At 42.6% G+C, this 253,953-nt stretch overlaps 9 protein-coding genes across 21 annotated transcripts; 4 read left to right on the plus strand and 5 right to left on the minus strand.

The window, feature by feature from the left end:
* Positions 1-4,703: 4,703 nt before the first annotated feature.
* LOC119655291 (clathrin heavy chain) lies at positions 4,704-40,699 on the minus strand. 5 transcript variants are annotated; one of them, XM_038061108.1, is made up of 9 exons: positions 40,552-40,699; positions 39,560-39,821; positions 16,346-16,553; positions 15,924-16,259; positions 11,896-15,861; positions 11,654-11,820; positions 11,508-11,594; positions 11,197-11,414; positions 4,704-4,838 (listed from the first exon to the last, which is right to left on the minus strand). In XM_038061108.1, exons 2-9 carry the CDS (start codon positions 39,599-39,601, stop codon positions 4,820-4,822), a joined length of 5,043 nt encoding a protein of 1,680 aa, XP_037917036.1. In that variant the 5' UTR covers positions 39,602-39,821; positions 40,552-40,699; the 3' UTR covers positions 4,704-4,819. The 5 variants fall into 5 exon arrangements, with proteins under 5 accessions (XP_037917036.1, XP_037917038.1, XP_037917039.1 ...); XM_038061110.1 differs by having other exon boundaries at positions 40,430-40,565; XM_038061111.1 differs by lacking the exon at positions 40,552-40,699 and adding an exon at positions 40,305-40,367.
* A 196-nt stretch (positions 40,700-40,895) lies between these two features.
* LOC119655292 lies at positions 40,896-50,276 on the plus strand. Its single transcript, XM_038061113.1, has 2 exons — positions 40,896-41,024; positions 49,136-50,276. The coding sequence occupies exon 2, from the start codon at positions 49,146-49,148 to the stop codon at positions 50,208-50,210; it is 1,065 nt and encodes a 354-aa protein (XP_037917041.1). The 5' UTR covers positions 40,896-41,024; positions 49,136-49,145; the 3' UTR covers positions 50,211-50,276.
* A 9,708-nt stretch (positions 50,277-59,984) lies between these two features.
* Positions 59,985-61,050, minus strand: LOC119653431 (60S acidic ribosomal protein P2). Its single transcript, XM_038058012.1, has 3 exons — positions 60,900-61,050; positions 60,298-60,661; positions 59,985-60,111 (listed from the first exon to the last, which is right to left on the minus strand). The coding sequence occupies exon 2, from the start codon at positions 60,658-60,660 to the stop codon at positions 60,322-60,324; it is 339 nt and encodes a 112-aa protein (XP_037913940.1). The 5' UTR covers position 60,661; positions 60,900-61,050; the 3' UTR covers positions 59,985-60,111; positions 60,298-60,321.
* Positions 61,051-67,165: 6,115 nt separating this feature from the next.
* LOC119653430 (dynamin) lies at positions 67,166-137,640 on the plus strand. 5 transcript variants are annotated; one of them, XM_038058006.1, is made up of 16 exons: positions 67,166-67,903; positions 90,330-90,403; positions 90,459-91,215; positions 91,479-91,595; positions 98,242-98,470; positions 98,684-98,841; positions 99,043-99,149; positions 104,215-104,402; positions 104,469-104,588; positions 104,875-104,889; positions 105,932-106,141; positions 106,209-106,302; positions 106,368-106,504; positions 106,572-106,738; positions 118,373-118,513; positions 136,473-137,640. In XM_038058006.1, the coding sequence occupies exons 1-16, from the start codon at positions 67,758-67,760 to the stop codon at positions 136,549-136,551; spliced, it is 2,739 nt and encodes a 912-aa protein (XP_037913934.1). In that variant the 5' UTR covers positions 67,166-67,757; the 3' UTR covers positions 136,552-137,640. The 5 variants fall into 5 exon arrangements, with proteins under 5 accessions (XP_037913934.1, XP_037913937.1, XP_037913938.1 ...); XM_038058009.1 differs by lacking the exon at positions 136,473-137,640 and adding an exon at positions 125,793-127,646 and having other exon boundaries at positions 67,758-67,903; XM_038058010.1 differs by lacking the exon at positions 118,373-118,513 and having other exon boundaries at positions 67,758-67,903.
* A 3,681-nt stretch (positions 137,641-141,321) lies between these two features.
* LOC119654268 (protein ROP) lies at positions 141,322-167,070 on the minus strand. Of its 2 annotated transcripts, none has more exons than XM_038059535.1 (10): positions 166,914-167,070; positions 155,509-155,682; positions 155,280-155,435; positions 154,508-154,611; positions 150,207-150,726; positions 150,024-150,145; positions 149,828-149,941; positions 149,596-149,763; positions 149,339-149,526; positions 141,322-142,998 (listed from the first exon to the last, which is right to left on the minus strand). In XM_038059535.1, exons 1-10 carry the CDS (start codon positions 166,939-166,941, stop codon positions 142,776-142,778), a joined length of 1,797 nt encoding a protein of 598 aa, XP_037915463.1. In that variant the 5' UTR covers positions 166,942-167,070; the 3' UTR covers positions 141,322-142,775. The 2 variants fall into 2 exon arrangements, with proteins under 2 accessions (XP_037915463.1, XP_037915464.1); XM_038059536.1 differs by lacking the exon at positions 154,508-154,611 and adding an exon at positions 155,012-155,115 and having other exon boundaries at positions 142,776-142,998.
* A 293-nt stretch (positions 167,071-167,363) lies between these two features.
* LOC119655743 (protein ROP-like) lies at positions 167,364-186,579 on the plus strand. Of its 2 annotated transcripts, none has more exons than XM_038061796.1 (10): positions 167,364-167,564; positions 171,886-172,080; positions 172,142-172,297; positions 173,077-173,180; positions 177,641-178,160; positions 178,221-178,342; positions 180,197-180,322; positions 184,964-185,131; positions 185,225-185,412; positions 185,476-186,579. In XM_038061796.1, exons 1-10 carry the CDS (start codon positions 167,537-167,539, stop codon positions 185,696-185,698), a joined length of 1,830 nt encoding a protein of 609 aa, XP_037917724.1. In that variant the 5' UTR covers positions 167,364-167,536; the 3' UTR covers positions 185,699-186,579. The 2 variants fall into 2 exon arrangements, with proteins under 2 accessions (XP_037917724.1, XP_037917725.1); XM_038061797.1 differs by having other exon boundaries at positions 167,537-167,564; positions 180,197-180,310; positions 185,476-185,698.
* A 7,845-nt stretch (positions 186,580-194,424) lies between these two features.
* LOC119656011 (argininosuccinate synthase) lies at positions 194,425-195,916 on the plus strand. The gene is made up of 3 exons (XM_038062259.1): positions 194,425-194,665; positions 194,740-194,985; positions 195,072-195,916. The coding sequence occupies exons 1-3, from the start codon at positions 194,498-194,500 to the stop codon at positions 195,879-195,881; spliced, it is 1,224 nt and encodes a 407-aa protein (XP_037918187.1). The 5' UTR covers positions 194,425-194,497; the 3' UTR covers positions 195,882-195,916.
* Positions 195,917-201,696: 5,780 nt separating this feature from the next.
* LOC119654805 (probable cytochrome P450 6g2) lies at positions 201,697-221,542 on the minus strand. 3 transcript variants are annotated; one of them, XM_038060359.1, is made up of 7 exons: positions 221,332-221,542; positions 214,983-215,011; positions 214,566-214,891; positions 214,360-214,507; positions 214,015-214,284; positions 208,104-208,616; positions 201,697-202,807 (listed from the first exon to the last, which is right to left on the minus strand). In XM_038060359.1, exons 3-7 carry the CDS (start codon positions 214,883-214,885, stop codon positions 202,526-202,528), a joined length of 1,533 nt encoding a protein of 510 aa, XP_037916287.1. In that variant the 5' UTR covers positions 214,886-214,891; positions 214,983-215,011; positions 221,332-221,542; the 3' UTR covers positions 201,697-202,525. The 3 variants fall into 3 exon arrangements, with proteins under 3 accessions (XP_037916287.1, XP_037916288.1, XP_037916289.1); XM_038060360.1 differs by lacking the exon at positions 221,332-221,542 and adding an exon at positions 215,082-215,102; XM_038060361.1 differs by lacking the exon at positions 214,983-215,011.
* A 9,124-nt stretch (positions 221,543-230,666) lies between these two features.
* LOC119655916 (probable cytochrome P450 6g2) lies at positions 230,667-242,706 on the minus strand. The gene is made up of 6 exons (XM_038062081.1): positions 242,633-242,706; positions 237,057-237,382; positions 236,830-236,977; positions 236,512-236,772; positions 231,056-231,589; positions 230,667-231,004 (listed from the first exon to the last, which is right to left on the minus strand). The coding sequence occupies exons 2-6, from the start codon at positions 237,377-237,379 to the stop codon at positions 230,717-230,719; spliced, it is 1,554 nt and encodes a 517-aa protein (XP_037918009.1). The 5' UTR covers positions 237,380-237,382; positions 242,633-242,706; the 3' UTR covers positions 230,667-230,716.
* Between the last annotated feature and the right edge of the window lie 11,247 nt (positions 242,707-253,953).

Below are 253,953 nucleotides of genomic sequence, written 5' to 3' on the forward strand. Positions count from 1 at the left end.
TCCCGAGGGTTGCAGAGGCCACTTTGTGGATCGTGTCCATGATTCTTCCACATTCGTAATGGTTGGCAATCGTATGAGTGAGACCGTTTCTTCTTTCTTCGCACCAAATCGCCACCATTTAATGCGCTGCGGGCCAGTGCGTTCCTCACGCTGTTTTATCGGTGGCTTAATTCGCAGGACGGCAATCAACGGCCGATATTGAGGTGCGATGGTCTCATAGGGAATGACTTTGCAATCAGTGACAGTGGTAAAATGTTGGCGTCTTAGAATATAGTCGACTTGCGTTTTATTGTTCCCACTATAAAATGTGGGAAGATGAGACAATCGTTTGATAAACCATGTATTCATAAGTACAAGGTCATGGGTGTCCGCAAAATCGATTATACGCTCGCCACCTTCATTGCGCGCTCCGAACCCCTTTCCCCCATGGCACCTGTTACCGTCTGCCTTTTCACCCATATGACCATTAAAGTCGCCGGCAATGATTATGTAATCGTCAGCAGGCACGTGACAAGTCTTTTCATCGAGAAGTTGCCAGAAGGCATCTTTCTCGGCATCAGGTCGACTTGTCTGTGGTGCATACGCGGTGAAGAAGTGAATAGTGCGATCAGCTGATATAATGGTGAGCTTCATCAGCCGGTCATCAAATCGTTCGACTTCTTTAATGGCATCACGGAAACCCTCTGAGATGGTAATGCCAACACCATATTGAGTGTGTGGGTTACCAAAATAGAGAAGTTTGTAGCCATTTTTACCGCGTTCGCTTTCAATGTCGCAGCTTTTGGCACCAGACCATCGGGTTTCTTGCAGAGCGCAGATGTCAATGCACCTTTTCCGAAGGGCTCTTGCGAGTTCCTCCGTCTTTCCAGTTAGGGTACCAACATTTAGCGTGCAGACACGTATTTGTTTTGTTCGTTGTGTGCGGACTACCTTGCTTACGTCCTGACGCCGTCCATGCGTCAAGAACCCTTGCCCATTTCTCGACAGGACCGGGGCCCGTCCTGACGTGTCGACTGAGGTGGACGCCCTAGCATTTCTCCGAGGCTTGTGACTCAATCCGATCATCATGTTTGTAACGACATTCTATGCATTTTCTTGGTCGACCTGCCGCGGGGCCTGTCACTAAGAGAGATCAGCTAGGATTTAGCATAGTAGAATAACTCCAACTATACTCTATTTATCTCTTTCCCTGATCTCAGCATTTTATTTTTGTTTTACTGAGGATAGTACAGAGTACGTTGCCTCAAACCCTCCTCCTTTACCTGGGCTTGGGACTAGCATAGTATGTTCATGCGGACAGTTTTGCAGATGCTAGACGGGGTGTTAAACTGGAAACCAAAAGCCCATATGATATGCTGTCGTTGAGAAAGAAGAATTAAAACACTTGATTCAATTTTGAGTTTTTTTTTTATTATTTTTTCTCTTATTTTTATTACTATTTGATTAAATAATAAAGAAATTTATACCAATAGTTTTGTTTCTCATTTATATAGATAATAATTTATATATCAATGGAAATAATCATAATACATCCGAAACAAGTAAATCAGAAATTCTAGCTTAAATAAATATTAGGCTAGAGTATCGAAATGTAGAAAACAATATTATAAAAAAGAAATTAATTGTAAAATAAAATAAAAAAGAAAAACAAGACATAGAAATATATTTTTCCATTTCAACAAGGCTCTTTTTCGATGAAGCACGCAAATTTTATGCTAATTTACTGAACAATCAGACGGCGAGGGAACAAACCGATCTTTCAGACGCGAGAGAGAAATGCGAATTTAGAAAATGTCAGTTGGGATTATACAGGGTGCGGCAGCATCACTATTGTATACATCGGAAAATATTTGCAGTTTGTCTGAATGTAGTAACCCATGTAACAATTGATTTGCGATTCCGAAATGCACGCTGTGGTGCAATAACCGAACATCCGCTTGAAAAGTAAACCTCAACGGCAAAGGCACGCTCCTCAGTATTCCAACGCATGATGGCGACTGAACCGTGTCGGGACAAAACTTTACAGTATCCCCTCTTGAACGAGACCACATCAACTAACTGAGTGGCGCGCATTTTAAAAAAGGAAGTTATGCTGCCGCACCCTGTATAACAATGTAGTTCTGGGAGAACGACTAGGCTTTTGGGTTCGTTAGCAGTTCCAACCGGTATTTCGAGCTGTACAGCATTTTGCAATATTAAGGCGCTGCTACCATTGCCATTTGATAGTTTTCAGATCCAGAAGTTTAATTGGCTCTCTTGCTGGTGCTTCCCATTGCAGTCCATATGTTCCATTTGTAAGGTTTTTACTTCGGGACTGACTGCCTTTTTCAGGCAGTCCTTTGTGAGGACGAATAGGAAAATGATTGACTGCTTTAAAAAAAAACGTTGATGGGAAGTAATGTTTGAATTCTATTTACATATGCGTGTCGTTGGGTTACCGATATACATCGGAACAAGAACAAAATTCCGAATTAAGCAAGGAAAAGGGAGAAGAATGTACGATTTTTTCTTTGAATACAGCTCAATACAGTCTGTTACATAAGAGCGTGGTCACTGTTACACGTAGATAAAAAATCAGAGCGTCCTGTCACATCAGTCCTTCATGCTTTTTGTAAAAAGTCAGCTCCCTGTCAAATTTAGTCTTCAATTGAGTGGTTTTTTGAAATGAGTGCTGTTTACGCCTCTCGCTTTGAGGCAATTTTTCTATGTTTGCATGACAAAGGACCCAAATTAACGCAAACTGCTTCTGCGAAATATATGGGAAAGTCGAAGCAGTTCGTTAGCAAGTGGATAAATCGCTATAAAAAGGTCGGTAACGTTGATGATTTTCCTGATCGTGGAAGTGCAAGCAAAGTCTCAAAAAAAGACGAAAAAAAGATTCTCGCATTGTTCTCGAAAGATCCAACTTTGACTTTACGTGGAGCTGCTGTGAAATTGAAAGCAAAAGGTGTTGACATATCTTACGGAACGATTCGCAGGCACTTGCTTGCCAATAAACTGAAATATCGCAGTACTTTGGAAAAACCAATGTTGAGTGCAAAACACGTTGAAAAACGAGTGGAATGGGCGAAGGAAAACTTGGACCGCGATTGGAGCAACGTAATTTTTTCGGATGAATCCTCATTCTGGACATTTCCAAGCATCAAATATGCCTGGACAACCTCCACCAGTAGGATGCTTCAACGGACTGTTAAACACCCCGTCAAGGTCCATATTTGGAGGTGCTTCTCAAACAAAGGTTTCGGTACTTTGTTCTTATTTACCGAGAATTTAAATGCCGAAAAAATGAATAAAATATATCAAAAGGCTTTGTTACCATCTGCTAAACAATGGTATATCAAGAAAAATGAAAGCTGGATCCTTCAAGAGGACAACGATCCGAAACATCGGAGTCGAGCGTGTAGCGAGTGGAAGGCGCAAAACGGAGTTGTCACTTTAGATTGGCCATCTCAGTCACCGGATGCAAATCCCATGGAAAATGTGTAGGCTCTGATGAAAATGCAGCTTCGCAGACGCAAGCCATGTAATTTAGATCAACTTTCTCGACAAATTCGGAAAATTTGGAAGTCTTTTCCTGTAGAATATGCAGAAAAACTAGTGGAAAGTATGCCCCGACGGTGCCAGGCCATAATTGACAATGCAGAAGATTGGACTTGCTACTGAGGTATTTGCATTGAGTATTGACGACCAAATTATCAATAAATTTGCGAATTTTCGAATAATCAATTGTTGTTATTATTTAACAGTGATCACGCTCTTATGTAACAGACTGTAGTTCTTGCTTGATAACCAAATTTCGCCGTCTTAAATTGCGCTTCGGAAAATTATACGTTTCAATTCTAATTGATATTAACTATTTATAACTATTATAATTTCAATGGTGACGATTTTCATGCACTTTCTCTCATTAAAATTCTTATAATTTTCTGAACGATGTTGTTGCAAGTATCCCTAATTTTGGATTAAATTTCAATTAACTATATAATTATTTGTTGCTGTTGATTCACATTACATTAGGATGAATTCATTCTAACACGAATTGGCAACGTTGTATTTATGTGTGTGTCGTTTTTTCTTAGGTTTGTTTCGCTTTGAACATTCGGTTTTCATCAAAAGAGAGAGATTAGATTAGATTCTGTTGAAATACCTTCTCAACGGAACGGTTTTCTAAAGGATTTTCTCCTGCTTGGTTTCGGTTTCTCCAAATATTTTACTATACGTCTTGCATCTGTTTTTTTTTCCTTGAATATAATATTAGTGTAATTTTAATGCAATTTCTTTAAATATATATACTCTGCATGAATTTTATTTTACATTTTATATAGATCTTTATGCATACTTGTTACTATGTATAATATTAAATATTGTTTAGTTTTTCTTGTTTTACTTCGTACAGATCTTGCTTTCGTAAGTGTATTCTTAGTTAGCCCATTATTATTAATTTTATATGAACTTCGACTGATCTACGCTGGTTACTCGACTTCTTCCTGTTTTTATTTTATTCTATTGAAGTGAGTACGTCGAATCTTCACTAGTATTCAATGTTGCATTGTTTCCTTCACTTAAATTGCGTTAGTTTATTTTATTTTTTGGACAGACAGAAAAATATATGTCATATAAGGTATTATAATAACTTTTTAAATTTCAACTTTAACTACACGTAATAATCTTTACTCTGCATAGAATAGTAGAAACAATAATCATTGAATGTCGATGTTTTTTTTTATTTCTCATTTCTCCTAAGTGCTTGGGCTTAAATGATCGTTTTACATATGAATATGCGCGTTTGCGATGTCTATTTTCATCGATTCTATCGATTTCACTGTTGATGGTTATAGCTGAAAGAAAGGAATTCTCATTTAGTTACGAATCGCTGAGGCATGCATGCGTTAATGAAGTGTCAACTATGAAGCGACTGCAAGCAAAAGCGTACAAGGACGGTGGATTGTTATTGGTAAAAGTATTGGGAGTCATCCAGGAGATCTGCTCAAATTGTTGCTACGCTTACGCTAATTTTGAAATACTACTCGATTAAATTCGTTGTTGTTAGCAAAGCAGGTTTATTGATGGCAAATTGTTACTTTTACTAATTGAACCCGACTCTTAATTGCTTTGTTTATAAACCCAAAAAATTTCAGCCAAACGAGCTACAACTGATTTTTCACACATGTTATCTCCCTGGTAAGAGGATTTGGAAAACTGGTTCGATGTTAATAACGGTGGAATGTTCGTAGATCCGAATCTAGTTGGCATGTGGTTGGGATTTTACTCAATCCCGCTTATACAGTACTGGGCAAAAAAAATCCGATCAATTAAGTGCGCCCTACTTAATCTCGCGCAAGTCCCTTATTTTAATTTGAATTGAGCAGCTTTTTTTTTAGATTATAATATTGGCTTTGACGGTTTCGATCGCAGAGCAGAGGCGATCTCATCAGACGCTGCTTCAGCGCCTCTACCCTGCGAAGCAGCGTGATCGAAAGCGACAACTGGTGGCATTTAGCTCGTTTTTATTGAATTCAAAAGCCGCCAAGAGTATGAATTATAACGACTGAAATCGCCTGGTTAGAACTTAAACTGGTTTAAGCTAATGACAGACAGGCAGACAGACAGACATTTGTGGAAGAAAGGAGGAACCTAGAAGAGGTGCTGGTACCAGAAAATCTGGTGCCGAAAATGCTAGCACATCAAGAGAATTGGGATGCGGTCAACTCCATGATCGCATCAATTCAAGATAAATTGCGAAAGGCAGAGGAAAGGAGAAAAACGCGCCGCGTATAGAAGAAATGGGATTAAGCTAGAGTGAGCTGACTCCGCCCCGTGATGTAATACCTTATGGTGGTTCCGCGGGGCAGGGAGGTAGTCGGGGGTAGTTTTAGTGGGTAAAAATCCCACACGCTGGTGTGTCCAGACCAGTGTCTTTTGAAGATTTCCACCTCAAAAAAAAAAAAAAAAAAAAAAAAAAAAAAGACAGACAGACAGGAAGGAGGCTTTTCCGAAGAAACAATTCGGATTTCGTAATCAAAAGGCAAAATCAACTGTCGACGCAATCAGCATGCTGACTGGCTTGGCTCAGGCTGCAATAGAAGAAGGAAAATGCTGTGCAGTAATAACCCTCGACGTAAAAAATGCGTTCAATAGTGCAAAATGCAAAAAAAATCATTGAAGCACTCGACAAAATACAAGCCCCGAAGTACATTGTACGCATTGTGGTCGAGTTTCTCCTTGGGAGAAGACTTTATTGCGACTCGAACGATGGGCTAAAAATATTCCCGACAACTTGCGGAGTGCCACAGGGTTCTGTCCTGGGTCCCTTGCTGTGGCTAGTTATGTACGATGGAGTGTTGACGCTACGCCTACCGGACAATGTGACAACTATTGGCTTCGCTGATGATATCGGAATAACGGTGGTTGCAAAGCATCAAGACGAGATCGAGATCTATGCAAATGAAGCGATATGGGAGATCAATTCCTGGTTGAGAAATTCTGGCCTTTCACTTGCCGAGCATAAAACAGAAGTAGTTCTCATTAGCAAGAGAAGAAAGAACACAACTGTGAAAATCAAAGTTGGCGGAAAAACAATTGGGAGTAATTATTGATAGAAGACTCAACTTCAAAAGACACATTGAGTACGCCGCAACTAAAGCGTCTTCCATCGATACAACGATCTCGAGAATACTACCGAACATTGGTGGGCCAAGACAAAGTCGACGTCTTCTGCTCTCCAGGGTAGTCAGCTCCGTGCTACCTCTACGCAACTCCAGTTTGGGCAACTGCTCTGAATAACAAAGTGAACTGCCGAAAATTGGGAATGGCGTATCGGCTAAGTGCACTCCGGGTATGCAGTGCATATCGGACAACATCAGGAGAAGCAGCATATGTACTAGCAGGGATGCTCCCCATAGACATCTTGGCGAAGGAAAGTCGGCGACTCTCTGACAAAACGTATGCAGCTGGAGAGTCTAGCGCATTTCGACGGCAGCTGGCACGGTGGAAATCTATCGAACGGTGGCAACAGCGATGGGACGAGTCCCAAACTGGTCGTTGGACATACCGCATCATTCCGGATATTCGGAGATGGTTTGAACGAAACCATGGGGAATTAAGCTACGAGTTAACACAATTCTTAAGTGAACATGGAGGTTATCGTGCTTATTTACATCGATTTGGTCACGACGAATCACCACACAAGATGTGGTAACGTGGCTGAGAATGCGGAGCACATCATATTTGATTGCCCCAGGTACACCGCGCACCGAACAAGAATGGAAACGGTCGCAGACAGGCGTTTAACACCCGAAAACATTGTGGAGTTTATGCTGGAGTCAACGGATGCCTGGAACCAGGTTGTAAGGGAACTGTAAGCTATTCACCAACAGCTTAGGCAGGAAGAACTACGACGAAAACAAGGAAGGGAGAGAACCATAAGGAGCCGCAGTTAAAAGCTGATCCAGCCCCGCGATGCAATACTTGATAGGAGTTCCGTGGGGAGAGTGGAATGAGAAGGAGGTGGTTTTAGTGAGTAGAAGTCTCATATAACTGCGTGGCAGGAGCCAGCAGTAGGTTTTGAACCTTTCCACCTTCCAACGCCGAAAAAAAAAAAGACAGACAGACAGGTCCTGAGCCCACCATCTACTTGATGGCGGGCTGCACATATTTGAGAAGCAACTTACTTCTGCTATTCAGTGCGCGGACTACTCTGTTCGTGGGCAAGCGCCCAGTACTTTTAAAAATTATAATATTGGCTTTGAATCAGTTTAGGTTCTAACCAGTCGTCGTTATAATTCATACCCCGTCAGTCGGTCGTTATAATTCATACCCTTGACTGGTTTTGAATTCAATAAAAACGAGCTAAATGCCACCCGTTGCCGCTTTCGGTCACGCTGTTCCGCAGGGTAGAGGCGCTGAGACTGCGTCTGATGATATTGCCTCTGCCCTGCTATCGAAACCGTCAAAGCCAATATTATAATTTTTAAAAGTACTGGGCGCTTGCCAACGAACAGAGAAGTCCGCGCACTGAATAGCAGAAGTAAGTTGCTTCTCAAATATATGCAGCCCGCCATCAAGTAGATGGTGGGCTCAGGACAACTCATCCCAAACAAAAAATTTTCAGTTTTTTTTTTTTTGGTTGTATTAATACAAATTTGAAGAAAGTTTTTTTACGGTTAGATTGTACTTTCTCGCAGTGGTGAATTTTTGAAGTGCGTTAATTGAAAACAAGTCGGGAAACCGGAAGATGGACGCTTCAAGTACGAAAGGTTTTGTGTATTTCTTAGTACGTAGCGCATAATATGTGAGTATCCACTTTCGGCTGATATTGACATTCATAGTCTTGAATTTGCAAAGAAGCAAAAACTTTGTGAGTAATAGTGCGATTTCCACCAAACTTGGTAAGACTCTATGTTATAGTCTATATCACTGCTAAATTTCGTGGTGCTAGGATGAAATTAAGGGGGCTTTTGCAGCCAATTACTAAAGATTGTAGTAATATACTATTATTAACTTTATTTGACCAGATATAGGTATGGAAAATATTTCGGAGCCCAGGCACCATATAGTGGCAGCCTCTTGATTTTTTTCAGATTTTTCGGTTTAGTAGTTTCTGAGGATCGACCCCTTAAAGAAATGTTCATTTTCAACCCCTCGCACTCCTCCCCTTTCCAACAAATGTCAAAACTAAGACCGGCTTCGAAAAGTACTAACCGAGAACTTAAATTTGATACCCCACGTGACTATATGTGGTGAAAAAACAATTTACACCCCCCCTCCCCCCCCCCCCCCCCTTAAATTCGACGTAAAGGGATGTAACTCACTCTATGCATGAGCGTTCACTGTTCCCACCTTTCTACCAAATTTGGTGTCAATCACTATAACCGTCTCCGAGAAAAATGCGTGTGACAGATAGAGTAAACCGATTTTAATACGGTTTTGTTTTACACAAAACCCTTTAAAAATGGCAAAAACACTTGAAATTAGTGTTATCGACCAAGGAGAAATAATTACTTTATTTCATAAAAACTTTAGCACACGACAAATACCGGTCGTTGTGGGCTTTAGTCAGTCCTCTGTAACTACTGACTATTTAAAAAAACTTCGGGTCACTGGGTGGACTGCCCGGAAACAGGGTTCTGAAAGGCCGAAGAAGACTACATCAGCCGAAGACAGACTGATGCGTAGATCCTGTCTGTGGGAGCGGATCAAAAGTTCGTCGGACATTAAAAAAGAGCTCAAGGATGCCATTGGGGCAGAAACTGATGCATCAACGGTTCGTCGGAAGTTCAGAGAGGGCGGATTTCATGGCCACGCCCCGCAAAGAAGACTTTTTTAAATGGAAGAATGCGGAACCAACGCTATTTATGGGCAAAGCACCACGAAAATTGAACCCTGAAACAATGGCAAATTGTAATATTCTTCGATGAATTCCAATTTAATATTTTTGAGTCGGATGGGTTCGACCACGTATGGAGAAGACCGGGCGAGCGATTTAGTGGGGAGTGTGTTTAGATCACAGTACGCCAGCCGGTGAGTAGGATGATCTGGGCCTGTTTTTCGTTTTATGATGTAAAAGGACTTTCATTAATTAATGGAACAGTCAATGATGCTGCAGCCTATAGACGAATCTTGGAGAAGCATCTGATACCTTGTATTGAAGAGCAATATCAGTATTTAAGTGGGGTCATCTTTCAGGGCGATTCTGCGACCTTTCAGAGGTCCCATATTGTAAGTAATATTTTTTTTTATTCTCTCCAGCTGTTGAAGAAAAAGAAATATTGAAGGTTTTCCAATTATTTAACCTTTTTTGCTTTGGAGGTGCGCAACTTTCTTGCCGAAAACTCAGTAAAGCAGCTAACTTAGCCCGGGAACAGCACGGATTTAAACTCCATAGAAAACTTGTAGGCACAAATGGAGAGAAAGGGAACTGAACAGAAGCCGAAAAGCCAACATGAGCTTGATTTAATCCTCTCAAGGACGTGGAATGATGAAGTTGACCTGCATATTCTGCAGAATTTTATTTCATCAATACCAGCGAGGATTAGAGAAGTAATTAAGGAAAAAGAAGGTGGAGAGGTGGAGCAGAAGGAAATACTAATTAAATATTTACGAGTTTATTTAGTTATTAAGTAAACAAAAAAAAATTTTTTTTGAGAATTGTGGGGTCCTAAGTCCGCATCAACTTAACGCTGGACCGGACCAAATGGGGAATAACTTATTCCCTCTTTTTTTTGGTCTACGGACCCCTCGTTTAGGGCTTAGCACCCAAACTTTAAAAAAAAAATGTCAGGCAATGACGAGGAGTCCGTGGATAAAAAAAAAGAGGGAATAAGTTGCTCCCCATTTGATTCGGTCCAACATTAAGTTGCTGCGGACTTAGGACCCCACAATTCTCAAAAAAAAAAAATATTTTCAGCTCTGGGGAAGCTCTGGTCAAAAAGGCGGATTGCGCTCAATATAATTCGTAGTCATGTCATGTTTTGCGAATTATATAAAGGAGCTAACATCAACATCTGCAAGCCGCTTCCGTCACGCTGCTCCCATGACAGAGGTGAGGGAGCGTCTGACGATTTGCCTCTGCCCTGGTAAGAAACCGTAAAGCCGTCATCGCCGGACATTTAAATTAAAAAAAAAAAGTTATTGTGATACGACGAGTTTTGTGATTGATAAGAAACGTATTTACTTTTGTTATGAGCTCCAATTTTTCTTTCAAAAATCAGATTTTCTCACTGATCGGATTTTTTTGTCCAGCCTGAGTTTACTTCAGCAACCAACCCGAATCCACTGCACATTTCCTACTAAATTCGGAACGTAGACACAAGTACAGATAGTTAATGGACAAACACAAAAATCACAAAAAGAAAACACTTCATGGATATTAATAAAATTTCATACGAAGATATAAATAACAAAAAAAGTAAATAACTAACCAATGTTTGTATACGTGTATTTGTTGCAGTAGTTGTAGCGATAATATATGTTTGATTTCGGGTTCTCTAAACTAGTGCTTCTCTCACTTTTCGCAATTTCGTATATAAATCTATGCCTACATAATATGCAGTTTCTTTTCTTTCATCTCAATTTTAAACTAGCACTTAATAAGATTATGCACAACGGGTTTTATCAATTTAATTTCTTTTATATCATTTCATACTGCAGCACTAATCAAAAATGATATTCGAATATTAATTTTGTTTTTGTGCCTACATTCCGTAACCCTGGTAAGGCATATTCGGTGCGGCCGCATAACCTGGTGCATAGGTTTGTGCATATTGTGGTGGTATGCCCATGCCAGGTCCCGCTGTTATCATAAGTTGGGGTTCCATTGTAATAATGTTTTTATGTTCGACTGTTTCGCTTTCTTTTTCGCGTTGCACTTCGTTCGCTTCGAGCTTATCTACTTTAGATGTATATTCGCGGACAACCTGTAAACGAAAATTGTTTCAAGATATGTTTCTCGCAACACAAGTCCCTGTATAAAATCTAGAACTGGGATCTAAGACAATTGATCAACGTACTTGAATAAGGTAGGGGAAGGCAAAGTCCATAATGTTATGCCTCCATGCAAGTTCCATTATGACGTCCGGTCGTAACAGATCGTAGCACTGCAAAATTATATCAAATTCGAGCATTTTCAACCCTATTACACTCAACAAACATCTACCTGGAATAAGCAGGCGGCAAAGCAATCATACGCGCCTCGCTCCAAGAACCAGCCCAGCAATTCTTCCGCAATCTCTTGTTTGCCCGATTCAGCTGCATATTCCATCGCATCTTTGAAAAGTCTGTCCTTTTTGCACAATTCGACACTCTGTTTCCAACGGTTGTTGCCTACCGCCACAATTTCAAATTAATAAACCAATTTCGACCCAAATCAACCCAAAAAAAAGCTACTCTTATACCAACCTTTGTATAGATAGGCTGCAATACGTCTAAATTCAGTGAGTTCATGTTTCTCCAATTTCTGGGCAAGTGCAATATTATCGAAATTATCAAAACCATCGATGGAATTGCGCAATCCTTGGTAGTCCTCCTCCTCAATCAATAAACTATTAAGCGCCTCATTGATTGCTTTATTGTTCAAATTCTGCACAGATCGCAGGTAGGGTTTCACAAGTTGTAAATGTCCTGTTTTTGTGAAGAAATTCACTGCTCGAGTGTGATCCATTCGTGGTGCCAGAACCAAAAGCATGTCGTTCAACAACAATGGCTTGTAGTCCAGATAGAATTGAATTGCCTTGTAATACCACTCAATGTTAGCGACCTTTGTGATGATATCCTTGAAATGTCCCTCTCGCCACGCTTCAGTTGGATGTGCCATCATTGCGAGTACTGCATTGTCATACTCTTCGTATTTGTCATAGAGGAATACAAGTTCTGACCAGAGGTGAGCCTGTTCGGCGGCACGCAACACTTTTGGAATATTCACACGCGACCAGAACAATTCCAAGTGTTCACGCATTTTCGATGGTTTGTATTTTGAATACAAAATCGCCAATTCGGTAAACATTCCCATATGTGCACGTTCAAGTCCCAACGCGGATTCGAGTAAGGAAATGAGTTCTTCAAAGTATCCCCGGTCCTGATAGTAATTAATAAGATCCTCTAGCTCATCGGCGTGCACTACAATATGAAGTCCGCACATCTGCGCCAAACGGAACTCCTCTGCGTCCACGCAGGCAAAGCACACCTCCTTCCATGTGCGGGTCGAGTTTGCCTTTCGAGCACTGTCAACAGCGCCTTGGAATTCCTTCAAGTGCACCAACGTGATAGCAAGGCGTGCGAAATTGCTTACGTTGTTGTATAGCAACTTGGCAGCGTCATACATTTTGTCAGAGAAACAGCGGTCACCGATCTTTTGAATGTCAGCATGATTCGGTCCAGCAATGAATTCTTCCAAATCTGCCAGGCGTCCTGTCCTTGCATAGGCATAGATCAACTCACTTTCTATGTAGCTCTCCCGAGCCTTTTTCCGAGCCATTTGCAGATAGCGCACCAAATCATCCCAAGATTCGTTCTTTGAAGCTGTCTCAACCACATCCATATAAGCGCTTGGATCATCAGCCTTGATATAGCTGTCGATTGCTTCTTTTACAAGTCCTTGTTGCAACTGGGCCTTAGCCAATTGTGACCAGACTGCGGGCTCATTACATCTCTCTGCAAATTCGTTAGCTCGCTCCAAATTATTCACTTGTTCGATAAGCACCTGAATAGCAGAAGTATTCACATCGAACTTCTTGAAGATAGCAAACGCTTCCTCGTACAATTGATTTGAAATCGCAATGTTTGCAATATCAGGAGCATCATAATTATCCAAACGGTTGATGTAGTCCATAACGCGAGTCCGGTCAGCTTTGATTGCCGTCAAAATCAACAAGTTCTGCAGATTACGATGGTCAGAGAAAACACTTGAATCGAGCACAATCTTTTCAAGCAATTCAATCAGCTCATTTGGCAAATCAGCGGTCATGAAAGCTTTTACGGTCACGGAAATGTCATCTGGATCCTGTGTTTCAGACAGCGCAGTTTGTACAACTTGATCAATCAATTGACGCTTGTATGGATTAGATTCAGACAAAACCTCAGCCCACAAGTCAGCATCTCTACGACGTACCAAATACCGGGCTTCGCTCTTAAACAATGAATTTTCATTGCAAACAGCAATCAATTCACGATCGCATTGTCCACGCTCGTAAGCCACACAAGCCAAATGAGGGTCTCGTTTCTCACAATACCTTCCAACCACACGACTATCATAGTATTGATTTTCCTTAAGGAATCGTTCAGGATTGTTATTAGAATCGATATAGATCTTAGCGAGAGCGTTGTGCGTAGCCGGCTCGATGCACCCTTCATGCACACGGGATTCCAACCATGGCAACAGCAGTTTCAAACGATTCCTCTTCTCAACCTCTTCAACCAATTCATCCGTAGAAAACTGTCCTTTCACAACAAGAATCAAGTTCTTTATGATATCCTCAGAGCAATCAACGTCCAGCAAACCTCCCACCACAACCGGCAACCGCGATGGATTCACTTTTTGCACGTAAATCTCAATATATTTTTGCAAATTATTACGATACAAATACAGCACCAGGTCATGTACGAAGTCAAATCGATCGCAGACAATAATCAACGGAAGCTGATCCGTCAACTTCGCCTCTTTAAGGAAGTTTTTAACACGTTCCGGATTGTAACAGTTCGATTCACGGCAAATTCTCTCGACTTCCTTGATTTGGTTCGTCTTGCAAGCGGCTTGAATATACTTAAAGTGCACCTCAGGATCCTGACTGAAGTTTACAATCGATCCGAGGAAGTAGAACAGACCCTCATAGCTCTTGAATGTCTCAAACAAATCAATCAGGGCTTTCGTTGTAAGCTGTTCGTGATATTTAGTAGCAATTTGGACGCAAATCTGCAAATTCTGACGAATATTCGCGGTAAGCATAGCCTTCAGACATTCCAATGAATCTTCTACGGAAAGGGTCCCGAAGAATCCCACAAGCCAGTCGGCATTCAAAAGATGAGTATGGACAACAGCTCGCTTGATATCATACAAATCAGTGTAGTGTTCCAAAGCGCGTTGAAGTAAACCAGCCTTCTCGCACAATTGGGCGATGTGAGCTCGATCGTAGTGAGTGAACATGGCATTGCCTAAAATTGCATCAGCTACCTGTGGTGCCGAAATCAAATTCATCTCTAGCAATCGCGTTTGGAGCGGGCCCTCATTAGGACGATTGTGCTTCAGAGCATCCAACAAGAAGGCAGTGCACTGTTGAACCATATTCTGCTCCATGAAAATATCCACGATTTGATTGATGTCCGCCAAAGGTTCTTCGTCGGCAACCAACATTGATGCGAATGCAGCGCCTTGTTCAGGATTAGTTCGCATTACTGACCGCAAAAGGAAAATGTAATCAGGCGTATAGTTGACTTTCTTTGCGTACAAAACAATCTTTTGGAACTGTCCCGTTTCAGCGAAACACTGGATGACTTTGTTTGGTACGTTTGCACGCAGATAAATCGACAAAGCTACAGTCAGGTCGGATGATCGGACCAAGTCGCCAAGTTCCTCACTGCATTCAAGCTTCTCTTCCTTCAGCCATTTTTCCACAAGTTGTTTCTTACCTTGAAGCAGGACGGGACGGCACAACTCCAACGATTCGTATTTATTTAGCTTGCCTTGATCCAACAGAATACCAAAGTACTGTAGCAAAGGTGGCGTTGTTGATCCGGCGGGAGTCTGAACTTGCTGGAACCGCTGTATGGTTTGCGGTGTGCGCAGAATGCCCTTTGGAGCCAAAGCTGCAACTTTCGCAGCATCGCCATACTGGCCGTTTTGGAACAGTTGATTGAACTTGCGCACAAAGAGATCTTCAGCTCCGGACAAGTTGTTCCGAACAGCCATGCGAAGCGCCAGTTCAGCATTCTGCAATACATTTGTAATGTACGGGATGATTTGATCCTCCTCCACAGTCACTGAGAGAACTTGGCCTTTACGATTGACTCCGATGATACCGCCACTTACTTCATGCTGCGCAGTGACGAAAATCGTGTCTGCAGATATTCTGTTCATGTAGATGCACGTTCCAGTTTCAATGTCGTATAGGTGGATGTAACCGTATTTGGTGATCAAATAGATGACATCGTACTTTGCAGAAACTTGCATTGCAACAGGGAAATCGCTTTGCGCCTCAGGTGGGAAGAACACATCAACAGCCTTTTTCGTGAATGGTTGGTTTCCGGCTGGTGGAGTCCCTACTTCTATAATATGCAATTTGCCACCTTGCGTGGTACGGACAGAGAAACAGAAAAGTGTGGAAGGTTCCTTGTTTGCTTCCATTTTGAATGTGGCGAAAGCTGCCGCATGTCCTAGAAACCAAAAGCAGATTTTGAGATATCGGATGCGTTAGGCTAAAATCAAGCCTGTTTACCTTCGATCGCTTGAGACACTTTTCTCTCGACCGAGTAAAGCTGCATCGCTCCACCTACTCGATTTTGCATTGCAGATATACCCACTAAGAGCAGCCATTGTTGTTTTGGATCACATCTATAGTTAATAATCTGGCAACCGTTTAACGACGAATGACGGTCGAACATTTTAACCGGGGTCGATTCTCCTTCCATGGACCAATGAAAAACTGCTGTCTCTGTCACCAGAGCCAGTGTGTTCAAAGAGATCCACTTCCAGAAGACAACGTCCTCAGGCATTGCGTGTGACTTCATTTTCGACTTCATCTCAATATTGAAGATTTGAAGGGTTTTTTGTGCTGTGAATTGATCGATTCATGGATAAGATTGAAATGCGCTCCTTATTCGATGAGTCATGGGGTGTCTGGGCAAATAATCTACTTACCTTTGAGGGCGATAACTTTGCTGGCTGGATTCATGATGGCAGAATCAGCACTAATCGGTCGTCGAATCGGATTACTCGCATCGGCCATATCGATAATAACCACTTGTGCTGTCTCACCAACCTTCTCTCGGACGCAAATGAATTTGTCCGACTCCATGGTGAGAGTGCTGAATGATATTGAGTTAAGGTTGATTCCGACATTTGTGAGCTGTAAAAGAATTGGAGAAAGAAATGGTAAATGATAGGTAACAACGGTTTCGGAATTGAAATTTCAAAATGTTCGTGAAAAGATGTTTCTTTGTTGGTATATGGAACGCGCGATTTAATGGCAACTAATGGGAGGGCGATTTCACAGGACGGATGACACTGCGGTAAATTTTAGATTTGAGACCTTCGTTGATATGTTCTTTGTAATCGACGTATCGACGAACGTCTCAATTCTAAAATATTTACCGCAATGTCGTCCACCCTGTCGCCCTCTATGGTTCTGAATGTTGGCCGATTATAAAAGACAATGAACGGCGTCTTGCAGTAGTGAAGGCGAAGATTTTGCGTTGGACTAGTGGCGTGACACGTTTTGATCACGTCCAAAATGATCGATATGGGATTGCGTCGATCGTATGTTCTCGTAATTCGCGCTAACAAAAATTCACTTGCCAAGTTGGGTCTGAACATCGAAATCGATGGTAAATAGCCAAAAGGCCAGCCGAAACAACGGTGGCTTGATTCGCTAGATGGGGATTTGAAAGCCTTGCAATTGCATTCAGATCAGATATTTAATAAAATCAAATGGCGAAACCGATCACGATGAACCGACCCCACCTGTGAAGGGGACAAAGGCTGAAGAAAAAGAAGATCACATAATTTTAAGTATATCTTTTTCATTCCTTGATGGAGTATACACAGTCAGATTGTGCTTCAGTTTCACTATCATCCCACTTAACGCTGTGCAAGTGATAAGATCACAGCATCCATTCAAACACAACAAACAACACAAACATAGACACCCATGGCGACTGGAATTTGAACCCAGAGCAGCAAGATTGAGAAGCTCACGCTCTACCCCCTCAACCATCGCGCCGCCAATGGTTTGAAAGCAACAAATTCATCACTGCGCAAAATATTACAACAAAATGGCCCTCTACATGAGGATGGACGATTCCGTAGTCTACATAACGACGAAATCTATGAGCGATATCATGACCGTCAGGTTGTGGATAAAATCCGGCTCAATAGGTTACGGTGGGCGGGTCACTTAATCCGTATGGATGAGGATGATCCAGCCCGGAAAGTCTATAAGGGCAATATCTATGGTAGAAAAAGAAGACGAGGCAGACCCTGCCTAAGATGGAGCGATGGCGTAGGTAAGGACGCCAGACAGCTTTTAGGGATATCGAATCGGTGGACCTCGGCGCAAAACCGGGATGTCTGGAATTCCGTATTAAGGCAGGCCTAGACCGGATACCGGTATACAATTGAACTTGCGTCGTTTCCTACGCTTGCAAAAAGTCATTTTTAAAAAAACCACACTTAACTATTTTTTAGTGATAAGCGTTCTCGGACCCATCGAAAAGGGAAGGTGGGAAGCAGACGATCTGGCCAAAACGTTTCCGCTCATGGCTGCCCGCCACGGCTGTTCTAAAGAGCAGAATCTACCTGTATTACTTGTCCGTTGGTGACTTCAGATAATGCACACTAATAAAATCTACCTAATAGACAAAAATTCCCCTCTTCGACAAAACTCAGACGCGGTAGCTTATCAGCTAGACATGTGTAAGTGTTTACAGGATCACAATGATATGCCAGAGGCACTGGTCAATGGGAGATCATGCCGGCAATTTTGGTATACCCTCTAAGATGCACTGTCAAGTTGTGATGGGGAAGGCGAGCCCTCATGCGTTTCCTCTGAAATTCGTGAACTCACAGGCTGATTCTAAGATGCAAAACTCACCAGACATCTGTTCAATTCGCCGGATAACTGGAATCCATCCCGGTTGGGCGCTTCCTTTTCAAGCTGAAGCGTTCGTTTTCAAACCACAACACCTCACGTGTTGTGTATCGGGAAACCAACAGTGAAATCTTCGCCCTTCAATTTACATTCTACCTCCTTTACTATTTGGAGATTTCTTGTTTTTTTATTGAGACAACCCTATTGTTTTTATTGGCATATATCGATATTTAGGGAGCCAATTGGTCCCTTGGTCAGTGCTTACAATCTGATTGCTAATCTGCTAATAAAAGCAATGGGGTTGTCTCAATCAAAAAGCAATCTTTTCTTTTAGTTGATGATAACAAAATCTTAGCGTGAAACAAGTCGGGAAACCGGAAGCTCGGCGCTTCAGGTATGAAAGGTCTTGTTTGCTTCTCCTGTGAGCATGTCATTTAGTGTGATATTGACTTAAATTTACACGGTAAAGTCAAATTTGGGCTACTGTAATTTTGTTAGTAATAACATGATTTTGATCAAGCTTGGATATAACTTGCTTCACATTATATTCTATACTGCTATAAACTTTTATAACTCTGGGATTGGGGTTTTTACTCAATTTACCCAAAAATATGGTATTATACTAACACATCGTTCAATAAGTCCCGGGACTAGCGTAGAGATGGCGCTAATAATGCCATTTATATACCAAGGTTCAGAAGTACCAACCTTCAGATAAGATGTGTCAAAATTTGATGTAATTCGAAACATAACCAAGAAAGCTATAATTGTTAAAGTGACGCTACCTTTGCAATCGTGAAAAAATGGACCAAAACGAGTTCCGTGTGTTGATAAAAAATTGTTTTCTAATGGGAAAAAAACACTGTTCAAGCTCAGCAATGGCTTGAAAAACGTTATCCGGACTCTACTCCGTCGAAAACAACCATTTTCGGTGGTATGCTGACTTGAAACGCGGTCGTGCTGATACAAATGATGCAGAACGTTCGGGTCGGCCAAATGAGGCAGTAACTCCTGAAAACACCAAGCAAGTATCGAAAATAGTGATGGTTGACCGCAAAATGAAAGTGCGCGAGATAGCTAAGATGGTGAACATATCAACTGGTAGTGCATTTACTATTTTGCACCAAAAATTGGCTACGAAAAAGGTTTTTTTCCAAATGGCTGCCGCGTTTGTTCACAATGGAACAAAAGCAACAACGTATCAATGATTCGGAGAGCTGTTTGGCACTGTTTACTCGCTATAAACAGGATTTTTTGCGTCGATATGTGACAGTGGACGAAACATGGATTCATCATTTCACTCCGGAGTCAAGTCGGCAGTCAGCTGAATGGCGTACGACCGGTGAAAGCCGCCCGAAGCGTCCAAAAACACAACAGTCGGCCAGTTTCATTGACTACCTCGAAAAAGGAAAAACCATCAATAGCGACTACTACATGGTGTTATTGGATCGTTTGAAGGCCGAAATAGCGAAAAAACGCCCACACATGAAGAAAAAGAAAGTCATCTTTCATCAAGACAACGCACCGTGCCACAAGTCAATCAAAACGATGATCAAATTCAACGAATTAGGCTTCTAACTGTTTCCTCATCCTCCATACTCGCCAGATCTGGCCCCCAGCGACTACTGGCTCTTTGCGGATCTTAAAAAGATGCTCCAGGGAAAAAGATTTGGCTCAAATGAGGAGATGATCGCTGCTACTGAGGCTCATTTTGAGTCAAAAGACAAATCGTTCTACAAACGTGGCATTGAAAAGTTAGAGAAGCGTTGGAATGATTGTATTACACTTGAAGGAGATTATGTTGATGAATAATAAAGAATTTTGCCGATAAAATGTTGTTTTCATAGTTAGTCCCGGGACTTATTGAACGATATGTTATTATCACCTTAATTTGGGCAGATATCGATATGGAGACTATTTTGAGGCATAGACGCCATATAGGGGCAGCTTCATGATTTTTTCCGATTTTTCAGTTTGGTAGTTTCTGAGAATGGGTCCGTTAAAGAAATCATCATTTTCGACCCCTCCCACTCCCCGCCTTTCTAACAATTCTCAGAACTAAAAAGTACTAGTCGAGACCTTTCATTTGATACCCAGCATGCCTATATTCGGTGAAAAAAATTTTACACCCCCTTTTTCCTTCACGGAAACCCTCTGAAATGGCAATGCCAACACTGTATTGAGTGTGTGAGCTACCAAAATAGAGAAGTTTATAACCATTTTTACAATGTTCGCATTCTATGTTGTAGCTTTTGGCACCACACCATCGGGTCTCTTGTAGAGCGCAGACATCAACGCGCCTTTCTGAAGGACTCTTGCGGTCTTTCCAGTGAGGGTGTCGATATTTAGCGGGAAGACACGTATTTGTTTTGCTAGTGTAAATATTAAGTACTTCACATTTAACCAAATGAAACGTAATTTTATTCTTTGAATATCATCAACGGGGCAACAATCGATTTTCAGTCTAGATCAATATTTCTAACAACTGCCAACAAATACCTTCGTCATATAATTTACTTCTACTACTACTATTGCTTAGTATCATAATAAACCCGAAAATGTTTTTTTTTGGAATTTATATTTTCTTCTACGTTCGCAGTATGAACATTCCATTTTCGTGCAATGTAAATGTGACTGGGTGATTTCAATATATTTTTGCAATGGATCGTAAATTATGAATTTCGTATCTTCATTTCAACGCGCTATTCCACCCATAGGGGTTTTAGGACAGCCATATATTCCAAATTTGGCCAAATAACAGAAATCACTTTGCAAAGCACGAGCTTTTGTGCCAATTGATAAAATAAATATGCTTTCAGAATGGCCATTATCACTTCCGTTGTCGACACAAAGAACAGATCTCTTCTATTAGTAATCCAATCTGTCTTTGGATATTTCCAGTTTTCATTCTGCAGAAGTTGTTCTAGGTTCACTGTCTTCCCTAATCGGAAAACTCGAACAACGTCAATAAAACACTCTGGGATTCAGTGCAGACCGGGCACATATTTTAAAGGCTAATAATGGTTATAGACAACAACTGTCATAACAAACATTCGTAAACATTTTTCAACCATTAGTAGCAATTGTTTATTTTGTAAAGCTCTTCGTTCCATTCATAATCTTGGACACTGATCCACGCTTTTTCTCCTCAAAATTGAATTACAGCAATAATATCTTTTATTGCTTCAAATATCCACCGTAAATCATCTTCTACTCCTCTCCTCATTCGTCGAGTACAAAAAAGTACTGTGGACATGCCCTCTCTATTACATCTAATAGTCCGCTTCTGTTGCTGCATTTGCCCCATTTATAGCATCACTTTCTTCTCATGTAAAAACTTTTATTGATTCTCATTGAAACATTTTCCTTCTAGCTCAACTTAGGCGACAGGAAATGTAACAATGCTTTAGAGCCGCTTTTAACTTGAATCGTTTAAGTGAGCATATTGAGATCTCAAGATTTATTCACTGACACGATGCGAGACGATAGTGTACTATCGTGGGGGCGTTTTTCCTTTTGTTGTCATATGAAATCTGAGATGATGTTTTCACAATTTTAAGTGTTCGGAATACGGGTCAATCAGTTCAATGCTCTATTTAATCAAATTATTGTTACTGTTTGCTTAGAAATGATTGAGTCATAGATGACTGGCAATTTTTTTCTATGGTTTCGCGATATGAGTTGTTATGAGCTTAGTCTGGTCTGTAGGAGCCACCATCGCTATCGGCAATGGGACTGTAATTCTAATTTACGAAACCATGAAAGTTAGATATATTATAAATTGAAACCATATGGCTATCGGTTCTAATGAAAATATCCAATAAAATGAGAATATTGTGCTCCATTTATATTCATCTTAGCTGCTTCATTTTTCTTTAAAAAAAAGTCCATTTGTTTTAGGAGTCAAGTCATTTTTCGTGTACTTAGTATGTTCACCTCACGAACTGCACATTAACATTTATCTTCACCTATCTCTCACTATTGGCGTCGAAGTGTCCTTCCTTCACGCTCCAGTGAAAAATAATGTGCAGCGATAGGACTATGTAAGTATGATGTTCACGTCCCTTTGGAGTCATTAGTCGATGAACTGATAAATTGGAAACTGTAAAGTGCTCGAAAGCCAATGCTCGAGTTGCCATTAATTTATATATAGGCGGACAGAATAATTAAATTCATCGATTTTTTCCGTAAATCAGGTCAGATGTGTAAATGGACTAAAGCCTAGTGTTCCCCCACTTATTTTTCGTCCTTAAAAAATGACATTGAATTTATTGTTCAACAATGTTTATGAAAACTCGAGGGGTTTTAAAATGCTCGCATAAGTGCTTTTTCCTACATTTCATCCTTCTTAAGAATTTGGCTTGTGTTACAATGGTTGGCAGGCATGTTGGCAAGTGGAATTTGCTTGAGAGTATTATTCTAATATGTGAAGTATTTTTAAAGCGAATATCAGCTTCCCATCTCATTTTCTCTAAATATAACTCCTCTGTTCGGCCTGGAAACAAGATTCCAGACATTATACCTCATACTCTACACAAACCCGATATCTCTGCAGACTACACAAATGACCATTTCATCATCCCACTCGAATTGACACCCCTTATCGTTATCCGTTTTCTGTGATAAAAAAAAGCCAAAATGCCCACATAAAGCCTTCCACGAATCTCTAAATAGTTGTGTACTTAATCACGACCAGTTGGCTGCTCGCCTCACTAGTTGGGCCTATTAAGCAAGCTCGAAATAATGAAAAACGTCGACTATGAAAGTGATGAGTAACTTTCGCAGCACATTGTTGTTGATATCGCTGCTTCCTTAGTATGCCTTCCTTGAACTGCTAAAGACCGAAATGGGCACTGAACACACCATTAAATAAAGTATAAATCAAAGCAGATATTCAGCTCGAATAATCTAATGAATATAACAGTTGTGCAGTATTTACGTCACAAATTTGAAGATAGTTGGCAAAGATGCGAATGTGGTCGGACTGAAGAACGAAATGTAAATTTATTCAGGAAGAAATAGTACAAAAGGTCATTATTTTTTTTGGACACTGCAATAATGATATTGTTCTGTGCAAGTAGGTTTCTACCCTTATAGCATTAAACGAACATTTCGATATACAATGAAAGCTTTATGGAACGCTGCAATCAGTAATGATTGATGAATATTTGGGTTAAAAATATTGTTCTCTTCTTGCTTTTCAATATTATAGAAGCATATTTGCGCATCAGTTTTTTCTCTCTTTTTAAAACATGAAAGTTTCAAAAATATTTACCAGAAAAGTTGGAGAATTTTCAAATTTATCTATCGAATGGAGTTTTTAAGACATACATAATAATCGACAGTTGGCCAATGCTTAAGTAGTTCTAAGATAATGAGATTTATGCAAGGCTTAGGGAACATAAAAATTCGTAACAACTGATAAATGAGGGAATCGTCCACAATTAAGGATAATGGTTGTTTGTTATTAGGAAATTGTTACACTACCTTGATCAAAAAGTTCCTGCAATGATCGCCGTGTGGCGCTCTTAGCACTCGGCTGTCCTTCTTTTTGTGTGTGTTGTTGAAATGTCACTGATATTGCTGCCAAAGTTTGGCGTTATTTCATCATCAGTTGTGAAAGTTACGTCGAGTTGAGTACATGTGTTCACCATTTTCGAGAATTTCATGCAAAAGAAGGACCATGTGTATATCGCCAAAGACATGATTTTCATGGCTGATTCTGACCGAACATTCACCAAACGCATCATTACTAGAGACGAGACTTGGGTTCATGAGTACGACACGCAGTCCACACATCAGACGAGTGAATGGCACGCGACGGATGAGCCAAGACCGTCCAGTCAAAGAAGAAGGCGATGCTCACGATTTTCATGGATTACCACTGTGTGGTGCATAGTTAATTCTTGCCACAAGGTCAGACTGTCAACAAGGAATACTATTTGGGGGTTTTGAGACGTTTGCGTGCGTCAGTCCTTCAAAAACACAAGCATTTGTGGGCGAACAACTCGTGGATTTTGCACCACGATAATGCACCGTCGCACAATGTCATCATTATCCGCAAGTTTTCGGCCAAAAACAACACGAATACATTCCAACAACCACCGAATTCACTCATCCGATTTCTTCCTCTTCAATCGAATCAAAAAACCACTGAGAGGAACGCGTTTCAGTAGCCGAGAGGAGATAATGGAAAAATCGAAGATAACCCTAATGCAGATACCTAATATGGATTTAAAAATGCTTCGAGGACCGGATCAAGCGTTGGCATAAGTGCGTTGCAGTTGATAGAGACTATTTTGAAGGGGACAATATCGATTTTCAACAATAAACAGGCAGTGTTTATTTTTTTAATGAATTCCGGGAACTTTTTGGTCAAGGTAGTATACAGGGTTGACAGAAAATAGGGTATCACTGTTACCCTATCATATCAACTGATATTTGAACTAGCTAAATTTTGGAAAATCCGAATCTTATTAAACTGAAGGACATCATTTGTGTGGTCAGGAAAGTAAATCTAAATCTAAATGCATCGTCGACGTCAACAGGGGGAAAAATATTCTCTCAATAACTTAGTGTTTCTATGAGGGCTGCTGTTTTATGAGCACAACCAGCTTCAAAACATATCGAAGAACGCAAGAAAAGTGGAAGAGAATACAGTACTAGGCAAAAAAGCCGGTCAGTTAAATGTGACCTACTTAGTCTCGCGAAAATCCGTTATTTTAATTTGAATTGACAAGCAGTTTTTTATTGTATACAGATGTAAAGAAAGTATTAGCACCGTTACATTGCAGTTTCGCGCAGTGGCAAAGCACGTAAAATGAGTGATATCGACAAAGGAGAAATAATTGACTTATTCAATGAAAAATGTAGCACACGACAAATAGCGGTCGTTGTAGGCTTTAGTTAGTCCTCTGTAGCTGAGTTTTTGAAAAAATTCCGAGCCACGATCGGTTCAAAAGTTCATCGGATATTAAAAAGAGTGTAAGGATGTCATTGGGACAGAAATTGATGCATCAACATCAATCAGGAAAATTGGACACTAGAACAGTGGCAAACTGTAATATTCTCCGATGAATCCTAATTTAATATTTTTGGGTCGGATGGGATCCAGCCGGTAACGTGACCCTGGAGAAAATGATCCGTGATGCTGAGGTAAATGCAAGGGGTACGATCCTCTTTAAGTCCACTCAACTACTGGCCTATGCTGACGATCTCGACATCATGGGAAGAACGACTCGAGACGAACAAACTGCCTTCATCCAGACCGAGCAAACGGGGCGAGATCTTGGGCTGCACATCAATGAAGGCAAGACAAAGCATATGGTGGCAACGTCAGCACCGAAGACGAATCAACCAACAACATCAAACCGCACTGGTCAAACACAAACACGAAGAAGAATAAGGATAGGAGAATACAACTTTGAGACCGTTGAAAATTTCTCTTATCTAGGGTCGAAAATCACAACCGATAACAACTACGATGATGAAATCCGCGCACGGTTGTTGTCAGCAAAAAGAGCCTATTTCAGCTTACAAAGACTGTTCCGCTCGAAACGTATCACCATAGGGTCAAAGCTCTTACTGTACAAGACTATGATCTTGCCAGTCCTCATGTATTCCTCGGAAACTTGGATTCTTAGCAAGAAAAATTGCGAACTCTTGGCCGCGTTCGAGAGAAGAATCCTCCGAAGAATTTTTGGCCCCCTACATGAGGATGGACGATTCCGTAGCCTACACAATGACGAAATCTATGAGCGATACCATGACCGTCCGGTTGTGGATAAAATCCGGCTCAATAGGTTACGGTGGGCGGGTCACTTAATCCGTATGGATGAGGATGATCCCACCCGGAAAGTCTATAAGAGCAATATCTATGATAGGAAAAGAAGACGAGGCAGACCCTGCCTAAGATGGAGCCATGGCGTAGGTCAGGACGCCAGACAGCTTTTAGGGATATCGAATTGGTGGAGCTCGGCGCAAAACCGGGATGTCTGGAGTTCCTTATTAAGGCAAGCCTAGACCGGATTCCGGTTGTTGCGCCGTTGATGATGATGGTGAATGATGTCATAGGGTAGTATAGGTCCCAGTGCAAAACGTGGATGGAGCATAAAACCTGGGAAACGCATGCTGAACCAACACCAATAACTCTACTGCCAAACTCGATCTCCACCTCCACGTAGTGACCGCTGGGAGCTCTTTTTTAACGAAAGGCTGCAGACGGAGAAGGATGAATGCGAATCTCCCGCATCTAAAAACGGGATAAATTGTACCAACTTTTCTCCAGGTTGGTGGTTGGGTAGGGAAATATCACACAGTGCAGCAATCACGTTGCTGAGTACCATCTATAAGATATTATCCGCTATCTTGCTAGGCCGGATAGCCCCATACGCCCAGAACATCATTGGCCCATACTAAAGAGGCTTCACTCCAGGCAAATCAGCAACAGATCAGATTTTCTCTCTGCGGCAAGCGATGGAAAAACTGAAATATGGACATCAGTTGCACCATCTCTTTGTCAACTTTAAAGCCACCTCAGACAGCATAATAATAATTGTTGGCGCAACAATCCATATTGGATCAGAGCCTTGAAGTGTGTTAGAGCACTTCATTCAAAACCGTAACGATACACTAGGAGGCAATGTGATCAGCATTGCGCTCGCCCGAGATTATTACCCTGATTTGACTCAGGTACTCATTCACAGCTGAGTCGACTGGTATCCGACGTCAAATCACGATACAAATTCCACTGCCACCAGTGAGATTTGAACCGCGACCTTCCGTACGACAGCCTTATGCTCTAACCATTCAGCTATCCGGACACCAGCCAGGATAAAACTGTACACGGCCAAGACTGACTAGGCTGATCCTGATCAATGTGCGAGGCCAGATAAAAGCAGCAGGATCACTCTCGACGCGCTTCAACATGAACGAGAGTCTAAGACAAAGGGATGCATTATCATGCGTCCTCTTTAATCTGGCCCTAGAGAAAGTGATTCACGAAGCAGATGACAATGCGAGAGACACCATCTTCTTCAAGTTCACCCAACTACTGGCCTACGCTGACGATATTGACAGTATGGGAAGAACAACCCGAAATGTACAGTCTACCTTCATCCACATCGAGCAGGCGGCGCGAGACCTCGGGCTGCAAATTAATGAAGACAAGACGAAGTACATGGTGGTAACGTCAGCCCCAAAAACAAAAGAACGGAAAACATCGAATCGCACGCTCTATCACGCCCCTTTCGTTTTGTACATTCAGAAGGCAACTCCCAAAGTTCTATTTATCACGATTTTTCCGGAATCCAACCGACTTTGTGGCAGGTCTGCTACAGTAATATGCCGCAAACAATGAGAAGATGAATGTGAGAGAAATCTCCAAATCTTTGGCCGTTAATATTACGTCCACCAAGACCATGCTTCCATTTTCGAGCAAAGAATTTTCAAAGTCTACCGTACCATTCACCTCACTCTCAATTGCGTAATGTCACCATTTCGTTGCGTTTCCCGAAAAACGTATAGTTGCTCGGCATAGTTGCGCCAATATTTGTTTTGTAGCGAACAGATTCAAGTCTAATGCTACTGAATTCACCAGAATACAAAAGCCTAGTGCCGCCAGAGTCCCATCATCTAACTTCACTTGGGCCCACAATGTTCAGATGATATCACACGAATCCTTGCTCATGCTACAGAAATCAATAATTTTGGAGACCATTAATACCGCTGCCGAGGTCGGTGACCAACAAACCCAAATCCCTTTTAGATAGCCAAAGATTACACCCGCAAATTTCGCCCCGTCATAGGTGTGTTTTATGTACAAATACAGGGGGTCAAGCAGTGCACTGCAGGATAGACTGATGCAGCACATAGCTCCCTGAGGCCAACCTATCTCTAAGGATGAGTTGTCTCTCCTCTGGGACGGTGTGTGCTTTTCAGGGGCCAAGCCTCTCGTCTACCAAGACTGTTAGTGAGTGGTGATAGCCACACCCTGTACGAGGTGACCCTACTATTAACAAAACGCTACGGATCTAGACTGGGGAGTCGAAAAACACCTCCCCCAATCCAGGGTGTCATGCGAATCGTGCCCATTGGATAGTTTGCAGTCGGGGGTAACTGACTGTATTCGAACGGAGCCTCACTGATACCTGGTCGCCTCAGTGAGTAAGTTAGACCTTACCGTGCTACGGGGGGCTATGGCACGGCGGACCTCTTAACCCCCATACTCGTGGGAATCAAATGAGTACAAAACTAGAAAAGAAAACAAAAACCAAAAAAGCGGGGCCCCGTACCGCACCAAAACTGGTTAATCAGGCGGAGGCACGTCTCCGAATTACTGAGAGCCAGGTGACTACACCCAAGAAGGGAGAAGTTGGGACGTCAAGCAGTGGATCCAAGGTGAGCATTGGTATACTGGATGGACTACAGCCAACGAACACCACTGCTCAAAGAGCAGGGACCAGCAAAAGCACGTCTGAGATAAATATAACAGACGTCAGGAAGGAAACAGGTCTCAGTGGCGCCGGGGTTAAATGGTACCTGCGCTATCTGAAGGAAGGCCTGAAACCAGAAGAGGCCCTTAAGAAGGCCCAGGACAGACCTAAGCCAGAGATGGCTTAGGAGCCGAGAAAGCGGGGAGCAGCAGAGATCAGCCCGAGTGAAGGGAATGCTCCCAAAAAATCCAGACCTGAACCCACGGGAGGAGAAAACCCGGGCAGGTCAGGAGTGAAGGCAGGACCCAGGAAGCCCGGCATTAGCTATGCTAGTGCGGTCAAGGGCATTCGACTGGCCATACTGCCAAAAAGGTTTCCCGAGCCAATACTCACTCGGGAGGAACAGGAAATCATTGAGGAACTTGTCGTCAAGCAGATGATCAAGGGTTGGACGTCGAAACTGGTATTCACCGGGATACGCTTTCGACCAGGCCTTATACTGGTGGACTGCGCGACGGAAGGCACCGCAGAATGGGTTAAAACCATAATCCCTAGATTGCCAGGTTGGGAAGCGGTAGAACTGTCAACATGTGCTGGGGATGATATACCAGGAGCCCACATGGTGACAGTTTTTCTGTCAAAGGCCGCAGCAATAGAAACAGAAGACCTTATGAGACTCCTAATTGCTCAGAATGAAGATCTCCATACTCGACTATGGAGAGTCTTCAGAAGCAAGGTGGAGGAAAAGGGTAAACTCCTCACGATCGGGGTAGATGACCGATCCCTGGAGGCAATTAAGCGTCGGAGTTGTCATATCAACTACCGATTTGGCAACATACCCGTGCATGTGCACAAGGAAAAGCCAAGGAAAGAGACCTCGGAGGAGGCATCGGGTGGAAAACTTACCGAGGTCCCTCAAGAAGTCGCGGAAGCCATAGAGGCGGAAAGAACTGGATCAACCAGGGAAATAGACCTGCTGCCCAGTGAAGAGCAGAAGCTGGACGACCTAGACCTAGGACTCCTTGGGCTCGGGGTGGACAGTGACGCGCAGGAAAGCACCATGTCGGAGGAGGAGGGTGACACTCCGACAGTGGAGAAGAGCTCCAAACAATAACGGAGCCAATGGCCAGCACTAGGATAGCCCAGATAAACCTCCACCATGCGAGAGCTGCATCTGCAGTGATTGCAAGGGCAAATTCCAAGGAGAACATTGGAACAGTGCTGGCTCAAGAGCCCTGGGTGTACCGGGGGCAGATTCGCGGTCTGCAAGGAGGAGACATGCAGGTAATTTGGGACTCCTCTTCTGAAAAACCAAGAGCTTGCATAATTCTCAAACGTAATTTAAAATACATATGTCTATCAGAGTCCTTAACCGGGGACCTTGTGGCTATCCAAGTCTCATTGGAAGCCGGGAGGAGCACTCGAGAGGTAGTTGTAGCATCAGGATACTTCCCAGGAGACGAGAGCCGGGCTCCACCGGAACAAGTCGCAAAGCTGATGGAGTATTGCGAGGAGAGGGCGTTACCACTTCTTCTCGGCTGCGATGTCAACGCCCACCACGAAGCGTGGGGAAGCAGCGATACTAATCGTAGAGGTGAGTACCTTCTCGAATTTATTCTTAGTAATAAGTTAGAAATATACAACGTAGGGAACACTCCAACATTTGTGACCAGCACCAGACAAGAGGTACTAGATATAACTCTAGGAAATACCCTAATGAACGGGATGGTCAGGAATTGGAGGGTGTCGGATGAACCCTCAATGTCTGATCACAGGATAATCAGATTCGACATTGAGGGTAACTCCGAAATAAAAAGAATAATAAGGAATTCCAAGAGAACGGATTGGGAATCCTACACAATGCACCTGAGCAACAACATTGCCCACCTTCAAGGGGGCGGTGACATCAGGGGCGAACTGGAATTAGAAACGGTGGTGGAAAACCTCAACACAATCGGCATATGAGGCCAGCTGTCCGGCCAAGACAGTCAAGTCATCAAGGGATGTACCATGGTGGAACAAGAACCTAGCCAGAATGAGAACGGAGGTACGAAAACTCTTTAACCGGGCAAAACAAACCGGGGACTGGCGGAGGTGTAAAAATGCACTGACTGCGTATAGCAACGCGATCAGGGAAGCGAAACGGAACAACTTTAGGGAATTCTGTGAAGGGATTGAAAAGATCACAGAAGCAACCAGGCTGTACAAGGCGGTAGCCAAAGACGGGGGAATATCCTCTGTCTGCTTGAAAAAGGAAGATGGGACATTCACCGAGAATGAGGAGGACAGGGTACACCTGCTTCTCAGAACTCATTTCCCGGGGTCCTACCCCTCGGCGGCAGGCGACAATAATCTGCCTGACACGCCAACAACGAATAAAAGGGGGAGGAAAGAGAGCTGGAAACTAACAAAAGAGGTATGCTCAGAAGCTAGGCTAAGATGAGCAGTGGGAACTTTTCAACCAATGAAATCTCCCGGAGTAGATGGCATTTTCCCAGCACTTATCCAGAGAGGCCTAGGAATTATCTTAGAGTCTCTTCTGAGGGTGGTAAGGGGGAGCATAGCACTGGGTTACATACCAAGGGCATGGAGACGGGCAAAAGTGGTCTTTATTCCGAAAGCGGGTAAAAAGGATCCTTTTCACCCTAAATCTTTCAGACCAATCTGCCTAACATCGTCCGTACTCAAAACGGTGGAGAAGGTCATAGACAACTATATTAGAACTAACGCTCTAAAGCGTAATCCCCTACATCACTGTCAACACGCTTACCGGGCAGGACAGTCAACTGAAACTGCTCTGTATCAGCTGACAGAGGTACTACGGGACGCCATAGAAACAAAAGAAATTGCACTGTGCGCGTTTTTGGATATCGGAGGAGCATTCCACAACACATCGCACACAGAGATACAGGATGCCCTGAGCCGCAAAGGAGTGGGAAACACCCTAGTACTCTGGATGGGCAAAATGCTAGAAAGCAGACAAATAGAGGTACAAACAGGTACAAATTCTATTATCATGAACACCGCTCAAGGCTGTCCAAAGGGTGGAGTACTATCGCCGCTGATGTGGAGCATGGTAGTGGATGAACTCCTGGACGTGTTAACTAATACTGGAATACAAGTCCAGGGTTACGCGGACGACATTGTTCTAATCTGTAGGGGCAAATATGAAGATACCCTATGTGATAGAATCCAAACTGGATTAAGGGTTACTAGTGCCTGGTGCAGGAAGGTGGGACTGCGGATCAACCCAACCAAAACCACCATAGCACCATTCACTAGGAGGCGTAAGCTGGATCACCTGAAAGCCATAACATAACATGATATGGAGGTGAAACGAGAAACAGAGGTCAAATATTTGGGAATCGCGCTAGACCAAAAATTACTCTGGAAGACACATGTCGGAAACACTTGTCGAAAAGCTACGAGGGCTCTAATGACTTGCAGATCCATAGCAGGAAAAAATGGGGTTGCAGCCCGAAGATACTACTTTGGATATATACTGCAATAGTAAGGCCAATGATTACCTATGGAGCAGTAATCTGGGCAGAAAGAACCCAACTCAGCACACAAGCCAGGGAATTACATAAGCTCCAAAGGCTGGTTTGCGTGTGTATCAGTGGGGCAATGAGAACATGCCCAACTGCATCCCTGGAGGTCCTTCTGGGATTGACTCCTCTCCATCTGCACATACAGATGCAGGCAAGGAGATCAATATTCAGGATGGCCGGTAGTATGAGTGAGGCGGAGAGCTGCCTAAATCGAAGGAAGATTGATATCCTTTCTAGGCGGTATCCCGAATTACTGATACCGAGGGACAACATGACAACGAGGTTTCACTTCGATAAGAAGTTTGAAACACGTTGGAGTAACAAGGCAAACTGGGAGAGCGTGGCTGCGACATACGGCTTAAACCAGCAACTGATTACTTTGTACACTGACGGATATCTCACAGCAGAGGGAGCGGATACCGGTGTCATTGGTCCAAGGAAAATGTACTTTGAGCCAATGGGCAGGTACACTAGCATACGCCATAGACAAATGTGCCTCCTTTAATCTGCAAAGGAACTACAGGGGGCAGAACATAGCTATTCTCACCGATAGCCAAGCAGCGATCAAGGCACTTAGGTCCAACCAGGTGAACTCTAAACTGGTATGGGAATGCCTTGAGAGACTGAATACACTCGGCTCGTCCAACAAGGTCTGGATACTTTGGGTTCCAGGCCATGCTGGGTTGGAAGGCAATGAGGTAGCGGATGAACTAGCCAAGAAGGGAGCAGGGATGCCTTTACACGGGCCAGAACCCTTCTGTGGAATCGGAAACGGTTTCACGGCTATGAATCTAAGAAACGAAGAGAAACGGTTGAGGGAACTATATTGGGCGGGCCTACCAGGGATGGAGCAGTCCAGGGTGCTTATTGGGGGATACGAACCCATGCGTACAAAGGATTGCTTAAACCTCACCAAAAAGAACCTCCGAATCATAGTGGGAATTCTCACTGGTCATTGTCGGCTGAACTATCACCTAGGGAAGCTAGGGATATCTACGGACACTGCCTGCAGGTTTTGTGAGGAGGAGGAAGAAACCTCTATGCACGTCCTGGGACAGTGTCCGGCACTTGTGCAAAGTAGGTCGATACATCTGGGAGAACACTTAATATCAGATGCAAAGCTGAAACTTCTGGAAGTGGGGAACATACTAAAGTTCCTAACGGTTACAGGCCTGCTTGAGATACTATGATAAACAGGTACACTATAACCAGTAAAAGGGCCACAATAGTTCTTCAAGGACGCGGTGCGACTTTCCCTTAACAAAATTTACCAGAATACAAAAGCCTAGTGCCGCCAGAGTCCCATCATCTAACTTCACTTAGGCCCACAATGTTCAGATGATATCACACGAATCCTTGCTCATGCTACAGAAATCAATAATTTTGGAGACCATTAATACCGCTGCCGAGGTCTGTGACCAACTAACCCAAATCCCTTTTAGATAGCCAAAGATTGCACCCCCAAATTTCGCCCCTGTCATAGGCGTGGTTTATGTAGAAATTTTTATAACTTTTAGTCTTTTTTGAGTGTACTCTAAAATCCGAGCTTCAAAGCCGGATGAGATAAAAATGGAAAGAATATTTTCGAAACGCCACCCCCGTCTAATGGAATATTCCGGATTCGTTAACGCATCGCAGGATTTCCGTTAGTGGATGTGATGCTACCCGTCGTAATTGGAGAACATCGGCACCAAAGATCTGATGCCTGATGCGTCCATAGGCGGGGCATTCACATAGGAAATGCTCCGTGGATTCCGCTTCGTATCATCTTCGGTAATTCCTATTCTGAGCATATGCCCAGCTAGTCAATTATGGCCTGTCAGAATGCCCATAATACACCTGCAAGTCCTCCTGCTTTTCGACAGGATAAACTTTGTGGTACGTATGTTCGGTTCTGGCAGGAAAGTTTGGTGTATCGAGCAGCATTTGGGCTCTGCCACCTGTCATTATGGGAAACTTGTTCCCAGTTTTTGAAAACAGATTTAGCCAATGCTACTGATACTCCAATTGCTGGCTCCGGTTCCGGCATAGGGGAGATTGACCCCTCTTTCGCTAACGCGTCCGAGATTTCATTTCCCTCTATGCCACAGTGACCAGGTACCCAGAGTAGTTACACCATATTGAATCTAGACATAGAGTTCAAACGGTTTCTGCATTCCTGGACGATTTTCGAGGTTATCAAAGGACTGCTCAATGCCCTCAGCGCAGCTTGACTGCCACTGCAGATTGCTGCCTTTCAACCGCTCGTCAATCACCCAGTCTGCCACCCTTAGGATCGCATAAACTTCGGCTTGAAAAACCGTTGCTATTGTCCCAAAGGAAAAGCCCACTTCTCGTTTTTATTCGAGAGGTAGACTCCGGCTCCAGAACCCTCTTCTGTTTTTGAGCCATCGGTGTAGAAGACTTCCGTATATCCCGCCACGCATTCCTCTGGGTCTTCCCAGTCCTCTCTACGCTTCAGGGTAACTACATATCTTCTACCAAACAGATGTATGGGGACACGAGAATCGGAAGGCATTGTAAGAACTGGATTTAGTCCTCCCAGTAACTCTTCCAATGCTCTGTGCCCCCCACATACGTTGTTTTCCCATAGATCTAATCGAATTAGCCTATGAGCTGCTCTCATTGCAGTGCTTTGAATAAATGGAGGACAAGCGAGGAAAGTGTGCCATGAGTTAGGGGCAGAAAGAAACACATGAAGCGAGATCTGTCTCTTCTGTCCCTAACGTGTAAATAGTCTTTTGCTCTTACTGATTCATTAAAATTTAATAAATTCTAATTATTATATCTATCGAGTATTGATTGTAAAAAACCTAGTCTATGTTCCGGTGTACCTAAAAATTGTGGTTTGCAAAGAAATGGACTATTTTAGTTAAATTGGTGACCCCGTAACAAAAAGTTTGAGTAACGGATCTAAAAATTAAAAAAATCCATTGCCGAGAATTCGATGTTGTTTGACTGTTTTGTGACTCCTAGTTGCATCATGTTGACATTCTCTGGATTGATCCAGGAAAAGAAATTCACATTAGTTCCTATGCAAGAATTTGTCCATGAAGGAAAACAAAATTCTCATATCCCATTACTTGTGTAACTGAGAGCAATTCGTTTGCAGCGACTGAGGCCGCTCAACAAGTGGCGAATGCGAAAATTGAAAGTGTCGGCTATTCAGCTGTCAGAAGACTCCGCCACCGTTGTTGCAGCAGCGAACCCATCATTTGCCACGTATCCAGAACCACTCGGAGAACCGACGCATCAGAAGTTCAACGAGCGCGACCACCTTTCAACATTGGCAGCAGCAACCTAGAAACGAACGATTGTTTGGCAACCGCGGTCTTAAACTCAAATAAGGCCACAATTGACTTCATCTCAACAGCCACCGCTATCAGGCAGAAGCCGAAGACGCCGCATCAGTCACCAGAGAAGCAGCCGCAGCCACCAGAGACGCCGCATCAGTCACCAGAGAAGCAGCCGCAGCCACCAGAGACGCCGCCGCAGCCACGCTCGCACTGTGGAGAACTGGGAGCTCAAAAAAGTTATTCAGGTTTTGTAAGATTGAAACGTTCTTTGGGAATGAAGTTCCGTCATCTAAGATAGAGTCTCCCACAAAGTAAGGTAGAATTCTTCTCACCACGCTGTTAGCAAGCCTCAGATCCAAAGGGAAGACAAACCACAATGGTATTAAAGGAAGCCTAAAAGGATCAAATATGTGTCGCACTTATTCCGTCAAGTTAGAATTGAACATGAACCAATTCAGAAAATATCCTAGAGATCATCTTTGACTAATTACTTTTAAATGATTGTAGAACTCCCCGAAAGTCCTGCATTGGTGAGATAAGTTCAGATTTTTTGAAATATCTTAGATAGAAAACAGGTGTGCCAAGCAATTTTCCTACAACTTGATCTTAGCCATAACACTAGAAGCATCCCCAGAGTGCTCGTTTTCTCCTACTCGAGCAGGAATTCCAAAGGCCTTACCCTCTTGCCGGACAAATTGCAATGTGCTTTTGTACTCCGAAAAGCCAAGTGGTAGCAGACGCGGATCCGGTGTCTGGTTGTTGTTGACGGCTACCGCAAGAGGCGCTCTCTTGACTTAGGACTATCAGATTCTGGACCAAGTTAAAAAACTTCACAATAGGACAGTACTACGTATCAACGGAGACTTCCGAAATAGTGGAAAAAGCAGTTCAGGAGAGTTTCTTAAAGTTTACATTGCGATCGTGATGAGTGACCTGAATGCCAAAGTGGGCTGTGATAATATCTTGCTCCGGCCTGTGATGGGGAAACAGGGTCTCGGTGACCGTAACGATAATAGTGGCATGTTTGTGTATTTCTTCATTTTCCACTGCCTCACCATTGGTAATACATTGTTCAAGCACCGAGCCTGCCATAAGGTCAGTTGGATTTGAACTGATCGACATCGCGCGACCAATAAGATCGACCACTTCGGTATCTGTAGTAGATTTGAGAATTGATTCCTGAAATCCTGTAACAAAAGAGGCGATGACATCGGCCTCGGAAGGAGTCAGAATCAACATCGACAGCTTACATGATCCAGGTGTCGCTCGGCTGTCTCGCTGGTGGGATGCCAAATATACTAACCCGCCTGAGAATATCGATCTGCATTGGGCTGCCATCAAATGTGCTCTTTCCTTGAATGCTGTGCATAACTGTATTAATGGGCAAGGGATCGAAGGCCCCTATCAATTTGTACATCTAGGAGGCTTGGTTTCTACCGATAGTAACACTGAACTGGATGTTGCCCGACGCATTCATAGCATTAGATCACGCCATGCAGTGGATTCCAGTCTCCCAACATTCGAAATAAATTTCGAATTTTGTCAACCCCGCTGCGCCACATCACTCCGCCCCCAGATGAAACCCGCTTTGGCGACAGCTGAAAAGTCGAGTGAGGCTGGGATGTTTACCTCGGAGACAGGTGACAAAGCGTCAACAACTATGTTGTCCCCGCCGGACACGTGCTGTACGTCGGACGTGAACTGGCTTATAAAGCTCAGGAGTCGAAGCTGACGTATGTCTTTTGTTTTGGGGGCAGACAAGTACGCTTTCAAAACGCACTGGTGTTGGGCGGCCTTGGGCAGGAAACGACGATAGAAGTTTAACATGCCCAAGAACCTCCTTTATTTAAAACACCGACTGTATTCGCCGAAGGGGCAAAGAGCAGAGCCTCGTCTGGCCAATCCGTCAGCCCGTTCATCCCCCTCTATGTTCCTATGCCCGGGAAACCAGAGGAGGGTGACCTTGAACGTGCCGCCCAGACAGTTCAGCGCGTCTCTGCACTGCCCCATCAGCCTAGAAGATGTCGTCGCTGAGTACAAGACCAGAATGGCTCCTTGGCTGTCGGTCAGAATGGCTGATTCTTGGTGCTCGGATCATGCCCCAGTCATCGATATGGCGGTGTGTGGCAATATGTGGGTTCGGCCTGCCATTTAGTTAGAACAGTTTCACTGCGTTTTCGTTTTAACACTCGCGTCGAAAAGAAGTTTCCTTTTTACTAGTCAAGATGTCGATCGACAACAAAGACGCGGCAGGCCCATCGGACGCCCTCGCCGTGCGTGTTCCTCCATTTTGGCGGCGGAACCCGGAGCTGTGGTTCATACATTTGGAAGCGCAGTTCCAAATGTCCGGAATCACATCGGACGCGACCCGCTTCAATTATGCGGTGGTCGGCCTGGATGAAAGAGTCGATTCTTCTGGTGTCCGATGTAGTGAAGTCGACATCATACACGCAGCTCAAGAGCGAGTTGATCAGGCGCCTGTCGGCAAGCGAGTCGGCAAAATTAGACCACTTGCTGGCGGGTTTAACGTAGGGTGATCGAACTCCCAGCCAATTGCTTCGCGAAATGAGGCAATTGGGTGGGAGCAAGATCGGCGATGACCTGATCAAGTTGCTCTGGCTGCGACGGCTCCCGGAGGGCACCCAGGCGATCCTCTCTTGCGTCCCCGGTTCCTTGGAGGAACTGGCAGCGACGGCCGACCAGGTGTAGGAGGTGTACGTACGCCCAACCATGGCGGCCGTTCAACCACCGACGGATGAGGTGAGCGACTTGAGGCGCGAGATAGCCGAGATTTACGACCCTCTCAGCAGGCGCAACTACCTCATCGATACTGGTGCGGAGGTTTTTATAACTTTTAGTCTTTTTTGAGTGTACTCTAAAATCCGAGCTTCAAAGCCGGAGGAGATAAAAATGGAAACAATATTTTCGAAACTATAAGAGAATGACACCTGTAACCAGGCAAATCATGGTAGTTTCCAATACCATTCCCTTAAACTACCCAAATTGTGGCACTTCCAAATCTAATCCCATCAACCTGACTGAGAAATACAATTACGTGGGTGCCCTTCGTTATCAATCAAAGATAATTTTCTCCGCGATACTCGTAAACTACGTGCAAGATAGTACCAGGCCGAGACACCCAAATCCAGATGTTCACTTTGCGTCTCTTATCGCGTAGCAGATCAATCCGCCAATCGTGGCGTAAACATAAACCGCGACACAGCAGGCAGTCTGGGCACAAGCAAATAAAATACAAACGTGATTTTCTTTTAGGCTGAACCGGTGCCGGATCTACGGTCCGCCGGATAGATGAATGGACGAAAAGTGAGCTAAGGTGCAATGCTACCGCGGCGCACATATGAATGATCTAAGCCCGCGGCCGCCGACGATTTCTTTGTCAGTTCTTCGAGAATGACGACTCAGACATTTCACCGAGCGGTTGACGGCTCTGTGCCAGGCAAGTTTGCTTATTGGGCTGCGCGATTCACCACGGGGGGATGACTCACGGTCAGATTCCGGCGTCGAAAACAACTCGGCACCGTATTCCAACACAGCGCAATTGCCGGGTTAGCATTTGAACGAGTTTCACTTTTTAAATTGTAGAACTATGGAATAAATAGGGGATCTATCTCGCTAGCACTGTCCGGGATTACTATCGAGAGCTGAATTATCTCTGCACAATCAAATTGGCATAATTGAGATAACATTATGCAAGCGCGTGACACGTCGTAAAAGGCAATTGATATTTTATGGCTTGCCTATCAGCATCTAGGTAAGATTTTCCACCGAATGAAGGGCAACTGATCGTAAACGACTTTTCGGAAAGCCACAATCACCGACGATAAGCCTCCTCTCAAGGGGCGTCTTCTCCATAGAAGCCGCCTTGACATCAACTATCTCCACTTTCACGGAGCCGACTCATCTCCACTTTCTGCTTACTAGATCCAATGCATGCATACCAGACCGTAGAAAAAAACCGGATTTACCTGTAAGTGCTCCTGGAATCGGATCGGCAAACTCTGCGTCATTTTCGCAGCTCGTTCGATTGCAAAGTCACTTCTTGTCTCAACGGCACGACAATTTAACGGTAACCAATGTTCGCGACGGTTCTGCTAATTTCACTCTAGTTCAATCAATTACTGCACAGTTGGAAGAGTCTTTACCAAACAGAAATTTTAGTCGGATAATATGGGAAAGAACTTTTTTTTTGTTCGACTTCACACTTTTACTGCTTCTAATTGGACAGGACTGTAAGGAAACAAATCACCCGTTTTAGGTGTATTTCAAACAATTCCACTTGCTCTATGAATACAATTTAAGGACCAACATAGATCGCAATCGGGCCGATATCAATAAAATCCTTCAATTATGAGAAAATACCGATATTTTCAAGAAAATTAACGCAACATCTCGCACACACCCGACACGAATTCTATACAATTCAACATGGCTGACAGGAATAAAACTGACATAATACGAACACACCGACGTCTTCAGTGTGTGCGTACAAATTGACAGATGTGTGAGTAATTTTCGGGGTATTATTGCCCGATTTCAACTCTAAATCCTATCAATGTTGAACAAAAGTTTCGCAAGTTTTCTCCTTTTTTTAATAGAATTTCAGCGGTTTTCGCTAATCGATTATATTCGAGCACAGTAGGGAATTGTTTGAAGCAAATTTTCTAGCAATTTTTTGCATTTTTTCACTGAATAAACGCGAAACAAACTCACAACGGCAGGGACATTTCCATCACTTTGCCACATAAACAAAAAGGTCTTATTCGAAATCTTCCGTCCCTAGTTAGACAAAGACCAATACATTTTTCCTTAAACAACAGCCCAATAAGCTTTCTCACTCTATTTTAATAAATCATCCACCCTCAATTTTTTCTCTTCGTCAGATTTCTCAATGATGTATTTTTGATGTTTTCTTAATATTCACGGATATTCTTTTATATTTTATGAAGAGCTGGCTTACGAGTTGTGTGAAGTCACTTTAGAATGAAATTTTCACTTGAATTAATCGATTTTATTGCGATATTTCATTATTGATTTGAGATAAGTCGCCGCGAACTTGCACCGAATGACAATTCAGAGTAATGAAGAAATTTTTCTCTCGTTGGCAGCATATCCAACGAAATCCATACAATTGAGTATGTTCAATGTTCGAAACGATTTTGAGTATGGCAATGATTTATGAAATGTTTTATTATTTTTTGAAATTTTAAATGAAATTTGAAGAGATTTAAAATGAACAAATAGATTTCAGGCTTACTTAACACCTATTTTTAAGAAAAGCTGTGCAAGGTTCTATTATTGAAGATTTCAGCGTGACACACTATTGACAATCAGCTGTAAACAGGTTTGGTTATAGCGGCCGGTGCGCATGTCGGTTGGTTTGTTGTTGTCCTTCAGCTGGTGTCAATCTTATTTTATGTAATTTTTTCCTTGGTAAGTAAACAATAATTGTTGATTAGCCTAAATTTAAATCTTAAACAATATTTCAAGCTACATGCAACATATTCAAATGTTACACTTCAATGTTGAATTCATTTGGGGGGTCTAATTTCTTCTATTTCACTTTGTAGACTTGCCAAACGCTTCCTATGTCCTATTGTTTACTTAAGGATTTGATTTTTTTGATGCCACAAACTCCTAAGACCGTGACCGCTGTTATGGGAGCAGGGAGGCAGAGTCTAGTCGGCTCGGATCTTCAGAGCCAGCCCGTAGCATTCACGAAGGAAAGCAGTTCTCCCAGCCTGCAGCTAGAAATCTCTCTAAGGTCCCCAAAGAATGGTTTACCCAGTGTCCGTAGCCTGACTCTAGCTAAAGCTGCGCAATTGCAGAGAATGTGCATGAGGGTTTCCCTTCCTTCTCCGCAGCTTCGGAAATGCGAATTGTAGGGTATGCCGAACCTGGCGGCATGGTCCCCTATGGGCCAGTGCCCCGTGCAGACCGCCGTAATCTTGAATGCATTTGCACGCGTCTGGCACAGGAGCTCTCGTGATCGGGCTATGTTATAAGCGGGCCAAATGGAAGATGTCGTCGCTGAGTACAAGGCCATGATGGGCGCTTGGTTGTCGGTCAGAATTGAAGGAAGGAAGTTACGAATAAATCACAAACAGAAAGAATGAGCAAAGCAAGAAGGACTAGACCATCGGTTCTGCTCATTAAGCCGACTGAAGGGATAACATTTGTGAAATTTCTCAGTAAACTCTGTTACAAATTCAATCCAGAAGACAGTGAAGCAGAAGTGTCTTTCACATGGAAAATGAATGGTGGTGTCGTCGTTGAATTGAGCCTGAAGATAACTTGCAAGAGTCATGGGGTTCCACAGAGAGAAACCACTTTTCTACTCTAGAGTCTATGTGCACTTTAGAAAACCGAGATCTTGCCAGGAGACCATCAAGGGAGAATTTCCCAAGGTAACCAATACCTGGGTAGGGAGTGCGAAATCTCGACACACTGTGGCCCTTCATCGACATCCTTAGGCCGTTATTTGAGAGGATGTCCCTAAATGTGTGAGCATTACGGGTCCAAGGAGGAGACTGCGATCCGTCGTGGAGCTTTCACTCTTCAATAGCGGCACTCGGGTCCGGAGGTGTACGGCTCCACGCGCGCGATTGAACCGTTTCTTTTTTTTCCTTGTCCAACTTTGGCTCGCGTTCTGTTTTAACTCGTTAGGCCCTCGCGAACTCCCTTGTTTGTTTGGTGATTTTCAGATCCAGTGCAGATCCACGCATCGGTACAGACACGTTAATTTTGTATTATGACAGGTGAGGTATCGAAGAACCCCCTCTCCCCCACATTCCCGAGCACAAAGGCGTGCAAGAACGTATCGACCGAATGCTTTGATGGAGCTTCAGTCTTAGTTGGTCCACTTACCCAATTTCTTTTAGGTTTTGGGATAGCTCTTCCCTCTAAGTCATCTTGACCACTCAGGATGGTCATTTGACCATCTAAATCTCCTAAATTTCATTACAGGTGTTTCCTGCCCCTTACCCATTGTCTTGCAATCACTGCTGTCCAGGACATATTATCTTGGCTCTAGATTCTGTTGCTACTTAGGATGTTTAGTTTAGGTTTCTTGGAGTTCCTGCAATTTTTGGTGTTAGGAAAAAAGGATATTCCGGAGAAACTCAAATGAAGCTGAAGTTCAAAGCAAAGTCCGAAGGGTTGCAACTTGTCACTGATATTATTTTTTCTTGTTACTGATGATGTATTCCCGAAGGCCATCGAAGGTTCCAATAGATCAAGACATCTTTCTTCAAGCTTCTGATGGTATTTCTCAGGGCATTTGTCATCGCGGTATGGTAGCGTAATACAAGGCGGAATTGGCAGTGAATGGGTCACATATTAAAGTTGGACGTTAATTCTATTGCTTAACCATTTTCCATGGTCAACTTTAAGATCAGGGGTTATTTCTCGAGTCAGCATGACTTTCAACATTGGATCTTCCATATCTCATGGAGAGAAATATGGAGATCCTATCCTAATAAAAAATCCCATGCGAAGTATCTTCACATCCTTTCAAGATTCATCTAATGCATTTCAAAACAGAAAAGTTCTTCAGATAAATTTGATTCCTTGGCAAACAGTAAAAACTGCATTCAACCCTGCACACGTGTTTCGCATTAACGGTGAACAGGACTAAACTTGTTCAATCTCCAACAGGACCAAACACTCGAATCCTATCTCAATTCTCAATCGCTTGGGGCTCGAATCTCGCTCCAGCCATCGACAGACTTCCAATATCGCCAATACTTCCGCTTGGAATACATTGGCGGAACCTGGGAGAATATATCACTCGGATACGCTGTGTATATTCGAGAAAACCCTTGCAACGATTCCACAGGCCATCTTTCATCCGTCGGTAGGAAATACTGAGTCATAACCTTGCAACACGCCGCGGGTCTTCCCCTTTTCCCTGGTTGGAAATTCCACAGCAAAGTTTCTCGTGAAGTTCAGCTTGCGTGTGGCACAGTCCGTGGGGAATGCCCAGTTTTCTCGAGGTACTTCGTCTTGGATGTTGCTGTGGCCGTAGGACTTCTCTGCCCAGCATCCGGACTCACGATTTCTGACGGCCCTGCAACGTATTTAATGTGAAGGTCTAGGGGGAGGAGATGCAGGAGTACATTGAGAGCATCTGCCGGCCAGGACTGCAGAGCCCCAGTAGCACCTGCACACGCGGTTCTTTGAATCCTATTAAGCTTCATCCTATTGTATTTTTTGCCCAAAGCCTGCCACCATACAATAGAGTCGTACGTTAGCTTCGAACGCACTACAGCGGTGTAACTCCAGAGAACCATCCTCGACCGGAGACCCCATTTCTTTGCAAAGGTTCTTTTGCAGGCATACAGACCTTCTTAACCCTCAGTTCTATGTCCAATCTTCAATTTAGCTTTGAATCCAGGATTACACCCAGATACTTTACATTAGAGGAAAGAACCAATCTTTGTTCATTCAGCCGTGGAATTCAGGTATCCTTGGTTTGGTGGTGAATAGCATTAATAGCGTTTTGGTTGGGTTTATGGTGAGTCCGCATCTTGCCTGCCCACAGGCACACCTTTGGCAACGCTCCTTCCATGATGTCGCTAATAATGGACGTAAACATCCCTGATACTAATATTACCAAGTCGTCGGCATACGCCACCACCTTCACCCCGCTACTGTCCAATTTCTTCCATTACTACTAACCAGAGCACCGGAGAGATGGCGCCACCCTGGGGCGTACCTCTATTCACAGCTCTGGTCAAGTGGTTGCCTCCCAGATCCCAATGGATTATCCTGATTCTTAGCATAAATATTATCCAATGCGCAAGATACCCCCCTTCCAATACTGGTCACGGCTTCCTTGATGGCGTTGGTACTAACATTGAATATTCCTTCTACATTCAAGAAAGTAAGTTATACTGTTTGTACTACAGTGACCGCTCAACCTTCCCCTTAACTCGTGGAGAGCATTTTTTGTGGATTTGCCTTTGAGGTAGGCATGCTGGGACTTAGAGAAAGGCATTCTCTTCATAATCGCCCTTAAGCAAAGGCCAACGATGCGGTTTAGTGTCTTCAACACCAAATAGATGATGCTGATTGGTCGAAAGTCCTTCGCGAACTCATGGCCGCGCTTGCCTGCTTTCGGTATGAAATCTACTCGTGCGCATCTTCAAGATTGTGGCACGTATCCCAAGGAGATACAGCTCCGGTAAGTCTCCACAAGCCGAAGCACAAACCTGCTGCTCAAACGAGTAATCCACTTAAGCATTTTTCCAGCGGTCAGTAGCAAGGGCAGTGCCTCAACTGGTAATTTTGATGGCGCCCTATGGTTCTATCCGGTATATCGTAGAAACCTCACGAAATTCCACCAGTTTGAGTTTGTGAATTATATATTTGCCTCACAGAGAGATATAGAGTTATATAATAGCTTAAAACAGTGTCAATGATGCGTTAAGAACAATTGAACATTTGGGTGTGTGTGAGTGGGGTCTCTAGTGGCCCGTTTTAGTCGATTTCCCCCTCTAATGGAATATATCGGCTTCGTTTATGTATCGTAGGATTTCCGTTTCCTTGCTGCAGATGGAGCACATCAGCTACAAAAATCTAATGTCTGTCATATGCGGGGCACTCACATAGAGAATGATCTCGGGATTCCGCTTCCTCATAACAGGATCATCTTCGAAAATTTCTATGCTGTTTTCTATGCCCAGCTAGTGAATTAGAGTCAGTCAGAATGTCCACAATACAAATAGTCTTCCTGCTTTTCGACAGAAGGAACTTTGCCATATGATTTTTTAATTCCGATAGGACAAGTTTAGAGCATTAAGGTTCTGCCACTTGCCTTTATCGGAACTTTGTCCCCAGTTTTTGATAATGACTAATGTTCAATGCTACAGGCCAATTGCTGGTCCGGGGTTGATAAGGCATTCAAGTTCTCATTTCCCTCTACAACACAGATACTCCCAATAGTTCCGTCGTATTGAATCTAGAAATAGAGTTTGTTCGGTTTCTACATTCCTAAACGATTTTTGAACTGATTAAACGACTGCTCAACGCTCTCGATGCAGCTTGATTATTGCTACAGACTGCGATGCGCCTACCTTTCCACCGCTCTTCAATCACCCACGTTGCTGCATTTGCACCACAGTCTGAGAGACCGTTACATATTGTCACAAGGAAAAGCCACTTCTCCTTTTTATTCGAAAGGAAGTTCCCTGCTCAGAACCCTATTTGGTTTTTGAGCCAGCGATGGTTCATTGCAGTTTTCTCTACGTTTCAGGATAACTTCATATCTTCTACCAAACCAAATATCTACATCCTGAGGCCTAAGTCTCCATCTCGAGGCAAAGGTCCGCTTCCACAGATCATAAGCTGTGAGAGCTGGTTTCATCTTTACCTCTACATGTTTGTTCCAAAGAAACTTCTTGTCTAGAATAATTTCCAGATATTTTACTTCTTCGGGAAGTTGAAGGGTTGTAGTCATCATCTCTGGAAGGCAAAGATCATTCAATTTCCTCCTTTTTGTAAATAATATCATTGTGGTTCTATTTGGATTTACCGAAAAGCCATGCGAGAGGCGCGCTGTATGTTCTGAGATCCCGACCAACAGCTAGCACAGCCACGTCATCCGAATAGGCTCGGGCGTGTACAGATATATAACCCCACCATACACACACACACACACAGATATATAACCAGATTTTGCAGTTTAGGTAGCAGTGAGTCGATGAACATACTCCACAGAAGCGGTAATAGCGCACTTCCTTGCGGGTAGCTTTTCATCGCCTCTGTTATTAGGTAGCGATCAACACCCACTGCAGCAAACAGCAATTTCTGTGTTGGCAGAGCATAAATGAACACTATGATTTCTGGCTTCATGATAAAACTTTTGGAAAGGAACACAGTCAAGGACCCCTTCAATGTCCACGATCACTCCCATCGCGTACGCACTTTCAACTTTGCGTCCTTTATCTTTAAAACGAAAGAGTGAAGAGCAGATTCACAAGAATTTCCACGCTTGTAAGCGTGTTAGTTTTGACATTCTTACGTGACACTTCTCATGTGATGCTTAACCAGTCTTTCCAGACATTTCAGTGAGAATTATGTTAAGCTGATTTTCCTGAATTTGTTGGCTTAGGTATGAAAACTAACTTAAACTTTTGTCAAGAGGTAGGCACATAGCTTAGAGCAAGTCATCCTCGAAAAATATTTCTTAGAAGTTGCTCTTTTTGCTATATACCTCGTCACTGGATAGATGCCAGGTGTTTTGAAGTGTCCAAAGAGCGGTATAGCAGCTATTGCTTTTTCAGATAAAGCAGACTCACTTCGAACGTTTTACGAGCCCCTTATATTCACGCTGTGAGTTCCGGAAGTTTGACCAGTTCTAATTCTTTTGCTGTTGCAAGTACGATTCAGAAGTTGTCTGGTCGATTTCCTGAGCTTTGCAATTCTCAGTTCCACAATTTAAAACTTAATGTAAACAATTGTTCATCAACTTGTGTTCAAGGTATGGGACATCGAATCAATGCCTGACGATTGGCAACGAGGCATAATCTGTCTCATACATAAAAAGTGAGATATCACACAGTGCAGCAATTATAGAGGTGTCACGTTGCTGAGTACCATCTATAAGATATTCTCCACTATCTTGCTAGGCCGGATAACCCCATACGCCCAGAAAATCATTGGCCCATACCAAAGAGGCTTCACTCCAGGCAAATCAGCAACAGATCAGATTTTCTCTCTGCGGCAGGCGATGGAAAAACTGTTGGAATATGGACAACAGTTGCATCATCTGTTCATCGACTTTGAAGCCGCCTATGATAGCATAGCCAGGGTAAAACTGTACACGGCCATGAGAGAATTCGGTACCCCGACGAAATTAATAAGACTGACTAGGCTGACCCTGACCAATGTGCGAGGCCAGATAAAAGCAGCAGGATCACTCTCAAGACCATTCGACATCAACAACGGTCTACGACAAGGGGATGCGCTATCATGCGTCCTCTTTAACCTGGCCCTCGAGAAAGTGATTCGTGATGCTGAGGTGAATGCAAGAGGTACGATCCTCTTCAAGTCCACCCAACTACTGGCCTATGCTGACGATATCGACATCATGGGAAGAACCACCCGAGACGTACAAACTGCCTTCATCCAGATCGAACAGGCGGTAATTGGCGCGAGATCTTGGGCTGCACATCAATGAAGGCAAGACAAAATATATGGTGGCAACGTCAGCACCGAAGACGAATCAACCAACAACATCAAACCGCACTGGTCAAACACGAACAAGAATAAGGATAGGAGAATACAACCTTGAGACCGTTGACAATTTCTCCTATCTAGGGTCGAAAATCACAACCGATAACAACTACGATGATGAAATCCGCGCACGGTTGTTGTCAGCCAACAGAGCCTATTTCAGCTTACAAAGACTGTTCCGCTCGAAACGTCTCACCATAGGGTCAAAGCTCTTACTGTACAAGACTATGATCTTGCCAGTCCTCATGTATTCCTCGGAAACTTGGGTTCTTAGCAAGAAAAATTGCGAACTCTTGGCCGCGTTCGAGAGAAGAATCCTCCGAAGAATTTTTGGCCCCCTACATGAGGATGGACGATTCCGTAGCCTACACAATGACGAAATCTATGAGCGATACCATGACCGTCCGGTTGTGCATAAAATCCGGCTCAATAGGTTACGGTGGGCGGGTCACTTAATCCGTATGGATGAGGATGATCCCGCCCGGAAAGTCTATAAGGGCAATATCTATGGTAGAAAAAGAAGACGAGGCAGACCCTGCCTAAGATGGAACGATGGCGTGGGCCAGGACGCCAGACAGCTTTTAGGGATATCGAATTGGTGGACCTCGGCGCAAAACCGGGATGTCTGGAGTTCCTTATTAAGGCAGGCCTAGACCGGATACCGGTTGTTGCGCCGTTGATGATGATGATGATGTAAACAATTGCTTTACATCATGTTATTAATTGAAAATTTCATTGTCATTCTGTCTGCTTTATCCTTCGTCCGTAATAATATGATCTGTAAACGATGTACACGTTCTCTTCAAGCTATGTAATGGCATTATGGCCAACTCTATCCAATTGGATATATGTATCGAAACCTGGCCGACTCTTTTGTGCTATTTAATAAGCCTCTACTTAAAATGATGAGGAGTGACATTCGTCTACAACTTGATCATCTGGCCTTATTTAACGAAAAACTAATAAAAAGAATATTCTTTGTGATCTCAACATATTTGTTGAATGAAGGAATAAATGAAACTTTGTGGCCCTTGCAGACTTAAAAGGTCGTTATCTGCTTTGATTGCTTTGGAAATATGTCTCTAAAGGACATACTGTTGTCCACATAATTGGCTTGGTCTCTTCCTATTGAAGAAGCTATGAAAACATCCCCTATTTGAATGAATTGATTTTCGAATTTTCTTTAAATCTATTTTTCAAAAATGGTACTTATATAAAACTATAAAGACAACCGAGTTAATTATACACAGTAGTCGTCTATCTTGAAGCCAATTTATCTGAATCTACTTCCTTTCATTTCATTTCAGTCCAAATCCGATGATGATCTGCATAGGGCGTAACTGCATACGTTTCAGTTATGCTCCTCCAAATAGAAAATTCCAGACCAACACGCAAAATCTTAAAAATATACCCTCAGCATCACGACAGGTGAAAATCCTTCAAAAGCTCTTAGGTAACCGAGAAAGTGGCAGCAAGAAACGATGGTATCCCCACGAACAATCCACTCAGTCACAAATCACCTCCGTTCGTGACATTGGCAAAGCACAAAACAAACAAGGAAAAAATGCTTCACGTCGAGTAAACGTTTTGAATAAGCTGTTCATGAAGCATATAACCGATCAACTTGCTTCAGGTTCTTTGTCCGAGCAAGTACTTGGCAAGGGGTTGGAGATAAGTCGTGTAAAAATGTCGCCAGATTTCAATGGAATAAATGTGTTCTGGATAGCCAGGGGAGGCGCGCATAGCGATGCTGAAATCGAGACTACACTTCATAAATGCTCCGGTATTCTCCGCCATGAATTGTCGCAGTTGCGTCTAATGGGTGAGGTTCCAAGAATAAACTTTGTAAAAGATAGAAGTTATGCCAATTTAGCAGATGTCGATGAACTTTTAAAAGAGTGTGATTTTGGGGAAGAGTACGAAGGAACCAATTCCTCATCTGATCAAATACGAGAAGAGTTAGGATTCAATAAATTAGATGATAATGAAGACGACATACCCCCCATGAGACATGATGTTTTTGGATTAAACCACAAAGAAATCATGACTGGAATACTGACGAAAATGCGGAAATCCAAAGATGCTTGGATTAACTATGAAATGGATAGCAAAGATGAAACATCTATTAAGCCGGAGATGAGTGCAAACTCCACAACGCCGAAATTGGATGCATTGCGCTCCAAGTTGAATGAAGCTAAAATAAAAGAGGCAAATTTCGAGAAATTTTTGAATTCTCGCAATTTTAAAGAAGCAAAGCCTGAACGAAAGAAACCTATTCGAGTGTTGGAGGAAAGACGACAGAGTGATGAATATGAAGAGTATAGTTGGCGAGGCAGTAAAGATGAAGAAGACTACATTGAAGAGAATGAGAATAAAAAATAGTAATAATATAGGCCATATTTAGTTACCACAACTTACCAGACATCTCACTTCCATCCTTTAGTAAATAAAAAGCCCGTCAAACCTTTTGCGATTGTGTATTTAATTGTATTGGATTGATATCCTGGACAAGCTAAATATTTAAGTTGGACTAGTGGCGTCACACGTTTAGATCACATCCGAAATGAGGATATCCGCGATCGTTATGGGGTTGCACCGATCGTGGAAAAGTTGCGAGAGAGGCGTCTTCGATGGTAAGGTCACGCAATTCGTGCAAACGAGAATTCACTTGCAAAGATTGGTCTGAACATCGAAGTCGCTGATAAACGACCAAAAGGCAGACCTAAGCAACGGTGGCTTGATACGCTGGATGGGGATTTGAAAGCCTCGAGATTGCACCCAGATCAGGCATTCGATAGAGCCAATTGGCGAAACCGATCACGACGAGCCGACCCCGCTTGTGAACGGGACAAAGGCTGAAGAAAAAGAAGAAGTCCTTTGTTATTGGTTAAATCAATAACATGGTGGTTTACATCCACATTGGGTTAGATTTGATGATTCCATTCGAAGTTTTATCTATCTATCTAATGGGTTGAACCATTTGCTGTTTGCTCCATTCTTTATTCGATCGTCATCTTATTATTTTCGCCATGATGTCAGCAGGCTATTTTCAGCTTATAGTTTGAATAAATTTTATACTTTTTTCACCCATGTGTTGTGAAGGTCCTTACTAAAACGTTTCTAGTCACCTTGGCGACGACATCACATTTTTTTGCCATGTTTTGTGGCGACCCCATTTCACTTAAAAGCCAGTAATAACAAATTTCGCTCCTTTTCTCGAACTCTGGCTTCATGTTTCTTTGCACTCCACTCAGCTTTCAGTCTTTTTTGTTCCTTTCCTCCGAATTCACAAAGAGATCCTGACATTTGAAGCTTTTCTTTTCATTTTCGGATTGTCTCCGACTTCAGACTTTTTAGTAAAGTAAATCCAATTATATATTGATTGCAATGAAAGGAGCATTATCTTGTCTCTTGCTTATAATTAGGAATGACGTCACTTTGCTTTACTGATTGCAAAAACCCAGTTTTTTCCTTCACATCGCTAGTGTCGATGAGGAACACGATCATAAAGCTTGAAATTAAAATGAGTACAGAATGTACATTTCATGGCGGTGATCAGCGACCATTAGGAAAGAACGGAAAGTTTACTTTAAATCAAAAAGTTTCTCTACTCAACACTATGATGAATTGTTAGCAGCACGACAGCACCTCTCGTATTCCTCAGAATGTCTTCCAACTGCGTTCATCAACTCAATGAAACTTACTGAGCAGGAGGAATTTAATGTTTCTTACCGGCTGCGCCAAATATTAATGTTATGTACTGCAACCATGCACCTTGAAACCTCTTTCCCAGAGTGCAGCAGTACATTTAAAGTTTTTCACTAGCTTCTCTAGCTTGTATGCTCGTACGGGTAGCCCCCAGTCTCATCTAGGTTCTACCCCGTACGGCCACTGCTCCTAGACCAAATAAAAAGATGAAATGTCCTAGAACCCCCGGCTGATAAGCACACGAAGTCAATTGGACGAAAGCGCAGCTACTATCCTCGGCTCAGCGTCAACTGGAGTTTCTACGTCTTTCCTAAAATAGAGTAACCAGCATGAAGCCAGCAAAACTCTATCCTAAAGAAGGTCAGAATCGGCTTGGAGTCAACTAATGATCAACCTGTCCAGTGTAGAAACTAAGACAGGCCACATTTCATATTCTAGACTCGGCTTTTATTTGAATCGGCAAAAATCCATAATTGCTGATCCTGCAAAGTTCAGACATCATTCTTCCGTAGCAATAAGAAAAAAACGCTATTCATCAATCTGCAAGAAGTGCATAAAAATGTAAACACAAACAGCAGCTATTACTCGAAGCACATGGTGAGAAATGGTGGTCGTGCGAGTACTCGGAGCGAAACAGCATGAGAATTTCATTCGCTCTCTATGCAGGCTTGCTTCGGGATTGTACTACTGCTTCGCACCAAAAGGGTCTGAAGCTTTAAGCGTGGATTGTTCATATCATAACACCATGACCAGTTCAATCTTACCGATTTTCACCAACATTCGCAATGTATATCTTCACAAAACATCGAGTATTCATCGGTCAAAACTCATGTTCTGCGCATCAGAAAAGGTTGTGGGTCTTGCTGAAAATACAGTGTTTTTCAGCTGGTCATTTAATGTGTAAAACAAAACCTTATTAAAATCGATTCAATGTCTGTCCGTCTGTCTGTCTGTCTGTCACACGCACTTTTCTCCAAAACGGCTAAACCGATCCGAACGAATTTTGGTGGACAGATGGGAACTATGAAATCCCACGCATACAGTGAGTGGCATAAATTTAAGTGGAGTTTAAAGGGTTGCTCCCCATACATGCAAAGGGGGGGATTCAAAAAATTTTTTTTCCGGATATAGTTGTGTAGGGTATCAAATGAAAGGTCTCGATTTGTACTTTCCAAAACTGATATTAGTTTTGGCATAAATTGCAAAGTGCACGAGTAATGAGTCAAAATATACGCACTTGAAGTGAGACAGGACTCATTTTCGGAAACTACCCAACCTAAAAATCCGGAAAAAAATCGGAGTGGTGCGCCTAGATGAAATCTAGGCCTCAAAATATTGTCCATTCCGATATCTGCTCAAACAAACTTACTAATAGTATATTACTACTTTTTAGAAATTTACTGAAAAACCCCCCTTAAATTCATCCTAGGACTTCCGAATTTTGTACCAGCATAGGAGACAATATTTCGTATATATGTGCTAAATTTCATGGAAATCTGGGAATTAACGCCAAACTTATAGCAGTTCAAACTTAGCAATTTCGCGCGAGTTTACTGCTGACGTCATAATTATCCGGAATAATTGACATTCGCGTGGAATATTAAAGTCGCATTTATGAAGAATCTATTTATCTGCAGCCCTTTTTAAGGTTTTTTGTAAAACACTTATGTGCAATCTAATCTTCGAGAGATGTCCCATTCCGGTATCTGCTCAAATAAATTTACTAATAGTATATTATCAACTTTTAGAAATTGACTAAAAAACTCCCCTTAAGCTCATCCTAGGTGTACCAAATTTTGCACCGGCATAGAGGACAGTCTCGTGCATACACATGCCAAGTTCCATGAAAATCCAACTATTAGTGTCAAAGTTATAGAAGTTCAAACTTATCAATTTCGTGCCAATTAACAGCATCCTAAGCCATACAAATAAGATGCTGACGTCATAATAAACGAGAATAATTGAAATTCGAGTGAAATATTAAAATTCCATTCAAGAAGAATCTAATTCTCCCTAGCCCTTTTTAAGGTTTTGTGTAAACACAAAACCTTATTAAAATCGGTTTACCGTCTGTCTGTCTGTCTGTCCGTCACACGCATTTTTCTCGGAAACGGTTACAGCGATTGACACCAAATTTGGTAGAAAGGTGGGAACTGTGAACGCTCACGCATACAATGAGTTACATCCTCTTACGTCGAATTTAAGGGGGGGTCCCCATACATGTAAAAGGGGGGTGTAATTTTTTTTTTCATCAAATATAGTCATGTGGGGTATCAAATTAAAGGTATCGGTTAGTACTTTTCGAAAACGGTCTTAGTTTTGACATTTGTTGGAAAAGAGGGGAGTGCGGGGGGTTGAAAGTGACCATTCCTTTACGGGGGCCATTCTCAGAAACTACCCAACCGAAAAATCTGAAAGAGGCTGCCACTATATGGTGCCTGGGCTCCGAAATACCTTCCACACTGATATCTGCACAAATAAAGTTAATAATAGTATATTATTATAATTTTTAGTAATTCGCTGCAAAACCCCCCTTAAGTTCATGCTAGGACGACGAAATTTCGCAACAATATAGGGTGTAACATAGAGCATGACGTTACCAAGTTTGGTGGAAATCGCACTATTGCTAACAAAGTTATAATACGTCAAAGTTGTCGCTTCTTTGCAAATTCAAGGCTATAAATGTCAATATCATCCGAAAGTGGATATTCTCACATAATATTGTATATGCATATATTACGGGCTACGTACTAAGAAATGCACAAAACCTTTCGTAACTGAAGCGTCCAGCTTCCGGTTTCCCGACTTGTTTATATTTGATGTTGGTTAAATTCTTGGCATTTGCTAATAACATTAAACTGTGAGTGTGAAGCGTATGAAGTGGACTATTATCAATACAGGGCTTTCCATCAAATGATTTATTTAAATCGCTTTCTAGAAAATAGAGGGCAATGGAATTTTTAGCTATATTACACGGAGCTGTCGTGCACTCGTCACTCCTCGCATCATTTTCTTTTTCTTCAGCCTTCAGTTCACAGCCGGGTTCGGCTCGTGGTGATCGGTTTCGTCATTTTATTTTATCAAATGCCTGATCAGGATGTAATCGCGAGACCTTTAAATCCCCATCCAGCGTATCAAGCCACCATTGTTTTGCCCGGCTTTTTTTACCATTGCTTTCGATGTTCTGACCAATACTGGCTGTTGAATTCTCGTTAGCGTGAATTACGTGACCACACCATCGAAAACGCCTCTCTTGCAGTTTTTCCACGATCGATGCAAACCCATATCGATCGCGGATATTCTCATTTCAGACGTAATTAAAACGTGCCACACCACCAGTGCAATGCAACATCTTCGTCCCCATTACCGCAAGACGCCGTTCATTGTCCTTTATAGTCGGCCAACACTCAGAACTATAGAGAGCGGCAGACGGACGGCATTGCAGTAAATACGTTGATCCCGAAGAACCCCAGTTGGGGGATGTCACTTCATCCAGGTTGCATTAATGCGTGAAACAATTTCATTACGCAGTTCTCCATTGGCTGATAGCATTGACTCCAGATATTTAAATCGCTGAGTTCTGGCAATGGCAGTAACCTGCCCAGAACTGAGCGATTTCAATATCTCGGGTCAATGCTATGAGCCAATTGAGAACTACGTTATGCTCCTCACATAGGGAAACACAAAACCTTTAATACCTGAAGCGTCAAGCTTCCGGTTTCCCGACTTGTTTAAAGATAGTTAGCGCGTATGTCTCGTTCATGCGCGTGATGATCTTTTTTTCGCTCAAAGTTGCTTGGTTACCCAATTCTTGTATCTGAAGTTGATTCAATTCATCAACTAGAGGTGAAATCTTGTCTTTGTATACAATGGCGCCTGATTTTGTTTGGTAAGTGCTGTTTTGCACTGAATGTCTTTGCGGAATTGTTCGATTATTTTTGTATTTCCCTAACAATTCGGCCTTTGAAAAATCGAAATCAGTTATGGAAGCGTTACATAACGATAATTTAACAGTAGCACCGAGTTTCACATTAGTGATGAAATTTATTAGTGTAGTTGTCCCTATTGTTGCTAGTGTCGTATATAATTCGACAATTGTAATGAATGGTTCTAGCTCCTTATGCTTACCATCGAAGATTGGGATTATCTTTATTGCTGTTTTTAAGTTGAAATCAGCCATGATGAATTTTTCTTGTAAATCTGGCAAACTGGTTTCTAACTCTGCAGTTATACCGTCTTGTTCGATATCTTTCACTGAATATCCATGTTTGCCTAACTGTAACTAAATGTGTCCCTCAAGAATAGCAGTTTCAACTTTGAATTTGAGTTTAAAGTCTATTAACTTGGAATCCTCTACAGTTATGCCCCTCAAAATTTGGTTGAATTTTTGTTTTCTTTGTTTTAGTTCGTTCAATTTTGTGAGCAATGTTTCGAAAGTATATAGAGCTCTTGAACTGTTTTTCAAATTACTTAAGATCTTACTATTTTTATTTATCAATTCCTCCAAAAGATCCATACAGTGAAAGGGTTACAAAGATGAATTTGACGATTATTTATTTAATTTCTTTACAACATATTGTTTGTTGTACTCATTATAAATATGTAAAATTAACATTATTATTATAAATATAGCCGTTCTCGTTATGGTCTGCTTGTATTCTTGTAACATCGTTTGCTCTTGAGTTGAGCGTTGCTTGCCCATTTTATTGAAACTCATATAACTTCTGTTTCAACAGTTTTCTTTGATCACTGACCGAAATTCTCAAGAGTCGAAGGAGTTCTGCTTGGTCTCTTTTGAGACGAGTCTCTTTACCACCTCTGGACCTTCTCTTTTTTGTAATAGCAGTCAAACATCCTCTTTTCTTTGATCGTATATTTTTCTATGTTCCTTTGCTTTGGTCCTCTGAAGACTTGTCTGCCGATTTTTGTGGGCACATATACTGGAGGCTTTTCGTTGGTTGTTGCTTTGGGTAAATATCCCTCCAGCCTATTTAATAGTTCGTCTATCTTCTCGATGTCCTCTGGACTGAAAATTCTTAATTCGTCCGTTGTAGCGTCGGTTAAAAAGAGCTCCAGTTCACAAGTTGTGGGATCACGGTTCCCAGGGTAGAAAGTTGCAGGATCGCCATGTAAAATAAGAGGGAGGCTGTCAGGGTCGCCATACGAAGTAGGATCGTCATGTATGATATGCCGAATATCTGGATCGTAGCTATTTGGGTAGATAAGTCCGCCTGAGCTATCGCTAGATAATGGCAGTGAACTATGGATAGAGTCCGATAGATAAAAGGCGAGAACTCAAGGAATAAAAATTCCTTTCTAACATAGTGGCTGGGCCGCAGATAAGATGGCAATATATTCATTACTAACACTTGCCGTGGTTGCTAATGGTTCCGAATTTTCACCTTGCCGCGATTATACGGCGTGCAGAGATAAATTGCATGAAGTTCGAATCAATGAAATTTCTTTGTTCGCGTTATCACCAACTGATGAAGTTGACTCGAGCGTTCCAGACAGAACAGCTAGAATATGCCAAAAGACATGACACGACAATTTTGCAAAACCCGTCAAAGAAACGTCGGAAATGTCAACAGGTGTGTGTTCCCTACATTGCCCCTCGGATTATCACCCTTCCTGATCAATGACGCATGGCTTGGCGAACCAACATCTTCGTTGTTAAGTGAGGGGGATTCGTAATTATATCAAAAACTGGCGTTGCACGTTTTCTTTGTACTTCAATTTCATTGCCTGGGCAACTTTTTTCACAACGCGTTGCAATACCCCTGAAGTTTCTAGAGTCATAACACGGCATGCCGCTGTGCAAGCAGTAGTTTTCTGCTTTGGGCTTTTTCTCCTATATCCCTTTTTGTGGCAAGTTAAAATATTTGATGTTGAAGACAGTCTATTTTAAAAAGAAAAATAACTCATAATAACCCCGGATCACGCCCTTGCAGCTAACGTCCCCTGCATGGGATCATTTATAGTTTGAGAAACCTCAAGGATCCTCTATTTCAGTGTATGAAAACACGACATCGTAACGGACGGACTTCTGATTTTTACATTTTTTCTCTTTATCATGTCAATTACAGCCATCATCAGAATTTTACCTTTGAGGTTGAATTTTACAATCACATCTTGTGCTAGACACACTTGCCCTTCGTCCCTATAAGTCTTCTTTTTCTTCAGCCTTTGTCCCGTTCACAAGCGGGGTCGGCTCGTCGTGGTCAGTTTCGCCATTTGGCTCTATCGAATGCCTGATCTGGGTGCAATCTCGAGGCGAGATCTAGCGTATCAAGCCACCGTTGCTTAGGTTGGCCTTTTGGTCGTTTACCATCGACTTTGATGTTCAGACCAATCTTGGCAAGTGAATTCTCGTTGGCACGAATTACGTGATCATACCATCGAAGGCGCCTCTCTCGCAACTTTCCCACGATCGGTGCAACCCCATAACGATCGCAGATATCCTCATTTTGAATGTGATCAAAACGTGTAACGACACTAGTCCAACGTAACTTCTTCGTTTCCATTACCGCAAGACGCCGTTCATTGTCTTTTATAGTTGGCCAACACTCAGAGCCATAGAGAGCGGCAGGACGGACAACATTGCGGAAAATTTTCGATTTGAGACGTTCGTTGATACATCGATCACAAAGAACACCAATTGTGGAACGCCACCTGATCCACGTTGCATTAATGCGTGAAGCAATTTCATAACGCAGTTCTCCATTGGCTGATAGCGTTGACCCGAGGTATTTAAATCGCTCAGTTCTGGGCAGATCACTGCCGCTGACAGTGATTGTGCCTGTTTCATGGGGAACGGTCGTCAAAAATTCAGTTTTGTTTAGATTCAATCTGAGACCGTGTTTCATGAGGCGATCATTCCATTTTTGGACAAGTTGCTGGAGATCATTTTTGCTATCAGATGCTAGGAAAACATCATCTGCATAAAGCAGCGTGTAGGGCGCTGGATGTTGGATATCCCGTGTGACGGTGTCCATAACAAGAACAAAGAGGAATGGAGGGCACTTCCTTGATCAACACCAACAGAGACACGAAGCGGTTTTGATGCACCGAACTTTACTTTTCGGATCGTGGTAGAGCAATTGAACCCAGCGCACGAATTCTTCTGGCACGAAGTGTTGTCGTAAAGCATACCAGATGAGTTCGTGTGGTACACGGTCAAACGCTTTCTCTAAATCCAGAAATTAAATGTGAAGAGGGCGATGCTTCTCCATGAGTAACCGCGCGGCGTGTATTGCGTCAGTAGTTCCGCAGTTCTTGACAAATCCGGCTTGATTCACGATTATTTCAACTTTTTCGCGAATACGCTTGTAAAGAATGCGTTCAAAAATCTTCATGGTATGGGAAAGTAACCGGATCGGACGGTAATTGCTGCTGGACTGCCTTTCTTTTTTCATATTGGAACAGTGGTACTTTCTTGCCATTCAGATGGTGTTCTTCCTTCCTGAATAACCCGATTAAAGAATCCACTGAGCCACAGTGTTGGGTCCTAACTATTCGCTTTCCAGAGCTCAGATGCGACGTCGTCAGGTCCTATGGCTTTGTTCGATTTCATTCGTTTTATTGCCTCCTTGACTTCAGTTGCGCTGACAGGTGGAACTGGTCCAAATGTCGGCAATGATTGTGGAAGTGGAGGATGAGCAAATTCTTCAGTTGAAATATGCTCGAAGTATTCTCGTCATCTATCCGTTGCGGCTCGAGGGTTTATAAGCAAAGTATCGTTCTTGTCATTAACGCAACAGAAGTGTTCGATATCCTGTGTGCGTTCATCACGGCTTTTAGCAAGTCGATACAGATCTCCCTCGCCATCCCGATTGTCCAATTTATCGTAAAGATTTTTGAAATGGTTCGCTCGAGTGACAGCGACCGCTTTCTTTGCTTCACGATTGGCATTCTTATAAATTTGTCAATTAGTAGGCGTTTTATCGTCGAGAAATTTGTGGTAGAGGCGTTTCTTTTCACGGACCTTCATTTCAACATCATCATTCCAAAGCCAAGAATCTCGGTCGATGTACCGCTTACCCGGCTTGGTGACCCCGAGGGTTGCAGAGGCCGCTTTGTGGATCATGTCTTCCATTTGGTTCCACGATTCTTCCACATTCGTAATGGTCGGCAATGGTATGAGTGAGATCGCTTCTTTTCTTCTCACCAAATCGCCACCATTCGTCCCTACAAGTACCAGTAGAAAAGTTAAGACCCTTCTCACTGCGAAGTTCAGACCTGTTAAAACTCCCCCCGTGCCACCCCTCGTAGTGGTAGACTCCCAGGTATTACCCGTTGTACAACGAGGACGCTTAAGTCAGGTTATATCCAGTGATAAACCTTGACACGCGACATTGATCCTCTCCCAGTATCCAAAGGTTACTATCTCGTCCCCAAGGCTTGCCCACAAGAGCGCTACATGTGCTTTAGAATTTCAAACGCAACGTGTTCCGTAAAAACAGTTTTATTTCACAGAAATAAAAACTTTGTACAATAGTTTGACCAGATGTTTCGCTGGGCAACGTCCAGACGCGACTACTGTATGGTGGCCATCCAAAGTTTTGTAGTTGTTAATCTGGAAAGAAAAGAAAATCTTGAGTACGGAACGCTCAGTGCCACCACATTTTTCAAGGAAATTAAGCATCAGAAAGTGTTGTGTTGAGAGGTTAACATCACTGACAGTCAGTCGAAAGATGGTGATAAATTTGATCATCATTAATATCGCGCTTGGAATTAAAATCTCCCTGCATCCAAAACTCACCTGTTTTTGCATAATGTTATCAGCTTATTCGAAAAGACCGAAGCCCATGTCTTCATCCTCTTCTTCGGATTCCTCCTTTTTCTCTTCCTTCTTCTTCTCCTCGGCGGCTGGGGCGGCAGCGGCAGCTGGAGCGCCTCCGGCAGCAGCAGGTGCAGCACCACCGGCTGGCATTGATGACAATTTCTCGCGGCCTTGTTCAATCAATTCCTCGATGTTCTTGCCCTTCAATTCGTTCACGACTTTGGAAAGACGCTCGGAATCGGCTTCAATACCAACCGAGCTAAGGATCTTTTCGATATCGCCGGTGGATGGGGCATTGTTTCCACCAAGCACAGCCAACAAATATGCAGCCACGTAACGCATTCTGAAATAAACCAAAACACCACATTCAATTTGAATATCTAAACTGGGAATTCAGATGTAAATAGACAAAAAGCGCGCCTTATCGGCAACTTGCCATGACATCCAAGATGCCATTCAACTAGTCTTGGAAATCTTCAAATATCTTGAAAATCGGATAATTCTCGCGATCAAATAATACTACTTTCAATAGATCACATCATGCATGATCAGTTCCACCAAAAATTATAAACGAAACTCACTTTTAAGTCCTTCGAATCGACACGAAACGTGTACAGCACAAACTAAGTAAACCTTGCGTCTTGAAATACTTCACGCAAAAGAGGATGACAGTTGGCTGGTCTTGCCGACGGTAACTTCCGTGTGTAAACATTTGAGTGAAGTTTATCAAATCTGAGTGAAATATGAAATGTAGGAGGGAAATTCAAATTACGAGTGAACTTTTTATGTGAATCTGATTTTTTAATTTAAATTCAATATTTCCGAAAAAAGAAATAACTAAAAACTTTTTAGGTACTTTCATACCTTCAATATCCTCAAAGATAGCACACATAGCTGTCTGAAGTGCTATGACTTGCTTAAGGGAGAATATTTTTATTAAATAACTATGAGTATAATCTGAATCCTAAAATGTTACTATGGCGTCGACGCATATTTCACGGCCGCATTCCACCATAGATTTTATAGGTTTTCGGGAATACTTGATAGCTAACTCCGTCTCCTTCGTAAGCTCGCTAAATCTAGTAGTTATCAGCCTTTTGGTTTGTCCGATAGACACCTTCGCACAATCTGAGCAAACGCTTGCTCAGATTATGATATATGGTGGGTAAGCATATGGTGAAATGCGACCATAAAATAAGCGCCGAAGATCTGGAAGTGTTAAAACAGGTAGGGAAAATTAACCAGCTGGGCGCCTACGAAAGCTTATTCATTAGCAAACAGCCGGTAGATACTAAATTGAATTCAGATCTAGGCACCATAAACTAATTAAAATCCTGTTCTTCTTTCTGAATATACAAATATGCCTTAAAAATGTAATTAAATAGTTCTTCTTTTTCAGGATGTAGATATAAGTCTTTAAAAACTAATTTAACCATTTAATTAATTAGAATAGTATCATAGATTTAGATTAGATAGATTAGGAGGACATAGGTAAGACCTATGTCCTCCACGATCGAACATAACGCATTTTATGACCTGGTTGTTTTCCGGCGCGGCATCCTGCGTCTTCGGTAGATGACGACCACAAAAAACAATGTTTGAATAACACACGAAATTCAGTTTTTTCAATCGTTTAAACAAACAGAAATCTATCTGTTTGAAATAATAAAAACTTGTTTTTCCTATTCGCTAGTGTTGATTTATATTTTGCAAACACCGATATTTCGGAAGCCACTTGTTCTCTTCATCAGTGCTATCCATTGAGACTTGTTAGCACTGATGAAGGGAACAAGTGGCGTCAAACTGATGAAATAATGATTGTCTAAGATCAGACAGTGACAGTGGAATCCTGATAATTCGTATATCGATTATTGGTATTTCTCGCTAATTCATATAAATTGGTTGATTCCCAGAGTTAATTTTTTTAATTTTGGTAACGCTAATATTATATACAACATCGTCAGTCCCTTGAAAACTCTGCCATGCTATTAACATCGTATGCTGGTCCCAAGCCCAGGTAAAGGAGGAGGGTTTGAGGCAACGTACTCTGTACTATACTCAGTAAAGCAAAAATAAAATGCTGAGATCAGGGAAAGAGATAAATAGAGTATAGTTGGAGTTATTCTACTATGCTAAATCCTACCTGATCTCTCTTGGTGACAGGCCCCGCGACAGGTCGACCAAGAAAATGCATACAATGTCGTTACAAACATGATGATCGGATTGAGTCACAAGCCTCGGAGAAATGCTAGGGCGTCCACCTCAGTCGACGCGGCAGGACGGGTCCCGGTCCTATCGAGAAATGGACAAGGGTTCTTGACGCATGGACGGCGTCAGGACGTAAGCAAGTTAGTCCGCACACAACGAACAAAACAAATATGTGTCTGCACGCTAAATGTTGGTACCTTAACTGGAAAGACGGAGGAACTCGCAAGAGCCCTTCGGAAAAGGTGCACTGACATCTGCGCTCTGCAAGAAACCCGATGGTCTGGTGCCAAAAGCTGCGACATTGAACGCGAACGCGGTAAAAATGGCTACAAACTTCTCTATTTTGGTAACCCACACACTCAATATGGTGCTGGCATTGCCATCTCAGAGGGTTTCCGTGATGCCATTAACGAAGTCGAACGATTTGATGATCGGCTGATGAAGCTCATCATTATATCAGCTGATCGCACTATTCACTTCTTCACCGCGTATGCACCACCGACAGGTCGACCTGATGCCGAGAAAGATGCCTTCTGGCAACTTCTCGATGAAAAGACTTGTCACGTGCCTACTGACGATTACATAATCATTGCCGGCGACCTTAATGAAAATGAAAAGCAGACGGTAACAGGTCCCATGGGGGAAGGGGGTTCGGAACGTGCAATGAAGGTGGCGAGCGTATAATCGATTTTGCGGACACCCATGACCTTGTACTTATGAATACATGGTTCATCAAACGATTGTCTCATCTTCCCACATTTTATAGTGGGAACAATAAAACGCAAATCGACTATATTCTCATGAGACGCCAACATTTTACCACTGTCACTGATTGCAAATTCATTCCCTATGAGACCATTGCACCTCAACATCGGCCGTTGATTGCCGTCCTGCGAATTAAGCCACCGATAAAACAGCGTGAGGAACGCACTTGCCCGAGGCGCATTAAATGGTGGGGATTCGGTGAGAAGAAAGAAGAAACGGTCTCACTCATACGATTGCCAACCATTACGAATGTGGAAGAATCATGGAACCAAATGAAAGACACGATCCACAAAGCGGCCTCTGCAAACGCCTCTACCATAAATTTCTCGACGATAAAACGCCTGCTAATTGGCAAATTTATAAGAATGCCAACCGGGAAGCAAAGAAAGCGGTCGCTGTCACCCGAGCGAACCACTTCAAAAATCTTTACGATAAACTGGACACTCGGGATGGTGAGAGAGATCTGTGTCGACTTGCTAAAAGCCGTGATGAGCGCACACAGGATATCGAACACTTCTGTTGTGTTAACGACAAGAACGGTACTTTACTTACCAACCGTCGACCCGCAACGGATAGATGGCGGGAATGCTTCGAGCAGATTTCAACTGAAGAATTTGCTCACCCTCCACTTCCACAATCATTGTCGACATTTGAAGCAGTTCCACCAGTCAGCGCAACTGAAGTCGCGGAGGCAATAAAACAAATGGAATCGGGGAAAGCAACAGGACCTGACGACATCGCATCTGAGCTCTGGAAAGCGAAGAGCTGGGACCCAACACTGTGGCTCAGTGAATTCTTTAACCGGGCTATTCAGGAAGGAAGAACACCATCTGACTGGCAAGAAAGTACCACTGTTCCAATATGGAAAAAGAAAGGTAGCCCAGCAGAATGTTCAAATTACCGTCCGATTCGGTTACTTTCCCATACCATGAAGATTTTTGAATGCATTCTTGACAACCGTATTCGCGAAATCGTTGAAATAACCGTGAATCAAGCCGGATTTGTCAAGAACTGCGGAACTACTGACGCAATACACGCTGCGCGGTTACTCATGGAGAAACACCGTGAGAAGCATCGCCCTCTTTACATTGCCTTTCTGGATCTAGAGAAAGCGTTTGACTGTGTACCACACGAACTCATCTGGTATGCTGTACGACATCGCTTCGTGCCAGAAGAACTCGTGCTGGGTTCAATTGCTCTACCACGATCCGAAAAGTTAAAGTTCGAAGTATGGCGGGTGTATCAAAACCGCTTCGTGTCTCTGTTGGTGTTCATCAAGCAAGTGCCTTCTCGCCACTCCTCTTTGTCCTTCTTATGGACACCGTCACACGGGGTATCCAACGTCCAGCGCCCTACACACTGTTATATGCAGATGATGTTCTCCTAGCATCTGATAGCAAAAATGATCTCGAGCAACTTGTTCAAAAATGGAATGAGCGATTTAAATATCTCGGGTCAACGCTATCAGCCAATGGAGAACTGCGTTATGAAATTGCTTCACGCATTAACGCAACCTGGATGAAGTGGCGTTCCACAACTGGTGTCCTTTGTGATCGACGTATCAACGAACGTCTCAAATCTAAAATTTACCGCAATGTCGTCCGTCCAGTCGCTCTCTATGGTTCTGAGTGTTGGCCGACCATAAAAGACAATGAACGACGCGGTAATGGAGACGAAGATGCTACGTTGGACTAGTGGCGTGACACGTTTAGATCACATCCGAAATGAGAATATCCGCGATCATTATGGGGTTGCACCGATCGTGGAAAGGTTGCAAGAGAGGCATCTTCGATGGTATGGTCACGCAATTCGTGCAAACGAGAATTCACTTGCCAAGATTGGTCTGAACATCGAAGTCGATGGTAAACGACCAAAAGGCAGACTTAAGCAACGGTGGCTTGATACGCTGGATGGGGATTTGAAAGCCTCGAGATTGCACCCAGATCAGGCATTCGATAGAGCCAAATGACGAAGCCGATCACGACGAGCCGACCCCGCTTGTGAACGGGGCAAAGGCTGAAGAAAAAGAAAAAGAAGTCAGTCCCTTGAACACGAATTATCGGGACTCTATTGTATTATGTTTCCTGAGAAAACTTTCACTTCTTTTTTTTTTTTGCTGAGGATGCAGGGAGTCCTGAGTCCGCATCCACTTGATGACGGACCGTACTATTTGAGAAGCAACTTACTTCCTCTCTGGTGGTCCATGGACCCCTCTTTTTTTGGGTTAAACACCCAAGTTTATAAAAAAAATTGACTGATGGTTTCGTCCAGGGCAGAGGCAACTCATCAGACGCCGCTTCACCTCTGCCATTGGAGCAACGTGACCGACCAGGGCAGAGGTGAAGCAGCGTGGACCACAAGAGACTAAATAAGTTGCTTCCCAAGTGATCCGGTCCGTTATCAAGTGGATGTGGACTCAGGACTCCCAGCAATCTCAACAAAAAAATCATTTCGGGCTCGTTTAGGTCTCAAATTACGACGAATTTCACTTCAATATAATTGCCACTCATGTCGAGTTGGCGATTATATATATATATATGGAGCCAGTACCACCTGTCGCTACTTTCGGTCACGCTGCTCCCAGGGCCGAGGTGAGGCAGCGTCTGATGAGTTGTTTATGCCCTGGACGAAACTGTCAGTCAACTTTTTTGGCTTCTTTTTCTGATTTTTCAAATTTTAGTAGCTTATTCTGTTCAATGTACACCATTACGTAACATTTCCACCACTTCAGCTTGTTGAATTAGGATGTTTCCCAGTGTTTTTGATCCAACCTTTTCGTATGCAGCATCCACTTAATAATTTTGAAATTAAACATTGTATCATATTTTCAAGCTCAATAGAAGTTTTAAGACAATTTCAATTGCAGAGATGAATGGTTCTAAAGTCCTACATTGCGATACAATCTAAACTTCATGAATGTTTTATTGATTTGTTGCATTCGGCAAAATAATGCACATCAGCCGTAACAGGACATGTTCCTATTTCATACCCAATTGCTCCGAAACTCTCCATTTGGACTAGAAAACTTCGTGGCCTCCTAAATTTGTCTTTTTTTCTACAAGCTTATTATGTAACATAACTGCGCAAAGAAATACATATATTTCTAGGAAAGTGCTGTCCTGTTTCGTCCTAACAAGTTGATGGGTCATTGATGTTTTATTAGAACAATCATGATCCAGGATAATTCCAAGCGACAGGTTGTATGCGGAGCCGCAAGGGTGGACAGGTGGATTTATATAATATGTAGGTCTTTTCGTTCCACCGACCTATTGAATGAAGTCTGTTACAGGGGAAAGCGTAGTAACTATCTGTCTATCGTAGGGGGACAATGAGGTTCACTGTTGTACGCAGAATCCGGTCCTTGCGCGACTATTGATTTTACTACAATTAAGAAGAAAAGCTTTTGATTTGTGTATGATTACATCCTACATTCATCCACGTGTTCTGACTTGGTATCATTTTTTGGTTTAGGAAGTATAATAAGAGATCGGATTACTGATATCGGAAAATTTCAATTTTTGAGATGGTTTATGCGAGTTTGGGGAGAGGAGGTGATGTTTCTAAAGGAGAGAAAATTAGGAAGGATTTCACGGAATTGAAGAAATGCATGACTGAAACATGAAAACATATATCACTTCAGGATTTTTTTGATATTCATTAAACTTTTAAAGCAACCACCTGATATGTAAATTTCGATAATACTGGTCAGTTTCCTCGTTCTAGTACAATTCTCAAATTCAAAGATGTCAAATAACGTCGAACGCTATTTCACTCTTTCCCCATAGAGTCTCTGGGATTTATATATTGTGTTCCTTTTCTCTATTCGAGCAGCCGCCCACCTATCCAAGTGCCGCTGTCAAACCTTTATTCGAACTCGACGAGGAGAGCGCAGCTATATCGACATTCCAGCTTTTCTGTCGGACGTCGCAAGACGGTTTTCGCCGGAGAACGGTTATTAGTTGAAAGAAAACTGTGTGTGGCTTTGGAAACCAGTAACTGTGCTGAAGTGTGTGAATTTCCTTCGGGAAAGTGCTGTTAGTAGGATCGTATCTTTTTGCTGGCCTGGAAGATTGAATTTCGGAGAAGAGTTGGATATGTATGCGCGCGGATGAAGTAAAACAGGTAGGGGCGGTGCGACGGGTCTGCCAACTCGAAGCAACTGTCAAACGCACAGGAAACGTACTAGAACGGTTGGACATCGATTTGGAAATTTCGCGCAGTGAACGACAGCGCAAGCAGGCAAAGTGAACTTTTTCAGTGAGAAGAACTGAAACGCCCGTCGACCGTCGAGTCGACATCGACTGTGACCGTGTTTTTCTTAGCGTTCGAATCGCCCACTGTTCGGTGGCGGCGGGCCTAAATTGTGTTTAGCGTTTTTCTCGGATAAATTATCGGATCGGGTAGTGATTTTACGCGCTGCTCGTCTGGGCCAGTGAGCGGGGCCGTGAATTGAATTTGTCGCCACCATGGAGTCGCTAATTCCGATCGTAAATAAGCTGCAAGATGCCTTCACCCAACTGGGAGTTCATATGCAACTCGATTTGCCACAAATCGCAGTTGTGGGCGGACAATCGGCCGGAAAAAGTTCAGTTCTGGAGAATTTTGTCGGAAAGTAAGTAGATCGCGAATGAGTCACGGGAACGTGCGAAATGTTGGGAAATTATACGATTTCATTGTTCCGTCCAAGTCGGATTTGGTGGGGTCGGAAAAAATTTTCTTTAGTGAAAATTTGGAAAAATCAATGCCAGTCAACGACGTTCTATTGAGCTTATCTGCTGCTCTCTTTCTTATTTGAATTTCGCTCCAGTGGGGAAGAGAGAAGGAGCGCTTGTCCGAAAAGTCCATATATTCGAAGAGAGCAAGGGAAAATATCGAAATGATGCGCTGGTGTGAGTAGAGTTGATCGAATATAAAACATAAAGTTGTACACAAAAAGCGCGAATGGAATCTGTCAAAATTTGACGTTCCGAATTCACAGGCTCTCGGGCCACCTCGCATATGATTCATTCATGTTTCATGCAATCGCGTATATTGCGCCCGTAGGTCATGTGTGGACCAAAGTGGGATCCCCGTACTGTCCTGCTTCGGCGCGTTGCATTTTTATTGAGTATCTCACTTGTTCCTTGTATTTTGTTTTGAGCAGCATCGAGTCGGAAGAGTTGTAAGAACCATTGGAATTCGCTTGGAGTATGCGTTCCATGTCATGCTGGTAATAAAGTTTAATTTATAATCGATAGCCAGCCTCCGTTTTTCTATGATTGCGGGGCGATTCCGTAATTGAATAAATAAACATTCTGGGAGTCGATATGCTCCGGCACTCAACTGATGAAAGATGGTTTCCATTCATCAGTTCGTAACGAACAAGTTGAGGAAACGTTTCTTAGGGTGGTCTGCAGATATCTTACGTATCCATGGTGCTCCCCAACACAGTATGATTCCCAATATGCTTTGCAACACCTGATAAACATCCTTTCCAGCCAAAATCCTTATTAGACCATGGTATCGACGTGTATGAGTGGATGTTCAATGGATTTTCACGATTAGCAACTCAAAGAAAATTATCGTGATATCGTACAGTCAATCACAGTGCCTTGACCTCAATACGGCACATTCTTTGTTTTCATTCTGTTCAGATTTTTGTTTGCTTTCTGTGTTCGTTGCATAAGACAATGAGCAGATTTTGCATAGATTTCAATTTGCATCGATTCAGAGTGGAGTTCTTACAAATGGGCAAGTCTTCCGGTTGGATTGCGTTTCCTTGAAAGAATCCAAATCACTTCCTGCAGTTTTCTCACGAAATGCTCACTTCCTTTCCTCCATGTCGTGGAAAGTTGTGTAACGGATGTAAACAGAGCGCTTGCTTCGCATGTGGAATGTTGACGGGATATTGACTTTTTGGAAGGACTATGACGTAACGTCCGTGATTTGAGAAATTCTTCTTGGCTAAATCTAGCAGTCCTTATGATAATTTGTTTTCTTCAAATAGTTTTGATAGTATTCGGGAATTAAACGCTAATAATAAAAAACAATCGAAAACTTGAAAAATATTTCTACTGATGGCTTGTAATAACAATCGTCTGTGGCCAAGATGACCTAGAGGGAAGAGCTATCCTAAAACCTAAAAGAAATTGGCTAAGTGGACCGTGAAGGTCTGCCCGCAAATACTGAAGGTCCATCAAAGCACTCGGTTGACATGTTCTGGCACGCCTCTGTCCTAGCCAGGCTCGGGAATGCAGGGAGGGGGGTTGGTCTTTTGAGTGCTTCGATCCCTCACCTGTTATTATATAAAATTGACGTGTCTGTACCGATGCGTGTGTCCGCACTGGATCTGAAAATCACCAAACAAACAAGGTAATCCGCGACGGTCTAACGAGTTAAAACAAAACGCGAGCCAAAAGGCCTAAACACAATTACGATGCGTGCGGAATGCGGAGGAGAGGAGTTGCGGACCGCACGCAGCTTCAATGTACAATGAAGACTTCAGGTCGACAAAGTTCGCTCCACATCGACAAGTTTCGTTATCATGGCAGATTGCGTCATTTGCAATTTGGCGGCGCTTTTTGTTTTCGACTGCTATTTTTGAATGTAATTAATTTAAATGTATTCGTTTTGAGAACTGCGGAAAGCACTATTTGCGTTGCAAGTCATCATCATCATCAACGGCGCAACAACCGGTATCCGGTCTAGGCCTGCCTTAATAAGGAACTCCAGACATCCCGGTTTTGCGCCGAGGTCCACCAATTCGATATCCCTAAAAGCTGTCTGGCGTCCTGACCCACACCATCGCTCCATCTTAGGCAGGGTCTGCCTCGTCTTCTTTTTCTCTTCTAGATATTGCCCTTATAGACTTTCCGGGTGGGATCATCCTCATCCATACGGATGAAGTGACCCGCCCACTGTAACCTATTGAGCCGGATTTTATCCACAACCGGACGGTCATGGTATCGCTCATAGATTTCGTCATTGTGTAGGCTACGGAATTGTCCATCCTCATGTAGGGGGCCAAAAATTCTTCGAAGGATTCTTCTCTCGAACGCGGCCAAGAGTTCGCAATTTTTCTTGCTAAGAACCCAAGTTTCCGAGGAATACATGAGGACTGGCAAGATCATAGTCTTGTACAGTAAGAGCTTTGACCCTATGGTGAGCCGTTTCGAGCGGAACAGTCTTTGTAAGCTGAAATAGGCTCTGTTGGCTGACAACAACCGTGCGCGGATTTCATCATCGTAGTTGTTATCGGTTGTGATTTTCGACCCTAGATAGGAGAAATTGTCAACGGTCTCAAAGTGGTATTCTCCTATCCTTATTCTTCTTCGTGTTTGACCAGTGCGGTTTGATGTTGTTGGTTGATTCGTCTTCGGTGCTGACGTTGCCACCATATATTTTGTCTCGCCTTCATTGATGTGCAGCCCAAGATCTCGCGCCGCCTGCTCGATCTGGATGAAGGCAGTTTGTACATCTCGGGTGGTTCTTCCCACGATGTCGATATCGTCAGCATAGGCCAGTAGTTGGGTGGACTTGAAGAGGATCGTACCTCTTGCATTTACCTCAGCATCACGGATCACTTTCTCGAGGGCCAGGTAAAAGGGTACGCATGATAGCGCATCCCCTTGTCGTAGACCGTTGTTGATGTCGAATGGTCTTGAGAGTGATCCTGCTGCTTTTATCTGGCCTCGCACATTGGTCAGGGTCAGCCTAGTCAGTCTTATTAATTTCGTCGGGATACCGAACTCTCTCATGGCCGTGTACAGTTTTACCCTGGCTATGCTATCATAGGCGGCTTTAAAGTCGATGAAAAGATGGTGCAACTGATGTCCATATTCCAACAGCTTTTCCATCGCTTGCCGCAGAGAGAAAATCTGATCTGTTGTTGATTTGCCGCAGTGAAGCCTCTTTGGTATGGACCAATGATGTTCTGGGCGTATGGGGCTATCTGGCCTAGTAAGAAAGAGGAGAATTTCTTATAGATGGTACTCAGCAACGTGATACCTCTCCTTTTTATGTATGAGACAGATAATGCCTCGTTGCCTTGACAGACATTGATTCGCTGTCCCATATCTTGATCACAAGTTTATGAACCACTTGGTGTAACTAGTCGCCTCCATATTTAACCAATTCAGCTGTAATTCCATCAACTCCTGGCGACTTATGATTTTTAAGCTGATGAATTGCATGAAATGTTTCTTCTATATTTGGTGGCGGCAGTATTTGTCCGTCGTCTTCAGTTGGTTGGACCTCCAACTCGCCGATGTTCTGGTTGTTCAGTAGCTCATCAAAGTACTCAACCCATCGCTCTAATATGCCCATTCTGTCGGAAATCAGATTTCCCTCTTTGTTTCGGTAGGATGTGCATCGAGGTGTGTAAGGCTTCATCCTGCTTACTTGTTGGTAGAATTTCCGCGCCTGGTACTTTCGTTTGGTGCACAATATTCTCCAGATATAAGTTACTATAAGATCTGGATGAATAATAGTTTGAGGTTTGATTGCAAGCATTATTGCAACTGTGAAAATGCAGCTCTAACCGACATTGTGGGCGGAATCGTCATTTTGTGCCTTGAAGTTTGTTGGAACTGAAAAGGTCTTAGCTGTGGCCTTTTTCCGGTTCAGTTTCTTATAGGCAGCACGACCTCATGATATATATTTGTTATTCGTATTAATAACATACGAAAATAATCATCATGAAGTAAGAAACTTCAGACATCTCCGTTTTGCTTCGATTCCATCCTAAAAGTTGCCCCTAGATTTCGGGAAGGGTCCCCCACTACTTCTTTTTCTACCAAAAATATTGCCCTTACAGACTCCGGTTTGGCTCATACAGATTAGGTGATTTACTCACCGCAACCCGATGAGCCGGATTTTATTCGCAACTCGATTTTCGTTGTATCCAGTGCATCCCAGTAAGGATATAAATACTGTTATAAAATTTAATACATCCATTCAAATAGAAGAATTGAATATACCCCGTTATTATCGCGTGGCTTATAAAATATTACCTGTACAGCTTTAGTCTGTACTGGGTATGCCAAATTCACCATGGAGTGGTCAGATAACGAGAACCTTATCGCTGTTATAGTTCTATTTAAGTGTGAAATTAAAAAAAACCTAACATTTTCAAAACGCTTCTCCGGCTAGCGATTAGTTGCATGTTTGTCTGCCAATGCCTAATTGTTTGGGGACACTGGAGATGAGACCGCCACCGGTCGGACCGTTTGAACGCCGCGAGTCATCGAAGCCGTCAAATCGAAAATTATGCGAAATTTGCTCCGAAAGCAGAAAATTATGGGCCAGGAGATGAATCTCTCGCAAAAATCCTTGAATCAAATTAATAACAAGTCAGAATATCGTAAGCGGCATGCTTGGAGTATAACGGTTTTGTGTTCATTCGGTGTGGGGAATACCCTATTCACCTTTTCTCAGTTGCATATACCTCCAATTCAAAATATTCAATGATATAAATATGTAATTCCAAAGGCCGTTTTCCCCCTTTTTTGTGAAGAACTGGATAAAAATACAAATACAATTTCGAGAAAAAGGCATTTAAAAATTAGAATGTGATTATTGACCATAAAATCCCTAACTAACCATTAATCTGCTATACCTAGTCAATAAACCTTCGGTTCCTTAAAAAACACATTCGAACATCGCTCGAACCGAAAAGGTCATGCTTCATTACGACGGTCAACATAAGCCTGACAACGAACGACTCCAAACATCGAAAAATCACTTTGCCAAAATATTTTACACTATATCTAGATAGAATTGATGCCAAGAAATAAAAATTGATTCCTCGGATCCGACACACGGGATGACCCCCGGGAGGTTTTCGAGTAAATTTCTAAAATATTGTAATAGTATATATTATTATTAACTTTATTTAAGCAGACATCGGAAGAGACCGTATTTTGTGGCCTAGATTTCGTACGAATGCGCCATTGTGATTTTTTTCAGATTTTTCCGTTGGATAGGTTCTGAAAACGAGACCTATTACACTTTTCGGGGCGCACTTTTTGATTTCACACTCCCCTATGTTTCATCCGGTATCAAAAATGTCATTAAATTCGAAAAGTACTAATTGCGCCCTTTCATTTGATACCCTACACGACCATATTCTTTAAGAAAAATTTGCGCCCCTTTTTAACATGTATATGGAAATATATTCGTTTTGAGAATGATGAGGTCCTAAGTCCGCATCAACTTAATGCTGGACCGGACCAAATGGGGAGCAACTTACTCCCTTACTACTTTGCACCCAAACTTTTCAAAAAAGTCAAGCGATGACGGCTTTACGGTTTCTTACCAGGGCAGAGCACTCAACATCTGCGAGCCGCTACGGTCACGCTGCTCCCAGGGCAGAGGTGAGGCAGCGTCTGACGATTTGCCTCTGCCCTGGTAAGAAACCGTAAAGCCGTCATCGCTTGACTTTTATGTAATGGAGTTAGAAAAGCCCCTTAAAATCAGTGCAAAATGATGCATGATGTCCAATCAGTCTGATTCCCGGTGACACCATTTAATATATTAGATGTAACATTTTACTTACCACTTTGGTTATGCATCTTTGAATCAGTGTGCTTTTTGTTCGCCATCATTTTCTTCCATTTCTTCCGCATTGAAAATATGGTCATCTTTTAAGGTGACTCGCTAATGGATAATCAATTTTTGTTTGTTTTAGCATCTCAGACTACACTATCCCGAGCTGATCTTACTGAATATATATTATATTGGGTTTGCCAATTGACGCGAACGTTTGCTGGTAACATCTCATGATTTTGTGTTTGGGTTAACACAAGGTACCCGTTTTTCAACCCCAGCCGCAGTGTGATGGAGAAACCCCTATTGCAATTGCCCTCCAAGTTGCTATTCTCAAAAAATCAAACGTTGCTCACTATCCGTCGGCTTCAATTCGTACAACACTCTTTTTCCGATTCGCATGCGTTTCAATTAAATAATATCGGTCTTCGACGTCAAATCTACCACTCTTGAAGCTTTAGAAAAACTCTATCACTTCTATTCGATGAACCTCAGCCGAAGATTTCTTCATATTGAGGAGGAAAGTTAAAACTTCCCAAATATGATGAGGATTTAGCTTGCAATTGTAAACTGAGGGTTATGTTAGTAAATAGGCAAGCTTCTGGTATGACATCTAACATCTACAATGCCATTACCATTATCGCTACCTATTGTACATACATACTACCGTATAAGATCTTTCAGGGAACTTGCTCTATTTAGATAATTTGCTCACCACATTGTAATATTTATGTCAAGTTTCGAAACTGAGTACCCGAGTCATTGACTATTAAATCGAACTTTTCGTGACTTTTTGAAATTTCATTTCTACACCGTTGCTAAGCCTTGTCATACGAAGAACAATATCCTCTTTATCGCGTGTTGATGCCGTTTATCACCCCCTCGATTTTCGCTTGGCTTTTTACGTTAATGGTCTGAAAATTAATCGCTGATTTACACCCTAAACTTGACTTTTTTGTACGAAACGCAACAAAACGATAGCGAAAAATGAGTTATGGATGCCCAGGTATCGCAACTTGCTCGAATTTGACGAAAAAAGTTGGATTGGATTATACTAGCCCGATAAAATATGCATGACTCTTTCATTATTGAAAACCAATAATTTGATTTGAATCTTATGAAGGACTTTTAACAAGCCATGTAGGTCAACTGGAGCGAGTCGACCCCGCTTGTGAACGGGGCAAAGGCTAAAGAAAAAGAAGATGCAGGCCAACTGGAAACTGTTTAGATTCGGTGATATGAAAATTCGAGTAAGATTCTTTTTTTTAATGTTTTGCGACATGCCCTAAAGTGACATATTTATGGCTTTATTGTGACAGTGATTTTACTGCATGAAGTATTTAGCAATAGAATTGATCCTTGTCCTATTTTGTGTCGTAACTACTATTTCTTCCTGGCGCTTACGTTGACATTTGCTGATGTTTATTTTTACAATAAGTCAGTATGGTCAGTATGATTTTGATATCATACCTGGGACAGGCTTCCAGGGTCCGCTCAACTGCCTCGTAGAAGGTCTCCTTTTCCGCGTGAACGTTTATGAGGCTTATATTTCTAAATCTGCCTCGCAAACGCAGAATGCATTGCCTTTCGCTTATATTTTCAAAGCCGATAACAGCAGGTTTCATTTTTTGGCTGACTAAAAAAGCTAATCCGAGCAAATGGTTTACTGGATGGCCGTAGTGGCTCTTCTCCAGGAAACCGGTCCCTGTGCATCGCATCTCTTGCAACGTTCTTACATCAGCCTTATATTGGGACAGGGTATGCGCAAATAGTTAATCCGTTGTCGTTGTCGGGTTCGTCGTTTTGAAATCCATCCTGTCCGAGGGTCTTCCGTGACTTCGTATCATCGGTTTTCCGTTAGGGTTGTCAGCCCTAACCAACCCCCAACCTGGAGCACCAGTTGGTAAATTTTGTCCCGTTTTTAGGCGCGGGATATTCGCCTTCATCCTTCTCCGTCTGTAGTTTTTCTTGAAGAAATAACTCCCAGCGATCATCACGTGGAGGTGGAGATAGGGTTTGGTAGTAGAGCTGTTGGTTCACCAGGCGTTTCCCAGGTTTTATGCCCCATCGTGGGTACGAATCCACGTTTCGCCCTGGGACCTATACTACCCTTTGTCCGCCAGTTAGCTCCTTTGCGTATGAATAATTGTGCCAATGGAGTTAGCTGAGTTTTGTGAGGCCGTTTTAACGATATTTTGACAGTTATTTATCAAGTATTTGTGGTTGGTTCAGGGCGTCGTTGAATTTTTTTTCATGAACATATAAAAAATGTGTTTTGCCAAAAAGTGGAGTTAGCCGGTTTTCAAATTAGGGCGACGATATGGGGACTACTTTCCCTGATGTTCAAGGGTGTAATCGGAAATTTGGAATCGAGATGACTCCATCGGGGAGAAGGGATGTTGTATTGCGATAAGCATGTTGCAGTTGTTTCTTCTTTTTATGCAGAGCATCAAGATTTTCTTTCTGTTCCACAGCGTTCAATGGAAATCATTAAAGCGGAAAATTCACCCATTTAATAGGAGATAAATTCAGCTACTACCATAATAAATGCAGTCTTAATTAAATTTCGACATTGCATGACGTAGCGCCATTCGAGCTAAACGAAAGCAATTGCTCTTGTTTCTTGGACATTATACAGGCCATAGAAATTCACTTTAAGATTAATTTGGTTAATTTCGAAGGCAATGTAAAGCAGCGTGACAATGTCAATAACGTAGATTTGGTTGTTCAAATGCTCGAAAGTTCGATGCAGGCTTGTCGGATGTCAATATTTCTGAATTATATATGAAACATAGAATTACATATCTTACAATTTCCGCCTTTAAATCGTAACTATTCGTAGCTTAGAAAACATTTCATAAATGGAGTGTTGCATACAAAGGGAGAGATAAGATAAGTGTTCAAGTGAGCCGAGCTTTATTGAAGTTCCGTACTATGAGGCGAATAAGCAATGGGTTGTGTTGATATGAAGATGTGGGACATTGACTTCGAAATGGTTTGCTGTGTTGATAACATATTAAACGAAGTAGAATTTAATATTAAAGTTGATACGATGAAATGTCTAAAAACGCTTAAAAAAACGGATGAAATGCGTTATTCACTCTCTCTTATTATCAACAACGTGCAAGCTAACGTATATCCAATTTACATAAGTCATGGATGATAGATAAACGCATATGTACTGGCTAATTATACACTTATTCGCAATGTAACGCCAAGATGACTTTATGAAGCACAATGGATACAATCACGAATATTTTCAATGTCAGTAATGGAAGTGTGAGCACTTGAACTGAAGGGAAATGGCTTATATCGTTTGAAGATAGATGCGATGACAAATTCCGCTTTTACATTGAAGCTTTGCATTTGTATGGACCGCCGACTGGATGACTTCAAATAGGAAATATCAATTAAAACGCTTGCTCACAGATTGATTGGGTGGTAGTCAGTCAACTTAAATGCATTGTGATTGCAGAGAAATCGGGAAAATCACACCATACATGCCCAGAAGTAGGAAGTCAGATGAAACTGTAAAGTGCCCATTTTTCAAAGATTTTCTTAGGAATCATATCAGCGCGCATCCCCTGACTCATATGGCACACTAACTTCATTTTTCGTGGAACATTTACTTATTCAACAATTAGAAAGGTTAATTGCTTAAGCCTACAATTAGTTCCAGCGGGAATCCATCTTTTTTTTTCTTTTAAACTTTCGGTAAAACATAAAATGTAGTTGAAAAGTATTACAATATAAACGGGTATAGTAATCACGTTGAAGATATTTTGTTACTATAAACGGTGCCTATAACAACTATTTAAAATTTTTTGGTTGAGCACACACGGAACAACCGTTTTTCTTTTCTCTCTAGCACTTGTTCCGTTGAAGTTATTTAAGTAAATATTGAAGGCAGTATGAATAATCTATGAAGAATTCAAATTGCGATGAACTCTAGCCCACCTGGTATCTCTTGTATTATCGATTTTTCAACTTCAAGATAAGAATTATTACTCATCGGTATTTGGATAGATTGCAGGTGTCTAATATTATGGCTGAATTTATGGGTTGCTCTAGCTTCGTTGATTCATTGTACACTTTTTTTTGGACTGTGACCTTGATTTTTATCGTCCTAAACAAATAATTTTATGTGAGATTAAAGATTGAATCTAACTATTGATGATGTAGTTCCATGCATATTTTGTTTTATCGAAGTTAGGATTGCACGATTGTAATTTAAGGCTTTAAGGAGGTTGAAAAGTAGAAGAAAGTTTTGAGTGACGTTTTTTTTGCCTTTTTTTGAAAAATTATTTTGAAGGACTGGATAAAGATAGAAACGTGATTTTTTCACCATATGTTTATTGATATCTCTAGTATATGTGGTAAATTTTTCAGCTTGATTTCTTAGCTAATTTTCGGAATAGGTGTTAATTTATGCACCCATCTCCAAAAAAAGGTGTTTTTCTGCTGCCACGCTGGAGGGCGCTGTGTTCATCTGAGGCAAAAAAACTAAACGGCATTTTAATCTGGACAATATTCCACGGTCCGCAAACTAGGATAATTAGAAAATATTAAAAGGTAAATTTTTGGTGGGCTTTTAAACTTAATTTTTTGGATTTTGGTGTTTTTTTACGGATTTTTTTTATGAATAAAAAAAAACTACCGGTCCGATTGCAATTATCCTAGTTTGCGGACCGTAGAAATATATACTAAAGAAGTCGTGAAAATTTCAAAGAATTTGGTTGGATAGATTTTGAGCTATGGTGGCAGCCGATTTCCAAGATGCAGTTTCGAGAAAAACGCATTTGAAAATTTAAAATTTTAGCTCACCATTAATCTGCTATACCTGGTCCATAGAGAGCACTCTCCGTTTCTTCAAAAAAGTCTTGTAAGGCCGATTGTTGCTCTCTGGTGTCAATTGTGGCTCCTTTAACGAGGTCAGTCGATCGTCGTTCGGACCGCCAAATTCGCGCTTCATTACGGCGGTCGGCATAAACCTGACATATGTGACCAACTTGACATCCGATTGCTACTAGGATTTTGAGAATGCCATTGAATCCTTCATTGAAAATAATTACAGCCAGAAAAGTGGCTATTTCTACGACCTTCGCCCCAGAATGAAGGTGGTTAGGAGCGAAAGTTCAGATCAATGCATTTAACGACTCATTGTTATTCTAGGTCTCTGCTCCTAAACATCTGTTCAAGAGATCATCTCGTGACAAATCTTCGTAGATTGGTTTGATGACTGTTTGAATTTCTTCAGTCAAAGGTGCCTTCTCGTGATGAAAACTATCCAGTTCTCCTTTAGCTTCCACTTTGCGCCATTTGCACCAATTGTCCTCGCCTGCTGGACAATTTTGATGCTGAGGATTTTCGTCTGTAGAACATTTATGGAAGAAAGTTTCCCAAATTTCTTGCTTCACTCCTTCTATTGAATTTGCGTGTCGACGAATAGCTAGCCCAGAAAATGTAGTGAGGTCCTTATCAGTAAGTTTTCCAGCCCCTTTTCCACCAATGCCTTTGTGATTCTTTTTTGCATTTCTAAGCCGCGTTCCCATTCTTTTCTTGACATGTCCTACGTATTCCTTTTTTACTACTACGTATATTTTATTATTTGCAGAAATTTGCAGAAATACCGGAGAAAACTCCAGCAAAATCCAATATACAATATACAAAACTTGTCGCAATTGGAACATCCATGTTCATGCTTGCTAAAAGTTTCTTTGCTGATGTTGATGCGAAGTCCTTTTTCTTCTCTGATAACTATCGATTCCCATGAAATACTCGTTTTTTAGTGCGAGCATGACGTTGAACGTTAAAGCGATCTCCTTTCGTACGATCCATTTAAAAAAATCACTGAACACACAAACAGCACAATACTTACAACAAAATATAACTGAGTATAACTTTCAGTGCATTTCAGTGCTCACTCTAGACTGGATTATCCTTTTTATTCCAAACAGCAAATAAGTTTAGACAATTGATTGGTTTTTCATCTTTTTATATTTATATCGTTGTTCAAATTTATAAGGCTCAGATAAAAAACTAACAGGTAAAAAAGATTCGATGCGCTTTCTCATCGAGTACTCTAGCCGCGGCTGCAAACTCCTTACCTGTTTAACCCTGTAATTTCTGAAGGACTCGGAATATCGGGAAATCCCTTTGCCCATATATTCTCCACTATATATAGATACAATTCATGCAAAAAAAAAAATCGATTTCTCCAACCCGACACACGGGATGACCCCCTTAAGGGAGTGTAGTGTGTTATTATTATTATTTTTCTTAAAACTTCAACATGGGAATCTTGCTCTGTTCTTCATTATCATTTTGAGAGATTAGAGCTCGGAGCCTGCAGTAATTGCTATCAGGGCTATCTTCTTGACTAAATTTGCAATGCAAATTTTTGTTCAAATATTTACTGTTGTTTTTCGTTTTTAAGGTTTTGTGTAAAACAAAACCTTATTAAAATCGGTTTACTGTCTGTCTGTTTTTTTTTTTTTAAGAATGGAGGTGGAAATGTTAAAGACATTGTCGCGCCAGGTTGCAGCAGCGTGTGGGATTCTCACCCACTAAAACCACCCCCACCTTCTCCTTCTTTCTTCCTCGCAGAACCGCCGCAAAGCCTTACTTCGCAGGGTGGACTGCGCTTTAAGCGACCAAGCCTTTCGTTCTTCGCATCCTCTCTGCACGCTCCGCTTTTCGAAGTTCCTCCTGTATTCTTTTGATTACGGAGTTCACCTTACACCACTCCGACTTCAACATTTCCCCGACGATGTTCTGCGGGCTTAGGTTGGTTTTCAGGAAGTCTTCTAGACTCCTCCTCTCTGAGAAAAATTCTGGACAGTGGAACATAACATGTTCAGGGTCCTCAGGGGTGCAAACACATTCAGGAGAAAAAGGAGAATTATCCAGCTGGAATTGGTGTAGATACTTCCTCTAACCACCATGTCCTGACAGGAATTGCGTCAGATAATAGTTAATCTCGCCGTGTCGTCGCTGGATCTACTCCTCAATACGGGGAATCAAAGTGTGGGTCCAGCAATCCCTCTGCGAGTCCTCTTACCGTTGCTGCCACTTCTCCTGCGAGTCTCGCCTTGCCGCATTTCAGTATTTTGCATCCTTTTCAGGAGGATTTATTTTCCTTTTCTCGTACAGGCAGCGTGTCTCACTTGCCAAAATGTCTATCGGGATCATTCGAGCAATAACACACGCTGCGTCGCCACCCTTAGCACCACTAAGCGGTAAGCCATATTTATCCTCCTCCGATTATTCTCACACGCTAGGGCTTCCTCCCAAACTGGTGCCGCGTATAATAGTGTGGAGCGAACCACTCCGGCCACAAGTAATCTGCGACTGTATCTTGGGACTCCAATGTTAAACATCATCCGCGCCAATGATACACTGGTATTTGCCGCATTCTCACAGGCGTAGTCCAGGTGTCCCTTGAAATTGATTTTAGTGACAATCATCACCTCTAGGTATTTGATAACCGGTTTCGAAGTGATGATGTGACCACCAACACGAATACTAACCGTATTCCTTTTGTTCCGCAAGGTCAAGCTGAACCATCTCCAGCCACGCTTTTATGGCACTAATGGTTTCATTAACGTACACTTCAACGTTTTCAGGTTGTTTCGATACGACAACCACAGCTAGATCATCTGCGAAACCGATTATCGTGGCCTCCTTTGGCACGGGAAGGACAAGGACCCCATTGTACATGACATTTCACAGGAGAGGACCCAACATTGAGCCTTGTGGTACTCCTGCGGTGACGGTGTACTGTTGGGATCCTTCATCCGTGTCATACCAAAGTGTCCTCTCCGAAAGGTAACTGTCGAGGAGGTTAGTCAAATAACCTGCCTAATCTAGTCCTTTCATTTATCGATCGGGGAACTTGATCGTTCATAGGGTTGACCTTATCGTCGACATGGTATGGTGCCTTCACTCTCGAAACGGTCAGAGTCGTGGTGGATTTGATGGACGATGTTGTCACCGCGAACATGACAGCATCCTCACCTTGCACGGTGTAGATTAAAAATCTCGAATTTATCTCTTACGGGGGTTGGGTTTCGCGATTTTTCTTCAATTCAATTTCAATTGCCGGACACTTTCCAAAGTGGTAAGCGGGCTCTCCTGCGCGAGACGCATTTATTTACAACTTATCACCACTAATCCGGGAACAAGAATGGAAATGACGTTTACTTTCGCACTCGATAGGGTAGTCCAGATTTCAAATTTGAATATTAGAACCTCAAAAGCGGCCAGGAAAATTGTATCGGCGTAACACCTGGAATGAAAATATTTTAGGAAGGAAAGCTACGTGTTCTTATTATGGAGTATCAGAAATGATAACTATTTTAACTCGAAACTTATTCTAATTAGCCGAATTGGGCGACTGATAATCGATCTTAAGCGTTCTAAGCCGTAATAAGTTTCTAAATGGGAGACACGGTGAAAATTTATTTTGGCTTTTTTAATTGTAGAACGGTAGAATGCCACACGATATCACACCGCTTTGTGAAAGTCTTACTATTGCCAACAAGTTATAGTGTACAAAAGTTACCTTTTGCTGGCTGTGAACTACTGGTCAACCATCTTAGAGTCCCGTTCAAGTGGAGTTTATTCAGCAATGTTAAAAGAAATATGTAAATAACTACACAAGTAACGTAACATTATATAACATTACATTAGAACGATAAATACCAGGTTTACCGCAACGTTTAGATATTTTTCCTTTCTTTTTTTGCTTTGAATGCCATTAATTGTGAAACTCAGCATCTTTCATATGGCCACTTTGTCAATGCCGGCAAGACCGACTACCAGAAGCCAAATTGTCCATGACTTTCAAATAAACATTCGGCTCTAGTTCGCCAATTGAACCTTCAATCTTGTCGCGAAGCTCCTTAAGCGTTGCTGGTTTGTTGGAGTAGACCATGAATTTAATATATCTCCAAAGCAAAAAGTATGGCAGTGTTAAATCCGGCGAACGTGGCGGCCAATTGACGGGCCGGCGTTTTTTGAAATAATCTTGTGTAGCTGTGTGGCAAGTCGCTAAGTCTTGCTGAAATCAAATGTGGCGCGAGTCCATTTCAACGATTTTCTCGAAGAAAAGTCAGTAAGCATGGTACGGTAGCGATCGCCGTTGATGGTGAAAATGCTTCCAGCATCATCGTAAAGGAAAAAGTATCCAATCACTACGTCAGCATGAATGCCGCTCCAAACCGTCATTTTTTTTGGATGTAAAGGTTTTCCACTATTTTATGAGGATTGGACACACACCAGAAATTTTGGGGTACAATCATTCCGCCAGCATGAATGGTGCTCCAAACAGTCAATTTTTAAGGTTTTGTGTAAACACAAAACCTTATTAAAATCGGTTTACTGTCTGTCCGTCTGTCTGTTTGTCACACGCATTTTTCTCGGAGACGGTTATAGCGATTGACACCAAATTTGGTAGAAAGGTGGGAACTGTGAACCGTCATGCATATAGTGAGTTACATCCTTTTACGACGAATTTAAGGGGGGTCCTCATACATGCAAAAATACATCAAATATAGTCATGTGGGGTATCAAATTAAAGATCTCGGTAAGTACTTTTCGAAGCCCGTCTTAGTTTTGACTTCCGTTGAAAAGGTGGGGAGTGCGGGGGGTTGAAAGTGGTCATTTTTTTAACGAACCCATTCTCAGGAACTACCAAACCGAGAAATCTGAAAAAAATCAGGGGGCTGCCACTATATGGTGCCTAGGCTCCGAAATATCCTCCATACCGATATCTGCTCAAATAAAGTTAATAATAGTACATTATTTTGATTTTTAGTAATTGACAGGAAACCCTCCTTAAGTTCACCCTAGAATCACAAAATTTTGCAGCAATGTAGGCTAGTATGGAACATGATCCTGCCAAATTTGGTGAAAATCGCACTATTACTAACAAAGTTATACTAGGTCAATACTGTCGCTCCTCTGCAAAATCAAAACTTTGAATGTCAATATCACTTGAAAATGGCTATTTTCACATACTATATGCATATTTTACGTGCTACATGCTAATGGGACAAATGCACACCCAAATCTCTTTATAAAAGAAATACACAAAACCTTTCATATCTGAAGCGTCTAGTTTCCCGACTTGTTTGGATTTAAACGCTTTTCCAATATTTTATGAGGATTTGACACACACTAGTAATGAAAATTTTGTTTATTGACGAATCCATTCAGACAAAAGTGGGCCTCGTCGATAAAGATTATTTTTTTGTGAAATTCTGCATCCGTGGCCAGCTGGTTCAGAGCCCAGTTTGCAAACTCATGGCGTTGTCGCGGGTCAGACGGCAACAATTCTTGAGTGAAGAGGATCTTGAAGGAATGTAGGTCAAGATCCTTGCGTAAAATACCACACAATGTCAGTTGTGCTTAATACAGATGTGGAATGGGCTTATTGTCATCCTCGGTAACAGTGGGTGAAATAGCCGCGATATTTTCTTCGGATCGCATCCTGTTTGGTGGCCACTATACGAATAATGGTGTTCTGATCTGGACGATTATTAGAATAAATTCGCAAGTTGTGTCAAAAATTGGTAAGCTTGTTTCAAAAAGGGAATAACACCAATTGAACGTTACCTTACAAGCTTTTATCGAACGTAAAAAAGTAAAGCTGCGGAACTGTGATAATATTAAATTAAAGCCAAGAAATATCCAAATTCAAGGTCTACCTGTAACTTCATACCATAATCAACACTGGTCTCACACACCATTAAGAGTTGTTTCTTCGTGTTGTCATACGTTTCGAATTACTCATCAAACTTTTGTTTTTCTCTCAATCGTTACTATTGTTGTTCATAGCACATAAGCCACTTATAAAATATCTCTTTATTTAAAATGAAGCATAATTTATCTGCACCCAAGCACATTTACATGAGCAACTTCAAGAAACATTACTTTGAAATTAACTGCAATCAGAATTTGTATGTGTTAATATACAAAGATGGTATAGCTTCAAAGACCGGAACACAGAATGTTCATGTTAACTTCTTTTGGGAGGTCAGCCCCCGACATCGTTAACAAAAGAGTTTATTTTTGTCGGTTGGTTCGCATCTTTTTCACATTTCATTCGTCCGGTCGGCATGTTTATTTTTGGCTCTCATTATCTAGTAGTTTCGCCTTAATTTTGTTTGGTTTGTTTCAGTTTTAGTTGAAATCATCATTATACATGCATAGTTATTTAGATAAAGAGGATGGGGTTTTCTGGATGATGATGATATGGTTGGGTTTCAATATCCATTTTCATGGAATTGATTTTTGGATAGATATCATGAGAGAGCAAATATTTTGTTGAGATAGAATATTTTGCATCTTGACAAGGAGTAAATATTTTGGATGCATGAATGAATGAATAAAATTCTTTGGATTGATATGAGGCCATTCTGTTGTTGTTGATCGAAATAGATGGCTAAAGGCCTTAATATCTTTAATTCTAATGATGGCGACATCCATGGAAAACCGGTTGTTTTATCCGGGTGGCATGCAAAATGGTGGCGGCAGGGTCCAGGTCCCACGCAGTTATGTACAAAGGAGCAGACTTACCCTGTAGTCTTTAATTACATTTCCTATTTACACGCATTTCTCTCGGAGACGGTTGCAGCGATTCACATCAAATTTGATGGAAATGCGGGAACTGTGAACGCTCACGCATAGAGTGAGTTACATAGTTCTACATCGAATTTAAGGGGAGGGAGGGTCCCCATACATGCAGAAGAAGGGTGTACATTTTTTTCATGAAATATAGTCATGCGGGGTATCAAATGAAAGGCTGCCACCATATAGTGGTGCCTAGGCCTACTGATATCTGTTCAAATAAAGTTAATAATAGTATATATTGTTACTATAAATTTTAGTCATTGGCTGCAAAACCCCCCTTAAGTTGATTGTGTTGTATGTATGTTTTTAAAACATAAGCTTAATTCAAGCTCATTAACTAATTAGTCTAAAAGGGCTTCTCATCATTGGGTGATGGAAAGATTAAGGGGAGACCAGACCCAAAAGTGACTAGAAATTTGGTTTTTTTATTGCATTAAGGAGAATACCTAGTGTGACAGCCTAAAAAAAGGAGATGTTTGGGAATTTAAAGAAGAAATACGGTATCGATTGTTTTAAAATTTCAAGGGTATATTTATGCATATTTTAAGAATACATAATAAAAGAAAAAAAAATTAAATTAATTAATTAAAATTAAAAGTTGCATGTGATTTCCTACGACTATAAAACAAAGCTTCTCCACTGCTGCAGTGATTCCAGCCTTCTCCGTGGATGAAACCTAAAAAACTTCTCGTTCAATTCGAAGATCTTGTGCGTACAATGACCTACAGTTGAAAAAAATCAAAAAAATTGACAAAAATAAAAAAAAATTGAATTTTACCAAAAATTTTGGTCGTTTTGGCCTGCCAAAATTCGATTTGCGATAAAATCAAAAGAATGGTAGATCGTTGTATGGAGAACTATATATAGAACATGCAGACAAAATTTGGTAGCAATCGGATCATTTGATCCGAGCCGGCTGGACTCTGCTTCCCTGTTCCTATAACAACAGTCACGGTCTTAGGAGTTTGTGGCATCAAAACGGCGCACCAAAGCGCTAATTGGGCTCCTACCGGATCATTTGTCTCCGAGTAATCACTGCAGCAAATTCGAAAAATGCTGTTTCGGGAAAAATGCGTTTAAATAGTTGATCTATTGGTTCAAATCATATTTACAGCTAATCTGCTATTCCAGGCCCATATAATTCACCTTCCTCTTCTTCAAAAAGGGCGTCTTGAGCTGAAGAAGTCCTTCTTCGAGATGATCGACCCTCTTGAAAAAGCCAGTTGGCGATGATGAACGGTTCGTAGTGTCGTCTCGTCCTTAAGAGCCGCATAATCTCTTGCTGCAGGTCCAACTATTACTCCCATTACATTAATATCTTCAAAATTGATGAATAACCATCATTAAATATTGAAGTTGCAAAATTATTTAATAATTCGATAGGCCATTGTGTCCGGATAGCCGAGTTTTTAGAGCACAAGGCTGTCGTACGGAAGGTTGCGGTTCAAATCTCACTGGTGGCAGTGGAATTTGTATCGTGATTTGAGCTCGGATACCGGACGACTCAGCTGCTAATGAGTACCTGAGTCAAATCAGGGTAATAATCTTGGACGAGTACAACGCTGACCACATTGCCTCCCATAGGGTACTGTGATCCTGTAGTGTATCGTTACGGTCTTGAATGAAGTGCTCTAACACACTTCAAGGCCCTGATCCAATATGGATGGTTGCGCTAACGATTATTATTATTATTACTAGGGTAATTACTCCTTCTAATTTATTGGGAATTCTGGGTCCAGATTTATTTCTTTACGACAGTCAGTTAAATATGAGTTTCGGCCAGGGAAGTTTACCGTATTGATTGAGGACACACTCATTCGAACGAAATCAACGTTTTTCTGCGTGTCAACTGACGGCTAACAGTTAGGTTAATTGTTCAAGTTATAATCTCAAATGGGGTATATAAGTTAAAAAAGTTCATTCCTCGCTCGGGGGTTGCCGAGCAGATGGAATAAGATCTTTTGCAAGAATATCCGAGCAGACCTTCAGAAGAAACCCCTAAAGAAGTTTTCTCTCTATAACGTAAAGTGGAAACGTAGGTGGAATTAGTTTCTCCAAAGGAAGAGATTATTTTGAAGGAGATAAATACTACAATTCTTAAGTTCTTTTGAATAAATTTGTTCTTACAAAATTCGATTATTTTTTTAACAGACCCTGTAAAAAAACTAAGTACACTCGTCGGTTTGCTTTAGACAACATATTGCTTACAATACAAAAACGTGTTGTTGTTTATATATACATAAATACAAAAGCGTACAAAATTATTTCGACAAAAGTCAACGTGAAAATCATAATTGACTCCCTAGTAATTGCCATATCCTCAATAAACTCTTCTAGACTTTTTTTTTTTGGAGCAGGGTAGGTGAATGCGTTTACGCACAGAGTGTTGGACTCCCGCAACAGTACGCTGGCGGACTACCAACTAAACACCTCCCTGTCATCAGAGAACTAGCCTGGAACCGTTTGACACATTACTTCGGGCTAGCCCTCGCGCTCTCCCGGCTTTGGGAGCCTTCATGTCAGGGAATTCCTCTCGCAAGAGAAAAAGGTGTGTTCAGCGTCATCCGCCACTCTATTGCAGAACACACAATCAGGAGATCGCGCCTTCCCAACCCTGTGCAGGTAAGACTGAAAACCTCCATGCCCACTTAGAAGTTGGGTGAGGAAGTAATCAATCTCACCGTGCTTTCTGTTCAACCATGGGTCTAATTTGTCGATGAGCCGCGCAGTCCACTTGCCCCTTGGCTCATTTTGCCAAAAAAGTTGCCACTCGTTAAGGGTGCGTTGACGTTCTTCACGGGCAACCACTTCTCGTAAGTTTTCGCCCTTACGGCGATAGATAGCTTTGCGCTCCTTGGCAAGGAGGGCAACGGGGATCACTCCCGCAATCACCATCACAGCTGGTTCGGAGACGGTGCGATAAGCAGACGTCACTCGCAAAGCTCCTCGCCTCTGCACTTGAGCGAGGCGTTTACGATGCACCTCCTTGTCAAGGGCGTCAGCCCATACCTCCGCACCATAGAGAAGGACGGACTGCGTTGCTCCCATGAGGAGACGTCTCTTAGTTGATATAGGGCCGCCCTGTCCGCGGCTGCTTTGATTTGCTCGAAGAAGCTCATCTTCGAGTCGAGCATGAAACCAAGGTATTTAATCGCTGGTTTTGACCCTATAGTCAACTCGCCGATCGATATGGGACGCAAAGTCGGGATTCTCCTTCTGGTCAGGATGACTACTTCGGTTTTTTCCAGCACAAGGTTGAAACCGTGAGCAGTCATCCATCCGCTTACCCGTCGCATCAATATGCCCAGTCTGCTTTGCGCCTGTTCAACAGTGCGTCCGGCAACAAGTGTCGCAACGTCGTCTGCATAACCGACCAGGCGCGACTCTTCGGGCATATCGAGTCTCAGCAGACTATCGTAGGAAGCGTTCCAGAGGTCCGACCCTAGGATGGATCCCTGTGCTACTCCCGACGTGATTTCCATCCTCCTCTGGCCCTCTAGCGTCTCATAGAACAGGGAGCCGTCTTTCAGATAATCCCTCAATATCCGCAAGAGATAGCTTGGCACGTGGAAGGAGTTCTCTAGTGCGCCTAGCATATCTGTCCATCTTACGGAATTGAAGGCATTTCTGACATCAAGCGTTACGAGGAGCACTATTGTATTGTGCCTTTATGGCACATGCCTCCTCGTTGGCGTACAAACGTTGTGCCAAACGGCGGAGCTTATGACACTCCTTCCGTAGGTCGGCAATTTCCGCCGTCCACCAGTACATAGAAGGCTTGTCGCGCCTGGGGCCTCTCCGGGGCATGGAAGCCTCACACGCTGTCGTTATCAGATTCATCACTGAATTTACGACGATGTCAGCTGCGACACCACCACCCCCCGGAGTGCCCCCCAGCGCGGCCCTACCTGCTCCAAGAGCTTCGACGAACCTTCCGATGTTCACCCTCGCGACATTCCACACGCAGGGGGAACGTCGTGTTGGTGCTCGCCGGCAAGTAGCGTCAAACACTTGAACGCAATGTACTGATGATCACTTGCCGAGAAGTCTTCTAGGACTCGCCACCCGTCCACCGATGATGACAGAGATTCCGACGCAAAAGTGATGTCAGGAATGCTTCCTTCACAACCTGGGCGCCGAAACGTTGGCGTGGATCCGGTGTTTAAAATTACGAGCCCGGTTCTCGCCGCCAGTCTGATTGAGGCATGCCCCATTCAAGAGCCCTGGCATTAAAATCACCGCCAACCAGGATTCGTCCCTCCGTGCTCGAAACGGCGTCCTCCAGAGCATCAAGCCGGCGCTGAAAGTCCGGAATCGATTCATTCGGCGTCAGGTAAACGCTAAAAAACGTTATCCCTAAATACCGGATCCAGACAAATCCGTCCCCCCGGCATTCGGCAAGAACACGAAGTCGAACGTCGTCCCAAACCCAGATGGCAGCGGTGCCCGATAAGTCGAGATAACATGAGGACGGGTCCTTGTTTCGGTATTGCTCGCTAATCAGCACTAGATCAGCATTTACTTCCGCAGCGAACTGTGCTAGCAACTGGTGAGCGGTTGCACTCCGGTGCATGTTAATTTGCAAAGTGCGGATCATGGCGTTCGCATCCTAGCCCTCTCTGGACTGGAGGATGAAGATCGTCTAGCATTGTGTCCTTTCGCTATAATAAATACATTACCGAATCGAGGCTATTTTTTCATTCAGGCAGCTAATATGGTTCCAGAATAAAGAGGTTTAGAAAGGTAAAGAGATGGACTAAGCGGAAATTGTTGACTTGGGGCATTGATTTAACTTTGATCTCAATAAAGTGTCGAAATCGCATAAGTTCTTATCGAAACGGAGCTTCAAATATAAATCTTTTTTTATTATTCACTCACAGAGATTTCCTTCCACGAGGTTCTGGTATTGTTACCCGTCGACCGTTGATATTACAGCTTATAAATGGAAATACAGGTAACCTTTGCATTTGCATTCTTTAAAAACATTCTATTCATGAAATTTCTTTCAGAAAATGCTGAATTTCTTCACTGCAAAGGCAAGAAATTTGTCAACTTCGATGAAGTGCGTCAAGAAATCGAGGCAGAAACGGATCGCGTTACCGGCAGTAATAAGGGTATTTCAAATATCCCCATTAATCTGCGAGTGTATTCGCCACATGTTCTTAATTTGACGTTAATTGATTTGCCGGGTTTGACAAAAGTGCCAATTGGCGATCAACCAGCTGATATTGAACAGCAAATCAAAGGAATGATATTTCAGTTTATCAAAAAGGAGACATGTTTGATTTTAGCCGTTACTCCAGCCAATACAGATTTGGCGAATTCAGATGCCCTGAAACTAGCCAAAGAAGTCGATCCACAGGGTATACGAACAATCGGTGTCATCACAAAATTGGATCTTATGGATGAGGGAACTGATGCTCGGGATATTCTCGAGAATAAATTGCTTCCGTTACGACGTGGCTATATTGGTGTTGTGAATAGATCACAGAAAGACATTGAAGGGCGTAAGGATATTCATGCGGCTATTGCAGCCGAACGGAAATTTTTCTTAAGTCATCCATCCTATCGTCATATGGCTGATCGATTGGGTACACCATATTTACAACGAGTACTGAATCAACAACTCACCAATCATATTCGTGATACATTACCTGGACTAAGGGATAAGCTGCAAAAACAAATGTTGATGCTTGAGAAGGATGTTGAGCAATTTAAGCATTTTCGACCTGATGACCCTAGTATTAAGACAAAGGCCATGTTACAGTAAGTTTGCATGATTTTATCGTGGATAAATTAATTAACTTTAAGAAGTAGTGTTTCGCTCAAATTTATTTTGTTGGGGCATTTTCTGGCTTTAATCAAAGAAAGCAGCAATGATTGCGGAAGTTGTTTCTTTTATTTTTGGAAAATTTAAAACTTTCTGCGAATTGAATTTGTTGAAATATTTTGAGAAAGTAGACTTGATGCCTGTTTTTAGTTTTCTCGAAGTCTGCACACTGTTAACATTTACTTATTTCCTCGTTTAGGATGATTCAACAGTTACAGTCTGATTTCGAAAGAACCATCGAAGGATCCGGCTCAGCTTTGGTCAATACAAACGAGTTATCGGGTGGTGCTAAAATTAATCGTATATTTCACGAAAGGTTGTATTTTTAAACATTCTTTCCCGATCTTTTTACTTTTTTTTCTTCAAAAATAAAATCGCGTAACTTCAAACACATTGGCAAAAAATATGTGAGGATATAGAAACTGACATGCTGGGGAAGTCATGAGTATCTTGATTAACTTTGCTCATACAATCGTACAATAGTGACCGTTTCTAGATGCAGAAATGAGCTGCCCTGCAATTTAGGCAGGTTCAGTGGGTGTAAATTGAATCTTAATGAATGAGAATAGAACATAATTTTCGTTGATGAGCAAAATTGATCTATATCGTTTTGATTATTATGTAAATATCTATAAGCACATACGACACTTTACGATGCACAGGTAGAAGGTGTAGGTAGGACTCAAAACAAGACGGTAAGATTTAAATTTTTCCTCTTGACTTAACTCTACTTTTACACAAACATTATTTTTGTCTTGTAAGAAAATGCTAGTCTATTTCACACTTATGACTTTTTTATTGTATTTCTTCGCATTATCGCTACTTTTTTATCTTAAAAACTTTTAGTGAGCTAAAAAAAAATATATATTGAATCCTGCGATGGTAGCAGTTTCAAAAATATCATGGACTTTGATATTTTAAAAGAAAATTCATTGCATATCAAATGAAGAACGTGGATGCGAAGGAAATTTCTCCGACGAGTTTTCGAAATGTTCAGCAAAAAAAATGAACTCAAAAACCTTGTTCGATACCTTGTCTGCTGTGAAAAATCATAAAATCATCATATACAGGTGTGGTTTTCTACTTTAGACAGGGGAATGTAGGACATTTGCAATTTATATGGTAAACAAATGCGGTCATTAATTTAAGGGGTTACATATGTCCAGAGCCATCAAAAAAGCGATAAACGAAATTTTTTTTTAAAAAAGGATAACAATAGAAATTAATGAGAAAAATTATTAAACATTGTTTATTAGTATTTAAACTTTATAAAAAATCAAATTTCAAAAGTAGTTTCGAGAAAAACACGTTCAAGTTTTTAATCTCCCATTCCAGCTTCATATTGTATGCCTTCTTGGTCAGTTAACAATTGTTCTTGTTTATTTTTTTGTAGCCGACGAGATGTTCTGGCCTCTCTTTTTGCTTTAGTAGCCTTGATTCGTGCGTGTTTTAGCCGGGTCGCATTTTCTACGAGACTGTAGTGGTATCCGTCATATCCAATTGTTATTGCAAGTAATCTTTCCATTCTTTATAAACTCCCGTCAATAAAAGAAGATACAGCAACATTCGTCATCATCAACGGCCCAACAACTGGTATGCGGTCTAGGCCTGCCTTAATAAAGAACCCCAGCCATCCCGGTTTTGCGCCGAGGTCTACCAATTCGATATCCCTAAAAGCTGTCTGACGTCCTGACCTATGCCTATCTCAGGCAGGGTCTGCCTCGTCTTTTTTTCTAACATAGATATTGCCCTTATAGACTTTCCGGGCTGGATCATCCTCATCCATACGGATTAAGTGACCTGCCCACCGTAACCTATTGGAGATATTATTTACGGTCTCAAAGTTATAATCTTCTATTTTTATTCTTCCCGTTTGACCAGTGCAGTTTGATGTTGTTGGTTGGTGGGCTTTCGGTGCTGACGTTGCCACCATATATTTTGTCTTGCCTTCATTGATGTGCAGCCCAAGATCTCGCGCCTATAGCTGCCTGCTCGACCTGGATGAATCTGGATCACTTTCTCGGGGGCCAGGTTAAAGAGGACGCATGATAGGGCATTCCCTTGTCGCAGAACATTGTTGATGTCGAATGGTTTGAGAGTGATCCTGCTGCTTTTATCTAGCCTCGCACATTGGTCAGGGTCAGCCTAGTCAGTCTTATCAATTTCGTCGGGATACTGCATTCTCTCATGGCCGTGTACAGTTTTACCCTGGCTATGCTATCATAGGCGGCTTTAAAGTTGATGAATAGATGGTGCAACTGTTGTCCATATTCCAACAGTTTTTCCATCGCTTGCCGCAGAGAGAAAATCTGATCTGTCGCTGATTTGCCTGGAGTGAAGCCTCTTTGGTATGGGCCAATGATGTTCTGGGCGTATGGGGCTATCCGGCCTAGCAAAATAGTGGAGAATATCTTATAGATCAGAAACGTGATACCTCTATAATTGCTGCACTGCGTGATATCTCCCTTTTTATATATAATAATAAAAAAAGTCTGCGTGCGTGCCCGCGTCCTTTGAGAATGCAACATTACTCGGTATGCAGCATTCTTCCGTTCCGTAGCTAGCTTACATTCATCGTCAAACCAGCCGATCCGACTCTATTTGCGGCTTGGGCTAAGTATGTTTGTGGTCGTATTTATGATAACGTTCTTCAGGTGATTGTGAAGATCATTTATTGATGCTTCATCTCCAGGATCTCTGTTGACTCCGATTATTGCGGTATCCATTTCCCTCTTATAGGTGTTGCGGAGGTCTGTGTTATGAATGGCTTCAGTGTTAACTCTCACCTGATTGTCAGAGGGGACTGTAGGTGGTGTTGTTATTCGAGCTCGGAGCACCATGCCAACGAGATAGTGATCTGAGTCTATATTGGCCCCCCTATATGTTGTGACATTCATCAAGGCTGAGAAGTGGTGGCGTTCGATCAACACGCGGTCAATTTAGTTGAAGGTGGTCCCGTCTGGAGAAGCCCACGTTTGTCAGTGGACCACTTTCCGCGCAAACCAGTTACCTCCAACAACCATTTCGTGTGACCCTGCTAATTGAATAGTCCGCAGTCCGTTATCATTTGTTTTTTCGTGTAAGCTATGGGAGCCAACGTATTGCCTTAATACGGGCTCCTTCCCTACTTGGCTGTTAAAATCCCCAAGTATGATTTTGATATCATATCTGGGACAGGCTACGAGGGTTCGTTCTACTGCCTCGTAGAACGTATCCTTCTCCGACTCTGCAGTCTCCTCTGTAGGGGCGTGAACGTTGATGAGGCTTATATTTCTAAACTTGCCTCGCAAGCGCAGAGTGCATAGCCGTTCGCTTATGTTTTCAAAGCCGATAACAGCAGGTTTCATTTTTTGGCTGACTAAGAAACCTACTCCGAGCACATGGTTTACTGGATGACCGCTATAATATATGGTGTAGTGGCTCTTCTCCAGGAAACCGGTCCCTGTCCATCGCATCTCTTGTAACGCTGTTATATCAGCCCTATATTGGGACAGGGTATCGGCTAGCTGCTCGTCAGCTTCATCTCTGTACAGGGAGCGCACGTTCCATGAGAAAATGCGCAAATCGTTATTCCGTGTTCGTTGCCGGGTCCGTCGTTTTAAAATCCGTCCTGTCCGAGGCTCCTGTTGTGGCTTCGTAACAAGTTGTTTTCCGTGTAGGGTTGTCAGCCCTACCCAACCCCCAACCTGGAGGACCAGTTGGTACAATTTGTCCCGTTTTTAGGCGCGGAAGACTCGCCTTCATCCTTCTCCGTCTGCAGCTTTTCGTTAAGAAAGAGCTCCCAGCGGTCACCACGTGGAAGTGGATGTTTGCCTTTGGCTTTGATGGTCAAATGTGCTCTTTTCTTAGCGTTTTCCATCGTTTTGGCCAATGTTTCGGCCGATATGCCGGCTATTTTGCGTCGAATGTTGTTTATGAGTTGAGCTAGAGTTCTTGGATTGTTAATGTATATCTTGGATTTGAGATAGCCCCACAGAAAAAAGTCTGGTGACGTCAAATCCGGTGATCTCGGTGGCTATGGAAAATCACCATTGTTGGATATTAACCTTCCAGGAGCAATGGTTTCAAAAAATCGATTGTAGCGTGTGAAGTGTGGCAAGTTGCTCCATCCTGCTGAAACCAGAAGCCTTCCATGTCATTTTCTACGATGATTTGCATGACAAAATCACGAATCATGGCCCGATAACGCTCGCCATTGATGGTAACAGAGGCTCTGCGTCATTTTCGAAAAAGAACGGTCCAATCACCTTTTCCGCACAAAAACCGCACCACACAGTCACTTTTTGATCGAAGAGAGGCTGTTCGTCAATTTATTGAGGATTTTCGGTAGCGTAGAAGCAACAGTTTTGGTTATTCACGCCTCCATTTAACTGAAAATGGGCCTTGTCTGACATGATGATTTTTCGCCAAAATCTGGTTCATTGCGAACAATTTCGACGGCCCATTTGGCATAATCAAGGCGTTTCGGGTAACCAGCTTGGTTTAATTTTTGTGCCAATTGAATTTAGTACGGAAACATTTTTAAATCGATACAAATTATGCGCCTGAGTGTGATTCTTGCAATGCCTAACTCCTGGGAACGGTGATAACTCGATATTCTCGGAGTCTCCTCAATACTAGCTCGTATGGCTTCAATATTTTCGTAGGAAAGTCTTGTACGTTGTCTGGAAGCGTGACTGCTATTGCTGATTAATAAATTTTGCATATAAACGCTGCAAAGTGCTTTTAGGTGGAGCACTTTTCATTTTATTTTTTTACGAAATGCACGTTGAGTTAACTCAATTGAGAGCTTATTTTGAATGTAAAGCTGAATTATTTCAGCGTGTTCTTTTGAAGTTTACTGCATGCTATAAATTGTCTTGGACTGACGCTTCAAACGCGGTATGTCATTAGTCAATCTGACATTTCCGCCAAAATTTACAGGTGATCTATGAAACATTTCCACAGCACTATCTGGCTCCATTTTCCCAGAGCTACGTTTGTGATTTGCTGCACAATTTTCGTGATGATTCTTTAACCATGATTCATACTCAGCCGTACCTTTGACATTTTCGTGAATTTTGCATTCTTTGCAATACCTAGTTTTTACCAGTCAGTCAATAACTTTTCCCGTGAAAAAACCAATTAATGTATCGAAGAGAAGCCTCTCTTCAACCAAGTGCCATCTCCGGATACAATAATTCCATCCTTAGATAATTGTACCTTATCTTGATTAGGAGATTCCTGAAATTCTTCTTTAGCAGCAGCTTTCATAGACGGTTTAGCAACGATTGCTGAAGCTTCTACAATATTATTCATAATTGAATCAAAGCTTGCTTATGCAATACATGATGGTAAGTCCATGACACCACAAAAAAAGCTGCATTGCCTTCAGTCCTTTTCCTAACAGTCGGAAAGCGAATGCGAAGCGTCGATTTATCTCGTATGCCGTGTTTATCAAAGGTGATAAAAAAACACTTTTGATATTATCGTCACACGTTGTACAAAAAACATTTAATTTGAAACCAACCAACCACCACTTTAATGGCAGTCCATCGCAGGGGTTGATTAGGTCCAAGAGATATTTTTGCGTCAACTCGTATGGCACCCAAACATCTAGCTTTTTTCGTCCAATCTTCCCAGTTTCTGACCAATCGAGCGAATGTTCACATGCCGGTCTACTTGGATGATTTCGACGATTTTATTGATTTCTACGACGATTGGGCTACCAGTACGGCATGTATCTTCGGCATCCACTACGCCAGAACGAAATCGATCGAACCAACGTTGTGCTGTGCGAATCGTTACAGTATTGGACCCATAAACTTCACAAATTTGTTCGGCCGCCTATGACCCGATGCGATAGGTACGACACAAGACACAAGTGTCATCTATTGACAAAATACGACATTTCTTTTTCCCCAACCCAATATATACTTTACAATAACAAAAGAACCGACAGGCTAAAAAGCCTCGAAAATAACCGCCAGCTGCCTCAAACTAAGGACAGCTGCTTGTGCGCATCTAACTCTCGTCGGGCGTTCACATTTTCTACTATGACTTTTGTTCTATGGGGAATTTTTACAACCGGTTTTCACAGAAATACGCCTGAAACTATAAGAAGAATAATCATCTGTAAAAAAAATCGATTTTTTGAAAATCCTGGACATATGTAACCCCTTAACCGGCTAATGATTGGTGACCAAAGTGAATAATGTGGAATGAAATACATTGATCAAATGAGGATTCATTTTCTAAAGAAGATGTAACAAATTAAGGTTGTCTACTATCCTGTAACATGATCATGTACTTGATTTATATTTCATGTTCATTTATTGGCATACAGCCGGTCAGGATCATGATCCTTCATTTAACAATGTAATTTCAGATAAATCATTTCATTGGGGACTAATTCCATTTAACATGCCATGCATGCCAATTGCTTCTGGTGTCCTCTCGAAAAGATTTTCGTAGAGTACGCCTGCATTTCTTATGAAGAAAAAGCAATTAATCTTTTTTTTCGATGCCGTTGCGAAGAATAACATTTGTATAGAAAAAAAACCAGCAGGTGGATTTTGTTCTTGTTTTAGACGAGCAGTTGTTTTGATTAGTGCTCCACGTGAAATTTTTCCTCCTTTCTTATATTTATTTCCCTTCACTTGACAAAAATTATACAAATACATTTGGAAAAACTCGACAATAATGAAAGATACAAGTACCAAAATACGACAATCATTCCGTTATTCGTACAAATTGTATATATGTACATAGAGTAGTAATATTATTTGATAAAATATAAGAAATAGAGAGAAAACAGACGGTCGGACCTCGACTGCCGTCCAATTTAAAAGAGCCAATAGTATGAAGTTACGTTTTCATTACAAATAGAATAAAAAGTATTAGCGTCGACCTTATTGTATTATAATACGTGCTACCGTCATCAATCAACAAAAAAGAAAATCATAAAATATATTTTCGTGTAGACTGCGTTTCGAAATTGTTAAAATGTCATGCGACGAAAAGGAACTTCGACGAGAAATTTCATTTGCTATCCGCAATATCCATGGTATTCGAGTTGGTCTATTTACACCCGATATGGCTTTTGAGGCAATTGTTAAAAAGCAAATTGCCCAGTTGAAGGAACCAGTATTAAAATGTGTTGACCTAGTCGTGCAAGAATTATCAGCTGTTGTCCGATTATGTACGGACAAGGTATGCCAAATAATTTTTTTTCTATTGAAAATAATATAATTCATTCTTGTTTTCAAGATTTTTAATTGTAGATGTGATAGTGTAATATTAAATTTATGTTTCATGCCTCCAAAATATATGTGTCGTAGATTTGGGCTTAGTATTGAATATTTAATTATCGTTTTTTTTGTGCTGCATTCAATAAATATTTTATACACTGATAAAATCTTCTAGATGGCTCGATACCCTCGCTTACGTGACGAGACGGAACGTATTATTACCACACATATCCGACAGCGTGAGCAATATTGTAAGGAGCAAATTTTATTGCTGATTGATTTTGAGCTTGCGTATATGAACACAAATCATGAAGACTTCATCGGTTTCGCAAAGTAAGTTTTATTGGATGAATGAATGCCAAACGCAGGCAAATTAGTTTGATCCCCCACACCCGTTTAAATTGTATTCTATTTTCAACTTTCCTCAGATTTTATGAGGATAATTTCTTTTGAAACTTAATTTCGGTGTTGGTTTTAACCATTTTGTTAGCTAATTTACTTGAGATTAATCTAACGAACGATTTCTTCTTTCAGTGCTCAAAGTAAGTCAGAAAATGCATCAAAGACGGGGACACGAGCGCTTGGAAATCAAGTGATTCGAAAAGGTCACATGTGCATTCAAAATCTTGGTATAATGAAAGGTAAGCGATTAGACTTTTGAGTAACATTATATTTGTTCAATGTCCACTAAGGTTAGTAAAAGTATTGGTAGACACTAATTATGAGTGTTAATTCCCTTCTCCACATCCAGAAATATAATACATTCAGAATTAGTGATAAAGCCCCTATTTATGTGTTATATTTCTCCTTACACACTGTCTTCCCATACGATTTGGTGTTTATTTTTATTTTTTCCACCTTTTTTGTAGCTTTGATGAGTTATTTGAGCCGAATTGTTGGTTTGTATTTTAATAACCTATATTATTTTATGTTTGGAACTTTTTCGTTATATTCTGTTTGTGTTATGTTCTGTTCCTGTATTGAATTTTAATATTCTTTCCTGCTTAAATCCCTTATGATATGTTGAAAGTAAAGCTGCTAAACACAGCAAAGTTTTGCACATTTTTTATTTCTATTCTTAATAGCAACTATCATGAAGAAGGTTCGATGTCCAATATTCATTGGGTATATTTTCACTATCATTCGTGATTTGAGTTTCAGTTGTGTCGAAAAGGGTGTAAATATGTCCTTATGTTACAACATGAAAATTTCCCGTCTGTTCTTTTAAAATTGTTTTGCCGCTTTTCTAGAATAACTTACGAAGGTGGAATAAAGTCTTTCGTAAGATCCATAACCAAAAGAAGTTTTGGAAATTCGGAGGACTGAGGTATTTTGATTAAAGCAAAGCATTCCTTTCGGACGGAGATAGCTTTTCTTCTCTTTTTTGTTTTGGTATTTTGATTACAGCAAAGCATTCCTTTCGCAAGGAGATAGCTTTTCCTCTCTTCTTCTTCTTTTTCTTCAGTCTTTGTCGATCGGTCCCGCCATTTGGCTCTATCGAATCCCTGATCTGGGTGCAATCTCAAGGCTTTTAAATCCCTATCCAATGTATCAAGCCACTGTTGTTTGGGCTTGTTTTTTGGTCGTTGGCAAGTGAATTCTCGTTAGCACGGAGTGTGTGATCATACCATCGAAGATGCTTCTCTTGAAATTTTTCCACGATCGATGTAACTCCATAACGATCACGGATATCCTCATTTCGGATGTGATCAAAATGTGCCACGCCTCTAATCCAACGCAACATCTTCGTCTCCATTACCACAAGACGCAGTTCATTGTCTTTTATAGTCGGCCAACACTCAGAACCGTAGAGAACGACAGGACGGACAACATTGCGATAAATTTTAGATTTAGACGTTCGTTAAAACGTCGATCACAAAGAATACCAGTTGTGGAACGACACTTCATCCAGGTTGCGTTAATGTGTGAAGCAATTTCATAACGCGGTTCTCCATTGGTGGTATTTAAATCGCTCAGTTCTGGGCAGATCACTGCCGCTGACAGTGATTGTGCCTGTTTCATGGGGATCGGTCGTCAAAAATTCAGTTTTGTTTAGATTTAATCTGAGACCGTGTTGCATGAGGCGGTCATTCCATTTTTGGACAAGTTGCTCGAGATCATTTTTGCTATCAGATGCTAGGAAAACATCATCTGCATAAAGCAGTGTGTAGGGCGCTGGACGTTGGATATCCCGTGTGATGGTGTCCATAACAAGAACAAAGAGGAGTTGTGAGAGGGCGCTTCCTTGATGAACATCAACAGAGACATGAAACGGTTTTGATACACCCGCCATACTTCTAACTTCACTTTTCGGATCGTGGTAGAGCAATTGGACCCAGCGCACGAGTTCTTCTGGCACTAAGTGTTGTCGTAAAGCATATCAGATGAGTTCGTGTGGCACACGGTCAAATGCTTTCTCTAGATCCAGAAATGCAATGTAAAGAGGGCGATATTTCTCACGGAGTAATCGTGCAGCGTGTATTGCGAGAGTAGTTCTGCAGTTTTTGACCAATCCGGCTTGATTCACGGTTGTTTCAACGATTTCCCAAATACGGTTGTGAAGAATGCGTTCACAAATCTTCATGGTATTGGAAAGTAACCGGATCGGACGGAAATGTTGAACATTCTGCTGGACTACCTTTCTTTTTTCATATTGGAACAGTGGTACTTTCTTGCCAGTCAGATGGTGTTCTTCCTTCCTGAATAATCTGATTAAAGAGCTCTTCGCTTTCCAGAGCTCAGCTGCAATGTCGTCAGGTCCTGTGGCTTTCCCCCATTTCATTCGTTTTATTGCCTCCTCAACTTCAGTTGCGCTCACAGTGAGTCCTTGAGGGTTTAACGTGAGCACCTGTTTGGCTTAGCATTCATACTGGTGGATGCAAGACCTACTTAAATCTCTACTACTAAGGAGTACGGCACTCCTGTTGAAACGCAACACCACGCCGAGGCCCGAAGGTCTCCTCGGCTACTTGGTTTTGGTTTGGCCGACAGGGTTGCCGCCCCGTTTTCCTCACCGCCATCTCTGAGCACTAGTTGCGCTGACAGTTAAGCCCTTGAGTGTTTAACGTAGGTACCTGTCGTGGAGACCTAATCCTACGGTCCTCTTCAGACACGGATTGATTTTGTGACCATAATCAGAGCCCCGCTGAGACAAGCAACAACGTTTATACCAAGTCCATGGCTAGTTGCGCTGACAGGTGGAACTGGTCCAAATGTCGGCAATGATTGTGGAAGTTGAAGATGAGCAAATTCTTCAGTTGAAATTTGCTAGAAGTATTCTCGTCATCTATCCGTTGCGGCTCGACGTTTGGTAAGCAAAGTACCGTTCTTATCATTAACGCAACAGAAGTGTTCGATATCTTGTGTATGTTCGTTCCGGCTTTTAGCAAGTCGGTACAGATCTCTCTCGCCATCCCGAGTGTCCAGTTTATCGTAAAGATTTTTGTAATGATTCGCTCGGCTGACAGGGACTACTTTCTTTGCTTCCCAGTGGGCATTCTTATAAATTTGCCAATTGACCAGTGTTTTATCGTCGAGAAATTTGTGATAGAGGCGTTTCTTTTCACGGATCTTCTTTTTGACATCATCATTCCAAAGCCAAGTATCTCGGTTGATGTACCCGCTTACCCGGCTTGGTGACCCCGAGGGTTGCAAAGGCCGCTTTGTAGATCGTGTCTTTCATTGGGTTCCACGATTCTTCCACATTCGTAATGGTTGGTAATCGTGTGAGTGACATCGTTTCTTCTTTCTTCTCACCAAATCGCCATCACTTAATGCGTCGTGGGCCAGTGTGTTCCGTCTGGCTTTTCACCCACATGACCATTAAGGTATAGCTGGCAATGATGATATAGTCGTCAGCAGGCACGTGACAAGTCTTTTCATCGAGAAGTTGCCAGAAGGCATCTTTCTTGGCATCAGAAGTGAATAGTGCGATCTGCTGATATAATGGCGAGCTTCATCAGCCGATCATCAAATCGTTCGACTTCTTTAATGGCATTCCAGAAACCCTCTGACATGGCAATGCCAACACCATAGTGAGTGTGTGAGCTACCAAAATAGCCATTTTTGCCGCGTTCGCGTTCAATGTTGCAGCTTTTGGCACCAGACCATCGGGTTTCTTGCAAAGTGCAGATATAAATGACCCTTTTCCGATGGGTTCTTGCGAGTTCCTCGGTCTTTCCAGTTAGGATGCCAACATTTAGCGTGCAGACACGTATTTGTTTTGTTCGGACTAACTTGCTTACGTCCTGACGTCGTCGATGCGTCAAGAACCCTTTCCCATTTTTTGACAGGACCGGGGCCCGTCCTGTGACTGACTGTGGTGGACGCCCTAGCATTTCTCCAAGTGACTCAATCCTATCATCTTGTTTGTAACGACATTGTATGCATTTTCTTGACCGGCCTGTCGCGGGACCTGTCATCAAGAGAGATCAGGTAGGATTCAGCATAGTGGAATAACTCCAACTATACTCTATTTATCTCTTTCTCTGATCTCAGCATTTTATTTTTGTTTTACTGAGGATAGTACAGAGTACGTTGCCTCAAACCCTCCTCCCTTACCTGGGCTTGGGACCAGCATACTATGTTCATAGCATGGCGGAGTTTTGAAGTTCATAGTCTGTTCGTTCAATATTAGGAGGTAATCAAGGGTTGTTATAGGATTAAATCAAGTCAGATTCGTGATCTTCACAAATTCCTAACCATTTGTGTTTCGTTAGTTGTTGGTATCATCTGGTGACTGGGCAAAATAATTCAGCTGTGAATGAGTACCTGAGTCAAATTAGGGTAGGAATCTCAGACGAGTGCAATGCTGACCACATTGCCTCCTACAGCATTCTGTAGTGTATCATTACGATCTTGAATGAAGTGCTCTAACACACTTGAAGGCCCTGATCCAATATGGATTGTTGCGCCAACGATTAGTATTATTATTATTCTTTCATTAGTCCGAACTTCATACATTTGAAGTTTATATAGTGAAGTGTTTTGAAGCGTTGATTAAGATGGGACAGGACTATGCTTGCCTTTATTTGATTTGTATAAACATTCATCAGCTTTGAATATGCTTCATATTTACTTCCACTGAAGAAGATGCTAGATAGTGTCGTGTTTATTGCAGACATGATGAAACATGTGTAACTGTTTACAAGCTGCGTCGAACAGTCTGCTGATTTTTCAGGATTCATTGAATATCCTGCAATTCAGCTCTCTTCGAAGTCATTTGTTCGTTGGTGTCTTTTTTCAATTTCAGAGCGAAATTGACTTGTTTGTGAGAAAAGTGAAGATGGGTTTCGTGACTTGTTTTCAGTTGCGGGGATTTTTTGCTTCCTCGTATAGATAGATTTTCAGACGTGTCATTATACATACCTAGATAATGAACTCTACAGCACTTAACGGTGATCAGTCTGATTATAAGTTATTAGTAAAACTGCTTACTAATTTTCCTGGCTATACAACAACACACCATTTTATAGAACCAGCACTGTCGTAATGAAGTAGTATGTCACTAAGCAGACAAACAAGCCAACTGACTCGAAATTGCATTGTACATTTCTTAAACTTCGTTCAAGTTATTGTCGCTAAACAGCATGTTAGGAACTTCATGTTATATGACGCTCTCGATAATATCTATTTGAGTAGCGAATAAATCTACGAGAATAATGTTCGATGCCCCTCACGTTTCTCTTTTTTTTTGCAAATTTTCAGGTGGTTCCCGTCCCTACTGGTTCGTACTAACATCAGAAAGTATCTCGTGGTACAAAGATGAAGATGAAAAAGAAAAGAAATTCATGTTGCCACTAGATGGCTTGAAATTGCGAGATATCGAACAGGGATTCATGTCACGACGCCACACATTTGCACTATTCAGTCCTGATGGCCGCAATGTCTACAAAGTGAGTATTTATTAGAGTGTAGGTTCCTCGATTATATGATTATGTATATTTTCCTCGGAATTTCAGGATTACAAACAACTGGAATTGTCATGCGAAAGTGTTGACGAAGTAGACTCATGGAAAGCTTCATTCCTTCGAGCTGGTGTTTATCCAGAGAAAGATAAGACAGCAGAAAATGGCGATGAGGTAATTGAACAAAGTTCTAGATTAATTTCTTTTCCACAACAAAGTTGTGTTGAATGCACAGTGGTTTCATAGAGCGCTCAATATTTTATCTGATCAGAAGATAATTTATCTAAACGCACCTCTTCGAAGCGAAATCAACTATGAGATTGCTGTGTAGGTCATATTATATTATCACAAGCATAAAAACCTAATATTCACCACTAAAGATAATATTTATCATAAAAACTTTCAATATTTGGTCCAAACTCTAATAATAATAAAAAATCCAATTTCTTTCAACAAACAGGGCGAAGGACATGAGGTTTGTTCCATTTTCTATGTTTTCATCATCTGAAATTAGAGAAAAGTTTATAGTTTGGGTGTATTCCTAGTAGTTTTTCCCAAAATTTATTGAGTGTTTGATGTGTCACTTCATAAAAACTGTCATAAAAACACCAATTCGTGTATCAGCACACATTGACTTATGTTAGAAACTTGAAACACAAAACAAGTCACATTTTGTTGAAATTCAGAACTTAGAACAACAGACACGCTCAATTTGATTTTGAAATTATAATTAGGGATATGATTTTTGGTGATTGGAATTTATTTTTTATAGCGGTTTGTGGTTTTTTCCTTTAGTTTTATTTGTAATTGAAGTTGGTAAGGTTGAACCCCTGTCATTTTGCTATGATAGATGTGCTCCCTCACGGCCTTACTATATTGTAAAACTGATGAATGTCCTGCAAATTATTGAAGTTAATTTTGAGGCGTATTAATTCTTTTAAATTAAGAAACAGTTCTAAGGAAAATGGAAAGAAGTCTGCAGGGATATGGTGTTATATTTATTTAACAGTTTCGTTGATCAGTTTTATGCTCGGGAAGTTCTTTGGTGGAAAAGTTCAAAGTTTATTTTGTATCCTAGGACCCCTTGGATTTAGAGAATAATATGGCACTTATTCATAATCCGTTCATCAAGAGATTAAATAATTTAACACCAACGTTTTTGTACTAACAAAAGCTATTTAGCCACGCGATTTCTCCAACAAATCTTACTATCAGCTTCTGTGCTGCGATTATTTACTGTTCTCACCGAACATTGAATAATTTCTCTTGCTTCTGAAGGCATCAGATTACAAATATAATGACTGTAATCTCATGCTTGTTTTTGCAACTAAAAATAACCATTCTAACCCCATTTCCCCTTTGAAATAAACGAAAAACCTTTCTTTAGATAACAATTTAAACAGCCAATAACACATGTATGGAATTGCTTGAGATCTCTTTCTGGAAACAGCTTAGAAATAAACATCTTTCAATGGATAAAAATAAATCTAAAGCATCTTTGAATTCTTAATTTTTAGGAATCAGGTGAAGTTGAAACCAGTTCACTCGACCCACAACTTGAACGTCAAGTGGAAACAATTCGCAATTTGGTTGATTCGTACATGAAAATTGTGACAAAAACAACACGTGATATGGTACCGAAATGTATTATGATGTTAATCATCAATAATGCAAAAGATTTCATCAATGGTGAACTGTTAGCGCACTTATATGCCACTGGTGATCAGGTAGAATATCTTCAAATTAAGTGGGGGGGTTGCAAAATAATCTGCTTTATTTTTACTTTGCATTTAGACTCAAATGATGGAAGAAAGCCCTGAGGAGGCAATGAAACGCGAAGAAATGCTTAGAATGTACCACGCATGCAAAGAAGCATTACGAATCATTGGTAATTTCTAAGACTGTTGATATTATTAGGCTGAACTTATCAAGAAACATAATTTTTCCTTTCAGGTGATGTATCAATGGCAACGGTATCGACACCAGTTCCGCCTCCAGTTAAAAATGACTGGTTATCAAGTGGTTTAGATAATCCAAGATTATCACCACCCAGTCCAGGAGGTCCAAGAAAACCAGCTCCTATCCAACAGGTTTGACTCTCGGGCTTGAAAACTCTGGTCTTGTATCTTAAAGTTTGTTTCTCGTTTTGTTTTCTAGGGTTCATTGGGTAGTATGGGTGGTGGAATGGGTGGCGGCCGAGGTCCACCACCACCTCCAGCAACTGGTCGTCCAGCACCAGCAATTCCAAATCGCCCAGGTGGCGCTCCACCATTGCCACAAGGCCGACCAACTGGTCAAGCGCTTCCAGCTCCTCTAGTTCCATCGTAAGTATTTATTTTCTTAAGGATTATTATTTCTATTGACAATCAGTATGATCGATTGTTGCTTGTAAATACGATTAAATCTTGCTCTCTTTCTATTAAATGCTCAAAATCGTTGCTTATTCAAAACAATCGAACATGTCTACTTTTAAAATTTGCATTACTTTAGTTTCTCTGAATTTGTGTTTTTCGTTCCAACTCCATTTGTTTCTAATACAGTTTAGTTTTTCTTCATCATATTCTGTGTGACATACTTAATCATTTTACGTGTGGCTTTGAATTATGTAATTCAAACGTTTTATGTCTGTTTTTTTGTTGCATTCATTTCATTTATTTTCTCTGAGATATTAAATAATGAAAGGTAGCCTTTTGACAACGTGCATTTGTAAGACAATTTTCCAAACGACATATGTATGTAGTTCAGTGTATGCAGTTCTGAATGGGGTGAAAATAAGTATAATATGCTCTAAATTACCGTAATGTGAAATGCATCCCAAGGAATTGAAGTTCGCGACGTTCTGAATCGGTTGAATAGGTAGGGAAAGGTAGAAATCCCTCTACTTATGAGTAATTACGTTTGGGTTGAAAAATTGACTGGATACAATGAAACTATCAACGACAATACAGACAAATGATTGGTGGATAAAATTCACATTAAAGTCCTACTACCATTCCTTGACATTGCCATCAACGTAATTTAAATCTTAATTTGATAGGAAAAGGCTGGCGTTTGTGGATAGTTCTCATTGCATTTTGTATTCAGTTCCCATAAACATACAAAACCGATTGTTATCGGAGATGTTTACCCTAGTGACAAATAAAAGATGAGGTATTTAAGGACAACTGTATTTTGGATAAGCCGGTGTGACATTTATTTAGCGTAAGTGCGATTTCATTTTCAAATCCCAAAGAATGTTGTTTAGTTAGTTTACCACTATTTTTCTGCTTAGAAGCGAATTGTACATATCCTGGAGGTAGTTGTCTTGTATTTTTTCCAAATTACACAGTATAGCCATAAGTTCTGTCAGTACGATTGAGATTTATTACAGCAAAACTAAAATAGGTACAAAGCTGAGATTATGCCCGAAGGTACAAAATAGGCTTATTAGACGTAAGCGTGCATAATGATTATTCGAAATGATTCTTCACACAAAGCTTCAGATGCTCATCGATCGCTGCACAAATTGTTTCCATTTCATGCCCAGCTTTCACTATACTGGGCTTCAAAGTTACCAAATAGCAGTGCCCACCACGGCAGGCGATCTCTTCAAGCTTATTCCACCGAGTATTATCCAATGGATTTAACTCTGGATTTTTTAAAGGCGTTATGAAATCTGACACGTTCACCGATAACCAATATTGAATTTTCTTGGCCTTGTGGGCTGGCGTAGAATCCTACTGAAAGCACTAATCATTAACCTTGAACAAGCTTTTATTTGGAGGTTCACATCGCTGAGTTGGATTTGACATCGGTTTCACAAAAATGAATGTCCGTCACGTCGTGGTAGGAAACTCCCCACCACACCATCACTGAAGGAGGGTGCTCGACCCTTAGCCTCATAATATGACCTTCCATATACCCGATTATTTTGGCGATTAAATTTTTATTCGATAGAAAAGATTTTTCATCTGTAAAAGGATTTTGTGATACTGTTTTTTTGCGAAGCGTTTTATCAGTTTTTTCCATCGTTAAAGACGGATTTCCTTTAATTAAGGCGTAAGTAAATGGCTTTCACAACGTCTGTATGCACCTAACTAGAGATCGTCGCGCAAAATTCGACTCATGGTATGCCTGGAGACGTTCATTTCACTCGCTAAACGCTTCTGTTTGCGCAGCGGATTACGATAGACTCTTGCACGAACAGCCTGCACAAAATTCGACTGTCGTACAGACCTCGGACGCCTCTTTCGCGGCCGATCTTCGATGTCACCTGTTTCTCTGTGCCTTGGTAACGTTCGGTATACAAATCGTTGACTTATGGGTAGCGGTTTAAACGTTTTATGAATCCCTTTGGCCTTTGTATTTGCCAACTACCTGGGGCGATCTGAAACTTAAGTGGGGGTAAAAGAGGATCCTAATTACATGTTCACAATGTTGCCACTGTTTCTCGCTTCTCATTTCTCTCGCTAAGATGTTTCGCGATTTACTGACAACTTACGACCATACTGTGTCTTACTACGTTCTCCTTTTGGAAACTTGGCGAATCAACAAACCTGCATACTTCGCTTTTCAAATTCGTTCGAACGACACAGCTGGCGCCTGTCTGAATTATTCCTACACCACTTAAAGCGATCTCGCTGCACTTCCCGTTGCAGGTTAAGGTGAGGTTGGTAGCTCCGGTGGCAACGTATAGCCACCTGTTATCTGCTATGAGCTCCTTCCACGTAGTCCTGTTGTTCAAGGAAGCATACATAGGGCATGCCAATCTGTTCGGTTACACGAAAATCATATCGATGACGCAATTGGGCATTTCATCGATATCTTTGACAATTTTTGGGAGAACATAAGACTTCGTTGAAACGACTACATGATGCGAGCTCGGCCTCAGTAAGCTCGAAATAACTCTCGTGGTCATAGTCAAAAGCTAGTGGAGGAATGTCGATTTGGGGAACCATATATCGTTCTTTTTCGTTTGTCTGGGAAACTCTACTGTAACGTAGAGTAACTTATATGCAAATACTCCAACTATGTAGAGGAACCCGAAGATTCTTATCGTGTCGTCCCCTTTTTCCAGCATCATACGTTCTAGAGGGATATTCAAGATGTCTAACGACGGACCTATTTTGTTACGGACGTCGTTTATTGTTTTGTGAGCGTGTTACTTGTCACCAGGCGGAGATCTCCCCGGCTGTTCAGCGTGGATACAATTCTAGTGTATTTCGTATCTAGCTCCTCGTAGTAATCCACCGCTGTTAAGTACGTGGACACCACCTGGACACTTAGATCTGCTGCATCGATTGTCTTGAACCAAACAGTCATTTCGTTCACTGATCTGATTTTCCGCCAAACTCCTCTAATCGATCTGAGATTGCTGAATGAAAAACCTCTACACCAGCGTTTAGCAGGATATTCTGTTGGGTCGTAGTTTGAAGTCCTACAAGCTGGTCTCGCCGGAGTTCATCGATGTCGCAGTAAACGTCATGATTTACGTCGAAGAGAGCAGTTAATACCTTACCCACTAAACCCTCTTTTGCCTCATCGTAGGAATGTTAATTATTTTGTTGATTTTCCGGGAGATGTCCTCATATTTGAAGTGAAGATGTTTCAGAAGGGCGTCGCAGTGGGTTTGTTTGTACTATTCATATATTTTGTCATATTTTGTTGATTCGTAACTATTGTTTGAATAGGAAAATTAACCTCCATACTAAGGTTCCCTGGAACAATTCTCGATTGTCCCAGTTCCTCAATATAGAAGCCGACCTGTGGTTTCCATATACTATATTTGTCTGTTGTTCTGTTCTGTGCGAACATGGTGTCGAAGGACAGCATGATTATAAGCATTAATCTTTGAGTGGGCTTGCCGAAATGCAAATTTTCGCTCCGATAGTCAATCCTTATATTCAATGATAGGGAGCAGTCTATTTTAGATGACCCTTTCGAGCATCTTTCCTACCGTGTCGATGAGGCAAATCGGTCGGTATGATGATAGATGTCCTGTGTGCTTACTCGGCTTCGGGAGCAAAACTAGTTTTTCTCTCTCCCACCGGTCGGGGAGAACTCCCTTTCCCACGCATGTTTGCGGGTCTGGTCTTAACAGCGAGTTTAAGAGCTCTATTGGGAACAACATCCAGACCGGGTGCTTTGTTCCTCGGTTATCGCAGGTATGGTGTAGACGTCCAATGCTTGCTTGTGTTGTTTGCGCTTCCCTTTATCCGGGGGGAAGAGCGCCATCACAATATCGAGCAGAAGACGCGCACAGGTCAGTTGTGGTATTCGCCCTCTCATTTTCTTCATAACCATCCTGTACGCTGTTCCCCAGGGGCTTTCGTCCGCTTCTGCGCAAAGTTCCTTGAAGTATCTGGCTTGCTGGTCCGTATAGTCTGCTTAAGCTTACCTCGAAGGTTCACATATACTTGCCGTTTCTCGTCGAAGTCCGTCCGGTCTTCCTCTAGATCTGTGGCAGATCCTTCTAGCTCGAAAATATGGATCCTGTAACTCCGCGATCTCTTCATTTCACCGATTGTTTGAGCGCCTTTTGCTGCATAGCGGCGTCGCACGCTTTCGTTATGCGTCCCATCATTTGCTCTACCTTTTCTGTGTAGCCGCACCACCGCTTGGTGGAGCATAGCAACTATATATATAGATACCAGCTATTTTTCCCCTGATGAATAGCTTGATTTCCACATGCCCATATTGCCGCCTTGCCAGTTGCATCTACAATCCAGGCATCGCTCTTATTATTGCGATAAGGCTCGCTGGTTATGGCAGCTTCGATTCCCTTCTCATAGATGGTCTGCGAGAGGAGGTCTTGCGCTGCCTTGCAGTGGTTGAGGTTGATTTGTATCAACCTCATTTCTTTACTGCATCCAAGGCTCTCCTAAACACGGGATATCTGCTGCTGTGTGCAAAGTGCCGACAGTCGACGCCCTTTTTCGTCTTGTAAAGCATACATTCAGACTCAGCCTTGCACTCCCTGTATATATGACCTTCTCCTCCACATTTTCTGGAACTTTTTGATCTGTCACGATCACCGGTGCATTTCGTCGCTATGTCGCCAAATTCCAGGCAACTAAAACAGCGCTTAAGGTACACCTGCTCCCTGAGTCGGCAAACGACCCAACCAATTTTTACTTTACCAGCCGCCAGCAGTTTGAAAGCTGCTTCAGCTGGTAAGCTTATAGTTGTCATTTGCGTGCTTCCGTATATCTTTCTCAGTCCCCCGATTGCGGAATCTTGCAAAACAAGTGGTCCAAACGACTTTTCTAAGGCGCCTTTGGTCGTCCAAGTAGTGATTTCATCAATGTCTTAACATTGTATAACAATCTCCTGTTTTCCGTCTGTCTGTCTGTCTGTCACGCATTTTTCTCGGAGACTGTGGCAACGATTGACAACAAATTTGGTGGAAAGGTTGGAATTGTGAACGCTCACGCATACAGTGAGTTACATCCTTTTACAGCGGGGGGTGTACATTTTTTTTTACCTAATGTCATGTGGGGTGTCAAATGAAAGGTCTCGTTTAGTGCTTTCCGAAGCCGGTCATAGTTTTGACAGTTCTGGGGGTCGAAAGTGATCATTTATTTAATGTTGCCATTCTCACAAACTACTCAACCGAAAAATCTGAAAAAAAAACAAGATGCTGCCACTATATAGTGGCTAGGTTCCGAAATACCCTTCTTGCCGAAATCTGTTCAAATAAAGTTAATAGTATATTACTGCAATTTTTAGTAATTGATTGAAAAATTCCCGTTAAGTTCATATGATATAGTGGTTGAGCCTACCAAGTTTGGTGGAAATCACACTATTACTAACAAAGTTACAATAGACCAAAAATGTCTCTTTGGAAATTCAAGATTTTGAATGTCAATATCACCAGAAAGTGGATATTCTCACATAATATATGCCTATATTACGTGTTACGCACTAATGGGACAAATTCACACTCAAATGCTTTTATAAAAGAAATACACAAAATCTTTCATACCTGAAGCGTCCAGCTTCCGGTTTCCTGACTTATTTTGGTCTATCGACGTTTTGGGCAAGACAACCATAGATGTAGATTTCGACTTACTTTGGGGCGAACTGAAGACCTGCAGCGTAAAAGTACAAATGTGGTTGAGAAAATTTTGAATTTGCAAATTTGCAATAACTAGAAAATGGAAAGACGAAAATGTTTCCGCTTGCAATTCACAGATGGATTTACAGTAGCTGAACTTTATATTTGCATAGAGGAGCAATCTTACCGTTAATTATAATTTGTACCTCATCTTATACCAGGGATCCCAGTCCTATAATTCCTGTTGGAGTTCAACATCATAATGGAATTAGACTTCATCACTTATATTATACCCGAGCCCAGCCCGCTTGTGACAAAGGCTGAAGACACTTCTTTTTTTTCAGTCTCTGTCTCGTTCGCAAACAGGGTTGGCTCGGGTCGTCTATATTATAACCGTGTGAGATAGCGATAGGGTGTGGAGACGTCGCCCCTGGCAAACTGATCATTGCCTTACTGTTGAATCAAGAGCAGAAAAGTTTTATATTTGGATCAAGAGTGTTGCATCTGTTGGATTTTTACTTTACTTGGGATGTTGTTTTGATTACCTAGATCACAATGATAGGCTAAAAGCGTGTCTAAGTTGATTTCTTCCATAAAAAGGTTACATTTCATAAGCATTTGTATATTCAGTTAGGTTATCATTTCCATATCCACATGAAAAATATTCCATTAAAAAGCTACTGTTAATCTTCCTTTTATAATTATTTCGAAAGCATAAAATGTACTTTAATGCAAGATTCGCGAATATTTCTTCAAAAACATAATTACAAGAAAATCACCAAAACAAACCTTTTTTTCTTCTCTTCCAAAATATTGAAATACAGGCGGCGCTAAATATATAGCAAAGAGAATATCTAATAAGTTTTTGAAATTCATTCTAAGCTTCAACCATTCCCTATTAATTTTTGCAGTTAAATTTAAGCAAAGCAGACAAAAATACAATGCGAAATCCAAAAAAAAAAAGATTCTAGAAAAATTTAAATGTGTTTTTAGGGATCTCACGCATATTTACAAAAAAAAGACAACAAACTGAAAGATGGTCTTCATTGCCACATTTAGAAATACATGTAAAAAAGCAAATTATACTGAAAAATTGTTCAAAATTATTGAAGAAAACAAACACAATGAGGAAATTTAAGGAGTTCATAGGCATATAAAATATATATTACATATTCAATAATCATATAAATAGAAAAGCACAGTTAAAACGAACGAGAAAAAAAGTATTCAATGCAAGGAAAGCCATAATATATCACCACTAAATTTATATTGTTGCCGTTTTATGAGTGATATTTAAATAAATTTAAATAATAGTATTAACGGAATAAAAAATGGGATATGAAACTTATGATATTAAAAGTAATATATTGTTAAATTTAGTAAAAGGAAGAAAGGAGAAGAGTAAATAATTCTTCAAACATCTAGGAATTATGTGTATTTCTATATTTGTGTAAATTTGGATGTTGAAATTTTTTGTGTAAATTCATCGTTTTTCCTTTCATTTTGTTTTATTTTTATCACAACGCTTTGTTTTATCATTTCTGCTTAGAAAGCTTTAATTCTGTATATAATTTAGGGAACTGACAAACCGCTTTAGTCCTATTCTATCTCTTCCGCTGTACGTTGTCCTCTTTGTAAAATTGTCTTACTAATTGCTAATTTACGGTGATAATGATTTCAAAGTGATAATATAAACGGGGTGACTTCAATTGAAATTAATGAATAGCAGTAATCATCCTCATTGAATAGAATGGCAATGCATATGTCTACTTTCGAGTTAAAATTGCATGGAGTTTTCTAAAAAATTTCCATTTCTGAAATGATTCATTGAGATCTTTTTTATCTCCTTAAGACATGTCTCTAAACGGTAATTGCCATGGCATTTTAAATCAGAAATTTGGTTCTTTCCAATGGAAACTACCTTTACAGTGTTTCAGTGAAGGATAATGAATAAGTTCTTTTAGTTGAAAAACGTATTGAATGTTTTTTTCCAAAATAGTTCAGTACAGCCTTCTTTCACTCCGTTATCTGTACCTTAAAAATTATGGCATTAGACAACTGTCTAAAATGCGGATGGTAGGTGGGGATTAAGGGGGTCATCCCGGGTGAAGGCCTTTTTTTGAAAAATTATTTTGAAGGACTGGATAAAGATAGAAACGTGATTTTTTCACCATATGTTTATTGATATCTCTAGTATATATGATAAATTTTTCACCTTGATTTCGTAGCTAATTTTTGGAATACGTGTTAATTTATGTACCCATCTCCAAAAAAAGGTGTTTTTCTGCTGCCACGCTGGAGGGCGCTGTGTTCATCTGAGACATTCTGGAAGCAGCTTTGTCCTTGGTGTTCTGAATCTAGTAGAAGAAACTGATCTTCATGTCTATCTATCATGATACCATTATTTCACAAACCAGAATAGAGGAGGACTGTGCGAACCCTTTCCTTGGTCAAGATGAATGTCCGGGTTTTCTCTTGAGATAGGAGAATCCATCCGAAGTTATCCATCCACTGTATCATAATTTTCAGTGTGCATTGAGCTTGTTCTTCCGCGCGATTCATCGGGCGTATCGAGTCGTAGTAGACTATCAGATGAGGCCTGTAACAAAGATAAATCCTTGAGCCCGTCTTAATGTAATCCTCATTCTCGGCAGTGTTTCCTGGGCTTCGTAAAGCAGGGTGCGATCCTTTAGGCTGTACCTCAATATCCCAAAATGTAGTTGGGAATATGAAAACAATTTTTCGGCACTTTGAGCACATTACACTACTTTGTAAAATTGAAGGCGTTTCTTACTTGTAGCGTCACACGGAGCACCATTCGTCGACAGTGGCGACATTGTGCCTCAGCCGGTCTCACTGTTTGGGACAAAAACCACATTGTTTTGGTGAAAGATGTCCTGCAACAGGTGTTGCGCCAGTCAATCTTGGCATAATGACCTTCTAAAGCTGCTTCGCCGCTGTGTCCAACCTACTCTCAGGACTGTACGGCGCGAGACTGTCTTTGCCTTTGTTTATCAGCACAAGTCTCGCAACCATCTAGTGGGGAGAGAGGAAGAGCCTGCTGCTGAACATGAGGTAAACACGCCCAGCTGGTCAGGCTTATACTTGAAAACAAGTTTCAGCATTTTGCTGTGAATATAATCAGCCTTTACAATGAAGAGTAGGTGTACTTCAGAACTCCCCCTCAACGTCAATGTCAGTTGGGACTTCGTGGATAGGAGAAATTATTTGCATGATATCTTCCATCATCATTGCTTTTTTAGAACAGGAAAGTCGATGAGCGCCGAGTTTTTTGGTGATCAACTTATACAAGAAGCCGCATGGGTCTCCGTTTATGTCGCAGACTAACTGCTGCTAACGATGTACTTTCCACCTGTTGGTTTCATGGTGAGCTTCATAATTAGCTCGGTTTTTCCTCCTGCGTGCTGTACAATTCCCCAAAGCCTTAGCCAGTTTTTTTATTGGCTCACAATTTCAGCCGTCCTCTAATACACTGATGACTTCACGTATCTCATTCTGGGCGCCGATAACTCATTGTTAAGTTCTCCAACGATTCAGTTGCAATTCTTCTATCTGCACCTGGGTCATATGGCTCATTTAGTGCTCTAAAGAACTTCGGCACGTTTGGCAATGTCGATCTCCCTTATGTTCAAGCTAGTAGGTATTTACATTGGGAGAAGTTACTTGCCACTTCTAGGGAAATGTACTGTAGTATCTTCCATAGTGGCACAGGTAACATTAAGATCTCCATAACAAAATTCATGTCGGTAATACGGGCACCATCCTAGTCTTTGCAGTTAGGGCATTGAAATGTTGGAATACTACCGAAATTCAAGACAATAAGCCCCGTCTTGGCCACCATCTCCAAAGTTTGTATGCCCAGATTATATGATAGAGATATGGCCCACTCGAGGCCTTAAAGTCTCCTTCATCTAGAAGTCTGCATGCTGCACTTCAAATCTGGTCGTCAAATGCGTCAAGACAAGGCAATGCGTAAAAGCAAAAATCAGTATGACGTAAACTCTGAGATACATACCTCTGCACAACGAGCTCAAACGAAGCCATCTCCTGGGCCAGTGCTTTACACTCGCAAGTTAATGTAATTTCTGAAGGACTCGGGATATCGGAAAATCCCTTTGCCCACATATTCTCCACTATATGTAGATACAATTCATGCAAAATCGATTTCTCCAACCCGACACACGGGATGACCCCCTTAAGTAACAAAAGCATGAAGTTTTTTCTTTCTTTTAGGGATTGAGGAGTCCTAAGTCCGCATCCATTTAAAGTCGGATCGGTCCAAATGGAGAGCAACTTTCTTCCACTCTTTATAGTCCACGGACTCCTCTTTTTGGGTTAACACCCAGAGTTCAAAACTGAAAAGAGGGACGAAAACGGCTAGGGTGTCGTACCAGGGCAAAGGCAACTCATCAGACGCTGCCTCACCTCTGCCCTGGGAGCAGCGTGACCGAAGCGGCTCGCAGGTGTCTGATGAGTTGCCTCTGCCCTGGTACGAAACCGTAGCCGTTTTCGTACCTCTTTTCATTTTTGACCTCTGGATGTTAACCCAAAAAGAGGAGTTCGTGGACCATAAAAAGTGGAAGCAAGTTGTCCTCCATTTGGTCCGGTCCGACATTGAATGGATGCGGACTTGAACTCCTCAATCCTTAAAAGAAAAAATTGTTTAGCTCCAACCAAGCTTTGTTGTTTAGCTCGTTTTTCATTCAGGCCAACTCTTTTCTTCATCAAAATTTTCATTCTCCGACGTTTCCATAGAAGGCTTATCGAGAATTGGTAGTATATGAGCAGATTATCTGGTACTACGGGAAGGGGAGTCCCAGGAGAATTCCTGGGGGATGTTCTCTCGGCTGGTTATTTGTAGTTGGCCTCCCTTGTGAGAGATTTATAGTGATTGGGTTGTGTCCATATCAAGGACAGAGCTTCTTGTGGGCGTAAGCACGGAGTTGCGCTCTACAACTCGAGCGCCGTATCCATTAGTTTTGACAGAGATCTTAGGTAGGCCTGCCTTCACTAGTATGAATGCTAAGCCTGTACTCAATATAAACCAGTACCGCAGTGCCCGTCACGGCGGGTCCTGATTGTGATTTCCAAATCTATCGCAGGACCTTGATTGCATTGAAGGGGGCAAAACCGAGTTTGATAAATAATTTCTACTTTTTAATCACCGCAATACATTCCTATGCTCGGTTAGGTCTGGTGTGGAAGCTCGACTTTGGCTTAGTTAGAGTTACTTCTTAGACCCCAGGCCCATATTCACAGGCATTATGGTTGACAGAGAGTTGTGGGTGTTATTTAAATGAAAGCTGGTTGGATGTTCAGTATTTTGAAAGGGACGATACAGCCTCTGAGAAAACCTTCGACTGATATTCAGACGTACAGGATAGAACAGTGTCCCAAGCCATGAAGAAGGTGGATTTACGCTGATTATAATTCGAACCCTTGTTGTGTTTTACGGATTACAAAAGGCAGCGTACAACACCTGCGATGCGCTTCGTTCACTCTGCTCCCAGGGCAGAGGTGAGGCAGTGTCTGATGAGTTACCTTTGCCCTGGTACGAAACCGTAGCCGTTTTCGACCCTCTTTTCAAAAGCATGAAGATCTACGACTAATTCTTTCCACGTTTTTGTCTGTTATTATATGATTGAGAAAATGTCATACACATTGTCGCGTTCCTTCCGTTTCTTTTCTTGTTTGTAACTTTGATTTTTATCTATTTTTTTTTTATTAACACTAGTAATCGTCACGATACTAATTTAGTTTATAATTCTTGCACTAAGAATAAATAACATAAATGTTCGCTGGAATATACACCTAGATAACACAAATTAAGAATTATTGATTTTATCAAAAAATTAATTGTAATAAAATCGAAAATTATTATAAATAATTACATATAATATAGTCGAGTTGGCGGTGTACCAACTGCTGGTCTGCAACAACAAATTCCGCCACAGATGCGTCAACAAATTAATCAGGCTGTAGGACAGGCTGTAACAAACGCCGCTATGAATGAATTATCCAATGTCTTCGCCAACCGATTCAAGTAAATTATAAATTAAATATATATATATGTATAAATAAGTATTGAAAATTTCTGTGTGCTGTTTGAATTTTTTGTGTTGTTTTGATTTTATCCTTGCCCTTGTTTTTTAGCCGAAATCTTAAGCTAATTAAATTAATGTTTCAATCCAAATGGGTTTGTTCCACTGTAATAATCATACTAATTTTTCCTTGCAAGTTGATAAATATGATGAACATTTGATTGGGTTTATTTTTGTACAGAGCGAATATTAACGAAAACCTGAAAGAGTAAAAACGATTTATGTCAATTAACTGATACACTAGTAGCATGAGAAATATGTTGTAACTTTATCTCATGAGTTTCGACAGGCAGAATGTGTAACGAAATAGACGATAATTTTCGGATTTTGATGATAGGGAGTAGAGTATTTAGGCTAAATTGAGAATATGATATACAATGAATGGAGTTAAGATAAATTAACTTGCTTCAGATTTCTTCCCTCTATTTAGATTTGAGGATAAAGTTTGTACTTCACCCATGAAATGAATTGGGTTTGAAAAGTAATGCAAACCAAATAAAGGAGGTCAGCATGCTATTATTTAGAAGAGACATAAATATATAATAAAAACGAAGCTACCCGACTTATCTTAAAAATGTTTATGATAGTGATTTTATTGCAACATCATGAGGAGTTTCTGTATTGCAAACATTTAATCTTTTTTTGTGATGAAATGTTTAACAATATTGAAACTAGTGAAAGTGCCGGAATCATACATTCCTTCGTCATTGCAATTCAAAACAACATCACGTGTTCCGTGCATTTTCCTATCTTAAAATGAAATTAATATTATAAACATTGGATGAGCGTTTAGTTGTTGATTCGCATTTCTTACTGATCCTAGAAAGTGGCAAATACTCTAGAAATATTACATTTCAAGCCCTATCTCCATGTCTGATTTAATGTATGTAAATATTTTGAACTGTTGATTTGCAGCTTATTTCCCTTTAGTTTATCGAAAAGTCCCTAATTAATCAATAAATTGATGAGCGATTTCGTTTGAAAGCAGAGAGCTCTGCATTGAAAAGGCAAACCTTATGTAGTTGAAAAACTTTCTGGAATAGAGAATACGCGCGTTTCTATTTATATGTTCAAAGAATAACATATTGAAGAAACGCAAAGACTTACTAGTTTCATAGTAATTTTGTGTCTAGCGTCAACATATCATGCTTAGTCGATAGTTTATTGTGCTTATTCCGTGTCTATTTTAGTTGTTGATGTTTCTCGAATAAGCTATTTCTTAGGATTCGTAGATAATGGGAAAGATTGTCGAAGTACGAGAAGGCGGAATAATTTGGTGAAGTGGGAAAAGTTGAATCATATATTAAAAATTATACTTTTTGAATGTCATAAAAATTTAAAGTGGTAATTCTCTGATGATGACGAATATGCTAAGCTATTACTTTCAATACGTAGGGTTGTTGAGTAAAACGCGTTAATAAATAGTTACTTAATTTGTTTTTCTATGATTTTTAGCTTGTAAACACATTGTTTCGTCTTAAAAAACCAAGTCATCTTGCTTTGAAAATAAATGCTGCAATTACTTCATGTCTACTGTGTGCATGTTCTTATCTGTGATCTGATTGAATTATGCGCCTGCGCGGACATATCCACAAAGCTATTGGTCTACTTTTTCGGTGTTTTAGTCACCGAACGCATCTAGGAAATTCGAGAGCCCATGAACCCAGTGGCGATAGTATGTATTGAAACGTGCTTAGTATTGTATAGTGCAGGCCTCACAGTTGAAGGGATGTTTTAGTTGCGCAAAAGTGGCAACCTTAAGAATGGTCCCTTGATCTTTTTCATTGAAACAGCACATTTTATCATGATTTCAGACACTAAACTCGGAACTATTGCTGCTAAGAACCGAATGGCTCAGTGGTTAGAGCCCTGGGCGAAAATCGCGGTTCAAATCTCACTGGTGGCAGTGGGACTGGATCTCAAATATCAGTTGATTCGGCTGTGAATGAGTTTTTGAGTCAAATAAGGGTAATAATAACGAGCGAGCAGAATTCTAACCACATTGGTTCTTAAAGGGTGTTCCAATCGTGTAGTGTCTTTTTCTGCATGGGTGGAGATGGAAATCTTAAAAAAATGCTGCTGCGCCAGGTTACAACAATGTGTGGGATTCTTATCCACTAAAACCACCCCCATTTCTCGGCACATATCCCCGCGGGATTACCGCACAACTAAGTCACGCGTCCATCCCGCTTTCCGGGCTCGTTCCAGTTCCTGCAGCTTTTCCTGTATCGCAGTTACTGTTGCGTTTATCGCATTTCAATTTGCTGCGGAATTCAGCATCTCCTCCACGAAATTATGGGGTTCGATAATTGCGTTGAGGGTGGCGTTTAAGCTACCTCTTTCATTCGCGAACCTCAAACAATGGAACATAACATGTTCCGGGAGAGTCTGGGGACTCATCCAATTCGAAGTGATGCAAGTACTTCCTATATCCACCGTGCCCCGTAAGCAACTGCGTTAGGTGGTAGTTCAATTCTCCATGTTTGCGCTCGATTCATCTTTGAATACACGGGATTAGCGTATGGGTCCAGCGGAATTATTTCACCGTTGCTGCCATCTCCTGTACAGCTCCTTAATAGTGGTCGTAGTCACTTCTGCCGTCGCCGATTGCATATGATGAGTTATAGAGGCGTCGACCCTCATTCGCCAAGATGCCGATGGGAACCATGCCTGCTATCACACATGGTGCTTCGTCTGCAATTGTACGGTGAACGCACGACGTTTGCAATGCACTAAATCGGTATGGAGTTGCGATTTTCCTTCTATTTGCTTGCAACTTCAAAGACGGCGCCCAGACTGGAGCTGCATAAAACAAAATGGAGCTGACAACTCTCGTGATCAAGAAACGGCGGCTTTGCCTAGGATCGCCTATATTTAATAACATTTTTGCCAACAATGTAGTCACCCCGGAAGCTTTGGTAGCTGAATTTTCAATTCAATGAAATTCAATCTATGGTCAACCATGATTCCTAGGTTTTTTCCTGATTTTTATCGATGTTTTGCTTCCTTCGCTTGGCGATAAAAACTACCTCGTTTGTGAGTACTTCGATCTCATCAATATCTTGTGCCACGATAGTCACTCCGATGTCGTCTGCGGAGCCAATGATTGTCACTCCTTTGGGTAATTGCAACTTTAAAATTCCGTCATACATTATTATCCACAGGAGAGGACCGAGGACTGATCCTTGTGCAACCCCGCAGGTTGTTCTATACGTCTTTGGTCCATCTTCCGAATCGTAATACAATATCCTCTCCCGGAGAAATTCCATGACTATGTGCACCAGATATTTAGGAGCGCCCAATTTGTCTAAATCCGAAATTATTTTGCTCCATTTTGCCGTGTTGAAGGCATTCTTCACGTCGAGAGTAACTATCGCCCTCCATTATTAGGCATCATTCTCGCTAGAGATGAGCTAGCTTTTGCTGCCTCACTCCAGGTGCCCCTTGAAGCTCAATTTGGCATCGATCATTATCCCCAGGTATCTAATGATTGATTTTAAAACGACCTCGTATTCCTCCTTTGGAACGCGATCACTCCGTCGTACATTATGTTCCACAGTAGGGGCCTCAGTACAGAATCTTGGGGAACATCTGCTGTCACAACATATTCCTTCGGCTCGTCGTCCGTCTCGTACCAAAGAAGTCTCTCTCAAAGGTAATTCTTGATTATCCGAGCTAAGTAACCAAGGATACCCAGTTTAGCCAGGGTGCCCTTAATTCAACCCCAGTTGGCCGGCATTCCTGACATAGAGCGTCACCACAGCGCAGCACTTATCAGCGGTCGATGGCTCTCGGGCCAGGTCTACGACCGCTGCAATGGCATCGCCTGTTGACCACACTGTGCGAAATCCCTGCTGTCGCTCCGATAGACTAACCGCCATCTCGACGAACGGAAGCAATCTGTTGTATATTAACCTCTCCAACATCTTCCCCATAGTGCCTAAAAAAACAGATAGGGCGATATGGGTGGTTTTTGGGGCTTCGGTAGCAGAACCAATTTCTGCCTTTTTCATTGCCATCCACCATGCAGGATGCACATGTACTTATGAACCACGCGGGCCTAATTTTAGCAGCCGCCTTCAGGGCTTTGTTCGGAATCCCATCCAATCTCGGAGTCTTATCATCCCCAATTCGTTTAGCCAAGGCCAAGGCGGTGGCCTAGATTATTCGTTCTGCGAAGAGTCTCCAGGACGAAGAGATAAAGAGTTGGCTAAGTGATCGCCGACCGATATGACCGGCCGGCGTAGATGTGGAAGGAAACAGGTTTCACGTCTTTCGGTTTTAACAATTCACGTCTGGTCGTGACTGAACCGTGACACTGTACTGTAAAATGACTCCTTGATTAAATGTAGGAGCATTTATACTTCATTATCCGACACCAACAGCGCCAACTGGTGGTGGTTTGATACAGCAAAATCAAAACTAACTTCACTTGATTGCCAAATCGGCCATTTCATGTGCAACAACCTAATGCATTTTCGAGTCTTTATTTGGTTTTTAGATGGTTAGTTATTTAGTTAGTTTAGTTAACTGGGGGGAGCCGCAGCTCCGAGCACTCAGGCCATTATTAGGCCCATTGTACTATCCCCGTAGTTGCCTATTCAATGGCTTCCCGCCTACGGTGTTCGCAGGCTTTAGCGAATCTGAGAACATTCTCCAGAGGCAGAGAGTGTGCAGATTCTTCATTGAAGAAAACCTTGCCAAGGTGTCTTCGTCTGAGATCTGAGGATGTCGGGCAGCTGCATAAAAAGTGCAGGGCCGTCTCCTCCTCCTCCTCACATTGGCTGCACACAACCGAAACCACTACCCCAATCTTTTCCATATGGTAGTTTAAGGGGCAGTGTCCCGTCAAAAGCCCTACTAGGGTTTTCATTTCCGACTTCTTAAGAGATAACAAAAATGCCGCTCTAGTGGCCCTAGGCTCCTTCACAAGGATTTTCGCTTGCCGGCAAGAATCCAAATTTTTCCACTCGGTTGCGTGAATCCTTGCAATTTCACTCTTCAGAGTAGACTAGACAGTAGATGGTCGGATTCCAAGAGCTGGTTCTGGCCCCACCATTGTGGATCCAGATCCTCGGCGAGCTAGTCTGTCAGCCTCCTCATTGCCGGCGATGTTAGAGTGCCCCGGCACCCACATCAGGAATGTTTTGTTCAGTCGGCCAAGTTTCAGCAGCACCTGATGACAACTCCACACCAACTGGCTTGATATGTTGTTGCCATTTAGTGCTGATAATGCCGCCCGACTGTCGGAACAGATTCGAATGGTGCGACCCCTCCATTTTTGTCGCAGACATTCTTCTGCTGCCAATGAAATGGCATATATCTCCGCCTGGAATATGGTCGTCATTTTTCCGAGAGGTCGGGCCAGTTCTGTAATCGGCTTCTCCGAGAACACCCCTGCACCTGATCCATCCTCCATGACTGACCCATCGGTGAAGATTATTAGGTCTGTAATCTGAAAAGACTCATGGCCACTTGTCGACCATTCTTCTCTTTCGGTGATTACGACAGTGTATGTCTTTTCAAAGACGAATCTGGAAACCATATGATCGGTCGGCATCAGGGCTACCGGATGTTTTTCAAGGAATTTCCAGATAGACGTATGCCCGTTGGATTGGCCGCCTTTCCACGCCCTAATGGTATCGAGCCTATATGCGTCGTTGGCCGCTTTCCGTTTCACCTCCAAGTGAATGGGGGGGTAAATTTAGGATAGCTTCAAGTGCCGCAGTCGGCGTAGTACTCATTGCTCCAGTAATACTTAGGCAACCAAGTCTCTGAATCTGCGTTAGCAGCTTCCTGCTGTTAGCAAAGTTCAGTCTTGGCCACCAGACGATGCATGCATACATCAAAATGGGTTTTATTATGGATGTATACATCCAGTATATCCGTTTAGGTGAAAGTCCCCAGGTCTTACCTATCGCATTCCTGCAGCACCAGAGCAATCTGCAGAATTTCTGGTATTGTTCCTGGATATGATGCTTCCACGTTAACTTGGAGTCGAAATGTACTCCTAAGTACTTGATTGTTTGTGCCAGCTGGATTTCCCCCCCTGCTAAGGTGGGTAGCGTATAGCTACCCCACCTGACGTTCCTAGTGAACATAACTAGTCTAGTCTTCCTAGCGTTCACCGTGAGTCCATTGCGGAGGCACCAGCTGTGGATTACATGCAGAGTTGCATTCAAGCGGTCACATACTGTGTCCGCAAACTTGCCGGTAATTATTACGGCTAGGTCGTCCGCAAATGCTTGCGCGAAGACCTTTTTGTCCTCCAGGAGCCACAGCAGAGTATTTTTAGATGGTACTCGATGGGATTTCACCGGGACATATTTATTTAAAAAAGATTAAATAAAATGAGGATTTCAGTTCTAGTAGGAAACAAAATAAAAGTCGAGGCAGCTATACTGAGTAGCAGAGTCGATTAATTGCTAGTTCACGTTATAATTTAAGCTAATTTTTCGACTTTATGATCGTGAGTTTTTGTGGATTCACCTCGTGTTGGAAAAAAAAGTTTTCTGTCCTAATAACAACTTTAGTAAGTCTTCATCAAAATGTACGTCAATCAACTTGAGCCAGAAAATTTCATAGAAATCGTTGGGTGAAATCAGTTGCCTTTATAGAAGAGCAAAGGGAAGATCTCATACAGATTTAGTTTCTATGTGGGATGAATTAATGATTCTCCACTTTATGCATTTCAACAGCTCTTATAAGATGCTGTCTTACTGATTAGGATAGCCACATTGGCCACTATCTCTTGCCAGTAGTTGGATCAGGCTCCAATTTTATCAAAAACATTCTACACTGATTACATACCATAAAAATAATAAGAGAAAGGAAAAGGAATTGAATGGTTAGATATAAGTGGATCATGATACGAAACCATAGGATTGTCCTAGATGCTAGAACTAGCTTTTTACTGATAAGGATGATTTGATTCTAATTTAACATTTATAGTTTTGAATAATCGAAATTCAATTGACTCCATTCTAAGTAAGCATTATTTTCCTGTTTTGCTCCGTCAACCATTTTCCGCAAGCTTGGTAAAGTGGTTTTGTTCACATACCTGCTACCTCCTTCTTTTGAGGATAGGTGTATTTCTGTAAGTAGATCTATTGCATATAAATATCATATATTACAGTGCTTGGTATGTTTGTGATTTCAAAGTGTATGTAAAGTATTGGAAAAAGATACACAATAAACTTACTTCGTTCCATTGTGTTACAGTTAGAGTCAGATCGTAAATATATCAACAGAAATAAGATAATACCTGAGTATAAGCAATCCAATGAAAGAATATAACCGAAAACTGATACATATGCTAATTTCTCAACACTGACTTATAAATGACAGGAGAAATATATTATTCACATGTACGTGCTTGAAGAATTTTCATCGTTACATAAAAGATCTATATATATATATAATATTGCTGTTGTTTGTAGTTATTCGAAAGTGTAAAAACCTTAAATTTATCCATGTGAATTACGTACAGAAAACTTTGTAGTTATAATGAGATAAAGACGTGGAGGATGATTATGGGAGTAACATTAATCAAATATAATTGTTAATATGAGTTGATTAGTGATTACATTTCTATTTAGTGAAAGAAAAGCGTCGAAAGGAGGCAGGTGCTTCGATTCAGATGTAAAAGTAATACGCGCGATATATCAACTGGAAGAAAACTGTGTCTGTAAATCCATTATTTTTTTGAATTGAAAAGGAATTTGTAAATATAGTATCCTTCAAATATCCAAATACTTTTCAAGATAAAGTTAATACTTAAGATCTAATGAAAATTCACATTCTACTGTCCTAGAAAAAACAGTGCACCTTTCAAATAGTCGCATATGTACGTGTAAAATTGCGTTTTTTTTTTGGAAAACTAGTAGTAGCTGGATTTAATATTTTAGTCGGGATAAGTGAGGACTGGATAACATACTTGCAAAGATTGTATGTTATCAATAATGTATACAAAAGAAGACTTAAAACAAACGTTAACACAAATGACTTGCGAGAGAGGAACAATTAATATAATAATTTTCGATTTTTGACAATAGCTTGAGTTATTTTATGTTAATGGATATTAGCTTAAGTTGTAATTGTACGTTCGAATCAGTTTGGAAGAATTTTGTTTAGATAATAATAAGGGCAAAGTGATTATTTCAATGATAAAATCGCATTCAATTTCCTTATCTGGTTAATATTTGAATGATGAAAATTTCATCAAAAGGTGAATTGGATTATTTAGTTGTTCCCACATTCCCAAATAGCAAAACACCCTAAAATTCTATTCTAAATTATTCATTGTCGCAAAATATGGATATTCAACATTTTGATGCTCTACTCTGTTTGTGTGATCTCAGGGAATGAATGTTTAAGTGGAAAGACAATAAAATGGAAGAAAAAAGGTTAACTTGGGCAAAAGATGTTGTACAATTAAATTACTGAAACTCATTTATAATTGAATGATAGTATCATCTGTTTTTCATTAAATTTGATTCGGTTTTCATCACCGGAATATTAATCAGAATAGCAATCTCAACATGGGCATATGTATGAGATTATCCAGTTCGGAGATACATCTCATGAAACCTTGCAAAGTGTAGGCATCAACTATATGTCGTGCAATGGCTAATAATGTCATACTCAAAAATTGGTGAAAGTCAACATCCTATTCCTTATCAATTTAATAAAACCAAGTGGAGTATGCTTGGAAGTTGATTGACAGTCAATGAAACTGTTTGATTTTGAATATGAGTCGTTTGTTGACATTCACCTTGAAGTTGTTATTAAGATGCAGTGAAATAAATACACCTATATATATAGATAAACATCTTTAACAACTAACCGGCATATCGTTGAAAATTTCTAACTGGATCCTAAAGTGTCTCAGTATACCCGCCCTGAATACAATTGTCATTGGTAGTATTTATTAGGTTGGAAACTATGAAACGGGTGTTGAATAGAAATGAAAATCAAAAAGCGCTATTTTCACATTATTTATTATATTTAATCGGAATAATTTCCATTGGCATCTACAACTTTCTGCCATCGATTGGGCAAGTCATAAATATCTTTCTTTTTTTTTAAAAATCTTCAATTTTATGGTTTTGTTTGCAAAACAAAACCTTATTAAAATCGGTTCCATGTCCGTCTGTCTGTCTTTTTTTTCTTCAGGAGGTGGAAATCTTCAAAAGACACTGGCCTGGACACACCAGTATGTGGGATTTTTACCCACTAAAACCACTCCCGACTCCTTTCCTGTCCCGCGGAACCACCACGGGGTGGAGTCAGCTCATCCTAGCTTAATCACCTTTCTTCTATACGCGGCGTATGTGACTGCATTTTTCTCCTCTCTGCCTTTCGCAGTTTGGTTTGGATAAATGTGATCATGGAGTTGACCGCATTCCAATTTTCTTGATGTGCTAACATTTTCAGCACCAGATTTTCTGATACCAGCACCTCTCCTAGAGTCTCCTCTAAATTCCGCCTTTCTTCCACAAATCTCGAACAGTGGAAGAATACATGCTCTGGATCCTCTGGGACTCCATTGCAATTTGGACAGTCGGGTGAGGTGTCCAATTTAAATCTGCGCAGGTATTTTCGATATCCTCCATGCCCCGTGAGAAACTGGGTGAGATTATAATGAATCTCATCGTTTCGTCTTCCTCCTTAATGGCAGGAATAAGCCTGTGAGTCCTCCGACCCTTTCCCGAGCATTCCCGCCGCTCTTTCCATCTATTTATGGATCTCTCCCTCTCAGCGTTCTTCGTCTGCAATAAGGGAGAGATTGGCTTGGCATTGTATATCCATCTCATCTGCTGATGACGAATGCTGCATCATCTGAGACAGTCCTGAAGGCAGAGCATAACCTCAGGACTGTCCTCCTGTAGACTGCACTCAGTTTGTTAGTGTTAACTGAGATCCGCAACGCTTCCCTCCAAACTGGGGTCGCATAGAACATGATTGAGGCGACCACCCTGGCTATAAGCAACCTAGAGGTATGCCATGGCCCTCCCACGTTCGGCATCATCTTCGCGAGGGCCATACTAGGAGTGGATGATTTATCGCACACATACTGTACGTGTTGCTTATGACTGAGCTTCCTGTCTATCACCACCCCCAAGTATTTGATGGTCGGCATGGAAGTGATGATATAATCCTCGATTCTAATACAGGCTTAATTTCTGTTCCGCCGCTTCGTGATAAGGACCGCTTTTGTTTTTTTCTCCGCAAGTGTCAGACCAGAGCTCTCTAACCAACTTTTAATAGGACTGATTGCCTTGCTTGAGTATAACTCAGCATCTTCGAAATGCTTCGCGACAACAACCAGTGCTATGTCGTCAGCGTAACCCACCACTGTGGTTTCCTCCGGAAGGGGAAGATTAAGTACATCGTTGTGCATGATATTCCACAGTAGTCGGCCCAATACGGAGCCCTGCTGGACACCCGTGGAAACAACGTACTCCTGAGGTCCGTCATCAGTGTCATATCAGAGCCTCCTTTCAGTTAAATAACTATCGACGATAGCAGCGAGATAGGCGGGAATACCAACCTTCGCTAGGACTTTGCGTATTAGATTCCAATTGATCGAATTGAATGCATTTTTCACGTCCAGGGTTACTACCACGCAATATTTGTTGGTACTACCCTTTCCGTGGATTGCATCTTCGGCCAAGCCAGTAACCAATTTGATGGCATCAATGATTGATCTAGCTTTATGGAATCCATACTGCCGATCTGCAAGGCCGCCTTGGCTCTCAACAATCGGGAGTAATCTATTATAGATTGCCCGCTCTAACATTTTCCCCACCGTGTCCAGGAGACATATGGGTCGATATGAGGATGGTTCACCTGGAGGTTTACCTGGTTTAGGCAGAAGTATCAACTTCTGCCGCTTCCATGCCACTGGAAATATTCCCTCGGACATGCACGCTTCGAACAACTCAGCAAATATGTCCGGTCTGTACTTCACGGCAAGCTTAAGGGCCTTATTTGATACTCCATCTAGGCCCGGCGCTTTATTGTCTCCTATTCTACCGCAGATCTCCAGCAGTCCGTGTCTGGTGACTGGCGGAATTGCCGTCACATTCAGAGGTGATTGGAATCTGTCGGTGCTCTCCTCTTGCTGGGGGAATAACCCCTGGATGATTTTCAGCCAGAGGGTAGGACACGTGATCTGCAAGGATGAACGCCCTCTGAATCGTTCCATCACGATTCTATAGGCACTCCCCCATGGGTTTATGTCCGCTTCTGAGCAGAGCTCCTTAAAACATTTCCTCTTGCTTCGTTGGATAGCGAGCTTGAGGGTTTTGCGGGCTGCCTTATAGGCGCACTCTTTCTGATCGACTCTACCTACCGCCCTCTGACCCGCTCTTCTGCTTCGGTGGCAGGCTGATCAAAGGCCGATCAGTTCATCATTCTACCAGTAGTTCGGTCTTCTACTGGGGTATACTTTGGCGATGTATTGAGCCAAATGGATGGCTTTTTCCGTAGAGGCGTCTGCTTTATCAGGTTGATCTAACCATACCTCTATGAAGGTCTGCTGATCCAACTGTAAATGCCCAGACATACAGCGAGTGATATCCTTCTAGGTTGAGATTAAGGGGGGTGCACTCATGGGCCCGTGATCTTCCTCGAGGCTTATTGACGATGCTCAAATTGCCAGAACGAAATTTTTGGAACCAATATCGAGATTTTTTTTCATTGGTGGGTACATCTCCGAAAACTTAGTTGTTGTTTCTCGAGGCTTCAGCTGCAACTTGATTCAATTTGTACTCATACTCAAGTAGATGTAAATCGCGTTTTGCTTCCATCTCGTTTCGGACAAATATAAAATAAAAATAGAACAAATTTATTTAAAAAAATATTGAGCGCATCTCTCTCAGTAGCAATTGAACACAGACTGGCCCAAAACGCCCGTTTCATAGTTTCCAACCTAATACAACAGGCTTCACTTGTTTTCGATACAGTAATAGTTCCGATTGCCTGGTTTAATTAATAGAAACCGTATCCTTCCATAATGTTTGAGTTAGGTTGCCTGAATCTACACTGAACGTTCAACCAAACAGCATCTCAGCAGTAATGCTGCCACTGCCCGAAAATCGCTACAATGCTTCTCAGTTAGTTATATTGTTTCCCTTTGTAATTTCCATTATCTTCGGTCGTAGATATTCAGCCAACATGATATTTATTCTTAGCGCCTCTGAGAATTGTATTTTGATTTCTAGAATTTAGCGGTCAACTAAAGTCGAACTAAAACGAACACTAAATATCATTGTACAAAAGCCACAATACACCGAATCTCACATGACATAAAGAAACGAAAGTAAATGGAAAACAAGTATGAGTTCATCTTTGCGTTCTCTGTATCTCTATTGAATAAGAAACTAAAATTCCACAATTAACAATAATGGAAATAGTACTGTAAACAATATGCAAAGAAATAGCAAAAGGGAAAAGGGAAAACCCAAATCCAGAAAAAAACAAACAATTCTTTAAAGAAAGTTTTAACGTTAAGATATATACATTCCAATATAATTATATAAATTATTACGATTATTATTATATATATAAAGAAGAAATCATTAAATATTGTTCAAGAGATAGTAGTTAAAATGAAGTGATTACGATATGACGAAAAACGATCAAACTAAAACTGCTACTGTTCATCATGATTTTCAAAGAGAACTCTTTCGACTTTTATGTGCTTTGAAACTGAAATGCGCGACAAGTGTTAGCCTCCTTTTTGGAAAAATGTATGAATAATGCAATGAAGGTATATATATATAGTTACTGAAGAAACTGGAGAAAACATTACTAAAAAGAAATATGAAACGATAAATGTGCATGTGTTTTAATCACTTTATGTTTGTCCGTTTATTTGTGTTTCGTTGGAAGACATGTTATTTGCTTATCGTTGGTGGAAACTAAATTCTTTATTAGTACGAGGTGGAGGTATGGATTAAAATGGAACAGTTTTTGTTATTTTGTCTCATGTAATCCTTAATTGATGTCGCTGGTAGTTGTGGAGTCCTTATGAATGCAAGCTAAGATGCGTTTCATAATTATAAGGTTACTTTAAAAATCGAATTATTTCCAAAATGACAGGCTGTAGGGTAACATAATGTTTAACGAAAGTGATGAGAGATGAGAAACAAAAACAGATACCGATATTTCCGGAACCAATTGTTCCCTTCATCACTGTTAGCACTGATGAGGGGAACAAGTGGTTCCCGAAATATCGGTTTTTGCAAATAAAAATCAACACTAGCGAATAGAAAAAACAAGTTTTCAAGTTCAAATAACTTCTGCACGTGCAAAACTAACGGCACTTTGTTTATCAATTTCGGCTTCGCTTTATTAGTGTTCCACAATTATAAGGCCCCTGACAGGATTTTATATTTGCGTTGCAGGTTGCAACTTAAATTGTACTCGAGTAGGTATTTGCGATTTAATTAAAGCAAATTTGTCAAAATACCGTGCGGTAAAGAACTTACTGACTTTGAAAAATGCAAAATAGTGTGTTTAACGGAAAAATGGAGTCAGTGTGAGAGAGTTGGATATCTTGCATTACCGACGACGTAGTGTGAAAATTCTGAATCTGGGCTGTCTTTCCGTTCGAACGAGACACGGCTCACTGAAATCCGACGATTTTGTATTTTTTCCATTTTTTGCGACCTGGGGGTCGTGGAAATTTTTTATTTTCTTTGATTTTCACCAGGTCTTCTAGCGTAGGATTTTCCGTGATATCTTGCGTTCCCGACGAAGTAACGTGAAAATTCTTGCCTTTCCTGAATCTGGGCCGCCTTCCCGTTCGAATGAGACACGGCTTACTGAAATCTGAAGATTTTGCATTTTTTCTACTTTTACGACCCGGGGGTCGTGGAAATTTTCAATTTTCCTCGATTCTCGCCAGGTCTTCTAGCGTAGGACTTTCCGTGATATCTTACGTTCCCGACGAAGTAACGTGAAAATTCTTGCCTTTCATGAATCTGGGCCGCCTCGCCGTTCAAACGAGACACCAACCTCCGAAATCCGACGATTTTGCATTTTTACGACCCGGGGGTCGTGGAAATTTTCAATTTTCTTTGATTTTCGCCAGGTCTTCTAGCGTTGGATTGTCCGCGATATCTTGCGTTCCCGACGACGTAGCGTGCAAATTCTTGCATTTCGTGAATCTGGGCCATCTCTCCGTTCAAAAGAGATATGGCTTCCCGAAATCAAACGAATTTGCATTTTTTCAATTTTTACGAGCCGAGGGTCGTGGCGATTTTCAATTTTCTTTGATTTTCGCCAGGTCTTCTAGTGTAGGTCTTTCGGCGACATCTTCCGTTTCCGACGACGTAGTGTGAAAATTCTCGCATTTCCTGAATCTGGACCGTCTCCCCGTTTGAACGAGGTACGGCTCACCGAAATCCGACGATTTTGAATTTTTTCCATTTTTACGACCCAAGGTGGAAATTTTCAATTTTCTTCGACTTTTGCCAGGTCTTCTAGTGTTGGATTTTCCGCGATATCTTGCGTTCCCGACGACGTAGTGTGAAAATTCTTGCATTTCCTGAATCTGGGCTGTCTCCCCGTTCGAACGAGACACGGCTTACCGAAATCCGACGATTTTGAATTTTTTCCATTTTTACGACCCAAGGGGGTCGTGGAAATTTTCAATTTTCCTCGATTTTCGCCAGGTCTTCTAGCGTAGGACTTTCGGCGATATCTTGCGTTCCCGACCGACACACGGTTCCTCGAAATCCGGCAATGAAAAGTCCTAGTGGATATGGTACAACAAAGTGTTCTGATCGGTGAATCGAAAGACAAATAGTGCGCAATGGCAGCAATTCAACAATGTCCCTAGCACGCTTGCGTTGCTTAGCAGATGTGAATGTTGACGGTCCAGTATTTGGAGGACCCTAAAACGTGCTCATACGCTTCGATATAGAAAAATGAAGCAAGTACCGAAATTAACCCAACGTCACAAGGACGCTAGGTGACATTTGCATTGAAACATTTAGATATAAACTGGATTACGGTAACCATTATCTTATAGAGTTCAAAGTAAAAATATCTGAAACAAGGACAGGTCATATTCTCTGATGAAAAAAATGGAATCTGGATGGGCCCGACGGTTTTCGTGGCTACTGGTTTGGCACTAAAGAGGAACCGCTTCGTTTTACGAAGCGAAATTTCGGCGGTGTTAGCGTGATGGTTTAGGGTGCATTTTCTGCAAGTGGATACCTTTCACTGCAAGTCGTTACATTTCGAATCAAAAGTCGCGATTACATTCATCATCGTCATCATCAACGGCGCAACGACCGGTATCAGGTCTAGGCCTGCCTTAATAAGGAACTCCAGACATCCCGGTTTTGCGACGGGGTCCACCAATTCGATATCCCTAAAGGCTTTCTAGCGTCCTGACCTACGCCGTCGCTCCATCTCAGGCAAAGTCTGCCTCGTCTTCTTTTTCTATCGTAGATATTACCCTTATAGACTTTCCCGGTTAAATCATCCTCATCCATACGTATTAAGTGACCCGCCCACCGTAACCCATTGAGCCGGATTTTATCCACAACCATCATGGTATCGCTCATAAATTTCGTCGTTATGTAGACTACAGAATCGTCCATCCTCATGTAAGGGGCCAAAAATTCTTCAGAGGGTTCTTCTCTCGAATGCGACCAAGAGTTTCTTGCTAAGAACCCAAGTCTCCGAGGAATACATGAGGACTGGCAAGATTATTGTCTTGTACAGTAAGAGCTTTGATTCTATGGTGAGACGTTTCGAGCGGAGCAGTTTTTGTAAGCTGAAATAGGCTCTGTTGGCTGCCAACAACCGTGCGTGGATTTTATCATCGTAGCTGTTATCGGTTGTGGTTTTTGACCTTAGATAGGAGAAATTATCAACGGTCTCAAAGTTGTAGTCTCCCTATCTTTATTCTTCCTGTTTGACCAGTGCGGTTTGATGTTGTTGGTTGGTTGGTTTTTGGTGCTGACGTTGCCACCATGTACTTCGTCTTGCCTTCATTGATGTGCAGCCCAAGGTCTCGCGCCGCCTGCTCGATCTGGATGAAGACAGTTTGTACATCTCGGGTCGTGCTTCCTATGATATCGACATGGTCAGCATAGGCCAGTAGTTGGGTGGGCTTAAAGAATGATCGTACCCCTCGCATTTACCTCAGCATCACGGATCACTTTCACCAGGGCCAGGGTAAAGAGGACGTAGATAGGGCATCCCCTTGTCATAGACCGTTGTTGATGTCGAACGGTCTTGAGAGTGATCCTGCTGCTTTTATCTAGCCTCGCACATTGGTCAGGGTCATCCTAGTCAGTTTTATCAATTTCGTCGGGATACCGAATTCTCTCATGACCGTGTACAGTTTTACCCTGGCTATGCAATCATAGGCGGCTTTAAAGTCTATAAAAAGATCGTGCAACTGGTGTCCATATTCCAACAGTTTTTCCATCGCTTGCCGCAGAGAGAAAATCTGATCTGTTGCTGATTTGCCTGGAGTGAAGCCTATTTGATATGGGCCAATGATGTTCTGAGCGTATGGGGCTATCCGTCCTAGCAATATAGCGGAAAATATCTTGTAGATGATACTCAGCAACGTGATACCTCTATAATTGCTGCACTGTGTGATATCTCCCTTTTTATGTATGGGACAGACAATGCCTATTTGCCGTCGTGATTCGCTATTCCACACCTTGAGCACAAATTGATAAACCACTTGGTGTAATTGGTCGCCTCCATATTTAACCAATTCGGCTGTAATTCCATCGGCTCCTGGCGACTTATGATTTTTAAGCCGATGAATTGCACGGACTGTTTCTTCTACACTTAGTGGTGGCAGTATTTGTCTGTCATCTTCAGTAGGCGGGACCTCCATCTTGCCAATGTTCTGGTTGTTCAGTAGTTCATCAAAGTACTCAACACATCGCTCCAATATGCCCATTCTGAACACCGAGGTATGTAAGGCTTCATCTTGCTGATTTGTTGGTTCTCCCAGACTTCCTTTTTCTGTCTGTGAAGTCGCTTCTCCGCTCGCCGGAGTTCGTGATAAGTCTCCTCGCGTGCCGCGTCCTTTGAGAATGTAGCATTACTCGATATGCTGCCAAGTATGTTTCTGGCCGTATTTATGATAACGTTCTTCAGGTGATTGTGAAGATCATTTGTTGTTGCTTCATCTCCAGAATCTCTGTTGACTGCGGTTATTGCGGTATCCGTTTCCCTCTTATAGGTGTTGTGGATATATCAGAACTTAGAAATTTACATTTCTTGCTTTCGTGGGCCACATTTAATTTTACCAAATTTTTTGATTAAGAATCGACGAGTCCACATCTACTTGATGACGGACCGGACCAACTGGACAGAAATTTTGTTCTACCGTTTTTTGGTATACGAACCTTTTTCTTGGTCCAAGCACCCAACTTTTTAAAAAGATGACTTGCGGCTCCATTCAGGGCTCCTTCTGGCTACTTGTTTTCATTGCACTACGCTTTCTATAGAGAGATTATCTATTGTCAAGTCTTGGCGCAAAGCAAGGCAACGTTCGGTTTACTAGAAATACTAGAGTTACTCGTCGGTATAGATCCGATGGTGATGGTGATGAAATCGCACTGAATTTACTGTCGAAGTGTTTCTTCAGGAAACTTTTTTCTAGCCTTTTTCTGGTCTCCTTAACACTGTGAATTGTATAGGGTACCAAGCTTTACATCAAATCGATGACTGGTTCTTAATCAAATATGAAATATATTCTTTTTGACAACTTGGTTTTTCGTTGATATTACAAGGTACAGCCCAAAGGAAACTATGAGTGTAAGTGATGAATTGGTTGTGTGTGTTCTTCTTTTAACTAAAAATTTAATAAACATCCGAAGTTACACAATTCTAATATTATCTTTCTTGCAGTCGTCCTGTACCGAATCCACCACCAAAATTACCCGATCGAAATTACTATGGAAACACGACATATAACGGCCGACCATAACTTATATAGTAAGGATAGTAGTGAAACTAGATATTAGCAACAAATTCATTATTTATAAAATTTGTACACCTTTTCTAACTTACTTACGTACCAGTACTACTAACTTATACAAAAATATTCTAAATTGTTTGAAAGTTAATTAACGAAAAGCTCCATTGTATAAAGTATTTAGGAATCATGTCTTGTAGTGAGGTGATTAGATAATAAGACGAAATATCACTGTTCCAATATCGCCTTTTAGCGATATATCCTTTCAAAAAATTCTCGGTAATCTAATAAGATAAAGGAGACAGGATTTCAAAAAATGAATGTATACTAGGGCAAAGATAGTTAACTGATAAGATGGAAAGAAAACATGTACAAAGTAATAATTGCATTGCACCGATAACAGGTAGAAATTGATAAATAAAGTAGATTTCATTATACAAAGTTTCCATACATCAAGATAAATACGGTGGATATGAAATGAAATGAAATATACGTGATAAAGTGTCGCTAACTAGTATGTGAAGCAAAATTGCAAGACGAATACGAATGCTGGTTGATGATTCTACCTCGTATTGTTATGCCATTATGCGATTGTTATTATATCGTAACAGTTATTTGGAATCTTTCGTTTCGTTTTTGCACATACATTTGCAAATAATGTAAAAATAGGAGGACATGGCATCATGCACTTTCTTTTGTAATTTCGTTTTATTTATCGAAGCTTCTATATCAATTCCTCACTGGAATCCCACAGCGAAAAAGAGCGCTGCAATTGAACTTCTCTAGTAACGATTCTTTTCTTTTTCAAAACCACCGGGATACTAGCTTTACTTATTATTTTTGTTTCTAGTAAAACTTGACTTGTGCACTAAATTATTGGTTCAGATATTTTTGCCATCGCTTTTATTATTTCATTTTGAAGAAACGGAAGAATCCGACTACCAGATTAAAAGAATTTATTTGTATTAATATTAAAAAAGGATCTTGTAAATATTGTTCAATTAGTTTATTTAAACGCTATTGTAAACACGATGAATCGTTTATAATTTGTAGCCATCTGAGATGGAATATAAACTTGTAATAAAAAATCATTCATAATCATTTTTGGGTTTTATTTTTCTATGAACTGGGAGCAACTATTGCCATCCAAATCATCAACAATATGATGAGGCCCAATAATTAACCAAGCGGATTGAAAACTCTTCAGTGAAGGAGTCCCATTTGCATTCCAGTTAAGGAGGGAGTATGGTGTAGAAGGGTCTAAATGGGGTCTATTTTCGGAAGTAAATCAAGGCTAAAATTGACAAATTAGGTATTTATTGTTTAAATAGAATTATTGGCCACATCTTTGGCTTCAATTAAAAAAGAGGACCTTCCTAGCCCCTCCTTAGCCACCTCTACGTCTACCGTTTGGCGTGTAAAAGAAAACGGCGTCCATTGGCGGACACGATTACAGCCCTTCGGTCAGTCTGAAACACAAAAACCAAAATTCTTAGTATTCAGAACACTTGTAATTATCGTGTTAACCTTCCATTTAAATTTAAAAAAAAAACGTGAAAAATAATTATAAATTTTCGAAGATTTTTGATTTTAAAGTTTTTAAAAAAATATCTCTGGGTAAAAACGAAACTAATGCTAGAGCTTCACACGAGAATTGCATATGTTAACTTTATTTCCTGCAAACCGCATTAAATTTTCTTTATTTTTACGCCCTGAGGAGGGTCCGATAAAAAAAAAGAGAGAATTCTTTATGAAAACTTGGATAAAAGGATTCTTACCAGTCTGAATCAGCTCCCGGGCCGTACAGTGCTCCATCCTTTTCGATGGCTTTCTCCTGACTTTTCTCAGAGAGATCCTCGCTTCTTTCGTTGCAGCTACTGCTTGGGCTTTTGATTTTGCAGTCCTTTCTACATTTTTCCTATCCATTGCATTGAAACATTGACTTCTTGTACTCACACACACTCACACTCTTCCTTGATATTCATGAGAGTGAAGTGACCTTCATTGAACAGGCACACAGCAATATTGCAAACAGTTTTAACTACCACTTTGCCATTGAACAGTGTCTTTGGTGCGATTTGCCAAAGCATGCTGTTGAAACTCTCATTGCATTTTGATTAGAGTCTCCTACACATCTTGTCAGCAACTTTTCTCTTCGTAGGTCTTTAAAGATTGGTTTCATTGCAGCTATAACTTCATAGGGAAATGCAGGCAGTGAAAGTGTTGAAGGTCATTGTCAGTTGAGGCACGGTGGTAATAGATGGCCATTATGGCCTTCTTCATTTCTTCTACCTCCAAAGGGTTGCTTCTAATTGCATTTCCATAATATTTGGACAACTTGTCTATCTGCCCTCCAATCAATTTGCCTTTCCTTTTCAAAGCGGATGAATACATTCTTTTTTTTAACGTTGTTGAATGCCTCCTCTAAACGGCAGCTAGACTATATTTATTGCACTTTAGCGCCCGCTCAACCATGTTAACTACCTTATGAGGAGCGGTTTTTGTGGATGTGCCTTTTAGATAGGCGGGTTGATACTTGGAGAAGGCATTCTCTCCATAATCGGTCTTAAGTAGATGTCCAGGGCGCGCTCGAGAGTCTTCAACACAAAAGAGATGAAGTTGATTGGTCGAAAGGCCTTCGCGAACTCATGGCCGCGCCTTCGGCCACGCATACGTATCCAAGAGTGGAGTACGTATCCTGAAGAAGGGGCCGCGGCTCTTGTAAATCACAGTAAACTATGGCACAGCCCTTTTTTGCTGTTTCTGTAGCATACGCCGGAGGTTTATTTGCGGAGAATTTGTATACAGCTAAACTGATTGATTGCCGTAATTAGTCCTCCACGCTGGCGGCAAAGTGCGTCCGGAATAGCAACTTCAGAGTCTCACCAGGAGCCAGGAGACTTTTTTTTTAAGACCAAATGGGCTCCGATGATTCTTGGCCTTATGGACTCTCGCAGACAGCCATAGTTAGGGGGTTGATATCCGAGAAGTCGGCCTGTGACCTTGAAACGACCCGTCAACTCATAATGAACTGGCATTGCCTTTTGAATGTGTCGTTTTAAATTGACCAACTGAAATACATTCGCGTATAAAGGATTTACATATAATCGGGCTGTAAGGAATTGCAAGATCTCCCATCAGATTGTGATATTTTGTACGAATAAGCCTGTATTTGACGGAAGCGTATCAGAATGCTCATCCATAAGTCGGTAGGTAAGAGCAACACACCCATTCGTGGACGAAAACAGCTATTGTTAACAAGTTAAAAAAAATCAATAATCTACTCTGGACGAAACCGCAAGTCGTTTGTTTAAAAAAAAGCGCTTAGGTAAAAAAAGCGTTCGCGGACCAAAAAAGGGTGAGGGAAAGTCCACCATCAAGTGGATGGCGGACTCAGGGGTTTCTCAATTATAAAAAAAATGTATAATGGGGAAATGAAAAGAGAGTGGGCGAGAAGCTTTGTCCCGTGCAGGGAGCTAATGGCCTCACGTTTAGATGACACTCAACGATCATAATGCCTTAGTAGTGGAAAAGTAGGCCACTGTGGTATATAATTTTACAAACGTCCAAAAGAGAATGGGATTAGGCTCAGATGCAGCCCCTTTTAGAAGAGTTCGATGCTCCCGTAAATCTCTATTACAACAAACACCAACCCGTGATACTCAAGGAATTTCTTTCAGAGTGGTGGGAGGACTGTAGAAAGAAACCAAAAGGACGTAATTTCAATGCTTAATTACTCGGACGATGCCGGGCGAAATTACTAAGAGGCGACCTCACTTGATGGTAGAACAGTGCAGACGTCCAGAATGTGAATCTGAAGGAGATGAAAAGCTTACATAACGACATACAAATGATAATAAGAGATATCAGGGTGGCGTAGAGAAAGGTCCAGAACAAAAGAACAATGTGTAGATGAGAGAGAGAACATAGATTACGGAACTTTAAAACGCGAAATCGGAGCAGAAGCAACTTAAAAACAAGCTGCGGAACGATTATGGAACTCAAGCGAGCAACAAACTTTTAAGAAGCAAAACGACCTCACTCGCATAAAAACGGAAATCGGGAAGAGCAAATGGCTCTAACGTCTGTAAGAAACAAAAAAAGCAACCCGGAGGGAAACGGTGGTGATGGCGAGATGGTTGTGGTGTCATTTTCGCAAACTCGACGCTGAGTTCTAAACTTAAATATCGGCCACAGTTATGGATGTTTTTGATTGTCTAATGCTGTAGCTACGGTTCCCCTGGGCAGAAAAACATAAGACCGAAGGACCGAAGAAATCTCCTATAAATAATAAATAAACTAAATTAAACAAAAATTTTCTGGAATATTGATCAATTTTTTGCTAGGTTGCCACATCTGTTCACTCCAAGTTTCTGCTTCATAGCACAACAAACCCGCCACTAACCCATTGTGAAACCTGGAAACTTCGTCTTGCAACTCGTCGTCCGTCTCGAATCGTTGACTGCCCAGGTGCTCCTTCAACTTCGGAAATAGAAGGAAATCACTGAGTGCAATATCAGGGCTGTAAGAGGGATGGGGAATTATTTCCCAGCCGAATCCTTCGATTAAGTTCTTCGTTTGTTGCGGGATATGCGGATGCCCATTGTCGTGGTGCCTACACTTTGGGTTGCTATCACTTTTTAAGGTGATTGTTCGCCACAATTTTTTAATGCAGTTAAGAACCCCTCCCTTCCCTCTCTTAGGATGGAGTTGAAAATTCAAAATATCGGCGAGCCATGGGACAGTCAATATACGACAATAAATTACAAGGAGAACAACTACTTTTTAACGTCTTCAGAAAAACTGTTGTCTTTTATTTCTTCTCATTACATTTACAATCACCTTTATTGTTATGTTTCTTTTTTGCTATATAATAATAACAAGAAAATTGACAAATGTTCGAAATTTCAACTCTTCTCATTTCAAGTTGTATATATTCATCTAATACTTTCATTCTTCATCAGTGTATGACCTAATTATTCCAGTTATAAATAAGCTAAAATATATTTCGATACGACTTCGTACAATATAATATAATTAATAGTGATGGTGGCTAAGTTAACAATGCTCTGATGCAAACAAATTTCAACACAACTCTATTCGGGATAGATGAAGTGTTGCTGATTTTTTGCCTATGGTACTGTGAAGGTGGTTAAGCCAAACTTTATTGTGTGAGAGTATGTTGTCAAGCGTTAGTTCCATACAATTATTGATATTTGTTGCAGTTCGATTAATCGCTATTATTATGATGCAATGTTGACGAGAAAAATTACTGTTTGTATTTTTTAGGTATAAATATCATATTCGTAGGTTAATTTTTGTAGAATATGTATTTCAAAAATTTTTAACATTTTTTTTTAAGTTTTTTTGTTCTAATTTTATATAATGTGAATAAGAAGAAATATTAATGATGAGGCAATCTAGTAATTTTTAAATTTAATGTATATATATCACATAGAAGCATTAACTCGTCCCCGTTTGTTAAAAGAACTTATGAGAAATAAAGAAGAGAAACGGATAAATGCGTAGTTAGAATGGAGCAGTGTATTTGATATATTATTTATTTAACAGTTATATTTTATACAATTTGATGAATATCACATAATATATTGTTCGAAATGTCGAAATCTACGATTTTATCTTCTTTATAGCTTACGAGCCTACAAGGAAACATGTTCTATTCATATTGAAGAATGCAATTGTTTCTGTGTTTTTCTTCTTTATTTTCGAGATAGCCTTTTCCTGGAAGCCTCAAAATATCGGTTCCTTAGATGGAAAAGTGCATGACTATCGTTATGAATGTACTACACGTCTAAAATGAGCTGGAAGTATGTGTGCGAAAATTGCAAGAAATAATAAGGGACGGGAGATAAAACTTCCGAACTATATCCAATGTAAAAAACAACAATCTAATGATTTCCTTTGGTTACAATATGTGTATATATGTAAATTGAAGAAAATATTACTTTTAATTAACATCACTTGAAGAATACAAAGTTTCTCCCTAAATCAATTGGATTTTTTTTTGCTTTTCTTTCATATCCTTAATTATTAACAATAAGAGTAATATAAGTAACAAATTGATTAACTAGCGTTATAACTTTTTTGATTTCATGATTCCTCGTTAAATATTGCGTATGTTATTTTTCATCGTTTATATTATTCATAATGATAGCAACAGAATGTATGTATATGACGGACAAATCAATGTCAGAACGCTTCGATTCGTATCGGACTTAATCCTCTTTGCTAAGACATCCCAAGTCTGTGAGGAAAATTTCTGGTGTGATAATGTGTGATGTGCCAAGAATCACTTCCCAATTTTTCACGTTGTTTGTAACTTCATATGCGCAACGCATTTCCGAGAAGCTGGCTCCACCCACGACGAAAACGATGAGTCGTGGCACATTTTTCACGGTTGTTTGCGATTTATCCTTATGCCAATGGCCATATCGTGCACTGTTAAAATAAATATTCTTTACTTACTACTTTTTTTTTTATCTAAAACTTGCATAACATGGAAAACAAAAACAACAAAAAAGCCACCATATAGTGGCAGACTCTCAATTTTTTTTTCAGATTTTTCGGTTGATGATCATTTTCGACTCAAAATCTCCGCCTTTCCAACAAATGCCAAAACTAGGGCCAGCTTCGGAAAGCACCAATCGAGACCTTTCATTTGATACCCCACATGACCATATTTGGCGAAAAAAATTTACACCCCCCTTTGCATGTATGGGGACCTCCCTTTAATTGGACGTAACAGGATGCAACTCACTGTATGCTTGAGCGTTCACAGTTCCCACCTTTACACCAAATTTGGTGTCAATCGCTGCTACAGTCTCCGAGAAAAATTCGTGTGACGAACAGACAGACAGACAGACCTGTGTGGAGTGGCCAGATCTCCCATCAGGCGCGACCCCAGTTGGCGGATTGGGGCATACCTATTGATGTGTAAATATGTGTTCATGCACTTTCTTTTCTGACTGTGCATGGGCTAGTGTTTGCTCATCTCTGGTGCGTGGACCAAAATGGCTATAGGAAAGATACCCCGAACATAAAACCACCATGGAAGACGAGAGGAGGAAACTTACGGTGCAGGGGTTCGGAACCCAGTACCGTAGGCTTTCGGGAGAGAGCAAACGGGCTCCCGGTCGTCGATATCCCTCGACTGCAGTGCCTGGGTGGTGGACAACTTGGTCACCTTGGCATATAATGTTACAAGTGATTTGAATCTGGAGAACGAGGTGTTCAAGCCAAGTACGACATTACCGAGAACACCAGTAGCAAGACCAAACAAAGATGAACTGAAGGCCGATTGTTGGACGACGAAAATCGTGACAACACCCACCGCATATGTTTAAGATGTGCGACAGCAGGGGGTGTTCCAGGAACAAGAAAGGTTTGGGCACCTCGCGAAGGCATGCACCAGCAGCATTGATCGATCCGATCGATGCAGAAGGTGTGGGGAGAAAGACCATATTGCCAGAGAGTGCAATAGGGACCCCAAATGTCCATTGTGCGAAGTATAAGGGGGACAGAATAACCGGCATATTGCCGGAAGTGGTAAATGTTCGGAATTTAGGAAGGCGCTCACTGCAATAAGAAAATGAGGTTTATTCAAATAAACCTGAATCATTGCAGGGTTGCTCAGGATTTACTGAGATGGAAATTGCCATCATAAGTGAACCTTATAAAACCGATTCGACTGGTGGAACGGCAATATGGACTTGCGGTCGACAGGCCATACAATGTACTGCAAGTCAGGCAGCCAGTCGCTTTGTCTGGGCGAATATGAGTGGTGTACATATATACAGCTGCTACGCCCCACCAAGTTTGACAGTGTCTGAATTCGAGCAAATGCTTGATAATATTGTTCTCGACGTAAGGGGACCAAGTTCAAAGATGATTTCAATGCTTGGGCCCAAGAGTCGGGTAGCAGAGAATCAAATGCTAGGGGGCGCAGTTTATTAGAAGCTTTTGCACAGATGGACACAGCTTTGGCTAACGAAGGTGCTGTAAACACCTTTCAGAAAGGGGGGTCAGGCTCGGTTGTAGACCTGACTTTTATCAGCCATGCGCTGGCGCGTGGTATGTCCTGGTGCGTCAGCGAACGCTACACCCACAGCGAAGGAATTTTTTTCGAGGCATGTGTCGAGCCACAGGGCAAAGAGCTATCATGCCCGAAACCGAAAAAGATTTCTGACTGGCCTGCAAAATCTTTGGATGAGCAGACGTTCATAGAGGTGTGGTTAGATCAACCTGATAAAGCAGGCGCCTCTACGGAAAGAGCCGTCTATCTGGCTCAATGTATCGCCAAAGCATGTGACGCATCCATGCCTAGGAGGTGCTCATTCCTCAGTAGAAGACCAGCCTGCCACCAAGCCGGAAGAGCGGCTTAGTGGGCGGTAGGTAGCGTCAATCAGGGGCAGAAAGAGTGTGCCTATAAGGCAGCTCGTAAAACCTTCAAGCTCGCTATTCACCGAAGCAAGAGGAAATGCTTTAAGGAGTTCTGCCCAGCAGCGGACGTAAATCCGTGGGGGAGTGCTTACAGAATCGTGATGGGACAGATCATGTGTCCCACCCTCTTGCTGACAATCATCCAGGGGTTATTCTCCCAGCGAGAGGAGGGCACCGACACATTCCAGCCACCTCTGAATGTGACGGCAATTCCGTCAGTCACCAGAGACGAGCTGCTGGAGATCTGCGATCAGCTCCATGATCGCATCTATCCAAACCAAAGTACGAAAAGCAGATGTGAGGACAAAAGCGCGGTCTCGTGCGCCGCGTATAGAAGAAAGATGACTAAGCCAGAATGAGCTGACTCCGCCCCGTGATGTAATACAGGGTGCGGCAGCATAACTTCCTTTTTTAAAATGCGCGCCACTCAGTTAGTTGATGTCATAGCGGAGCGCTAGTGATCTCGTTCAAGAGGGGATACTGTAAAGTTTTGTCTCGACACGGTTCAGTCGCCATCATGCGTTGGAATAGTGAGGAGCGTGCCTTTGCTGTTGAGGTTTACTTTTCAAGCCGATGTTCGGTTATTGCAACACAGCATTTCGGAATCGCTTTAATTTAGCCCCGTTGGCTCCCGTTCCAGACCGCAAATCAATTGTTATATGGGTCACTACATTCAGACAAACTGCAAGTGCGACAAAAGGAAGAACTGGAGTCCCTCGGCCCGTTAGATCACTTGAGAACATTGAAGCAGTGAGAGCGTCAATGTTGCGATCGCCACGGCGTTCTGCGCGCAAACACGCATCTGCCCTTGGACTATCCGATCGTTCTGTGAGAAGAATTCTTCGTGATGATCTTCATTTTCATCCCTATAAGATGGCGATAGTGCAGGAACTTTCAGAACGTGACTTCAATTCTCGGATGAACGCGTGTGAGCTTCTTCTTGATGTCGTTCCCGAGGGTGCTATTGTTTTTTTTTAGCGATGAAGCCCATTTGCTACTGGGCTGACACCAACCCTCGAGAATTGCATCAAAAGCCTTTGCATTCACCCAAAGTCACAGTGTGGTGTGCAATTTCCTCAGCTAGAATTATTGGTCTCTTGTTTTTTGAGGAAAATGAGGTTACAGTGACAGTGAATTCGGACCGGTATGTAAACATGCTACAGAATTTTTTTTTCCCACGGCTAGTAAATTTGGATTTGGGGGACACTTGGTTCTAACAAGACGGTGCAACAGCACACACTTCAAGAGCATCAATGCCTGTTTTGAGGGAACACTTTCCAGAGCGCCTTATCTCAATTAGAGGCAATTTGGAATGGCCGGCACGCTCTCCCGATCTGTCGCCTTGTGATTTTTTTCTATGGGGTTTTTTGAAATCCCGTGTTTATGTGAACCGTCCAAGAACCCTACAAGATTTGAAGACCAACATCCAAGAAGAAATTGCCAACATAACACCTGCTATGCTAACAAGAGTCATGACAAACGCCAGAAATTGGTTTACGCAATGGAGAATGGGGGACGTCACCTAACAGATTTGATCTTCAAAACAATGTAAATAAAAACTTTAGACATGTACCTACATTATAAAAAATAAATAAATATTTTCCGATGCATACAATAGTTTTTATTGAGTTTTGAAAAAAGGAAGTTATCATCTAGTGGCGGCCTCTTGTTTTTTTTTTCAGATTTTTCGGTTGGGCAGTTCTGAGAATGGCCCCGTTAAATAAATGATCATTTTCGACTACCCGAACTCCCCGCCTTTCCAAGAGATGTCAAAACTAAGACCAGCTTCGGAAAGCACTAATCGAGACTTTTTAGTTGATGCCCCACATGACTATATTTGATGAAAAAAAATTACACCCCCCTTTTGCATGTATGGGGACCTCCCCCTAAGGGGGCATCTCTATTTATTTTTTTTTTTGGAAAAATCGATTTCCCAAAAACACTGGTTTTGCGTTCAGTATACATTCAGAAACAGAGTACAACAGTTCATTCAAGTCTACGCACTGTAAAAATGTATCTATAGCGTAGCGTAGTGTATATCCTTAGTGCGCGCGTAAGTGTGATTTTGGAGGGATTCAGACAGCTGGCGATCGGAGAGGTATAGTTGCTTTTAGTATGCACATTCCTGCTCCTTTCTATATTTATACATCTGGTACCTGCTTTTGTTGATATTTAGAAGCATTGGAAGTATTACTTTCTTTCAAATTAGCTGTGTTTACGGTTACTTATCTATATTTGTGAAAAAATTCATAAAATGGATAAGCCGATTTGAGAGCAGATCGTAAAAAAAAGAAGTTTTCGTGGTAATCAATTTACTAGTGAGTGTGATGAAAGTGTGGTTAGTGAATCTGCTAAGAAAACTCTGTTGAAAATGTGAGAAATGATATTTGGGAAGATTATGGTTAAGAATTATAAGTTTAAGGAATATTATCCTGCCCGTGTAACGTCAATATATTATTACCTTTTATCACATTACTACGCAATTCCATACCCATATCTATATCATATGTGGTCGTATACTTTAAAATACACCCCCGACATTATGTTGGAAAAAAAACTGTGCGTCATCAAGGCGATATAAACTCACATAATAGATACGATTTGAAAAAAAAAATGTTAGTGAAAAACTCATATCTGACGAAAAACGTTCAGCGTAGAGATGTGCTCGTGTCAAAACGTCCCACGTCAAAACATTTGCGTCGAAACGTTTGCCTCTAAACATTATGTACCCTTAGGGAAGCGTGTTCTATCGTCGATGCCATATCGACGGTTGTGGATCTGGGTCGAAAGGCATGGGCCGTTGGTAAGTTCTGCGCAGTGGTGACGCTGGATGTCAGGGATACATTTAACTCGGCTAATGAGGGTTTGTCTAAAGGCGCCTTAGCTAAAGTGAATGTCTCTCGTTACTTAGCCGGATAATCAAATATACTTCTCGGAGAGACTTTGGTACAAGATGAATGACAAACCGAAATAACATGTTGTAACAATAAGTGTTCCCCCAGGCTCCGTAATGGGGTCCCTGCTGTGAAATATAATGTCCGACTGAATGCTTGGCCTTTGCGTGCCAAAATTGATTGATTCGTTTTTCAGACGACCTGGTGGCGGTAACAGTTCCCAAGCACCCTAAGGACGTGCAACTTTATGGAAGTCAAACCATCCATGCCATCAAAGCATGGTTACAGATGGTTCAACTGGACCTAGCGGACAAAAAAAACGGCAGTCTTTTTCAAAATCGATTATTAGATACCTGGGCTTAAAGATCGATGCCAAGTTGAGCTTTTAGGGCCACCAGGACTACGCGCGAGAAAAGGCAGCAAAGGCTAGTTCATTTCTAGTAAGTATGTAGCCTAATACTGGTGCTAAAATCTTATCGCCGGCTGCTTATCGTTAAATCCATCCTGCTATACGCAGCTCCTGTTTGGGCGGGAGCACCGGACAACACGATGAACCAGAGAAGGGTGAGTTCGGCATAACATCCATTCGCGCCAAGGGTGTGTAGCGCATATAGCATAGTATCCGGCAAGGCAGTGTATCATCGCATGAATGATTCTCTTGGATCTTCTAGCGAATGAAGCACACTGTTTCTACTAGAGAAGGAGGGCGAATCCGCTTGATGTGACTGGCAAAATCCACTATAAAGGAGCTGTACAGAAGATCGCAGATGGGTTAATTCCGGAAAAGCTCATCGGACCCACGCATTGATTCCTGGATACAGGAATTACTTGCATCGCTTACTGTCCGGAATAGGCAGCTATACCTAAGGAACCGCAACATGTTATGTTCAATTATTCGAGACTGACGATTGAAAAAGGGACATTAAACGACTCTCAACGTAGCTGTTAGACCCCATAATCTCCAATTGACCAATCTTACATATTCATCCAAGTATTGGTGAGCACCTCGGAGTACTTGGGTGATAACAAACCAAACCAACGAAGGTTGAGACCAGCCAGGAGGCATGATAAAAAAGGTACGATTTGAAGACTTCCAGAATCGTTGCTGAAAGATAACATAAGTTGGTTTGAGCACATCTGTATGGTGAGGCTTTGTACGCCATCATACGCAGAGCAGTCCACAAGGAGAGTCATATAACCATTCACTATGAAATCTTATAATGAAAGAACTCCTATTCTTGCTAAACGGAGTGGGATTCGACACTGTATGCATGAGTGTTCACCGTTTCCACTTTTCCAACAAATTTGGTGTCAATCGGTGCTGCAGTCTCCGAGAAAAATGCGTGTGATGGACAGACAGACAGTAAACCGATTTTCATAAGGTTTTATTTTACACAAAACCTTAAAAAGGAGCATTGTAATGTAGAAAAAAAAGTTCGATTTACCTTGTTGGAGCATGATAGGTGGGATTCTGTGAGCGACCTGCCAGGAATGGGAAATGTCTGGAATCCAATTTATCTTCAATGCAATCTTCCATTATATCTTTAACAACTGGCGTCCAACGTGACATTTGATAAGTTTGCTCTGTTATACGTTCTTTTCGTGGGACTGTATAAGGCTTTTTGCGGTTATTCTGCACAAAATCAAATATTTCTTTTATTATTCTCACACCTTTTACCATCAATTGTATATTCATACTTACGTCAGCAATAACATTTATTCCGAGGAAGCTTAAATTTCGAACCATATCTTGATCTTTTGGTGTTAGTTGCGCATGTGTGAACAGTTTTGTAAGATTCTCTTCAGATATTCCATTTTTAATCATCACGTAGAGAGCAATAATGCGCACTTTGTCGTAGTTTGACACGTTCTAACCATAAACAAAAAAATAATCAATGACAGCCGTACTCGTTTGAAATGATCAGCGGACCTACCTTGTCGAGCAAAATTGGAACAATATTTCGCATATGATCTTTAATTTTTTCTCCTTCTGCATCTGTTCCCATCGCCAAATCCTGTTCAACGCGGCATAATTTGTCCACATAGCTCTAGAAAATTTTAACATGAGTTTCATCAGCACTCCACGCTTTAGAGGGTAAAACATATTCCAAAAACCAGATGGAAACTTACTTGATATGATTTCATGCAATCTTCAGCTAAATGTAAATGAGTAGCATATTTTGAGAGTTCTTTCTGGTATTGAGGCATCTTTTTGATCATTTGCGACAAATCTCGCATGGACTGTTTGTCAGCTGCAATGTTCAACTAAGTATAACTAACTAATCTTAATTTTCGGAGCTTTAACACTCTCACCTTGAGTCATTCTTTTCGATTCAGTGAACTTTTTCAAATTCTGTGTAACGGCTTGCGATACAACGGCGATATGCTGATGTCTCAACTCCACCCAGAGTTCATCGTTTTCATCAAGAAGAACTTCCTTCTCTGCAGTGTTTGGTGATGGTGTGTATTTGTAGACATCATTAACAATTGGTAGCAAGTCATAGGCCATAGCTTGGAGAGTGAGTTCGTGCAAAAGTGGCGAAACACAATCAAAGCCACGATCTAAAATTAATAGTTGTGATCGTGCCTTTTCAGGACCTTCACCCATTGTCGGTTCATCTGCTTTGTATGCATCGAGTTTTTGCTGGATAGCCATAGCTAATTCAACGTTTTTGTCCCAATCACTTCGATAACGAACAGATGGATACTCTCCAAGTGTAGCGCAGAGTGTTGCCACTTGCTCAGCGATGCGCTCCATGTGCTTAGCCCGGGCAGCAGATAAACTTGGCGAGTAGAGACATTGGAAAGTGTCAGGTGAGTCCAACGAGAATACCTGCATACAGAGTTTATTAAAGATTTGAATGGTTCAAGCTTTTGAGGTTTTACAAAAATAGATGAATAAAATATTAGATTTCATGCTTTTAAGAGAGAATGATTACATTACAAAAAATGAATAGTAGAAGCACAAGTATATTAGATTGTATGCTACGTGGTCTCATGAATTCAATCGTTTACAAGTTTGACGAAGGAATCAATACGCAATGTTCGTGTTGTTTGGAGTTTCAAGTTTATTGTTCTCACATTGACTTATGCCATTCCAACTCCCTCGACGATTACCTACCTTGTCGTGGTGAGGGAGCTCAGTAAGCAAGATCTTCTAGGAAACGAGAGATGATACCTGAAGCCAAGCGGTTATCAAAACCCCAAGCCAAGGTGACTACCGTACCGACGGCTGAATGGTCACAGGGGTTAAGATGTGGCCGTAAATGGTGAACCCTGGGTACTAGGAGACCCCCAGTTTCACTAGCCTTGTCTCGGCAAAAAGGGGTTCTGACGAGATCGACTTACTTTCCCCGATAAAACCAGCCAACAAAAAAACTAAAATTGATTCTCGATCGTGACGATCCAACGGACAAGCCGAAGCAGGACCCTTCTGTCAGCACTCCTGACCCTGGGCTCCAATCGGTGCCACCTGCTGAGGCTAAAGTCTTGCCCATGGGTAAGCACCTGTCTAGCAAACAACCTCCGGGCAAATCGCCTTCGAACAAATCACAATCCACGGGCTGTGCCAAGGTTGAGGGGAAAGCATCGTTCGGGGCACCTGCGGCCAAGGGAAACCGAAGCGGAAGCAGTCCTCGGACGATCCCAACTCTTCGACACAAAAGGCAGCAAAGATGACTCGGCCGGCAACGGCTAATCCTTCATTTGCAGCCATGGCTATCGAAGCCGATGGATGGGTTTTGTATGACGATACTAATCTATTCGGTAGCGATACTGAGCAGTGCGTACAGCTTACAAGGAAACTCCGCCTAGCTGTAAGGACTGCATCCTCACAACGCATTAAGCTTCGTTTCGAGTCAGGAGGTGTATACCGTAAAATGTTACGGCTAAACTTTCCCGATGAAAACACGAACGAGTGGCTTAGGCAGTACCGCTCCTCCCTCAACGATGTGTGAAAGGGTGCGCGACTAACGTTGAAAAGGGTCTCTGAGCTACCATCGTTCAAAAAGTGCTTCCTCTGGCTCCCAGAAGAAGAGCCTAATGGTGCCAAGGTTCTGGAACAACTTGGTGTCCAGAATAACATCAACCCCTCCACCTGGATACCGCTAGGCAGTAAAACAGGAGGGAGGTCCGATAGTCCGGGAACTTTCCTTACTTACTATGGGCTACCGGCTCTACTACGGGTTAGCGACGATCACGTTACAAGTGTCGGCTCCTAAAACCATTGAAGGGGACGGACAACCCTCGACATCATCATCTGAGGCGTAGATGAGATGCCATATTCCCCAAATAAATTTAGTAGTATTGTAAAGCGGCGACTGCGCTTATCAGTCGTCGGATAGCTGCAAGACATTTATATACCTCATACAAGAACCGTGGGTTGTTGGTGGGATAGTCAGGGGCCTAAACTTCCAACAAGCTGACCTGGTGTATGGCAATGGAAGTGATCGACCCCGCTCTTGCATGGTAGTCTCAAAAGACTTCCAGAATAATTTGGTTAACAAACTATGTGATAGCGACACCACATCGGCTAAAAAAACCATAAAAAGTTAACAGAGAAATAAAGAGATACTATGGTGCCCTGTATATTTTCCCTATGATGCAGAAAAAGTTCCCAATGGAACATTCATCAGCGCTATCCAATGTTCGAAAAGTAGAGGCATGGGGATAATAGCAGGATGTGATGACAACGCTCACCACGTATGCTGGGGAAGTACCAACATCAATGTAAAAGGATCGAGACTACTGGAGTATCTGGTAGGAACCGATCTAAAGATCCTTACCCAATAAACTCACTTTCTTCAAGGTGGTCAGGCGAGAGGTCATCGACATCACGGTGGCATCCCCTGACACTGTGGCTCTAGTCGGAGAGTGGAGAGTATCAAACGATATCACACTCTCAGATCACAGACGCATTGATTTCGGAATGGAGATAGATCCATCTCCACCCATTCCATTTCAGAATTCGCGGAAGATAGATTGGGCGACGTATAAAATAAAACTGAGCGCCCGAGGCACATAAAATCCATTGCTCGAATTGAGAAGATAACCCAGACGATCGGAATTAGCATGAAAGAGACTTTTGAAGAAAGCTATCCACTCTGGCGTCTTTGAAAATACATACACACACAATGGTGATGAGTCTTTTCAGATTACAGACTTAATAGTTTTCACCGACGGATCAGTCATGGAAGGCGGATCGGGTGCAGGGGTGTTCTCGGGGAATCCGATTATGGAAGTGGCCCGACCCCACGGAAAAACTACGACTACGTTCCAGGCGGAGATATATCCCATTTCATTGGCAGCAGAAGAATGTCTGCGACAAAAATGGAGGGGTCGAACCATTTGAATCTGTTCCGACAGTCAGGCAGCATTATCAGCACTAAATAGCAATGACATACCAAGTCAGTTAATGTGGAGTTGTCATCAGGTGCTGCTGAAACTTGGCCGACAGAACGAAATATTCTTGATGTAGGTGCCGAGGCAGTGAAACATCGGTGGTAATGAGGAGGCTGACAGACTGGCTCGCCGAGGGTCTGGATCCACAATGGTGGGGCCAGAACCAGCTTTTGGTATCCGGCCATCCACTGTTAAGTCCACTCTGGAGGGGGAATTGCAAGGATTCACGCAGCCGAGTGGAGAAATTTGAACCTTTCCCGGCGAAAATCCTTGTGGTCGCCAGAGCGGCATTTTTGTTGTCCCTTAAGAAGTGGAACATGAAAACCCTAGTAGGGCTTTTAACGGGACACTGCTCCTTAAAATACCATATGGAAAAGATTGGGGTGGTGGTTTCGGCTATGTGCAGCCAGTGTGAGGAGGAGACGGCTCTGCACTTTATATGCAATTGCTAGGCATCCTCAGATATCAGACAAAGACTCATGGTAAGATTTTCTTCAATGAAGAATCTGCACGATCTCTGCCTCTGGAGAATGTTTTCAGATTCGCTAAAGCCTGCGAACGCCGTAGGCAGGAAGCCGTTGAATAGGCGATTTACGGGGACATTACAATGGGCCTAACAATGACCTGAGTGCTCGGAGCTGCGGCTCCCCACCCAAAACTAAATTAAACTAAATATTTGTTCGGGCCCCATTTCTTTTTAGCAAACATTCCGTAAGGGCAACTTTTCCGCTGCTTTCAACACTTTTCATTCAACCTACTTTCCTAGCAAATGTGGACAGTGGTTTGGGGTTCAGACGTTCATAACTCAGTGCTCAGGTATGTTGAGGTAAAAATAGGCGACAAGCATTTTAGTTTTGAATTAGAAAATGAAAAATTGTGACAAGCCAACAAAAGATAGTTTAGATAAAATTGCTCTGACGGAGCAGAAATGTCGTAGCTATAATTATGAGCACTAAGCCAGTTTCTTTATTCGTTTCCGCAGATCATTGAAAAAATAAATATGAAGGAGAGTTAAGAGTTCCATCGTTTCGTATACTTCACGAATCAAGTTTTTATCAACACAACATCAACATTCGATCAGAATTCCACTTGACAGTCAAACATAAATTTCAATTTCTAAATTTGGACAAGTTCTTGTGCATCTACCGTCACATAACATTGCAATCCAACCATTTAAACAAACAAACATGCATTTTTTCTACAAAATACCGCACCTGGCATTCATATGGAAGAAAAGCGATATTGATTTCCTTTAGAGTTTTGATTTTTCTTGCTGCACATGATTTACAAAGTTCGTTAAACAATTCCTCCGGACAGACTAAATGCATTGAAACGTTAGTTAGAAGTTTTGTCTTCTTCATTTATGTATAAATTAGGAGATGAAAGTACGTATGGCATAAAGGATAGAGCAAGAGAATTGAAACTATGAGTGATGAGGATGCTTACAATGACACCAATTCAATCTTTGGGATTTCTCAGAAATTCTGTACGATAATTCGAGTATCTAAGCCACTCTTACATATTGAATAAATTGGTATCACTTAAACATGCTCATCCAGATAGATTACAAACACACATTTACACACAACACAAATTGAAATCAAAAATGAATATAAAAATAAGAAATGTGAAACGAAACGCCCCATAGATGACACTTATCATGTTAGTAGTGTTAGATCCAAACCAAACATGTATCAATCATAATTTGGTAAATTCACCTGCTCCTCGTACGGAATAAATGCCACATTGATCTCTTTGCATGCCTTTATATATCGGACGGCTCGCGATTTTGCAAGCCGTTCAAAAAGAGCATCCGGTATCACTGCATTTCATTCAACATTACACGTTTTCCAATTAAAATGAAATTGAAAGAATAATAATAACGACAACAATTGAAAATTATAAGTAAACTAGGGAAAAACTGAATTCGAAATTATAAAACGCAGATATTCTACTAAAAGTGCCTCAATTTCAATTAGATCTTACCTTCAGTGAAGAAAACATGCGCTCCACGATACATTGGTCGATTGGGATGATCAAAATCACGCATGAGTCCTCGAACAGATTCTTCTGATGGTGTAATTAAGTACACAGCCTCCATTGTTGGGAGTGGTTCACGTTTTTTTAGAATATCCTCAACAACTGTGAATTTGTTAAAAGTGTATAGATACAGAAGACAGGAAATTCGTTTATGAACATTTAAGGAGTTACTTACGAGTAATGCCCTCGGCGCTAATATCATGCATTTTACAGCAAGCGGAAACCATCCGCATCGCCAATTTGTCAACCACAAGCACACGCCATTCCACATTGCCTGGTTTTGCTGCGGCTGGCTTTTTTGTGCCGGCCGGTGCTGGTGGTTTATAACGAATAACTTCGTTCATAATCTCTGCAAAAACAAAAAAAAACATAGCTTGTAGTTTTGTTTGGTTTGTGTGCAAATAGATAACAAGTCGGGAAACCGGAAGCTTGACGCTTCAGGTATAAAAGGTTTTGTGCTTCCCTATGTGAGGAGTACAACGTAGTTCTCCATTGACTTATAGCATTGACCCGGGATATTGAAATCGCTCAGTTCACCATTGCCAGAACTGAGCGATTTAAATATCTCGAAGGGCAGGTTACTGCTATTGCCAGAACTCAGCGATTCAAATATCTCGAGTCAATGCTATCAGCCAATGGAGAATTGCGTAATGAAATTGTTTCACGCATTAATGCATCCTGGATGAAGTGGCATTCCCCAACTGGTGTTCTTTGTGATCGACGTATCAGCGCACGTCCCAAATCTAAAATTTACTGCAATGTCGTTCGTTTGCCGCTCTCTATAGTTCTGAGTGTTGGCCGACTATAAAGGACAATGAACGGCGTCTTGCGGTAATGGGGACGAAGATGTTGCATTGCACTGGTGCCGTGACACGTTTTGATTACGTCTGAAATGAGAATATCCGCGATCGATATGGGTTTGCATCGTTCGTGGAAAAACTGCAAGAGAGGCGTTTTCGCTGGTGTGGTCACGTAATTCACGCTAACGAGAATTAAACAATCAGTATTGGTCAGAACATCGAAAGCAATGATAAGCAACCAAAAAGCCGATCAAAACAATGGAGGCTTGATGCGCTGGATGGGGATTTAAAGGTCTCGAGATTACATCCTGATCAGGCATTTGATAAAATAAAATGACGAAACCGATCACCACGAGCCGACCCCGCTTGTGAACTGAAGGCTGAAGAAAAAGAAAAAGATGTGAGGAGCGACGAGTGCACGACAGCTCCGTGGAATATAGCTAAAAATTCCATTGCCCTCTATTTTCTAGAAAGCGATTTAAATAAATCATTTGATGGAAAGCCCTGTGTTGATAATGGCCAACCTCATACGCTTCACACTCTGAGTTTAATATTATTAGCAAATGCCACCAATTTAACCAACATCAAATATAAACAAATCGGGAAACCGGAAGCTGGACGCTTCAGATACGAAAGGTTTTGTGTATTTCTTAGTATGTAGCACGTAATATATCCATATATTATGTGAGAGTATCCACTTTCGGGTGATATTGACATTCATAGTCTTCAATTTTCAAAGAAGCAACAAATTTGAGGTATTATAACTTTGTTAGTAATAGTGCGATTTCCACCAAACTTGGTAAGATCATGCTCTATATTATAGCCTATATCATTGCAAAATTTCATGGTACTAGGATGAACTTAAGGGGGGTTTCTAACCAATTACACAAAATTGTAGTAATATACTATTATTAACTTTATTTAAACAGATATCGGCATGGAAGGTATTTCGGAGCCCAGGCACCATATAGTGGCAGCCTCCTGATTTTTTTCAAATTTTTCGGTTTGGTAGTTTCTGAGAACGGCCCCCTGAAAGAAGTGATCACTTTCAACCCCCCGCGCTCCCCACCCTTCCAACGAATGTCAAAACTAAGATCGGCTTTGAAAAGTACTAATCGAGACCTTTGATTTGATACCCCACATGACTATATTTGATGAAAAAAAATTTTACTCCCCCCTTTTGCATGTATGGGGACCCCTCCTTAAATTCGACGTAAAAGGATGTAATTCACTGTATGCGTGAGCGTTCACAGTTCCCACCTTTGTACCAAATTTGGTGATAATCGATATCGGAATGGGACATATTTTGAGGCCTAGATTTCATCTAGACGCACCACCCTGATTTTTCTCGGATTTTTAGGTTGGGTAGTTTCCGAAAATGAGTCCTGTCTCACTTCAAGTGCGTACATTTTTACTCCTTACTCACGCACTTTGCAATTTATGCCAAAACTAATGCCAGTCAAGGAAAGTGGAAATCGAGACCTTTCAATCGATACCCTACACAACTATATCCGGTGAAAAAAAATTTTGAATCCCCCCTTTGAATGTATGGGGAACCCCTTTTAAACTCCACCTAAATTTATGCCACTCGCTGTATGCGTGGGATTTCATAGTTCCCATCTGTCCACCAAATTTCGTTCGAATCGGTTTAGCCGTTTTGGAGAAAAATGCGTGTGACAGACAGACAGACAGACACTGAATCGATTTTAAGAAGGTTTTGTTTTACACAAAACCTTAAAAAGGGGCGCGGTGCTACTTAAAATTTATGAGATCACCTAGGATTTTGCGAAAACAAAAAACATAACAGTTTGGACGTGTGTGGTGGGGGAGAAGCTATAGCTTCTGAGCACTGAGGCCATGGTGGCCCATAGTACACGACACCCACATTTAACGGAATATCCCGGATTCGTTAGAGGATGTGATGCTACCCTCCTCGCACCTCATTACAGGAGGGACACGTATCATCTTGAATAATTCGTATTCTGAACATATATCCTGCTAGTGATTTATGGCCTGTCAGAATGCCTACAATACTCCTGCTTTTTGACAGGATAAAACTTTACGGAACCCATGTTTAGTTCTGGCATGGGGAAGATTGAACCCTTTTTGCTAAAGTATCCGCGATTTCATTTTCCTCTACGCCACAGTGATCAGGTAGTTCCACCGCATTGAATCTAGAGGTAGAGGTGATTAAAGGACTGCTTCACGTCCTCAATGCAGCCTGGCTATCACTGCAGATTGCGATACGCCTGCCTCGTGCTCATCAATCACCCAGTTTGCCGCCTTTAGTATCGCATATACTTCGGCTTGAAAGCACAGCGTTTTTATGTGAGGTAGACTCCGGCTCCAGATCACTGGTGTTTTTGAGCCATCGGTGTAGAAGACTTCCGTATATCCCGCCACGAATTCCTCTGGCACTTCCCAGTTCTCTCTACGTTTCAGGATAACTTCATATCGCCTACCAAACAGGTGTATGTAGACCCGAGAATCGGAAGGCATTGAAAGAACTGGATTCAGTACTCCCAGTAACTCTTCCAATGCTCTGTGCCCCCCCCCCCCATCCCTTTCTTTTGTCATATATCTAATCGAATTAGTCTATGAGCTGCTCTCAATGCAGTGCTTTGATTAAATATATCCAGGGGCTGCAAATTGAGTAATGCAATAATGCACGAGACAGTATGGTTGCCATTTGTTTTTCCTATCTATCGTTTCTACCACGAAGATCAGATGATAATGCATCATAGCCATCACGGTAGGGCAAGATAACTCGTTACTTATACACATACAATGATCATTAGGGCTGCTAAATTAAAAGTGAATCACTGAGATTAGACCACGGAAAGTGTCTTTAATTGGGCGGGACTATTAACGGTAATTCAGAATCATCTACCATTTGTTTAATCCGAAGTCCAACACTTAGGCGTGAAATCCCAGCTATTTAAGGTGTACCTCGTGCCCCTGGGCTAAATCTACCACTCAGAATCATGTCGATTCGTCAATGTCCGACAGTCAGCAAGGATAGTTAAATAAATTTAAATTTTCATCCGTATTTCCGCTACAAGCGACAGCCTGCTTCATTGGCTGCCGCCACCCATTGAATATTACCTGCACTGACAACGCCACCCTTGCATCTAACTAACAGTGGAGCGCTCCTTATTCCAGGTCGAGATTCTGACAGAATGCATGCTTAATGGGAACATCGAACAATTCGCCGTGGGCTTCTTCAATTACTTGAGGGGGATATTTTGCCGTGCACAGATTTCAACAGCCTTCCTTGGGCCAAGCCAAAATACGAGTTCAATTTGTCGTGTCGAAGAGCTAGATTCTTCATTGAACTGTAAAAGAGATCTCGCCAAATTAGGAGTCTTCTATTTTGTCATGGGTGCGGTGACACTAACATGCTGAAAGGCACGATTGGGCGTTATGTACTAGGGAAGACACCAAGAGTTCCCTTAACGGCCTTGGAAACATCAGCATGCGATTGACAGGCGGAATAACATTTATCTTAATATCAATGCTGGGGCTTGGAGGACCAACTACAGGCTGTACTGTTTTCTACGTGATCATTTTGATCATATTATTCTTAATAAGCAACAAAAGCAGTTATTTAATGGAAAATAATATCAGAGTCGGCAGAGCAATTATCAGGCAATTACAAAGTTTACAAAGGGTACACATATCAAGGTAGATGCGGCGTTGCTGCACAAAAGGAAGATCGAGGATGCAGAGCCGTGAGGGATAGTTCACACGGGAAAGGTTCTATTTCAAAAGGAGAATGAGAGTTAGTTTGCGTTGTACAGCTTCAAGAGCGCGACAGTCACAATTGCAGAAGGGGGACCAGACTGAATTACAAGGGTGTTCGGATCTTTGTTGTCACCTATTCTACTGCAGATCTACAATAATTCGTCTGAGGTCACTGACAGAATTGCCGCCACACTCAGAGATCTCTGAAATGTCACAGCGCCCCTCTTTTGCTGGCGGATAACCCCTGGATTATTTTCAGCAAGAAGGTATTACACGAGATTTGCGGGGATGACCGGCTTCTGAGTTGTCCCATAAAAATTCCCCCGATGGGTTTATCTCCGCTTCCGAGCAGATTTTCTTATAACATTCCCTCTTGCTGTGCTTGAGGGTTTTTCGGGACTCCTTGTAGACGCGTTCCTTTCGCACTGAATGATTCTATCTACCCTCTGGGGGAGGTGTAGCCGCTGTACACGTACATGTCGGTTATTTTCGCCCAGACAAAGCCACTGGCTGACTAGTGCATTATATAGCTTGGTTACCACAAGCCCATATCGCCGCTCCATCAATAGAGCCTATGATGGCGTATGCGTCACTTTTTTACTTGTAATGGCAATCTTCATCTTGTATTTGTAATTGGTCTAAGGAAGTAAATCCTGTGCGACCCTGCAATGATTGAGGTTTATTTGAATAAATCTCTTTCTCTCATTGCAGTCAGTCTCATGCCTTTTGAAAGTTTACAATGTTTAAGATTATTTTCGAGCCCTTAGACCAAATGGGTAATTTCATTTTTTCCTTTGCCAAACACTCCGGAGAGAAGACATTAATCGTTTGCATAAAACATTTCCTAGAGCTGGAAAAAGTCCAGGACAACAGAGTCCTGTCTGTACTATTCGATCGAGTTTGGAAGCTAAACAAGTATAAATTCTGATAATTTCACTGACTTATAGTCCAAAAGATATACGAGGCTTTCACGGTTTCAATATTTTAGAGGAAATATTCCTCGAGCAAAGCATTACCTGGATTTTTATTAAATATATTACCAGAACTTCATATAAGTATGAGCAACGAAATTTAAAATCTCTACTAAAATATGCCTGAATATTCTCCATACTCAATGGTTCAGATTTATCGATAACCACTACCACAACTTCAGTCGTATTAAACCTCAATTACGATAAGACGACAATTTATCAAATTCAATTTTGAGCATGTTTCTAAAAATGTAACTACAATTTCATAATGGCTGGCGCTATATATATATACTGAGCGTTCTGGTGATTATATTTCGTTGATATATTGACTCATATGTACTACCGTAGCACGATGACAGAATGTTGTCCTAATTGGAAACAGATCAATATTTCTGTCCTCGTAGATTGTACGGTTTCCTTGGTATGTACTCAAAACTTTAATTTTACCGCATTGCCTGATTGCTATCTCGAATCGATTCATTTAGCTTTCATCAAGTACTTGATGAAGTGCTCCATGTTCTGCATGAATCATTAGGTACACTTAGTCCTCCGTTTATCTAAGAATAGTCTGGATATGGGGACACACTCGTAATGTGGATGTGCTTCCGCTTGATGTACGTATAATTTTATGCTAAATTTGTGGAATAATTAATTCGAAATTGAAAGCAAAAATAATTCAACTAATATAGACTCGGATCATTATCTCGTTGGCATGGTGCTCTGGGCTCGAATAATGCTACCCAGAATCCCCTCTGACAATCAGTTGAAGAAATTAATAAGACTTATCCTGACCAATGTGCGAGGCCAGATAAAAGCAGCACCCTCGAGACCTTTCAACATCAACATTGGTCAAAGACCGGCAAAATGCTAGGGCGTCCACTACAGTCGGCATGGCAGAACAGGCCCCGGCCTTGTCGACAAATAGGCAAGGGTTCTTGACGCCTGGACTGCGTCAGGATGTAAGTAAGTTACTGCGAGCAAAACAAATACGTGTCTGCACGGTAAATGTTGCTAACTGGAAAGGCCTAAGAACTCACAAGAGCCCTTCCGATGGTGTCAAAAGCTGCGATATAGAACGGGAACGCGGTAAAAATGGCTACACACTTGTCTATTTTGGTAGCCCACACACTTAATACGGTGTTGGCATTGCTATCTTAGAGGGTTGCCGTGATGTCATTAAAGAAGTCGAACGATTTGATGATTGGCTGATGAAGCTCACCATTATATTAGCTGATCGCACTATTCACTTCCTCATCGCATAGGCACCACAGACAGGTCGACTTGATGCCGAAAAAGATGCTTTCTGGCAACTTCTCGATGAAAAGACTTGTAACGTGCCTGCTGACGACTATATCATCATTGCCGGCGACCTTAATGGTCATGTGGATGAAAAGACAGACGGTAACAGGCGCGCAATGAGGGTGAGGAGCGAATAATCGATTTTGTGGACACCCATGACCTTGTACTTATGAATACATGGTTTACCAAACGATTGTCTGATCTTCTTACATTTTATAGTGGGAACAATACAATGCAGCTCGACTATATTCTCAAACTGATTTCCTATGAGATCTTCGTACGTCAACATCAGCCGTTGACTGCCGTCCTGCGAATTAAACCATCGATAAAACATTGTGCAAGCACTGGCCCGACGTGATTACCAACCATTACGAATGTTCAAGAATCGTGGAACCAAATGAAAGCCACTATCTACAAAGCGGCCTCTGCAACCCTTGGGGCTCCCAAGCCAGGTAAGCGGTAAATCAATTGAGATACTTGACTTTGGAATGACGATGTTGAAATGAAGGTCAATGAAAAGAAACGCCTCTACAACAAGTCTAATAATAATAACTCCGCCGTAGCCGATCCCAAGCCCAGTTGTGAAAAGAGGAGGGATAGATAGCCTCAGTCTGAATGACTGTACAGCATCGCAGCGTCTCAGGGCAGTTAGGCATAAAATGCACCACCAAAAAATTGGAAGAAGAAATTTGCGGTCCAGTACGGATAACCGACGGGAGTCGTCTGACTAGGTGAATCGGTCGGGCTTCCGTAATAGACATCAAGGCGTCGAAACCGCTAGTCGTGGGGCGGTTCGACGTCTAGGCGCTACGACGACCAGGAGCATTGCTCCGCCTGCTGCAGCTGTTTCGCCACAACCTGTGGCGACCACTTCAGCAGGTTCGCGTATGCAGCGGATGAAGTGGATCGAACAAATGAACCTCTTCATCATCCGCTCCTACTACAAAGTAAGGGCGGGGGGGGGGGGGGGGGGCGGGGGCGTGTACAGCATCTTACCGCCCCTTGTCACACCAGCGATTTGTCGAGCGTTTCCCGCAATTCGCGTAAGTGACTGTGAAGCGAGTCGCAGACCAGTACCGCTTTATAACTCGCAGCGACAAAATCCCGGCCATCAGCAGGGAGTGTGTTCGACTTGAGGTCATTACAGAAACTGGTGACCGAGAATCGATGGGGGCAGAAACGGCGGCATCAACATCACGCCGCACTGCAAGCAACAGTATCAGTACTCGCCGAAGCACTCTCCTCCACCGTTCAACTAAGGTTCGGGACAAATTCCAAAGAGCGTGCATAGAATTCTCGGAAATTGATCCTTTGCATAGACCAGGTATTCCCAGGCTCTATGCATTTCCAGCAACTCCGAGAATTCTATCTCAAATCAATGAGATTGCGTCTCGGCTGTGTGCTGATATGTAGCTGCTGCAACTACAATCACTTGTGTATTGTGGTGCAGTTTCGGCTATCAGATTGCAAGGTCAGAAGATTCGCTTTCGCGTTATTGGTTTGAGTGACCGAAGACTCAGATAGCTCAGCTCTGGTAATGCCAGCAGACGGGTGAAAAATAAATTGCAGAGGATTTACCGGAACTATGCCATCCCCAGTGAAATACCCTTAGTTGAAATTCTGGACACACTAAAGCAGAAACTTTCTGTCGTATGCAGTTGATTACGATGGTATGGCGAAAGTCACTCCAGATGTATCCAGAATGCAACATATGCGAGGAACCAGGGGAGCTTTTCAAGACCGCTCAACGAATCCCAACAGAGCATCCGGGCAGTGCAGTTTTCGGTGACGGAAGCCAAAGAGTATTGGGATGGACTTTGGCGGATACCCGCCCATCATGCTGACTGGATTACCGCCGAAGGCACCTGCCATGCTAATACGCCTGGTATGAATTTTGCTTATGTTACCGAAGAGGAAGTTCGACGAGCCATAAACAACTCAAAGAACTGGAGGGGCCCAGGTCTAGATCGGGTGCAGAATTTCTAGTATAAGAAATTTAACCGCGTACACAGTCGGTTGGCATACAACATAAATCAGGTCATGAGTCGGCCGGAGAAATTTTCACTCTTCCTCCCTGCGGGGATTACCTACCTTATCTCTAAGAAAGACATGGTGCAGGACCCCGCGGACATAAGACCGATTAGTTGCTTACCAACCCTTTAGAAATTCATCATGTCCATCATTAGTGGAAGAGTCAATGCGTACCTCGAGACCAACAACATTCTGTCCGAGGAGCAGCAGGGCTGCGTAGATGGGTCAAGGGATTGCAAAGAGCAACCCATTGTCGGCTCGGTAGCTGTAGGACAAGCAACTAGAGGACAAAGAAACCTCTTTAGTTGCTATATCGATTATGCCAAGCCTTCCGACAGCGTTCCGCATACCTGGCTAATCCGAAACTCATGGAAGGGTGACATACCACCTTATCAGTGCGTACATCTGAGAGTGCTAATACCTCAGAGCCCATCCGTATACGGAGGGGCATCTTCCAGGGGGATTCGTTGAGTCCCCTTTGGTTTTGTATGGCACCGAACCCCCTTTCATGACTACTGAATGATGCTAGAGGGCATGGTTTTGTAATAAAATATGGCCTACGTGCTAAGTGGGAACTGACACACTTGATATACTTAGATGATATCAAGTTGTATGCTGGTACTGATGACCATCTTAGAAATCCTTTGCAAATAGTAGACATGTACAGCAGTGATATTTGGATGGAGTTTGGATTAGATAAGTGTCGAATCCAAGCCATGCCGCAAATAGCATTTGAGACATCTACATCGAAGCTGTTATGCGCATTGAATGTATACGCTATCCCTTCACTGGCTTACGCATTCGGAATATTGCCGTGGACGAAGACCGATCTGGAAAACGTCCAGCGGCGGATACGAACTACGATGTCCAAGTTCCGAATGCATCCTCCAAACAAGGGGTGTGGTTGACGTGGTGGCACAACATCATCGCCAAGTCGACTCGCTGCGCGCTTATTTTTACAGCAAAGAGCAAGCGAGTCTCTTGCATGCGGCTGTCTGTAAGGCAGACTGTGGACTGACTCCACTTAATTTGAAAGATCGATCATTCAATCCTCTGAGTGGGGGGAGGTCGGACCAAGAGTGGATCGATGAATGAAAGTCGATGGCAATGCACGGTAAACACGTGAATTGACTTTGGCAGCCATTTGTCGAAAAGATGGCTGTCTGCTGGGGAGCCCTTTGCTGAGATGGAAGGATTCATGTGTGCCATTGAGGACGGCGTGGTCGCCACCTGAACTTATAAAAAGCTCATCATGAAAGAACGAGTGGAGAACGACCAGCGCAGAATATGTGGTTCGGCGTTAGAGACGTTGGACCATCTCATTTCTGGCTGTACTGTTATGGCACCGGTGCAATACATTCCCAGACATAATGCTGTATGTAAGGTTATCCATCAAAACCTTGCAGAAAACCATGGGCTGATCACAGGAACATGGCCGGTTTACCGATATGAGCCGCAAGCAGCACTTGATAGTTCTGTTTACAGCATGTATTGCGACCGGCAAGTTCTGACTGATCGCCATACTGCACATAACAAGCCTGACGTGCTGTTAGTTGACGAGACTGGTCGCTCCGCGTGTAGTAGTGATGTTGCTATCCCCCATAGTTAGCATAATCGAACGGAAATACGTGAAGAAGGTAAACTATGAGCACCTGGCTCGGGAAATCAAAGAAATTTGACGTCTCGAGCGGGTGGTTGTAGTTCTCATAATATTGTCAGCTACAGGCATTGTACCTAAATTCCTCACGGCTTCACTTGATGTCCTGGGACTTTCGCACAGTCTGGTTCACACCATGCAGAAGTGCTGCATGTTGCGGGCAGTTCTCGACGGATTCTCCCATTAACCTACCAACAGCGCCCCTTATAATTCAAGTAGGTAGCATCATCCGAGCCTAAATGCTTAGTGGTAGTTTTAGGTAAAATCCGGCATCTACCGAAGGAGGCTGATGTTGCATTTTTACCACAACCGAGTGCGATTCTGAAAATTGGGTCAAACGAAAAGTCCATAAAATACGACCTTTTATTGAAAAAACCTTCAATAACTCTAACCGGCTGATAACCATTTCTGCGACAACCAGTTCGATCGCGTTTGTATGTAAATACGTCGATAGTGAAAAGCACGAAAGCTCGTCAGGTGGATTGAGTCACTCCAGCAAGCAGGGCTAGCTGACAATGAATGACTCAGTTCCATCACAGAAGCTTCCACGCAACCATAAACAAAAACAAACAATAATGCGATTATTGCATGTGATGATTTTGTAATGTTCAGATTGGTGTGAACTGGGGTCGTCCGCGGTCAGTTCGTATATTTGAAAATTCAACGACGATTCGTCACGGCTTCAACGAAGACATCTATCGCCGCAATCCCCGATTGACAGCATGTAGTTGTCAACCTCATCTGTGCGGTGACGTCACGCGCGTACTCCAGTCATCTCTTGGTCTTGCGCATCTACCCATGGAAATCGAACGTTTCTTCTTCGGGGAAAAATCAATAGCTTCCCACAACTCTCTATTGGACGACTGCGTTTTTTCGACCTTTTTTCTATTCCCTTCACATCCTGCTTTTATAATATCACGAAAACGACACCCACAAGTCGTTGTTGACAAAACTATTCAATGAACACTTAATATTTCGTGAAAATCATGAGGGCGTTCCCTTTACAGGGCAATGTTGCAGATTAGATCGTCGACGAACGCAGTAAAACGCAGAAATAACATTGAAATCAGTTACTCACTTTGACCAACAAGAACTTTCAATGCCATTTTTCACACAACACTTATTTTCACGGACTTTCCTGATCGTAAACGAGACCACCGATCGAATTAAATGCACACAAAATATTATCGTGACAGAAGCGGACGAAATTTCCTCGGCGATTGGAAGGTGTGGAAGAAAATGCGTGACTATGTGTCAAAATTCATTATCAGTGACAGTTTCTATAAAGACAGGGCTGGTAAAAATGAGTGAATGTGGATTTGTGGAATTCAAATTTGGATTTTCAAACAAAGATGTCACTAAAATTTAAACGAATTTCACTTATTGGTATCGAACAATTTTGAATGGTTTGAGACCTGACTGGAAAAGTGGAAGCTAACAATTTAGAACAAAATGGTAATTCAGCACGAAATTTCGAATTCATGCGAAAGTCCTTTAGGTAAAGTACTAAGTACTTGAAGTAAATATGATAAAATGTGATAATGGGATTCGATTCAGCTTCCCCACTCCATTCTTGAATTGATGTCATACGATGAATAGTGGATGATATTGTGAATTGCACAAATTGTTCAACTTCCTTCGGTCCTTCGTAACGACAGTGTGATTTTTTTATTCGAATTTTAAGTGAAAGTGAACAAGAAAATGGCTTTAAAAGTTCTAGTAGGACAAAGTAAGTAAAGTAATACCATAAAGTAAAAATTAATGTCTTAAATTCCATTGAAAATGTATAAAGATACGACGTAAACACATCGAGTGTTTGATCTTAGTTTTAAAAATTTATATGCGTAGAAAACGCACTCGTAACTCTGTAACGGTTTTCTATCCATTTTTTCCTGTAAGTCCTTTCGGTTTTACGGATACAATCGCCTTGAAATCAATCCTTTTTAAATATTCTTCTGAATTGGAGAAAAAAAGTGATGAAATGCTTATCGATTTTTCCCAATTATCTTTCGATGAACGATGTCGCACCTGCGCTAACTTTGAAGTCCTACATAATGGAATGGTGATCAGATGGCAGAGTGTAAACATTACTCGCATAATCTTTAAGCTGAAGTCAATTCACAGGTAGAGGAGGATACGTAAAAATGTTGCGCATTCCACAGAGTCGTGGGTATGTTCAAGAACATGAATGAAATGGAAAAGGTTAATGACCTACGATAAGGGCGACAGTGTGTAAGGGAGGGAAATTCGGTCAGTCGGTGAAAGCAAAGAAATGGGGATTGTTTTGTCTACCACTTTCACTTTGACGTTTTCGTTATGGTGATTTTGTAAAGGAGGAAAAAATGTTTTTCGTTCCCTTCCCTCTTGTCTACGAATGGATGGAATGAAGGCTTATGTGGGAAAATGCTCTAGAACTTTTGGGAAACTGCTTTTTTTTAGTTTAAACTATGCCTACATATCGTAAAATTCTCGTAGTAAATTTCATGCCTGAGAAAAATCTGCATTGTTTTCATTGGTCCATTCGATCGCCAGTTAGATGCCGCTGTTAAAGCACTCTGTAGGATGCGTGGTGAAGATTGACTTGATCGATATAACTAAAAGAAGGAATCCACACTGAACATATAAAAAACTTTATTCACTTTTAAAAAATAACAAGGAAATTAAGCTGTAGTATTCGTGGTACAACACGTCCGCTCGCGTCAAGCGTTGATGATCAAGTGACTGGTGTGATGCATCAATGGAGGGAAGTTGGCCATGCATCTCTATAATGCCATGCAGTGGTTCAGCGCAGCTAGCGCCTAGTCCTCTTTGAACGAAATTTCGCTGCCCCAAAAGGACAGTGGGCAAAATTGCAATCCAATTGGTGTTGTACTCGTGGCACATAATAGCTGCCTTTAGCGACCTATATAAACGTTCGGCTAATCCGTTGGATGTCGGATGATACGGAGAGGTACGCGTACGTTTACATCCCGTAAGTGACGTGAAAAACACGGATTCAAATTGAGTCCCTTGCCGGACGTGACGATGCTAGGAGCTTCATAGCGGAAAATCCATGTAGCATAAAAGGTGTGGGCGATGACTCAGCACTTTGATCTGGCAAAGGCACTGCTTCGGGCCAGCCTGAAAATCTGTCCACCAAATTTAAGCAATAAAGATAACCACGGGAAGGCATCAGTGGTCCGACGACATCGATGTGGACCTATTGAAACCGTTTATTGGGCGTTCGAAATGGTTGTGACTCGTAGAAGTGTCGCAGTATAGCTTGCGGCTGCTACCGATACTGAATGGTTGCAACCGAAGGGAACTAGAGTTGCCGTCCAACAGCGTACGAAACTCTATGTCGGCTTGCTGTTCGCTGGCTAACTCGTCAGTGCTAATTAGCGCTGGCAGACTTATAGCTTCAACCCGGGAAAGTGAATCAGCAACAATGTTGGCTTCACTCTTTAATATAACGAATATCCGTGGAAAATTGCGAAATATAGTTTAGGTGCCTGATCTCACGTGGCGATGCCTTGTCCGCCTTCATGGACAGCCAGAAGTATTTTCCGGTGACTAACCGGTTCGTTGTCCTGATGCCTGGGTGCGCAAGATCGTGTACTGCTTTGAATACTTCCATGCGAAATTCAGCCGGAATAAATTGCCTAGGTCTTTTGTCCGAGGTCTCGCAGAGTAAGTAGGCGTTTGAACCGAAAATAGGAAACTCCTTGAACTTGTATTTGGAGTTTGTCCTCAGGCTCTGGAGCTCTACGTAGTCCTTTTACGCTCCGGCAATTGCCATATAATCGACCGCGACGGGGAATATAGCCTTCAAGATTCATGACAAAGCGCCTACAAAGATGTTGTCTTTTCCAGACACGTGTTTGATGTTAGAAGTAAACTGGCTGATGAAGCTTAGTTGCCGAAGTTGGCGAGGAGGCGCTTTGTTTGGCTTTTGTTTAAGCACGAACGTAAAAGGCTTGTAGTCCGTCAACATAGTGAACGGCCTGCTATCAAGGGAAAAACGGAAATATTTACTGGAGAGGTACGCGACGAGTAGCTTACGACCGTAGGCGCTATAGTTGCGTTGACCTGCATTGAGTTGTTTAGAAAAGAAGCTCAATGGTTGCCAGGTTTGGTCCACTCATTGGTGAAAAGGGGCGCTGTGTCTTGGGCATCGACGAACACGGAAAGGACTGTAGCATCAACCAGTTGTTGTTTGACGATCTCAGATGCCTGGACGACCTAAGTAGACCACGCAACCTCGCGCGACGTTTTGTTTTGGGCCCAGACAAGTAAGCGTTGAAGATCGCTGGGTGATGAGCGGCCTTGGCAGGGAACGAGGATAGAAGTTTAACATGCCCAAGAACCTTCGCATATCCGTCACCCTTGTTGATAGGGGAACCCAACCTTGTCTGGGTCTGATTGAATTCCGTCACGGGTGATCATGTGGCCAAGAAATTTCACCGGCTTTTGCAGGTATTTGCAGTTTCCAACATTTAGAACGAGCCCGGCTTCAAGGAGGCGTTGAAAAATGCACTCGAGATGGTCCAAATGCTCAGATTCGAAAGAAGAGGTGACCAAAACATTATTATATTATTTATAGAACAGAGTGCATGAATCTCTGAAATGTCTGCGTTGAGGTGCACAAGCCAAATGTCATCCTGGTGAACTCGAAAAGTCCGAAAGTTGTGCAAATAGCTGTTTTCGGCTGGAAGAAACTACTTTCAGTAGTGATATTGCGATATTTTCGGTAAAGTGCGCGAATGCGATAGTCGGTAATGTCCACGAAAACAATTGAAAGAGTGTCGTTTATAGTTACGGGGTCTATCAAGGCTCTACCTCCTCTCCTCTCTCTCTCCAGCAACCCATAGTGACACAGGAAGTTTGTGCCTAAAACGTTCGTTCGACCAATTCGTGATCTGCAGTAGATTTAGAAGTTGTCTCCTGGATGTGCGTAACAAAAGAAGTGCCGACATCTGTCTTGAAAGGGACCACCATCTGATAGTCGCTTACATTCGCTTGCCTGTTACATCCGGCACTTCCCACATTGTTGGGGAGCAGCGACCCCCAAAGTTAAAAATCGACTGCTTGTATGATCTAACTGCCCCTCGATAGTGGTAGAGCTATTTCCCTGATCGCACGGCAAATATCCTTAGTAACTTGCCTGAGAATATCGATGAGCATTGGGCTGCCATCAAAAATGCTCTTTTCTCGGCTGCTACACAGGTCCCGAAAGGGCGTCATAAGATCTGGTTGACTGCGGAATCGTGGAAGCGGATCGATGAACGGAATGGGTTGAAGCCTCTATTGATCGCTGCGAGTGACCGCGGGCATGACGCGCTCGAATTCCGATACTGAGCGAAATCCCGAGAAGTTCAGCGTAGTGTGCGCCATGACAAGAGAGAGGTCAGGGAAGCGAAAGATGCCGTAGAACGCAATTATTTCATTCGGCCATCGCTGCACTCAAATAGAGTAAGGCCGGTGGGTATCACGGTCTCCCCGCAGAGTTGTTTATCGCTGCACCTGTAGTTACTGCAGATCTGCTGTTTCCATTGGTATGGAAATCTTGGGAATCCAAGACCTTTCCCGTAGAGTGCAAGAAGGGGATGGTCGTTAAGATTTCAAAGAAGGGCACCTGTTTTGAGTGTGACAATTGGAGTGGTATCTGTAGGCTCCCTTGCTGGCTACGTCATGGAATCCACTCTTTCAAGATGGGCGAGGGGTGGGTTGTCTCAATCGCACTTGGCATAGAACAATAGAGAACGAGTGCAACGATCTCAGGAAATCGTGGGCGGAGTTGAAGTGCATTTCAGGTAACCGCAAACGAAGACGTGTGGGTGTAGTTGACGCGCTATACCGTACAAAGGGGAGATTGGCAACCATATATAAAGGGCATAGAAGCATAGATTTTTCAGTGGAGCTTACCATCCTCAGATGGTTACCTCAACATCAATTGGCATAGAATTGTGTACTAGGAGGGTAGGCTTCATGGGAAGTCCTAGACGGAGCCCAAGTGATTAAATTTTTCGTGATAATATAACTAATATGTACATGTATCTTTTGTTTTCTAGAAATAATGAACGAGGTGATTCGTTACAAGCCTCCAGCGCCGGCTGTTAAAAAATCACCAGCAACAGGTCAGACCACCCCAACCATTATCAAGCCTGGCCAAGTTGATTGGAGAGTCCTCGTGGTTGATAAGCTGGCGATGCGGATGGTGTCAGCTTGCTGTAAAATGCACGAGATCAGCGCTGAAGGAATAACTCGTAAGTGAAGTTTATTAAGGATCTACATTATTCTTCCAATCATAACATTTCCATATTTCAGTTGTGGAAGATCTGAATAAGAAACGCGAACCGTTGGCATCAATGGAGGCGATCTATCTGATTACGCCATCTGAAGAGTCCGTTCGCACCCTGATGCGTGATTTCGAGCATCCAAATCGTCCTTTGTACAAGGCAGCACATGTTTTCTTCACAGAAGGTAACTTTGTCTACTTGGTTTCCTTAGCCATTGTTGATTTTAGCAGTTTTCGTTTAACAAAGCCGTTGGACTCTATAATTTTATAAACAAAATACTTTGCAGCTGTTCCAAGTGAACGTTTCGAATTATTATCTAAATCTCAAGCCGCTAAATATATTAGAACGTGTAAAGAAATTAATGTCGCATTTGTTTCATACGAGCAGCAGGTGAATTGGTTTTTCTTCATTTTGGATTTTGTACTCAATAATGTTGACTTTGTATCAGTTTTTATCAAATATTGTATTGAATCTTTATCCACTTACGAAGCGGTCAGGTACATTGTGATTTGTTTAATTCAATCAAGATTTGTGTGTTTGTTTTGTTCTTTTAATGTGATCCGTTCGCAAAGAGTAAACTGGGCAATTAGCGTTTGAAAAGATGAGAGAGAAACGATCCTTGATAGATCCCAAGTCAGTTATCCTTGAGAAGGTAAAGTTCTGGTTTTTAGATAGAGTTACTTTGCTAATTGCCTATTTCGTTACTTGTTCGTTGATAGTTCATGCATTCCTAACTGCATAACAACAAATTATATTTTACTAACGTTTATCACGCATCACTTTATCATCCATTGGCATTCTAATGATTCAGAATAGAAGTGGTCGATTCAGCTCGACCGATTCAATTATCGCTTGGACATTTGTAAATCCTTTGAAACGTTAACATTTTGAACAATTCGTTTTTATTTATCATATGTTAATGAAATTTGGATCCTTAATTAAAATTATATATCGAATACGTAGTATGCCCTGAGGAATTGTTTAACGATTTATGTAAATCATGTGCCGCAAAAAAGATAAAAACTTTAAAGGAGATCAACATTGCTTTCCTTCCATATGAGAGCCAGGTGCGCTGAACTTATGGTTGTTGTCTTGCTCTGTGGCATTGTGTGTAATTAATGTATGTGAGATAAAAACGACACGTGATTTTTCTTTTGAAACCTGTGTAAAATAAATACAGCCGAAAAGCAAGGTGCTAATCATAAAATTAAGTGGCTCCAAAGTGAGACTGAATTTCTGCCTTTTAAATCTGTTTTTCCACTGCATATTCATATATTTTCCAGTTTATTGCATGTATTTTGTTTGCGGAATTAATTTGGCAAAATTTAAACTCTTTATAGTGATGCTTTCCACCTTTCCTTTTAATTTTTGCATGAACTTTTCTTAAAAATACTAATCACTATCCATTCGAAGGTGGATCAAATATCAATCCCGTCTCTCGGGCACTCAGTGCCCCTAGTTTTTATAGGAAATTTATTACGTCAAAGGGTAGTATAAGTCCCAGGGTGAAACGTGGATTGGTACCCACGATGGAGCATAAAACCTGGGAAATGCCTGCTGAACCAACACCAACAGCTCTACTACGAAACCCTATCTTCACTTCCACGTGGTGACCGCTGGGAGCTCTTTCCTAACGACAAACTGCAGATGGAGAAGGATGAAGGGGAGTCTCCCGCGCCTAAAAATGGGACAAATTGTACCAACTGGTCCTCCAGGCTGGGAGTTGGGTAGAGCTGACAACCCTACAGGGAAAACAACTTGTTACGAGGCCACAACAGTACTTTGAGTACTTGGATGAACTACTGAACAACCAGAAGATCGGCGAGTTGGAGGTCCCACCAACTGAAGACGACGGACAAATACTACCACCACCAAGTGTAGAAGAAACAGTCCGTGCAATTTATCGGCTTAAAAATCATAAGTCGCCAGGCGCCGATAGAATTACAGCCGAATTGGTTAAATATGGAGGCGACCAATTACACCAAGTGGTCCATCAACTTGTGCTCAAAGTGTGGAACTGCGAATCAATTCCTGACGACTGGCAAAGAGGCGTTGTCTGTCCCATACATAAAAAGGGAGATATCACACAGTGTAGCATTTATAGAAGTATCACGATGGTGAGTACCATCTATAAGATATTCTCCGCTACCTTGCTAGGCCGAATAGCCCCGTCTGCCCAGAGCATCATTGGCCCATACCGAAGAGGCTTCACTCCAGGCAAATCAGCAACAGATCAGATTTTCTCTCTGCGGGAAGTAATGGAAAAACTGTTGGAGTATGGACATCAGTTGCACGATCTTTTCATCGACTATAAAGCCGCCTACGACAGCATAGTCAGGGTAAAACTGTACACGGCCATGAGAGAATTCGGTATCCCAACGAAAGACTGACTAGGCTGACCATGACCAATGTGCGAGGTCAGATAAAAGCAGTAGGATCACTCGCAAGACCATTCGACAACAACAACGGTCTACGACAAGGGGATGCCCTATCATGCGTCCTCTTTAACCTGGCCCTGGAGAAAGTGATCCGTGATGCTGAGGTAAATGCAAGAGGTACGATCCTCTTTAAGTTCATCTAACTACTGGGTTATGCTGACGATATCGATACCATGGGAAGAACGACCCGAGATGTACAAATTCTATTCGTCCAGATCGAGCAGGCGGCGCCAGATCCTGGTTTGCACATCAATGAAGGCAAGACAAAATATATGGTGGCAATTTTAGCACCAAGAACCAACCAACCAACAACATCAAACCGCACTGGTCAAACGGGAAGAATAAAGATAGGAGACTACAATTTTGAGACCGTTGCTAATTTCTCCTATCTAGAGTCGAAAATCACAACTGATAACAGCTACGGCGATGAAGTTCACGCACGATTGTTGGCAGCCAACAGAGTTTATTTCAGCTTACAAAAATCTGTTTCGGTCGAAACATTTCACCATAGGGTCAAAACTCTTACTGTACAAGACATTGATCTTGCCAGTCCTTATGTATTCCTCGAACACTTGTGTTCTTAGCAAGAAAAATTGTTAACTCTTGGTTACTTAATGATGATGATGATGATGGCTCGCAGCATCCGGTTCGGGAGGGTAATATTGATGGTATATATTAGGGTTCAAGCCAGTTCCATCCATATCGTTAGCTTACCGTTCACATGTTCACTGACATGTTTTGTCCTGCACAGATCGTTATTCACAATGGTGGACTTCTAATGCAGAGCACAACAAAGCGCCGCCCACCACAGATGTGTCGGTCTTACGCTTCTTGCCTGCATTACATCTGACTGAAGAGTCTGCTGCATCTATTGTGGGTCTCACTAGGGTTAGCAGTTGGTTCCAGCTTTCCGTGGAACATTTCGCTTCATTGCGTCCCTCCTGGCCATTACCACACATGATGGTGCAGCCACGTTCATGTCCTCATTCCCAAGAAGCTGGGAATCTTCCAAGGTCTAGGGTGTTCGGGCAGCTTGGCTCCATTTTTATATACCGGCGTTAGGCAGTAGCGCACACGTCACCAGCTTCTCTTTCTTTCGCTCCTCCTGGTAAGGTTGAAGGAGGGGGTTCTGCTAGGCAGGACTTAGCCGATAGTCCCCCTTTTTACTGGGTGAAGTTTCCTTCTGCGAGCCCTCCTCTTCCGCTTACGGTTAGATTTAGGCAGTAGTACCGTGGACGACTCGTCTCGTCTTTTCCGCTAAGGTCCTTGCACTAGATTACCACCTCCTGCTGCGTTTGCTTCCACCTATCTGGCTTGGACACGAGCATGACCATGTGAGCACAACTCTTGATGCGTAGATTTGCATGCCCATAACGTATCCGCGAGCGAGTGATGTAAGGCCGAATGGTGTCAGTAGCTAACTCACACAATAGCTTGCAGCTAGCCCCCGGAACCTGAAATTGCTTTAGTCAATGCGCTGTGTTTCCTGGTTGCAGCATTATGAGCCTCCGGTGGACCGAGTTTTTTTTAAATGAAATCCAATGGCTACCAGCTACAATTAATTCGCGAAGTTAGATTCCTCGCAGAAAATGGCCAACGGTTCGTCAGATTTTGGACATGCAAGCAGCGTTCCTTGTTCCAGTGTGGTAGTGGTCTAGTTAATTGGTGAATTTCTTTTTTCGCCATGTTCGTCTTGTCCGGAGCTCATTTTGCCAGTTACATCTGAGCGAGTTATTTCCAGAAACTCCTGTATGATATGATGATAACAGGCTTCTCCAATATTACCCTGATAGTCGGAATTGGACATTATGCCATCTCTCCTTGGTAGGTAAAGTGAGCTGTTGAAGCCCGAAGGCAACCGTGTTGAAGATTTGGAAAGAGTCCGCGAAATCTGATCTAAGTATGGATTTAAAAGCGTCCGTTATAATATATCTTCAAGAGGAATCCCGTCAAAGGCCAAGGCTGAATGTGACATTAGCGATACCATACGTGGCAATGTGTCCAGTTTGCAACCGACAGCTCGAACCGTACTTTTTACATAGCCCTTGGAATTTTGAAGACGAATGAACGCATATATTGGCCCCTGTGTCCGTGAGGGACCGTGTTCTTGTATTTTTGTCGAATCTAAACAGGACACCAGCATATATTTTCAGGATGAACACTTTCGAACCTGAGCTGTGAATGCAATCGGGAGTAAGAGCGTCGACGTTTAAGCCCGAAAGAATTCACGGGGTAGACTTCTGTTTGACCGCGTGGAGCTACGTTTGCAGCTATGCAAGTTGACTTGATAATTATTGGATTAGCTGCGCTGAACTGGTTTCCGCTGCTGAAGGCAGACTTCGTCAGTTAAGTCGGCTGCAGTTCTCTTATCTGCATGAAGCGACGCGCCTGATAGGAGATGTATACTTCTGGTAAACCTGTTGTGTTGAAAGTCCTTAGCTTCTACTTATCGCAGCCCTACAGCACTAGAGTAGGGTTTCTAACATTGTTCCTAGGTATGCTGCTTCCTCGTCAGTTTAGAGTCGAGATGCTCTTCTATATACTTGACTTTTGTACCAACTAAATTTCGACCCCTTATAAGGTGGGTAGCATGTCGAAAATATAATTTTTTTATTTCTTGAATATCAATATTTCGAGGATGGGTTTCCTTTCCTTATAATTTTATTTAATTTAACGCCGCTATCCGCCGCCCAAACAAACAGTTTCAGAGTAAAAGATTTTTTTTTATTTGATCCACCTTCGTATCTCTTTTGAGATTTACCTCATTAATATCTATAATGGCATGAGTGCACAAAAACCCACACATAATAAACTTTGCAAATATTTTTTAATATCTAACTTTGAGAAAAGATAAATAGTATTCTTAATAGATTTTTTGCACGCTGTGTTATCCCGGTTTCGAATCGGGGTTTTTTCCAAAGATGATCCAAACAAAGGTCATTCAGTGAGAAGGAGTTCGAGGAACACCGACTTAATTTAGCTTTTCTAGTCTGGCGCTCACTTACTGATCCATGTTATTGTTTGGATAATTTTTGGCAGATCCAATTGGTACAAGGGTAATCGTTACAAAGGACCTCTTCCCCATTTAGGTATTCTCGCTTGATTCGCCGGACACATTTCAATGTTTCTACTCGCCAATTTTCGTCTCTGCTCGTTCCAAAAACATGGATCGTATTGCTGAACAGCTAGCTACTCTGTGCGCAACACTTGGAGAATATCCTCAAGTCCGGTATCGAAGTGACTGGGATAAAAATGTAGAATTGGCCGCTTTGGTTCAACAGAAGTTAGATGCCTACAAAGCGGATGAACCAACGATGGGCGAAGGCCCAGAAAAAGCACGGTCTCAACTGTTGATCTTGGATCGTGGCTTCGATTGTGTGTCACCCATCCTGCATGAACTCACATTCCAAGCAATGGCCTATGATTTATTACCAATTACGAATGATGTATATCGTTACACGCCTACACCCCAGTCGGCCGAAAAAGAAGTGTTGTTGGATGAGAACGATGAACTTTGGGTAGCCAATCGCCACTCCCATATTGCTGTTGTAACACAGGAGGTCACACAGAATTTAAAAAGGTTTACAGAATCTAAACGTATGACAGCAAGTGAGTATAGTTTTTTTTGTAAGGATACTGGATACAAACATCATGTTCATTGCTTTTTAGGTGATAAACAGACGATGCGCGACTTATCCCAGATGATCAAGAAGATGCCCCAGTATCAGAAGGAACTTTCCAAATATGCGACGCATTTACACTTGGCTGAGGATTGTATGAGATGCTATCAAGTAAGTTTGAAAAAGGAAATATACGGAAGTGAACTAAGGCTTTAAGACACGATAGCCATACGAATGGAGGCTCGCTGTTTGGTGGTTGGACGAATTGGGGATCTGGGTGCGACCAGTGTAGAGGACTACTCTGCCTTCTCTTTCAATAAGATGGCTATCATTTCTCCAGAAAATGAGGATTTCGAGGTTCGATTGGAGGAAATTCTCCTCGTCGCTCTTCATCCCCAGATAGTCAGTAACTAAGGAGTCAGGATGTGACTGAAACCTTTCAAGACATTTTACCGCGGGGTGTCGTGTTTTAGAAGTTTTGTGGAGGATCAGGTTAAATGTGTACTTTTGCCATCGTCGTTTTTTAATATGCTGACATAGCGACGAACGATTTACCTTTCTTTGAGGCGCGGCTTCTCTATCCGGCTAGGGGGAGGAGTGCGTTGGTTTTTTGATTCTAGTTTTAGCTTATGATCTCTCGTTTTATATTTTTGATCCTTTCAAAGGGGAATTCAACCAGATTCATTTTTCTCTTCTTTCCAGTTGTGATTCTAAATTTTGAGGAGTGTTGAGTTAGATTACTCCGTATTACGAGGATCTCTGATAGCTTTGAAATCTCAATGAAATATTATGTAAAGAAGGGCTACATTAGAAAAAAAATTCTTTGAAAAGAACAACATCCTCAGGATATTTGCTACTAACGCTATATGATTTGATAGACAGCTGTTACCTAAGGCATCGACTTTCAGTTAATTCAAATAAAGCCACAATGGTATTATTTACAAAAAGGAGAAAACTGGATAGTCTTTGCTTCCCAGAGATGAAGGGTACAACCCTGCAACACTTCGAAGAGGATAAAAACCTTCTTTGGAACAAACATGTAAATGTTATAATATTTTTTGTTGAGGATGCTTGGAGTCCTAGGTCCGCACCCACGTAGTGACGGACCGAACCACCTGGGGAGTAACTTACTCCCTCTTTTGCAGCTCTCGGACTCTTCTTTTTTGAGTAAAAACCCAAGTTTACAAAAAAAGACAAAAAGTTGACAGACGGTTTCGTCCAGGGCAGAGGCAACTCATCAGACGTTGCCTCACCTCTGCCCTGGGAGCAGGGTGACCGAAAGCGACGATCGATGGAAAATGCTCCGCTTAAATATAATCGTAAACAAACGTCGCTTTCGGTCACGCTGCTCCCAGGGCAGAGGTGAGGCAGCGTCTGATGAGTTGCCTCTGCCCTGGACGAAACCGTCTGTCAATTTTTTGTCTTTTGTATGTAAATGTTATATGTTTTCTTTAAGGTCTTATAAATGCCAAAATTAACAACTTTTCATTAGAAAGATTTAAATTAACATTTCCGGTTGCCTATATACCTTATATGTAGGTTGGCGTTTACCCTTTGGTGGGGTCTAGCGCGTCAACCACATCTACGTGCCATCGCTAGTCTCTTGTTCATGTCAGAGTTTAAAGATTTATAGTTAGACATAAACTCTGATAATTTTTGCGCTAGGGTGGAAAACCCCATACGCAATTTTGCTTCGGCTTCTAAGTCGAGATTGAGAGTGGTATTGGCTTTTCCAAGTGTCTCTTTTGAGTTTTGAGTATGATTGGAGGAATTTTCTTACGACTTACCTTCTCTGTTGGGCCCTTTCGACCTTCGAGTTATCTGCCATCAAGTATTCTAACTAAATATTTACCTTATTGTTATACAATTTTGGTGTCCTGCCAAATTGTCATTAAATTGACGTCACATATTTTTCCAAAGTGATTTTCATTACAGTATCTTATCGATAATATTTTTTTCAAGCCATTTCGGCTTGCATTTTTGGATCATTGTTTTATGTTTTTACCTGAAATTACTTTCCTACAGAGCTATGTGGATAAGCTATGTCGAGTAGAGCAGGATTTGGCTATGGGGACCGACGCTGAAGGAGAAAAAATAAAGGATCATATGCGCAACATTGTGCCTATTCTGTTGGAAAAGGTAGATGCCAAGGTGAGTTTCAACAAAATTAGTATCAAAAAAATAAAAATTTCAAAACCAACGCCAGGATATCGTTTCTGTTGCCTTCAGAATAATATTCCCGTTGAGTAAAAAATCTCAATATTAGTTGTTTTTATAAACATAAAAAGTTCCATCTTTTTCTTTCGCTAAAAGGTTGCTATTATCCTGTAAAGTAATATTTAAGTGTTCTTTTTGGTTTGAAAACATACATAGGTATTGCGAGTGCCTTTAATCGTCATGTGGGTGAAAAGGCAGATGGCAGCTGGTATCCTGGTGGAAAAGGGTTTGGAGCGCGCAGTGAGACATGCATAAGTGGATTTGCGGGCACTCATGACCTTGTATTTGTGAATACATGGTTCATCAAATGATTGTCTTATCTTCCTAAATTTTATAGTAGGAACGGTGAAATCCAAATCGACTATATTCTCATGAAACGCCGACATTTTACCACTGTCACTGATTGCAAAGCCGTTCCCTATGAGACCATCGCACCTCAACTTAGCCTGCTAATTGCTGTCTTGCGTATCAATCCCCCGATACAATAGCGTGAGAAAAGCACTGTCCCGACGCGCATCAAATGATGACGACTTCGTGACAAAAGAGAAGAAATAAATTTCACTTATGCGATTACCAATCATTACGAATGCAGAAAATCGTGGGAACAAGTTGAAAACATGATCCACAAAGGGGCCTATGCAACCTTCGGTAAGTGGTTCATGAACCTGGTTTTTGAATGACGATGAAGGTCTGTAAAAAGAAACGCCCCTACCATAAAATTATTGGCCAATTGGCAAATTTACAAGAATGTCAACTGGGAAGCAAAGAAATCGATTGCGGTTATCCGAGCGATCCATTGCAAAGATCTTTACAATAAATTGGACAAACGGGATGGCGTGAGAGGTCTCTATTGACTTGTCAAAAACTAATACCAATGCACACAAGATATCGAACACTTCTGTTGGGTTAATAATAAGAACAGTCCGTTGGTTACGTATCGACGAGTCGCTACGGATAAATGACTGATTATTTCGAGTAGATTTCAACAGAAGAATTTGCTTACCCTTCGTTTCCAAGAGCACTGCCGACATTTGGACCAATTGAAGCAATCAAAGGACTTGACAACATCGCAGCTCAGCTCTGGAAGGAGGCCCAGTAGTTACAGAGGAAGGTAGAAAACCATCTGGCTGGTAAGAAAGCACCATCGTTTCTATATAGAAAAGGAAAGGCAGTGCAGGAGAATGTTCAAAACCGTCCAATCCGACTACCGTCCCATACAACGAAGACTTTTGAAGGCATTCTTGACAAGCGTTTTCGCGATATCGTTCAAACAACAGAGAACCAAACCGGGTTTTTGAAGAACTGCGGAACTACTGACGCAATACACATTGCGTCGGTTCCTGATGGAATCATCGACCTCTCTACGTTGCATTTCTGAATCTAGGGAAGGCGTTTGATCGAGTGCCACATGAACTTATCTGGTATGCTTTGCGGCAACATGTAGTACTAGAGAAACTCGTGCGCTGCGTTAAATTGCTCCACCACGATCCGGTATACATCAATGAAGTCCCCTTTTGGCACTCCCCTTTGTTCCTATTATGGACACTGTTTACACATCTAACGTCCAGCGCTCTACATACTGCTCTATGCAGATCTGTTTTCCTAGCGACTCATAGAAACGTTGATCCTAAGCAAGTTGTTCAAAAATGAAATGATCGTCCCATAAAACATTGGTGTCAAACTGAATTTTAATAAAAGAGAATTTTCGACGACCGATGAAACAGGCACTATCACTGTCAACGACAGCGTTTTCCCCAAAACTGAACAAATTTATCGGAATGTCATCCGTACTGTCGGCCTCCAGGGTTTTGTTTGGTGGTGGAATATAAAATAATGCGTAGGACCAGTGGCATAACACGTCATGATCACATCCGCTATGAGGGCATCCGCGATTGATATGGGGTTATACCGATTGTAGAAAAATTGCGAGAGAGGTTTGCTCGATGGTATGGTTATGTAATTAACGCTAACGAAGTCTCACTTGCCAAGTTTTTTCTGAACATCGAAGTCAATGGAAAAATTTCCAAACAGATCAAGACAACCCGACCCTACTTCTGAACGGGACAAAAGCCGAAGAAGAAGGTATTCATTCCGAAAAAGTTTTGCTTAGATATCTCCCCATTTGCAAATTTCAAAATCTTAGTTTCCTTATGTTGAGTTCGCTCGCTAAGCAGATCGCCATGGTTCACGGAATATTTAACGGAACTGCCTGTGATGAAATTTATTGAACTTATTGAACTGTAATGACAAATGGCGATCTTCAAACGACCATTCTAAGAGTCTGGGGAGGACAAAGAGGGAACGTAAAAAGATGACGAGATTGTTCGTGAAGGTGCGTCTGCAAATACTGAAGTTCCATCGAAGTGTACCCTTGCATGCTTCTATGTCAGCCAGGCTCGTCATTATACAAAAATTCACGTGCCCTTTTTAACCGATGCGTCAGTCCGCATCGGATCCTGCAAATTTCGCGAACAGAGGGATTTGGGGGAAAGACCGCCGTGCGAGCTAAACTGAAAGATGAAAATAACTGTTCGACCGCGCGAGTGGAGTCGTAAATCTGTGGACACCAGTGCCGTGATTGAAAGGGAAGATCCACGATGGATGGCATCCCCAATCGATGATTATCCTGCCTCAGATGAATTGCGAGGCGCGGGCTTTCCGCGAATTCCCACCCTGCCTTGCTTCCTTACGCCATCATATTGGAGAGTGTTCCTTATTAGGAGAGTAATGCGCGATGAAAGAGGAGGAGAAGAAGACGAACAAGAGATATTAAAACACCACAATGAAAGGTATTCAATGAACGGACAACAAAGAAATCAAATTAAAAACTTCGCTTCCCCCAGAAAAACCAAAGACCTTGTTCAAGTTCCGTATAAAAGAAAACTAACAAAAGTTATAATGAAAAAAAAGACATTATTTTTTCTTTAAATGGCGAATAGTGAGTTTTTTAATTCCTCATATACCAGTCGTCCTCTTCCTCAGTGAGTTTTGCGTCAGACAAAATCATTTTAAAGATTAAATGTTGGATGTAAATTATGTCGAGATTGGAATTAGGAAATTGAAAGTAGTAAACTGGGAAAGCTTACGGGTGTTAAAAAAGAAAATATTACATATTATTAAATGCACTCTCTTATCAGATTGTCCTCGGAAAAGGCAAATGAACTACCGCATATGTCGAAAAGCGCCGGATACTATTGAAGGACAGCAAAAATTCAGCCACCAAAACCGAACTGACATTCAAAGACAAACGTGAGATCTGGGCCTCGTCTGGACCAACCACCGGATAAGCCGAACCATCGCTTCTGAAGGCAGCATCCGGCGCTAGGACCAAAAAACCTCTAGATTTAAGGCCATTGGCCAACCTACCACAGGCAGCCGCCACGTGGACCCTGCCACAGGTTCCTCCTCTTGTCATAAGACAAGATGTATTGAACCTTATTAGAAATCAGGGGAACTCCATTGGGAACTGCAGTGTCAACCAGGCTCCGGAAAGACCTACAGATCGAGGACAGGCCATTGTCAGCATCCGGGTTTTGTACCATCAGATTATAGGTTTTAAGGTTCCTTTTCTTTATTTTGAGAATTTCCTTGGCTGCCAAGAGGGACATTTTGAAACGGAGCGGCGACTCCTTAGGCAAAGCAAAAGTCTGGTGGGTGGTTCTGGTCAGCCCCCGGCTTTTTCTCAGAATACAAGTAGATATAGAGCTAAGCTTATTTTCAAAGTATCTGGGCAGATTCATAGTGAACGTAGCTGCACACTGTAAGGTAGGCCTTACCTCCGATCTATAGAGATTGATGGCCTTCTGGGGTATGAGGCCCCAAGAGAAATCAGTTGCAAAATTAATCAGCCTACTGGTCTTTAAGGTTTTCGGGATAATAAAGTTCAAATGATCTCTGATCGAACAAGTCTTCGTTATTTCCCTGCCTAAGTAGGTGATGGAATTGATCTTTTTAGGCAGGGAGATAACTAAGACTTGTTCAGTCTATTATCCTAAAAACCTTCAAGGCCTGCAGGCTAATATTGCTGGTGTTGCATGAGGCGATTATTCCATTTTTTGATAAATTGCTCGATATTATTTTTTCTTTTGGATGCTAGGAAAGCATCACCTGTATAAAGCAGTGTATAGGGCGCAGGACGTTGACAGTGTCCATAGCAAGTGACAGTGTCCATAACAAGAATAAAGAGGAGTAGTGAGAGGGCGCTGTCTTTATGACCAGCAATAGAGACATGAAGCTTCAGATAAAAGTTGAACTCACTACACTTCCCGCAGTTGGAGAACTCTAGTTACGCCCTTCAGCGGAATAATGTCGCGTAACTTTTTTATTTTTGGCTTAAAATTTAAAAAAAAAACCTCAAAAGTTCGACATATGACTAATATAATTTCTAAATTTGGTTGATTTCCAATTAATTTTTTCCACTAAAAAAAACATTATTATGAAGGCATCAGAAACGATACCCCGTTGTTAGTTTTGGGGTTTATAATTTTTTGATATCAACTTTGTTAAAACCAACCGTGATCCGTTTGGAGAATGTCAAAGTTCTATACTAATTGGTCTTTATATATGTAATTTCAGAGTATCTCAAATTACGATAAAGCTAGAATTATTGCGCTTTATGTCATGATCAAAAATGGAATATCAGAGGAAAATTTGACAAAACTTTTTACACATGCTCAGCTTCCACCTAAGTATCAGGATATGATCCGTAACCTAAGTTTTTTGGGAGTTAACGTTATTGCCGATGTAGGTATCAACTGATTTTACTAAAAGAGATGATCATAAAGATTGGAACCGATTGGAAATGATATAATTCAATTGACCTTTACTTTTTCCCAGAGCACACGTAAAAAGGCCTATGCAGTGTCAAGAAAGGAAAGAATCACCGAGCATACATACCAAATGTCCCGCTGGACGCCTCTTATAAAGGATATTATGGAAGACTGTATTGAAGACAAATTGGATTCCCGACATTTCCAATTCTTAGCGGGTCGTACACAGAATATTTCCTATCGTGCACCAACGAGGTGGGTTTAAATCACATTAAACACCGTCAATGATATATCATGGATTTTTCTTTTTCCCTTCAGTGCTAGATATGGACATTGGCACAAGGATAAATCACAAGCTGCCGTTAAGAATGTCCCCCGATTGATTGTCTTCATTGTGGGTGGTATGAGTTTTTCAGAAATGCGATGTGCATATGAAGTGACGAATTCAGTTAAAAATTGGGAAGTTATAATTGGATCATCGCATGTTTTAACGCCCGAAGTATTTCTGAGTGACCTGGGATGCTTAGCCAAAGAAGATTAAATGTCTATTCAGAGGAGATAATTTCGCACAAAATCAAAAGCAGAAACTACCCCATTAAAGCTGGTACAGCTGGAATGCATAAATGTTCAATTATTAATACTACATATATAAATAATATGAAGAAATCATATCTGTGTAGCTTTTTAGGGAAATGGTCAACTCTTTTGAGTTTGAGTAGAATGTGGATATAGAGAACTATTTGAAAAAGTATATGTGCCCCACGATAATAGACGAATTTAAATTCCTGACAGTTGATTTCATGTAGGCTGCATTTTAATTACCCTGAATTTTACAATTACTGAATTATTTGAAAATAGAACTGGTCCCAAACCACATTAAGATAATTTTAATCAAATGCGCGATTTATACCGTACCCAAATGACATGGTTTCTTCCCACATATCTGCATTAAAATTGAATTCGAATCAGGGCTCTCGTGCTTCCGATTGTAGCACTTAAAGTTTAAGACACTTTTCACCTGCGTCAAAAGGCTAGGGGATGTTTTGAATGACGCTTCCAGCATACCAAAGGTAGCATTTCCATCGGAGTCATCAGTGTTGAATGAATGAGACTTGGTTTGGGACTATCAATCATATATAAATCTATACAAATGGACCAATCAAATATGAGAGTAGAATGTTACAAAGCACACAAGATAAGTACAAAAATTAGAAATTATAATAGATGATTGAGATATCCACGACAATGCGGCTGAGGGTGCTTTGTTTCTGATAGAATTTGATAAAATATATGATTCAGTTACGTATTTTTTTCCCATTTCTGCAATTGGTTTTGTTAAACATCAAATAATTTTGTATGTGCCGAGTTTTCGGTAGCTTGTAATAAATGTAGAATATTACTAATTACTAATAAATGGAGTGAAGCAAATATAATAGTTTTCTCATGTTGAAATTTCTGACATTTGTTTGCAGTATAAGTAGTTAGTCAAATAGATGAAAATGTCTTGTACATGAACATTTTATTATAAAACTGACTGTGTTACATATGAAACAGGTAGATAGGTAGGTAGGTATCAGTGGCCGCTCCGAGGAGCCCAATTAGCGTTTTGGTGCGCCGTTTCGATCCCACGAACTCCCTAAGACCGTGACTGCTGGCAGAGTCTAGCCGGCTCGGATCTTCAGAGCCAGCTCGTAGCATTCACGACAGAAAGTAGCTCTCCCACCCTGCAGCTAGAAATCTCTCTGAGGTCCCCAAGGAATGGTCTACCCAGTGCCCGTAGCCGTAGCGTATTTCATGTGGAGGTCTAGTAGGAGGAGGTGCAGGAGTACATTGGGAGTATCTGCCGGGTAGGACTGCAGAGCACCAGTAGCACCTGCACATGTGGTTCTTTGAATCCTATTAAGCTTCATCCTATTGTATTTTTTCCTCAAAGCCTGCCACCATACAGTAGAGCCGTACGTTCGGATCGGACGCAATACAGCAGTGTACATCCAGAGAACCATCCTCGGCCGGAGATCTCATTTCTTTGCAAAGGTTCTCTTGCAGGCATAGAAGGCTATACAGGCCTTCTTAACCCTCAGTTCTATGTTCAATCTCCAATTTAGCTTTGGATCCAGGAGTACACCCAGATACTTTACATTAGAGGAAAGAACCAATCTTTGTTCATTCAGCCGTGGTAGATGGAATTCAGGTATCCTTGGCTTGGTGGTGAATAGCATCAGTTGCGTTTTGGTTGGGTTTATTTTGAGGCCCACAAGCACACTTTTCGCAACGCTCCTTCCATGATGTCGCTCATAATGGACAGAAGCATCCCCTTCACCCGGCTGCTGTCCAAAGTACGTAAAATTTTGTCCATTACTATTAAACGGAGCACCGGTGAAATGGCACCACCCTGGGGCGTGCCTCTGCTCAAGTGGTTGCTGCCCAGATCCGACTGGATTATCGTCGTACTTAGCATGGATATAATCAAGGTCAAGGTTTCCTTGATGGTGTTGGTACTAACGTTATTAAAAGCTCCCTCTATATCCAAGAAGGCAGCTAGGGTATATTACTTATACTGCAGCGACCGTTCAATCGTGCCAATTACCTCGTGGAGGGCGGTGTCAGTGGATTTTCCTTTGAAGTAGGCATGCTGGGACTTAGAGAAAGGCGTTCTCTCCATAATCGTCTTTGAGTGAGTGACCAGGACGCGCTCTAGGGTCTTCAGCACGAAAGAGGTCAGGCTGATTGGTCGAAAATCCTTCGCGGACTCATGACCGCGCCTGCCCCCTTTCGGTATGAAAACCACTCATGCGCGCCTCCAGGAATGTGGTACATATCCTAAAGAGATGCAGCTCCGGTAAACCTCACTAAGCCACGGCACAATCCTTTCCTGCTGCTTCTGTAGCATGACTGGCTTTATGCCATGTGGGCCTCGAGATTTATATACGGAGAAGCTGTTTATAGCCCAGCCGATCTTATCCTCGGTGATTATCGATTTGATAGTCTCGCACAGCTGGGGTGGCAGCAAACTCTTCAAGCAAGGTTCTGACTCACAGTACTCCTCGCTGGCGGGAAAGTGCGTTTGAATCAGCAGCTCCCAGTTTTCGCTAGAAGATTCTGTCCAGGAGTCTTCCGACTTTGGACTTGGACAGAATCTTACTGAGCCTCGCACATGTGAAACAGCATATAGAGATAGCTTCGCCGCACTCCTATATCTCATGACTTAACAATCTGCACTTCAAAGTTGTTAGAGTTGAATAAAGATTGGCGGGTGCTAGACGAAGATTCACTGTTGGATCACCGTTACCTAGTAGTTTGCCTACTGCAAAGGTCGAAGGCAGACGATAGTCGAGCAGCATTGAGGGCGTTGAGCAGCCCTTTGATTAGTTCCAAAATCGTTCATATCGATTGAACTCTGTTTCTTGATTCAATACGGTGTAACCAATCTGGGTACCCTACAAGTGTAGAGGGAAATGAAATCTCGAATACTTCAGGAAAAGAGGGCTCAATTTTCTCCATGCCCGGATCGGAACTAGCAATTGGGGTGTCAGCAGCATTGACTAATCCTGCTACACAGAAACTGGAAACATGCTTTCCATAATGACAGGTGGCTGAGCCTTAATGCTAATGCTAAACTTCTTTTCCTTATAGAACGAAACAAACGTACGACAAAGTTTATCCTGTTGAAAATCAGGAAAACTTGCAGAAGTATTGTAGTCATTCTGACTGGCCATAACTCACTAGCTGGACACATGTTCAGAATAGGAATTCTCCAAGATTATACGTCCTTCTTGTAATGAGGGACCGGAATCCACAGAACATTTTTTATGTGAGTGCTCCGCATCAGACATAAGATTTTCGATGCTGGTGTGCTAAAACTGCCCCCCCCCCTCCTCATCTGCAGGACATTTTCCGTTATCTTGCTCGGCCGGATAGTCCCATATGCCTAGAAAATCATCGTCCAGTACCAAAGAAGCTTCACTTCAGGCAAATCAGCAACAAATCAGATTTTCTATGATAGAAAAAGAAGACGTGGCAGACTCTGCCTTAGATGGAGTGATAGTGTAAGTCAGGACGCCAGACGTGGTCGATGACCTGTGTAGCATCCGATAAAATAGCGTTTTTGATGGCAGCCCAATGCTCACCGATATTTTCAGTCGGGCTACTCTGTATATCAGGCGCCCGACCAGCAAGATAGCTCTCCTACTGTCGAGCCATAAATGGGTCGTACTAGCGGTCGATGTTAAAGTTCGAGGGTCACAGCTCCTCAACCTTGCAAGAAGTGGCCGATGCAACACGCAAGTGAACATTAGCAATCATCAGATGATGATCCCTTTCGAGGTCGATGTCAGTGCCTTCCTTGATACGCACATCCAGGAGACAACTCCTAAATCACTAAATCTGATTGCGAAATGGTCGATCTGATTGCTAATGCCACCAATAATACGGCGGTGGAAGCTTCAGAAATCCACAAACTTTCCAACATTACCATTAGGATCACCAAGCCCGTGTTTCCCATCAGATTTTCGAGCATGGTGTTGTCAGAGCCTTCCTTGGCATTTAGATCAGCCGCCATGATCACAATGTCACCTTTAGGAAGCCCCTCCTGAACTGAGTGTAATTGCTTGTAGAAAGCATCCTTTTCCACTATAGCGGAAGTCTCCGTTGGTGCATAGCGCTGTACAATGATGCTGCTCCTTAACCTGGATCGGAATCTTGCAGCCCGAAGTCTGTTAGAAACTAGGTCCCAGGTGAGGCGTGAAGTTATACCCTGTCCAAGGCGTTGTTGAAGTTTCAGTGGCAATAAAGTTTCAAAATTTGCAGATTGCTAACCCACGAATTTCTATCCTTTTTAGTCGCATTTTACGACAAGCGGGGACTATATTCTGAAGTTCCAACTCGCAGGACTATGGCGGCCCATGGTAGTTTGTATTTACTTTCCTCCATACCATAGTCGTATGATATTATGTAGAGAATCACTGGTATTACCACAAAGAGGTGTTCTTTTGGCCACTTGTTTTTTGACATGTCATTAAGGATTTTTTGAAAGAGATGGAAATCTTCAAAAGACTAGCCCCATAATTCACGTTTTCTGAGAGTGCGGATTTTTTACCTACTAAAACCACCTCTCGCTAAGGTATGACTGAGATTTCCGATCCAGCAGCAATCTTTGCATATTTCATCATCATTAACGCCGCAACAGCCGGTATCCGGTCTAGACTTGTTTTAGTAAGGAACTCCAGGCACCCTGGTTTTGCGCCGAGGTCCACCGATTCGATATCCCTAAAAGCTGTCTGGCGTCCTGACCTACGTCATCGCTCTATATCAGGCACATGCCACCATATACTTCGTCTTGCCTTCACTAATGTGCAGCCTGAGATCTCACGCCACCTGCTCGATCTGGATGAAGGTAGATTACACATCTTGGGTTGTTTTTCCCATAACGTCAATATCGTGAGCGTAGGCCACTAGTTGGTGGACTTGAAGAGGATGGTGCCTTTTACATTTACATCTGCATCGCGAATCACTTTTTGCAAGGCCAGGTTAAAGAAGACGTATTATATATGCAGCCTTATATTGAGGTAGGGTATCGGTTAGCTGCTGAGCAGCATTCGGTCTGTACAGGGAGGGCACGTTCCATGAGAAAATGCGCAAATCGTTATTCCATTTTCGTTGCCGGGTTCGTCGTTGTAAAGTCCATCCTGTCCGAGGCTCTTTCTGTGGCTTCGTAACGTCGGTTTTCCCTGTAGGGTTGTCAGCCCTACCCAATCTCCAACCGTCAGGAGCAGTTGGTACAATTTGTACCATTTTTAGACGCGGGAGACTCGCCTTGATCCTTTTCCGTCTGCAATTTTTCATTAAGAAAGAAACTTCCAGCGACCACCACGTGAAGGTGGAGATAGGTTTGGTAGTAGAGCTGTTGGTGTTGGTTCAGCAGACGTTTTCGTGAGTTTGTGCTCCATCGTGGGTACCATTCCACATTTCACCAGCAATGCTTAACAAGGGTATAGAGTACTTGGCGCAACTGCTAACACATATTTTTCAACTACACAAACCAACATGCTTACCAACGTGGAAAGTCCTATGTTCCTGCTCTTCATTCTTTGGTTTCAAAGATAGACGATGTATTTCTGAAGGGTGAGTATACGATGGGAGTGTTCGTGAACATTGAAGAGGCGTTTGAGTATCCGCCGTTCCAAAAACTTTGTGATGCCACCAGAACACATGGTATCAATAATACTTAAATTAATTGGATCTATGCTATGCTAGCGCAGAGATTGCTGTGTACTGAAGTGGGTGTTAATCGCTACCTAACATAAGAAGCGATGGAAGGGCGCCACAAAGCAGGTGTCCTATCGCCACTTCTGTGAAATATGTTGATCGACTCAATACTATGTCAACTGTAAAGTCTGCTGTTTGAAGCTTATGAGGATGACGAGGTGTAGAAATACAGAGCGCGACTTTGATTTGATTGACAGTTGGTGCCTCAGGCATGGACTTTCAGTAAATCCAATGAAAACCACAATGGCATTATCTACAAAAAGGAGGAATGGTCTTTACCTGCCAGAGATGAGGGGCACAACCCTTCAATTTTCCGAAAAAGTGAAATATCTGGCAGTTATTCTGAAGATGAAGCAAGCTCTAACAGTTTATGGGCTGTGTTGGCGGACGTTTCCCTCGATATGGGGACCTAGTCCTCAGGTAGTAATGTGGATGTCTGTTACTATCATTAGGTGTGGTGGGTTAAGGTGAAATCAAAGAGTTTTCGTTTTAAACTAGCCACAATGCAAAGAAGTGTAAGTATTACCGTTGCCATGGGCACGACATTCGGCGTACCTCTAAATGCATTGCCGAATTTGCAGTCCTTGGATTTGTTTATTCCGAGCATTGGCATGAGAGCAGCTCTTAGACTAATTCGCTTAGATTTGTGGGGGCATGGAGAATCTTCGCCTCCCCGCCGACCCTGTGCTGTACATCTGAACAGGGTCAAGTGACTCTGGCATGCTGCGCCTGCTTAGAAATGCTGTTTCGAAGCTGCGACCGACTCCACCTTCCCGACACGCGACAACGGAGGTCAGCACCCGGGAGGACGCTCCTCGGACCCCACTGCAACCACCATACGAGGGCCATTTTAGAGTTCCGGAACGAGGCGAGCACTCGTTCTAGCTCGACTTTTAAGGCGGGTCCAAGTGGTCCCCTTGTCGATGTTGAAAGCGTTCGATGAGCCGGCGGTCGCTGTAAAAGCGAAGCATCAGATTCGCTCAGGGAGCCCATTGGGGGATCACGTGGTCGGTTTGCTCCGCGTGATTTCAGCTGGAGGCGGAGTGATGTGGCGGCACATTCTGTGTGGCCATAATTCACTAGCTGGACATATGTTCGTTTTCATTTTTCTGACAGACGATGGCGTATAGTGCTCTTTCTTTTGTCCTTCTTTGTCTTTTTTTTGGGGCACTGGAAACTACTTGGGTAAAATCTCCTTCAGGCGCGTCTTCCCCTTTCCGTTTTTCCCCAGTTCGCTTTGCAGTAAGTTATCTGTGAGCCGTTTGCCTCTTGCGGTTTTCTTCGTGGGGAGTGCGGCTGTTTCTGCGCGCGTTTTTCGGCTGTAGAAGGACCAGGAGTTCTTTCAGTTCCATCAGTTCCTTTCTGATGTTTTTGCTGACGTTCTTCTGGAGGTATGTTACCGACTGCATATACTTCACCACAGTCGTGCATTTCCTGATGATCCTTTCCTCTTCAACTCTAGTTAGGACGGTCGCCTGCATGTCAACCCGGTTCATGTCCAAATCCATCTGCTCTGGTCTAGCGATGCGGACTGGGCTTTTTTCTGGAACAAGGACACTGCAGGGTATTAGAGTTGCGTCTCTACATCGGCAGCCGCGTGACGTCGTAAGGCATCCTCTTTTCTTGGGCATCCCAATGTCATATCGTGTTTTTCATTGTTTCGTAAATTTTTCGAGTTTTTTAATCTCTGTTCTCCATGGGAATTTCACCAGCGTATCACGTGCAAGGAAGCGGGCCGCAATAGTCAGGAACAAGTGAACACTCGGAAGTAAAGCCGCCTGAGGCCTAACGTACGCGTAGCTGATTCTGGAACTCATGGAAAGATCAGCGTTCGGTCGGAGCAACGCGGCCTACTCATACTAGTTCAATGTACATTCCCCCCTCCCCCTAATGCACGTCACCATCTTGTCAGAGCTAAGCTTAAAAAACTTCATTGACGTCGGCAAAGTGCTGTCGACTTCAGTGAGTCCGTGCACTGGTCATTCGCGGTTCGCTCTTTACTGAGAGGCTTTCCCTAGGCTACTACCCAGGACAAAGATATGGTGTCAGCTAGGGGGTCAGAATTACTTACTCGGGCAACTCGGGGAACTTACTCTTCATATTGTAAACGACCCGTTAAAGATCGCTGACGACCCCTGAGGACCATTAAGGATGCTGTCGCGAAAGCTGTCCACCATTGTCTCGTATAGGAAACTCATCTCTTGTACAATTGTGTTGACTGGGATCGTTCTGGCCACAACTACCTCATCCTATGGAGTTCCAAAAGTGTGTGAAAGCCATTCCTCAGCATCCACGACTGAAACCGAGGTATCCTCCTCGTTGTTGATTTTCCACGTTTAAATCAGCCGTAATATTAGTCATTGCAATATTTTGGAAAAGGGTCTTCTGAATAGTTAAGCTTCACTTTTTAATATGTCTTCATTGACCTTTTATCTACTCCACATTGGTGACCATGAATTTCGCTTCTTTTCCGCCAAATTCTGCACAACAGCAAAGGTGTTATGCCAGCTCTCGCCGATAGTGGTCGTAACATATGAGACTTGACCTGCGATTTTCTTAACATGCTACCATATTCACCAGCCCATAAGAACAGTTGTTTTTAGAGGACCGTCTTGACGACGCTCCTTTTTTTGTTTAAATAAATGTTTACGATTTCATCAGCGTAAAATGAGATTAACATGATTAGACGGTTATTATTATTTATAGTGCTCTTAGAAACAGTTACAGTTGATAAACATTGACTAAGTAGCGAATCCTTGTGTTCCTAGCTTATCCAAAAGCTGCCACTATAAAGTTAGATCAAAGTACCTATCTTATCATCCCCTAACCGCATGCACTTCAAGAGGATGGTGTTTCTGTAAACCAGAGGAAGTAATGATGCAAAAATTCTCAAATGACGATTTGATGGCACCGTGATAACCTCGAGAAGCTGAATTCAGTAAAAAACTGTTGACGTTATCACAGTTCTCTATATTAAGCTCGAATTTAATCAAACACTAACTTTCGATTCTGATTAGCTTCAGTTTTCTTTGGCAAGTGTAAGATCACGTTACAAATTATTTCTGTTTAGAGCAGAATGGGTGAGAAAGTTCTTCTGGCTTATTCGGGAGGTCTGGATACTAGTTGTATCCTGAAATGGCTTTTGGATAAAGGATACGAAGTGATTTGCTTCATGGCAGATGTCGGACAAGAGGAGGATTTCGAAGTTGCAAGAGCGAAGGCTCTGAAAATTGGTGCCAGCGATGTAAGTGAAATTTTGAAAATATTTTCTTTGTTCGGACCAAGTTTATTTTGGAAGGTCTTTCTTGGTTTGTGTAGGTCATTATCAAGGATCTCAAAGAAGATTTCGTCAAAAACTACATTTGGCCTTCTATACGAATGGGATTAATATATGAAGAGAGATACCTCTTAGGTACGTCTTTGGCCCGACCTTGCATATCAGTTGGACTAGTAGAAGTTGCCAAGGCTAAGGGAGCTCGATACATTGCACATGGGGCTACAGGCAAGGGAAATGATCAAGTTCGATTTGAACTTTCAGCTTATGCACTTTATCCGGAAGTTAAGGTAATCATCTTTATAATGAAACTATCTTTCAAGTCGCCCCTTCTGTGAATGGAATAACGTAGGACTAATCCGTGTAAATTTTTCAGATTATAGCACCGTGGCGTATTGAAGAGTTCTATCGGAGATTTCAAGGACGTAGCGATCTTCTAAACTATGCTAAGGAAAATGGCATTCCGGTCAGCGCAACACCGAAAGCTCCTTGGAGCATGGATGCAAACATAATGCACATCAGTTACGAATCGGGAATCCTTGAAGATCCCTTAACCATTGCACCTGATAACCTTTATCAAATGACTGTGAATCCAACAACGTTCAAGCCCCCACATCGTCTTAACATTTACTTCGAAAAAGGACTTCCCACCCTCGTAGAAGATCTGCAAACACGCGCTAAATATAGTAATCCCCTTGCGATTATTGAACATCTAAACAAATTGGGATCGTTGTTCAGTATCGGCAGGATCGACATCGTTGAGAATAGATTCGTAGGTTTGAAATCTCGAGGAGTCTACGAAGCTCCAGGTGGCACAATTCTCTTCACGGCTCATCAGGATCTGGAGATTTTCTCATTGGATCGTGAAGTCTATCGTCTAAAGACATTTTTGCGAGAAAAAATGTCAGATTATGTATATAATGGATTTTGGTTTAGTCCTGAAGCGAAGTTTACAAGGAAGTGTTTAGAGATATCACAGGAAACCGTTTCGGGAAAAGTTACAGTTGAGTTGATTACGGGAAGCGTGCGTGCTATTGGGAGAGAAGCTTCCAACAGTTTGTATAATCAGGAGTTGGTGTCTATGGATGTACATGGAAATTATAGTCCAAGTGATGCATCAGGTTTTATTTCTATAAATTCATTGCGTTTGAGAGAGCATTGTCGAGTGTATGGAAGTAACTTCTGATGACCGTGTAAATTTTTAATAAATACTAGAATGTACTTTTTGTATCTTTTCTCTAAAACTTCTTTGCTAATCGGTTCGTTTGTTTAGATGGGTGGCGGGGCGGTAGGGATGACAAACTGAGTTTACCTTAGAAAAGTTTCGACAGCCGGTTGGCAGGCTATGCGTATAACGCCAGCGCAAGAAGACTACATATAGGAGAGCAAATCATCGCGTATATGCGGATCAGGTGCAAGGAAGCTAACTGATCCATGGCCGGAAAGAATATGTAGAGTTGGTTCTACGAATGTGGTTCATGTATTATTGTGTTGATGGAGTCCAGATGGTTTTCTTGTGTATGCGGTTGAGAAACGGCATGAATGTGCAATGTTTTTCTTCCTTCGTACAAATTCAAGCAGTGCGCCGGGGGACGAACCTCTGTCTTTTTCAGAGATATCGATACGTTAATTCACTTTCGAATCAAACAAGTTCGACCTATTGTAATTGAAAATAATTATTACTAGAGGTTATTTGTTGTGGCACATATCGTAGGCAAGAAAACCTTGTTGAAGGCGTCATTGATGATCAAGTTGTTGATTAACTTAGATTAGCAAATTGTCAGTGATGTAAATGTTGGGGCTCAAGGAGTGGACTGTGAACCAACCTATTTCCCTCCAAACCTCTCGTCTACTAAGACCATTAGTGGGTGGTGACAGCCACATCCTCTACGAGATGACTTTACTATTAACAAAACGCTAAGGATCTACACTGAGGAATGAAAAACCACTTTCCGCAATTCAGTGTGTTTCCATTGGATACTTTGCAGTCGGGGGTCACTGATTGGAGAAGGCAAGCCTGAGTGACATAGGTGCTCAATGGTATTTGCGCTATCTGAAAAAATACCTAAAACCACAAGAGGCCTTTGAGCAGGTTCAGGACGGAACTAATCTTTCTGCATCGGACCCAAAGAAGCGGGGAGCAGCAAAAATTAGCCTACAAAAAGGAAACGCTCCTAAGAAACCCAAACTTGAGTTCAAGAGGGGGAGGTGAGGGATGAAGGTAGGAGCCAAGAGACACGTTGTTAGTTATGCTCATGCGCTAAACAATATTTGATTGGCAATACTACGGAAAGTATTTCCGGAGCAGATACTCATTCGTGAAAAGTAGGAAATAATTGAAGAACTCATCGCCATGGAGATGTGTGAGAGATGGAGTGCGGAGCTCGTGTTCACTGGTATGCGCTTTCGACCAGATGTCATACTGGCAGACTGCGGTACAGAGTACATGGCCGGCTGGTTTAGGACTATAATCCCAAAATCTCAGGATAGAAAAGGATGGAACTGACGGGGGGGATAATATACAGAGTGCACACATGGTGACGATCTACCTTCGCTTGGATTGAGACGTGAAATCACACACGATTATAGAAAATTTATAGAAGCAAAGAGGAGGATGAAGGGAAACACTTCACGATCAGAGTAGATGAACGATCTTTGGAGGCAATTAAACGGCTTAACTGCTTCATCAATTACCGATTTGGTAGCATACCAATGCACATGCAGAGAGAGAAACACAGGAAGTATGCTTCGGAAAACAAATAGGATGGAAAGCCTACCGAGGTGCCCGACGGAATCGCGGTGTCATTGAGGCCGAAAAGGCAGGACTGAGCAGGGACATGTACTTGCTGGTGCTGGAAGACCTGTACCTATACCTTCTAGGACTCGAGTCGGATAGCGAAACGCAAACAAGCGCTATTCCTGAGGAGGAAGATGATACTCCGATATTGCAGAAAAGCTGCAAGCATTGGTGGAGCCGATGGCCAGCACTAGAATCGCCTAGGTAGATCTCTACCATGCAAAAGGTGCATTTGCAAGTTTCAACGATGAAGTTTGAATGGTGTTGGATCTAAAACCCTGAGCGGATTCATGGTCTGCAAAGAGGAAGCAGGCAGGGAATTTAGGATTCCGTTTGTAAAAAACCAGGAGCATGCATTATTCTCAAATGAAATTTAAAATGGATAATATATGTATTTCAGGGTTTCTAACTAGAGACCTCGTGGATGTCTAAGTCTCACTGGAAGCCGGGAGAAGAACACGAGAGGCAATCATTTCATCAGGATACTTCCCAGGAGACGACACCTGGATCCCATTGGAATTAATCGTTAGATTGGCGAAGTTCCGCGAGAGGAAGGCAATACGACTTCCGCTCCTCTGCGATGCCAACACCAACCATGAGAACTGGGGAAACAATGACATCAATCGAATAGGTCAGCATCTTCTTCAATTCATCCTTTATAATAATTTAGTTATGTATAACATGGGGAACACGTCAACATTCGAGACGACCACGAGGCAAAAGGTAGTAGACATAATTCTAGGGAGGACTCTGATGAGCGGCTTTGTTAAGAATTGGAAGGTGTCGGATGAGCCTTCTATGTCGGATGATAGAATAATCAGATTCGACATTGAGGGCTCCTCGGAAGTAGAAAGAATAATAAAGAATCCCAGGAGAACAGACTGGGGCCCCTACACAAGGAACATGGTTCATCTACAGGGACGCCTTGACAAAACAGAGCTGGGAATAGTGGTGGAGGCCTTAACAGACCAGTTGTCCATCTAAGACAGTCAAATCATCAAGGGACGTACCCATTTGGGGCATTTACCAAGAATGAGAAGGACAGAGTATATCTGCTTTTCAGAATTTATTTCCCCGGAGTTCTATCCGACGGCGGAAAAGAACAGTATTGTCATGAACACTACTCAAAGTTGTCCACAAAGTGTGGTATTATCATCGTTAATGTGGAGGATGGTAGTTAATGAACTCCTAGGCGAGTTAATAGACACTGGAATACAGGCCTAGGGTTACGCTGAAGTTTTAATCTGTAGGGGAAAATATGAGAATACCCTATATAACATAATCCTAATTGGACGAATAAATTCAATCAAGGCGATGATTACCAATGGGGCGGTAATCTAGGTAAGCAGAACTGAACTTAGCACACTTAGTCAGACAAACTTCAACGAGTAGCTGCATCCCAAGAGGTCCTTCTGGGATTGATTTCTCTATTTCTGCGTATAAAGATGCAGGCAATTAATCAACAGATAAGATGTAGGTTGTAGACTTAAATATAGATATAGATTCTGGTCATTGATATAAGAGACCATCCTCTTTTTGAAATTAAGAAAGCTATTGGATGGAATATTCTAGTGCGACCCTGCAGCTGTTAGTTGAGGAGACTCTCAGTCAAAGTCTTGTCTGGAGGGTATGCGGCGCCAGTTGTGTCAGATTTATCAAATTAGTAATTACTGATGATTAAGTGAATTGTGGTGTGTCAATAGTCGTTTCGCATATAAATCTCCAGACACAGATGGCATAATGCCGGTTATGCTTCAGAAAAAGTAAGAAAGGATACATACCTCATTCCTGGGAACGCGCGCGTGGTTTTGATATAGAAAGCCGGTAGGCACGGACATGATTCCGTGACGAACTTTCAGTTAATTAGTCTCACCTGGACATCCACTTAAGGATGATCATAAAGAGGGCGGCCTTCTTCAAGCATCGGGATACCTACTTCAAAACCAAATCCATTGAAACCGCTTTCTGCGAGATAATTAGCACGGTTGTTCCTCTATAGATAATAAATCCCAGATGCTTTCTGGGATATAGGCAAATAGGCATTCAACAACATTAGCACCAAAGCTACCAAGAAGGCTCTAACCAGAATAGGATTGGAAACGTGTTTTACTCAAAATTCCAGGATATTTGACTCTATTCTAGTAGAGCGGAGCCGATTTATCTCTGAATGGTTTAGTCAGAGAAGCAATTACCAGGATCAGCCAATAGTGCTACAGTGGCCAGAAGGAAGATGCCTGCTCGCCCGTAGGAAACTCAACTACTGGTGGCACAATGAAATTGCATCTTTGCTAGCAGCATGTTTTCTGCTAAGGAGGCTTTATCCGAGGCTCAGGAGAAATCACGGCAGTGATGATCGACAAAAGGAACAGAGGCCGGAGAGGGCTGCTGAAAACAGGTTATTTGAAAAGTTACGCGAGAATGCAAACATAACTTCTTAGGGTGGAGTTTGAAGGGTGATGTTGAGAAGACTGCAGAAATCACCCCAGATGACTTGTACACATCTTCTAAGAGGCATTGTTGCCATTCAGGGAAAGGCCCAGTTTAACAACTATGTGGTACTTCCAGTAACCGTTGAGGAACTGCGGCAATGGCCCATGGATTCAATTCGCCCAGTCTACGTTGGACGAAATAATCACAGTGTCCAATCTGGTAAAAGATTCGTTGAACTCTGGTGGCTGCTGGCCTGTGTTGGCATTGGATATTAAAAATGCACTCAACTCTGCCAATAGGTGCTTGCAAACTCACATGGAAGGAAGCAGATAAATCATGATGATGGCTTTGAGCGTTTACACCGCTTTTACAACTACATCAGATGAGAAAGTATTGGTGGCGACTGGCATGATTCCAACCGACATTCTAGCGAAAGAAATTAGCGTGTGTGTGGCAAGGTCAGAATCGTATTATCTCTGGCAACTCATATGGGACGAGTCTTTAAAGGATCGGTGGACACATAGGCTTGTTCCCAATATTAGATTATGGCTTGACTTCAAAAGTGAAGAGATCAACTACCATTATCAACTGCATTGCTTTGGGCTAGATGACTCATTGAAGTGTCCTGAAAAAAGTGGCGTACCGGAGGATCAAGAGTATGTAATATTTGAATGCCTAATGTTCACGACGGAGAGAGCAAATCTGAACCAAACGCTGGGGAGGCTCCAGAGCCTAGAGACTATAGCTGCGACCATGCTGCGGTCGAAAGAAAACTGCTTACGGTTTTTTCCTCAATTGCAAAAATAGAGGATGAACTGCTAAGGAAGTATAGAGGAGGAAAACTCGAAGGACCAAAAGCACGAGTGCCTAAAGGCAAACCGACCAAGAAGTAATACCTAAATGGTGGTCCCACGGGGTTGGGACTGGAAAGACGGGGGGTGGTTTTTAGTGAATGTGAATCCCCCACACATCCGCCCTAGCTCAGATGCTTCGAAGGCTCAGCGTGAGCAATCATCGGTAGTGATTGCTGCAAGGTCAGCGTACGTTGCTGACTGATCCAGTATCACAATAAACAACAGCAACCTTGCCCATGTGCTAACGTACAACATGCACATGTGCTAATGTGCAAAATGCAAGCGATTCCGTGTTCCGGCTTGCTACTGAGCGATGTCGTCACCAGCACCATAACATATGGGAATATTCTGGCGACATCGGCCAACGGTTGACTGTTGTGTGTGCAGGTTTTGTTTGATTGGACTTTTTCAAACAAACTTAAGTTCCGGGTTGCTGCTAATGGACTTTCCGTATTTAAACAGCAGCAACGCGGAAACGTATGGAAGTCAGGTGTGTTGGAGTGGAGCCGTGGTTGGAGTTATACATGTGGAAGTCTAGTCGTGGGGAAGTCAAACGCGTTGAATTCGAATTGGAGCTCTCTTGGAGCGGAGATTTTTTGGTTACTTAAATTTGGAACAATAGCTAGGATAGGTAGAAAGTTAGTGATAAATTAAATAAAGTATTCAAGAAACCCGAAAAGAGTGTTTGTGTCTTTGTTGGAGTCGCTGGAACTTCAGAAATAATTTGGTAAGACCCTAACTTAGTTCTTTCCACAGCCTCACTTGACAGCGAGGGATAAAGGAAGCAGGACTCCATCGCTCCCAAGGGATAAGCGCGCCAAGTTGGATACTTGACTGGACTTGGGTGCGAACCACACTCTATTAGGAGACTTCCCAAACAACGGTGGAAGAATGAACAGTAGGAAGAGTATTAAATAAAATACTTTTGATTTTTTTTATATTTTTTTCTGACATTATTTGTAACAAATGGTAGCAACGTGAATTAAATTAAGATAATAAAGCGGTTGTTATTATTTATTATTTATAGCCCTTTTCACCCAGAATTAGTAGCAAATATTTAATATAATAAAGTTCCAATTCTGCTGCAAACGACAGAGGAAATGCCAAAATTTGGAGGTATTTCTCCTCTTATTTATGAATTAATTTCTTAATACATAAAACAACCCTAAAATATTATTATCTATTATCAATAAATTCTTAGGTATTAAACATCATATTAATTTTATAAAAATACGAGGGTAGACCAAATATAAAATCGAATTTGACTGGGTTTCAAAGGGGTTTGGGATAAAGAACTTATCAGAAAGGTGAGTAAAGGAGGAGAGGAAGTGGGAAGTAGGGTAAACACCTGTCAAGGAGTAGGGGTTTCTGTCAATTCCAATCAGCATCTGCAGGTTTGCCAAAGTTCGTTTTCTGTATACTAAACTGAAGGAAATAGTTTTTCGTATGTACACCCCAGACTAAGTAGGCTAAAAGGAGGACCAAAGAGGAGTTAGTGCGTTATCAAAGCGAAATTTTGTTTTTCAGCAGAATAGGTCCTTAATGCTCTGGGGAACACAGTTTCAGTACAGATCCAGGTGTAGAAGACTTCACACTCCCTTGGCCTCTTTCTCGTCCCTTTAGTTTATTATGATGGAATCAAAAAAATACGCAAGCCTTGGGAAAATACATTTTGAAATATGGAGATAATACGGAAATTTTGGTTTATTTTTGGTCTTCCCTCGCATGCATTCCTGAAGTACTCTATTTTTATTCTAGAGGATCTTTCACTAGTTCACATGGAATTCCGCCTTCAGCTTGTATTATTAAAGCTCGGCCAAGTTTTAATTTCAAGGAGGTTTTACTTGTTGGTTTCACGAAGTGATTTCGTAATACATTTATCAATCCAACTTTAGCTTGTATCAATCCGAAACGTTCACCAATGCAGTTATGGGGTCCAGCTCCAAAGGGCATATAGGAATATGGAACAATCTTGTCCTTATTGGCGGCTGAAAATCTTTCCGGGTCGAATTTATCCGGGTCGGGGAAGTACTGAAATTAGAAAAAGAAGTAGCTGATCAGTAGGAGAATTGTTTGTCAACTCATTTCATTGATGTTTGTAGTATTGAAATTAAAAGTTACAACAATTACCATATTGAAAAGGATTATCACTATTAATTACTCAATACTCATAAAAATATAATTAGCGCATTCCAATCCAGTCCTTGAAGCGTATTAGAGCACTTCATTGAAAACCATAAGGATACACTACAGTATACTGTGGTCAGTATTGCGTTGGCTCGTGATAATTAGCCTGAATTACTCGCAAGTACGAAGTCAGTCCTTGGCTACAACAATATTTTAAAATGGTTTCCATGCTTCTTTTATTTCTGAATTTTCCCAGTTATTTTTAGTTACCTTATGCGCAATGTTCCTGTCTAGTAGTTCCAAAATTAAATTTTTCTCTTATGAAATTCGTAATGGAACGATCACATGTAATATCACTTAGAACGTGCCGAACAGATACCTTGACTTCTGAGAATCCCTTCTCAATAACATGGTGGTGAAAACGTTAAATTTAGTCCTGCATGTTGTAACGGCATAATGGGATTGGCGATAGCCCAACTACACACCTAAGTGGCCGGAGATGACCAAGATGGGAGAGCTTTCGCAAAAACCTAAAAATATGGCGAAATTGACTGTGAAGGTCCACTCGTAAATATTGAAGCTCCTTCGAAGTGTTCTTTCGACACGTGTTTTCATGCCTATGTGCTACCCAGGCTCAGGAAGGTATGTCCTTTGAGCACTTTGATTCCTTACGTGTCATCATACAAAAATTCACTTTTCCTTTTAATCGATGCGTAAGTTCGCACTGGAACCTGAAAATTTCATAAACGGGGGAGCTCGCTTGGTCTTACTGACAGATCAACACGTGAGCTAAAATTGAAAGTTGAACATAAAAAAATAAAGGATCGACTGCGCGTGATGTCGTAAAACTCCGGACCTAAAGACGCGATTGAAAGGAATGATCCACGATCGATCGCATTCTCAATTGATGCCTCAGATGTATGGTAAGCGGCAGCCTTCGAGATTCCTTCCCTTGTTTGGCATCCACCAACATGATGGCCTCAAGGAGTAGCTATAGTAATTTCTGTCAGTAAGGACATAATCGGAGCAGGTCTCGAATATTTTCCCAACTTTCCACTAAGGCAACTAACATATCCAACCCTTCCACCGACGGTGCCAGAGACTCCGACGTAAAAATTAAGTCAGGGATGTTTCCTTGGCAACTTTGGGGGCGGAATTTGGGGTGGATCCGATGCTTAAAAGTACGTACTGGGTTCTCGCCGTCATCTCCAAGATCCATTTCCCTCTGGAGCCTGGCTGAGGCATGTCCCATTCAAGGGTCCTATCATCCAAGTATCCGCGGATTGCTAATCGCATTCGTATTCTGCATACTATCCATCCAATTTAGATTTTCTCGCAGTTAGGGAATTTAGTCGAATATTGCTCGAGAGCTTCCACCACAGCCATTTTTTGGCCCCGATCATTCATAGAAGTGATACCTATCCGGGCATTTCTGGACATTCCCGCTCGGCCTCTTCCACTTCGACCTTTTCTGTTAGGTAGTTGAGATCTGGGATTTTTAAAGAGCACATAGGCTTTTCCCCTTTGACCGCTTCGTAGAACGTACTCTTGCTAGTCGTCGTCGGGTCTAGTTCGACGAAGAGTCCGGCACTCTTCGTTTTCCGTATAGAAGGCATTTTTGCTCTATGGTCTTCGGGTTTCATCTCCTAGCGGATTTCACTGAGGACTTCTGCAAGTGTGTTGCCTTCAGTTGGTGGAGACCTTTTTCGATTCCTCATCTTTTCTGATATTGGTTTTCTATTGTTGTCTCCTTGTATTTAGGCAGACGGGTCTCTGGTGGCTAGCGTGTTCTTTCCTTTGGCCCTTCTTAGTCTTCTTGGGCCCTGGAAACTACTTGGAAAAAGTCTCTTTCAGGCATGTCTTCCTCTATCCGCTTTTTCCCCGGGTGACAGTGAGACGTTCGTCTCCATGTAAATTGATCCAATACTAAAAGGAAGCACTACAATCTGCTTCCTTTATGAGTGAGTTGTCAGGAGTTTGTGTAACTTTATAGCTGCGACTTTGCAGCCAAAGAGGAGGATATCCATAGAGGAGGATAGCGATAGATTCAATACATTACATTCATTCCGAACTACGCCGTTGTTTGGGGTGGAGATTTGTTTCTTTTTATAGATAAGTACTCTCCACCTGATTACGACAAAGAGAATAATCTTCTATTTGTTCCTTTTCATTGATGGCTTTAACTCGGTAGAAAGAACATTGGAATTATCTCCTCTGTTGTTGTCAAAAATGGGGTAGGGGAAGCGTCTGGATAAGTAGCTTATCGTTGAGCCTCTATGGGGTCTTCATTGTACTAGTTGTAATAAAAAAATTAGAAGAGGGACGAAGACGGCTACGGTTTCGTACCATTGTTGTGTTTAACGAGTTGTAAAAGGGAGCGTACAACGCTTGCGAGCCGCTTCGGTCACGCTGCTCTCAGGGCAGAGGTGAGGAAGCGTCTGATGAGTTGCCTCTACCCTGGTACGAAACCGTGGCCGTCTTCGTCCCTCTTTTCATTTTTGAACTTTGGGTGTTAACCCTAAAAAAGGAGTTCGTGGACCATAAAGAGTGGAAACAAGTTGCTCTCCATTTGGTCCGGTCCGACATCAAGTAGGTGCGGACTTAGGACTCCTCAATCCCTAAAAAAACTAATTCGTGCCAGCAGAGTTCTTTGTCTTGATTCATTACAAGGTGAAGTTCTCTCAGGGGGTTTCTATAATGCACTAACTCAACATTTATTTCGCCATGGGATTTCATGCTCAACGGAATTTGCCGAAGTCTATGGTAGTTCTCACGTAAGCGGCAACCACGGTCATAGAGAGAAACTTCGGGCGGGAATGAAAATTATGTTGGCTAAAGTGCCTATCCCCAAGCCTTTTGAGAAAACCTCAGATTGGGGGGATGCCAGCGTGGTCATCATTGACCATAAGTGTTTGGCAACAGCTTTTCTATAGGTGTCTGATCTCATGAAAATTTTCCACAAATTTGCCTACGTTAATTTTCCCAGTACTTCAGATTGCCGGAATGATGGGAGTAATTCCAAGTTGTAACTGAAGGTTACTGGTTATGCTACTAGGAATTTTCGCCGCTATGTGATTGCCACTAAAAATTCTGCTGCAAAGATTCAGGCCAAGTGAGGCGCAGGTCAGATCGTGAAAGTTTCGTAACGTTACGATAGTTTGGGACCCTCACTTGAGCGTTCATTCTTTTGAATTTCTCCTAATAAGGATCGGTAGGCCAGTACTTTAAATTTCATTTTCTAAAGCCCGAAGTCACTAAAGTCTAAACTTAACAAAGTTCTGTTATTTCGATATTGACCACGTCTGGATAACCTTGTTTCATCGCCTGTTACAAATTTTACGGTTTGTTATCTCAAGAATAGAAGTGGACTAGAGATCTGATATCACAATCTGATGAGAAACCGAGGAAAAGATTTGATTTTTCCCAGGTCCGGAATTTTCTTGGGAGACCAAAATGAAGAATTTATTAAAATAAAGGATTATCCTCGAGTCGGATTTTCTCCCTACGGCCCTGGCTAAGAGCAAAAGGCGAAGATGCGAATTCGCTGCCTTGAAAGAGCAATTCAATTTCAAGGAACTTGGGGAAGAATCAGTTGTGAGTTTGAAAAAAAGGCTATTGTGGCACTCAAATGGTCACCGTGACTATCGGTGCTAGCAGCCGTAGAGTAACAAATGTATGGGTAGTCTGCCGTCTAAGAGAACAGACCTCATTAAAGAGGTGCTTCAAATGCTTGATATGTGGATAGAAAGGTGTGTACCAGCAGAATTGATGGGTATCATCAATGCGGAAAGTCTTGGGGGTTACCAAGTTGTGTATTAGGGACCCCAAACTCATTTTGCATGATGGTAAGGATGAAGAGGAACATATTGCTGGAAGAGCCGAAATTTAGAAAAGGATTAATTAAAATGAGAATAACATCCTAGACGAAGTACCTCAGGAAATCTGGACATTCCCCACAGACTATCTCATTCATAAGGTGAGCTTCACGAGACACTTTGCTGTGTATTCTTCGGACGGATCAAAGATGGTCTGTGGAGTCGGTGCGGGGTTTTTTTTCGAATATACGCCAGTGTACTCCAAGCGAAAGTACTGGCGATATTGGAAGCCTGTCAGTGGCTGGGGCATGACCCGAGCCCGAAAAGCGGGCTGACGGATTGGCCAGACGGGGTTCGGCTCTTGGCAGTTCTTCGACGGGTACAATCTGTGTCCCGCTGGCGACAGTCAAGGGCAGAATTCACTCGCACTACTTAGCAGCCGCGGATCTCAGATGGCGAAGCCTCACCACCTTTGCAAAGTCAAGGGGGATTTGGCCCGCTTAAAACAAAACTCTATCACGAGAGCTTCTGTGCCGGACGCGTACAAATGCATACACAATTATGGCGGTCTGCACGCCAGATTTGGCATAACCTACAATTCGTATTGCCGAAGCTACGAAGAAGAGGGGGAAACCATCCGGCACTTTCTTTGCGATTGCCCAGCTCTAGCTCGAGTCAGGCTACGTATACTAAATACACCATTCTTTGGGGACTTCAGAGAGATGCAATGAGAGTCTCACACTGTCTGAATATGAGGACATGCTCGACAACATTTTCCCCCGACGCAAGAAGCGAAAGTCTACAGGAGATAGCAAATGCCTTGCATAAGCAAACATTCTTGGAGGTAGCTAGGCCAGCCTCTACTGTCAATGCCGATCCCCGCAGTCAACAGAGATAAGATGCTGGAAAACTAAATTAGAATAGGGGACAGCAGCTCCCGGGCCTAAATTGTGGCGGCAAAACTTGGTCCTGTTGCCTAAGGTTAGTAAACGTTCAGGTGAGCCATCCTACTAGACGCCCCCCCTTGAACATGTAATATACAAGAACGACTCTCAGATTGGCAGTATGATCTGGCCCTTGGCGATGATTGCCACTTCCACCCATTTTGCTGCTATCAACCATAGCCACCATTATAAAGAAGAAGGCTCAGGTGTCACACTGACGATGGGCACAAGGAATACGGTGTCTCTACGGGGGTCCTATAGGGTTCCGTACTAAGCCTAGTGTTGTGAAGTTTACGTTTTTGTCATTTCACTATAATTCATCGTACTTGATACTATGCAGCCCAACATGACCTCGGAATCGTCAACAAGTTCGTCCAAAGTGCAGTCAATCGTTCATTGGTATATCTTTCTGTAATTTTAAAATAAAATTTCAATGATTACCTCAGGATCACGATGAATTCCATAAACTGGAATATAAACAGGCATTCCATTCGGCACGGTAAAATTGACTTCAGGTTCCAAAGAATAGCCATTTCGTGATGTACATTCTCTATCCAAAAACGGTAGTGGGGGATATAATCTCAGAACTTCCATTATGACCATATTCAAGTATTCCATATTTAATACAGCATCGTATGTCAATTGTCCATTGTTTTCCTTCAGAACTTTCCTTATTTCTTCCCTTAAACGATTCTGACATTCCATATCTTTGCAGAGTTCATAGAGACTGAAGGACATTGTCGATGAAGCTGTTTCATACCCTGCTGTAAAGAAAACAGCCGCTTGTGCTACGAGGATATCACCCATAAGTTTTGGATCATCTTTTATTGGAGATTTCTTCAAACTAAGAAGAATGTCGATGAGGTCGTTTCGGGTGATGCCAGTTTTTTCACGAATATCTAAAGCTGAATATATCGCTGATTTGAGGAACTTTTCATTTTCGTCGGAGAAAAACTGAAAGAAAGAAAATTGAATTAGTTAAAATCTAGTATAATACCGGTTTAATTGTTTGAATCATGCATTCTGTAAGGGACATGGATTACTCAAGTTGGTGGAATACCATCTGCAAGTTAGCTTCCATTAGTCCCGAAGGCAGAGTTGCACTTTAATGTGGAAGGTTGTGACCAATGACAGTGCAAACCTGTCTGCACCTAAGTAGGTAAATTGTGCTTGTATGCCTCAATGCTAGCTAGTGCGACAAAGTGGGCAGCATCCTTGGTAACATCATTTTAATAAAATTTCGCAAGGGTATGCGCCTAGGAAGCATAGCAATGAGCGCCTCATGGCGTTGGAGGTTGAGGGAGTGTCAGAAGAAAATAAGTTCTTCCTGGACATTTCACAATAAAACTAATGAAATGGGGAAAGAAGTGGTAAGCTTTGCTAATAATAAGGTATACATAATAATCCCAGGCGCGTCCGAGTGTCAAACGATTTTTTTATAGTTTACATTTGTCAACCCCGTTTTACTTCAGGGAAATACGGAATTAACCTGGCAAGTCACGATTCTGTCCTCTTTAAAAATCTCATTGACTTTCCTCCACGTTCCGAACTCCCACAATCAGCTGACCCTCGAACATGCGCGCATCGGTCGAGGATCCTCCCATCGACCAATTGTATTTACCACCAGTAATTATCAACAAAAACGGTAATAAGTGTTATGATAAAAGCAGCTACAGCCAACAAAAAAATTGAGAGGAAAAGTTTGCTTTTTAATTCAAAACAAACAAATTGAGATAAGCCATTGTTTTTTTTATACAGGTTAGTGGGAGGTTATCAAATGGGGAGTACTTTATTTAAATATTTTAATTAATTTAGTACTCGTAGTATTATTTTTACATTGAAAACTAATTTTGTGCTTATTACAAAGTCTACATATTGGGTCTTCGTTATAGATCCCCATTGTATGCCTATGTTTTTGTAGAGGACAGTGACCGGTTATTAAACCTACCAGTGCCTTGTTTCTCTATTTACTCAGTTCCAAGGTATCGGTATCTTTGACCCCCACTATCCATTTCAATGTTATCTCATTTCTGGCAACCTGGTTGTTGAGACTTTGCTGACATTTCCATAACAGCGTGTCCCTGGCTGAAGTGGTGCAATCCCTTTTCATGCCGCTTGACTGTCAAAGAGAATACGGATTTTAACACGGTCATTTCTTTTTGACACCCAGGTTTATTGTATCCATCTTTATCTGAAAAGCAGTGGTATGTTGAAATAAGGGTTATAGCATCCTAGAATGTTCAGTTTTTCAATCGACTGACACTAGACTGTTGGGTCAGGGGTTAGGATGCCAAGCTAATCTTTCTTTATATTTTGTCACTTGGCATGAGATCTTCTAACTCCGCCATGCTATTAACATAGTACGCTGGTCCCAAGCCCAAGTAAAGGATGAAGATTTGAGGCAACGTACATTGCACTATCCTCAGAAAAACAAAAATAGGGAACATAGCTCCCTGAGGCTAACCTATCTCTCTCTGAGGATGAGCTGTCTCTCCTCTGGGACGGTGCGTGCTTTTTCAGGGGCCAAGCCTCTCGTCTACCAAGACCGTTAGTGAGTGGTGATAGCCACACCCTGTACGAGGTAACCCTACTATTAACAAAACGCTACGGATCTAGACTGGGGAGTCGAAAAACACCTCCCCCAATCCAGGGTGTCATACGAACCGTGCCCATTGAATAGATTGCAGTGGGGGGTAACTGACTGTATTCGAACAGAGCCTCACTGATACCTGGTCGCCTCAGTGAGTAAGGTAGACCTTACCGTGCTACGGGGGGCTATGGCACGGTGGACTTCCTAACCCCCCAAATGAGTACAAAAAAAGAAAAGAAAACGAAAACCAAACAAGCGGGGCCTCGTACCGCACAAAAACTTGCTAATCAGGAGGAGGCACATCTCCGAATTACTGAGAGCCAGGTGATTACACCCAACAAGGGAGAATTTGGGACGACAAGCAGTGGATCCAAGGTTAACATTGGTATACTGCGTGGACAACAGCCAACGAACACCACTGCTCAAAGAGCAGGGACCGTAAAAGCACGTCTGAGATAAATATAGCAGACGTCAGGAAGGAGACATGTCTCAGTGGCGCCGGTGTTAAATGGTACCTGCGCTATCTGAAGGGAGGCCTGAAACCAGAAGATGCCCTTAAGAAGGCTCAGGACAGACTTAACCCATCTCTACCGGAGCCGAGAAAGCGGGGAGCTGCAGAGATCAGCCCGAAGGGAATGCTCCCAAAAAATCCAAACCTGAACACAAGAGGGGAGAAAACCCGGGCAGGTCAGGAGTAAAGGTAGGACCCAGGAAGCCCGCCATTAGCTATGCTAGTGCGGTCAACGGCATTCGACTGGCCATACTGCCAAAAATGTTTAATAATAATAATAATAATCGTTGGCGCAACAATCCATATTGGATCAGGGCCTTGAAGTGTGTTAGAGCACTTCATTCAAGACCGTAACGGTACACTACAGTAGACTGTAGGAGGCAATGTGGTCAGCATTGCGCTACTCAGGTACTCATTCACAGCTGAGTCGACTGGTATCGGACGTCAAATCACGATACAAATCCCACTGCCACCAACGAGATTTGAACCGCGATCTTCCGTACAATAGCCTTGTGCTCTAACCACTCAGCTATCCGGACAAAATGTTTCCAACCAAGCCAATACTCACTCATGAGGAGCAGGAAACCATTGAGGACCTTGTCGTCAGGCAGATGATCAAGGGTTGGACTTCGAAACTGGTGTTCACCGGGATACGCTTTCGACCAGGCCTTATACTGGTGGACTGCGCGACACCGCAGAATGGGTTAGAACCATAGTTCCTAGATTGCCAGGCTGGGAAGGGGTGGAACTGTCAACATGTGCTGGGGATGATATACCAGCCCACATGGTGACAGTTTTTCTGTCAAAAGCCGCGACAATAGAAACGGAAGACCTTATGGGCCGCCTAATCGCTCAAAATGAAGATCTCCATACCCGACTATGGAGAGTCTTCAGAAGCAAGGTGGAGGGCAAGGGTAAACTCCTCACGATCGGGGCAGATGACCGATCCCTGGAGGCAATTAAACTATCAACTATCAACTACCGATTTGGCAACATATCCGTGCATGTGCGCAGGGAAAAGCTGAGAAAAGATACCTCGGAGGAGACACCGAATGAAAAATATACCGAGGTCCCCGAAGAAGTCTCGAAAGACATAGAGGTGGAAACGACTGGATCAACCGGGGAAGTAGACCGGCTGCCCAGTGAAGAGCAGAAGCTGGACGATCTAGACTTAGGACTCCTAGGGCTCAGGGTGGACAGCGATGCGCAGGAAAGCGCCATGTCGGAGGAGGAAGGTGACACTCCGACAGTGGAGAAGAGCTCCAAAGAATAACGGAGCCAATGGCCAGCACTAACATAGCCCAGAAAAACCTCTACCATGCGAAAGCTGCATCTGCAGTAATTGCAAGGGCAAGTTCCAAGGAGAACATTGGAATAGTACTGGCTCAGGAGCCCTGGGTGTACCGGGGGCAGATTCGCGGTCTGCAAGGAGGAAGCATGTAGGTAATTTGGGACTCCTCTTGTGAAAAACCAAGAGGTTGCATAATTCTTAAACATAATTTAAAATACATATGTCTTTCAGAGTTCTTAACGGGGGACCTTGTGGCTATCCAAGCTTCATTGGAAGCCAGGAGGAGCACTCGAGAGGCAGTTGTGGGATCGGGATACTTCCCAGGAGACGAAATCCGGGCTCCACCGGAAAAAGTCGCAAAACTGACGAAGTATTGCGAGAAGAGGGGGTTACCACTTCTTCTCGGCTGCGATGCCAACGCCCACCACGAAGACTGGGGAAGCAGCGATACCAATCGTAGAGGTGAGTACCTTCTTGAATTTATTCTTAGCAATAAGTTAGAAATATATAACGTAGGGAACACTGCAACATTTGTGACCAGCACCTGACAGGAGGTAACTAGATATAACTCTAGGAAATACCCTAATGAACGGAATGGAACGGAACGGAGGGTGTCGGATGAACCCTCTATGTCTGATCACAGGATAATCAGATTCGACATTGAGGGTAACTCCTAAATAGAAAGAATAATAAGGAATCCCAGGAGAACGGATTGGGAATGCTACGCAACGCACTTGAGCAACAACATTGCCCACCTTCAAGGGGGCGGTGACATCAGGAGCGAACTGGAACTAGAAATAGTGGTGGAAAACCTCAACACAGTCGTCATTGATGCATATGAGGCCAGCTGTCCGGCTAAGACAGTTAAGTCATCAAGGAATGTACCATGGTGGAACAGGAACCTGGCCAGAATGAGAACAGAAAACTCTCCAACCGAGAACCAACCAGAGGTACAAAAATCCACTGACTGCGTCTAGCAACGTGATCAGGGAAGCGAAACGGACAACTTCAGGGAATTCTGTGAAGGGATCGAACAGATCACACAAGCAACCAGGCTGTACAAGGCTGTAGCCAAAGACGGGGCAATATCCTCTGTCTGTTTGAAGAAGGAAGATGGGACATTTACCGAGAATGAGGAGGACAGGGTACACCTGCTTCTCAAAATTCATCTCCCGGGGTCCTACCCCACGGTGGCAGGCGACAACATTCTGCCTGACACCCACACAACGAATAAAATGGGAACGAAGGAGAGCTGGAAACTAGCAAGAGAGGTATGCTCAGAAGCTAGGCTAAGATGGGCAGTGGGAACTTTTAAACCACCGAAATGTCCCGGAGTAGATGGCATTTTCCCAGCACTAATCCAGAGAGGCCTAGGAATCATCTTAGAGTCTCTTCTGAGGGTGGTAAGGGGGAGCATAGCACTGGGATACATACTAAGGGCATGGAGACGGGCAAAAGTGGTCTTTTTTCCGAAAGCGGGTAAAAAGGATCCTTTTCACCCTAAATCATTCAGACCAATTTGCCGAACACTGTTTGTACTCAAAACGGTGGTATCGGAAATCGAGCGCACCCTCTTGCCATCACTCGCTGCAGTCAACAGAGACTTCAATCCCTTCTACTGCCACGATCCCATAATCAGCCAGATCTTTTGATTTCCCCCAGATAAAAGAGCATACGTACCATAGCTTTGTTAGTAATAGTGACGTCTTTTTCAAACTTTCCAGTTTTATCGTCTATACGACGTCATTTATTCTTATGCAAATTTTAGTACTTCTAGGATGAATTTAAGGAGGATTTTTTGCTAAATTTTAACATATGACCATATTGGGATAAAAAAATATACACTTCACATGTTTTTCCACAAAACCTTATTGAAAAGTAGAAAAGTTGTCCTTGTAAATGGCACTAGGTAATTCCATCCCACTATTGAAGATCAAAGAGGGAGATTATGATTACTTACCCTACTTCTGATCATTTTCGCCACCACAGGGTTGAAAAATATGAGGTTCACATTAAAAGATTTCCATCTTGTAAAACCGAAGATTTTTCGTCCATTAGAGCGGAATTCTCCATTTGGATTTTTAAGGCTGTTCGCTTGTATTCCATAGGCCACACTCGCTATCACGTCCGTGGTGTATAAAGCACACATTTCCTTCATCTCCAAGGAAAGCTGGTTTGTTTTTGGGTCTGGTTTTAGGCTACACAGATGAGCATCTAACTGATTTCCGATCTATTTGGAAATGATTAGAAAATACATAAAAAGATTTAAATAAGGCACCCAAGGCACGGTTGGTAGCTGACCTACCTCACTAACTAGTCCAAACATTTGCTTCAGTTTGCCGCTGGTGAAGACCGGGGTGATACTGGTTCTTACTTCCTTCCACTCCGGATTTTTCACAAAGAACATGTTATAGTAACCCAATATGTCAGCATGAGGGTCGACTGTTGAGAATCTTTCGTAGGAAATGTGATAAAAATTCACTTTGTCGTTTCAATGTGATAAAAACTCACCTGTTGGCAAAATGGTTGAAATCTTTTATTAAGATCCGCTTTATCAGGTTCAAATCCCTGATAATTAATGCTGGAGTGTAGAAGAGGAATATACCAAAGACTGGCTGGGCTCTTGCAACGACGTGGTTGTAAAAATTACGCATGATGTCAGCCGGGCTTTCCTCCAGCAACAAAATTTCTTTCATATTTCCAATCAAAAATGTGGGCGGTATGAATGGTATACCGCATCGTTGCCAATATTTGAAAGCATATTTGGAGATGTAGTACACCAGTAAAATGATAGATAGAACAAGTATCATAAATTCCGCCCCAAGCGCCATAGTGTTCTGTAAATATGGAAGGAAAAATGTTATACTAAGAATAAGAATTCACCCCATTTGTTTTGATAGTGCGAGGATTATAATCTGATTTACTTACATCGTGGTGATATGAGAACTGACCACTGTCTGAGAACCAACAAAATAAAATTTATAAAAGTACCCAGTACATATAGTGATCTAAGATAATCAGATTTACCAGTCAATTAAAAGTATCTATAATATTGTATAAATCTTGTCGTTGCAAAGCTGATATGTTATTAGGAAAGTTTTTATTGTTTGCTACAATTTGCCTTTAATTATATAATCCATTCATGGATTCAAATTAAATGCGATTCCCGGTTTACGTCTAGACATTGTTAACTGCTTGATGTGGGGGTATGTACTCTTATAAATAATTAATGTATCGTTGTAATGATGAATTGACAAAAGTCCAGGTATTTATTGTCGCAAATTTTTCCATCGCTTATATTGAATACTTTATTGATATTTCGAATAAAAATGTATCTCCAATTCACATTCAATTTTTCAAAAGAAGCTTGAGCTCAGGCTGTGACTGGTTTCTTCCATTGCTAGACTAGACTAGACTAGGTTAGTGGTGGGATCACATTTAAACGACTCTAGGAGAAAGTTGAAAGTTGAAGGCGTCAAACAGTGCACGCAGGATAGACTGACGCGGAATATAACTCCCTGAGGCCAACCTATCTCTCGCTGAGGGTGAGCTGTCTCTCCTCTGGGGCGATGTGTGGCTTTTCAGGGGCCAAGCCTCTCGTCTACCAAGACCCTTAGTGAGTGGTGATACCCACACCCTGTACGAGGTGACCCTGCTATTAACAAAACGCTACGGATCTAGACTGGGGAGTCGAAAAACACCTCCCCCAATCCAGGGTGTCATGCGAACCGTGCCCATTGGATAGTTTGCAGTCGGGGGTAACTGACTGTATTCGAATGGAGTCTCACTGATACCTGGTCGCCTCAGTGAGTAAGTTAGATCTAACTGTGCTACGGGGGGCTATGACACGGCAAACCTCCTAACCCCACACTCGTGGGAATTAAATGGCTACCAGCAATAAAAATAAAAAACTACAACCAATAAAGCAGAACCCCGTATCGCACACAAACTGGTTAACCAGGCGGTGACATATCTCCGAAATACTGAGAGCCAGGTGATTACACCCAAGAAGAGAGAATTTGGGACCTCAAGCAATGGATCTAAAGTCAATAATGGTACATTGTGAGGACAACAACCAACAAACAGAACTGCTCAAAAAGCAGGGAGAATCAACAGCACGTCTGAGATAAATATATCGGACGTTAGGAAGGAGATAGGTCTCAGTGACGCAGGTGCTAAATGGTACCTGCGCTATCTGAAGGAAAGTCTGAAACCAGAAGATGCCGTTAGGAAGGCTCAGGATAGATCTAAGTCATCTATACCAGAGCCGCGACAGCGGGGAGGAGCAGAGATTAGCCCGCATGAAGGGAATGCTCCCAAAAAATCTAAATCTGAACCCAAGGGGAGAGTAAACCCGGGCAGGTCAGGGGTGAAGGCAGAACTCAAGAAGCTTTCGACCAGGTCATATACCAGTAGAGTGGATTAGGACCATAGTTCCTAAATTGCCAGGCTGGGAAGGAGCAGAACTGTCAACACGTGCTGGGGATTATATACCAGGAATACCCATGGAGACAGTTTTTCTTCTGAAAGCCGCAACATTAGAGACAGAATATCTCACGGACCTTCTAATCGCACAGAATAAAGATCTCCAAACGCGATTATGGAGAGTTTTCAGAAGCAAGGTGGAGGGCAAGGGTAGACTCCTCACGATCGGGGTAGATGACCGATCCCTGGAGGCAATCAAACGTCGGTGTTGCCACATCAACTATCGATTTGGCAACATCCATCCCTCGAAGGAGACACCGGGTAAAAAGCATTCAGAGGTCCCCGAGGAAGTCTCGAAAGCCATAGAGGCGGAAAGGACTGGATCAACCAGGGAAGTAGACTCGCTGCCCAGTGAAGAGCAGAAGCTGGGCGACTTAGGATTTCTAGGGCTCAGGGTGGACAGCGACGCGCTAGAAAACGCAATGTCGGAGGAGGAAGGCGATACTCCGACAGTGGAGAAGAGCTCCAAACAATAACGGAGCCAATGGCCAGCACTAAGATAGCCCAGATAAACCTCCACCATGCGAAAGCCGCATCTGCATCTTTTTAATGAAGCCTGGTCTCGTAGGCGGCAGACAACCAATTTGTCTGTTTGTCTAGCACACCCGATTTATTCGGAAACCGCTCACGCGTTACTAGCGCAGTTCGCTGCGGAAATCAAAGCTTATTTAGTACTCATCAGTGAGCAGTACCCAAACAAGGACCCAGTTTCGTGGCATCTTGACATATCAGATACCGTTATCATATGGGTTCGGAATGGCATCGTCCTTAAGGTTCTAGCCCAAGGCTTTGCCTGGATTCGATGTTCAGGGATAACGTTTTTCAGTGTCTATTTAACACCGAATGACACGATGCCGGACTTTCAACGCAGGCTTGATGTTCTGGAGGACACACAGATAGGCGGATCCTGGTGGGGGTGACTTCAATGCCAGGCCACTTAAATGGGGCATGCCTCACTCAGAATCCAGAGGCAAACGAATTCTCGAAATGGCGGCAAGAACAGGATTGCTGTTTTAAACACCGGATCCACCCCTAAGTTGCGGCGCACTGGTGTCGCTGGTGGATGGGTGGCGAGGTCTGGATGACTTTTCGGCAAGCGACTATCAATACATTACCTTTGAAATGGTGGACATAGACTCTCGGTGTTCGCCACCCCGGGGCTCTCTCTGTGCATAGAACGTTGCAAAACTGAACACCGGGAGGTTTATCGAAATTCTTGCAACAGGTGGGGCTGCGCTGGAGAGTATTCCTGCAGGTGGTGGCGCGGCAACTGACACTGTTGTAAATTCAGTTATGAACATGACAACGATGGCCTGCGGAGCCTCCATGGCCAGGAGGGCACTGAGATGTACCAAACCTTCTTCGTATTAGCGGACGGTGCAAATTACAGAGCTCCGGAAGGAGTGTCACAGGCTCCGCCGCTTAGCACAAGGTCTAATCGAGCGGGAGGAGGCATGTACCATACTGACAGAGTACAAATCAGCCAAAAGGAAACTCCACAGCGCAATAAACAGGAGCTGATGCAGAGCAGAGGTATACTGACTGGTATTCCAACACCGGCCAGACCTACTGCTCGGCGTATTCAACGCTTGCCTAAAAGGGGGCATTTTCCCTGTTCGTTGGAAGGTGACGAGTCTTGTGTTGATTAGCAAAGGGAAAGGCGACCTTGAGTTGCCGTCTTCATACCGCCCACTTTGTATGCTTGACACTGTTGGAAAAGTGCTCGAAAAGCTCATCAGAAGTAAACTCGCTGAAGCGGTATGCGCTGCTGGAGACTTAACTCCACGGCAGTTCGGTTTTAGAACAGCGAGATCCACAGTGAATGTCGTTCGACGAGTGGAGGCACATAGCCGCCGAACTCGACTGATAGTGCTCCTCGTAACGCTTGACGACAAAAACGCCTTTAATTCCGTAAGATTCAAAAACATTCTAGACACACTAGACAATAATTTCCACTTGCCGAACTATCTCTTATGGATATTGAGGGACTATGTGAGGAACTGCTCTCTGCTCAGAGGAAGATGGAGGACGTCGGGCGTAGCACAGGGATCCATCCTAGGGCCGGATCTCTGGAACGCTACCTATGACAGTCTAACTCTTAAACTGCACATGCCAGAAGAGTCGCGTCTGGCCGGTTATGCAGATCATGTCCCGGCGCTTGCTGAACGCAGTGTTAAACAGGTGCAAAGCAAATTTGGTATATTGAAGCGATGGGTAAGCGGATAGATGACTGCTCATGGTTTCAACTTTGCACTTGAAAAAAACCGAAGTACTGATCCCGAGCAAAAAGGAGAACTCCCACCCTGCGTCCCATATCGTTCGGTGAGTCGATAATCGAGTCAAAGATGAGCTTTTTTGAGCAACTCAAAGCAGCAGCGAAGAAGGCTGCAGCTGGAGTTTCGACGTTAAGTAGGCTAATGGCAAATATTGGGGGTCTTACATCTAGTAGGCGACTTCTCCTGATGAGTTCAATGCAGTCTGTCCTACTCTACGGTACAGAGGTATGGAATGATGCTCTTGGTAAGGAGGTATTTCGTAATCGCTTCGCGCAAGTACAGAGATGGGGAGTTTTGCAGGTGGCGTCTGCGTACCGTACTGTCTCTGAACCGGCCGTGGTGGCGATCGCGGGAGTGAGTCCCGTTGGCCTTCTTGCTAAGCAACGTCAACTCAAGGCAAGCGCAAAGGAGGTGATTGCTCGTGAAAAACGGCAACGCACCCTAGATGAGTGGCAACTCTCTTGGGAAAATGAAACTAAAGGCAGATGGACTGCGCGGCTCATTGGCAACTTGGCTGAATCGGAAGCATGGTGGGACTGATTATTTCCTTACCCAATTTTTGAATGGGCATGGAGGTTTTCAGTCTTACCTGCCAAAGATTGCAAGGGCACGATCTCCGGATTGTGTGTTTCGCAATGAAGTTGTGGACCACGCCCATCACATTTTTCTTTCTTGTGGAAGGGGATGGGCTTCGTCAGCAGCTCTATTTAAACACAAAGGATCTCTCTCCAGACAACATTGTCGAGGAAATGCTGAGGAGTGCTGGCAGGTGGAGTCGTGTTGCCCATTACATTCGGGGCCTTCTCATTGCTAAGAAGATAGAGCTCAACCGGTGGAGGAGCCGGATGGCAGGGGGTTCCATGAAATGATAGTCCCCTTCCTCCACTCCTCTCCCGTTGGAGAAGAATATTTCCTGATTTAAAGGCTTCGCAAGGCGGGAGAGTTCTGGGACTAGTCCGAAGTAATGTGAGAAACGGTTCCAGGCTAGCTCTTTGATGATGGGGAGGTGTTTAGTTGGTACTCCGACGGCGTACCGTTGCGGGAGTTCAACACTCTGTGCGTAAATGCATTCACCTACCTTACCCACAAAAGACTGCATGCTAAGGGGGGCTTCCCATATATGTCAAAGGGGGGGTATATTATTTTTCTCAGAATAAGGTCGTGTGGGGTATCAAATGAAAGGGCTCAGTTAGTACTTTTCGAAACTGATCTTATTTACAATACCGGCTGAAACATAGGGGAGTGAGGGCTCAAAATGTGTTTTCAGAATCTATACAACCGAACAATCTGAAAAAAATCATAGTGTTGTAGCTGTACGAAGTCTGAACTCAAAATACATACCATTCGATATCTATCCAAATAAAGTTAATAATAGCGTATTACTATATCTTAGAAATTTACCTGAAAACCCCCCTTAAGTTCATCTTAGCAACACAAAATTTGGTACCGCGATAAGCAATAACGCAATACATAATTTTGTTATTTTTTTATATGAACCGCTTTCTGAATGGCTCGTTCATTGATAATAAAAAAAATTTCCACGAATAATCACCTTCAAGAGGCCTTTTTACATCGATTAGAATCAAAGCAAAGCATTTTAAGCTTTTACGAAAATATTTAAAGTTTCGTTATCACGGTTGTCTAGAATAATTTTTGCCTAACCCACTGGCTTTGTAATTCTCGAGGTCAACTGAGTTTTAAAGGAGGGGGAAGAGGGGAGGAGTGGTGAGGGAATATGCTTGAATTGAATTTGTTAATAGTTATTCACTGCACATCGCAAATGTAACGTGCAATATTTGAGGGCCTAAATCACCTGTAAACATTGTGAAGAGCCGAAAAGAAAACTTTTTGTTATAGAACGTCAAAGCTAATAAGATTGATAAGGAATAGATAAGAGATAGACAATGCTAGTTAGCTGCTTACACAATGAGACGTTAATGCGCCTCAATTAAAACTATCTCAAAAGCACTTAATATTCCAAAGCCACTTAACACCTAAAAGCCACTTATGAGTAAACTTGGGTGAAAACTTACTGATTTTTAAAATGGGTAGTTAGGGTAGGTAAGTTTTCCGTTACTTTTCTGCTTTGAATTAAATATGGATAAATATCGTTTGATAAGAAACAACGAACCGATTCTTCATGTACTTTATAGACATGCCGTAGACCGTCCACTTAACCCTCAACAAGTTAAAAAGTCACCTTGAGAGAAGTTAAATTATATCCTAAGGCTATAAAATGCTTATGAAATAGATAACTCGAGTGCAATATACTAATTACATGTACGTACGAATGCACTGCATATTATAGATAGACTAAACCAGATTTTTATGAACAGACAATTTTTTTTGATACGATACTTATACTTTATAATAATCAGTCCATGGTACCACCTATTGGCGGGTGGATTATTATAAATAAACCAACTATCCTTGAGGTTGCAAATGTAAAGATGCAGCTTGGAGAGGTTGTGCCAATGCTTTCTCTATGCTTCAGTGCAAAACGACAATTTTCTTACCTCTTTTTTCGATTGGGTTGTTTTCAATGATGTTGAGATTTTTAGATTGTTTTCACCTCACTTCACTTAAATTCTTCCACTAAATAAAATAATTTCTATTGTCTTTCTTTCAAGGAAAAACTGAAAATAATATTTAGGACGAAACACTAGACCACGAAACTATTACGTCTATCTTCCAAGCCAATTCTAGTAATTGTGCGAATTAATCACATTTCCCATTTCAAGACCTAGTTTGGAATTGGCACAAATGAGCTTTATATACAGATTCTCCTTCCAGTATTCTTAGAGATGGCATTTCAATTACTAAATGTTATCAGTGGCCTTTTTAATGTCTCATTCAAATCTGTTTATCAATCGTTTTGAAAATAATTACGCGTACATAAATAGTAGATAATGATAGGTATCTTATTTCTAAGAAGGAGGGTATATGTTTGTCCCTTCTAAAAGATCCGTTTAAATTACATTATATATTGAGCATTTATCATGTGGTTATTATATAAATATATAAATAATTAACTCCTTCTACCACAATTCGATTTATGGCCAAAATTTCGAGGGCAATAAAGAGTACTCTCCCGAATTTAACTCACAGACAATAGTTTAAGGGGGAAAACTATAGTAGTTCATTAATTTAGCTATGGCAAAATACGCTGCAAAAATTTCAAAGCGAAATTCGTGTTTCTTTAGATTTTATGAGGAAAGAACCGAGCGATTATTGGGTCCAGGCTCAGATTCAAACGCCCAGGAGGTAGTCATTTTATTCCCTTAAGTAATCTTCCAGCACTAAGTAAACATTTAGATATATGGCTTGGCATTCACCCTTTGGTAGGGTAAAGCGCATTAACGACAGCTAGGTGCCATCTTTCGCGGTTACCAGAAAAGTCCGCATACCTCCTCCACTACTCTACAATCTCATCGGCCATGTGAGAGTCGATTCCACTGCATGCTCTCCTTAATGTGTGACCTATCCACTGCCACCACCGCCTTCCGATCACCGTGCGCACGAATGTCAGACCTGTACACCGACACAGTTCTTCGTTTGAGATAGTGTTAGGCCAGGATACTCCGGTGATACGACACAGATAGATGTTCCCAAGGGCCACGCAATAGAGTTCCCAATTCCTCCTGTCACGATTCACTTCTACGACTCCGGAGTCAATCAGATCATATAACGCACCTTTGGGACTTGGCCGACGACCTGTGCAGCACCCGTGAAAAGGGAATTTATGATGCCAGCTTTTATATTATGGACATCGTGAACTTTTCAATTTTCTTGGGTTTTCTGAGAGCCTTCCAGACGAGGTACTATCCACGATATCTCGGCTCCCCGGTCGAAATTTTTGCATTTCTTGAATCTGGGTCGCCTCCCCTTTCGAATGAGGTATCGTCCGCAGAAATCTAACGATTTTGCATTTTTGGCCATTTTTCCTACCCGGGGGTCATGGAAATTTTCAATTTTCTTGAGTTTTCTGAGAGTCTTCCAGGCGATGTACTATCCATGATATCTGGGCTCCCCGGGCTCTTCTTCTTCTTCTTCTTTTTCTTCAGCCTTTGTCCCGTTCACAAGCGGGGTCGGCTCGTCGTGATCGGCTTCGCCATTTGGCTCTATCGAATGCCTGATCTGGATGCAATCTCGAGGCTTTCAAATCGCCATCCAGCGTATCAAGCCACCGTTGCTTAGGTCTGCCTTTTGGTCGTTTACCATCGACTTCGATGTTCAGACCAATTTTGGCAAGTGAATTCTCATTTGCACGAACTGCGTGACCATACCATCGAAGACGCCTCTCTCGCAACTTTTCCACGATCGGTGCAACCCCATAACGATCGCGGATATCCTCATTTCGGATGTGATCTAAACGTGTGACGCCACTAGTCCAACGTAGCATCTTCGTCTCCATTACCGCAAGACGCCGTTCATTGTCTTTTATGGTCGGCCAACACTCAGAACCATAGAGAGCGACTGGACGGACGACATTGCGGTAAATTTTAGATTTGAGACGTTCGTTGATACGTCGATCACAAAGGACACCAGTTGTGGAACGCCACTTCATCCAGGTTGCGTTAATGCGTGAAGCAATTTCATAACGCAGTTCTCCATTAGCTGATAGCGTTGACCCGAGGTATTTAAATCGCTCAGTTCACTGCCGCTGACAGTGATTGTGCCTGTTTCATGGGGATCGGTCGTCAAAAATTCAGTTTTGTTTAAATTCAATCTGAGACCGTGTTGCATGAGGCGATCATTCCATTTTTGAACAAGTTGCTCGAGATCATTTTTGCTATCAGATGCTAGGAAAACATCATCTGCATAAAGCAGTGTGTAGGGCGCTGGACGTTGGATATCCCGTGTGACGGTGTCCATAACAAGGACAAAGAGGAGTGGTGAGAGGGCACTTCCTTGATGAACACCAACAGAGACACGAAGCGGTTTTGATACACCCGCCATACTTCGAACTTTACTTTTCGGATCGTGGTAGAGCAATTGAACCCAGCGCACGAGTTCTTTTGGCACGAAGTGTTGTCGTAAAGCATACCAGATGAGTTCGTGTGGTACACGGTCAAACGCTTTCTCTAGATCCAGAAAGGCAATGTAAAGAGGGCGATGCTTCTCACGGTGTTTCTCCATGAGTAACCGCGCAGCGTGTATTGCGTCAGTAGTTCCGCAGTTCTTGACAAATCCGGCTTGATTCACGGTTATTTCAACGATTTCGCGAATACGGTTGTCAAGAATGCGTTCAAAAATCTTCATGGTATGGGAAAGTAACCGGATCGGACGGTAATTTGAACATTCTGCTGGGCTACCTTTCTTTTTCCATATTGGAACAGTGGTACTTTGTTGCCAGGCAGATGGTGTTCTACCTTCCTGAATAACCCGATTAAAGAATTCACTGAACCACAGTGTTGGGTCCCAGCTCTTCGCTTTCCAGAGGTCAGATGCGATGTCGTCAGGTCCTGTTGCTTTCCCCGATTTCATTTGTTTTATTGCCTCCTCGACTTCAGTTGCGCTGACTGGTGGAACTGCTCCAAATGTCGGCAATGATTGTGGAAGTGGAGGATGAGCAAATTCTTCAGTTGAAATCTGCACGAAGTATTCTCGCCATCTATCCGTTACGGCTCGACGGTTGGTAAGCAAAGTGCCGTTCTTATCATTAACACAACAGAAATGTTCGATATCCTGTGTGCGTTCATCACGGCTTTTAGCAAGTCGATAAAGATCTCTCTCGCCATCCCGAGTGTCCAGTTTATCGTAAAGATTTTTGAAATGGTTTGCTCGGGTGACAGCGACCGCTTTCTTTGCTTCCCGGTTGGCATTCTTATAAATTTGCCAATTAGCAGGTGTTTTATCGTCGAGAAATTTGTGGTAGAGGCGTTTCTTTTCACGGACCTTCATTTCAACATCATCATTCCAAAGCCAAGTATCTCGGTTGATGTACCGCTTACCCGGCTTGGTGACCCCGAGGGTTGCAGAGGCCGCTTTGTGGATCGTGTCTTTCATTTGGTTCCATGATTCTTCCACAGTCGTAATGGTTGGCAATTGTATGAGTGAGACCGTTTCTACTTCCTTCTCACCAAATCGCCACCATTTAATGCGCGGCGGGCCAGTGCGTTCCTCACACTGTTTTATCGGTGGCTTAATTCGCAGGACGGCAATCAACGGCCGATGTTGAGGTGCGATGGTCTCATAGGGAACGACTTTGCAATCAGTGACAGTGGTAAAGTGTTGGCGTCTTATGAGAATATAGTCGATTTGTGTTTTATTGTTCCCACTATAAAATGTGGGAAGATGAGACAATCGTTTGATGAACCATGTATTCATAAGTACAAGGTCATGGGTGTCCGCAAAATCGATTATACGCTCGCCACCTTCATTGCGCGCTCCGAACCCCTTTCCCCCATGGCACCTATTACCGTCTGCCTTTTCACCCACGTGACCATTAAGGTCGATTTTGCGTTTTTGGCCATTTTTCCTACCCGGGGTCGTGGAAATTTTCACTTTTGTTGGGTTTTCTGAGAACCTTCCAGACGGGGTACTATCCACGATATCTCGGCTCCCCAGGCTCGTAGGGTTGAAATTCTGCATTTTCTGAATCTGGGTCGCCTCCCCTTTCGAACGAGATATCGCCCGCGGAAATCCGACGATTTTGCGTTTTTGACCATTTTTCCTACCCGGGGATCGTGGAAATTTTCAATTTTTTTGATTTTCTGAGAGCCTTCCAGACGGGGTACTATCCACGATATCTTGGCTCCTCGGGCTCGTAGGGTTGAAATTCTTGCATTTTCTAAATCTGGGCCGCCTCCCCTTTCCAACGAGATATCGCCCGCAGAAATCCGACGACTTTACGTTTTCGGACATTTTTCCTAACCGGGGGCCGTGTAAATTTTCAATTTTCTTGAGTTTTCTGAGAGCCTTCCAGGCCAAGTACTATCCACGATATCTCGGCTCCCCGGGCTCGTAGGGTTGAAATTCTTGCATTTCCTGAATCTGTGCCGCCTCCCCTTTCGAACGAGGTATCGCCCGCAGAAATTCGAGGATTTTGCGTTTTTGGCCATTTTTCCTACCCGGGGGTCGTGGAAATTTTCAATTTTCTTGAGTTTTCTGAGAGCCTTCCAGGCGATGTACTATCCATGATATCTGGGCTCCCCGGGCTCGGAGGGTTGAAATTCTTGCATTTCCTGAATCTGGGCCGCCTCCTCTTTCGAGCGAGGTATCGCCCGCAGAAATCCAACGATTTAGCATTTTTGACCATTTTTCCGACCCGGGGGTCGTGGAAATTTTCAATTTTCTTGAGTTTTCTGAGAGCCTTCCAGGCCAAGTACTATCCACGATATCTCGGCTCCCCGGGCTCGTAGGGTTGAAATTCTTGCATTTCCTGAATCTGTGCCGCCTCCCCTTTCGAACGAGGTATCGCCCGCAGAAATTCGAGGATTTTGCGTTTTTGGCCATTTTTCCTACCCGGGGTCGTGGAAATTTTCAATTTTCTTGAATTTTCTGAGATCCTTCCAGGTGGGGTACTATCCACGATATCTTGGCTCCCCGGGCTCGTAGGGTTGAAATTCTTGCATCCTGAATTTCGGCCGCTTCCCCTTTCGAACGAGGTATCGCCCGCAGAAATCCGACGGTTTTGCATTTTTGGCCATTTTTCCTACCAGGGGTCGTGGAAATTTTCAATTTACTTGATTTTCTCAGAGCTTTCCAGGCGGGGTACTATCCACGATATCTTGGCTCCCCGGGCTCGTAGGATTGAAATTCTTGCATTTCCTGAATCTGGGCCGCGTCCCCTTTCGAACGAGGTATCGCCCGCAGAAATCCGACGATTTTGCATTTTTGACCATTTTTCCGACTCGGGGGTCGTGGAGATTTTCAATTTTCTTGGGTTTTTTGAGAGCCTTCCTGGCGGGGTACCATCCACGATATCTCGGCTCCCCGGGCTCGTAGGGTTGAAATTCTTGCATTGCCTGAATCTGGGCCGCGTTCCTTTTCGAACGAGGTATCGCCCGGAGGAATCCGACGATTTTGCGTTTTTGGCCATTTTTCCTACCCGGGGTCGTGGAAATTTTCAATTTTCTTGATTTTCTCAGAGCCTTCCAGACGGGGTACTATCCACGATATCTTGGCTCCCCGGGCTCGTAGGATTGAAATTCTTGCATTTCCTGAATCTGGGCCGCTTCCTCTTTCGAACGAGGTATCGCCCGCAGAAATCCGACGATTTTGCGTTTTTGGCATTTTTCCCACCCAGTAGTCGAGGAAATTTTGATTTTTCTGAGATTTTCTGTCAGTATTTCCCATCAGCATCTTCTCCTGCGAGAGTATTGCTTCGAAGGTTTGTTTATCAGCTTTCTTGAATGTCCAACCCGCTACTGGGGTTGTCTTTATATATTTTCTTTTCGTCCTTCAGTAGAAGGCCTGACAAGGAATGTGTTTACTCATGATCAGATTCCAACATAAGTGGTACAAAATCCCCACCAGGATAACATCCGTTAAAGAGAGAATGCAGCTTTGATAAGTTTCTACCTGAGGTCTTGTCTCTATCAACTAAGCTGATTGAAGTAGTAAAGGACATATAATCTTCTCCATCGTATCTGACCCCACCCTGAACCAGATATACATGTGACCTTCAGGGGTTATCGCGTATTTGCCCCAAGCCTGCAGTCAAGCAAGCATTAGCTGATTAATTCCCCCCGTTAGTGATTGAGAATAATAAAGGTCCTGATATTGCGCAAAACGAGTTCCCGGTGTCTTCTTCCTGAATAGAAAGATAATTGCTTTCTGCCTAATGAACGGCGCGAGTAGGCTTCACTGCCAAACCCCAAATACCAGCTACCACACCCTTTCTATCCTTCTTCTGGATATCATTGGAAGACGTCGAAGGAACTAATAGTACGTTCTACGGTAGTTGCGATAGCAACGATTATTAATCTTCCTTGTAATGAGATGGCTTTGCGACACGGTGCATTAAAGCCCAACCAGCGGTGGACTAGGAGCGCTTTATTGAAGCTGATAATTATCCACTATTTAGCGCTGGCCTCTGGGCGAGACTCCTATGATACGAGTTGTGTGAAGGGACGAAGGAGCATGTTGTTACCGCAGGAGCCTCAATAAATGTTTAGGGATGATGATCGATGTCCGACTAAGTTTGAAAGAGTATCAAAGAGTCAAATCAAGGCCTATGTCATATTTATCGGCAATAATGCCTGAGTTCGAGCAATCGAGGTTACAGTTAAGTCATCCACAAAGCCGGCAATCGAAATCTCCTCTGGAACGGTAAATACAAGGACTCCATTATAAATGACATTCTATAGCAGGTTACTCAGTATCGAGTCTTGGTACTTTTCACTGTGGCGATGTATTGTATACAGGAACACCTATGTCAGCTAAGATGCTTTAATTTGACTCCAGTTGACGGAGTTGAATGCGTTTTTGACATCTGCCCCCTCACTCTACCTTGTTACAGCAGGGCTCTCATTGTGCTCAAAATCAATCCGCGTCTTAAGAAGCCATGAGTCTACGAGAAAGGTACTCACGTTAAACCTCCAGGGCATAACTGTCGACTGTCGTTATTCCGCTTTGGCTCAGCCATTAATGCCACGTCTCACGGATGGTTTGCAAAGGCTTTTCTATATTCTAGTCACCTACTGGCGCCTGTAATGTACTGATAGAATATATTCCCTTGGACTCTAAGTCATATGCCTTTGCGATGTGAGCAAAATAAAAGCATAAGTCAACCAGCTCGCTAAGGTGAAACATAACACACCCTCTTCGTACTTTCCATACTGCCACCAGTTTCAATGCTGCCTCCACTGGTAAGCTGATGATGGCGGTTTGTGTCCAACCGTAGACATTTTGCAGAGTTTTCATCGCTGACTCCTAAAGTGAGATAAAATCGAGCTCCTTTCCTTCATTTGGAGATCACTCGTATTCTCCTTCAATCCTTCCACTTGAGAGGTTCCGCCTTTCTCCAAGCTTCCACATCCTTCTTGTTGGGTCCAATCAATTTTTCCGGAACTGTGGCTACTCAACTCTTCGGGCTTCGCTGTTTTATTGATTTGCTCAACCAGTCACAAAAAGCCTCTGGTTTTGCTTCTCCCGTGTCTGGAATGGGTGCACTTGTATTGCCAGACTTACTTTATCGTCCAACACCTTTACTTTCATCCAGATCCTTGCTGCACCTCAACTTGATGCTTCTTATCATAGCGCTTATATTGCTATGAATATTCTGGCCAGGGCTACAAAGGAAACTTGCCATTTGTCTCCGAAGGTTATATTGCTCGAGTGGTTAGGTATCAGAGTTTCACCCTTTCCGTATCCTCTCCACTCTAAAAACCGTTGACACTGAATTTCAAAAGTCGTGCACCTTAACTTTCTCTCTCCTCTTCCTCTCCATGCTAGATTTTTTTAGGTATCCTTCGCAAAGCTAAATTTTATCTCCAGTTGGGGGTTTTGTGTCGATTTACTGCCGAACGGCCCCCCCCCCCACTCTCTGTGCCAAGACGGATGCCTAATGGTAGATTTGGTAACTCCGTGCTTAATGGAACATTAGGCAGAAAAAACTGTTGAAAAGTTCTACGTTAACATACTTATGATAACAATAAGTAGTATGTATCATAGTAAAAAGGAGGCTCGTACTGCGCTTTTAAACTTAAAATGGCAGACATAGCCAGAGCCCGTTCCCGACTCAAGTCTAACCTATTTTTCATGTCGAAACCATGAAAGGGTATCGAAGGCATCCATGTAAAGACACTTCGGGAGACAACCACTTTTTTTTTTTGAAGGAGGTGGAAATCTTCAAAAGACTCTGGCCTGGGCACGCCAGAGTGTGGGATTTTTACCCACTAAATCCACACCCGAATCCCCCCCTACTCCGTAGAACCACCTTTAAGTATTACATAACGGGGCGGAGTTAGCTTACTTTAGCTAGGTCTCCTTCCGTCTTCCCACGGGATTCGCAATCGCGCCTTCCTCACTTCTTCTGCTTTTCGTAGATTATCCACGAACCTAGGACATTGGAAGAATACGTGCGCTGGGTCCTCTGGGACCCCGTCGCAATTTGGACAATTAGGTGAGGTGTCCAATTTAAACCTGTACAGGTATTGACGGTATCTTCCATGGCCGATGAGAAACTGGGTGAGATTATAATTGATCTCCCCATGCTTTCTCTCCAGTCACTCCCTGATGGAAGGGAGCAACCTGTAAGTCCAACGACCCTTTTGTGACTAGTCCCATCGCTGTTTCCATCCATTTGTTTCGCGGCTACTGCAATCCTCGCGTCAAGGGTTGAAATCGCCAGTTATTATAATTGTTTGTTTGTCGGACACACCTGATTTCTGAGGAAACAGGCGAACCATTTGTGACGAAATTTGGTGAGAAGGTGTGAATTCCTTTTCATACAGCGGGAGGCACCATCCATATATGCGAAAGAGGAGTGTAAAAGTTTTGTCGCAGAATATGGTCATGGGGGGTGTCAAATGAAAGGACTTGACTAGTACTACCAGCTGATCCTATTTTTTATACTGGGTGAAAGATGGGAAGGTGAGAGGTCAAAATGTGTGCCCCAAAAAGTGGAAGCGAAAAGTATAATAGATGTTTATCTCAAAAGTATTACGTTGGAATGAAGGATGAACTTCCAGAGACAAGTGCACGTTCTCCTTTTATTACTCAGCCACCAAAATTGGTCCTTGGAAAATAGATACTTAGCGTATTTTCAGAAATATGACTATATATTCTGGTAAGTTTTGGAAGGAGAATATAAAATCCCCCCTTTAGCAGTATATTCTTAACTTCGCACTATAATATACAATACAATAAATCTTCCTACCTTGTCCCATTGATAAGCAATCTGTGTTCTCTAAGTTTAGGTAAATACCGACTTAATTTAACTTTATTTAACTCTCATTTGAATATAGGGTCGTGTATAATATCACAATAGAGCCCATCCTCCGACTGTATTATCATCGCTCTTTTATCTAGTTTTATTTGCTTTGGGGTCTGTCCATTGGCCATGACTTTGTGATTCAACAAGAAATAAACAAGACCTATTTTGACGATAAGTAAGCCCAACCTTCCACCGATACAATTACGTGGTCCCGCGCCGAATGGTAAGAGGGTGCAGGCCGGTCTTTTCATTTTATTTTCTGGGGAATGTCGTTCCGGCTCGAACTTATCCGGTTCCGGGAAGTACTGTAATATTAAAGATATTAAGCTGGGGATATCTTAATAAAGTGTTCTTACCTTTGGATCCCGATGCAATGCGTATGCTGGAATGTAAACAGGCATACCATTTGGTATTTTGAAATCGCTATAAGGCTCCATTGAAAAATGCGTGCGTCCATCGGTTAAAGTGCATTCTCGATCCAAAAATGGTAATGTGGGGTAGAACCTCATGGCTTCGTAAATAACCATGTGGAGATATTCCATTTTAATCACAGCCTCATAGCAGATATTCTTTTCATATTGCAAAAGTACGTCATGGATTTCCTTTCTTAGTCGCTCCTGACATTCAGGATGTTTCGCCAGTTCCAACAGACTAAAACCTAATGCGGAGGCGGTTGTTCCAAAACCTGCTGTGTAGTAGGCGGCGGCTTGGGCATATAACAGATCGGCATCACCTTTGGCAACATCCTCACCAGTTTTCTCTTTTATTTGTCTCTTCAAATTGATAAGGTTATCAATAACGTCGTTCCTTCGGGCTTCTGTTTTCTCTCGATCATTGATTACATCGACAATAGCTGATCTTAAAAATTTCGCAGTTACATCTGGGAAGAACTGAAAATATGAAAGTTTTACATTTTACTGAGGTATACCCCATCCCTCTACAGGAAGAAACTTTCAAAGATGTCTAACATAAAAAAAAAATGGTTGGAAATAGTACATTCCACAATCTTTCCTCCTGTTAGTTGTACTCTCCAAACACATTAAATCGAAAAATAAGTTCAGAAATAGGCAGATTCCAGACAGGCTTCGAGTTAAAATGACACCAAATCTCAGCACATATCTCCTACCGAAAGAGCATTTTTTTGGAAACTCTTATCATCGACATCAATGGCGAACGTTTTGTAGAAATCGATGCAACAATTGCCCCTTTCCAATCCCCATTTGCTGTAGACAATCATCCAGTTGGGCCGTCCCCTTGGTGAACATTGTCGCTTTTAAAATGTTTGTAAATTCCACCAAACAGGGCTGAAACATCGATATTCCATAGAATATTTGTGCCAGATCAGTCCCTCATGAACCGTATACACTAACCACCGACCGTCCCATAAGAGCTCATATTGCGGAGTAGTCACATACCCCTGCCATATTGTCAAGTAATGCAATGCCTATTGTGCGAAGAAAAGAAGATAAACCTGAATTGGCCAGACCAACTTTAAGGAGCTCTGCTCTGAGTGGGATGTAAACCCGTGAGTAAGCGCCTATAGAGTAGTAATGAGACGATTTGGAGGCCAGTAACTGCCGCAGATTACGTGCCCCACCCTCTTGCAGAAAATCATCAGGGGGCTTTTCCTCCAGGAAGAAAAAGTTACTTACACTTTTTAGAAATCTATCAATGTGACGGCAATTCCTGCAATAACCATAGACAAGCTGTTTGAGATTCGCAGCAGAATAGATGACAACAAAGTTCTGAGCCTGGAAGGAACACCGGATAGGGCCCTTAACCTTGCTGTGAAATTTATACAGGGCATGTTCGTTGAGTTGTTCGAAGCGTTTTTCGAGATAGGTTTTTCCAATGAAAAATAAAAAATTCGTGGTCGTTTGTTCGAAGTGGCTGCCAGCTCGTCAAAAGCCTTCAGTCTCGAAAAGGACACCCACTTGGGCTCTTCTCCGACTTCGGGCTTGAACAAGTGCTCGCCTCGTTTCATAACTCCACCCGAATGAGGACCTGTGAACCTGTCTCGAGGTCCCTGGGGGTGTTGACTTTCGTTGTCGCATGTCGGGAAGGTGGAGCATTCCAGAATCGCCTAACTCTACTCTGATGTTCAGCATAGGGTCGGCGGGGAGGCGTAAATTCTCCCCGTACACCATCTCTGCGGGGCTGGCCGCGAACTTCTCTCGTTGGATTGTACGGAGGCCGATGAGGACGAAAAGCAAGGATCGCGACCACGAGGGATCGTCGCGAGCCATTAAGGCGGCCTTCAGCGTCCAGTGCTAACGTTCCAGCATACCATTGGACTGCAGGTAGTGTGCAGTAGTCCTATGCCGTTTGAAGCCCAGGAACGTTCCTAACTCCGCGAAAACAGTAAATTCGAATTGCACTCCCTGGTCCGTAATGATAATGGCTGGAACACCGAAGCTAGGAATCCATTCTTGACAGAGGGCTTCAGTACATGCTTGTGCCGTAATTTCAGACAGAGGTATTGCTTCAGGCTACCGTGTAAAGCTGTCGATGATTGTGAGGCAAAGCTTGAATCCGTGCGAGTTTCGCAAAGAGCCGATGATGTCGAGACAGATGCTGTGAAAGTGCTTGGTTGACCGAGGGAAAACACCTATGGTACTTCCTTTCGAACGTGTTTGTTAATTTTACACTTCTGCCACGCGATGCACTGTCTGGCCCAAGAGTTTATGCCCTTGTTCATGGACGACCAGAAGTATTTATCAGTGACTAACTGATTCATCGTCCTGATACATGGAAGCGCAAGATCGTGTATTGCTTTAATTATTTTCCTGGGAAAATCGGCCTGGGTCCCTTATCTGAAGTCTCGCAGAGTAAATAATAGATTGAACCGAAAACAGGAAACTCCTTGAATTTGCATTTGGTGTTTGCCTGCAGGTTCTGAACGCAAAGTACCAACAGTCGCTGCCAGCTTTGTGACCGCGTCGGCCAGTGTTGCTACCATCAACTTAGGCTCGTGCAGTTCTCGAGCTGTAACGCGGGAAACTTCCGCGACCACGGGGCACGTATACATCTCGGGTACTTTGTCGGCCATGGCGGTCAACATCTCCAGCGATTCCAACTCCGCGCAGCCCGAGATGGCGCGAGTGCTCTCCGAGAGTCGTTGCAGCTAGAGAGACTTTAGCAGCTCAGAGCCGACCTTATCCCCACCCAGCGGCTTCATTTCTCGAAGCAACCGGACAGCAGACGTCGAGGCGCAGGGGGTGCTCCGGAACGTAATCCCGAAATGGCAGAAAGAATGCTTAAATGCAATAAGGCGATGGAAACGCCGCAGAAACAGACCAGAATATGAGGAGCTACACGAACTATGTAACGCTGCCAGAAAAAAAGTCCAAGCCGCTATCGTAAAGAATAAAACCAGCTACACGAACTATGTAACGCTGCCAGAAAAAAACTCCAAGCCGCTATCGTAAAGAATAAAACCATTTCAAGTAGCTACAGGGAAGGTGACTCTGACCCTTGGGATGGTGCACACAAGACAGTTATGGTATCAATCAAGGGAAAGCGTCGCCCACCGAATACATGTCCTAAGGTACTGAACGTCATAATTAACGTCCTGTTCCCTCAGAATATTAACGACGATTCCGAGCAGCTGTTTGAAGCAGCTCTCTTCACAGCTCCGAATGCTGGCCATGCAGTTGCCTGTGTGCCTCCTTGCGACCGTCACCATCAGGCTTTTCCCTGAGTGTCTGGTAAAGCCTCCTTGCCCGGAAACATTCGACTCCCAAACTTGCGATTTTGTTGTTCCACCAGTAGTTGGGTTGCCTACTGAGGAGTAATTGCCTTCTGGGCATAGTAGCATCACGTGCTTTCGTCACCCATCGGGTATTTTGGATGGCTTTTTCTCTTGCCGTACCCATCAAAGATATGTTGCGTTTGAGCGCCGTGGAAAACGTGTCCTGCCAAAAGCTTTCGAGCTCGATTCACCCTTGATTTCTATGGTCATTGTCCTACTGGCTAAAGCGGCACTCACGTATGTCAGGTCCACTATAGACCCCAGGCCTTGAAAATGTACGAGGCCTCAACATTCGCGAGTTCCACGCCTAGCTCTGCAAATGCTTCGAGGAGAACACGTCCCTTCACCTTCGCTGTCTGGCTGCCCCATTCAATAATCCACGCGTTAAAATCGCCTGTTATTATGGTCGGCCAACGTCCCCTTTCATCTAAGACCAGAGAGCTCAGCATCTACTCATACTCGGTAAGTGTAGCGCTCGGTGGAGCATAGCAGCTGAAGATATGGACTCCTTTCACCTTCGCTCTAATGAAGCCTTCCTCCGGGTGCTCAATTATTTCCTGGAAGGCTTGTCCTCTACAAGCCCCACCACCGTGGTTTCGATATGACTCACTTATTATGACCACATCGATGTTTTTGTCGTGAATGATTTGCGAGAGTAAATTGCCACAATTCGGGTTAGCTCCTCAGCTGATATGGCCTACTGCTTCGCATCTCCTGCATTGCTTCGATCTATCATTTGGACTGGTGCATGGCTTCGCAATGTGACCAAAGCCAAGGTATCTAAAACATCGCTATAGTGCAACCTGCTCCCTAAGCCGACACATAACCCAGCCTATTCTTACTCTCCCTGCTGCTAACAGTTTGAGTGTTGTCTCTACTGGCAGACTGATGATGGTGGTTTGTGTTCTCCCATAGACTTTCCTCAGTGTTTTCGCCGCTGACTACTGTAGTCCGACAAATAGAATTGGTTCTACAACACTCCATTTATCTCATTTATATTTTTGCAGATTATGGTGATCTCCGGGCTGCTAGCCCTTATTTCGACTTCCTCTCCTAACAACTTTCTGATTTGGTTTAAGAATTTATCCGCGGTTACATCCTTGGATTATTGAGCTCCAACATAAGATCACTTTTCTGGGACCGTCTAATTCGGTTGACATTATCTTCCAAGCTGATGAGTTCGGGGTCTGCGTTCACTCTCCTGAGAATGTCAGCATATCACTCTTCACCTCGTTCGGAAATGATAGTCACCTCCGATCGTTTTTTTTCGGGATGCCACTTTTCTCCAGGCTTCCGCATCCACTTTTAGAGATTCAGTCCCTTTACCTGAGGTCGCCGCAGCAAGAATTTCCGGCAGCTTCAGTCGTAGTCCTCATATGATCCGTCTTTTTGAGAGTTGAGTCCTTTTTTCTTTTCGGGGTTTCTTGAATCGTTCAACTTTTCGCGCAGCCCCTTTCCCGGTTTTTTCTCTTCTGTATTTTGAACAGGCGTTACTTGAGTCACTTTTTCGTTCGAGGGGTTTCCTCTCTCTCGTCCTTGGCCTTGCGGTACGCGAAACGGATGCCTCTTATCATGGAACTTATATTTTGGTGTTATTCCAGTGCTCCCCTATGAATTCATACACCTCCACGATATTTTTGCCCAGGGCAGTAAAGGCAGCTCCTGAATGATCGTTGCCTAAAACGTGGGGGAGGGGTGTAATATCGATCACGGCGCTTGTGCCCATGTAGGGGGGATCTGCGAAGAGGCAAGATTCTTCGGAACGGGTCCGCCGATGGACCCGGTTGTTGTCCCTCCTGTACGCGTGTAACATTAGATGCCACAGTAGCCAAGGTTCCCAGTATTGAAGCAGTGCGGTCGTTGGACATCGACGGCCGGGAGCTCGCTTGCCCACTCCCAAAAACCACCGGTACTGGATTGCCGAACGCTCGGTAACTTTGTTCCCCTTCTGTACGTCCATGTTTGCTTTGGTGTTTATACCCGAAGCGTCCAACTTTGCGACTTGCTTTAACCTTTTTTCGTCTAATTATATATCTCCCCTTAGCCCTTTCTCTTACTTACCCTTGCCCGCATAATTTCACTCAGCGAAGGTATGAAAAATGCGGCTGCCATTGCTGCACTGCGATGTATGCTGAATTCGAATACTTTCGATGTTATGATATGGAATGGGTTGTTCCTATTTTCAATGCTATTGGCATTTATATTGAAAGCAACGCTTGCGATAACATCCCCCGTGAAGAATGACGCTAAATCATGGATTTCATGAACAATAGGCTTTTCCTTTGTGAGCTTGGTTAACCGCCTATCGAGTTTTTGACCAATCTAGATTAGAAAAGTTAAAGTTAGACTATGCTATGTTTCCATGTTTACTGAAATTACCTCAGCAATAAGTGGGAATACCGATTTCATTTTGCTTCCAGTGAACATAGGCGAATTTCGCAGTCGAAACTGCCTCCATGTCGAATTTCTCAGAAAGAAGAGAATTTGGGCCCCAAGTGGGTCCACCCGTTTTGAAAGTCGTGAATGCCTTTGGGAAAAATTGACAATCAATTAAGTTTGAACACTAGGCAACGCAAAAGGAGATATATTTTAAACAAATGAATTACCTATTTGGGAAGCATTCAAAGTCCTTAATCAAAAATACTTTGGCCAATTCGGGGTCTCGTATCAGGAGAGCTGGCTGTTGGAAGACATGGATGCCGACGAATGGGTGGTTGACAGCATCCTTATGATTGTAAAGGTCAACAATCCACTCGGAAGAACTTTTTTTCATGAACACTAAATCAGCGATGTTACCAAGAAATGGGGTTCCCTGGATGTAGGGGATGTTATGACGTTTCCAGTAATTATTGACATGTCGTGCGTAAATGTATAGAAGAGTGGCCGCCGTTATGAGTAGAAAGGTGAATTCGCTGAGCAGAAAGAACATTATCTGAAAATATATGGGGATATAGGGTGGGGGAAGAATAGAGACTGTGAAAAAAAGAATTTATATCAAATTAGTTAGTTTTCAAACAAAAGGCTTCCGATTGCGGGAGTCTTTTTAGCGTAAAAAGGACCTTAAAGATAAGGAAGTCTCGGCACCCATGTAACAATATGGACATAAACCTTTCTTGCTTTCTTTCGTGAATGCCACAGGCTGACTCTGAAGATCGGAGTCAGCTGGACTCTGCCTCCTTGCTCTTATCGCAACAGTCATGGTCATAGGAGGTTGTGGCGCAAAACAACACACCACAGTGCTAATTGGGCTCCTCAAAGCGGCCACTGATACGGGAGTTCAGTTGTCTTTAATACGTCCGATAACAGACGTCAGGAAGGAGACAGGTCTTAGTGGCGCCGGTGTTAAATGGTACCTGCGCTACCTGAAGGAAGGCCTGAAACCAGAAGAGGCCCTTAAGAAGGCTCAGACCTAAGCCATCTCTACCGGAGTCGAGAAACCGGGGAGCAGCAGAGATCAGCTCGCATGAAGGGAATGCTTCCAAAAAATCCAAACCTGAACCCAAGGGGGGAGAAAACCCGGGCAGGTCAGGAGTGAAGGCAGGACCCAGAAAGCCCGCCATTGCGGTCAAGGGCATTCGACTGGCCATATTGTCCAAAAGATTTCCCGAGCAAATACTCACTCGTGAGGAGTAGGAAATCATTGAGGACCTTGTCGTCAAGCAGATGCTCAAGGGTTGGACTTCGAAACTGGCGTTCACCGGGTACGCTTTCGACCAGGCCTTATACTGGTGGACTGCGCGACGGAAGACACCACAGAATGGGTTAGAACCATAGTTCCTAGATTGCCAGGCTGGGAAGGGGTGGAACTGTCAACATGTGCTGGGAGTGATATACCAGGAGCCCACATGGTGACAGTTTTTCTTCCAAAAGCCGCGGCAATAGAAACGGACCTTATGAGCCTCCTAATCGCTCAGATTGAAGATCTATGGAGAGTCTTCATAGTCGTCTCAGAAGCAAGGTGGAGGGCAAGGGTAAACTCCTCACGATCGGAGTAGATGACCGACTCCTGGAGGCAATTAAACGTCGGAGTTGTCATATCAGCTACCGATTGGGCAACATACCCGTGCATGTGCACAGGGAAAAGCCGAGGAAAGATGCCTTGGAGGAGACACCGGGTGGAAAACATATCGAAGTCCTTGGAGAAGTCCCGAAAGCCATAGAGGCGGAAAGGACTGGATCAACCAGGGAAATAGAACTGCTGCCCAGAAGCTGGACGACCTAGACCTAGGACTCCTAGGGCTCATGGTGGACAGCGATGCGCAGGAAAACGCCATGTCGGAGGAGGAGGGTGACACTCTGACAGTTGAGAAGAGCTCCAGACAATAACAGAGACAATGGCTAGCACTAAGATAGCCCAGATAAACCTCCACCATGCGAGAGCTGCATTTGCAGTGATTTCAAGGACAGTTCCAAGGAGAACATTAGAATAGAGCTGGCTCAGGAGAACTGGGAGTACCAGGGACAGATTCGCGGTCTGCGAGGAGAAAAACCAAGAGCTTGCATAATTCTTAACCAAGAGCTTGCATAATTCTTAAACGTAATTTAAAATACATATGTCTTTCAGAGTTCTTAACCGGGGACCGAGAGGCAGTTGTGGCATCGGGGTACTTCCCAGGAGACGAAATCCGGGCTCCACCGGAACAAGTGGCACAACTGACGATGTATTGCGAGAAGAGGGCGTTACCACTTCTTCTCGGCTGTGATGCCAACGCCCACCACGAAGGCTGGTGGAACACCAATCGTAGAGGTGAGTATCTTCTTGAATTTATTCTTAGCAATAAGTTAGAAATATACAACGTAGGGAAGACTCCAACATTTGTGACCAGCACCAGACAGGAGGTACTAGATATAACTCTAGGAAATACCCTAATGAACGGAATGGTCAGGAATTGGAGGGTGTCGGATGAACCTTTTATGTCTGATCACAGGATAATCAGATTCGACATTGAGGGTAACTCCGAAATAGAAAGAATAATAAGGAATCCCAAGAGAACGGATTGGGAATCCTACGCAACGCACTTGAGCAACAACATTGCTCACCTTCAAAGGGGCGGTGACATCAGGAGCGAACTGGAATTAGAAACGGTGGTGGAAAACCTCAACACAATCGTCATTGACGCATATGAGGCCAGCTGTCCGGCTAAGACAGTCAAGTCATCCAGGGATGTACCATGGTGGAACAAGAACCTGGCCAGAATGAGAACAGAGGCACGAAAACTCTTTAACCGGGCAAAACCAACCGGGCACTGGCAGAGGTATAAAAATACACTGACTTCGTATAGCAACGCGATCAGGGAAGCGAAACGGAACAGCTTCGGGGAATTCTGTGGAGGGATCGAACAGATCACAGAAGCAACCAGGCTGTACAAGGCTGTAGCCAAAGACGGAGGAATATCCTCTGTCTGCTCGAAAAAGGCAGATGGAACATTTACCGAGAATGAGGAGGACAGGGTACACCTGCTTCTCAGAACTCATTTCGCGGGGTCCTACCCCACGGTGGCAGGCGGCAACATTTTGCCTGACACTCTAACAACGAATAAAAGGGGAAGGAAAGAGAGCTGGAAACTAGCAAAAGAGGTATGCTCGGAAGCTAGGTTAAGATGGGCAGTGGAAACTTTTAAACCACTGAAATCTCCCGGAGTAGATGGCATTTTCCCAGCACTTATCCAGAGAGGCCTAGGAATTATCTTAGAGTCTCTTCTGAGGGTCGTAAGGGGGAGCATAGCACTGGGATACATATCAAGGTCATGGAGGGGGTCTTTATTCCGAAAACGGGTAAAAAGGATTCTCCTTACCCTTAATCTTTCAGACCAATTTGCCTAACATCGCTCGTACTCAAAAGGGTGGAGAAGGTCATAGAGAACTATATTAGAACTAACGTTCTAAAGCATAATCCCCTACATCACCGTCAACACGCTTACCGGGTAGGACGGTCAACTGAAACTGGTCTGTATCAGCTGACAGAGGTACTACGGGATGCCTTAGAAACAAAAGAAATTGCACTGTGCGCGTTTTTGGATATCGAAGGAGCATTCGACAACACATCGCACACAGAGATACAAGATGCCCTGAGCCGCAAAGGAGTGGGAAACACCCTGGCATTCTGGATGGGCAAAATGCTAGAAAGCAGGCAAGTACCGACAGGTGTAAATTCTATTATCATGAACACCACTTAAGGCTGTCCACAGGGTGGGGTACTGTCGCCGCTGATGTGGAGTATGGTAGTGGATGAATTCCTGGACGTGTTAACAAATACTGGAATACAAGTCCAGGGTTACGCGAACAACTTTGTTTTAATCTGTAGGGGCAAATATGAAGATACACTATGTGATAGAATCCAAACTGGACTAAGGGTTACTAGTGCCTGGTGCAGGAAGGTGGGACTGTGAATCAATCCAGCCAAAACCACCGTAGTGCCATTCATTAGGAGACGTACGCTTGATCACCTGAGAGTTATAAGGTTACATGACATGGAGGTGAAACAAGAAACAGAGGTCAAATATTTGGTAATTACGCTAGACCAAAAATTACTCTGGGAAACACTTGTCGGAAAGCCACGAGGGCTCTGATGACTTGTAGGTCTTTACCAGGAAAAAATGGGTTTGCAGCCCGAAGATACTACTTTCAATATATACTATAGAGCAGTAATCTGGGCAGAAAGAACCAAAGTCAGCACACAAGAAAGGAAATTTCACAAACTCCAAAGACTGACGTGCCCAACGGTATCCTTGAAGGTCCTTCTGGGATTAGCCCCTCTCCATATGCACCTACAGATGCAGGCAAGGAGGACAATATTCAGGGTGGCCGGGAGTATCAGTGAGGCGGGGAGCTGCCTAAACCGAAGGATGATTGATATTCTTTCTAGACGGTATTCCGAATTACTGATACCAAGAGACCAGGTTTCACTTTGATAAGAAGTTTGAACCACGTTGGAATAACAGGGCAAACTGGGAGAGCGTGGCTGGGACATACGGCTTAAATCCGCAACTGATTACTTGGTATACTGACGTATCCCCCGCAGCAGAGGGAGCGGGTGCCGGTGTCATCGGTCCAAGGAAAATGTACTTGGAGCCAATGGGTAGGTACACTAGCATATTCCAGGCGGAAATATACGCCATAGATAGATGTGCCTTTTTTAATCTACAAAGGAACTACAGGTTGCAGACCATTGCTATTCTCACCGACAGTCAAGCAACGATCAAGGCACTTAGGACCAACCAGGTGGACTCTAAACTTGTATTGGAATGCCTTGAAAGACTGAATACATTCGGCTCGCCCAACAAGGTCTAGATACTCTGGGTTCCAGGCCACGCTGGGTTGGAAGACAACGAGGCAGCGGACGAACTAGCCAAGAAGGGAGCAGGGACGCCTTTACACGGGTCAGAACCCTTCTGTGGAATGGGGAACGATTTCATGGCTATGACATTAAGAAATGAAGAGAAACGGTTGAGGGAACTATACTGGGCGGGCCTTCCAGGGATGGAGCAGTCCAGGGTGCTTATTAGAGGATACGAACCCATACGCAAGCAGGATTGCTCAAACCTCACTAAAAAGAACCTCCGAATCATAGTGGGAATTCTCACTGGTCACTGTCGGCTAAACTATCACCTAGGGAGATCAGGCCTGACGAGAAGGGGAAGGACAGGATGATTCTCCAGGGCCAGGAGTTTTGGGGCCGTAATGGGAATTTCATTGAAAAAAAAGTGATAGTTTGGGGGGCACACTATTTTCACTCCGTGTAATTTTAACTCCAGGGGCTTTTGGTTTGGTCTAATTTGTAGATTAGTTATCAGCTGATGGTAATCTCCTTGCATTGAGAGGGTACTTGATCTTGAATTTGCAGAGCATACTGCTGCATTTCTTTTGCGTTTTTCCGTTTTTCCGGTGTTATCCACTTAATTGTTGATACTGGGCACTACTGCTTCTTACTGTTCACTAATAGCACTACGCATTCTAGGTTAACTTTCTGGCTAGAGGACACAGGAAGAAGGGAAACCTGTTAAGGCCGGGTGACACAAGGTAAGGTGGGAAGAGAGCAAAAGGAAATATCAAATACGGAATATACATAATCAGGTCCAAACTAGGTTTTGGGGGAACAGAATTTTATTGCTTTCTTCGAGCTGCTGACGCTTTGAATTTTTTAGATATTAAGAAAACTGCATTTCACATCACACAAACATACATATATCCAAATTTCGCTGCCCAAATCAACAGTTTTATCATTTGTTCTTTTTTGATATGGAATACGAACTTTCCTAGGCTTCCCGACTTTTAAGGTTTTTTACGTTATTAAGTCACCAAAGTCACCTTGTGAACATAGAGATAAGTTATCAACATCCACTAAAATTCCGACATTACCTTCTTTAGATTTAGATATCTATTACAAGACACGATCTAGTAGACAACCTGCACCCAACTAAGTTCCTGCACTCCAACTTTTGCTTGGGTTATCTGGTCCCCTATTTGTTGCACTAATGCAATTATTTTCAATGTTAATATTGCAATGAAAATGTTTAGAGTTCATAAAATGGAAAACCGCTTTTGTATTCAATAAATAGATTGCGAGACGTGATCTGTTGTTAGTTCACTGAAGTTGAAACTTTGTTGCACCGGAGTCAGTTAGTAACGTGCAATTTTTAATTATGTGCATATTCACCTACGTAGGCACATCAGAGCAAAATGCCAGACTTACATGGGTTGATTGGGAAGTTCAAAACTGAACGATTCATTACTATATCGGAGTGAAAAATATTACATGGTTTAATCGACATTTAATTGCTGATACTGTTCAATTAAATGGACGACCCAATTGCATTCTTAAGGGGGTCATCTCGTGTGAAGGCCGTTTTTTTGGCTTTTTTTAGAATTTTTTTGTGAAGAACTGGATAAAGATACAAATACGAATTTTAACCATAGATTTGATTATATCTTGAGCGTATATAGTAATTTTTCCAGCTCGATCGCATATTTCATTACTGTAATACAGAGCAATTTATACACCCATCTCCAATAAAAGGTGTTTTTCTGCTACAACGCTAGAGGGCTCTCTAGCCGACCCTTACCAGCATTTAATGCTTCGCCTGAGTATAACTCACCATCTTCGAAATGTTGTGCGACTACAAGGGGGAGATTAAGTATTAAACATCGTTGTACATGATGTTCCACGTAATCCTGGGGTTCATCATCGGTGTCATACCAGAGCTTCCATTCTCCCTTCTAAGCTAAATAACAAACACCGATAGTAGCGAGATAGGCAGAAATATCAATCTTCGCCAGGGACTTCCATATTGAACTTCAATTGGCCGAATTGAATCCATTTTTCGCATCCAGGGTTACTACCACGCAATATTTGCTGGTGCTACCATTTCCGTAAATCGCATCTACGGCCAAGCCAGTAACCAAGTTGATGGCATCAATGGTTGACCTCACTTTACGGAATCAATACTGCCGGTCTGCAAGATCTCCCTGGCTCTCAACAACTGGGAGTAATCTATTATAAATTATCCGCTCTAACATTTTCCTTACCGTGTCTAGACGATATATGGATCCGCTTGAGGATGGTTCAGCTTGAGGTTTACCAGGCTGAGGCAGCAGTACCAACTTCTGCCGCACGCTTCGAAGAACTCAGCGAACATGTCCGGTCGGGATTTCACGGCAAGATTAAATTCCTTATTTTGTTTTTCGTCCAGGCCCGGTGCATTACTATCGCCTATTCTTCAGCAGATCTCCAACAGTTCGTCTCTAGTGACTGGTGTAATTGTTATGACACTTAGAGGTCGTTGGAAGCTGTCCGTATCCCTCTTTTGCTGGGAAAATAACCACTTGATGATTTTCAGCAAGAAAGAAAACCACTAATCTGTGGAAATGAGCGGCCTCTGAATTGTCCCATAACGATTCTATAAGCGTTCACCCAGGGATTTACGTTCGCTTCGCTGCAGTGCTTCTTAAAGAATTTCCTCTTGTTTCGCTAGATGGTGAGCTTGATAGTTTTGCGGGCTTCTTATAGGCGCACTCTTCTTACCCCTGATCGTTCCTGCTTATAATTGGTGGCAGGCAGATCGAAGACTGGTCAGTACACTATTTCACCTATAGTTTGGTCTTCTCCTAGGGAATGAGCTCCTCCTAGGTATGGACGCGTCGCATGCTTTGGCAATGCATTGTACCATATAGGCAGCTCTTTGCATAGAGGTGCCTTTTCCATTAGGTTGGTCCAACCACACCTCTATGAAGGCCTGCTCATCCAAAGCTTTTGCAGACCAGCCTGAAATCTTTCTCGGTTTCGTCCATAATGCTTTGTGATTCAGCACAAAGTTCAAAGAAGATTGTCTGGCGATCGTTGTGAGATAGCGTTCGCTAACGCACCAGGGCATACTTTTTTTTTTTTTTTTGAGGAGGTGGAAATCTTCAAAAGACTCTGGCCTGGGCACGCCAGAGTGTGGGATTTTTACCCACTAAAACCACCCCCGACTCCCCCCCTACCCCGTGGGACCACCTTTAGGTATTACATCACGGGGCGGAGTTAGCTTACTTTAGCTAGATCTCCTTCCGTCTACCCGCGAGGTTCGTAACTGCGTCTTCCTCACTTCTTCTGTTTTTCGCAGTTTTTCCTGGATTACAGCGATCATGGAATTGATCGCATCCCAGTCTTGCTGACAGGCTACCATTCTTCGGACAAAATTTTCCGGTGATAGCACTTCACCTAGAGTTTCCTCCAGGTTCTTCCTTTCTTCCACGAACCTAGGACACTGGAAGAAAACGTGCGCCGGGTCCTCTGGGACCCCGCAGTTTGGACAATTAGGCGAGGTGTCCAATTTAAACCTGTACAGGTATTGACGGTATCCTCCATGGCCGGTGAGAAACTGGGTGAGATTATAATTGATCTCCCCATGTTTTCTCTCCAGCCACTCCCCGATGGAAGGGATCAACCTGTAAGTCCAACGACCCTTTTCTGACTGGTCCCATCGCTGTTGCCACCTGCTTATGGATCTCTCCCTTTCGGCTTTTTTCACCTGAGATAAGGGAGAGATGGACCTGGTGTTATAAATGTTCATCATTTCGGTTGCCAGGATGTCAATCGGCATCATTCCCGAGATGACGAACGCTGCATCGTCTGAGACGATCCTGAAGGCAGAACACACCCTTAGGGATGTTCTTCTGTAGACCGCACTCAGTTTATGTGTATTGCCTAAAACCTGCAGTGCTTTTCCCCAAACTGGGACTGCATACAGCATGATAAAGCTCACCACCCTGGCTATGAGCAGCCTGCAAGTATGCCGCGGGCCTCCTACGTTGGGCATCATCCTTGCCAGAGAAATACTCGTGGTGGATGCTCGTTTACAAGTATGCTCTATGTGCTGCTTAAAATTAAGTCCTCCGTCTATCATCACCCCCAAGTATTTGATGGCCGGCTTGGAAGTGATGATACGATTCCCGATTCTAATGCAGGCGTAATTTCTTTTGCGGCGCTTAGTGATGAGGACCGCTTCCGTCTTTTCCTCCGCAAGTGCCAGTCCAGCACTCTCTAACCAAGCCTTAATAACGCTGATTGCTTCGCTTGAGTACAACTCAGCATCCTCGAGATGCTTTGCGACCACAACCAGTGCTATATCATCGGCGTAACCCACCACCGTAGCCTCCTCCGGAACCGGAAGGTTGAGCACATCATTATACATGATGTTCCACAGTAGTGGGCCCAGTACAGAGCCCTGGGGGACACCTGCGGTGACAACGTACTCTTTCGATCCGTCATCGGTATCATACCAGAGTGTCCGCTCTTTCAAGTAGCTATCGATAATAGCGGCGAGGTAGGTGGGAACACCAATCGTCGCCAGAGACTTTCGTATAAGGTTCCAATTGGCCGAGTTAAAAGCATTCCTCACATCTAGGGTCACCACCACGCAATATTTGCTGGTACAACCCCTTCCGTGAATTGCATTTTCGGCCAAGCCAGTAACCATTTTGATGGCATCGATGGTTGATCTGGCTTTCCGGAACCCATACTGCCTATCTGAAAGGCCCCCTTGGCTCTCGACGACTGGAAGTAATCTATTATAAATGGCCCGCTCCAACATTTTCCCCATAGTGTCTAGAAGACATATGGGTCTATAGGAGGACGGTTCACCTGGAGGTTTGCCAGCCTTAGGCAACAGTACCAGCTTCTGTCGCTTCCATGGTGCAGGAAAAATACCCTCCGACATGCACGTTTCAAACAGCTCCGCGAACATATCCGGTCTACTTTTGACGGCAAGTTTGAGAGCCTTATTCGGTATGCCGTCAAGACCCGGGGCTTTACTGTCGCCTATTCGACTGCAGATCTCTAGCAGCTCGTCCCTGGTGACTGGTGGAATCGGCGTCACATTCAGAGGGCGCTGGAAGGTGTCAGCACCCCCCTCTTGCTGGGGAAATAACCCCTGGATTATTTTCAACAAGAGCATAGGGCACGTGATCTGCGGAGACGATCGGCCTCTGAATCGTCCTGTCATGATTTTATAGGCGCTACCCCACGGATTTATGTCCGCTTCCGAACAGAGCTCCTTAAAACATTCCCTCTTACTCCGCTGGATGGCGAGCTTGAGGTTCTTGCGAGCTTCCCTATAGGCATGCTCCTTTTGCCCCTGATCGATCCTACCTATTGCCCTCTGAGCCGTTCGTCTGGCTCTGTGGCAAATCGATCGAAGATTGGCAAGTTCACTATTCCACCAATAATTGGGTCTTCTAGTGGGGAATGACCACCTCGTAGGCATCGACGCGTCACATGCTTTAGAGATGCTCTGTGTGACATGGAGAGCTCTATCCGTGGAGGTGCCTGCTTTGCTAGGCAAGTCTAGCCACACCTCCATGAATGTCTGCTCATCCATCGCTTTGGCAGACCATCCTGGTGTTCCTCTGGATTTCGGCTTCCGGGGTGCGGGTCTCCTGCCTTGTGGCTCCATCCTTAGTTCAAAGGTGATTGCCTGGTAGTCGCTGTACGTGAAGTCCTCACTAACTTGCCAGGACACGTCACGTGCTAACGCAGGGCTGATAAAAGACAGATCTACAATTGACCCAGTTCCCCCTTTCCGATAAGTGTTTATATCGCCTTCGTTGGCCAGAACCACATCCAACTGGGCGAATGCTTCTAATAAGCACCGCCCCCTTGCGTTAGTCTCTTTGCTGCCCCACTCGATAGCCCACGCATTAAAGTCACCGGCTATCACCTTTGGACTCCGTCCCTTTGCATCGTGAACAAGATCGTCTAACAGTTCTTCAAACTCGGGCAGTGTGAGGCTCGGTGGGGCGTAACAGCTATATATGAATGCACCAGGGCATACTACGCGCCAGTGCAGGGCTGACACAGGTTAGGTCTACAACCGGGCCAGACCCCCCTTTTCAAAGGTGTTTACAACACCTTCATTGGCCAGAACTATATCCATCCGCTTAAAAGCATCTAATAAACTGCACCCCCTTGCCTTTGATTCTCTGCTACCCCACGCAAGTGCCCAAGCGTTGAAGTCAGTTTCGATCTCAGATTTATACTGGTTGAATAGTTTGCGGACCGTAGAAATATGTTCTGAATAAGTCGTGAATATTTCAAAAGCCGATTTTCAACATTCAGTTTCAAGAAAAACGCATTTAAAGAATAAATACGTGCTTTATTACGGCGATCGATATAAATCTGGTATGTGACTTATTACGTATTTAACTCTATAATTTCCGAACGACTCCGAATATCAAAAAATCACTTTGCCCATATATTCTACACTATATCCAGATACAATTGATGCCAAAAAAAAAATTCGATTTCACGGATCCGACACATGGGATGACCCCCTTAAGCCTGCAACTGTGCAAACACGGAGATATGCACTTGAGCTGTGAGGTTCTGGTATAGATTTTATTGCAAAGTTCACAGTCATTCATAAGAAGGGTAATAATCGCCACAAGGTCATTGCATTTAAGTATGTCATGAAAACCTTTGGTATATGACAAAACCGCATCGTGAAAGAGTGTTGAACAAACTACCCTTTTCAGGGCACCCATTAAATGATCAGAGCTGGTGCTAACAAATGAAACCTGGTGCTCCATACGAGAAAAGTGATATGAAAGTTAATTATCGCAGGTTAAGCAGTATCTTATGATGATCGGTTATCTCATCTTCGATGTGGTATTAAGTGACTCGCGACATTTCTCTAGAAGCTTCTCTTCGGTTCCGTAGCTTTATCATATTTGTCCTCTTAGAGAGGTTACATACATCATACGGTTAATTTGTACCCCAGGGTGCAGGCACTCTGTATTGATGGGAGGGCTCAATCACAACTCCGAGTATTAAGTAATCAACCAATTCAATTAAAACATTTCTATTAGAATTACAATTAATTCATTATTATAAACATTTCTATGATTACGACTATTATCAATTAAGATTACACAGAATCAAACAATTGCAGTGGAGTCTAATATAAGTCAATTCTGTAATCCATGGAAACAACAATTAGTCTCATTTTTAAGGTTTTTTGGAAAACAAAACCTTATTAAAATTGGTTGACTGTCTGTCTGTCCGTCTGTCTTTTTTTTCGCAACTGGAATCTAGGACGCGCATGCCGGATTCTTACTACTATGTTAAAATCTATCATATTTTCTCCACACTTTCGCGGGACCACCGTTCTGGTATTGCTTCGCGAAGCTTTTCGTGACGTTAATTGCAGTAGCTTCCCTTTCCTACCTCGACGATTACATACCTTGTCGTGGTAAGCGAGCTCAATATGGAATATCCTCCAGGAAACGAGAAGTGACAACTGAAGCTAAGCGGTAATCAAAACCCCAAACGAAAGTGCCGAGGGCTTCACGGTCATAGGGGTTAAGATGTGGCAGTAAACCGTAAACTTTGGGTATCAGGCGACCCCCAGTTTCAACTAGCCTTGTCTCGGCAAAAAGGAGCTCTGCCGAGATCGACTTATTTTCCCCGATAAAACTGAGGTCATGGTTGACAATTATGAGAAAACAAAGACCAAAAACAAAAACCTTTTAAAGAACTACAATGAAATCTCGATCATGAAGATCCAACCCCGAGTGAAGGGGCAACCCTAAGCTCACCGATGGAGAACCTGAGTGTAGACTCAGATTCTCCATTTAATCAGGTGGGAACCAATCTAATTGGGACCTAGTCCTTAACGGATGAGGTGAAGCGGGCTCTTCTGTCAGCACTCCTGACCCCAGGCTCCAATCGCCGACACCTGTTGAGACCTGTCCACGGGCAACAAACAGCCTTCGGGCAAACCGTTGTCATTTATAGGGCAAACTGCCTTGGAGCAAACTGCCTCCGGGCAAATTGCCTTCGAGCAAACCGCCTCCGGGCAAACCGCCTTTGGGCAAACCGATTCCGGACAAGCCGCCTACAGGCAAACCGCCTTCGAGTAAATCACAACTCACAAGCTGTGCTTAGGTTGAGGGGAAGGGATCGTTCGGGGCACCTGCAGCTAGGGGGAACCCAAAGCGGCAGCGATCCTCGGGCTCGAACTCATTGACATAAAAGGCAGCAAAGAGGGCTCGGCGGGCAACGGCTAGGCCTTAATCTGCAGCCAAGGCTATCGAGGAAGATGGGTCTTGTATGCCGACTCTAATCCAACCGGTTACGATACTGAACAGCACGAACAACTTAGGAGGAAACTCCTCCTAGCTGTAAGGACTGCATCCTCGCAAGACATTAAGCTTTGCTTTGAGTCGGTAGGTGTATACCGTAAAATGCTATGGCTAAATTTTACCGACGAAGACACGAGCGAGTGGCTTAGGCAATCCCTTTTCTAACTCGACGATGTGCCGGAAGGTGCGCGACTAAATCTGAAAAGGGTCTCTGAGCTGCCTTCGTCAAAAAAGAGCTTCCTCTGACTTCCAGAAGAAGAACGGAATGGTGCTGGAGTTCTAGAACAACTTGGTGTGCAGAATAACCTCAACACTTCTATCTGGGTGCTACTAGGCAGCCAAACAAGAGAGAGAACCTATAGGTCGGGAAATTTTCTGACTATTGGCGGCCCTGAACCCAATGTTAAGAAGGTACGGGAAAAATCGGGCTACGGTTTCTACTACGGGCTAAGGACCGTTACGTTACAAATGTCGACCCCTAAAACCAATGAAGGGGACGTGCAGCCCTCGGCATCTTCATCTGAAGCGTAGATGACGTGCCATATTTCCCAAATAAATTTGCAGCATTGCAAAGGGGCGACTGCACTTATCAGTCGTTGGATCAATAACTGCAAGACTTATATACCTCATACAAGAACCCTGACTTTTTGGGGGTGATAGTCTGAGGCCTAAACTTCCAACACGTGTGGTATGCCAATGGAAGGGATCGCCCCGCTCCTGCATGGTAGTCTCAAAAGAATTCCAGACTAATTTGGTTAACGGTGGCGACACCACATCGGCTGAACTAACCATAAAAAGTCAACAGAGAAATAAGCAGATATTATGGTGCTTTGCATATTTCCCCTATGACGCAATATGCCAAAAGTAGAGACCACATATGCTGGGGAAGTTCCATCATCAATGTGTGGCGTTCCCCATTTTAGGCGCAGACATCTTGTGTCACGGTGGGTTGCTAGTGGACTTGCAGAACAGGTTCCTTATAGACCCCAAGACTAAACTTAATTCGTCCGGCCGAATCTCATCTCACCCCAACAACAATCTTTCCGTACTTTTGGAGGACATTACTGACTCTCGTGTTCGGGCACTCCTCCAAAAATTCAGCCAGATTACTACCGAATGTAGTCTCTCTAAACCAGTGAACCACATTAACACTACTGGTTCCCTCAAACGACAAGCACTTAAATTAAAAGACGGCTACGGTCTCTTACTACAGCAGAGGCAACTCTTCAGACGCTGCCTCACCTTTGCCCTGGGAGCAGCCTAACTGAAGCGGCTCCCAAATTTTATACGCTCCCTTTTATAATTCGCAAAACACGGCAAGGGTGCGGATTTTATTCTACGTAAATTCGCCTGCAGTTCAGACCAAAACTTTGGCCGAAGCTAAACAATTTCTTTTTTTTAGGGATTGGGGAGTTCTAAGTCCGCATCGACTTGATGCCGGACCGGACCAAATGTTGAGCAACTTGCTCCCACTCTTGATGGTCTACGGACTCCTCTTTTTAACACGAAAATTAAAAGAGGGACGAAGGCGGCTACGGTTTCGGTGAGGCAGCGTCTGAAGAGTTGCCTCTGCCCTGGTAAGAAACCATAGCCGTCTTCGTCCCTCTTTTAATTTTGGAAACTGGGGTGATAAACCTAAAAAGAGGAGTCCGTGGACCATCAAGAGTGGGAGCAAGTTGCTCTCCATTTGGTCCGGCCCGGTCCGACATCAAGTCGATGCGAACTTAGGACTCCCCAATCCCTAAAAAAAAGAAAATGTGAGGCACTATCTCTGCTATTACCCAACTCTAGCTAGAGTCAGGCTACGGACACTGGGTAAACCATTTTTTGGGTACCTCAGAGAGATTTCTAGCTGCAGGGTGGGAGAGCTGCTTTCCTTCGTGAATGCTACGGGCTGGCTCTAAAGACCAGAGGCAACTGGACTCTGCCTCCTTGCTCTCATAACAGCAGTCGCGGTCTTAGGTGTGTTTGAGATCAAAACGGCGCATCACAGTGTTAATTGCGCTCCTCAGGGCGACCGCTGATACCTACCTACCTACCTCAAGCAACCCCATCATCGTACCGATTCTAGTGTATAAGATCCCAAGCAGCTGCGATGAAACCAAATTGTAGACTTTTCTTGGAAATCTGAATCAATAAAGAAGAGGGGGTAGGTAGGTAGGTATCAGTAGCCGCTCCGAGGAGCCTAATTAGCGCTTTGGTGCGCCGTTTTGATGCCACAAACTCCTAAAACCGTGACTGTTGTTATAGGAACAGGGAAGCAGAGTCCAGCTGGCTCGGATCTTCAGAGTCAGCCCGTAGCATTCACGAAGGAAAGCAGCTCTCCTACCCCGCAGCTAGAAATCTCACTGAGGTCCCCAAAGAATCGTTTACCCAGTGTCCGCAGCCTGACTCGAGCCAGAGCTGGGCAATCGCAGAGAAAGTGCATGAGGGTTTGCCTTCCTTCTCCGCAGCTTCGGCAATGCGAGTTGTAGCGTAAGTAGCATTTGCACGCGTCTGGCACAGGAGCTCTCGTGACCGGGCTATGTTATAAGTGGGCCAAATTCTCCTTGATTTGGCACAGCTTGTAAGCCTTCGCCATCTCAGGCCCGCGGCTGCTGGGTAGTGCGAGTAGACTCGGCCCCCGACAGCCGCCAGCGGAACACCGGCTGTATTCCCCGAGGGACTGCCAAGAGCAGAACCTTGCCTGGCCAATCCGTCAGCCCGTTCATACCTCTCTGTGTTCCTATGCCCGGGAACCCAGAGAAGAGTGATCTTGAGCGTGCCGCCCAGATGGTTGAGCGCGTCTCTGCACTGCCCCACCAACCGGGAAGATGTCGTCGTTGAGTACAAGGCCTTGATGGCCGCTTGGCTGTCGGTCAGAATGGCTATGTTACGCTTGGGGCTTGAATCACGCTCCAACCATCGACAGACTTCCAATATCGCCAGTACTTCCGCCTGGAATACACTGGTGAAACCTGGGAGACCATACGATTTGGATACACCGTGTGTATTCGAGAAAACCCCCGCGCCGACTTCATAGGCCATCTTTGATCCGTCCGTAAAGACTGCCCTGGTTGGAAGGTCCACAGCAAAAGTTTCCCGTGAAGTTCAGCTTACGTGTGACATAGTTCGTGGCGGATGCCCAGATTTCCCGAGGTATTGCATCTAGGATGTTGCTGTGGCCGTAGGACTTCGCTGTCCAGCATCCGGACTCACGCAGTCTGACGGCACTGCAAGCTGCAACATATTTGATGTGGAGGTCTAGGGGGAGGAGATGCAGGAGCACATTGAGAGTATCTGCCGGGCAGGACTGCAGAACCCCCGTAGCACCTGCACACGCAGTTCTTTGAATCCTATTAAGCTTCGTTCTATTGTATTTCTTCTTCAAAGCCTGCCACCATACAATAGAGCAGTACGTCAGGATCGGACGCAATACAGCAGTGTACATCCAGAGAACCATCCTCGGCCGGAGATCCCATTTCTTTGCAAAGGTTCTCTTACAGGCATAGAAAGCTATACAGGCCTTCTTAATCCTCAGTTCTATGTTCAACCTCCAATTTAACTTAGGATCCAGGATTACACCCAGATACTTTACATTAGAGGAAAGAACCAATCTTTGTTCATTCAGCCGTGGTAGATGGAATTCAGGTATCCTAGTTTCGGTGGTGACCAGCATCAGTTGCGTTTTGGTTGGGTTTATGCTGACTCCGCATCTTGCGGCCCACAGGCACACTTTTCGCAACGCTCCTTCCATGATGTCGCTCATAATGGACAGAAACATCCCTGATACTAATATCACCAAGTCGTCGGCATACGCCACCACCTTCACCCCGCTGATGTCCAATGTACGTAAAATGTTGTCCACCACCCTGAGGCGTGCCTCTGTTCACAGCTCTGCCTCCC

This window comes from Hermetia illucens, chromosome 4, assembly GCF_905115235.1.
Source record: "Hermetia illucens chromosome 4, iHerIll2.2.curated.20191125, whole genome shotgun sequence".
In the NCBI taxonomy this organism is placed as follows: domain Eukaryota; kingdom Metazoa; phylum Arthropoda; class Insecta; order Diptera; family Stratiomyidae; genus Hermetia; species Hermetia illucens.

What these genes read in the sequence shown, in the direction of transcription:
- LOC119655291 (XM_038061108.1), bottom strand. Translation starts at nt 39,601, where the DNA reads ATGACGCAGAGTTTGCCGATCCGATTCCAGGAGCACTTACAG. An exon ending in CAAAGTTATCGCCCTCAAAG is followed by an intron (nt 16,260 to 16,345) that starts GTAAGTAGATTA and finishes ATCAATTCACAG; the next exon opens with CACAAAAAACCCTTCAAATC. An exon ending in CCTTCCCCTACCTTATTCAA is followed by an intron (nt 11,415 to 11,507) that starts GTACGTTGATCA and finishes TTTCGTTTACAG; the next exon opens with GTTGTCCGCGAATATACATC.
- LOC119655292 (XM_038061113.1), top strand. Translation starts at nt 49,146, where the DNA reads ATGATGATCTGCATAGGGCGTAACTGCATACGTTTCAGTTATGCTCCT.
- LOC119653431 (XM_038058012.1), bottom strand. Translation starts at nt 60,660, where the DNA reads ATGCGTTACGTGGCTGCATATTTGTTGGCTGTGCTTGGTGGAAACAAT.
- LOC119653430 (XM_038058006.1), top strand. Translation starts at nt 67,758, where the DNA reads ATGGAGTCGCTAATTCCGATCGTAAATAAGCTGCAAGATGCCTTCACC. An exon ending in GACTTCATCGGTTTCGCAAA is followed by an intron (nt 98,842 to 99,042) that starts GTAAGTTTTATT and finishes TTCTTCTTTCAG; the next exon opens with TGCTCAAAGTAAGTCAGAAA. An exon ending in CCAGCTCCTCTAGTTCCATC is followed by an intron (nt 106,739 to 118,372) that starts GTAAGTATTTAT and finishes CATATAATATAG; the next exon opens with TCGAGTTGGCGGTGTACCAA.
- LOC119654268 (XM_038059535.1), bottom strand. Translation starts at nt 166,941, where the DNA reads ATGGCATTGAAAGTTCTTGTTGGTCAAA. An exon ending in TTCTTCCATATGAATGCCAG is followed by an intron (nt 150,727 to 154,507) that starts GTGCGGTATTTT and finishes CTCTGTATGCAG; the next exon opens with GTATTCTCGTTGGACTCACC. An exon ending in GAATAAATGTTATTGCTGAC is followed by an intron (nt 149,527 to 149,595) that starts GTAAGTATGAAT and finishes GATTTTGTGCAG; the next exon opens with AATAACCGCAAAAAGCCTTA.
- LOC119655743 (XM_038061796.1), top strand. Translation starts at nt 167,537, where the DNA reads ATGGCTTTAAAAGTTCTAGTAGGACAAA. An exon ending in CAGCGCTGAAGGAATAACTC is followed by an intron (nt 172,081 to 172,141) that starts GTAAGTGAAGTT and finishes TCCATATTTCAG; the next exon opens with TTGTGGAAGATCTGAATAAG. An exon ending in TCCTATCGTGCACCAACGAG is followed by an intron (nt 185,413 to 185,475) that starts GTGGGTTTAAAT and finishes TTTTCCCTTCAG; the next exon opens with TGCTAGATATGGACATTGGC.
- LOC119656011 (XM_038062259.1), top strand. Translation starts at nt 194,498, where the DNA reads ATGGGTGAGAAAGTTCTTCTGGCTTATTCGGGAGGTCTGGATACTAGT. An exon ending in TGAAAATTGGTGCCAGCGAT is followed by an intron (nt 194,666 to 194,739) that starts GTAAGTGAAATT and finishes TGGTTTGTGTAG; the next exon opens with GTCATTATCAAGGATCTCAA. An exon ending in CACTTTATCCGGAAGTTAAG is followed by an intron (nt 194,986 to 195,071) that starts GTAATCATCTTT and finishes TAAATTTTTCAG; the next exon opens with ATTATAGCACCGTGGCGTAT.
- LOC119654805 (XM_038060361.1), bottom strand. Translation starts at nt 214,885, where the DNA reads ATGGCGCTTGGGGCGGAATTTATGATACTTGTTCTATCTATCATTTTA. An exon ending in CGAAAATGATCAGAAGTAGG is followed by an intron (nt 208,617 to 214,014) that starts GTAAGTAATCAT and finishes TCTTTCTTTCAG; the next exon opens with TTTTTCTCCGACGAAAATGA. An exon ending in GAATTCATCGTGATCCTGAG is followed by an intron (nt 202,808 to 208,103) that starts GTAATCATTGAA and finishes TTCTAATTTCAG; the next exon opens with TACTTCCCCGACCCGGATAA.
- LOC119655916 (XM_038062081.1), bottom strand. Translation starts at nt 237,379, where the DNA reads ATGTTCTTTCTGCTCAGCGAATTCACCTTTCTACTCATAACGGCGGCC. An exon ending in TATTCCCACTTATTGCTGAG is followed by an intron (nt 236,773 to 236,829) that starts GTAATTTCAGTA and finishes TTTCTAATCTAG; the next exon opens with ATTGGTCAAAAACTCGATAG. An exon ending in CATTGCATCGGGATCCAAAG is followed by an intron (nt 231,005 to 231,055) that starts GTAAGAACACTT and finishes TTAATATTACAG; the next exon opens with TACTTCCCGGAACCGGATAA.